Source organism: Neovison vison, chromosome 6 (assembly GCF_020171115.1).
Source record: "Neovison vison isolate M4711 chromosome 6, ASM_NN_V1, whole genome shotgun sequence".
Classification (NCBI taxonomy): domain Eukaryota; kingdom Metazoa; phylum Chordata; class Mammalia; order Carnivora; family Mustelidae; genus Neogale; species Neogale vison.
This window is the reverse complement of record NC_058096.1, coordinates 133,179,016-133,463,909: the sequence shown is the minus strand read 5'-3', so window position 1 is coordinate 133,463,909 and position 284,894 is coordinate 133,179,016. Positions and strand designations below refer to the sequence as shown.

The 284,894-nt window shown below is 41.1% G+C and overlaps 1 protein-coding gene across 1 annotated transcript; it reads left to right on the top strand.

The window, feature by feature from the left end:
* Positions 1–156,869: 156,869 nt before the first annotated feature.
* LOC122910132 (collagen alpha-4(VI) chain-like) lies at positions 156,870–269,927 on the top strand. The gene is made up of 37 exons (XM_044254832.1): positions 156,870–157,004; positions 167,515–167,603; positions 170,225–170,827; positions 174,520–175,125; positions 179,099–179,728; positions 185,632–186,177; positions 186,522–187,076; positions 190,473–190,807; positions 191,800–191,878; positions 193,427–193,572; positions 193,734–193,826; positions 196,079–196,132; positions 204,075–204,146; positions 205,209–205,235; positions 206,829–206,873; positions 209,133–209,186; positions 212,662–212,724; positions 213,066–213,131; positions 219,497–219,550; positions 219,669–219,704; positions 226,346–226,408; positions 228,195–228,257; positions 229,316–229,378; positions 229,930–229,992; positions 232,193–232,243; positions 237,000–237,035; positions 237,142–237,204; positions 238,507–238,569; positions 239,765–239,800; positions 240,849–240,885; positions 242,503–242,514; positions 242,603–243,096; positions 256,286–256,376; positions 257,642–258,325; positions 259,359–259,455; positions 260,164–260,393; positions 269,752–269,927. Exons 2-37 carry the CDS (start codon positions 167,528–167,530, stop codon positions 269,925–269,927), a joined length of 6,462 nt encoding a protein of 2,153 aa, XP_044110767.1. The 5' UTR covers positions 156,870–157,004; positions 167,515–167,527.
* The last annotated feature ends 14,967 nt before the right edge of the window (positions 269,928–284,894 follow it).

Here is a 284,894-nt window from a genome sequence, read left to right as displayed (position 1 = left end):
TAGTGGCAATTCTCATTTCAAAGACGAGGCAAAGAGCCCCCTTTTTTCTATTAAATGTCAGGTCCTAGCCACAATGAAGTAAAATAGAGTTAAGAGAACAGGTACAATCAGATATTTCTATGTGAGATGTGAAGACAATTATTGTCTATTACATACAGACTCACAGATGTGGCCACAAGTGTTCATCCAAGGCCTCAGATACACTATGGGAGGCAGAAAGCATTTAGGAAAACACAAGGTCCCATTGTACTAACCCAAATCCTCTTGCCTTACGGGGTAATCATTTTGTAATCTGAAGACTTCCTTGACCTCCAGCAACCAGGCTCCAATGAGTTTCTACTCAAGATATGAATGTTTCTGCCTGGTGGTCTGAATGCTTTTCCTGCCCATCCTGTCCCCTGTGCTTTGTCTCTCCTGGTATCCCCCCAATAAACTGTTCATGGTTCTGTCTCTGTGTCAGCATCTCCCTTCAGGGCACAGGGTGAAGCCTTCAGACACAGATAACACCCTGGCAGTAGTGGGGGGATGGAGGATAGAACTAAATTACCCTTCATGGTACTTCTACTGCAAGGGACCCCAGGAACCCTTCTGGGGAGGGGGCCCAGATTGAATTTAGATCTGCTGGTGTTTGTATTAACTCTGGTGACACATCCTCTTGAGCACATGGCACCTGCTAGTTTAGGGGGGTAGTGATCAGCAGGACAGGTGGCTGTCCCCAGGCAGTGGTGACAGTGAGCAGAGCATGAAGTGTCTTGTGGGGCCCTGAGAGCCTTGGTGAAGAGGCCCTGCATTAATCCAGGTTTTGTGCAGGGTTTTCACCTCACCAGCTGCCCCCCAGCCACAGGGGGGCCTTGAGTGGAGCTGATGGTGGCAGTGTTTGTGGTAAGACCTATGATGCCCCACAGTCCTCCCACAGTTTCCATGTTGAGGGATGGGCAGGGCAGAGGTCCCTGACAGGAAACCCATCCCTTCCTCAGCAGCAGGAGGATTTGGGTGTGTATGCTTCTGTCCCCTTTTAGGCCCTTTTTGCCGATCCCTTCTGCAGCAGAACTTCTGGATCCTGCAAAGCCCTCCTTTCTTCCCAGGTCATGGGATCCAGCTCCATTCTCACTGCCTCAGGATAGAGAGCCAGAGCTGTATTTCCAGCCGGTTCACCCGATGCCCTGGGGAGACCCTGGGGCCTTTGCAGCAACTTCCTGCCTCCTGAGGTGTGACGGAGAAGCTGCCTTGTTGGCTGAGTGCTGAGTAGGGGGCTCTGGGAGCTTCCCCAGAACATACTGGTAGGTGAGAAAGTACAGGCGATGACATATTGGGGCTCTTCCCAGGGTTTGGTCCTCATTGTCCCTGAGGGCATTTGAAGACCCTATTTTACTCAGGGGTCTCTGGATTGAGAGGTCATGGGACACTGCAACAGAAATACTGTGGTTGGTTTTTTACCAATGCCGACTTGTTTCTGGGGAGAAATCATGACTCAGCTTCAGAGAAACTGGAGCTACATTGGGTTGGGCCAGGAATGCAAGAACCACTGACCTTCAGGACCTTCTAGAAGGAGGAGCTGGGATACCGCTCTCTGAGTTCTGCTAGACCCAGTACCCCAGGTAAAAGCACAGACTGTCCTGCACTGATGCTTTTATTACTTTTCAGTGTTTATTTTTTTTCCAACAATGTTATAGTAGTTGGAAAACAAGTGCAAACTTGACAGGTACCTGATTCCATAAACCTTTCATTTTTTTAAGGTTAAATTTACAAGGAAAACAGGAATTGTTTTATTTATCCTTTCTCGTGTTCATTGGAAGAAAACTCATCAATAATATCTTCAAAACGTGCCTTTTACCTCATCTCCTTTTCTCTGTTTTCTTTTTTAATGATTTTATGCAAGTACAGTGGTGAGGAGGGGGAGGCAGAGGCAGAGGGAGAAGGTGACTCAACACTGAGTGGGGACTCCAACGTGGGACTTTATCCCAGGATCCTGACATCAAGACCTGATCCACCCAGGTGCCCCTGCTTATCTCTTTATTTTCAACTGAGATTTGCCATGTTTTCTAATTTTCTCATGAGCTGGTAACAATCTTCAGCAGTTTTAAATTGGTTGCAGTTCAGTAAGAGCTCTTTCGCAGGATTCCACTGAGACTTCTTCTGTTCAAAGTGTCAAGACCACTTCTCAATATGCGGAAGATTGTACTAAGCAAAATTTGTGAATCAGTGTTTACAGAAAAGCTGCTGCTGTTTGTTGAAGATATTAAAATAGACGCTTAGCTCCACTGATTCATGCACTTCCCACTTTTTTCTTTTCCTTTGTTGCTTATTTCTAATTCAGATATCATATTCATAACTCCTCCTGAGTTTTCCATGTCTCACACGTACTTTCAAGGTTCCTTTGTGACTTGTAAAGAAAACAGACCTCCTGGTGAGCATGCAGCTTTGTGTCCCTTCAGGATTTGTTATATACATCTCTGTTAACATTTCCAACCCATTTGAAATTATCATGCCACCTTGACATATTACAAAAGAAGTGTAATCTATATGCATCATATGATTTCATTTAATTATGGTGTATTTCTTTATTTGAGATTTTCTGTTCATGACTAAGGCCTGAGAATATCTCCCAAGTTCATTGAATTTGGAAAAATCATTTATCCTAAGTATGAAATTTTGAAAGTTAGCATATTGGAATATGAAATTGAAAGGTGCATGTTTGCATTTCCTAAATGGAGATGATGTCCCTCTTAAGTTAAGGTTATTTGCTGAGCAAGGTGCAAGTGGACGTAATCATTGTGGGGGAAGAAAAAAATGTCTTCCATTCTTTTCCAAAGATGCTGCGGTTGCTCCATTATCTTATGTCTGGATATGGGCAATTATTTTTTCTTTTCAAATTTTTATTTAAGTTCTACTTAGTTAACCTGCAGTGTATGGATATAAGCAATCTTACGATGGTATCCATTTTTTAACCATTTATCGATTTAATAAATTAACATATCCTTTTTTCCTCTCCATGGTAAGAAAATCAACAAAGGTGTCATCTGTTTTTATGACCCAATTCTTTGTTTTTAGGATTTTATTTATTAATCTGAGAAATAGAGAAATAGCATGCATGGAGGGGGTTAGGCAGAGGGAGTAGCAGACTCGGCTGAGCAGGGAGCCTGCTGCATGGCTAGATCCCAGGACCCTGAGAGAAGACCAGAGCAGAAGGCAGGTGCTTAACCGGCTGAGCCACCAAGTTACAGCCTTATGACATTCTTAATATGACATCTCTTATAACTGAAGCTTTTCCTTACTGATGGGCTTTACCTTTTTCCCCATCAATAACCAGGGGATAGCATTTTTCTTTGAATATTCTCAATAGTGTTTCATGTCTAACATAATGTTGTAATAGCATTACAAATTTTTTGAATTTTTTATACATATAAGACTAGATCTTACTATCACTATATGATTAGGCATATAGACACTATAATAATCTATAATACTCTAAATTTAGAATCCTTCTGGAGTTTGGGTTTTCAATATTTTCTTGTGATCCCCTAAGATGTAAATGGTTTATTGCACAGAACTTAACATCTAAATCACTCTCAAAATATTCTTTCATTTTAAAATATTTTTTTTCATTTGCTACAAAACATAATGGAATAAATTATGAGTTTGAGTAACTTGTGAATTTTGTTTTGGAAAAAACCTTCATGATGAAATATTACATCTTCATTGTAACAGATTCTGTTTCTGTTCTGTGATATCAGTGAGCCAGAGATGGCCCCTGTATATTGGCAGGCTGCAACCCATGAGCTAAAGACCTGTGGCGGGTGCCTAAGTCAGATTTGTTTTCTACACATCCAGTCTTTTAAAAACATAACCCTGGAGAGCAGATGTTTAGGTATTGACTGCCTGCCTCAATTCTGTATGTCGTGAAACTGTGACCAATATTTTCTTATCATAAATAAAGTCAGTGAGTCAATCAAGCAATCCAGATTAACCCTTCAGCTCTAAAAGACCCTGAACAACTGTTGGCTTTCTAAATCCCTGATGCAGAGACCCTGCTCCCCCAGCCAGGCTTCAGAAAGGCATTACTTAGGCACATGTTTATCCTGTTCAATATTCCCAGTATTGGAAGGATTATTACTGTGATGGGCCACTCCTCTTGCAAACCTGTCAGTCCCCCCAAGAAAGGGGGTTGCATGTTACTGCCACCTCATGGTCACATCTTTTTCCTTCAGACTGAAACTCATTGAACTCCCTCTACATTCTTCCAGGCTTGGAATGTCTTTTTAAATTTGAAATATTTGATTGTCCTATTAATGTTGTAGAGGATAAAGGGGAAGTGCAATATCTATTTAAATTTGAAATATTTGTTTGTCCTATTACTGCTAAAGAGGATGAAGGGGAGGAAGAGAAAAATGAGGTATCCTGAGAACAAGTGAGCCAGCCAACATGAATCACGTGGCCACATACAATTTTTTGAACAGGTTCAGCCTTGGTGTGAAATATCATATCCTCTATTTTTCATTTTTTGAGGAACCTCCAAATTGGCTGCACCAACTTCCATTCCCACCAACAGTGTGAGAGGGTTCTCCTTTCTCCCAACTTCTCCAACACTTGCTGTTTCTTGCCTGGTCAGTTTTTACCATTCTACCTGGTGGAAGGTGGGATCTGTGTGGTTTTGATTTGAATATCCCTGATGGCTAATGATGATGAACAGTTTTTTGTGCATCGGTTAGCCATTTGTATGTCTTCTTTGCAGAACTGTATCATCACATCTTTGGCCCATTTTTTGACTCGACTATTTGTTTTTTGGGTGTTGAGTTTTTAAGTTCTTTATAGATATTGGATATCAGCCCTTTGTCTGTAGTGTCATTTGCATATACCTTTTCCCATTCTGTGGGTTGCCTCTTTGACTGTTGACAGTTTTCCTTTGCTGCACATAAGCTTTTGATTTTGATGAAGTCCCAAAAGTTCATTTTCACTTTTGTTTCCCTTGCCTTTGTACGTGTGTGTAGTAAGGAGTTTCTGTGGCTGAGGTCAAAGGGATTGCTGCCTGTGTTCTCCTCTAGGATTTTGATAGATTCCTGCCTCAGTCTCAGGTCTTTTTTCCAGGCTTTTCACGACAGACAACAAAGTGATGGTTGCCAGCATGGGTGAAGTAGGTGATGGGGATGAAGGAGCTGCTTGTCCTGATGAGTTCTGGTGAATGCATGAAAGCGTTGAATCCCTCTGTTGTATTCTAGAAACTAACACTGTATGTGAACCATAATGGAATTAAAAGAAAAGGAAAATAGTTGGCAAACTTTGCTAGGTGTATGAAAATATTCAGTCCTGTCTTTCCTATTTGGTTTTGTTGGTAAATCTAAACCTATTTTAAAGTGAAAAGTTTATTCATAATCATTGTTTTTTTATATTTTAATACATAATGTTGCATAATTAGTGCTACCATTACTTCGTAGTAATGGACACCTATTCTCTTCTGTTGTTTATTTAAATAATAGCATTCATGTTACAGAAATTGAGTAATACACAACAACATATAAATCACAGAAGGAGCTATTACAGATGTTTTATGTTAAGGTAAAACATATATAACATTATGTATTCTATCATAATGTAGTTTTCTAATCTAGAATGGATGTGTCATCTCATGGTGCTCTGGGAAGTTGGTGCCTGGCATTCTAGGGGCTAATTATTCATGGGGAGAAAAATCATGGTCATAATACTAGAACTATTAATACCATCAAAGGCTATTTAGAGGTTACTGGAGGGGATAAAAGTAAGCCTCACATGCTGATCACATCTTGTTTCCTTTTGTCTTCCTTCCAGCCTTCCCTCTGCAGCGCTGTAGCAAACTCACAGCAGCTCAACTGCCTTTTAAAGTCAATAACTATTATTCAGAAAATTCTGTGTACTAGGCAAAGAGCTCTACTGAGTACCATTCACAATCTCAGGTGTACCCTATAATGGGAGAATCACATCCAGTTCTATAGTTTAGAAACCGAGTTTAGGAAAAGCACATGTCTTGTTTTATTTACAGCAGAATTTAAAGCACTTCCTTGTAAGTTACTGTAGGTGAGGAACACCTGAGAGAGTTCGTGAGAAAGTACTTTGTAAAGTCTCAGGTACTCGATAGTAACCTATTGGGCTAGATTTTCCTTTAAAACTGTGGTTAAAAGTAATCTGTGATCAGCAGGAGCTTCACATAGCCCTTGCTCCTTATCCCCTACTTGGAGACAGCACATTTCTCACCAGCTGCCATTTGCTAGAATAGCTGCTTCGAGGAAATCAGCATCATTCAAAGCCCTGCCTTGAACAACATCCTCAGAAAGACCTCTCTGCCTTAATAGTTTTTCCTGAGTAGGTAGCACTCTGTGCTACTTCTCCTTTATAACAATTACAGTTCTAATTAACGTCTGCCACCTGGACTTGAGCGCAAACTCACTGAAAGCACGAACCACATTTCTTGTGGGATACTTAGCACTATGCTAGGTGCATAGACAAACATTTGAAATGAAAGTCATAGCATTTTACATCATACCCACTGTAAGAATCTAATTGTTACTGTTTGTTCATTTATCCATTATTTATCTCCCTTATGAAAATATGGGCTTCACAAGAATAGGCGCTTTGCCTTCCTTATTTCTAGTCCTTTATATTCTTAACATTGGGAACTTGGGACATATAGGTGCTCAATGAGAATTTGATAAATGAATATTGGTCTCTGTATAGGCTGTTGTTGGCTGACTTAATGGAACTTTGAGATCACCACCTCCATTTTCAAAGCTCCATGATTGACTGTTGTGAGCACTCCTGGTTTCTACATACAATAGCCCTCCCCAAACCCCTCCACCCTGCCCAGATCCTTCTTCATGATTCCAGTTACCTGCAGTCAACTGGTCTTGAAGCAGATAATCCTCCCACCAAATAATCAGATAAGTCAGTAATATTCTAATGCTGCCTTCACAATGCCTAGGTCATTGACCTCACTTCAAGGTATTATGTAGGGATGTCATCTCACATCACAAGAAAAGGTAGTACAGTACACAACATTTTGAGAGACCCGACTCACCTAACTTGTCATAATATACTATATATAATCGTTCTGTTATTGTTCACCTCTTACTGTGCCTAACATATATCTAAATTTATTGCAGTGTGCATACATATAATGGGTTCAGTGCTATCTGTAGTTTCAGGCCTCACTGGGGGCCTTGGAACATACCCCAACAGGTAAGGTGGACTCCAGCATTTGAGTTATCTACAGTTCTAATTAATATCACTATATTATATTACAAAATATACACAAAAATTAAAGGATGAGAAAATGTTTGAGATCTCTTATGCATTTTTTTTTTCTGGGTGACAGAGTTATACAGAGTTACGGGACAATCAGCCACAAAGTTAGCTGCAAAGCTAATCTTCTGCAATATTCTTTAAGCAAAAGCCTGTGTTTAAAGGCAGAGGTCTCTTTAGTTAAGGTTCTAGAATGTATGAGAGAGGGGCAAAGAAAAATGATTTGCAGGTGATTGAAAAGTGGTTTTATTCAGATGTTCTTTTTCTAGTTTCCAGGTTGAAGTTACTGGTGAGGGAGGTAATCAAGTATTCATAGATCATAGGCGAGGTCTACTCAAAAAGTGAGAAGTTCAAAGTACTGAGAAGTCAAATAAAAATTAGGGATGTGGAATTTTATGAGACAGTGGAGTAGCAGCAGAAAATTTTTGCAGACAAACTTTCCTTTCAACCCATGCCCCAAGATGAGACAAGATGAAATAACCCTTAATGTTCAACCTGGACTGCGTTCTGATTATCACTACTATGGCAGCTTTAAAAAGAAATTGATGGTGTAGGAAACTGCTAGCAAATATTTTTCCGGAATTTCTTCAAGACATGATGGGTTAGCTCAGTCTTGTAAAAATATATGTGATAGAGGAACAGACTAAAAGCATAATGGAATCTCCCTCTAGTCATTTCAAATGCATGTCCTGACTCATTGTATTAACTTTGGAATGAAAAAAGATCAAAATACAAATTTATTTGTGGTGTGGTATGGCAACCGCAGAATTTCTATTTGAAAATCTACTTAAACAACACAAAAGCATGATGCTGGTTGTGCCTGGTATTTTTCCAACCTGCAAAGTCATAAACCCTGCTCCTGTATTTTCTAGTTTCCTGGGTATGTATGGGACACACAGCAAGGCAGCCGCTTTGGCCATTTAATGCTTCGTTAGAGTACTCAATTTCCAATTTTGCTCGAACTAAAAAAATGAACGCATTTGTTTTTCTTTTCAGTCATTAATTTGGTATTGAGTGCTGTGTCATTAAATTTACTAACTTCTGATTCGTATTTGCAATTCTTCTGGAACACTTTTGGCATAACAGAAGCTGAAATCCTTGTGATAGTTTTGACTTTTGGAGTGGGGGGATACCATGGGGTTTACACAGGTTAAAAATTTATCTGAATACACAAGTTGTTCATCCCTCATGTAGAATGAATAAATAATGTAGGAAGAAAACAGGACCCCCTAATCCTGCCTCTTGGTCATAATAATTACTTAATATTTTAGAGCATATCCCCCCACCAGATAGCTAACCATATCATTTGTAAGGAAGCATGAACATAAGCTGTTAATACAGTTTTGTGTCTGGCTTTCTTAACATTTCATATTGTATCTTGAGCACTAATGTATTAGGCATTTATAATGGGCACAGATTTCATAATATTTAAGTAACCCTTCTTGTTGAACATAGATGTAGTGTTCCACATTTTTGTAAAATTGGTGATAAACATCTTTCCATCTACTTTAAGTCTTTGCCCACACTTCAGATAATTCCCTTAGTAACGGTTCTTAGAAATTAAACTGCCGAGAATATTAGTGTTGAAAATAGCTTATGTTGGAGTTTTTGTGTGTTCGGGTCTGTCCTCAGCACTTTACATATATGCATTCAATATTAGTTCAATTTTACAGAGGGGGGAAACTGAAGCACAGAGAGATTAACTCTCCAAGGTTATAGGGTAAGTAGAAAAGCTGGGATGCTACCCCAGGCGATTTGAGGCTGGAGCTGGTGCTCCTGACCCTTGTGTTGTATGGACTCTCTAATCACTTAGGTAAACATGACCTTCGCAGGTCATCCACATTAGACTTGGAAGTAATAGACCACCTACTTGAACCCCTGGACGTTACAGAAAGTAAAGCTTAGAAGGAGTAAGCGACAAAGTCAAATCGCTGGTAGCAGATCTAGGTTTTACATCTTGACTCCTCATCCTGCAGTCCAAACACTTGTTATTCCAAGGGTGACCATGAACCACAGCATCAGCCCCACCTGGGAGCTTGTTAGAAATGCAGAATGTCAGGTCCTACCCCAACCCTCCTGAAGCAGAATCTGCATGTTAACAAGATCCCCTGGTGATTCCTTTGTACTTTAAAGCTCCAGAAGCTCTGGCAATACACTGTAAACTTGATAGATCTTGGTACTTCAATGGAAAATCTGCATATAAACAGCTAGTATTTGCACAGCATGAAAAAAAAGTCATTTTTCAGTTACTTAAAGCTTTTATGAGGTTGAAGCATATGAAACTGCTGTTATTTTAGAGAAAACGTTTAATATTGGCAACTTAGTGTGGCTCAACTTCTGTGGGTGGAAGGATAACAATAATAAAACAGGTATTAGTTTGAATAGAGACTGGACTTGAAGTGGAAAGGTTATTCCCAGTGAATATACATGTTAGTCAGGGAAAAAAAACACAAAAAATTACATTGCAAAGTGGTAAGTGCTTCAGGAGAGCATTCTGAGAGCTTTGGAAGAAGGTAAGTGATGTTCTGGAAAATAAACACAGAAAATCATTTGCTTCTGTTAGTGAAAAAAAAGGCAGGCATACAAACCTTAGTCAAAATATTATATGGGCATACTCAGAAGCTTCGCAGAATCGGATTTAAACCAATTGGTTAAGTATATATGGTGTTCCACAAAGTTTGGGAGCTATGACTTGCCGCTTGAACTGAGAAAACTAAGGACTATGTTGTCCGTTAATGGTCATAGTAGATAATGAGAGTTTACAGGTCTCATCATTTAGGGTGTACTATTTTCATGGGCCCCACTTTGGCCGTTCCTCTTTTTTTGAAGTTAACAGTTTCAGGTTGGGTGAAGTGAAGAACTGGCTTCCATACAGTATGAATGAAGAGAACAATCATAGGAGTAATATTTAAAGATGTACTTCTCTCTCTCTCTCTCTCTCTCTCTCTCTCCTTTTTTTTTTTCCCCCGGAAGCTGTGAGTAACCTATACGCAAGCAGTATGTGTAAATATAAAAACCTTGGTTAAATATTTCCCATTCTCAAGTCCTTTTAGGTATCTTGCTATTCTAGAAATGAGATTGTTATACAGATTTTGCATCTTTACAGTAGCTGGTTTAGAAATACTTAATTTGGGGGGAGATGGTTGAATAGGTAATAATTCCACTTTACCATCCTTTTCTTACAAGGTTCCCTTTTTTAGAAAGAACTGACCTACCAGTTGTTGGGCCCATAATGAGGTACAATACTGTTCAAAGCAGTCCTAAGAACCTGAGAAGGAAAGTATCTGAGACCAAAATTGGGCAATCATTGGAGTGATACATGAAATACATTGAGCAGGGAGAAAGTGACATGAGGGTGGGATAGATTGCACATAGGTACATGCAGGTGGTAGCTTTCAATATTCCCCACAGCCTCCCTGCAGGCCTGAGGGGCAAATGGCTTCTACTTCTCACTACCATCTTTATTTTTATGAAATCTAGTCTGGCAAAACTGCCTGCAAATGTCAGAAGTTTGATTCCTAATGTATTAGTTTCCTCCCTTGTCTGCCTTCCCCTGCCCTTCCCTCACATCCTTCTAAACTTTTGCCAAATCTCCCAAATACTATCTGGGCACTGGGAGAAAATAAAAGAAGAGTAAGATCTAGCACCTTACTGTCAACTTGCTTGTAAATCAACTTTCTTCCTGGAATAGCAAAGATAGGACAGCCACAGAAAGCTATTAATACCCAGCAGTTGGTGGTGATTGTAAAAAAGGACAGATAGAGTACATGGGATCAGAGTGGGGAGCAATCACAGCTGTTGGTGGGATCAGAGAACTCCCACCTGAGGAGTAATATCTGAATTAGCTCATGAAAGGCAGGCAGGCTCCAGAGAGGGAGAGGGAGGGATACCCCAGAAATGCATGCCACAGAGACTAAGGCCCAGAGGAGGAGGTGGAGGGGATTTTGGGGATGTTTTGCACTGTAAAGAAAAAGGAAATAAGGATTTACTTATTTATTTATTTCAGGGGAAAAGCAGAAAAAAAGAGTAGCCATTCCCTTCAGTGGCTCAGCTCCAGCCATATCATGAGAACCACAGAGTTCTCAAACTTTAAGCTCACAATACCTGAAAGGCTTGTTAAAGCCTATATTGCTAGGTCCACCCCTGGAGTTACTTATGTGGAGGGGGTTGTGGGGAGGAGCATGTGTAGCCCGAGAGTCTGCATTTCTGTGACATTCCCAGGTGATGCTGGTACTTCTGGTCTGAGAACCCCTGTCCAGAGATATGGCCAACAAGCTCCCATCCCACTTGCTATTTCTTCTGCCTGGAAATTTCTACTCCCAGATAGTCATAGTCACATGGCTCCTGGCCTCGGTTTATTCTTCTCATTTTTTCTCCTGTCACTCTTTTTTTTTTAAAGATTTTATTTTATTTATTTGAGAGAGAGAGACAGTGAGAGAGAGCATGAGCGAGGAGAAGGTCAGAGGGAGAAGCAGACTCCCCATGGAGCTGGGAGCCCGATGTGGGACTCGATCCCGGGACTCCAGGATCACGCCCTGAGCCGGAGGCAGTCGTTTAACCAACTGCGCCACCCAGGCGTCCCTCTCCTGTCACTCTTTATTCCTGGTCTATGCTGTACCTTCATAACCCCTATCATATCTTAACACTATGGTGATTTTTTTTTTATCTCCCATTAAGATATAAATCCCACGAGGGACAGTTTTGTTGCCTAAAGCAGTGCTGTAATTCCTAGCACCTAAATTTCTGCGTTTTTAGACTTTAAAATACCATGGGGCACATAGTAGGCACTCAAATAGTGTTGACTTGCACCAAAGAATAAAATGTCTAGGAATAAGTTTAATTGAGGTGAAAGACCTATACTCTGAAAACTGTAAGACGCTGAAGAAACCAAAGACAACATGAACAAATGGAAAGATACTCCATGCTCATGAATTGGAAAAATACTGTTAAAGTGTCTATATTACCCAAAGCAATCTACAGATTCAGTGCAATCCCCGTCAACATGCCAACAACATTTTTCACAGAACTTGCATACTAAAGTTTGTAGAACCACAAAAGAGCCCAAGAAGCCAATGCAGTCTTGAACAAAACCAGAGATACTACAATCTCAGTTTTCAAGATATGATACAGAACTATAGTGATCAAAATAGTATGACAGTGGCATAAAAACAGACACAAGATGAATGGAACAAAACAGAACACAGAAATTAACTCACACTTACATGGTCAATTAGTCTAGGACAAAGGAGAAAAGCATATGCAACGGGAAAAGGACAGTCTTCAAACAGTACTGAGAAAACTGGTCCTCTACTTGTAAAAGAATGAAATGGGCCACCTTCTTATACACAGAAATAAACTTAAATGGATTGAAGACCTAAATGTGAGAACTGCAGCCATAAAATCTTAGGAGAAAATATAGGCAGTAATTTCTTTGATATCAGCCTTAGCAATATTTTTCTAGATAGGTCTCCTAAGGCAAGGGAAACAAAAGCAAATAAACTATCAGGACTAGACCAAAATAAAGAGCTTAGCACAGCAAAGGAAACACAAAATGAAAAGGCAACCTGCTGAATGGGAGGAGAAACTTGTACAGGATAACTCCGATTACATAGTTTAAATAGTAACCCACTAAGAATACAACTTATCAAAACAAAACAACAACAAAATCCAATGATCTGATTAGATATAGGCAGAGAACCCGAATATACATTTTCCAAAGATGACAGCAGGTGACCAATAGACACATGAAAAGATGTTTAACATCACTAATCAGGGAAATGCAAATTAAAACCACAGTGAGATACCCCCTAATATGTGTCACATTGTCGACAATCAAAAAGGTAAAACAAGTGTGGGTGGGAATGTGGAGAAAAGAGAACCCTCTTGCACTGTTAGTGGGAATGTAGACTGGTGCAGCCACAATTGAGGTTTCTCAAAATGTTAATAAAAATTAACTTAATTAACCATAAGATCCAGTAATTCTACTAGAGATCTATTCAAAGAAAACAAACACACTAATTTGAAAATATATAGGCATCTCTATGTTATTACAGCATTACTTATAATAGGCAAAATATGGAAACAACTCAAGTGTCAACCAATAGATGAATAAAGATCTTGTACACATGTACACGGATATTATTCAATTGTAAAAAAAGGGAGGAGATCCTGCCATTTACAACAACTTGGATAGATCTAAATGTTATTATGCTAAGTGAATTCAATTAGAGAAAGACCATATGATTTCATTTATATATTGAATCTAAAAAATAAAACCGACAGAAACAGACTCAAATATACACAACACACGGATGGTTGCCAGAGCAGAGACGGGTAGGGGAAGGGGCGTAAGGAGTGAAAGGGAGTGGGAGATATGGACTTCCGGTTACGGAATGAGTAAGTCACAGGGATGACAGGAACAGCCTAGGGTAATAGTCAATGATATTGTAATAGATTCTATGATGACAGATGGCAGCTACACTTGTGGTGAACTTAGCATAAGGTATAAACTTGTCAAATCTCTATGTTGTACACCTGAAACTAATGTAACCATCAGCTATACTTTGGGGAAAAATTAGTGTTGACTTGATAAAGGAGATACTGTCTTGGAATGAGAGGTGAGCTTGGGACTCGTATAGATTGAGTCCGAGAGGATGGAAGACAAGATAACTCAGGCCATACACCACATTGACTCCATCTTAAAGACACAGACCTTTAGTTTTATTAGTAAAAAATTTGGGGTCAGGGGTAGTAGGGAGGAAGAGTAAAGTAGAGTAAGAGCTTTAAGTAACTGCATTGTTTCAGAATATCTGCTGTGAAGCCAACTATATTCTAAGGGAATAAACACCCTCATTTAGGGCAGAGGAAAAACCAGTCAGACTGTAATTCTCTCTGAAATGCAGAAGTAGTCTTTCTATCTGGTATTATATTAAGAGGATTTCCTACTTGTCACTTGCAGTCATTCCCTTTTTCTGACACACAGAGACCTGAAAACTCCTATGGGGGAGCCCAGTTCTTCCTGTATCCTCCTTTTCTGCCCTGTAAGTCAAGGGCATAGAATACAGTTTCCAGCAGCAAGTTTTTACTCCAAACAGCCTGCTATACAGGGTTGTTCCAAATCCCTCTAACCTTCCATATGTTTAGCAATTTTGATGCCAAATGTATTGCTACTATATCATGCACACATGATATACCTTCCATGGAACATGATTGATATGGTCAGTCCTATTAGAGTCTCTTACTAGAAACCTTGTGTCTTTATTATATTCACAAAAGTCACAAATAGGAACTTAGACATTTAGAGGATTCATAAATTAGCCCCATTAAGAGGGAAATCTAAAAGATAGAGGAGGGACGTGAAAATATGGCAAATGAGATCACCTGTATAGGTGGTCACAGATTCTCTAAGTACAAAAATAAGCTCATCTGGTGATAAAATGTGACACCCTAGTTGTAACATTTAGCAACGCAAAATCTAAGACTGAAATGCTATACAAATACACACTGTGTGTGTTAAAAGTCAAGAGTAGGAAGAGGATTGTTGATCTAATGTAGTTGCATTTTCATTCTCCCCCCTTCTCCCCTGCCCCAGTTTAGATCACTGGATTAAGATCAAAGCACTCAAGGTTGCTGGAGGGAAAGGATAATTGAATGATGGGTATTAAACAGAGCCCTTGATGTAAAGAGCACTGGGTATTTAATGCAATTGATGAATCATAAGATTCTATCCCTGAAACTAATATAGTATGTTAACTAAATTGAATTTTAGAGATTAAAAAAAAATAAGCCCTCAAGAAGCAGAGACTCTTCTCTCTGCTTTGGAGATTCCTAACCCTGCCTGGCACAAAGGATTGGTGGTAAGGCATACCACCAAGGCTGATACTTGGTAAGTGTGGTACGATGAGTGAAGACGGAACTGGAAAGGTAAAGAGGATGGTGTACCTCCAGTCCTGAGGGAATTGACAGGAGGAGGGAAAAGGGAAGCCCATTCATTTGGCTAAGAGAACATGAAGACATTTGAACAGAAGTTTTAATTTCCCAGGAAGATGAAAGGTAATCAGTTTTGTAATAGGTTATCTAAATGAGAGACTTTCCAACTAATATTAGACATAATAATATACTTAACATCTATATTATATTTCAATTAATAAATTTTGTAAGAAATTTGTTAACATTAGAGGAAGCAAGGTGTAGGAATCCTGTGTACAGTAAATGTAAAATTTAAGATAACAAAACTGAGGGGTGTCTGGGTGGCTCAGTGGGTTAAAGACTCTGCTTTCTGCTCAGGTCATGATCCCAGGGTTCTGGGATCAAGCCCTGATCAGGCTCTTTGCCGAGCAAGGAGCCTGCTTCCCTTCCTCTCTCTCTCTGCCTACTCATGAATTCTGTCAAATAAATAAATAAAATCTTAAAAAAAAACTGAAAAATCATCTTTTATCAGGTCCTCTACTATGTTTTCATAGGGCTAGGTTTTCTGTTTTTGTTTTGTTTTGTTTTTTTAGGAAAGAGGCCAGTTAGCTTCCTATCTCTTCAGACACCTAACTCTATTTCTTACCTATAGTCTTAATCTTATTCCTACCACCTGGCATAAAACATGGTCATACTCCCCTATGTTAAGTAGTAAAAGCAAGGGGGGAGGGGGACAAGATGGCGGGGTACTAGGAAAAGGCGTCTTTTCAGCTGGTACCCCAAAGTGAGCTGATTACCTACCAAAGAACTCCAATCACCCATGAAATCAGCCTGTGATCAGAATTATACACGTCTGGATCTCTACAGGGGCAGAAGACGCCAGTGAGCAGGTAAAGCGGAATGGGAACAGCGGATTGATATCGGAAGATAAACAAAAGGGGGAGGGAGCCACCAGAGGCGACCGGTGCAAAAGTAATACCCCGATACGAGCGAGAGTGCCCTACGTCTGGGGACCAGCATTAACTTGGAGACTGGTTGAAAGCACTCCAAAAGAGCAAAGGATTGAGAGGGAAATTGTGGGAATCGGGGCGGCTAGGGACAGGGGCTTAAGTCCCCGGTCCCAAATGGCCTCCCCAGCGCGGAGGCAGAGGGAGTGCGGCGGAGAAAACCAGCTCCTGGTCCCTAAGTCGCCAGCGAGCCCCAGAGTGCGTGGGTTCCGGCTCCTGTGAGGGGATGGGAGCTGCGCCGGTCTGCAGAACGCGCGCTAGCCCTACCACAAAGCTTGAGATGCGCACGCAAGTCCCTCGAGCTCTCCTGGGTTTCTAAGAAGGCCCTGGGGCACTTCTTGACCTGCGCCATTGTTTCAAAGTCTAAGCCGCGCGCCCGCGCGCGCGAGACTCTTCCCTGGACAGAGGCGCGCAAAAGCCCAGCCTGCGGCTTACGCACCAGCGCCCCGTTCTCAGTGCCCCAGACGTGCGCCTGACCCGCAGCTGCCTCTGAAAAGAGGTGCGCAGAAGCCGGGCACTCCCAGCCCGGGCCGGCGGCAAAATCTCAGTGTGCGATCCCTGCTCGGAACCTCTCTGGCGGTCAGGAGCTCTCAGACAGCCTCCACTGCCTTGGCTTTGGGGACGAGCAAAAGATCCTGCGCCCCCAGGGTCTTTAACTTGGAACCTGCACTGCCAGCGTCCAAGGGGGAATTTATTCAGCTTCTGCACCCAGACTGAGGCTTCTCTCTGAGACGGAGATCAGGAAGTGTTCCAAGGTGCACCTTGACTGCACCAGAGTTGATACATTCAGCTACATCTGTTCAGTCTTCTCCCACCAAAATGACTAGGAAGAGGAATGCCCAACAGAAGAAAAATACAGAGGATGGACCTTCTGCAACAGAGCTAACGGCTATCAACATAGACAATATGTCGGAAAGAGAATTCAGGCTAACAATTATCCAGGCAATAGCTAGGTTGGAGAAAGCCATGGATGACCAAACAGAATTGACTAGGACCGAACTGAAAGCGACCAGACAGGATGTTCACAATGTTAGGGCGGAGCTTAAGCTACCAGGGAGGAGGCCCACGATGCTCTCAATGAGTTCCAATCTAATCTAAACTCTCTCAAAGCTAGGGTAACTGAGACAGAAGATAGAATTAGTGATCTGGAAGACAAACAGATAGAGAGAAAGGATCAGGAGGAAGCCTGGAACAAACAGCTTAGATCCCACGAAAGCAGAATCAGGGAAATAAATGATGCCGTGAAGCATTCCAATGTCAGAATTATTGGAATTCCTGAAGGGGAGGAGAAAGAAAGAAGTCTAGAAGATATCGTGGAACAAGTCCTTCATGAAAATTTTCCGAATCTCACGAATGAAACCAGCGTTCATGTACTAGAGGCTGAACGGTCTCCACCCAAGATTATACACTCCAAAAAAACATCACGACACCTGATAGTCAAATTGAGGAATTATAATTGTAGGTATAATCTCTTGAAAGCTGCCAGGGCAAAGAGGCTCCTTACTTACAGAGGGAAGCCCATCAGAATAACGTCAGACCTGTCCACAGAGACCTGGCAAGCCAGAAGAGGCTGGCAAGATATATTCAGGGCACTAAATGAGAAGAACATGCAGCCAAGAATACTTTATCCAGCAAGACTGACATTCGAAATGGATGGAGAGATAAAGAGTTCTCAAGACCGGCAAGGCTTAAAAGACTATGTAACCACCAAGCCAACACTGCAGGAAATATTAAGGGGGGTTCTATAAAAGAGGAAAAATCCCAAGAATAGCATTGAACAGAAATATAGAGACAGTCTACAGAAAGAAAGACTTCAAAGGTAACTCGATATCAATAAAAATGTATCTATCAATAATCACTCGCAATGTGAATGGCCTAAATGCACCCATAAAACGGCACAGGGTTGCAGATTGGATAAAACGACAGGACCCATCCATATGCTGTCTACAAGAGACCCATTTTGAACCTAAAGATACACGCAGACTGAAAGTGAAGGGGTGGAGAAGCATCTTTCATGCCAGTGGGACTCAAAAGAAGGCTGGGGTAGCGATTCTCATATCAGATAAATTAGACTTCAAACTAAAGACTGTAGTCAGGGATACAGAAGGACACTACACAATCCTTAAAGGGACTATCCACCAAGATGATCTAACAATTGTAAATATCTATGCTCCCAATATGGGAGCAGCCAATTACTTAAGAAAACTGTTAATCAAGATAAAGAGTCATATTGATATGAAAACACTAATCGTAGGAGATCTTAACACGCCTCTTTCAGAATTAGACAGATCATCGAAGCAGAAAATCAATAAAGAAACAAGAGCATTGAATGACACATTGGACCAGATGGACCTCATAGATATATACAGAACATTCCACCCTAAAACAGCAGAATACTCATTCTTCTCAAGTGCACACGGAACCTTCTCCAGAATAGACCACATACTGGGTCACAAATCAGGACTCAGCCGATACCAAAAGACTGAGATGATTCCCTGCATATTCTCAGATCTCAATGCTTTGAAACTGGAGCTCAATCACAAGGAAAAGATCCGAAGGAACTCAAACACCGGGAAGCTAAAGACCACCTTGCTTAAGAATGCTTGGATCAACCAGGAGATCAAAGAAGAACTGAAACAATTCATGGAAACCAATGAGAATGAAGACACTTCGGTCCAAAACCTATGGGATACAGCAAAGGCGGTCCTAAGGGGAAAATATATAGCCATCCAAGCCTTGCTCAAAAAAATTGAAAAATCCAGAACACACCAGCTGTCTCTACACCTTAAAGAACTGGAGGATCAACAACAAATCAAGCCAACTCCACACATAAGAAGGGAAATCATCAAGATTAGAGCTGAGATCAATGAGGGAGAAACCAGAGATACAGTAGAACGTATCAATGAAACTAGAAGCTGGTTTTTTGAAAGAATCAATAAGATCGATAAGCCACTGGCTACACTAATCCGAAAGAAAAGAGAGAAATCCCAAATTCATAAAATTAGGAATGAAAAGGGAGAGATCACAACTAACGCCAAGGAAGTAGAAACAATCATCAGAAGTTATTACGAACAGTTATATGCCAATAAGCTTAGCAACCTAGATGAAATAGATGCATTCCTGGAAAAATATAAACTACCAAAATTGAACCAGGAAGAAATCGACAACCTGAATAGACCGATATCTAATAACGAGATTGAATCAGTGATCAAAAATCTCCCAAAAAACAAGAGCCCAGGAACTGCCTGTTCCCTCGGGAATTCTACCAAACCTTCCAAGAAGAAATAACACCTATTCTCCTGAAGCTGTTTCAAAAAATTGAAGCAGAAGGAAAACTTCCAGACTCTTTCTATGAAGCCAGCATTACCCTGATCCCCAAACCAGGCAAGGACCCTACCAAAAAGGAGAATTTTAGACCAATATCACTGATGAATATGGATGCTAAGATTCTCAACAAGATCCTAGCCAACAGGATCCAACAGCACATTAAAAAGATTATCCACCATGATCAGGTGGGTTTCATCCCTGGGCTACAAGGATGGTTCAACATTTGCAAATCAATCAATGTGATACAACAAATTAATATGAGAAGAGAGAAGAACCACATGGTCCTCTCAATTGATGCAGAAAAAGCATTTGACAAAATCCAACATCCGTTCCTGATGAAAACGCTTCAAAGTATAGGGATAGAGGGAACTTTCCTGAACCTCATCAAATCTATCTATGAAAGACCCACAGCAAATATCATCCTCAATGGGGAAAAGCTTGCAGCCTTCCCATTGAGATCAGGAACAAGACAAGGATGCCCACTTTCACCACTCTTGTTCAACATAGTATTAGAAGTCCTAGCAACAGCAATCAGACAACAGAGAGAAATAAAAGGTATCCAAATTGGTAATGAAGAAGTCAAACTCTCTCTCTTCGCAGATGACATGATTCTTTATATGGAAAACCCAAAAGACTCCACCCCCAAACTACTAGAACTCATACAGCAATTCAGCAACGTGGCAGGATACAAAGTCAATGTGCAGAAATCAGTGGCTTTCTTAGACACTAACAATGAAAATACAGAAAGGGAAATTAGAGAATCGATTCCATTTACTATAGCACCAAGAACCATAAGATACCTTGGAATAAACCTAACTAAAGAGGTAAAGGATCTGTACTTGAGGAACTACAGAACACTCATGAAAGAAATTGAAGAAGACACAAGTAGATGGAAGACCATTCCATGCTCTTGGATCGGAAGAATAAACATTGTTAAAATGTCTATACTGCCTAGAGCAATCTATACTTTTAATGCCATTCCGATCAAAATTCCACCGGCATTCTTCAAAGAGCTGGAGCAAATAATCCTAAAATTTGTATGGAATCAGAAGAGACCCCGAATCGCTAAGGAAATGTTGAAAAACAAAAAGAAAGCTGGCGGCATCACCATACCTGATTTCAAGCTTTACTGCAAAGCTGTGATCACCAAGACAGCATGGTACTGGCATAAAAACAGACACATAGACCAGTGGAACAGAGTAGAGAGCCCTGATATGGACCCTCAACTCTATGGTCAATTAATCTTTGACAAAACAGGAAAAAATATACAGTGGAAAAAAGACAGTCTCTTCAATAAATGGTGCTGGGAAAACTGGACAGCTATATGTAGAAGAATGAAACTCGACCATTCTCTTGCACCGTACACAAAGATCAACTCAAAATGGATAAAAGACCTCAACGTGAGACAGGAATCTATCAGAATCTTAGAGGAGAACATAGGCAGTAATCTCTTTGATATCAGCCACAGCAACTTCTTTCAAGATACGTCTCCAAAGGCAAAGGAAACAAAAGCGAAAATAAACTTCTGTGACTTCATCAAAATCAAAAGCTTCTGCACAGCAAAGGAAACAGTCAAAAAAACAAATAGGCAACCCATGGAATGGGAGAAGATATTTGCAAATGATAGTACAGACAAAAGGTTGATATCCAGGATCTATAATGAACTCCTCAAACTCAACCCACATGAAACAGACAAACACATCAAAAAATGGGCAGAAGATATGAACAGACACTGCTCCAATCAAGACATACAAATGGCTATCAGACACATGAAAAAATGCTCATCATCATTAGCCCTCAGGGAGATTCAAATTAAAACCACATTGAGATATCACCTTACACCATTAGAATGGCCAAAATTAACAAAACAGGAAACAACATGCGTTGGAGAGGATGTGGAGAAAGGGGAACCCTCTTACACTGTTGGTGGGAATGCAAGTTGGTGCAGCCTCTTTGGAGAACAGTGTGGAGATTCCCCAAGAAATTAAAAATAGAGCTTCCCTACGACCCTGCAATTGCACTCCTGGGTATTTACCCCAAAAATACAGATGTTGTGAAAAGAAGGGCCATCTGTACCCCAATGTTTATAGCAGCAATGGCCACAGTCGCCAAACTATGGAAAGAACCAAGATGCCCTTCAACGGATGAATGGATAAGGAAGATGTGGTCCATATACACTATGGAGTATTATGCCTCCATCAGAAAGGATGAATATCCAACTTTTGTAGCAACATGGACGGGACTGGAAGAGATTATGCTGAGTGAATTAAGTCAAGCAGAGAGAGTCAATTATCATATGGTTTCACTTATTTGTGGAGCATAACCAATAGCATGGAGGACAAGGGGCGTTAGAGAGGAGTAGGGAATTTGGGTAAATTGGAAGGGGAGGTGAACCATGAGAGACTATGGACTCTGAAAAAGAGTCTGAGGGGTTTGAAGTGGCGCGGGGGTGGGAGGTTGGGGTACCAGGTGGTGGGTATTATAGAGGGCACGGCTAGCATGGAGTACTGGGTGTGGTGAAAAAATAATGAATACTGTTTTTCTGAAAATAAATAAATTGGAAAAAAAAGTAGTAAAAGCAAGAACAAAACCCTTTCAACTATTTATCAACTCTCCACTCCGACTTCATGGATAAGCTTCTTTAAATTATGGTCTGCCCTCACCGCTAATGTCCTCGCATCCCATTTGTTCTTCAAATGACCAAGCTGTGGATTTCCCTCACCATTTCACTAAAAGCACCTATGATGATAATACAACTGAGATCTTGAATGGCCAAGCCAATGGATATCACTTTGTCATATTTAATGTGACTGGCCTCACCTTTACTGGATCTTAATCTCCTGGGTTTCTTTCTAGTACTTTCTACTAGTTTCTCTGTACCTACTGTACATCTTTCATAATTTCCTAATGCCCCTAGAGTTCAGACATACCAGTCTATCATTTGTGATCTGAGATGGCTCATTCTTGCTTTAGGCCCTTATGATGAATGGGGTCTGCCTTCTTTTGTTAAAGGTGGATCAAGGCTGAAGCGCTCCCTTCCTCTGGACTACCGAGCAGTCTCAAGGCTGAAGAAGAGTGAAATAGAGACAGGAGAACCAGAGAGTCTGATTATAGAGGCCTTGAAAGCCAGGCAAAGGATTCTGGATTTGATGTAGTCAGCAATAGGAAGCCAAAGTAGATTTTTGAGCAAGGGCGTAACACATGCAAAGGCTTATTTTAGTAAGATTATTAGAATGAGAATGGAGTAGAGAGGTAGAGCAGTTAGGAGAAAGCCACCTTAATTTGGGCTAGGATAAGGAAATACCAATATGACTGGTGGCTATGGCAAGGGAGAAGAGAGAGAGGACAAGGAGGAGACTTTCTATAAGAAGATAGTAAGGAACTAAATTTGCAGTCTTGAAATAAGAAGGTAGCTAAAAACTTGAAACAATGCTTATTAAAGAAGGAAACACAGTGAATAAGTCTGAATCCATGATTTGCCATCTAAATCAGGACTCTGCTCAGACTGAAATGGGGTGTTGCCAATTACTAGGCCAGAAGACCAATTACTATTGCCAATTACTAGGGCCAGTCTCAGGCAAACAGGGATTTTGAGCCACCTTACCTGAAAGGAGTTTTAACTACCACGACAGAAGACAACTCAGATTCCAATGACCACCCTGTGCTCTTGAACTCTAGCTCTGGGTTTCTAAAAGTTAGATATTAAAAGGAAGCAACCATTGGAGGATGAAAATTAAAAGCTGCTGTTGAGAGCCAGAGGAAGAGCCAGAGTGGTAAGCTGGAAAACAAATAAGACATCCCTGAAGTTCAAGCTGTTCTGAGTCACTGTATTTCTCATAGTTGTCTGCTTTTCAATAGGTCACATCCTGATTTGGGGTCTCTTTGCTTAAAGGTTTCAAGGACCAAACTGCCTTCTTAAAAAACAAACCCTGTTTCCTTCCATTCCTAATTCTCCATATCCCTTTTCCATGAAGGACTAGTAAACCAAGGTGGAGGTATGGGGTGTTGGGGGCAACAGGGTGAAGGATGGGGGTGTGGATACTGCATGGACACTGACTATTCAGCATGCACCAGCTGTCTAGTGGGCCATAACCAGCCTTGCACATACATACCTATGGTCATGGGACAAAGGCAGTCCTTAGAGTTGCTCCCCTGAAAGGAGAAATGACCACACAGTGACAGGAAAGGAGTCTTCAGCATGTGCAGGGCTGAGTGAGGAAGGAGTGTTCCAGTCTTTAGCGGACACATCCAATACCACGGGGCTCAAGTCCAACAAGGAACCCTAGTGTCAGGAAGCATGTTCACGCTCCTCCCCAGCTGAACTATGGCAGGGCTGAGTGATCAGAACAGGCGAGGCCTGGAATAGATTTCCACTCCTCCCTTCTTGGTTCAGAGCTCACTAATCAATCCTCATGGTCTCTTCATTCCACCCAACATTTATACAATGTCTACTAATGTTATGTGTGGGGTTATTTACTAAACCAAGCTATCAGAGGGCATGGACTCTGTTGGTTAATGTTCTTGGTACAGAGTGACATTACTTGTTGAATAAATGAAGGCACACACCCATGGCCAGTTTCTGTGCTACTTTGTTTTTACTCATCTTACACTCTCCATCCCTTGTGTTGTCTGCCTGTTTTCTAATGAGGATTCACCATCAGTAACTCATCACCTAGAGAAGGGAACAACAATTAGACTTCCAGTTTTAGCTACATAATCCACTTTGTTACCCAGAAACTATCAGTTCCCCAAACAAGATTAAACCTTTAGTTTTCCTTAAGACCAATTATCTTCTGTATCTTAAACGAGTGACAGAATAGGAAGTAGTTTGTCCAGTCAAGCAGAGCCAGGTTAGAATCCCAACTGTGCCCTTACAATGACCTTGGGTTAGTTAGCTCTGGGGTTGGAGTACCCAGTTGTACTTCATTTAGCTTAACTGTAAAATGGGGATATCCAAAACTGCATTATATTGTTGACAAAGACCTACAAAATTGTCTTTACCAAAATGCAAGAAATGGGGCTGCTCCATAATTAACAAAGCCTAAACCTATTAAAGGAGAAAAAGTGAGGTGGTTTAGAAATTTAACGTTGAATTGGAAACAAAGATCACACAAAGTAACTATGTCACCGTGTCATGCCATCAGGTTCTCATTCACTCAAGAACGAGACATGCAGAAAGCAGTTCCTGAGGGAAGCCAGCAAAGGAATCCCAAACATAAGCAGCATTTCTGTCTTTCGTGATGAGAGAATGGCCTATTTAGTAAGATGAAGTTAAAATCCCCCATCTCTGATGGGACTGTGCTCAGATACTTCCAGTTTTAAAGAAGCTCTAGACTTCTACAGTGATGGACAGGTAAGGTGATCTTTAGTTTCTCCAGTGTTTCAGCTTTTTTCTCCGACTTTCAGACATCCGGTAATTTATACATTTGGGACTGACTTATTATGTCTCAGCCAAAGGGAAAACAGCAATTAATGCTTTCATTGCAGAACAGAAAAATAGTGCAGCTTCCCCCAGAGAAGTTCCAGTTGCAGCAAATTCTAGAAGGAAAAATTTACTGCCATTGGCTGTGTTTCCTCTACATGGTGCTTAGCTAAGTGTCTGCACCTGCTCCGCTGAAGCAGGTCTGCTAACTTGGTCATCATCAAACACCACACACTGAAATAATTAAGAACAGGGCCCCAGCTGAGTGGAGCTGAGTAGGTCACACGGGTGTGTCTAAACCTATGATCTGTGATTATCACATGGCCTGACACCAGACAGGAGAGTCTGTAAAGTCTACAGTGGGGCCAATACCAGTCATGAAACATGGCTCCCTTGTCCAGATCTCCAAAGGCATGACGAATGACAGAATGTGAAGCCTGAACCTTGTGTGTTTAGGAGACTGAAAAGCAACCCTTCTGATGTCCGCCCCTTTCTCTTTCTCCCTGGAACACAGGGGTGGAAAAATCAGGATTGTATTACCATCTATAGCCCTTATCTCCACCAATGCCTCCTCTCCCATCTTATTGTCCCCAAAACTGAGGACACGTTTTTTGTATTGTTTTAAGTTTTCTCTGTAAGCACCATATTCAGGAGAAACAGTAAAGGCAGGGCCTAGATTCTTTATTATTTTTTAAAATTTTATTTATTTGACAGAGAGAGAAATCACAAGTAGGCAGAGAGGCAGGCAAAGAGGGTGGGGGAAGCATGACCCTGAGATCATGACCTAAGCTGAAGGCAGAAGCCCAACCCACTGAGCCACCCAGGTGCCCTAGGACTAGACTCTTTAGGTGACAAAAGGGAAGTATTTCTCTTTCTAGGGTCATACTTATAAGTTCTTCTTTACATTATTACTAGTAAGAACAACTGTGCCTTAACACACTGGGCACACCTAGGGGAAAGTTTTCCTCAACTGATAGTTACAGAAAGATAAAGATTTAAGATCCTGGTTTTCCTCCTCTATAAGAAGCAATTGAATTAGATGAGCTATTTAAGGTTCTTCCTGATTTAAAATGCAGTAATGCCATAATTTCCAGATTCAAAGAATGTCCCCCTGCAAATCTGAGTAAAACAAATGCTGTAGAGTCCACAGCAAGCCTTTGGGAGAAGAGGTGCAGAGTCGCACACTGCTTCCTCTGCAGTCCTGTGCCTCCTTAAGAAAGGCAAACACAAGGTACCCTAAGCTACAGACATGGGGTGAGGGGGAACTAATTGTTTTTTCCCCTTCTACATTCTTCCCTTCTGAAAAAAACACCCAATTTTACTGTTGGTTACTTTTATTTGGCTTATTTTGAGCTGGCTCATTTGCATGGCTCAGATTTAAAAATCTTTCTAATAACACTATGCAGGCTAACACACACACACACACACCCATGCACACACACCACACTCTGGTCTTAATCACTGGTGAATTTCAACCCTTTCTGCCTACAATCCTGAAGGAGAAGTTCTGGTTTTCAGGTCATAATTCACATGGTACAACAGCATCCTTCTTATGTGGAGACTGTAAATACCGGCCACACCAAGAACAGAATCCCATTCAACCCTGGCCCACAGTGGAGGATTGCACACTATAAAAAGTTTGAAAAGCTAGACTTGCGACGGCCGCGTTCTCTCAGTGAGCTTGACCCAAGAGCTGGGAACCGCACACATGCTTTACTTTAGGTAAGGGCGAAGTGTACAGATTCACACAAAAATCACAGATGAGGGAAAAAAAAAATCCGAGGCAGACTCAGGAGCGAACCAGCCCCCTTATCCAACTAAAAGTCACACAGGAAACGAAAGTCACTCTACTCACCCAGCATAGCTGTTGTTATAAAGGTGGCCGTGCCCTGCTTGCAGAATCTCCAAAAAAAAAAGCAGGCGAAGAGGCAGAAAAGCAGCGGTCCAAGTCCTGGGCTTCCCGAGGCACTTCATAGTGTTGCAGGGAGAGGAGCTGAAAGTTCCCTTACAGCAGTCACCTGAGGCTGGAGGTGGCTCACAGGACCCCCTCCACATGTGCAAACCTTCTCTGGAAGGGGGTGGGAACAAAGGCTGGGGAGCGAGTAAAATGTGACACTTCTTTTCAGCCACGGGGGGAGAAAAAAAAATTTAAGCAGCCTAAGAAGGGAAGTTGCTATTATAACTTGGTGTTGGGACAAGAAGCAGCAGCACACACAGCCCAGCCCAGCAGCTGAGCCTGATCCTTAACCAGGCTCCCCTAGAAGGGGCTGGGCCTCCCCTGTGCTGACTCATGGCTGGGGTTCACTGGGTGCTGCTTCCTTTGGATAACTTCTTTTGGGTTTTTTTTGTTTGTTTTTTGCTTTATGACTTTAGGCCCCTAACTTACTTTCTTGGACAACTTTTCTCCTTTTATTATGTTCTATGGCACAGGACCGTATCCTAAACACAAATGATTTGCTTGAGGATGAGCAAAACACTTAGGCATACATAGAACATTCTGGGCTTAAGGTTCTGAGCTCCCATAACAAATTTCTACATGGATTCCACATACTGAGATGCATGATGAGTAGCCTTCATGAATATAAGAGCAAGGATAAGGTCAGGCCCGTGAATCTGAAGAGCCAGGCTTGGACCCAGCTCCTACCTGTATGGAGAAGGGGCAGCGGGTTCGCCGGATTTCTGCGAGCTCTCTGTATCCATTCAACGTCAGCAAAACCCAGACCCGCTGCAATTTCAGAGGTTCTCATAGGGAACAAGAGGCTCCCGTGTGCTTTATTACCTTCACTCATATTTGGAATCACTTAGGAAGCCAGACAGACCATTTAAATCAGAATTCCTGGGGTGGGATCGGTGCTTTAAAAGGATATTCAGGTGATTCCAATGTTCAGCCACCATGCTGGTCTAGAGTGGGGCTTCTCAAACTTTAACATGCGTACAAATCTAATCACCTGTGCATCCTGTTAAGCTGTCCCTTCTGATGAAGTCATTTGGGGCTGGGGCCCAAGATTCTGCATTTCTTTTTCTTTCTTTTCTTTTTCTTCCTTCCTTCCTTCCTTCTTTTTAAAAGATTTTATCTATTTGACAGAGAGAGACACGGTGAGAGAGGGAACACAAGCAGGGGCAGAGGGAAGAAGCAGGCTTCCTGCCGAGCAGGGAGCCCGATGTAGTGCTGGATCCCAGGACCCTGGGATCATGACCTGAGATGAAGGCAGACGTTTAACAACTGAGCCACCCAGATGTCCCAAGATTCTGCATTTCTAACGAGCTTCCAGGTGATGCTTATGCTGATGGTGCATCAATCACAGTTTTGGGAGCGAGGACTTACTTTAGAATGAGGTCTGATGAACATTTTTTTCATGTGTCTGATAGCCATTTGTATGTCTTGATTGGAGAAGTGTCTGTTCATATCTTCTGCCCATTTTTTGATGTGTTTGCCTGTTTCATGTGTGTTGAGTTTGAGGAGTTCATTATAGATCCTGTATATCAACCTTTTGTCTGTACTGTCATTTGCAAATATCTTCTCCCATTCCGTGGGTTGCCTCTTTGTTTTTTTGACTGTTTCCTTTGCTGTGCAGAAGCTTTTGATTTTGATGAAGTCCCAGAAGTTTATTTTCGCATCATTAGCCCTCAGGGAGATTCAAATTAAAACCACATTGATATACCACCTTACACCAGTTAGAATGGCCAAAATTAACAAAACAGGAAACAACATGTGTTGGAGAGCATGTGGAGAAAGGGGAACCCTCTTCCACTGTTGGTGGGAATGCAAGTTGGTGCAGCCTCTTTGGAGAACAGTGTGGAGATCCCTCAAGAAATTAAAAATAGAGCTTCCCTATGACCCTGCAATTGCACTCCTGGGTATTTACCCCAAAGATATAGATGTCGTGAAAAGAAGGGCCATCTATACCCCAATGTTTATAGCAGCAATGGCCACAGTCACCAAACTATGGAAAGAACCAAGATGCCCTTCAACGGATGAATGGATAAGGAAGATGTGGTCCATATACACTATGGAGTATTATGCCTCCATCAGAAAGGATGAATACCCAACTTTTGTAGCAACATGGATGGGACTGGAAGAGATTATGCTAAGTGAAATAAGTCAAGCAGAGAGAGTCAATTATCATATGGTTTCACTTATTTGTGGAGCATAACAAATAGCATGGAAGACAAGGGGCGTTAGAGAGGAGTAGGGAATTTGGGTAAATTGGAAGGGGAGGTGAAACATGAGAGACTATGGACTCTGAGAAACAATCTGAGGGGTTTGAAGTGGCGGGCGGGTGGGAGGTTGGGGTACCAGGTGGTGGGTATTATAGAGGGCACGGCTTGCATGGAGCACTGGGTGTGGTGAAAAAATAATGAATAATGTTTTTCTGAAAATAAATAAATTGAAAAAAAAAGAAAGAAAAAAGAAAAAAAAAAGAATGAGGTCTGATTTTTCTCCTTTCTCTCAAAACTGGAGGGGGGTGGGTAAAAAACCTTGGAGCAAATCATCTCCTCATTTTCTCCACGTTTGTGATGAAGAAGGTGTTTTTTTCATCTACGTGGTCCTATCCAGAGATACCAGAAAACCCATCTGGAAGGATATACTTTGCTCTAATAAATAAGAATGGCGTTATCTAGGGTGACTCCCATTTCACCCCATGCCAAGGCCTGGTCCTATCCTTGAAGAGTGTGGGAGCCAGTATCTCTCTATACGTTCACACACTTTTCAAATTTCCCAAAGATTCATAGCCGAGGATTCTGTGTCCTTCAATATTATGTCCAGAACACTGGTTAGAAGAGAAAGTACCATATCTTTCCTTATCTTCTCTACTGAAGTCATAAGTTTGGTGTAAGAGATCTGTAATGATTTTCAGTTAGAATGATTCTCTAAAGGTTTCTTGACTATCCAAAGGTGAGTTTAATCTCTTCTCTGTGTCCCCCTCTCTAATAACCAGTGTGTTGTCTACTGAAGGGCATAGCACATTAAATTTAAATGTTCATATGGTTCCCTCCCAAGGCTGCCTTCTCCTTGAGTGCAGAACAGCATGCCCTTTCACCTTTATGTCACTTCCTTATATCTGCTAGAGGGAACACAATGTTTGCTGAAGCAATGATCAGCCATATTGAGTGAATGATGAACCTGAAAAGGGTTTCATTCAACATTTATTCTGTGACTTCTGTATCCAAACAGAGGAAGATGGAGGCCATAGAGTAGTGGACAGTCCCAGGTCTCCTGGTTTTGTTTCTTGTTTGTTTGTGTTGTTGTTTTTTCCTTCATGACTTTATGGCCTGGATCTCCTGTCTTTGAAGGGGTGAGGCTGCTCTGCAAGGCATGGCCATGCATCCTGAGTCCATTTCTGACAAGGCCAAGAGAGCCTATATAACCATGACTGAACTGTTGAAATAGGAGGTTACTGTGTAAATAAAACACTTCATATCTTTGAATTTTATTATGTCAGAATAATGTATAAATCTGTCATATTCTATCACAACATTAAACTAGGAATGTTCAGTCTATGGCTGGGGATTAAGCTCATCCTCAAATCATTCTGAATAATGGGATCCGGTGAGCATGTTCAGCAAAGGATCTCCAGACTCTGAGACCAGGGTAATCATTTCCTGGACTATCAAAAACACAAGAGACCCAGGGGATATCCTATAGCCTCCCTGAATATTTCAGATCAAAGAGAAGTTCTCAAACAATAGAAGTCGTTTCTAACAATCTTCCTCTGGTTTTCTAAGGACCAGGTTATCTAATCAAACTTCTCCTGGAGTAGATAAGCTCTCATAAAATGAGTGATAAATGGAGTCCATTCAGTAAGTGGGAGAAGAGAATGGCTTTACAGACGGATTCGAAGATAAAAGTTCCATTTTTAAGGCACTGAGAAGGAGTGAATTATTAAACCAGTGGAAGATTTCGAGATGGAAAGATGAGAATTTCTATTTATCGACTATGCCTTTGTCATATTTTAGTTGAAGAGTGAACTTTTTAAAAAGATATTATTATTACCCTGCAGAGAAACAAAAGGAAACTACAATTGGGAAAGGAAAATGTCATCTTGATTTGGGCCCATTGTTGTCCATGAATAGATAAATTTTTATTAAAGTATAGTTGACACACAATATTGTGTTAGTTTCCTATGTATAATATAGTGATTCAACATTCACATAAGTTATGAAATGATCACCACAATTAATCTAGTTACCATCTGTCACCATACAGAGCTAATATGGTATTATTGACTATATTCCTTCTGTTGTACCTTATATCCCCATGGCTTATTTATTTTATAACTACAAGATTGTACCTCTTGATCCCCTTCACCTATTTCACTCCCCCTCCCTCTGCCACCAAATCCTCCTCTCCTCTGGAAACCATTAGTCTGTTCTGTTTATCTGAGTCTGGTTTTGTTTGTTTGTTTTGTTTTGTTTTTTAGAGTCAACATATAAATGAAGTCATACAGCATTTATCTTTCTCTGTCTGACTTATTTCACTAAGCATAATACCCTCTAGGTCCATTAATGTCACAAATGGCAAGATTTTATCTTTTAAAAAGATTGTATTTATCCATTTGAGAGAGAGAGTGAGAGAAAGCATGAGAGGGGAGAAGGTCAGAGGGAAAAGCAGACTCCGCAAGGAGCTGGGAGCCTGATGTGGGACTGGATCCTGGGATTCTGGGATCATGACCTGAGCCGAAGGCAGTTGTTTAACCAACTGAACCACCCAGGTACCCAGATTTCATTATTTTTTATGCTCAAGTTTTTACTTTTGGATATATATCCACATATTCTTTATTCATTCATCTATCAATGGACACATTGGTTGCTTCTATATCACAGCTATTGTAAATAATGCTACAATGAACATAGGGGTATACATACCTTTTCAACTTAGTGTTTTCATTTTCTTTTCTTATATCATGTTTTTTATTTTAATTCCAGTATAGCTAACTTACAGTGTTATGTTAGTTTCAGGTGTACAATATAGTGATTCAATAATTCTATACAAATTATTTAGTGCTCATCAAAGTACACACTTTAATCCCCATCCCCTACTCCCCTTGTCCTCCAGTCTACCTCTCCTCTGTTTTTTGGTCTGTCTCTCTTTTTCCTTTGCTTGTTTGTTTTGTTTCTTAGATTCCATATATGAATGAGATCATACGGTATACGTCTTTCTCTGACTGACTTATTTCACTTAGCATAATGCTCTCTAGCTCCATCCACATTGTTGCAAATGGCAAGATTTCATTCCTTTTATGGCTCACATCTTCTTTATCCATTCATCTATTGATGGGCCCTTGGAGAGCTTCCATGGTTTGGTGGTTGTAAATAATGCTGCAATAAACATTAGTGGTGCATGTATCCCTCTGAATTTGTGCTTTTGTATTTGGGGGGTATATACCTAGCAGTGCAATTACTGGGTCATAGAGTAGTTCTATTTTTAATTTTTTGAAGAACCTCCATACTTTTTTCCACAGTGGCTTTATCAATTTACATTCCCACCAACACTATGAATGCTCCCTTTTTGCCACATGCTTGCCAACACTTGTTATTTCTTGTGTTTTTAAAAATAACCATGCTGACTGGTGTAAGGTGACATCTCATTGTGGTTTGGATGTGCATTTTCCTCGTGGTTAATGATGGTGTGCATCTTTTCATGTGTCTGTTGGTCATCTATATGTCTTCTTTGAAGAAATGTCTATTCAGATCTTCTGCCCATTTTTAAATTGGATTCTTTGGGGGTTTTGTTATTGAATTGTAGATTATATATTTTTAATGTACCTTCCATATTTGAAATTATATGATGTTGTAGGGAAAGATTGTGCAAAACCTTTTCTTATGTATGTGAATGAGAGCCATGTAGATTTATTTTTGTAAAGATATCTGGAGGAGAAGATAAATGGGTATGGCTGGGCTTTGTGATACAGAAAACCCTCCCATTGCAGTTTCATGCTCATTCTTCAATGTCTTATTAACATAGTCCTATGGCTTGTCAGGTCTCTTTTATGGCCTTTTGCTATTGTTCCAACATGTGAGAAATTAGCAAATGTGATGTTAGGTTGCTGCCTTATGTAGTCTTGGCAATTCTGTAAGGAATGTTCTGAAGCTTCCTTTAACAATGCATTGCTAATGATTCCCTCACAAATGTCTTTTTTCAGCACCATCAGCCATCTCTTCTTGACCCTATGTTTTTAATCTTTCTCATGTTAACTCTCCCTATTTCTCCCTTCCTTAAATGCAAGCTGACCCCTTTCTTTTTTCAGGCTTCTCAAAAGCACACTCTTAACTTTGACAATAAGTTTTCCATCCTTACCACCGCAATGAAACTGTATCTTAAAGATCCATGGTTATTTCTAAGTGAGAAGCCCTCTGTTGTCACTCTGTATTTGTATATTTTATAAGACTATTTACCACCCCCTGTTTGAAACTCTTCTTTCTGTGATTCGGGACATTGTTTCTCCTATTCCTTTCTTTCCTAGAGTTATTTCCTATTTTTTGACTGCTTACAAAGTTGATGTTTCATGGCAGTGTTGGCCTTCTCCTCTTCTTGATGTGCTGTGGACAGAAATGGGCTGGAACAATTTTGTGGGATGAGACTGGCTTGAGTTGGGTCTGCAAGGGAAGGAAAGATCGGCTGGACTGAAATAAGAAGGGGTAGAGAAAGATGGCCATTATTATCAAGAAAACCTTGTAAGCAAATACAGAGGATATGGACCTTCAGTGTGATACTTGGTACTACTGCCAGAGGGGCTGGGCAGACAAATAAACATAGAATTGCGCTTGGTGGTTGAAGTAATTATATGCGAACAAGTCAGAGATGCAATGATAGAATATTAGAGGGGAGTAGATTACATGTATAGGGCATTATGAGGAAGTGGACATTTAAAGCAAATATGAGAAGGAAACAGCTGTAGCAAGAAAAGGGTCATGGGGGGGATATGGGTAGGAACAAGACCATTGCAGCTCAGGCTGTAGCTTAGACAAAGAAGTCCTGTTCAGAAATTACTGTCCTTCTTTATGTCAAGACAGGATAAAGAGAGGGACATTCGGCATCTTCAGTCTGGCATTCAAGGCCCTTGAGAACGTTTCCACTTTTATCCTCTTTAATATTTCCTTAATACTCTGTATTATCTTTTCCTTCCTCTGGGTTGGTTTATATTTCTTTGATAATAATGACCACCTCTCTCCAGCCTTCATGTCCTCCTCAATCTAGCCACTCCTTCCATCCCTTCCAGACACAGTTCAAGTCAGTCTCATTTATGAGACTGTTCCAATCCCACTTCTGTCCACCGTCCTCACCTTCCCAGCACTGATACATCCATTCTTGTATACCCTTATGTTCTAGTGTGTGTATTGACACTTAATTCAGTAGCACCATTTACTACAAACTGCTCAAGGGCAGGCACTCTATTGTGTACATCTTCATGGTCCATAGTGCCTAGAGTTCTGTTAGGTCCACAATTAACATCCATTAACAACAAAGCTGTTGGCTTGCCTTTCAGCCCAGTACTCATGGGACCATTCAGCTGTCAGGGGAGCCCTTTTCTAGAACTCCAGACATCACCCTTGTCCTTGGCTATGTCTCTCACAAAGAGAATCTTGCTCACTCAGATGAAAGAACAATTTGAGGAGCAAGCCTATTGATGGACAAACCTATTATTACATTTTTAAACTCTTGTAATTATGTCACAATGATGTTTTACAAAATTTATGGAGCAAAGCCGAAGTATTTTAATGCAGGAAGGTGCGAACAAGGAGTTTGGTCTGCTGATTCCAAACAGCAGAAGAAACTTCCCTTCTTTTTCCTTCTCTTTGTCTTTTTGTTCTTTTCTCTCCTGCCTTCCCTTCTCTTCTCTCTCCTGGCTCCCCTTCCGTCCTGATACCAGTCTCCAAGGCTCTCATGAAGAAAGAAAGTAGGGAAAAATAGTAAATAAAAAATACTTTAAATATTTTTTCAAATGACAGAGAATGGATGTTTGTATTATACCATTTGTAACATTTTAATGAAATTAAGAGAATTGTTTTAATGAGAATTAAGAGAAATTTGAGACAGATGGAGCATGAAAGTGAGATTAAGAAAGCTTGATTAGAATAAAGTCTAAAGCAATATTTAAGCAAATGATTGAATAACTATTCTTCCATCCATTTGCCTATGGCAGTGGGAGGTGATAAAAGACAAAAACAAGTAAGCATGGAAAAAAAGTAATGACAGAAAAGGCTCAGGTATAAACAACATTTAAAAAAAAAGACTAGGTAGAGGGGGAGTTTCTGATACAAGAAAGATCAACAAAATAAGGGATGGAACCTGTCTTAAGAAAGAAAAGCTGTGAGGAATGAGGGAAGTCAGGCAGGCAACAATGTTTCATGATCAGACTACTCATAAAGGCAGAAGGAGGAGAATGTGTTCCTGATGCTAAAAGACAGAAAGTGTAAATAGAAAAATAAAGGAGCTCTATTCAAATGAAATTATAGAGAGAAATCTGTACTTTGGTTATCCCCCAAATTCCAAGAATATACAAACGTTGACTAATACTTCCAATGTGCTATTATTTTTTAAGATGCTCATACAGAAACTAAGAAAAATTTTAAGAATCCAAGTTCATATAATTAAGGTAAAATTTTGGCAAATATGACTGGTTAAGTAATTTTGGTAAAATTTAATTTACCAATGTTAAATATAATATAAAAGTGCTTTTTAAATTCTAGTTGGGTATGCTTTTTGTAAACCTATACAGATTGGTTATAAAAATGTGATTCTGTGTATTTAAAATTCATTAACATTCAACACACTATCTTGAAACACCTGGCATACTAGAAAACACCTTATTTCCATAGGAATTGTGTTTTCTACTATGCCAGCTTGAATTTCTAAGATCTTTACGGAACTTAACAATAAAAAGACAAATAATGAATTGAAAAATGGACAAGGGATGTGAATAGACATTTCATAAATGTATACAAATGACCAGTAAGTACATGAAAAAGATGCTTAACATCATTAGTCACTAGGGGATTGCAATTAAAAACCACAATGAAATACAACTTCACAAACACTGAGATGGCTATAATCAAAGGCAGATAATAATGATCATATGTGAAAATATAGAAAAATAGGAACTCTCATACATTGCTAATATGAATGCAAAATAATGCAGCTGCTGTGAAAAATAGTTATGTTTTTCTTCAACAATTAAATGCAGAATTATCATATGATCTAGAAACTCCAACTCCCACATTCCATTCCAGAAAATCCAATCATATGTTTATATCAAGATTTGTACACATACATTCATAGCAGTGTTATTAATAGCCCAAAGTAGAAAAAAAAACATATATCTGTCAACTGATGGAGGTATACATAATGTGGTATATTCATACAATGGAATAGTATTTGGCAATAAAAAGGAAGGAAATACTGATATATATGATATATATGGCACCCTGGATGAACCTTGAAAACATCATGCTGACTGAAAGGAGCCAGAAACAAAAGGTCATATGTTGTAGGATTCCATTTATATGAAATGTACAGAATAGGTAAAACATAGACATACAATAAGTATATTAGCAATCACTGAGAGTGGGGGAAAGGGGATGGGGTTTTCTTTGGGAGTGATGAAAATATTCTGGAATTGGTTAAAGTGATGGTTGTATAATCTTGCAAATATACCAAAACCAACTGAATTGTACATGTTAAATGGGGAATTCTATGGTATATAAATTACATCTCAATTATTAAAAAAAGATCTTGGGAACTTGAAAAAGTTCAAGGGAACTTGAAACTTTAGATTAATTAAAATGAGCTAATCAGTGAATAATCCTGGATACCTAAATCATTTCTAAGTAAGAACACAGAAACACTGATGACTGAGCATACTTTTATGTTTATATGCTTTTGCTTTTAATATGCTACAGATAGGCTTTATCTTTGGTTAAGTTCTGCCACTTTTAGAATGTGTATTAGGCTGTAGCAAGCATGTGTCTATAGAAAGTTGTGCTATGTATACTTATGAGTTCTGCTTGTGGCTAAAATGCTGATTTGTGGCAGACGGTTCTCCATTATCCACAACCAAATTTTCTCTGTGAAATAGAAGTCAGTTACTTAGGTTAAAAGTTATCATTATGGACCACAGCAACTTCTTTCAAGACATGTCCCCAAAGGCAAAGGAAACAGAAGCAAAAATGAACTTTAGGACTTCATCAAAATCAAAAGCTTCTGTGTAGCAAAGGAAATAGTCAACAAAACAAAGAGGTTACCCACGGAATGGGAGAAGAGAACCCCAAATGACCCTACAGACAAAGGGCTGATATCCAAGATCTGTAAAGAACTCCTCAAACTCAACACATACAAAACAGATAATCACATCAAAAAATGGTCAGAAGATATGAACAAACAATTCTCTAAAGAAGACATACAAATGGCTAACAGACACATGAAAAAATGTTCATCATCATTGGCTATCAGGGAGATTCAAATCAAAACCGCATTGAGATACACCACCTTACACCAGTTAGAATGGCCAAAATCAACAAGACAGTAAACAACAAGTGTTGGAGAGGATGTGGAGAAAGGGGAACCCTCTTACGCTGTTGGTAGGAATGCAAGTGGGTGCAGCCCCTTTGAAAAACAGTGTGGAGATTCCTTAAGAAATTAAACATAGAGCTTCCCTATGACCCTGCAATTGCACTACTAGGTATTTATCCCAAAGATACTGATGTAGTGAAAAGAAGGGCCATCTGTATCCCAATGTTCGTAGCAGCAATGGCCACAGTTGCCAAACTGGAAAGAACCAAGATGCCCTTCAACAGATGAATGGGTAAAGAAGTTATGGTCCATATATACAATGGGGTATTATGCCTCCATCAGAAAAGATGACTACCCAACCTTTGTATCAACATGGACGGAACTGGAAGAGATTATGCTGAATGAAATAAGTCAAGCAGAGAGAGTCAAGTACCATATGGTTTCACTTACTTGTGGAGCATAAAGAATAACACAGAGGATGTTGGGACATGGAGAGGAGAGCTGAGCTGGGGGAAATTGGAGGGGGAGACAAACCAGGAGAGACTGTGGACTCTGAGAAAAAAAACTGAAGGTTTTGGAGGGGAAGGTGTGGGAGGTTGGGTGAAGCTGGTGGTGGGTATTATGGAGGGCATGTATTGCATAGAGCACTGGATGTGGTGCATAAACAATGAATTTTCAAACACTGAAAAAAATTAAATTAAAGCCTTCTTTAAAAAAAATATCATGGGGTGCCTAGGTGGCTCAGTGGGTTAAGGCCTCTGCCTTTGGCTCAGGTCATGATCCCAGGTCCTGGGATCACTGCATCAGGCTCTCTGCTCAGTAGGGGTCCTGCTTACTCCTCTCTCTCTGCCTACTTCTGATTTCTGTCTGTCAAATAAATAAATAAAACCTTTAAAAATATAAAAAAATCATTAGTTCTTTCCACAGTTTGGCAATTGTGACCATTGCTGCTATGAATATTGGGGTACATAAGGTCCTTCTTCTCACTACATCTGTACCTTTGGGGTAAATACCCAGTAGTGTAATTGCAGGGTCATAGGATAGCTTTATTTTTAATTTTTTGAGAACTCACCACACTGTTTTCCAAAATGGCTGTACCAACTTGCATTTCCACCAACAGTGTAAGATGGTTCCCCTTGCTTTAAATTTGCCCTTCAACAGACAAATGGATAAAAAAAAAGATATGGTGCAAATATACAATGGAATATTATGCAGCCATCAGAAAGGTTGGGTACCCAAGTTTTGTGTCAACATGGATGGGACTGGAAGATATTATGCTGAGTGAAATAAGACAAGCAGAGAGAGAGTCAATTATCGTATGGTTTCACTTACTTGTGGAGTATAAGGAATAACATGGGGGACATTGGGAGATGGAGAGAATAAATGAGTTGGGGGAAATCAGAGGGGAAGGCAAACCATGAGAGACTGTGGACTCTGAGAAACAAACTGAGGGTTTTGGAGGGGAGAGAGATGGGGGGACAGGTGAGCCTGTTGGTGGGTATTAAGGAGGGCACATATTGCATGGAAGACTGGGTTTGGTGCATAAACAATGAATATTGGAACACTGAAAAAAATTATCATTAGTATTGTTGATTAAGACTACTAGGAGCAATAGTAACAGAGAAAATATAACAATATATGTACTTCTATTTTCAAGAGGAGTAATAATTTTTTCCCTAACACAGTACTTCTTTGTCCCTTTTCCTCTTTTTTTTTGGTTCTTCAGGCCCATTTATACCCTGAAGATTTATCAAGAACACCAAAGAGTTTGTTCATGTTGGTTATGTCTACTGATATTTAACTGTATTGGCAACTAAAATGGAGAACTTTTAAAAATGCTTATTTATTGGTTCATTTGAGGGTAATAATGGTGAAAGCCTTGTATTCTGTTTCTTATAAAATTAGTTCTCATGGTCTTGCAAGATTTGTCCTAAGGTCCCAGTATGTTGTAGAATACTAAAAAGCACAATGAAAGGCAAAGCTTGGAATGTAAATTTTATTTGCCTTGGTTTATAATAACTGAGTCTGAAAAGCTATGGAATGCCTTAATAGTTCGGCGAAGTTTGCTCAGTGTTGATGGGATTGATTCCTTGGTTTCCTGTTTATTGTTTTCATTATGATATGAAGAGTTAATCTTTCTGTGTTATTTGCTTACATAACAAAGATTCTCTAATATGAGTAACTTTCTGTGCTTTATGTTGACTTTATTACATCCAATATTATTTTTAAAAACAATTTAAAAAAGAGAAGAACAAAGAAGCTTTGCTTTTGAAAGAGTTCATATTTTTACAATTATGTTACATTCTATGTGTATTTCAAATATCTTTTGTCACTTCAGTTAAATAGGTAACTAGTATTATTCACAGGCACCCATGATCTTAATCTTAATCAAGTCCTAATCTCCTCCAATATTTATTTTTGTCTTCCCCAAACCAAGCTCTCAGTATCGGAAAAAAAAAAAGAGTAAAACGTACAGTATATCTTTTGCACCTAAAACTTTATTTGTGATTTCCCGGGGGGGGGGGTCCCTGCAAAATCACAAAGGCTTGTTCATTCACCTTGTAAAAAATACTAGAAATGATTAGGTTTAAAAAGAAATCTGTATTCCTATCAATGTGTTACATGAGAAGAGTCGTTGAATCAAAAGAGATGTTTATTCTCCCCAAGGTAAAATTTTTTATAAACAAAATATTGTTAATATAAATAATTCAGAAATTGCATCCTGTATAGGAAGTTCCTAGGGATTTGTCTATGCTCTTGCTACCCATGACATGTTTCTTCTTGGTGCTATTTTGTCTGATGATATTTAGACATCAAACTAAGTGCTAAAGTGTTATTACTCATAGATTTCAGTTATCACTTAAAATTCTTATTGGCTATAAGCATGCTTCACTTGGATCTAATATCTTCTAGGCCAGTGACTCTCAGTTGAGGATGTACATCAGATCATGCTTTAAGTTTTATGATGTACTCCAGACTTACTAGATCTCTTTACTCAATAATCTTAGGATATTCTTAACATACTATTTGCATACTGTTGGTATGTGTGTTATGTCTCAGGATTATTCTATCTCAAAAGTATTTCTTCCGTATCTTCATTTAATTTTACAAATCAGATACAACATCCACTGACTTCTTTGCAAATAGGTTTATGCGTGGTCCTTATGGACATTTACTGAAGCGTCTTGAAAGGACGTTATTATCTTGTTTTTCATACCACATATAAGTCAAATTTGCTTGTCAGTTACACCACTCTTGTTATGACCTTTCATCAGAACTTTCACATTTAAAAATGATCAGTAATAGTCAGCCACAACTGTTTTAATTTCTGTCATCTGCAGATAGTTTTGTTTTACTCTGATGCTTTCTTGCTGTACGGATAACAGTTTGAAAAGTCATCAACAATGACAGAAAATAGGGAGTTTGACCTTCTTTCCTCCTTCAAAACAGGATATGAGTGGCTTACTCCCAGCTGCTGGCATAACCACTGTCCCTTTTAGTTGCAGGCACACTCCCTTTTGCTTTCCCTGCCCCAAAGTTTGCCATGTTAATTGACCTTCTTATGCCTCTTCTCTCTTGTTTGGGGACTCTCTTTTTTGCCTGTTTCTTTCATTTCTTGTCTCTCCTATTCCTAATCATTAGTTCTTTATTCTTCTATCTACCCATTCTGTCTGATCAGGGATTACTCTCATTCCTTTTTCCTTTTTCTTTTAAATTGCCACCCCAACTTTTAATCTTTGTCTCCCCCGAGTAACCTTGGAATCCTCCTTCTAGGGGGCTCGCATCAATTTCCCTCCTGATTGCATGCACGTTTCTTTCTGGTGAACTTCTTATTGCATCATAAGCAAACTTTTGTCTTTCCAGAATGCATTTTAACTCCATTTTACTTGCTTGCTAGAGCAGAAAACTTACTCACAAAATTTTATTGAGCTATTTTTGAGTTGCCCTGTAGACATGGGATTCCCAAATTGAAAATCAATCCAGTGCTTCCCTAACTGCTTTAAGTGCTTTTCTGAATTAAAGGAAAACCTCAAATATCCAACCAGCATTTCAACACAAAAGTTAACAGCTGGTGTATAAAGAATTTCAGAGAGTCTCTTGTTATCTGAATTAGGCCTTCTTTATTGAACTTTATTTGAAACACGCAACTTGGCATAAAACTCACAGCTGCAAGATTTCTAGGAGGGAGAAAAGATAGTTTGGATTGGGTTACATCAGCTTCAGAAGAAATAAAATCTATCTGTGATCTTAATTCTTCAGGCAGTCTGAAGTGGTGATATAAACTGTTTTCAGAGCTGCTTAGAAAGTGTCACAACAAATTGTCACTGGGGCTGAAGGTGACTCTTCATTGGCTCTTATTTAATCTTTGCATTCTGGCGTTGCCCACTATTTGGATGTATACTCGCACTCTTAGACACATTTTCTTTGCCTTTGTCCAACATTTGCTGAGCAGAGCTAAATATCTACTTAATTTTGGTATAAGAAATGAAAGTTTTGGTGCACTGAATGAGGAAAACATAATGTAATTATACTTGCCAAGGTAACCCTTGGATAATGAGCAATAGATTTACAATTTGTCAATTGTACAACAATTTCCACTCTCTTTCCCCCACAAACCCTGTCCCTTCCCACCAAGCTTCCTCAACTTAATCATACCAAAAAAGTTTTCTAGATGCTGGCATTGTTCTAAGCTAGTGTGTATCAAACCTTCCTGCCCATTAGATTTAGCTGGAGAGCTTGCAAAATGCTAACCAGAGTGGTGTGGGGTTTTGGGGGGGGGCGGGTGCCTAGGTATCACTATTTTAAGTAGATTCTCAAGTGATTGATTCCAAAAATGCAGCGATTGTTCTAAGTGATTTATCTATATATCTGTTCAAAGTCTTGGCCATTACCACTCTGAGTTATCATATTATCCCAGATCACGTGGGTTGGTCAATGCAGTACTCACGGTTCATCTCACAGGTTACATTTAATAATTCACCATCCTTAAAATACATGTTCGTTTACTTGTCTTCCAGGAAACTGCATTTGCACTGTAATTTTCTCTTAGCCCCTGTTTATGGCTTCCTTTCTTCTCATCCTCCTTATGAGGATGTGCTCCAGAATGTATCCTTGATCATTTCTTATTTATCTTACACTTACCCCCTTGATGATCTGATCTAGTCTTATGGCTGAAAACCTTATCTATGAGCTGACAATTCATATATGCCCATATTGATATTTGTAACTCTGAATTTTCTTCTAACTTACAGATTCCTAAATGCAATTCTCCATTTAATATCTCAACTTAGATGTCTAATAGTCATAATAATACTGACTAAAAAGCAGAATGTGTGGTTCTATTTCAACCACCCCTCCAAAACTAGTCCTTTTACAGAAGTTTCCATTTGAGTTGATGGCAATTCAAGTTGCTCAGACTGAAATGAAATAATCCTTGGACGACTTTCTCTGAGCACATTGAATCTGTCATGTGGGACCTATTCTTCAAAGTTATCTCCAGAATCCAACCACTTCTGACCACTTTCAGTGTTACCAGTCTGGTATGAGCTGCCACCTTTGTCTCCTAGACCACCACAAGCACCTTCTCACTGTTCTTGCATCATGTGTTCCTGTATCTCTTCTCAATACAGCCACTGCAGTGATCCTATAAAGACACAAGTTCAGCTGTGTCACTGCTCTGCATAGCTCTACATTTAATATATGGTAAACCCCAAGATTTTTTTTAAAGATCATTTATTTATTTGACATACAGAGAGAGAGAGAGAGGTCACAAGTAGGCAGAGAGGCAGGCAGAGAGAGAGGGGGGAAGCAGGCTCCCTGCCGAGCGCCAAGTGGAGAGCCCAATGCAGGGCTCGATTCCAGGACCCTGAGACCATGACCTGAGCTCAAGGCAGAGGCTTAAACCACTGAGCCACCCAGGTGCCCCACACCCAAGATTCTTATGACGGCTTTCAAGGCCCATGTAATTTAGTTCTTAGTCACCTCCAACCACTCCTCACGTTGCTCACTATGCACAGTTTGGTTCGGCTGAACAATAGTCCTCAAATGTGTCCATGTCTGGATCTCTGGAAGCTGTGAATGTTCCTTTATACATATGTAAAGAGACTCTGCAGATAGGATTAAGTTAGAGATTTTTTTTTTCTGATTGTGAGTTTGGATTTATTTTTATATATATATATATATTACAATGTCACCTGTAAGTTCATTTTTTTTCAATTTATTTATTTTCAGAAAAACAGTATTCATTATTTTTTCACCACACCCAGTGCTCCATGCAAGCCATGCCCTCTATAATACCCACCACCTGGTACCCCAACCTCCCACCCCCCGCCACTTCAAACCCCTCAGATTGTTTTTCAGAGTCCATAGTCTCTCATGGTTCACCTCCCCTTCCAATTTACCCAAATTCCCTACTCCTCTCTAACGCCCCTTGTCATCCATGCTATTTGTTATGCTCCACAAATAAGTGAAACCATATGATAATTGACTCTCTCTGCTTGACTTATTTCACTCAGCATCATCTCTTCTAGTCCCGTCCATGTTGCTACAAAAGTTGGGTATTCATCCTTTCTGATGGAGGCATAATACTCCATAGTGTATATGGACCACATCTTCCTTATCCATTCATCCGTTGAAGGGCATCTTGGTTCTTTCCAAAGTTTGGTGACTGTGGCCATTGCTGCTATAAACATTGGGGGTACAGATGGCCCTTCTTTTCACGACATCTGTGTCTTTGGGGTAAATACCCAGGAGTGCAATTGCAGGGTCATAGGGAAAATAGAGATTTTTTTAAAAAGATTTTATTTATTTATTTGTCAGAGAGAGAGGGAGAGAGAGCGAGCACAGGCAGACAGAGGCAGAGGGAGAAATAGGCTCCCTGCCGAGCAAGAAGCCCAATGCAGGACTCGATCCCAGGACGCCGGGATCATAACCTGAGCCGAGGGCAGCTGCTTAACCAACTGAGCCACCCAGGCATCCCAAGTTAGAGATTTTGAGATAAGGAGATGATCCTGGATTACCTGGGTAGGCCCAATGTTTCCTGGTAAGAGGAAGTCAGACTGAATAAATGGAGATATTACAATGGAAGAAATTGTAATATGACTGGGAAAATTACTAATTCAGCAAACTTTGGTTTTATCATCTATAACACGACCCATATAATACCTACCTCACAGGGTCATTCTAAAGATAAGGTTAGAAATGCTTTCCTTACTTGCCTTCAGAATTGGTAGTAAAATTCTCTATTTATATTTCATAAATCTCACCTTAGTTATTTTGGACCCAATTTTTCACCAGTCTTGGAAAAAAGGCAAAGATCTATTTGCCTCTATAGAAGTATTTATTCTATAATTTTAAAAAGTCTTTTTATTCTCATTCAATGAAATAATCATACAATTGAGATTTATGTGCCTTCTTGGTGTCCTTTCACCATCATTACAGAAAAGAACTAGATCAGATCAAAACTCCTTAAGCCTCTAAGTAGATTCTCATTCATCTCTAACATTATTCAACAACCTATGAATTCACCTACATTAAGCATGTGAATATGTCCTTGGTTCGTGAGGGTTTTTGAGAAGCTTTTAAACTGCATTTTTAAAATCCTAGTATTTGGCATCTGTGAAATTCCTTAATGCTGCTTAGTTGAGCAATTCTTTCCTTTAGTGAACCCATCTGGACACCCACTTTTTTGTGTCCAAAGTATTGGCAAGTCATAGATAATTGTAGGATTTGTTAGGTATAGATACAAAGTTTATTTGTGGGTAGTTTCTTGGGCTAACCTTTTTGGAAGACAGAGCTCTTTTTTTCTCAAGTCTTAAGATTCTTTATTTCTCTATGATTTCTCACTAATAATCTACCTGGGTCCTTGACTGCACCTGCACATTCCTTTTGTATGCTGTGATATATCTTGGTCTGAAAGTATGGTAATATTTATTGTGACCGATAAACAGTGGTCTTCCACTCTTCTCCATATCTTGGAATTCAGTTCCTTCTTAATTATATTTGACTTGTTTGCATGCTTTGAAGATCTTTTGTCTCAATGGACAAGGCGGAAATTGTTAACATTGTCATTATAATTTTATACACCCAGTATGTATGTATGTATGTATGTATGTATGTATTTAATTTTCAACTAGGTTCCAGGCTGGGAATGGAGCTCAATGCACAGCTTGAAGTCACAACCCTGAGATCAAGACCTGAGCTGAGATTCAGAGTTGGACGATCAACCAACTGAGCCACCCCATGTACTCTCAATTTTTTAAGGCATCAGTTTCATTACAGTACTGGGAATATTGTTTTCCAAAATGAATACAAGATTGAGTTTCACATAGATGAATTTTATGTTTTTCCCTATAACTTATATTTTTATTATTTAGAATTCTACTTCTGAAGAAGGCAGGCATCATTTCCCTCCTTGGCTTTTTTATCTTTTTATAAAAAAAAAATAGAAAGTTTCATTTCACTTAACTTTTGGGTTTACAGGATAAGAGTGATTTAGGATTGTTAATATATAGCACTGGAACTGAGTTAGTTCCTATATTTTAAGATATTTAGCTTCCTAATATGTGAAAATGTAAAATGTGTACCTGGAACTATTTCCCAAGGGGAAAAACTGAAATGTGTTGATGTTCCCTTTTTCAGCTCCAGAAATAGCTGCTGTGTGCTCCTTTACCCTGTTTGTGAAACATCAGCCCTTCCCCTCCAAGAATCTCTGAGGACATCAGCTTTATTTATGGAACTAACGTCATTAACTGGACCAATTGGTTTTTACTAAACAAGGAAACTATGAAAATAAGAACAGAAATAGAAAATTATTGTCAATAGTTCACTCCAAAGTTAATGTTGAGACATAGTTGACATATTTTATTTTGTATTTCCAGTAAACTGAAAGCAATTTCTCAAGAACCTATAACTTCCTCCATTTTTTGCTTCATTAATAGATATTTAGTCATTAAAAAGACTAATTACATATGTATCCTTCACTCCATGGGAGGGAAACATCTAGAAAACTAACTCTTTTAAAAAGATAGCTGATTTGCCTTATAAATATGAAAATGTTACCACTCATCTCCCTATTTCTGTATGTCTCCTTCTTCTGACTGTACTAATGGTTGTAGTGACTAACTTTACTTACCGTGTGTTAGGGACTATGCAAAGAACAGGGGTGTTCTTGTTATTAGTTGTCATGGAAGCATCATGTAGCAGATACTATTATAATCTTCATTTTATAGAAAAAGTAGTAGAGGCTCAGAAAGCTTAACAAAAGTTCAGATAGTTATTAGCTGGTAGAGCAAATTTTAAAGCAAGTATGCTTGACTTAGAGGGCTGCTTTTATCCAGCACACAATGCATTTTTCTGCCTTTAGACACTGTTAGAGACACCCCTGGAAGTTTGCTTCCCCTCGGGTGACTACTATAGTTATTCTGGGAATCTCTAAGCTGTGTCCCATGAGCACTCATTAATAAAATTCTAAAGTTAACCTGAGGAATCTTCCATTTCTCCACTCATAATCTTCTCTCTTTTTTAAAAATTAATTTATTTATTTTCAGAAAAACAGTATTCATTATTTTTTCACCACACCAAGTGCTCTATGCAAGCCATGCCCTCTATAATACCCACCACCTGGTACCCCAACCTCCCACCCCACCGCCACTTCAAACCCCTCAGACTGTTTTTCAGAGTCCATAGTCTCTCATGGTTCACCTCCCCTTCCAATTTACCCAAATTCCCTACTCCTCTCTAACGCCCCTTGTCCTCCATGCTATTTGTTATGCTCCACAAATGAGTGAAACCATATGATAATTGACTCTCTCTGCTTGACTTATTTCACTCAGCATCATCTCTTCTAGTCCCGTCCATGTTGCTACAAAAGTTGGGTATTCATCCTTTCTGATGGAGGCATACTACTCCATAGTGTATATGGACCACATCTTCCTTATCCATTCATCCGTTGAAGGGCATTTTGGTTCTTTCCATAGTTTGGCGACTGTGGCCATTGCTGCTATAAACATTGGGGTACAGATGGCCCTTCTTTTCATGACATCTGTGTCTTTGGGGTAAATACCCAGGAGTGCAATTGCAGGGTCATAGGGAAGTTCTATTTTTAATTTCTTGAGGAATCTCCATGCTGTTCTCCAAAGAGGCTGCACCAACTTGCATTCCCACCAACAGTGTAAGAGGGTTCCCCTTTCTCCACATCCTCTCCAACACATGTTGTTTCCTGTTTTGTTAATTTTGGCCATTCTAACTGGTGTAAGGTGATATCTCAATATGGTTTTAATTTGAATCTCCCTAATGGCTAGTGATGATGAACATTTTTTCATGTGTCTGATAGCCATTTGTATGTCTTCATTGGAGAAGTATCTGTCCATATCTTCTGCCCATTTTTTGATATGATTGACTGTTTTGTGTGGGTTGAGTTTGAGGAGTTCATTATAGATCCTGGATATCAACCTTTTGTCTGTACTGTCATTTGCAAATATCTTCTCCCATTCCGTGGGTTGCCTCTTTGTTTTTTTGACTGTTTCCTTTGCTGTGCAGAAGCTTTTGATTTTGATGAAGTCCCAAAAGTTTATTTTCGCTTTTGTTTCCTTTGCCTTTGGAGACATATCTTGAAAGAAGTTGCTGTAGCTGATATCAAAGAGATTACTGCCTATGTTCTCCTCTAGGATTCTGATGGATTCCTGTCTCACATTGAGGTCTTTTATCCATTTTGAGTTTATCTTTGTGTACAGTGTAAGAGAATGGTCGAGTTTCATTCTTCTACTTACAGCTGTCTAATTTTCCCAGCACCAGTTATTGAAGAGACTGTCTTTTTCCACTGTATATTTTTTCCTGTTTTGTCAAAGATCAATTGAACATAGGGTTGAGGGTCCATATCTGGGCTCTCTACTCTGTTCCACTGGTCTATGTGTCTGTTTTAATGCCAGTACCATGCTGTCTTGGTGATCACAGCTTTGTAATAAAGCTTGAAATCAGGTTACGTGATGCCGCCAGCTTTATTTTTGTTTTTCAACATTTTCTTAGCAATTCGGGGTCTCTTCTGATTCCATACAAATTTTTGGATTATTTGCTTCAGCTCTTTGAAGAATACCGGTAGAATTTGATCGGAATGGCATTAAAATTATATATTGCTCTAGGCAGTATAGACATTTTAACAATGTTTATTCTTCAGTCATAATCTTTTCTTGGTGATAACTACACCATTCCTGAGGTTTACACTGTCCTTCAAATCGTCTTAAAGATCCTCTCCCCTGATTTGCCTTCTGGAGTGGAACCCAGGAACTTCATATGGGCTGTCTCCTACTGCCTCCAAAGGCATTAAGCTGTCTGCCTTGCCTGATAGGGCTGCTCTTTCCACCTGGGGTGATTGGGATTCTGGGCTTCACCACCTTTTATAGGCAAAAGGAATGGGTCCTGTCAAGATAAGAGTGGGTGTGCTGGAGTAACATGGGTATCTTGAGTGACAGGGCCTCTCAGTCCCTTCCTTTATGCCTCTATGCATCCCAGCATATATTTCAACAACACCTCATGTGTTCTTTTCTACTCAGAATGCCCTTCCTCCCTCCAATTTTCCTTCTCCTGGCAAAATCTTCTTTATTGTCTTAAGACCACCTCAGGAGCCACCATGTCTCAGAACTCCTCCCTGTTTGCTACAACCAATAGGTTGCCCTCCTCTGTGCTTCCATAATGCCTTTGACTTGTCTGCAATGCTGTCCTGATATGTTGTATTATTAATATTGCATATGTATCTGTTTATCTCACTAGACAATTGAGTGCATTATGCAGTTGAAGATACCGATTGTTATTCATCTTTGTGCCCCAGCACAGTGCCTGGCATTTAGTACCAGGTCAATAAATGTTAAATAATAAATAACTCCTATGAGTCTAACTAGAATAACTGTGGGGGGGGATGGATGACTCAGTAAATCTTCCTTATGACATTTCCCCTGACCTTCTTACATTTCTCCTTCCTTATTACATATCCTCAGTAAATCTTCCTTATTACATTCCCCAGATCACACCTTTATCATCTCTCACCTGGACTCCTAAAACAGCTTCTTAACTTTTTTTATTGTGGAAAAATATATGTAATATTAAATTTACCACTTCAATCATTTTTAAGTGTAGAAACCCTTTAACTCTTAACCCATGTCCCTGACTTCACCAAGTCCTTCTCAATTCCAGCTTTCACTTGGTTGCTCAAATGAACTAAAATCACATTTACCTGCTATTTACGATGCTTTACTGACTCCCCTTTGCCAACAGAATATAATGCCAATACGTTTAAAAATGTCCTATTATGTTTGCAACTCAGACCTAGACAAGTAGGTTATAGTAGACTTTCAGTAGGTCTATGCAGAATTGCTATGAATATTTATGGAGATGTCCAGTTACAACATCAAGGCTTATTTGTCCCCAGCAACCATAACATCTCTTAACAAACTGACTTCTTACCCTGACTTCTTCAGTTTTCTCTTTTCCTGGGTGAGAAACCTAAAGGCCTATGCCTCTCTCGTCCCATTATATCTTGACCGTTGTCAAGCTGTGTTTCTTTTTCCCTTTGAAATATCTCACAGTTTTCCTTTAATCTCTGTCACTTCCTAGCTTTATGATCTTGGATAAGTTACCCAATCTCTCTCTATTTCAGCTTCCTTATGTGTGAAATGGGATACAAAATAATGTGTGTTTTACATATATCCTTTTTAATCCCTTAGTCTGGGGTTCTTGTGAGAATAAGTTAATATATTTGAAACACTTAAAACAGTGCCTGGCACTTTTGGTTATGGAATGAAGATGTCATGGAGATAAAAGATATAGCATAGGGAATATAGTCAAAGTGGTGTATGGAGACAGATGGTAGCTGTACTTGTGCTGAGCATAACATAATGTATAAACTTGTGGAATCAATATGTTGTACACTTTAAGCTTAATGTAACATTGTGTATCAACTATCCTTCTATTAAAAAAACCAAAAAACTGGGACAAGATGGCGGGGGAGTAGGAAGAGGCGCCTTTTCAGCCGGTACCCCAATGTGAGCTGATTACCTACCAAAGAACTCCGATCACCCATGAAATCAGCCTGAGATCAGAATTATACACGTCTGGATCTCTACAGGGGCATACAACACCAGTGGGCAGGTAAAGCAGAATTGGAATGGCAGACTGATATTGGAAGATAAACAAAAGGGGGAGGGAGCCACCAGAGGCGACCGGTTGGAAAGTAATACCTCAATACAAGCGAGAGTGCCCTGCGTTTGGGGACCAGCATTAACTTGGAGACTGGTTGAAAGCACTCCAGAAGAGCAAAGGATCACAGGGAGAAATTGTGGGAATCGGGACGGCTAGGGACAGGGGCTTAAGTCCCCGGTCCCAGACAGCCTCCCCGGCGCTGAGGCAGAGAGAGTGCAGCGGAGAAACCGCTCTTGGTCCCTAAGCCGCCAGCGCGCCCGAGAATGTGTGGGATCTGGCTCCTGTGAGGGGATGGGAGCCACACCGGTTGGCAGAACGCGCGAGCCCTACCACAAAGCCTGAGATATGCGCGCACATCCCTCATGCTCCCCTGAGTTACAAAGGCCCAGCCGGCGCTCTTTGACCCACGCCATTGTTTCAAAGCCTAAGCCGCGCACCCGAAACTCTTCCCCTGACAGAGGCGCGCAAAAGCCCAGCCTGGGGCTTACGGACCAGCGACCCATTCTCAGTGCCCGAGAGGCGCGCCCGACCCATAGCCACCTCTGAAAAGAGGTGCGCGCAAGCCGGGCACTCCCAGCCCGAGCCGGTGGCAAAATCTCAGTGTGCGACTGCTGCTTGGAACCTCTCTGGCGGTCGGGAGCTCCCAGACAGCCGCCACTGCCTTGGCTTTGGGTACGAGCAAAAGATCCTGCGCCCCCAGGGTCTGCAACTTGGAACCTGCTCTGCCAGCGGCCAAGGGGGAATTTATTCAGCTTCTGCACCCAGACTGAGGCTTCTCTCTGAGAGGGAGATCAGGGTATGGTTTGATTTCTTCTAATACTACAAAAGCCATCAAAGGCGGTCAAGGTGAGAGTAAAAAAAGTGAACAAGCATAAAAACCACCAGAGAGGGCGCCTGGGTGGCTCAGTGGGTTAAGCCACTGCCTTCGGCTCAGGTCATGATCTCAGGGTCCTGGGATCGAGTCCCGCATCGGGACTGATCAGCACTGTGTCCCTGAGCACAGCAGGGAGCCTGCTTCCTCCTCCTTCTCTCTCTACCTGCCTCTCTGCCTACTTGTAATCTCTCTCTGTCAAATAAATAAATAAAATCTTTAAAAAAAAAAAAACCCGCATCGGGACTGATCAGCACTGTGTCCCTGAGCACAGCAGGGAGCCTGCTTCCTCCTCCTTCTCTCTCTACCTGCCTCTCTGCCTACTTGTAATCTCTCTCTGTCAAATAAATAAATAAAATCTTTAAAAAAAAAAAACCACCAGAGAAAAAAAGCCTGAAAAAAACCAGTTTCCTCAGAGCCCACCCCCTTGAGGGGGGCGAGAGGACTCAACTCAGGAAACATCATTGACTGACAACCCACGTGGCAGGCCCCTCCCCCAGAAAACAAACCAAGAAAGAAAAAAAAAGGACTACAAGAGAACAACCACTACTTCATAGGAAAACTTGTATTGTTCACTCGTTCCCACTATTATGGTTCATATTTTTTTTTAACACATAGGTAATTTTTTAAACCTATTTACCATCATAGCGAGCGGTACAGTACATCAAATTCCATAATACCTATCTAACCTGAACATTTTGATACATACACCTATGTTTTTCTTTTGCATTTTTATTTTTTGAATTCTTTTTTTTTAAATTTTAGTTTAGTTTAGTATAATTTATTCCTTTTTGTTTTTATCCTCTAATATTCATATAGAGTTAAACTTCAAAGTAATCCCCATTCCCCAATCAATACTACCCCTATAGGTAAACCAATTTTTAATCCCCTTTATCTTAGGAACGTTGAGTCCTTTAACAAAGATATCAAGATACATCCAGGAAGAATCAAAACAACCTTCCTCGCACACACTGAGAATTTATAAGAACTCTCCCATCTTCCACCAGTGTTTCTGTGTTTTTAGAGTTTGTCCTGATAGCATATAAATTTTACACTTGTGGTTCTTTTTGACGAGGTTCTTTCTTTATTTGCATATATATATTTGCAATATATATACTCTTGCTATATACTTGTATCAGTCTTTTTATCTCTTTTTGTATGTCTACTTCATAAATCTTACCTTGAGGACCATCTGGGCTGAACCTTATTTTTCATCTTCCCCTTCTTTCCTGTCTCTCTCTCTCTCTTTTCTTCTTTTTTTTCTTTTTCTTCTTCTTCTTTTTTTTTTCTTTTTCTTTTTCTTTTCTTTTGTCTCTCGTTTGGGTGGGGAATCCTGATTGCTCAGAAGTGTTCCAGGGTGCACCTTGACTGCACCAGAGTTGATACATCCAGCTACATCTGTTCAGTCATCTACCACCAAAATGACTAGGAGGAGGAATGCCCAACAGAAGAAAAATACAGAGGATGGACCTTCTGCAACAGAGCTAACGGCTATCAACATAGACAATATGTCGGAAAGAGAATTCAGGCTAACAATTATGCAGGCAATAGCTAGGTTGGAGAAAGCCATGGATGACCAAACAGAATTGATTAGGGCCGAACTGAAAGCGACCAGACAGGATGTTCACAATGTTAGGGCGGAGCTTAAAGCTACCAGGGAGGAGGTCCACAATGCTCTCAATGAGTTCCAATCTAATCTAAACTCTCTCAAAGCTAGGGTAACTGAGACAGAAGATAGCATTAGTGATCTGGAAGACAAACAGATAGAGAGAAAAGATCAGGAGGAAGCCTGGAACAAACAGCTTAGAAACAGAATCAGGGAAATAAATGATGCCATGAAGTGTTCCAACGTCAGAATTATTGGAATCCCTGAAGGGGAGGCGAAAGAAAGATGTCTAGAAGATATAGTGGAACAAGTCCTTCATGAAAATTTTCCCAATCTCACGAATGGAACCAGCGTTCATGTACTAGAGGCTGAAAGGTCTGCACCCAAGATTATACATTCCAAAAAAAATCACGACACCTGATAGTCAAATTGAGGAATTATAATTGTAGGTATAATCCCTTGAAAGCCGCCAGGGCAAAGAGGCTCCTTACTTACAGAGGGAAGCCCATCAGAATAACGTCAGACCTGTCCACAGAGACCTGGCAAGCCAGAAGAGGCTGGCAAGATATATTCAGGGCACTAAATGAGAAGAACATGCAGCCAAGAATACTTTATCCAGCAAGATTGACATTCAAAATGGATGGAGAGATAAAGAGTTCTCAAGACCGGCAAGGCTTAAAAGACTATGCAACCACCAAGCCGACACTTCAGGAAATATTAAGGGGGTTTCTAAAAAGAGGAAGAATCCCAAGAATAGCATTGAACAGGAATTTAGAGACAGTCTACAGAAAGAAAGACTTCAAAGGTAATTCGATGTAAATAAAAACGTATCTATCAATAATCACTCTCAATGTGAATGGCCTAAATGCACCCATAAAATGGCACAGGGTTGCAGATTGGATAAAAAGACAGGACCCATCCATTTGTTGTCTACAAGTGACCCATTTTGAACCTAAAGATACACGGAGACTGAAAGTGAAGGGATGGAGAAGAATCTTTCATGCCAATGGGACTCAAGTGGCGGGGGGGTGGGAGGTTGGGGTACCAGGTGGTGGGTATTATAGAGGGCACGGCTTGCATGGAGCACTGGGCGTGGTGAAAAAATAATGAATAATGTTTTTCTGAAAATAAATACATTGAAAAAAGAATTTAAAAAAAAAAGGCTACGGTAGCGATTCTCATACCAGATACATTGGACTTCAAACTAAAGACTGTAGTCCGAAATACAGAAGGGCACTACACAATCCTTAAAGGGACTATCCACCAAGATGATCTAACAATTGTGAATATCTATGCTCCCAATATGGGAGCAGCCAATTACTTAAGAAAACAGTTAATCAAGATAAAGAGTCATATTGATATGAATACACTAATCGTAGGAGATCTTAACATGCCATTTCAGAATTAGACAGATCATCAAAGCAGAAAATCAATAAAGAAACAAGAGCATTGAATGACACATTGGACCAGATGGACCTCATAGATATATACAGAACATTCCACCCTAAAACAGCAGAATACTCATTCTTCTCAAGTGCACACGGAACCTTCTCCAGAATAGACCACATACTGGGTCACAAATCAGGACTCAACCGATACCAAAGACTGAGATGATTCCCTGCATATTCTCAGATCACAATGCTTTGAATCTGGAGCTCAATTACAAGAAAAAGTTCCGAAGGAACTCAAACACCTGGAAGCTAAGGACCACCTTACTTAAGAATGCTTGGATCAACTAGGGGATCAAAGAAGAACTGAAACAATTCATGGAAACCAATGAGAATGAAGACACTTCAGTCTAAAACCTATGGGATACAGCAAAGGCGGTCCTAAGGAGAAAATACATAGCCATCCAAGCCTCCCTCAAAAAATTGAAAAATCTAGAACACAACAGCTGTCTCTACACCTTAAAGAACTGGAGGATCAACAACAAATCAAACCAACTTCACACATAAGAAGGGAAATCATCAAGATTAGAGCTGAGATCAATGAGGTAGAAACCAGAGATACAGTAGAACGTATCAATGAAACTAGAAGCTGGTTTTTTGAAAGAATCAATAAGATCGATAAGCCATTGGCCACACTAATCCAAAAGAAAAGAGAGAAAGCCCAAATTCATAAAATGATGAATGAAAAGGGAGAGATCACAACTAAAACCAAGGAAGTAGAAACAATCATCAGAAGTTATTATCAACAGTTATATGCCAATAAGCTTAACAACCTAGATGAAATAGATGCATTCTTGGAAAAATATAAACTCCTGAAATGGAACCAGGAAGAAATCGACAACCTGAATAGACCGATATCTAATAACAAGATTGAATCAGTGATCAAAAACCTCCCAAAAAACAAGAGCCCAGGACCTGACAGATTCTCTGGGGAATTCTACCAAACCTTCCAAGAAGAAATAACACCTATTCTTCTGAAGCTGTTTCAAAAAATTGAAGCAGAAGGAAAACTTCCAGTCTCTTTCTATGAAGCCAGCATTACCCTGATCCCCAAACCAGGCAAGGACCCTACCAAAAAGGAGAATTTTAGACCAATATCACTGATGAATATGGATGCTAAGATTCTCAACAAGATCCTAGCCAACAGGATCCAACAGCACATTAAAAAGATTATCCACCATGATCAGGTGGGATTCATCCCTGGGCTACAAGGATGGTTCAGCATTCACAAATCAATCAATGTGATACAACAAATTAATATGAGAAGAGAGAAGAACCACATGGTCCTCTCAATTGATGCAGAAAAAGCATTTGACAAATCCAGCATCCGTTCCTGATGAAAACGCTTCAAAGTATAGGGATAGAGGGAACATTCCTGAACCTCATCAAATCTATCTATGAAAGACCCACAGCAAATATCATCCTCAATGGGAAAAAGCTTGCAGCCTTCCCGTTGAGATCATGAACAAGACAAGGATGCCCACTTTCACCACTCTTGTTCAACATACTATTAGAATGTTGTAATTCTAATAGTAGTCTGATTCAGACAACAGAGAGAAATAAAAGGTAATCAGACAACAGAGAGAAATAAAAGGTATCCAATCAGACAACAGAGAGAGAAATAAAAGGTATCCAAATTGGTAATGAAGAAGTCAAACTCTCTCTCTTCGCAGATGACATGATTCTTTATATGGAAAACCAAAAAGATTCCACCCCCAAACTACTAGAACTCATACAGCAATTCAGCAGCGTGGCAGGATACAAAGTCAATGTGCAGAAATCAGTGGCTTTCTTATACACTAACAATGAAAATACAGAAAGGGAAATTAGAGAATCGATTCCATTTACTATAGCACCAAGAACCATAAGATACCTGGGAATAAACCTAACCAAAGAGGTAAAGGATCTATACTTGAGGAACTATAGAACACTCATGAAAGAAATTGAAGAAGACACAAATAGATGGAAGACCATTCCATGCTCTTGGATCGGAAGAATAAACATTGTTAAAATGTCTATACTGCCTAGAGCAATCTATACTTTTAATGCCATTCCGATCAAAATTCCACCGGCATTCTTCAAAGAGCTGGAGCAAATAATCCTAAAATTTGTATGGAATCAGAAGAGACCCCGAACCGCTAAGGAAATGTTGAAAAACAAAAATAAAGCTGGCGGCATCACCTTACCTGATTTCAAGCTTTATTACAAAGCTGTGATCACCAAGACAGCATGCTACTGGCATAAAAACAGACACATAGACCAGTGGAACAGAGTAGAGAGCCCAGTATGGATCCTCAACTCTATGGTCAATTAATCTTCGACAAAACAGGAAAAAATATACAGTGGAAAAAAGACAGTCTCTTCAATAAATGGTGCTGGGAAAACTGGACAGCTATATGTAGAATGAAACTCGACCATTCTCTTACACCGTACACAAAGATCAACTCAAAATGGATAAAAGACCTCAACGTGAGACAGGAATCCATCAGAATCCTAGAGGAGAACATAGGCAGTAATCTCTTTGATATCAGCCTCAGCAACTTCTTTCAAGATACGTCTCCAAAGGCAAAGGAAACAAAAGAGAAAATAAACTTTTGGGACGTCATCAGAATCAAAAGCTTCTGCACAGCAAAAGAAACAGTCAAAAAAACAAAGAGGCAACCCACGGAATGGGAGAAGATATTTGCAAATGACAGTACAGACAAAAGGTTGATATCCAGGATCTATAATTAACTCCTCAAACTCAACCCACAGGAAACAGACAAACACATCAAAAAATGGGCAGAAGATATGAACAGACACTTCTCCAATCAAGACATACAAATGGCTATCAGACACATGAAAAATTGTTCATCATCATTAGTCCTCAGGGAGACTCAAGACTATGGACTCTGAAAAACAGTCTGAGGGGTTTGAAGTGGCGGGGGGGTGGTAGGTTGGGGTACCAGGTGGTGGGTATTATAGAGGGCACGGCTTGCATGGAGCACTGGGTGTGGTGAAAAAATAATGAATACTGTTTTTCTGAAAATAAATAAATTGGAAAAAATAAATAAAAAGACACCTAAGGTTTTTTTTTTTAAAAGAAAACCACTTTGTGATATCACCTTACACCAGTTAGAATGGCCAAAATTGACAAAACGGGAAACAACATGTGTTGGAGAGGATGTGGACAAAGAGGAACCCTCTTACACTGTTGGTGGGAATGCAAGCTGGTGCAGCCTCTTTGGAGAACAGTGTGGACATTCCTCAAGAAATTAAAAATAGAGCTTCCATATGACCCTGCAATTGCACTCCTGGGTATTTACCTTAAAAACACAGATGTCGTGAAAAGAAGGGCCATCTGTACCCCAATGTTTATAGCAGCAATGGCCACGGTCGCCAAACTATGGAAAGAACCAAGATGCCCTTCAACAGAAGAATGGATAAGGAAGATGTGGTCCATATACACTATGGAGTATTATGCCTCCACCAGAAAGGATGAATACCCACCATTTGTAGCAACATGGACGGGACTGGAAGAGATTATGCTGAGTGAAATAAGTCAAGCAGAGAGAGTCAATTATCATATGGTTTCACTCATTTGTGGAGCATAAGAAATAGCATGGAGGACAAGGGGCGTTAGAGGGGAGTAGGGAATTTGGGTAAATTGGAAGGGGAGTTGAGCCATGAGAGACTATGGACTCTGAAAAACAATCTGAGGGTTTTGAAGGGGCGGAGGGTGGGAGGTCGGGGTACCAGGTGGTGGGTATTATAGAGGGCATGGCTTGCATGGAGCACTGGGTGTGGTGAGAAAATAATGAATAATGTTTTTCTGAAAATAAATAAATTGAAAAAAATTAGAAAAAGTATACTATTGTATGTAATAAAATATTTATAACATAGTATATATCTACTATATATATGTATATATATAATCTTTATTCATCCAACTATCAATGAACAGTGCATTTGGTTTCTTCCACATCTCGACTATTGTAAAAAATGATGTGATAATCATAGAGATGGATGTATCTTTTCAAACTAGTGTTTTCATTTTCTTTAGGTAAATACTCATTATTAGAATTACTGCATCCTGTGGTAATGATGATTTTAATTATTTGAGGAGACTCCATTGTATTTTCTATGGTGGTTGCATCAATTGGCATTCCCATCAAGAGTAAATAAATGCTAATTTTCTCATCTTACCAATACTCCTTATGTTTGGTTTTTGATTTTAGACATTCGGCAGGCATAATGCAGTATCTCATTTTGGTTGTAATATGCATTTACCTTGAAAATTAATGATGTTGACCATCTCTCCATTTGTGTTTTTCATCTATATGACTTTAGAAAAATGTCTATTTAAATCTTCTTCCCATTTTTACTTGGATTATTTGCTTTTTGGGTGTAGAATAATATAAATTTTTTATTTCTTTGGATATTAAACCCTCATTGGATATGTAGTTTGCAATTATCTTATCACACTTAGTTGGTTGTATTTCTTTTCATTACTTAATTCCTTAGCTGTCTAAAACTTTTTACCTTGAGGTTGTCCCAGTAGTTTAATTTTGCTTTTGTTTTCCTTGCCAGAGGAGACATATCTATAAAATGTTTCTATACCTGATGTCAAATAAATTCCTGCCTATATTTTCTTCTAGAATTTTATTGTTTAAAGTCTTAATTTTATGTCTTTAACCCATTTAAGTTTATTTTTGTTTGTGGTCTAAGAAAGTGATCCCTTCTCATCACTTATATTCCACAGGGTACTGAAAGTCCTAGTCACAGCAATCAGACAAGAACAAGAGATAAGAGGCATTCAAATTGGTAAGGAATTATTAAACTTTTATTATTGACAGATGGCATAATTCTATATGTAGAAAACCTCAACGATTCTAAGCAAACAAAAAAAAACCATACTAAACCTACGAGAACTAATAAATAAATTTAGTAAGTTACAGGATACAAAATTAACATACAGAAATCTGTTGTATTCCTAGAGAGTAATAATAAGAGGAGAGGTGTGTAGGGGGATGAGTGAAATAAGTGATAAGGAAAAAAAAAAGAATAAGGAGGGCACTTGTCATGAGCACTATCTGTTGTATAGAATTGGATAATCATTATATTATATACCTGAAATAAATCTACCACTCTATGTTAACTATACTTGAATCAAAAAACAAAAACTTAATAGAATGTGTAAAAATAAAAATAAAACAACCTCATTTAAGTTGCATATGAACAAATAAAACACTTGGGAATAAATTTAACTAAAAAGTAAAAAACTTGTACTCCAAAAACAACCCATTGATAGAAGATAATCAAGAGGACAAAAACAAACGGAAAAAATAAAAACCAGTCTGCTCATGGGTTGGAAGAAAGAATATTGTCAAAATTTCCCTACTACCTAAAGATATTTACATATTAATATAATACCTGTCAAAATACCAACATAATACTTTACAGAAGTAGAACAAATAATTCTAAAATTTGCATGTAACCACAAAAAATCCTGAAATGGCAAAGGAATCATGAAAAAAAAGATAAAAACTGGAGCTATCACAATATTAATCTTCATGATATACTGGAAGTTTCTAATCAAAGCAGTATATTACTGGCACAGAAACTGACACATAGATCATAAGAACAGAATACAGATTCCAGAAATAAACATAGCATTGACACTAAGTTAATATGGAAGAAAAATTGCTAGAATACATGAGGGGAATAACACATCTCTTCAACAAATGTTGGGAAAGGTAGATGGGTACATAAAAAAGAATGAAACTGGGGCACCTGGGTGGCTCAGTGGGTTAAGCCTCTGCTTCAGCTCAGGTCATGATCCCAGGGTCCTGGGATCAAGAATCACATTGGGCTCTCTGCTCAGCAGGAAGCCTGCTCCTCCCCCTCCCCTCTCTCTGCCCGCCTGGCTGCCTACTTGTGATCTCTGTCTGTCAAATAAATCAATAAAATCTTTAAAAAAAAAAGAATGAAACTGAAACACTTTCTTGTATCACACACACACAAATAAACACTTTGGCTCTTTTTAAAATTTATTTTTAAAATTTCTTGTCAGTGTACCAGAAATCATTGTTTATGTTACACAACCAGTGTTCCATGCAATAGGTGCCCTCCATAATACCCACCAGCAGGACCACCCAACCTCCCACTGCCCGCCCTTCAATACCCTCAGATAGTTTTTCAGAGTCCATAGTTTCTCATAGTTTGTCTCCCCCTTCAATTTCCCACAACTCCCTTCTTCTCTCCATTTCCCCATGTCCTTGTGTAATTCCTTATGCTCCACAAATAAGTGAAACCATATGATAATTGACTCTCTCTGCTTGACTTATTACACTCAGCATAATCTCATCCAGTTCCTCCCTTGTTGATAAAAAAGTTGGGTATTCATCCTTTCAGATGGAGGCATAATATTCCATAGTGTATATGGACCACATCTTCCTTACCCATTGGTCTGTTGAAGGGCTTCTGGGTTCTTTCCACAGTTCGGCCACCATGGCAATTGCTGCTATCAACACTGTGGTACACATGGCCCTTCTTTTCACTACATATGTATCTTTGGGGTAAATACCAAATTTAGCCCAAATTTACCCTGCAATTGCAGGGTCGTAGGGTAGCTCTATTTCTAATTTCTTAAGGTATCTCCACACTGTTTTCCGAAGTGGTTGTACCAACTTTCATTCCCACCAACAGGGGAGGAGAGTTCCCTTTTCTCCACATCTTCTACAACACACGTTGTTTCCTGTCTTGTTAATTTTGGCCATTCTAACTGGTATAATGTGGTCTTGATTTTAAACTCCCTGATAGCTAGTGATGATCAACATTTTTTCATGTGTCTGATAGCCATTTGTATGCCTTCATTGGAGAATTGTCTGTTCATGTCTTTTGCTCATTTTTTGACATGATTATCTGTATTGTGTGTGTTGAGTTTGAGGTGTTCTTTATAGATCTTGGATATCAGCCCTTTTTCCATACTGCCATTAGTGAATATCTTCTCCCATTCCGTGAGTTGCCTTTTTGATTTGTTGACTGTTTATTTGGCTGTGCAGAAGCTTTTGATCTTGATGAAGTCCCAAAAGTTCATTTTTGCTTTTGTTTCCTTTGCCTTGGAGATATGTCTTGAAAGAAGTTGATGTGGCTGTTGTCAAAGAGGTTACTGCCTACAATCTCCTCTATGATTCTGATGTATTCCTGCCTCACCTTGAGGTCTTTTAATCATTTCGACTTTATCTTTGTGTATGGTGTAAGAGAATGGTCGAGTTTCATTCTTCTACATATAGCTCTCCAACGTACCCAGCAACACTTATTAAAGAGACTTTTTTCCACTGTACATTTTCTCCCATTTTGTCAAAGATTATTTGACCATAAAATTGAGGGTCAATATCTGGGCTCTCTACTCTGTTCCACAGGTCTATGTGTCCTTTTTTTTTTATGCCAGTACCATGCTGTCTTGGTGATCACAGCTTTGTAGTAAAGCTTGAAATCAGGCAACATGATGGCCCCAGTTTTGTGTTTCTTTTCCAAGATTTCCATAGCAATTTGGGGTTTCCTCTGAGTCCATACAAATTTTAGGCTTGTTTGCTCCAGCTCTTTGTAAAATTCTGGTGGAATGATGATCTGAATGGCATTGAAAGTATAGATTGCTCTAGGCAGTAGAGACATTTTAACAATGTTTATTTTTCTGATCCATGTATATGGAATGGTCTTCCATCTTTTTGTGTCTTCTTCAGTTTCTTTCATGAGTGTTCTGTAGTGCCTTCCATCATTAGTGACGTTTATTCCTAGGTATCTTATGGTTCTTGGTGCTATACGAAATTGAATCAATTCTCTAATTTTCCTTTCTGTATTTTCATTTTTAGTGTAAAAGAAAGCAACTGATTTCTGTACATTGACTTTGTAACCTGCCTCATTACTGAATTAATGTATGAGTTCTGGTAGTTTTTGGGTAGAGTATTTTGGGTTTTCCATATAAAGTACCATGTCATCTGTAAAGAGAAAGAATTTGACTCCTTTTCTTTTTAACTTTTTAATTGTGCCTACCAACACATTTATTTTTTCTTTTTTTTAAGATTTTATTTATTTATTTGACAGAGAGAAATCACAAGTAGACGGAGAGGCAGACGGGGTGGGGGAAGCAGGCTCCCCGCTGAGCAGAGAGCCCGATGCGGGACTTGATCCCAGGACCCTGAGATCATGACCTGAGCCAAAGGCAGCGGCTTAACCCACTGAGCCATCCAGGCGCCCCAACACATTTATTTTTTTCTAATTTATTTTCAGCATAACAGTATTCATTGTTTTTGCACCACACCCAGTGTTCCATGAAATCCGTGCCCACTCCAATACCCACCACCTGGTTCCCCCAACCTCCCACCCCCACCCGTTCAAAACCCTCAGATTGTTTTTCAGAGTCCATAGTTTCTAATGGTTCACTTCCCCTTACAATTTTCCTCAACTCCTGTCTCCTCTCCATCTCCCCTTGTCCTCCAGCTTATTTGTTATGCTCCACAAATAAGTGAAACCATATGATAATTGACTCTCTCTGCTTACTTATTTCACTCAGCATCATCTCTTTCAGTCCCTTCCATGTTGCTACAAAAGTTGGGTATTCATCCTTTCTGATGGAGGCATAATACTCCCTAGTGTATATGGACCACATCTTCCTTATCCATTTGTCCGTTGAAGGGCATCTTGGTTCATTCCACAGTTTGGGGACCATGGCCATTGCTGCTATAAACATTGGGGAACAGATGGCACTTCTTTTCACTCCATCTGTATCCAAGTGGTAAATACCCAGTAGTGCAATTGCAGGGTCATAGGAAAGCTCTATTTTTAATTTCTTGAGGAATCTCCACATTGTTCTCAAAAGTGGCTGCACCAACGTGCATTCCCACCAACAGTGTAAGAGGGTTCCCCTTTCTCCACATCCCCTCCAACAATGTTGTTTCCTGTCTTGCTGATTTTGGCCATTCTAACTGGTGTAAGGTGATACCTCAATGTGGTTTTGTTTGTTTTTGTTGTTGTTTTTTGTTTGTTTGTTTGTTTTGTTTTTAATTTGGCAAACACCTCTATGTTTATTTCTTATTTTTTAAAGATTTATTTATTTCAGTGGGGGTACACATGTAGGGGAGAGGAAGAGGGAGAGAGAATCCTGAAGCAGACTTCCTGCTGAGCACAGAGCCTAACTCAAGGCTAGATCCCAGGACCCTGAGATCGTGACCTGAGCCAAAATCAAGAGTAAGTTGCTTAAGCCACCCAGGTGCCCCTGTATGTTTATTTTTATAAAAGCACCACAAGTATTCTATAAATAGTGAGTATCTCTGATGTATCCACATGGTGTAGTTGGAAATACCCCTGGTCACAGAATCCAAGTAATTAGGAGAGGGACACAGATGACTATTTGACCCTGGGTGAGACACTTAGTCTCTCTGGGTCTCATGTTTTCTAATAAAACAAGGAATGGAATTAGACTGATGACCTATAGGATCCTTTCCAGCACTAACATTCTGTGATCCTGAAGTTTACACTTTTGATTTAGACATACTGTTGGCATCTGTTACTTCAAGCAAGGTTTGAAAAAGAAACAACTGGGAAATTTCATTTATGTGGATTAAAAAGAAAAAACGGAGTTGGTTCAGCAAAGAAGTTAAAGGTTTTGGGGACTCTGGCTTTGTGTTCAATATTATAACCCTCGTAGAAGATAGGATATCATTTATCAGAATTCATCTTCATTCATGAGGACCAGATTATACGATGTCCTTCTCTTTTTTTATTTATTTATTTACTTTCAGCATAACAGTATCATTATTTTTTCACCACACCCAGTGCTCCATGCAATCCGTACCCTCTATAATACCCACCATCTGGTACCCCGACCTCCCACCCCGCCGCCACTTCAAGCCCCTCAGATTGTTTTTCAGAGTTCATAGTCTCTCATGATTCACCTCCGCTTCCAATGTGCCCCAACTGCCTTCTCCTCTCTAACTCCCCATGTCCTCTATGTTATTTGTTATGCTCCACAAATAAGTGAAACCATATGATAATTGACTCTCTGCTTGACTTATTTCACTCAGCATCATCTCTTCCAGTCCCGTCCATGTTGCTACAAAAGTTGGGTATTCGTCCTTTCTGATGGAGGCATAATACTCCATAGTGTATATGGACCACATCTTCCTTATCCATTCATCCGTTGAAGGGCATCTTGGTTCTTTCCACAGTCTGGCGACCGTGGCCATTGCTGCTATAAACATTGGGGTACAGATGGCCCTTCTTTTCACGACATCTGTATCTTTGAGGTAAATACCCAGGAGTGCAATGGCAGGGTCATAGGGAAGTTCTATTTTTAATTTCTTGAGGAATCTCCACACTGTTTTCCAAAGTGGCTGCACCAACGTGCATTCCCACCAATGGTGTAAGAGGGTTCCCCTTTCTCCACATCCTCTCCAAAACAGGCTGTTTCCTATCTTGCTAATTTTGGCCATTCTAACTGGTGTAAGGTGTTATCTCAATGTGGTTTTAATTTGAATCTCCCTGATGGCTAGTGATTATCAACTTTTTTTCATGTGTCTGATAGTGATTTGTAAGTCTTCATTGGAGAATTGTCTGTTCATATCTTCTGCCCATTTTTTGATATGATTGTCTGATTTGTCTGTGTTGAGTTTGAGAAGATCTTTATAGATCCTGGATATCAACCTTTTGTCTGTACTGTCATTTGCAAATATCTTCTCCCACTCTGTGGGTTGCCTCTTTGTTTTGTTGACTGTTTCCTTTGCTGTGCAGAAGGTTTTGATTTTGATGAAGTCCCAAAAGTTAATCTTCCCTTTTTATCCTTTGTTTTTGGAGACCTATCTTGGAAAGAAGTTACTGTGGCTGATATCGAAGAGGTTACTGTCTATGTTCTCCTCTTGGATTCAGACGGATACCTGTCTCACATTAAGGTCTTTTATCCATTTTGAGTTTATCTTGGTGTACAGTGTAAGGGAACTGTTGAGTTTCATTTTTCAACATATAGCTGTCCAGTTTTCTCAGTGACATTTATTAAAGAGACTTTCTTTTTTCCAGTATATATTTTTTCCTGATTTGTCGAAGATTATTAGATCATAGAGTTGAGGGACCATATCTGGGCTCTCTACTCTGTTCCACTGGTCTATGTGTCGGTGTTTATGCCAGTACCATGCTGTCATGGTGATCACAGCTTTGTAATAAAGCTTGAAATTAGGTAACGTGATGGCCTCAGTTTTATTTTTGTTTTTTAACATTTCCTTAGAGATTCGGGCCTCTTCTGATTCCATAAAAAATTTTGGATTATTTGCTCCATCTCTTTGGAAAATACCCATGGAATTTTGATCGGAATGGCATTAAAAGTATTGATTTTCCTAGGCATTATAGACATTTTAACCATGTTTATTCTTCTGATCCAAGAGCTTGGAAGGGTCTTCCATCTTTTTATGTCGTCTTCAGTTTCTTTCATGAGTGTTCTGTAGTTCCTCAAGTACAGATTCTTTACCTCTTTGGTTAGGTATATTCCCAGGTATCTTAAGGTTCTTGGTGCTATGGTAAATGGAATTGATTCTCTAATTTCCCTTTCTGTATTTTCATTGTTAGTGTATAAGAAAGCCACTGATTTTTGCACATTGACTCTGTATCCTGCCACGTTGCTGAATTGCTGTATGAGTTCTAGTAGTTTGGGGGTGAAATCTTTGGGGTTTTCCATATAAGGAATCATGTAATCTGTGAAGAGAGAGAGTTTGACATCTTCTTTGCCAATTTGGATACCTTTTATTTCTCTTTGTTGTCTGATTGCTGTTGCTAGGACTTCTAATACTATGTTGAACAAGAGTGGTGAGAATGGGCATCCTTGTTGTGTTCCTGATTTCAACGTGAAGGCTGTGAGCTTTTTCCCATTGAGGATGATATTTGCTGTGGGTCGTTCATAGATAGATTTTATGAAGTTCAGGAATGTTCCCTCTAATCCTATACTTAGAAGCATTTTAATCAGGAATTGATGCTGGATTTTGTCAAATGCTTTTTCTGCATCTATTGAGAGGACAATGTGGTTCTTCTCTCTTCTATTATTAATTTATACTATCACATTTATTGATTTGCAAGTGTTGAACCATCCTTGTAGCCCAGGAATAAATCCCACCTGGTCATGGGGGATAATCTTTTTAATGTGGTATTGGATCCTGTTGCTAGGATTTTGTTGAGAATCTTAGCATCCATATTCATCAGTGATATTAGTCTGAAATTCTTTTTGGTAGGGTCTTTGCCTGGTTTGGGGATCAACGTAATGCTAGCTTCATAGAGAGAGTCTGGAAATTTTCCTTCTGCTTCAATTTTTTGAAACAACTTCAGGAGAATAAGTGTTATTTCTTCTTTGAATGTTTGGTAGAATTCCCCAGTGAATCCATCAGTTCTGGGCTCTTGTTTTTTGGGAGGTTTTTGATCACTGCTTCAATCTCGTTACTAGATATCAGTCTATTCAGGTTGGCAAACTCTTCCTGATTCACTTTTAGGAGTTTGTAGTTTTCCAGGAATGCATCCATTTCATTTATGTTGCTTAGCTTATTGGCATATAACTGTTGAAAATAACTTCTGATGATTGTTTCTACTTTCTTGGTGTTAGTTGTGATCTCTCCATTTTCATTCATAATTTTATGAATTTGGGCTTTCTCTCCTTACTTTTGGATTGTTGTGGGCAATGGTTTATCGTTCTTATTGATTGTTTCAAAAAACCTGCTCCTAGTTTCATTGATATGATCTACTGTATCTCTGGTTTCTACCTCATTGATCTCAGCTCTAATCTTGATTATTTCCCTTCTTATGTGTGGAGTTGGTTTGCTATGACTCTCCAGTTCTGTAAGGTGTCGAGACAGCTGGTGTGTTCTGGATTTTTCAGTTTTTTTAAGGACGGCTTGGAGGGGTGTGTATTTCCACTTTAGGACCACCTTTGCTGTATCCCATAGGTTTTGGACTGAAGTGTCTTCATTCTCATTGTTTTCCATGAATTGTTTCAGTTCTTCTTTGATCTCCTGGTTGATCCAAGCATTCTTAAGCAGGGTGGTCTTTAGCTTCCAGGTGTTTGAGTTCCTTTCGATTTTTTCCTTGTGATTGAGCTTCAGTTTCAAAGCATTGTGATCTGAGAATATGCAGGGAATAATCTTAGTTTTGGTATCAGTCGAGTCCTGATTTGTGAACCTGTGTTCACAAATAGTATGTGGTCTATTCTGGAGAAGGTTCCATGTGCACTTGAGAAGAATGAGGATCCTGTTGTTTTAGGGTTGAATGTTCTGTATATATCTATGAGGTCCATCTGATCCAATGTGTCTTTCAAGGCTCTTGTTTCTTGCCAGCTTCAATGATCTATTTCTGAGAGAGGCATGTTAAGATCTCCTACTATTAATGTATTCATATCAATATGATTCTTTATCTTGATGAACAGTTTTCTTATGTAATTGGTTGCTCCCATATTGGGGGTATAGATATTTACAATTGTTAGATCATCTTGGTGGATAGTCCCTTTAAGCATTATGCAGTGTCCTTCTATATCTCTGACTATAGTCTTTAGTTTAAAATCTAATTTATCTGATATGAGAATCGGTACCCCAGCCTTCTTTTGAAGCCGATTAGCATGAAAGATGCTTCTCCACCCCTTCACTTTCAGTCTGCATGTATCTTTAGATTCAAAAATGGGTCTCTTGTAGACAACATATGGATGGGTCCTGTCGTTTTATCCAATCTGCAACCCTGTGCCGTTTTATGGGTGCATTTAGGCCATTCACATTGAGAGTGATTATTGATAGATACGTTTTTATTGATATCGAGTTACCTTTGAAGTCTTTCTTTCTGTAGACTGTCTCTATATTTCTGTTCAATGCTATTCTGAGGATCTTTCCTCTTTTATAGAACCCCCCTTAATATTTCCGGCAGTGTCGGCTTGGTGGTTGCATAGTCTTTTAAACCTTGCCGGTCTTGGAAACTCTTTATCTCTCCATCTATTTTGAATGTCAGTCTTGCTGGATAAAGTATTCTTGGCTGCATGTTCTTCTCATTTAGTGCTCTGAATATATCATGCCTGCCCTCTCTGGCTTGCCAGGTCTCTGTGGACATGTCTGACGTTATTCTGATGGGCTTTCCTTTGTAAGTAAGGAGCCTCTTTGTCCTAGCGGCTTTCAAGTGATTATACCTACAATAATGATTCCTCAATTTGACTATCAAGTGTCTTGATGTTTATCTGGAATCTATAATCTTGGGTGGAGTCCTTTCGGCCTCTAGTACATGAACGCTAGTTCCATTCGCGAGATTGGGAAAATGTTCATGAAGAACTTGTTCCACTATATCTTCTAGACTTCTTTCTTTCTCTTCCCCTACAGGGATGCCAATAATTCTGATGTTGGGATGTTTCATATCCTCATTTATTTTCCTGATTCTGTTTTCGTGGCTTCTAAGCTGTTTGTTCCAGGCTTCCTCCTGATCTTTTCTATCTGTTTGTCCTCCAGATCACTAATTCTGTCTTCTCTCTCAGTTACCCTCGATTTGAGAGAATTTAGATTAGATTGGAACTCATGGCGAGCACTGTGAACCTCATCCCTGGTAGCTTTCAGCTCTTCCCCAACATTGTAAACATCATCTCTGGTCTCTTTCAATTCAGCCCTAATCAAATCCATTTGGTCATCCATGGCTTTCTCCAACCTAGCTATTGCCCGGATAATTGTTAGCCTGAATTCTCTTTCCGACGTATTGTCTATGTTGATAGCCATTAGCTCTGTTGCAGAAGGTCCATCCTCTGTATTTTTCTTCTGTTGGGCATTCCTCCTCCTAGTCATTTTGGTGAGAGATGGCAGAACGGATGTAGCTGGATGTATCAACTATGGTGCGGTCAAAGTGCACCCGGGAATGCTTCTGAGCAATTAGGATTCCCCACCTAAATGAGAGAAAAAAGAAAAGAAAAAGAAAAAAGAGAGAGAGAGACAAGAAAGAGAGGGAAGATAAAAGAGAAGGTTCAGCCCAAATAGGCCCCAAGGTAACATTTATGAAGTATAGAAACAAAAAGACTGATAAAAGTATATGACAAGAGGAAAATAAGTATATATATATATATATAATTTTTTCTCTTATCATATACTTTCTTTACATATATATACACATATCTATGTATATATGTAATGTGTATATTAAATAAATGTATATTTATATTATAAATGTACATTTATATTAAATAAATATATATTAAATATATGTAAATAAACAAAGAATCTCTTCAAAAAGAGCCCCAAGTGTAAAATTTATATACTATCCAGACAAACACAAAAACACAGAAACACTGGTGGAAGAAAAAAATGGGAGAGTGGTTATAAATTCTCAGAGTGGACGGGGTAGTTTGTTTTGATTCTTCCTGGATGTACCTTGATATCGTTGTTGAAGGACTCAACTTTCCTAAGATAAAGGGTGAATAAAAATTGGTTTACCTATAGGGGTTGCATTGATTGGGAAAAAAGGATTACCTTGAAGTTTAACTCTATATGAATATTAGAAAGTAAAAGTAAAAAAGGAATAAACTAGACTAAAGTAAACTAAAATTAAAAAAAAGAAATTTAAAAAATAGAAATGCAAAAGAAAAATACAGGTGGCTGATATCAAAGAGATTACTGCCTATGTTCTCCTCTAAGATTCTGATAGATTCCTGTCTCACGTTGAGGTCTTTTATCCATTTTGAGTTGATCTTTGTGTACGGTGTAAGAGAATGGTCGAGTTTCATTCTTCTACATATAGCTGTCCAGTTTTCCCAGCACCATTTATTGAAGAGAGGGTCTTTTTTCCACTGTATATTTTTTCCTGTTTTGTCGAAGATTAATTGACCATAGAGTTGAGGGTCCATATCAGGGCTCTCTACTCTGTTCCACTGGTCTATGTGTCTGTTTTTATGCCAGTACCATGCTGTCTTGGTGATCACAGCTTTGTAATAAAGCTTGAAATCAGGTAACGTGATGCCGCCAGCTTTCTTTTTGTTTTTCAACATTTCCTTAGCGATTCGGGGTCTCTTCTGATTCCATACAAATTTTAGGATTATTTGCTCCAGTTCTTTGAAGAATGCCGGTGGAATTTTGATCGGAATGGCATTAAAATATAGATTGCTCTAGGCAGTATAGACATTTTAACAATGTTTATTCTTCCGATCCAAGAGCATGGAATGGTCTTCCATCTTTTTGTGTCTTCTTCAATTTCTTTCACGAGTGTTCTATAGTTCCTCAAGTATAGATCCTTTACCTCTTTAGTTAGGTTTATTCCCAGGTATCTTATGGTTCTTGGTGCTATAGTAAATGGAATCGATTCTCTAATTTCCCTTTCTGTATTTTCATTGTTAGTGTATAAGAAAGCCACTGATTTCTGCACATTGACTTTGTATCCTGCCACGCTGCTGAATTGCTGTATGAGTTCTAGTAGTTTGGGGGTGGAGTCTTTTGGGTTTTCCATATAAAGAATCATGTCATCTGCGTAGAGAGAGAGTTTGACTTCTTCATTACCAATTTGGATACCTTTTATTTCTCTCTGTTGTCTGATTGCTGTTGCTAGGACTTCTAATACTATGTTGAACAAGAGTGGTGAAAGTGGGCATCCTTGTCTTGTTCCTGATCTCAATGGGAAGGCTGCAAGCTTTTTCCCATTGAGGATGATATTTGCTGTGGGTCTTTCATAGATAGATTTGATGAGGTTCAGGAATGTTCCCTCTATCCCTATACTTTGAAGCGTTTTCATCAGGAACGGATGTTGGATTTTGTCAAATGCTTTTTCTGAATCAATTGAGAGGACCATGTGGTTCTTCTCTCTTCTCATATTAATTTGTTGTATCACATTGATTGATTTACGAATGTTGAACCATCCTTGTAGCCCTGGGATGAATCCCACCTGATCATGGTGGATAATCTTTTTAATGTGTTGTTGGATCCTGTTCGCTAGGATCTTGTTGAGAATCTTAGCATCCATATTCATCAGTGATATTGGTCTGAAAATCTCCTTTTTGGTAGGGTCCTTGCCTGGTTTGGGGATCAGGGTAATGCTGGCTTCATAGAAAGAGTCTGGAAGTTTTCCTTCTGCTTCAATTTTTTGAAACAGCTTCAGGAGAATAGGTGTTATTTCTTCTTGGAAGGTTTGGTAGAATTCCCCAGGGAATCCGTCAGATCCTGGGCTCTTGTTTTTTGGGAGGTTTTTGATCACTGATTCAATCTCGTTATTAGATATCGGTCTATTCAGGTTGTCGATTTCTTCCTGGTTCAATTTTGGTAGTTTATATTTTTCCAGGAATGCATCTATTTCATCTAGGTTGCTAAGCTTATTGGCATATAACTGTTCGTAATAACTTCTGATGATTGTTTCTACTTCCTTGGCGTTAGTTGTGATCTCTCCCTTTTCATTCCTAATTTTATGAATTTGGGATTTCTCTCTTTTCTTTCGGATTAGTGTAGCCAGTGGCTTATCGATCTTATTGATTCTTTCAAAAAACCAGCTTCTAGTTTCATTGATACGTTCTACTGTATCTCTGGTTTCTCCCTCATTGATCTCAGCTCTAATCTTGATGATTTCCCTTCTTATGTGTGGAGTTGGTTTGATTTGTTGTTGATCCTCCAGTTCTTTAAGGTGTAGAGACAGCTGGTGTGTTCTGGATTTTTCAATTTTTTTGAGCAAGGCTTGGATGGCTATATATTTTCCCCTTAGGACCGCCTTTGCTGTATCCCATAGGTTTTGGACCGAAGTGTCTTCATTCTCATTGGTTTCCATGAATTGTTTCAGTTCTTCTTTGATCTCCTGGTTGATCCAAGCATTCTTAAGCAAGGTGGTCTTTAGCTTCCCGGTGTTTGAGTTCCTTCGGAACTTTTCCTTGTGATTGAGCTCCAGTTTCAAAGCATTGTGATCTGAGAATATGCAGGGAATCATCTCAGTCTTTTGGTATCGGCTGAGTCCTGATTTGTGACCCAGTATGTGGTCTATTCTGGAGAAGGTTCCGTGTGCACTTGAGAAGATTGAGTATCCTGCTGTTTTAGGGTGGAATGTTCTGTATATATCTATGAGGTCCATCTGGTCCAATGTGTCATTCAATGCTCTTGTTTCTTTATTGATTTTCTGCTTCGATGATCTGTCTAATTCTGAAAGAGGCGTGTTAAGATCTCCTACGATTAGTGTATTCATATCAATATGACTCTTTATCTTGATTAACAGTTTTCTTAAGTAATTGGCTGCTCCCATATTGGGAGCATAGATATTTACAATTGTTAGATCATCTTGGTGGATAGTCCCCTTAAGGATTATGTAGTGTCCTTCTGTATCTCTGACTACAGTCTTTAGTTTGAAGTCTAATTTATCTGATATGAGAATCGCTACCCCAGCCTTCTTTTGAGTCCCATTGGCATGAAAGATGCTTCTCCACCCCTTCACTTTCAGTCTGCGTGTATCTTTAGGTTCAAAATGGGTCTCTTGTAGACAACATATGGATGGGTCCTGTCGTTTTATCCAATCTGCAACCCTGTGCCGTTTTATGGGTGCATTTAGGCCATTCACATTGAGAGTGATTATTGATAGATACATTTTTATTGACATCGAGTTACCTTTGAAGTCTTTCTTTCTGTAGACTGTCTCTATATTTCTGTTCAATGCTATTCTTGGGATTTTTCCTCTTTTATAGAACCCCCCTTAATATTTCCTGCAGTGTTGGCTTGGTGGTTGCATAGTCTTTTAAGCCTTGCCTGTCTTGGAAACTCTTTATCTCTCCATCCATTTTGAATGTCAGTCTTGCTGGATAAAGTATTCTTGGCTGCATGTTCTTCTCATTTAGTGCCCTGAATATATCCTGCCAGCCTCTTCTGGCTTGCCAGGTCTCTGTGGACAGGTCTGACGTTATTCTGATGGGCTTCCCTCTGTAAGTAAGGAGCCTCTTTGCTCTGGCAGCTTTCAAGAGATTATACCTACAATTATAATTTCTCAATTTGACTGTCAGGTGTCGTGATGTTTTTTTGGAGTGTATAATCTTGGGTGGAGACCGTTCAGCCTCTAGTACATGAACGCTGGTTTCATTCGCGAGATTCGGAAAATTTTCATGAAGGTCTTGTTCCACGATATCTTCTAGACTTCTTTCTTTCTCCTCCCCTTCAGGAATTCCAGTAATTCTGACGTTGGAACGCTTCATGGCATCATTTATTTCCCTAATTCTGCTTTCGTGGGATCTAAGCTGTTTATTCCAGGCTTCCTCCTGATCCTTTCTCTCTATCTGTTTGTCTTCCAGATCACTAATTCTATCTTCTGTCTCAGTTACCCTAGGTTTAGAGAGTTTAGATTGGATTGGAACTCATTGAGAGCATTGTGGACCTCCTCCCTGGTAGCTTTAAGCTCCGCCCTAACATTGTGAACATCCTGTCTGGTCGCTTTCAGTTCGGCCCTAATCAATTCTGTTTGGTCATCCATGGCTTTCTCCAACCTAGCTATTGCCTGCATAATTGTTAGCCTGAATTCTCTTTCCGACATACTGTCTATGTTGATAGCCGTTAGCTCTATTGCAGAAGGTCCATCCTCTGTATTTTTCTTCTGTTGGGCATTCCTCCTCCTAGTCATTTTGGTGGGAGAAGACTGAACAGATGTAGCTGGATGTATCAACTCTGGTGCAGTCAAGGTGCACCCTGGAACACTTCCTGATCTCCGTCTCAGAGAGAAGCCTCAGTCTGGGTGCAGAAGCTGAATAAATTCCCCCTTGGACGCTGGCAGTGCAGGTTCCAAGTTAAAGACCCTGGGGGCGCAGGATCTTTTGCTCGTCCCCAAAGCCAAGGCAGTGTTGGCTGTCTGGGAGCTCCTGACCACCAGAGAGGCTCCAAGCAGGGATCGCACACTGAGATTTTGCCGCCGGCCCGGGCTGGGAGTGCCCGGCTTTTGCGCACCTCTTTTCAGAGGCGGCTGTGGGTCGGGCGCACGTCTGGGGCACTGAGAACGGGGCGCTGGTCCGTAAGCCGCAGGCTGGGCTTTTGCGCGCCTCTGTCCGGGGAAGAGTTTCGCGCGCACGCGCGGCTTAGACTTTGAAACAATGGCGCGGGTCAAGAAGCGCCCCCGGGCCTTAGAAACCCAGGAGAGCTGGAGGGACGTGCGCGCGCATCTCAAGCTTTGTGGTAGGGCTAGTGCGCGTTCTGCAGACTGGCGCAGCTCCCATCCCCTCACAGGAGCCGGAACCCCCGCGCTCTGGGGCGCGCTGGCGGCTTAGGGACCAGGAGCCGGTTTCTCCACCGCACTCTCTCTGCCTCCGCGCCGGGGCGGCCGTCTGGGACCGGGGACTTAAGCCCCTGTCCCTAGCCGCCCCGATTCCCACAATTTGCCCCCGCGATCCTTTGCTCTTTTGGAGTGCTTTCAACCAGTCTCCAAGTTAATGCTGGTCCCCAGACGCAGGGCACTCTCGCTCGTATCGGGGTATTACTTTTGCACCGGTCGCCTCTGGTGGCTCCCTCCCCCTTTTGTTTATCTTCCGATATCAGTCCGCTGTTCCCATTCCGCTTTACCTGCTCACTGGCGTCTTCTGCCCCTGTAGAGATCCAGACGTGTATAATTCTGATCTCAGGCTGATTTCATGGGTGATCAGAGTTCTTTGGTAGGTAATCAGCTCACTTTGGGGTACCAGCTGAAAAGATGCCTCTTCCTAGTACCTCGCCATCTTGTCCCCCAATCAGTGGCTTTCTTATACACTAACAATGAAAATACAGAAAGGGAAATTAGAGAATCGATTCCATTCACTATAGCACCAAGAACCATAAGATACCTGGGAATAAACCTAACCAAAGAGGTAAAGGATCTGTACTTGAAGAACTACAGAACACTCATGAAAGAAATTGAAGAAGACACAAGTAGATGGAAGACCATTCCATGCTCTTGGATCGGAAGAATAAACATTGTTAAAATGTCTATACTGCCTAGAGCAATCTATATTTTAATGCCATTCCGATCAAAATTCCACCGGCATTCTTCAAAGAACTGGAGCAAATAATCCTAAAATTTGTATGGAATCAGAAGAGACCCCGAATCGCTAAGGAAATGTCGAAAAACAAAAAGAAAGCTGGCGGCATCACGTTACCTGATTTCAAGCTTTATTACAAAGCTGTGATCACCAAGACAGCATGCTACTGGCATAAAAACAGACACATAGACCAGTGGAACAGAGTAGAGAGCCTAGATATGGACCCTCAACTCTATGGTCAATTAATCTTCTACAAAACAGGAAAAAATATACAGTGGAAAAAAGACAGTCTCTTCAATAAATGGTGCTGGGAAAACTGGACAGCTATATGTAGAAGAATGAAACTCGACCATTCTCTTACACCGTACATAAAGATAAACTCAAAATGGATAAAAGACCTCAACGTGAGACAGGAATCCATCAGAATCCTAGAGGAGAACATAGGCAGTAATCTCTTTGATATCAGCCACAGCAACTTCTTTCAAGATATGTCTCCAAAGGCAAAGGAAACAAAAGCGAAAATAAACTTTTGGGACTTCATCAAAATCAAAAGCTTCTGCACAGCAAAGGAAACAGTCAAAAAAACAAAAAGGCATAATCCCTCTTCAATTAAACTGTAGTGCAAGGACCAATGCCGCATTTCCAAGAGAACCTCAAGCTATTTTTCTAGAACGGCCGGATGCGTATATATCAGGCGTCCTCTTTTCACTCCCTTTGTGGAGCATGTACCCTGGAGGTCATGTAATAACCAATGACCAAAAAAACAAACAAAAAACCCAAACATCCAGGTCGAAGTTGTTCGTGCGTGCCATCATGCAATGGCGGACCCTGCCTGGAGACAAGGAGACTGCTCAAAGAGATCGCGGGCAGGCATCTCAGCCCAGGCCTGTGCTGGGGAAGCTGGTTCCCGGCTTCGGGCGCAATCAGGAAGCCAGCGAAGTGACCCGAGAGTGCAGCCGGGGTTTAGGGCTGATGATCTTTTCACAGCCAGGCCGCTCGCGGACACCCGCTCGGGGAGCCAGGCTAGGAGGCTGCCCAGCGTGGGCGCTGGCCACGCTCGCAGCCCACCGGGGCTTCGCCCAGCGTCCTGGCCCGCCCCGCACCTCAGGAGGGAGGGGGGCGGGGGCGGCGCGGAGAAGGGGCTTTGCTAATTGCCCAAGCGGGAAGTGAGCTCCCGGAGGCCGCTGTGGAGAGTCTGGGAGGAGGTGGGGCGGCTGACGGAGGAGGGGCGCACAGCCCGCGGTGCTGTGCTGCGGCCCAGTCGGGACTACAGGACCCGCCGGACTCGCAGCCCGGGCACTCCCGCGCTCCAGCCCAGCCCCCGAGGCCGCGCCCTCCCGCTCCCGCGGAAGGCTGCCCCTCTCTGCCCCATGGCTTCTCCGGAGGACCTCCGGCGTCCAGCCCTCACCTGGAGCGGGAAGCGCGGGCCGCGAGCTCGCGGGGCTGTCAGGGCCCAGCCTCCCGCGATCCCCGGGGCACCGGGACCACCCCGGACGCCGCGCCGCACCCGGGTCCGAACGGGTCGGGCGGGGGATGGCGCCCGCGAGGTGCCCCCCCGCCAGCGGGCGCGCTAGCCCCCATCGTTTGGCACCCCCACGCACGCGTGCCGAGGACCCCCTTCCCTGGTCCCGCGCCGTGGCCCCGCCGCTTTTGTTCTGGACTTGGGATCCCAGGTGGAAACTTATCCCTCAGACCTCCCTGGCAGCAAGGAGCACAGGGAGGGATTCTAGGTTTTTCAGCCCTGGCTCTTCCTCTCTCCCCACTCACATGCCTTCTCGCGACCCTTTCCTCTCGTCATTTTCACTTTTATTAAATGGTTTTGTTCTGCATGTTGACCCGCAGAGCTATTTCATGAACGAATATACACGAAACCGAGTCGGAGCCCACCTGTGAGAGCCCACCTGTAGAGGCCTTTCATTAGAATGGTCTCTGGTTCTAGCCTCAGTTCAGAATACTGCGTGTACCTGAGGACCGAGTCCAGATGTTTCTTTCATCTCTGACTTGAATTTGAAATCCTCCTCAGACTTCAGCTTCCAGGATTTCTCCCGTCCTTGCTCTCCCACTGTCTTGGTGGGGATCCGCCATGAGTGTTGAACACAGGAATGAATGAATGATATATACCCCAGATCGCTGGGGCTTTTTCTTGTTTTGCTGAGGTTGGAAAGGCTTGGGAGAGACCCCTCTGTATCTGCAGATACAGAGCTGCATGCAGTTGCTTAGATAAACGTGTTCCCCACTTAATTGCTTGGGCATTGAACATTTCACCCTTAACCTGTGGCTTGAGCAGTTAGGAGGAGACAATCTGGAGGTGAATCAGAAGATGGCTGAATCCACATGGTGGTGGGCTGGGTTTGGGAGATTTTCCTGGAGATTCAAAAGAAAGATCTAAATTCTTCCAGTGGGGAGTGGTAAACATTTTATCGATGGGAGATGGAAAATAAATTGTCTGGTTAACCTTTCCCTCCCCCTCAAAACCCATTATTTGAAAAAACAAAAAGGGAAGTGAAGGGAGAAATCCTCCCACTCCCATCCCCACTCACCTCCATAGCCACCTCCTCTTTCAAGAACCTAACAGACAAGGTGCCAAGAAGTGTTAGGTACCAGCAGTGGCCTCAGATCTCATTCAAGGATCATGGTGAAAGGCATTCAAAGAGATTGTGGGGGCACAGGGATCCAATTAAGGGGGACAAGTTTAAGGTTTGCCTGGTCCCCTAAAAATTAATGGCACTAGAGAAGATGAGCTTTGGGAACTATAGCTGAATGGATACAACGTGTAAAAAGCTTCAGTGAGTCATGGTGGGAAGAGGCCATGAGGGCAGCAAATACAGTCTTAGATGATGTTATTAATAGCACTACAGGCTCTAGATTTCCTGTGGTGGTGTTCTTGGCAAGACCAGCCCGGCCAAAGTGGATACTCACAACCTGGAACAGAGGGTCTTGGAGATCCCAGCACGTGAGGTATGATGAGAGGGTAAAATGATAGGAGGTGTCCTTTGGAAGGACTGTCTCCTTGACTTTAAAAGGGAGAACCCAAATCTGTAGGTGAAATCTTTTTGGCTACAAAGAGGGCCGAGGCCTCCTAAGGTCAAGGTCTCCTCGTCACTTGCAAAGATGTCGAAGAACATATTCAGACATTTCAAAGATGTCCTCATGTCCATCCGTTCCCACTCTGGAATTCTATCAATAAGGTGAGAGTTCCTCTAGTTGAAAAAAAGATCAAAAATGACTTCCCTTTCTCATGTAATTTCTGTAACCTCCAGGACACACCCACCTACCCCTTCCATCGCTGTAATGAAGCCACAGCTGGTGCCAATTTGTGGAACTCGTTATAGGCTATTTTCCCTTATACACCCCTGGACCAAGTTCCCATGCTCCCTCACCTGATTTCCTGCACTCACCTCCCACCTGGTGTGTTCACACCTGCCCGTGCCTTTTACCAACCCCTTTGCCAAAAGGCAGCCAGAGTGACCTTTCAAAGACCTATCAGTTCCTGGCATTTGTCTCCATAGAAATCTGCACTGATCTTCTAACAAATTCTCAGTCCTCCAAAGGCATCCATAATCCTCCCATCCATCTCTTCCTACCCCTCCAACTGACTGATGCCTGTTCTGCCCCGTCTCTCTGCCCTTCAACCACGCTGCCTCCCTCTTCCTTTGGAGACCCCTCATGGCGCCTGCCTCCAAGCACAGGTGATTCCCATTGATGGGAAGACCCTCTTCCTCTCCCCCGTCTCCCCACTCCAGTTACTCCCACTTATTCGTGAGCTCACAAGCCCCATGGTACACACTCTCCATGCAGCCTGCTCTCTCTTTTCTAGCACTGGCCTCCGTTTCTAGCTGTGGTTGTGTCAAGGATGTCCCTCCCCAGCCAGGCTCCAAGCTCTCCAGTCTGTTTAGCTCCAACACCTGACACAGTGCCTGGCACGTAGTAAGCCCTGGCTAGCTTCTAAGAGCCTCACTGAGGGACTGAAAGCATTTTTAAAATGTCACCACGTAGGCTTCAAACTGTAGGCAGAAAAAGCTTTGCCTGGATTGACATTTTAGAGACGTATTCGTCAAGTTAGATGTGTTCACTGACTTTACCTTGTAAAATTAAAAAAAAAAAAAAAAAGGACCTCAGTATCGCTTCGCATTTAACGAAGGCACATGTATACTATTAGACCACGTTATGAGCTTAATGGAAGGAGACAAGATTTTTTCGCTAAGAAAATGTATAAGACTGTTGAGGTCACGTGGGAGGAAATAGTCCGTTTGTTGGAGCATTGCTATCTTACTCTATCATAGTCACTAATAAAATTCTGACACGGGGTGAGTCAGAATTGTCTGTCGAAGATGAGTTAGATCTGGCTCATGTTCGTACAGACATGAAAGCCAGGAACGAAGAAAGAGGCTTTGAAAGCCTGGGTGGAGGGGGCGGTGTGGTTCACTGCGATGAGCGAAGTGCCCAGGGCCACCGGCAGACATGTGGGCCTGTGTCCTTCCTTTGTTCCTTTGTTCCTTTGTTCTGGGGTCCCTCTTGCACCACGTGGTGAGGCTGGTGGCTGGGAGCAGCTCAGGACCAGACCCGGTGGCATCTTACCTCTCCCACCCTCCTGTGGGCTCCAGTGGGCTCCAGTGTGTCCCAGGGGACAGCCTGCCTTCCTTGCAAAGCCCAGTAGCACTGGGAGCAGAAACTGGGACCAAAGAGTGAGCACCCTGTTTGACAAGCCTGACCAGCCACCTCTTCTTCAGATGCAGGGGGAGCCCTGGCGTGCTAACTCCTCCCTTCTCCCTTTCCCCTTTCCTCTCTTCCTCCCTCTTCCCTTCCCCTCTCTCCTTCCCTGGTGGTGCCCTTTCCCAATGCCCACTTCATCCCTTTTCCTTTCTTACATGCCTGTCTTCTAGATTTTCTTCTCTTTCCTCCCAATTACTTCCCTTCATCTGAATCTCCTCTTTGGTCCCTTTGTCCCCGCTCTCTGCTCCTCCTCCCCTTCCCTGGCCCCTGTTCAGCTCCATCCCAACTGCAGGCAGAGCTGGACTAACATGCTCACTCGCTAGCTCAGCCACCCTCCAGAGAAGTCACTCTTCGGTGGCCACCTTCCTGACCCCCTGGTCCTTTCTCCACTTGTTCAGCTATTGCTCTGAAGTCTGAGGAGGACAGAGCGGGGCTGCTGCAGAATCAGGCCAGAGGAGAAACCAAACCATGTGTCCACACTGTCCCCCAGCACTGCTGCTCTGGGAGCTTTCGGAGTCCTCAACAGGGTTAGGATTTAGGGGCTTCTTCAGAACCGGGAGTGAAAACAGCCATAGGTAAAAGAAAAGCTATGGCCCCACACAAAAATAATAATCACAAATGAAAACTAAGTTAACTCTGAAGTCCCAAAGTCGAAGAATTGCCTTGAATCCGTCACTAGAAAGCACCCAAGGCCTCACTCTCTGGGTTCTGGGTGCCCTGGGAATGGCAGGAGGCTCTGACCCCCTTCCCTCTTCATTCACTCCCAAAGAACGTCCTCTGAGGTGGTCTTCAAACTTCCTCTGAGAAACTGTCTCTGGGAACTGTAGGCCCTCGGCTGATGGGACTAATGAGGGTGATGTCAGGACCTGATGGGCAGCTTTACCAGGAGATTGTGGCTTCTGGATGCAGTCCTCAGGTCGCATGGTCTGGGTGAGATCTGGGTCTTTGAGTGGAGGAGGACAGATGAGATTTCAGATTTTGAGTTGATTCTGGAGTGATTAGTGCTTTGGGGGGCATTGGGTGAAGGTATTTTGCACATGGGAAGGACACGAATTTGGGGGGCCAGAGAGTGGACTGTTCAGAGCTGACCTGCATTTCCCCCAGAAACCTTGCTGCTGTCCTTATCTCTGGTACCACAGAACGTGACCTTATTTGGAACTAGAGTCCTTACAGATGCAATCGCATTACAATGAGGTCTTTAGAGTGGGCCCTTATCTCCTGTAACTGACCTCCTTATGAAAAGGGAAAATCTGGACAGAGAGATGCCCCTACTGTCAGTGGTGGGCAGTGCATGAACTTCTAGAACCCTGACAGTAGTGGAAAACAGACACAGGCTGGGCACTAGGTAAATGGGAGTTCTAGCGGAATTTCAGATGAAGATGCTGTGGACCTCGGCTTCCTATTTCATAGTGATGTTAGCCTGAAGACGCTCTTTTGACCCTGCGACCCCCGCTTTTCACCATTCACTGACTTTGAAAGCTGGAAGAACACGTGGAGGCTCTCTGTTCACCCCTGAATATTACAGATTAGGGACAGGAGCCCTAGAGAAACAACCGACTGCACAGCCCGCCTAGTTGGCTCTCACCTGTGGTCTCCAAGAGCGAGGCTGGGTGCCCTCTCCAAGGGCCACTGCATGAGTTTACCCTGGGCCTTTCTCATGGCTCTTGAGAACTGTCCAAAAGATGTGCGTATAAATTAAACATCATTCTTTTTTTTTTTTTAATATCTGACTCACCAACAGGCAGTAATAGCTACGTCTATTTTTTTTGCCCATCATTGTAGCCACAATACCTGATTTCTAATAGGTACCTCTTGTATATTTATTTATTTATTTTTAAATTTTTAAAAAATTTATTTTCAGCATAACTGTATTCATTATTTTTGTACCACACCCAGTGCTCCATGCAATCCGTGCCCTCTATAATACCCACCACCTGGTACCCCGACCTCCCACCCTCCGCCCCTTCAAAACCCTCAGATTGTTTTTCAGAGTCCATAGTCTCTCATGGTTCACCTCCCTTCCAATTTCCCCCAAGTCACTTCTCCTCTCTATCTCCCCATGTCCTCCATGCTATTTGTTATGCTCCACAAATAAGTGAAACCATATGATAATTGACTCTCTCTGCTTGATTTATTTCACTCAGCATCATTCTTGCTACCATCAGTGAGATCCTTGTTGGTTAGTTGCCATCTAATTTGGGGTGGCCTGTGCCTTGCTTGGAGTCCCCAGTCCAGGAGAGGTGAGGTGGCTTTGGGAGGAAGGGACCTCCTGGGACAGTAGAGCCCTGCCTACTGTTTCCTGGGGCCTGTAAAAATAAACATTTTAATGCTTCCAAATGATTTGACTTCAGACTTAATAATATTATACCGTGCAGCTCCAAGAGCTCTCAGAAATCCTTTAGGACAACTTCCTCCTTCCAGACCAGTATCAAATAACCAGGGTGAGCCCTCTTCCAGATGATCTCTTTGGTACACAGCCATCTGGGCCTCGAAAACAAAGGTGATTGAGGACGAATCACGAGGAAGGTGCAGGGTCAGGCAGAGCACGTCGGGCACCACCTGGGTCTCGGTCGGTGTGCGAACGTGGCAATGATGCGCCTGGAAGAACTTCCTCCAGGGTCTGATCCCCATCAGAGACTCCAGCAAACATGATTCAAAGTCCTGAAGGTGCCTCCCTGGCTGGTCAAGAATCTGTTTCTTTTCCCAATTGCCCTTTGGCTTTGCGGCCGTGACTCAGAAAATGAGAAGCCAGAATTCATTGTCCCCTTCCCATCAGAACTTCCATCTATTATCAGAGATTTCAGACAAAGCGAGAAACTTTGGGTGGCCAGATAGGTGCTGTCGTTGGCATGGCTCTTCTTGTTTGCCTGACAGGAGACATGCTCAGGTGTGATCCAGAGTGGGGTCAGGGTCAGAGGGTCAGAGCAGAGCGGATAGGGTTCCCACTCCCGGCCTCACCAGCACATCTCTCCTAGGTCCCTTGGACTGCAGGTTACAGGGGAAGGAGCCTGAAGCAGCGAGCACTTACGTGAGTCATCCAAGGTCACACTGCTGGCCTCATCCAAGGTCACACCCTTGGACTTGTTCAAGGTCAGACCGCTGCTCTCCATAGCGGCATGTCAGGGAGAGCCAAGGCCTTCTGCACCCAAGCCCACTGTGCCTTCCTTTAGACTTTCTTTTGACTCCAGCTCCCTCTGAATGCGCAGGCTTGTGTGGGTGGGGCCGCAGATCAGTCCAGGGAGGAGGCAGGGGCGGCACCCAGGTGCCCCCGGTGCCGGAAGGCAGGCAAGACCTGCAGGGAGATCCCCATGGGACTGCTGGAGCTGCTGCAGGGCTTCAGGCTGCACTTGCGAGGCACCAGCCTGTGGACCCTGCCCTGCATCTGGCTTTTTCCTTAGCAGGGAGCCTGTTTTCCCATCTCTCTCTCTGCCCATCTTCTCCCTCCTTCTCCTCTCTACTTGTCAAAGTTTAATGAAGAACTTAAAAAAAAAAAATCATCAAACAGCCCACCATATTCTTGTCGTTCATTAGGACCCCATGCGTCAAAATTTGATTTTTACTTCTTGAATTGAAGGATTTGGTTGATTGATTGATGGTTTTGACAGAAAGACAGAGACAGTGAGAGAGGGAGCCCAATTGGAGAGGGAGTACAAGCAGTTGAAGTGGGAGAGGGAGAAGCAGGCTTCCTGCTGAGCACAGAGCCCCAGGCAGGGCTTGATCCCAAGACCCTGGCATCAGGACTCCAGCAGAAAGCATATGCTTCACAATGAAGCCACCCAAGTGCCCCACTCTGTGATTCAATCAGTTTTTTACTATTCAGTCCCTTGGATTTAGCAACACTTCTTTGGGTCTGCCTTCTCTGTGCTAACACTAACATATTTTGTTTTCCTTGGCTCTTTTGGGATCCCTGAGGAACCTTTTCATGTGTTTATTGGCTGAGGGCTTTCTCCTTGGATATTGCTGTTCAAGGATTTTCATTGTCTGGAAGTGACCTACCTTTCTTTCTGGATTCCTAGTTATCCTATCTCGATTTGTATCCAGTTCCTTAGCTGAGATCTCAATAGAGCCTTTCATCGTTTTAGTCTTGTCATTTGGTGGGCAAGATCTTTGGTTTTTAAACTGGGAATGAGTAGAGTCCAACTTCCCAACCTTTCTTGTGCTTCCCAATTTTGGTGTCCTGTTCCACTCATCTCTGTCACCTCCCCCACATCCTAAAAATGTTTTCCTTTTGTATCTTCCAGAGAACTTCTGATGTCCTCTTTCGTATTTAGGCGACATCAGTCTGGAATAGCGTTTTAGTCTCTAAGGTTCCATGTGGATATTCACGCCATTTAGCACTGCATGGTCAAAGTCTGCCCTTATTGGTTTGTCTTTTTTCTCCCGTCCTTTCAAGAGTCCTTTTGTAAGAAATCCTATCCCATCAGATGCTCCTCTCACTCTCTTTCTCCCTCACTCTTGCTCTCGCTTCTTTCTTCAGATTTGCTGGGGAATGACGAGTCCTTTTCATTTCCATGGAAATAGAAGAATTGGCTTCTCCACGTACACGGGCACTTGCTAGATAGGAAACTGGGATTGCATTAAATCTCTCCATCAAGGTGGGGTGAATTGAAACTTTACAATACCGACCATCCAATCTATGAACCTGTTCTATCAACATAGGTAACATATGAACCTAGTGGACATCCCATTGATTTAGATCATAAATCCCCTGAGTTATCTTGGATGGTTTTCTGGGTGGACACTTGCTGGGTAGAGACTGCATCAAGTCTTAGGAGAGATGAAGTCCTCATTGTGGTGCTCTCATCAATAGGATTTTCAACCTTGGTTCGTATGTCACAGAATTCCAATGAATTTTTCTGAATTTTTAACTTATATCCGATTACTTTGATTCATTCACTTCCTGACTCTAATACTTTGTACCTTCTCTTAGAAGATCTTTTTATACAAATTTCACTCATTTTTTCCAGTTGTTATACCTTCAATGTTCCTCCATCCCTTCTTAGACTCGCTAGGACATCCCCTTCTTGGTGGGTAGAAGAGTTCTTCCATTTCATGTGTTCAATACTACCGACATTTCTTTCTGCCTTGGTGAGCAGATTCTGTATCTTATCAAAGCAGCACATCATTATGTGTGTATGTGGGCATTGATGCAATCGAACCAATTTAATCTTTTCATTAGAGTAATAGAACCATTGACATTTCATGAAAGGATTGAGCCCCTCAATTTTGTCCCTTGCCTTGCATTGTGTTTGCTTCATCCCTTTTTAGATCTCTTGTTAAAAATACATTTTTTCTTTAAATGTATTTAATTTTAGTTTTTGATTTTAATTTTTAATTTAAATTTCAAATTCAAATTAAATGTATTTAATTTAAATTATTTTAAATTTAATTTAATTTTTTTTTTCCTTCTAAATGCTGATCCATGATGTCAGCCCCCAAATCTCTGGTCACTTCAAGTGCACACAAAATGAGACAAAGGAATATAGACTTACAAAGAAGAACCATTTAGCTTTTATAGGTCCTTCTTTTAAAAGACAGAAGCATTTACTTTCCCCCCAAAAAAAACAAATTCAGAAGGAAAGACTAGGATGAAAGTCACCTCCATCAGCCTATAAACAGATACTCAATACCAAAAAAACTGTAAACTCCAAAGAGATGCCAACTGTTTTTTAAAAAAATGCAGGCGACTTTAGGTAATAATAACTTTCATGGAGACTGAGTAGGTAGAGGTGGTCGAATTGTTCAGGAGGCACAAAAAACATGCGAATAACCTTGTAAGGAAAGGAAGGGAGACTAAGATGCTGAACAAAAATGTTTTATTAGGCAAGAAAATAAATAAAGAAAGAAATAAAGAAATACAGAACACACACACACACACGTGTGTGTGTGTGTGTGTGTGTGTGTGTGTATGCATATACAGTCCTAAACACCAGCACCTGGTAGAATGATGTTATTTGAAAATAGGGTCCCTGGAGTTGTAACTAGCGAGGATAAGGTCATATTTGAACAGACTGGGCCCCTCATTCAGGAGGACTTGTGTCCTTCAAAGATGGGAAACTGGGGACACACAGATACGCCCTGAGGGAGAAGGCCATGTGAAGAAATCCAAAGCCAGGGCAAAATTTCAAGCTGGGAGAGGGGCTTGGAACAGATCCTTCCTTAATACCCACAGGAAGAGCGTAGCCTACCAATATTATAACCTTTAGAACTGTGACACTGTCCACTTCTGTTGTTTCAGGCTCTAGGCTTGTGGTATCTTGTAAAATCAACCTTAGAAAAATAATAGAAACCTGGTTAGAGGAAAAGAAACCCACCGGAAGCCCATGGGAATTGGAAAAGAAAAAAAATATCTCTATCTCTCTATCTATCTATCTAAGTCTTTAAAATATTGAAAATGAACGCACATTTGTGAACTCTGTGAAAAGGAAAAGAAGCAAAGACCCAAACAAAAAAACTGAGCCCCAGGACACACTCGGCTTTTCACCTGGAGGAGTTCTGGATGGTGGGAATAGGGAGGAGATTCCACGGAAAAGAGGGGAATCTCCCGGGTGTGAGGAAAGAGAGATTGGAATTCAGGAAGGCTGGAGTGAGGAAAAGGCCATGGGTTCCAGAAAGAAGGAAGTCAAGTAGAAAACAAGCTCTTGGAAATACACCTTGGAGTCCTCTTGAGTCGTTGCTCAATAGGAAGCAGTGTGTGTCTAAGAAAATGCCCCAGGTTCTAACACAGTGTCAAGGCAACTGATCCAGATGGTTGCCAAGACTCCTCCAAGACTAGAGGTCATTGGAGTTAAAACCAACCAGAGGGAAGAGTTCTTGTGGCTAAGTCAGAATCTTCAGTAGAGACCCGGTAAGGATCATGAGTTAGGAGCAGGATGAAATGGTCTCTCCAAGAAAGCTTCCTCAACAGATTCCCTAACCAAGTGGGAGAACAATTTGAGAAAGAATCAGTATTACCTACTAAGATCTCACTGCCCCTGGGACAGCCGATCCTAGAAGGCAGAGAACAGCCTCCCAATGACTCAGGTCATCGAAAGGAAGGCAGTTCCAAAGGGAAGAAGGAATTGACGGGAAGAAGAAAACACGAGTAGCAAGGTAGTGGACTTCAACTTCAACATTTCAACAATTCCCTTCAGAATGAACGACCAAAATGCTATTGAAAGAAAAGACCTAAATATGTCAGTGAAAAATCAACTCTACATAGAAGGATGCAGAGGATAGTATAGATTTTGTGAAAAGAAAAAAGGATGAAAGGGCTAGATCGGACCAAAGCCAATCCTAAAAGGCTGATTTTCCTAGGTCTTGACAAGAGACAGTAGAGAGACACCGGACAGAATGCAGAGAGAAAGAAGGCATTTCAGAGCAATGAAGCATCCATTTAGAAAGCCATGGCCATCCTCAAGGTGTGTGCATCTGATGGGAAAACTCATTGAGCTCAACTACATTCAAACCCATCAAACAAGGCTCAAGACATTTGTTTGAAAGATTTTCTTTCTTTATTTGAGAGAGAATGAGTGATAGAGCAGGAGAGAGGAGAAGGTCAGAAGAAGAAGCAGACTCCCCAAGGAGCTGGGAGCCTGAGGCGGGAGGCGATCCTGCAAGTCCGTGGTCATGCCCTGAGCCTAAGGCAGTTGCTCCAGCAATGGAGCCGCGCCTGCGCCAGTCTCCATAAATTGATCAACAACAGCTGAGGGGCACCTGGGCGGTATGCTCAGTGAAGTGCCCAACTCTTGGTTCTGGCTCAGGGGGTGATCTCAGGCTCTTGAGATTAAGCTCTGGGCTCAGGGCAGAGTCCACTAGGTCTCTCTCTTGGTCCTGGCCATGCCACCTCCCCCATCACGTGTGCTCTTTCTCTAAAACAGACAAGGAAAACCCTTCACAGAAATGAACAATGGTTGAGAGTGGGAGGGGTGGGGAGAGAAGCAATGGTCCTGGAGGCGAGCGGGAGGAGCCAGAGAGGCTGCCCGCCCTCACAGGGCTGTTGCTCCCTCAGCTGCCTCCACTGCTGCCTCTGCAGTGGCCACCACAGGGTGCAGCTGAGCCCCGGAGCCCTGGTGCTAGCAGCGAGTAGCGCCTCCAGCGCCCTCTGAGCGCTCTCGCTTCAGGGGTCTGGGCCACCGACTGGTCCAGGTAGGAGTCAAGGGTTGCCCCCAGGTGCCCGCCTGGGGGAGAGGCAGGCAGGATATGCAGGGTGACCTCATTGGGACTGTAGGAGCTGCTGCAGGTCTTTAAGTTGGCGTAGCCAGCCACCAGCCTGCCCACCTAGCCCTGCCTCTGCCTCTTTGCTTAGCAGAGAGGCTTGAGGATGGCCATGGCTTTCTAAATGGATGCTTCGTTGCTCTGAAATGCCTTCTTTCTCTCTGCATTCTGTCCGGTGTCTCTCTACTGTCTCTTGTCAAGACCTAGGAAAATCAGCCTTTTAGGATTGGCTTTGGTCCGATCTAGCCCTTTCATCCTTTTTTCTTTTCACAAAATCTATACTATCCTCTGCATCCTTCTATGTAGAGTTGATTTTTCACTGACATATTTAGGTCTTTTCTTTCAATAGCATTTTGGTCGTTCATTCTGAAGGGAATTGTTGAAATGTTGAAGTTGAAGTCCACTACCTTGCTACTCGTGTTTTCTTCTTCCCGTCAATTCCTTCTTCCCTTTGGAACTGCCTTCCTTTCGATGACCTGAGTCATTGGGAGGCTGTTCTCTGCCTTCTAGGATCGGCTGTCCCAGGGGCAGTGAGATCTTAGTAGGTAATACTGATTCTTTCTCAAATTGTTCTCCCACTTGGTTAGGGAATCTGTTGAGGAAGCTTTCTTGGAGAGACCATTTCATCCTGCTCCTAACTCATGATCCTTACCGGGTCTCTACTGAAGATTCTGACTTAGCCACAAGAACTCTTCCCTCTGGTTGGTTTTAACTCCAATGACCTCTAGTCTTGGAGGAGTCTTGGCAACCATCTGGATCAGTTGCCTTGACACTGTGTTAGAACCTGGGGCATTTTCTTAGACACACACTGCTTCCTATTGAGCAACGACTCAAGAGGACTCCAAGGTGTATTTCCAAGAGCTTGTTTTCTACTTGACTTCCTTCTTTCTGGAACCCATGGCCTTTTCCTCACTCCAGCCTTCCTGAATTCCAATCTCTCTTTCCTCACACCCGGGAGATTCCCCTCTTTTCCGTGGAATCTCCTCCCTATTCCCACCATCCAGAACTCCTCCAGGTGAAAAGCCGAGTGTGTCCTGGGGCTCAGTTTTTTTGTTTGGGTCTTTGCTTCTTTTCCTTTTCACAGAGTTCACAAATGTGCGTTCATTTTCAATATTTTAAAGACTTAGATAGATAGATAGAGAGATAGAGATATTTTTTTTCTTTTCCAATTCCCATGGGCTTCCGGTGGGTTTCTTTTCCTCTAACCAGGTTTCCATTATTTTTCTAAGGTTGATTTTACAAGATACCACAAGCCTAGAGCCTGAAACAACAGAAGTGGACAGTGTCACAGTTCTAAAGGTTATAATATTGGTAGGCTACGCTCTTCCTGTGGGTATTAAGGAAGGATCTGTTCCAAGCCCCTCTCCCAGCTTGAAATTTTGCCCTGGCTTTGGATTTCTTCACATGGCCTTCTCCCTCAGGGCGTATCTGTGTGTCCCCAGTTTCCCATCTTTGAAGGACACAAGTCCTCCTGAATGAGGGGCCCAGTCTGTTCAAATATGACCTTATCCTCGCTAGTTACAACTCCAGGGACCCTATTTTCAAATAACATCATTCTACCAGGTGCTGGTGTTTAGGACTGTATATGCATACACACACACACACACACACACACACACACACGTGTGTGTGTGTGTGTTCTGTATTTCTTTATTTCTTTCTTTATTTATTTTCTTGCCTAATAAAACATTTTTGTTCAGCATCTTAGTCTCCCTTCCTTTCCTTACAAGGTTATTCGCATGTTTTTTGTGCCTCCTGAACAATTCGACCACCTCTACCTACTCAGTCTCCATGAAAGTTATTATTACCTAAAGTCGCCTGCATTTTTTTAAAAAACAGTTGGCATCTCTTTGGAGTTTACAGTTTTTTTGGTATTGAGTATCTGTTTATAGGCTGATGGAGGTGACTTTCATCCTAGTCTTTCCTTCTGAATTTGTTTTTTTTGGGGGGAAAGTAAATGCTTCTGTCTTTTAAAAGAAGGACCTATAAAAGCTAAATGGTTCTTCTTTGTAAGTCTATATTCCTTTGTCTCATTTTGTGTGCACTTGAAGTGACCAGAGATTTGGGGGCTGACATCATGGATCAGCATTTAGAAGGAAAAAAAAAATTAAATTAAATTTAAAATAATTTAAATTAAATACATTTAATTTGAATTTGAAATTTAAATTAAAAATTAAAATCAAAAACTAAAATTAAATACATTTAAAGAAAAAATGTATTTTTAACAAGAGATCTAAAAAGGGATGAAGCAAACACAATGCAAGGCAAGGGACAAAATTGAGGGGCTCAATCCTTTCATGAAATGTCAATGGTTCTATTACTCTAATGAAAAGATTAAATTGGTTCGATTGCATCAATGCCCACATACACACATAATGATGTGCTGCTTTGATAAGATACAGAATCTGCTCACCAAGGCAGAAAGAAATGTCGGTAGTATTGAACACATGAAATGGAAGAACTCTTCTACCCACCAAGAAGGGGATGTCCTAGCGAGTCTAAGAAGGGATGGAGGAACATTGAAGGTATAACAACTGGAAAAAATGAGTGAAATTTGTATAAAAAGATCTTCTAAGAGAAGGTACAAAGTATTAGAGTCAGGAAGTGAATGAATCAAAGTAATCGGATATAAGTTAAAAATTCAGAAAAATTCATTGGAATTCTGTGACATACGAACCAAGGTTGAAAATCCTATTGATGAGAGCACCACAATGAGGACTTCATCTCTCCTAAGACTTGATGCAGTCTCTACCCAGCAAGTGTCCACCCAGAAAACCATCCAAGATAACTCAGGGGATTTATGATCTAAATCAATGGGATGTCCACTAGGTTCATATGTTACCTATGTTGATAGAACAGGTTCATAGATTGGATGGTCGGTATTGTAAAGTTTCAATTCACCCCACCTTGATGGAGAGATTTAATGCAATCCCAGTTTCCTATCTAGCAAGTGCCCGTGTACGTGGAGAAGCCAATTCTTCTATTTCCATGGAAATGAAAAGGACTCGTCATTCCCCAGCAAATCTGAAGAAAGAAGCGAGAGCAAGAGTGAGGGAGAAAGAGAGTGAGAGGAGCATCTGATGGGATAGGATTTCTTACAAAAGGACTCTTGAAAGGACGGGAGAAAAAAGACAAACCAATAAGGGCAGACTTTGACCATGCAGTGCTAAATGGCGTGAATATCCACATGGAACCTTAGAGACTAAAACGCTATTCCAGACTGATGTCGCCTAAATACGAAAGAGGACATCAGAAGTTCTCTGGAAGATACAAAAGGAAAACATTTTTAGGATGTGGGGGAGGTGACAGAGATGAGTGGAACAGGACACCAAAATTGGGAAGCACAAGAAAGGTTGGGAAGTTGGACTCTACTCATTCCCAGTTTAAAAACCAAAGATCTTGCCCACCAAATGACAAGACTAAAACGATGAAAGGCTCTATTGAGATCTCAGCTAAGGAACTGGATACAAATCGAGATAGGATAACTAGGAATCCAGAAAGAAAGGTAGGTCACTTCCAGACAATGAAAATCCTTGAACAGCAATATCCAAGGAGAAAGCCCTCAGCCAATAAACACATGAAAAGGTTCCTCAGGGATCCCAAAAGAGCCAAGGAAAACAAAATATGTTAGTGTTAGCACAGAGAAGGCAGACCCAAAGAAGTGTTGCTAAATCCAAGGGACTGAATAGTAAAAAACTGATTGAATCACAGAGTGGGGCACTTGGGTGGCTTCATTGTGAAGCATATGCTTTCTGCTGGAGTCCTGATGCCAGGGTCTTGGGATCAAGCCCTGCCTGGGGCTCTGTGCTCAGCAGGAAGCCTGCTTCTCCCTCTCCCACTTCAACTGCTTGTACTCCCTCTCCAATTGGGCTCCCTCTCTCACTGTCTCTGTCTTTCTGTCAAAACCATCAATCAATCAACCAAATCCTTCAATTCAAGAAGTAAAAATCAAATTTTGACGCATGGGGTCCTAATGAACGACAAGAATATGGTGGGCTGTTTGATGATTTTTTTTTTTTAAGTTCTTCATTAAACTTTGACAAGTAGAGAGGAGAAGGAGGGAGAAGATGGGCAGAGAGAGAGATGGGAAAACAGGCTCCCTGCTAAGGAAAAAGCCAGATGCAGGGCAGGGTCCACAGGCTGGTGCCTCGCAAGTGCAGCCTGAAGCCCTGCAGCAGCTCCAGCAGTCCCATGGGGATCTCCCTGCAGGTCTTGCCTGCCTTCCGGCACCGGGGGCACCTGGGTGCCGCCCCTGCCTCCTCCCTGGACTGATCTGCGGCCCCACCCACACAAGCCTGCGCATTCAGAGGGAGCTGGAGTCAAAAGAAAGTCTAAAGGAAGGCACAGTGGGCTTGGGTGCAGAAGGCCTTGGCTCTCCCTGACATGCCGCTATGGAGAGCAGCGGTCTGACCTTGAACAAGTCCAAGGGTGTGACCTTGGATGAGGCCAGCAGTGTGACCTTGGATGACTCACGTAAGTGCTCGCTGCTTCAGGCTCCTTCCCCTGTAACCTGCAGTCCAAGGGACCTAGGAGAGATGTGCTGGTGAGGCCGGGAGTGGGAACCCTATCCGCTCTGCTCTGACCCTCTGACCCTGACCCCACTCTGGATCACACCTGAGCATGTCTCCTGTCAGGCAAACAAGAAGAGCCATGCCAACGACAGCACCTATCTGGCCACCCAAAGTTTCTCGCTTTGTCTGAAATCTCTGATAATAGATGGAAGTTCTGATGGGAAGGGGACAATGAATTCTGGCTTCTCATTTTCTGAGTCACGGCCGCAAAGCCAAAGGGCAATTGGGAAAAGAAACAGATTCTTGACCAGCCAGGGAGGCACCTTCAGGACTTTGAATCATGTTTGCTGGAGTCTCTGATGGGGATCAGACCCTGGAGGAAGTTCTTCCAGGCGCATCATTGCCACGTTCGCACACCGACCGAGACCCAGGTGGTGCCCGACGTGCTCTGCCTGACCCTGCACCTTCCTCGTGATTCGTCCTCAATCACCTTTGTTTTCGAGGCCCAGATGGCTGTGTACCAAAGAGATCATCTGGAAGAGGGCTCACCCTGGTTATTTGATACTGGTCTGGAAGGAGGAAGTTGTCCTAAAGGATTTCTGAGAGCTCTTGGAGCTGCACGGTATAATATTATTAAGTCTGAAGTCAAATCATTTGGAAGCATTAAAATGTTTATTTTTACAGGCCCCAGGAAACAGTAGGCAGGGCTCTACTGTCCCAGGAGGTCCCTTCCTCCCAAAGCCACCTCACCTCTCCTGGACTGGGGACTCCAAGCAAGGCACAGGCCACCCCAAATTAGATGGCAACTAACCGGGTGTTTCTCGGGAGATGGGGCGGCAAAGGCGGGCTGGTGGGAGTACGAGGGTGATGGGAGGGGCCTGGCCTGCCGGGTGCCGGCGCGCACGTGATCGCCATGACTCCCGGGATTGGGTAGGCGAGAGCAGAGTCAAGTCCGAGCAGCCGACCTCTCCGCGGTTTGCGCGGATGTGGCAAAGCCGCCGGCAGGCGCTGGAACTCCCAACACCTGACGGAGGCGGCGCCTGCGCCTTGCGGAGCTGTTGTTTCTGTTGTGTTTAAAGGGAAGGTATGAAGCGCCCAGGAATGACATTTTTCATCTGGACTGACTTTGAGAAGTAGGGACGTAAAATAAGGATGTAAGATTCTTTCGCGATACCCTTAAATAACATTTATTTCCCACAAATTGGATCGTAGCCTTATACACCCCTGCCCCCCAGTGTATGGTATTAGTTGAATTGTCAACAAACAAGGTAATATATTTTCACTTGTACTTACCTTTGGTTAACTTAATGTTATTATAATTAACCATTTAATTAGGTGATTGTTTAATATCTTTTCCCCTTGAAACTGAATTCAGCAATAATAAAAATGAACTAGTGATAGGCTCCACAATATGGCTGAAAGTAAAAATTGAATCATGAGACCTCAAAGCAGAAAGACACAGAGTACATACTGCATAATTCTGTTTATAAGAAACACTGTTAAAGACAAATCTAACCAGTGATGTTAGAGATCAGATCAATGGTTGAGGAGGGATACAAGGGAAACTTTTGGGGTAAGAGAAATGTTTTATGTCTTGGTGATGATGCCAAAATATATATATTTGTGGAAATCCGTTAAATTCAACAGATTTAAAAGATTTTTATTTTTATTGAATTTTAAAAAGATTTTTTAAAAAAATTTGAGAGAGAGAGGGACGTGAGAGGGAAGAGCACAGGGGTGGAGTGAGCGGGAGGGGGATGAATCTCAAGAAGATTCCCGCCTAAGCTGGAAGGCAGAGCTTGATTTCATACAGCCCCACTACCCCCGAGGTCATGACTCCAGCAGAAAGCAAGAGTCAGTGACCCAACTGACCAGCTTTCCAGGTGCCCCTAAACTCCACATTTTAAATTCGTGATTTAATTTTTTCTTAATGGTACCTTAAAAAATTTTATTTTAGTCATGGTCTGTATTTATTCATTCATTTATTTATTTATTGTAAAAGATTTTATTTATTTATTTATTTATTTGACGGAGAAACGGAGAGAGCACAAGCAGGCAGAGCAGCAGAGGGAGAGGGAGAAGCAGGCTCCTCACTGAGCAGGGAGCCCAACTCGGGGCTCCATCCCAGGGAACCTGGGATCAACCCCAGCCCAAGACAGTTGCCCAACCAACTGAGCCACCCAGGCACCCCCATGGTCTGTATTTAAATGGAAGTCTCATTTCTTAGTTTCTTTAACCCCTCACATTTAGTGAAATTAATAACAACTGTCCAACTGAACTGTTATAAAAAAAACAAACACAAGAATCTGATTTTGTGCCTGGTATAAAGATAGTTCTCATCAATAGCTATGATAGTTTTATAAGAGAAGCAGGGATGGTTTCTTTCTTTACCAGTGTTATGCTAGTATTGAATTCGAGCCTTGGTCCAGAGCAGGTATTCAGTATTTTAAAACATGAATGAGGGAACTCTCCTACTAAATATATACAATGTGCCCTCTGCCATCTCCATTCTGAAGAATGAGATACAAATTCCTTAACAAAGATTAGAAGGTCCTTCAGAAGATAAACTGAGGCCATATTCCCAAAGCATTTATGGTCACTCTATCCCACAAACTGACCACAAGCTAGCACAGACAAATGCGGGTTTAACTTTTAAGAGGATTTCTAAATCTGATGTTCTTCCTTTCATTACAGCTTATGGAATTCTAGTCCATCTTGAAGGAAGCCTTTTCTAGCACTCCTACCTAGTTCTGATAGGTTCCCACACTTATTCATTTATTCCCTATACATTTAATCCTATTTCTTATTCTTTTATTCAATGACACTGGACACCTATTTGGTGCCAGGCACAGAGCTACACATTGAAGACACAAAGACAAGAGAGAGTGAGATAAGGCAGGGTAAAAGGAAGTTGAAGCTTCAAAACATCTGCAGTCTCAACAAAATGGAGTTTTATGGAGTTTTCTAACACATGAACAGAGTAAATGTCTTCATGTGCTCCAGTCTTCTTTATCTCAGTAGTGTTGCAGAGTGCACAGATCTTGCACATCATTGAATACATTTATCCCTAAGCATTTCATATTTTTATACTACTCTAAACTCCACAGTCTAGTTACAATTTTTTTTTATAATATATAGGAATAAAATTGGTATTTATATATTGACCTTGGATTGGGTAATCACCAATTATCCAGAAAATCCTTTTTGTTTTTATTATTTTTTACTTTTAAATTGTAATTTAATTAATTAACATATAATGTATTATTCATTTCAGAGGTACAAGTCTGTACTCATCAGCCTTATATAATATCCAGTGCTCATTACATCACACACCTGCCTTAATGCCCATCAATAAATTACCCTATGCCCCCACCCTTCTCCCCTCCAGCAACCCTCAGTTTGTTTCCTATGATTAAGAGTTTCTTATGGTTTATCTCCCTCTCTGGTTTTGTTTTGTTTTATTTTTTCTCCTCTTCTCCTATGATCCTCTGTTTTGTTTCTTAAATTCCACATATCAATGAGATTATAAGAAAAATTATCTTTCTCTGATTGACTTATTTCAGTTAGCGTAATACCCTCTAGTTTCATCCATGTTGTTGCAAATGGCAAGATTTCTTTTTTTCATGGCTGCGTAATATTCCTGTGTGCACGTGTGCACATGCACGTGTGTGTGTGTGTGTGTGTGTGTGTGTGTACCACATCTTCTTTATCCATTCATCTGTTGATGGACATCTGGGCTCTTTCCAAAGTATGGCTATTGCGGACATTGCTGCTATAAACATTGGGGAGCAGGTCCTCCTTTGCATCACTATGTTTGTATCCTTTGAGTAAATACCTAGTAGGGCAATTGCTGGGTCATAGGGTAGCTCTATTTTTAACTTTTTGAAGAAACTCCATACTGTTTTCCAGAGTGGCTGTACCAGCTTGCATTCTTAACAGCAGTGTAAATTGTTCCCCTTCTTCCACATCCTCACCAACATTTGTTGTTTCTCAACTTGTTAATTTTAGCCATTCTGACTGGAATGAGGTGATATTTCATTGTGGTTTCGATTGTATTTCTCTGATGCCAAGTGATGGTTTCATTTTTTTCATTTCATTTTCATTTTCATTTTGTGGAGTGATTTTTTTTCATGGGTCTGTTGGCCATTTGGATGTTTTCTTTACAGAAATATCTGTTTATGTCTTCTGACCTTTTTTTTTTAACAGAGAGAGAGATCACAAGTAGGCAGAGAGGCAGGCAGAGAGATTGGGGGAAGCAGGCTCCCTGCTGAGCAGAGAACCGGATGTGGGGCTCGATCCCAGGACCCTGGGATCATGACCTGAGCCGAAGGCAGAGGCTTTAACTCACTGAGCCACCCAGGTGCCCCCTGACCATTTCTTGATTGGATATTTGTTCTTTGAGTGTTGAGGTTGATAAGTTCTTTATAAATTTTGGATATTAGCCCTTTATCTAATATGTTATTGAAAATGTCTTCTCCCATTCTGTGGGTTGCCGTTTAGTTTTGTGGACTGTTTCCTTTGCTGTAGAAAAGCTTTTTATCTTGATGAATTTCCAATAGTTCATCTTTATTTTTGTTTCTTTGCTTTTGGAGATGTGGGTAGCAAGAAATTGTTGTGGCCAAGGTCAGAGAGTTTGTGCCTGTGTTCTCCTCTAGGATTTTGATGGATTCCTGTCTCACATTGAGGTCTTTCATCAATTTGGAGTCTATTTTTGTGTATGATATAGAGAAATTGTCCAGCTTCATTCTTCTGCATGTTTCTGTCCAATTTTCCCAATAGCATTTGTTGAAGAGACTATCTTTTTTCCATTGGATATTCTTTTCTGCTTTGTCAAAGATTAGTTGACCATGGAGTCAAGGATCCATTTCTGGGTTTTCCATTCTGTTCCATTGATCAATGTGTCTGTTTTTGTATCAATACCATACTGTCTTGATGATTACATCTTTGTAATAGAGCTTGAAGTCTAGAATTCTGATGCCACCAGTTTTTGTTTCCTTTTTCAACATTCCTTTGGCTATTCAGAGTCTTTTCTGGTTCCATTCAAATTTTAGGATTATTTTTTCCAGCTCTGTGAAAAAAGTTGATAGAATTTTGGTAGGGATTGCATTGAATGTGTAGATTGCTCTAGGTAGCATAGACATTTTCACAGTATTTGTTCTTTCAATCCATGAGCATGGAATGTTTTTTCCATTTCCTTGTGTTCTTCCTCAATTTCTTTCATGAGTGTTCTATAGTTTTCTGAGTTCAGATCCTTTACCTCTTAGGTGGCTTTATTCCTAGGTATCTTGTGGTTTTGGGTACAATTGTAATAAATGGGATTGACTTCTTACTTTCTCTTTATTCTCTCTTGTTGTGCTCGCTTCGGCAGCACATATACTAAAATTGGAACGATATTCTCTCTTGTTATTTGTGTATAGAAATGCAACTGATTTCTGTGCATTAATTTTATGTACTGCCACTTTGCTGAATTCCTGTATATGTTCTAGCAATTTGGGGGTGGAGTCTTTTGGGTTTTCCACATAAAGTATTATGTCTGCAAAAAGTGAGAGTTTGACTTCTTTGCCAATTAGGGTGCCTTTTGCTTCTTTTTGTTATCTGATTGCTGAGGCTAGGATTTCTAGTACCATGTTGAACAGCAGTGGTGATGGTGGGCATCCCTGCTGTGTTCCGAATGATATTGTTAGATCTTCTTGTTGGGTAGATCCTTTAATTATGATACAGTGCCCTTTCTCATCTCTTACTACAGTTTTTGGTTATTTTGGTTTAAAATCTAATTTGTCTCATATAAGAATTGGCACTTGAACTTTCTTTTGATGTCCATTAGCATGGTAAATTATTTTCCACCCCCTCACTTTAAATCTGGAGCTGTCTTTGGGTCTAAAATGAGTCTCTTGTAGATAGCACATCAATGGGTCTTGCTTTTTTAATCCAATCTGATACTCTGTGTCTTTTGATTGGGTCATGTAGTCCATTTATATTCAGAGTGAGTATTGAAAAATATGAATTTACTGCCATTTTATTGCCTGTAAAGTAACTATTACTGCATATTTTCTCTGTTCCTTTCTGGTCTGTGTTACTTTTGGGCTGTCTCTTTACTTAGAGGATCCCTTTTAATATTTCTTGTAGGACTAGTTTGGTGATTGCAACTTCTTTTAGTTTCTGTTTGACCTGGAAGCTTTCTATCTCTCCTTCTATTTTTGATGACAGTCCTGCAGAATAAAGTATGTGTGGCTGTGTATTTTTCTCATTTAATGCCCTGAATATATATCAGGCCAGTCCTTTCTGGCCTGCCAGGTCTCTGTGGATAGGTCTGCTGCCAATATAATGTTTCTACCCCCTGTAAGTTACAGATCTCTTGTCCCAAGCTGCTTTCTAGATTTTCTCTTTTTCTCTGAGATTTGTAAGTTTCACTATTAAATATTGGGGTGTTGAACTATTTGTATTGATTTTGAGGGTATTTCTCTGTGCCTCCTGGATTTTGGTGCCTGTTTCCTTCCCCAGATTAGGGAAGTTCTCCACTATAATTTGCTCCAATGTACCTTCTGCCCCTCTCTCTTTCTTTTCTCTTCTTTTGTGATCCCATTTATTCTAATATTGTTACACTTTATGGTTTCACTTATCTCTCGGATTCTCCTCTTGTAATCTAGTAGTTGTTTCCTCTCTCTTTTTCTCCGCTTCTTTATTCTCCATTGTTTGGTCTTCTATATCACCAGTTCTCTCTTCTTCCTCATTTATCCTCACAGAGCTTCCAGTTTTGAATGCATCTCATTAGTAGCCTTTCTTATTTTGACTTGGTTAGATTTTAGTTTTTTTATTTCTCCAGAAAGTGATTCTCTAGTGTCTACTATGCTTTTTTCAAGCCTCGTATTTATTTTTATAATTGCTATTCTGAACTCTAGTTCTTTTTTTTTTTTTAAGATTTTATTTACTTATTTGTCAGAGAGAGAGAGAGCGCACAAGTAGGCCGAGCGGCAGGCAGAGGTGGAGAGAGAAGCAGGCTCCCTGCCAAGCAAGGAGCCCAATGTGGGACTCGATCCCAGGACCCTGGGATCATGACCTGAGCCAAAGGCAGCGACTTAACCAACTGAGCCACCCAGGCGTCCCTGAACTCTAGTTCTTATATCTTACTTATGTCCATACCAATTAGGTCCCTGGCCGTCAGCAGTGCCTCTTGTTTTCTTTTTTGAGTGAGTTTTTCTGTCTTGTCATTCTGTCCAGAGAAGAATAGATGAATGAGAGAACAAAATACTAAAATGGCAAAAATGACCCCAGAGAAATATACACAAACAAATCAGAAGAGACCCAAATCCAGGAGAAAAAAAAGAGAGAGAGAGAGAGACAATATAATCAGACAGGTGAGCAGAATAGAGCAATTTACTGGATTCTGTGTGTATTTTGGTCTGTTCTAAACTAGATCCCAAAGTTATAAAGAAAGTGCCACTTTCCTAACAGCTCCTGGAGAAGAATGAGGCACAAACAAGTCAGCTGTGAGACAATGGGAACAGGGAACAACAGCTGGAAGGACTGCCACCCTGAACACCTCCTCAGTCCCGTATTTATTAGATACAAGATAAAGGAGAAGAAAAAAAGTTTATACATTAACCATATGTCTAGTAGGTAAACAGGAAGGAATGTGAGTCATATGTTTGTCACAAATCTTAGAGGTAAAGGAGGTAAACAAGAGAAGGAGTAAGGTGTGTCTCGTCCAACAGCATGGGATTTGTAGTTGTGCAAACACACTTAAATGGATTACCTTACCAGGAGGCTTTCTCTGAGGTAGGGGAGACAACAAAAAAGGGAAGCCGTCGGAGTTCTACCCTGAGCAGGCTGGTGGGGTAGTTCCCAGCTGCTTGGCTTCCGTGAAGCGGGCAGTATCCCGCGCTGAGTGAGCTGGGCATCCACAGCTGCTCGACTTCAAGGGCATGTATCATTCCCGCCACCAGAGATATGCTGCTAGTACCTGTTTTTCTCAAGGTCATCTTTAAGCATGCTTGGTGATCAGTACAACTCATTAGTTAAACTTATATTTTGAACAGTATTTTATTCTGAAGGATAGTTACAGAAAGAAATATAGTATAAAAATAAAATTAAATACAATGAAAGGATTGAATATAACTCTAAAAATGGAAATTAAAAGACAAGAAAAAAAAAGAGAGAACCCCCCCCCCCGCCAACAACAACAAAAAGGAAGGGATATAAACAGGCAGGTGAATAGAACAGAGCAATACAGTATCTCCTGAGTGTACTGGGGTCAGTTTGTTAGAAGAAACTATATGTCAAAATTGTAAAGGAAGAAAAGCTTACATATACAAAAATAAAATTAAATACATTGAAAGGAGCGAATGTAACTGTAAAGAAGAAAATTGAAAGAGAATTTAACAAAACGAAACAAAAAGGAAGAAGAAAAAATAACAAAAAGAGAATATCATCAGACAGGTGAACATAACAGAGTCATATACTAGATTTTGGGAGTATTTTGGTCTGTTAGAAGAAACTGTATCCCCAAATTGTAGAAAAAAAACCAAAACCTTTTATGTATGTGTGTGTCTGTGTGTATATATATATATCCAAAAATAAGATTAAATGCAATGAAGGGATAGAATGTAACTGTAAAAATGAAAATTAAAAACAAATTAAAAAGAAGTTAATAAAATAAGAAATTTTTAAGTAAAGAAAAAAATTTTAAATTAAAGTTGAAATACTAAAGAATCATGGGGAAAAGCCATGAATTCTCTGCGTTGCTTTTCCCTAGCTCTGGAGTTCTGCAGTTCTCATTACTTGGTCTTGGCTAGATGTTCTTGCTGATCTGGGGAAGGGGCCTGTTGCCATGATTCTCAAATATCTTTGCTGGAGGTGGAATTGCAGGGCCCTTGCCAGGTACCTGAGGCTGAGTAATCTGCTCAGGTTTGTTCTCTGTGGCTTTTGTTTCCTGAAGGCTTTCCATGCAGCTGTAGAAGATGAGAATGAAAATCTGTCCTCCCAATCAGGCCCTGGATCCAAGAGGTTGGGGCCCCACTCCTCAGTGTGCCCTCAAAGAAAAGCAGTCAATCACTCCTGTCTCCCTGGTCTCTGGTCATACTCCATGCTCACCCACCTATGACCAAGCATTTCTCTCTCTGGCCCATGGCCCTGCTTCAAGTCTCCAAACCCTGCAGTCTCTTGCGGCATGCCCCCACTCCTCTCCTTCCAGGGGAGGAAGCGGGTATCTCCCCGGTTCTGCCACTTGACTGTGTTGCAGGTCACATTTTAAGGTAAACCCGAGCTGAGAGCCCCCTCCTTGGCTCTGTCTCTGCAGCTAGCTTCCCTGCTTTGATACCTGGGAACTCTGCCATACTTAGGTCCCTCTGTCTTTCTGTGACCCCTGGGGTCCTGAGACCACAGTGTCCCAACAAGTGTTCCCCCCATCCCTCTTAGCCACTGGAGTGATATCCCTCTGTGGAGCAGACTTCTTCTTCTTCTTCTTCTTTTTTAAGATTTTATTTATTTATTCGACAGAGAGAGATCGCAGATAGGCAGAGAGAGAGAGAGGAGGAAGCAGGCTCCCTGCAGAGCAGAAAGCCAGATGCAGGGCTTGATCCCAGGACCCTGGGATCATGACCTGAGCCGAAGGCAGAGGCTTTAACCCACTGAGCCACCCAGGTACCCCTGTGGAGCAGACTTCTAAAAGTGCCAATTTTGTGCTCCGCTGCTCCCTCACTTGGTAGTAGCCTGCTGACAGAGGTTCCCTCCCCCTGCAGTCTATCTTCCCATATATCACCTCAGATTTGCTTCCCTGCCTGTCCTACCTTTCAGAAAGTGGTTGCTTTTCTTCTCCTAGAATTGCTGCTATTCTTTTCTATGACCTCTGATTGAGTTTGCAGGTGTTCAGAATGATTTGATAGCTATCTAGATGAATTCCTGGGACCAGAAGAAATTATAGTTTCCTACTCTTCTGCCATCTTGGACTCCTCTTCCCTATTCAGTTGGGTGGTGGAGCATCATGACAGGCCATCCCTGGGGACAGTCCATCAGAACATACAATCACACGTCCACCTGGGGCCAGGTCTGTGGCACTCACCACAGTAGAATTTGTCCAATGTTAGGGACCCAAAGCTACTCCATCAAAATGCCCTCATCCTGCACTAAGCCAGCCCACCCACACAGAGAGCTGGGACAGACCCAGAGACAGGGCGAGCTCCAGAAGTCTCTGGTCTGCACACAGGCCCCTGCTCAGGAAGCCCCAGGCTGTTGGTTGTTGAATTCCCCACCTCCCTTCCTATAAATGGCCTCATGGTCAAAGCAGTCAAATAAAGAAGCAGCAAAAGATTTGAAATTCAGGCTTGCAGAGGGCTTCTGGAATTAGCTTCTGGGAGGCTGTAGGCAAAAGAGAGAATGTTACCGGTAGTAGTAGCTTATTAGTCTCTGTCAAGCTGCTAGCCTTATAGTGGTAATTTATTACATCAGTCAACAAATACTAAGAATTCTGTGACCAGACATTGTAGATTAGAACAGAGTGATTGGAACAGTTCACACTGTAGTGAACAGGGGTGCCTGGGTGGCTCAGTGGTTTAAAGCCTCTGCCTTTGGCTCAGGTCATGATCCCAGGGTCCTGGGATTGAGCCCTGCATCCGGCTCTCTGCTTAGCAGGGAGCCTGCTTCCTCCTCTCTGCCTACTTCTTTACCTACTTGTGATCTCTGTTTGTCAAATAAATAAATAAAATATTAAAAAAAGAGAGAGAGAGAATGTGCGTAAGCCAACGGTTCAGAGGGCATTTGATCATTGCTAAAGGAGAATAAGTCAGGGGCTGGGAGGGTCAGAGAGACAGCATCTCATTAGCCTGGGGAGTCTCACACCTGTTCCAGAGGAGGGCAGAGAAGAGCAAAGCACACAGAGAGAGGGATGTTTCAGGCACAGGATGAGGCAGGATGAGCCTGGGGAGTCTCACACCTGTTCCAGAGGAGGGCAGAGAAGAGCAAAGCACACAGAGAGAGGGATGTTTCAGGCTCAGGATGAGGCAGGCTCAGTATGGAGCCCAGGGCGCAGGGGGCATTACCCCTCATTGGTGTGGCTGTGCGGAAGTGATGGGAATGAGACTTGAATGGGGCAGCACTCCTCACACTTCAGCTGAATGGGGCTCACCTGAGGCTGGGAGGCTGTTCACCCCACAGTGCTGGGTTCTACCCCCAGGGCTTCTGATTCTGGAGGTCTGGGCAGGGAGGGCCCTCAGATGTGCATTTCTGCCCGGTTCCCAGGTGCTGCTGCTGCTGGTGGTGGTGCTGGTGCAGGGACCACACTTTGAGAACCACTGGTCTAGATTTAAAAAGGGGACATGGGACGCTCAGGGTCTGTTCCCAGCCAAGACTCTTGACCATGGCTCCATGGCCTCATGGCCTTGAACTTCTGGTGTTCAGTGACAGCATGTGTCATGCAATGATGACAAGATGGGGTGAGCCCCATATCTGCTGTGCTGGCTCCATGTTCTTGAACTATCCTTCCTTCCTAGTTTCTTCCTCTGCAACCCTTCAGGCTTTTCTGCTTTCAGTCCTATAACGCGTTTGAATACTGTTCTTCCAGGCCCCTCTGCCTCACCTGTCTTGTAAGGAGACAAAGCTTTCTGTTGTCTGGACATTAGTGGATAGCCCTGAGGGACTCCCACGTTCTTTCCAGACTGCATCCCTGGTGCCTGATTTCTTACGCAAACTGCCCAATTTCAGTGACCTCCTTTCCTTCCTGTGTAATAGGAAAAATGAGTAATTTGTGTAGTCATTTGTACATTTGTGTAAGTTAGGGCTTGGAATTAGGCACATGCCTTGTACGCACACAGCTTGTTCTCACGACCTGGCTTCCCCAGACACTTCCAGTTCTCTGGCTGCCCTAAGCCCGACCTCTCACACATGCACAGTACACACCCTACCAGCACACAGAATGGCAGCCACTCTCATCCAGGCTGGTAGCATTCTGGGAGGGCCCCAAACCATTTGCAGAGCCTCTACGGTGGAAGGAGCCTACCTCCTAAAATTCTGAGGGGGTGGCTTTATACTAGTGACAGCTAGTCCCCACATACACTGGCTGGCTGATGGGGGTCCCAGGTACACTGGTCATCAAAACGCCCAGGTGTCTTATGAAGGCCTGGGTGGCTCCATTGGTTAAGCATTTGCCTTCAGTTCAGGTCATGATCTTGGGATCCTGGGATCAAGTCCCACATCAGAATCCTTGCTTAGCAGGGAGCCTGCTTCTCCTTCTGCTTGTAGTTTTCCCCCTGCTGTTCTCTCTCTCTCTCTCTGACAAATAAATAAAATCTTAAAACAAAACAACTTCCAGGTGTCTCCTAGTAAAGGCTACCAGGGCAGGCCCCACCGTAACAAGGTGGTCCAAACTCCTGCAGCTTTACCTTTGGGGCAAACATGTAAGCCCATTTATGTAGATTAGGGCCTGGAATTAGGCAGGTGCCCTGCATCCCCAACCTGTTCCTGTGCCCAGGCCTCTTCCTACAGCAGTCCTGTGCCAGGTTGCTGGCTCCCCTGATCTGCACAGCTCAGCTTGCAGTGAGCACCTGTCAGCTTGCCTAGGGCAGCCTGGAGTGCCAGCGGGAACCACCTACAACGTGGCCTCCAGGGCGGAGGAATCCTAACTCTGAAATTCTTTCCAAGGCAGCAGCTTTAAGCTGGCCACAGTCAGTCCCCATTCAGACCAGATGCCTGATGGAGTCCAGGGCTCTGGAGCAATCAAGGCTCCCAGGGGGCTCTTGGAGGCTACCCCAGCCAGACAGCGCTTCCGCACCCTGGCCAGGCATTTCAGATTCCTCTAGCTCTGTCTTTAGGAGGAATATGTGCATATGTGGAGGCTAAGGTTTAGGATTAAGAAGATGCAGGTACTCCTGATAGCCCCCTCCTCTTAACCAGCCTCTCCCAACATTGTCCTCTTCCAGAATCCTGGCTCCCCTTACCTGTGCGGCATCTATCCTATTAACATGCTATGGGCTCAGGGGCCCTCCAAGCCAGCGGGGCTCTGGCAGGACCCCAACCCCCGAACGGCTGCTTCCGGCTCATTTTTCTAAGTTAGAGCTTGGACCCCCTGTAGCCCGCTTCTGTAATCTGGCCTCTCCAGACACTTATTCTCTTCTAGATCCCTGGCTAGTCTGACCTGCACTCCTAGTGTCCGTGCAACAGGCATCCTGTGGGCTTTTTGAGGGCAGCTGGGGCTCTGCAGGCCTATGGAGCTTGGGTCTTCTGAACTACCTGCATCGCCCCTAGGGAAAAGGGACCTACCTCCCCCAAATCTTTCTGAGGTGGCTCCTTTAACCTGGCCACATTCAGTCCCCATTTGGCCTGGCTGCCTGACGGGCTCCCTGGCTTACTAGTCACTAAAGCTCTCTGATTTCTCTTACTGGAGAGGTTACCCTGGCAGCCCTCTAGGCCCCCTCCTGGAAAGGCAGGCCAGACTCCTCTAGCCTCACTGTTGGGCAAGTACAGCCATATATTGTTTTGTTGCATTTCAGTTACTGCGTTTTTTTACAAATTGAAGGTCTGTGGCAAACTTGTGTCCAAAAAAGTGTATCAGCGGGGCGCTTGGGTGGCTCAGTCCCTTTGGCTCAGGCCATGATCCCAGGGTCCTCATGCATCAGGCTCCCTGCTCAGTGGGAAAACTGCTTCTTCCTCTCCCATTCCCCCTGCTTGTGCTCCCTCTTTTGCTGTGTCTCTATCAAATATATAAAATCTTAAAAAAAAAATAAAAATAGAAAAAGAGAGAATAAGAGAAAGAGAAATAAAAACAGAGAAAGACAAGTACTATATGATTTCACTTACATGTGGAATCCAAAAAACAAAACAAATAAACAAAAACCAGAAAGAGAATCATTAATACAGAGAACAAGCTGGTGGTCCCCAGAGGAGAGGATGGGAGGGGAGATAAAATAGGTGAAGGGGATTAAGAGGTAGGAACATTCCATTATAAAATAGATAATTTATGGGGATGAAAAGTATAGCATAGGGAATAGAGGTACTAGTATTTTAATAATATTTTATGCTGACAGATGGTAAGTACTTATGTGAGGAGCATAGTATAATGCATAGAATTGTTGAATCACTATATTATACACCTGAAACTAATGTAACACTGTATGCCAACTACACTTCAGTTAAAAAAGAGAGAGAGAGAGAGAGAGAGAGAAATAGTATGGAAAGATGACATCCCATGTATCTTTACCCTGTTTCTCCCAATGGTAACATCTTGCATATCTGTAGTATAATATCATGACGAGAAAATTAATGTTATAACAATCCACTAATATCGGCTTTTAGTTTTCACTGGATGAAATAGAAACTTCAGAGATTTTCAGTTCCACCATAATAACAAAGACAAGAAAAATTGATAGAGAAAGTCATTTCACAACTTCTGCTACTATTTTCTCAATTTGCAAACTGTGATTACATTGCGAAACATCTTTTAAGTCTCAAATTTCTCATCTAAATGGGCCAGCATCAATGGGGAGATTAGTACCTGCCTCACAGGATTTGCAGAAAGTTGAGTGAGATAATGCCCGGAAGGCCTTTAGCACAGCACCTTGTGTATTTGAGGCACTGACAAATTTCTGTCTTTCGACACTTGGCTGTGCTCTATACTCTTCTGGCTGCTTAAAGGGATAGTCTGTCAGCGCGGGCAGGGCCCGAAGGCATGAACTGCTTGGACTCAGCTTCCTGGAGACTGATCACCTTGGGGAAACAGAAGCAACAATAGCATTACCTGAAGAGCTCTGTTATTAACAGGCTATGTGTTATCAGGTTTTTTTCTTCCAGTCTGTGGGTGCAGATCCACAGTTCTTTATGAAATCCTTGGAGTCAGATGTATTTTGGAATTTGGAAGTCACAGAAAAAATTCCTTGAGTGTAGGGGTAGGACTGATTTCTTTCTTTTCTTTTTTCTAAAGATTTTATTTTTATTTATTTATTTGAGAAAGAAAGAGAGCCTTTCTCACACCTCCTCCTCACACCCTTTTGAATAGGATTTTCTATAGTAGGGATCATCCTTTGTCTGTCTTATCATGGTATGTTGGATATGTGTGTGTGTGAAGCAGATTTCTGGTCTCTTTGGTTAACAGTTCTCCAATCAAAAGGAGTGATGTTAAAGAAGCTGCACCCAAGGAATCACCCTGAAGGGGTCTCATCCATACCTGAACAAGATGTAGAGGACGAGATTAAGCTGATGTCCTGATGGTGTGAGGCAGGTTGCTTGTGCGGCTCAGTTATCAGTTACTGTCTATACCCTCTGGCAAGTTTGTCTGCCTCCCAGAGGCAGGCCTCTCCTTCCTGGACTTAGACCTGTGTCAACCACACCCTCTATGGAGACCTGAATATCAGCCTTCGGGGCACGGTGACCCTTGCCAAAATTTCTCTGTTCCTTCCTTGTTCACTTTCTCTCAATCATAGAAGCAGTAGCCGCTTTCTGCAATTGGGACTTCTGTAGGACTAAGATTCCTGTGGTGCATAAACAATGAATCTTGGAACACTGAAAAAATAAAACAAAAATTTAAAAAAATCCCTTGTAGTAATTAACTGCCTTTTAAGAGTTACCATTTCATGTTTAATTTTCCTACTAAAATTACCTGAATATTTTCTATCTCCTATTACCTTCTATCCCATAATTAAACCATGCTTTTATCACACTATGTAGTTAATTACACCAGGATCCAGAACAAAGAAAGAATAACATTGTTTCTGGCAAAGGAAGTAAAGGTTCTGGGGACTAGATGACTGGATTTTCTTTGTTTTAGCAGTTGAGCTTCCAATTTGGCTGGTGTCTAAAAGAGTATCCACAGTGACTGTCTGGGTAGCAACTTGAAAGTGCTTCCTCTCCACAAGTTCCAAAAGGTTAAATTGTAATATCAAATTGAGGAAGTTTATACTCCTCTGATGCTCTCAAGCTGGTTTACTAAGTAGAAATTGAAACTACAAACCTTTTGTCTTTTTCAGAAGAAATTGTTTTGTTCTCGCAGTTCTCCCTGTTGTCCAATAGGTGGCAGTGGTGTTCGTTTATACACATTTTCTCCCGGGGAAGGGGGAGCCATACTAGCCTGTGCAGAATTAAAAACATCAGTAGGAAATGAAAGGAAAAGCTCTCAGATGTCTACTATCCAGGAAGGAGTCATTTCAGCTTGATTTTGAGGAAAGGAACTGAATGACTTGCACACTTTCCTGGGCAGGTTGTGCCTCTCCCCCTGCCTACCTGGGGAGCAGTTCCACCTTAACTCAGAGCCCCATTCCACCTGCCTTATCTCAGAGTGCCAGGCCGGATTTCCACCCGTGTTTTTGTGCATTTAAAAATATCCTCCTAGGAAACCTCTCTGACATCCTGGGGGGGCTGTCTAGATTATCATTTCAACCTAACAATTGTGCCTTCTCTTGGGACTTTGGTTACAAAGATGCATAGGTTATGAGCAATCCACTCGAAGAGCCCTTTTTTTCTGCATTAGTTTTTAGTGCTTAATTTTGCATAATACCAGGTTTGTCAGAAACACTTATCGTGCCTAGAAGGAATGCGTACCAAAGAGTACTAGAAGTAACACATTTTAACAGATTATTTCAAGTTTGACTACAGGATGATACAATTTCTAATTATATAATAACAATACTATACAATGTGACAAACGTCTAAGTAGGAGAAACCTAATGAAAATCAAATCACCTGGCTTTATTAACACAATTTGTCCTGTCAGTGTCTCAGAAGCTAGTTCCTGATTTACCTGAGCATTTCCATTTCTTCTGCTGTGGACGGATCCGTGGCTTTTCGGAATGGGATTAGAGTACAGAGGAAAATGTGCTCTCACTGGAGGCGTTTTTGTTGAAGATTTGTTGACTTAATTTTCTAACGTGACTGCTGAGAGTTCGCTCAATGTTCTCTTCTTTTTTCTTTTTTTTTTTTTAATTAAACCTTTAAAAATTTTTTTTGAAGTTTTATTTATTTATTTATTTCACACACACACACACACACACACTTCACAAGTAGGCAGAGAGGCAGGTAGAGAGAGGGGGGAAGCAGGCTCCCTGCTGAACAGAGAGCCCAATGCGGGGCTTGATCCCAGGACCCTGAGATCATGACGTGAGTTGAAGGCAGAGCCTTAACCCACTGAGCCACCTAGGCACACCTCAATATTTCTCTTGTAATTAAAGGAAAAAGTAGGTAGAGAAAAATGTTTTTATTCTTACATTTGAGCCTTCCAAGAAATCAAATTTATTTCAAGACCCATTAAAATACCCTTGGTATAAAATTAATCTATAAAATTCCCTAATATCTGCCAGCACCTCACTGTTTAAGCTATTTCCCAAGGTGAGTAATTTTGTTAACAATGTTGCATTAACATTCTTTGAGCACCTGTTGTATTCCAGATACCACACAAAGTGAAGGGATACAATGTGTAAAACACAAGAACTCTACCCTGAAGGTTTTGTGGAGGAAAACAGATATTTGAACAAATAGTTGTATCAAAAAATACTGAACCACTGTATCCAATAGTATTACAGATTGAAGGATTAGAAGTGAACAAATGCACAACAGATGATATTAACTTAATGACTGGGAAGAGTGTGAGTCAGGGAAAGTTTTTCTTGAATCAGTGTTGAGCTGCAGAGAAGTCCGCCTGGGGGATGAGAAGGCATTGTAAGTGGGGAGAATGTGCCAAAGTAGGAAACAGTATAGCGAGTTAAAATAACTTCAAAAGACCTTGTTTTTTAAGAGTGGTTTGCAGACTAGTTGACAGGCACTAGGGTGATCCCCATTTTAACATGGGCCGGACCCATGACTTCTAACCAACTGAATATAGCAAAGATTATGGAATGTCACTCATCTGGTTATATTACTAATACATTTGATGTGTGTATGTATGTATATGAATTTATATGTATATATACACACTATGTATACTTACTATATAAGATATGTACATGTGGAGTATCTGGCTGACTCAGTCGGTAGATTGTAGGACTCTTGAACTTGGGGTCATGAATTCAAGTCCCACATTGGATGTAGAGATTACTGAAAAAAAAAAAAAAAAAAAAGAAGAAAAGAATGGGTGGAGCCCTTGTAAAAACTGTAGGTGAGAGGCAGTAGGAGACGAGCCCAGAAAGGAAGGTGGGGTTCAGTGGCTGAATGCCTCGCATGATACACAGGGATTTTTTACTTTGTCCTGTGGAAGAAATAAACTAGAGTAGACGCTCCTAACCTGAGATTCATTATATAGCTCCATCCACAAGTATCGTGAACACCATGAAATTAGATGCGAAATTTTGTTTGTGTGTATCTTCCTTTGCAAAATGGTCACAAATTTTCAGAGCCCCAAAGAAGTCCGTAACTACCTCTTCCTGCCAGGCAAAGTCAGGAGCACTTGGAGAACTGGATGGGTTATCCACTTAGGTAATAATGACACTTATGATTCTGCCTGGTGACGGAAGAGGGCAGCTATGTGTCAAGTGCCCATCTCTTTGTGAACTTGGGGAAACAAACTAAAGTTTGGTATATGATGGTGAAAGGAGGGGTGTTATACCTCAATAAAAAAGTAAAAAACAGAAGGGCTGAGGGTGGTACAGCTACCTTGTCAGAGCCTCAAAAGGAGGCAATTGTATTCACTCATGCTATAAATACAAATGCAATCTCTGGCCTTTGCCTTTGTCTACAATACTCTTCAATTTCTCTAATTTTAGCAGACTTCTTTTCTTTGAAAATGCTTGAAATGCAGCTAGTCTAAGTGGAGATGTGCTGTAAGTATAAGATTTGTACCAGCTCTCAAAGGCCAAGTGCAAAAGAGAAAATGGAATATCTCATATTTTTAAAGTTGGTTACATGTTGACATGACTATATCCTAAATATGTTGGATTAAATCAAGTACTTCAAAAATAAATGTTACCTTTGTTGACTTTTTCATTCATGTCTACTAGAAAATTAAAAATTATACATGTGGCTAACATATTTCTTTTTTTTTTCCAATTTATTTATTTTCAGAAAAACAGTATTCATTATTTTTTCACCACACCCAGTGCTCCATGCAAGCTGTGCCCTCTATAATACCCACCACCTGGTACCCCAACCTCCCACCCCCCCCGCCACTTCAAACCCCTCAGACTGTTTTTCAGAGTCCATAGTCTCTCATGGTTCATCTCCCCTTCCAATTTACCCAAAAGCACATACCCTCCCCAATGTCCATAACCTTCCCCCCTTCTCCCAACCCCCCTCCCCCCAGCAACCCACAGTTTGTTTCGTGAGATTAAGAGTCACTTATGGTTTGTCTCCCTCCCTATCCCATCTTGTTTCATGGATTCTTCTCCTACCCACTTAAGCCCCCATGTTGCATCACCACTCCCTCATATCAGGGAGATCATATGATAGTTGTCTTTCTCCGCTTGACTTATTTCGCTAAGCATGATACGCTCTAGTTCCATCCATGTTGTCGCAAATGGCAAGATTTCGTTTCTTTTGATGGCTGCATAGTATTCCATTGTGTATATATACCACATCTTCTTGATCCATTCATCTGTTGATGGACATCTAGGTTCTTTCCATAGTTTGGCTATTGTGGACATTGCTGCTATAAACATTCGGGTGCACGTGCCCCTTTGGATCACTACGTTTGTATCTTTAGGGTAAATTCCCAGTAGTGCAATTGCTGGGTCATAGGGCAGTTCTATTTTCAACATTTTGAGGAATCTCCATGCTGTTTTCCAGAGTGGTTGCACCAGCTTGCATTCCCACCAACAGTGTAGGAGGGTTCCCCTTTCTCCGCATCCTCGCCAGCATCTGTCATTTCCTGACTTGTTGATTTTAGCCATTCTGACTGGTGTGAGGTGATATCTCATTGTGGTTTTGATTTGTATTTCCCTGATGCCGAGTGATATGGAGCACTTTTTCATATGTCTGTTGGCCATCTGGATGTCTTCTTGGCAGAAACGTCTGTTCATGTCCTCTGCCCATTTCTTGATTGGATTATTTGTTCTTTGGGTGTTGAGTTTGTTAAGTTCTTTATAGATTTTGGACACTAGTCCTTTATCTGATATGTCGTTTGCAAATATCTTCTCCCATTCTGTCAGTTGTCTTTTGGTTTTGTTAACTGTTTCCTTTGCTGTGCAAAAGCTTTTGATTTTGATGAAATCCCAAAAGTTCATTTTTGCCCTTGCTTCCCTTGCCTTTGGCGATGTTCCTAGGAAGATGTTGCTGCGGCTGAGGTCGAAGAGGTTGCTGCCTGTGTTCTCCTCAAGGATTTTGATGGATTCCTTTCTCACATTGAGGTCCTTAATCCATTTTGAATCTATTTTTGTGTGTGGTGTAAGGAAATGGTCCAATTTCATTTTTCTGCACGTGGCTGTCCAATTTTCCCAACACCATTTATTGAAGAGGCTGTCTTTTTTCCATTGGACATTCTTTCCTGCTTTGTCGAAGATTAGTTGACCATAGAGTTGAGGGTCTATTTCTGGGCTCTCTATTCTGTTCCATTGGTCTATGTGTCTGTTTTTGTGCCAGTACCATGCTGTCTTGATGATGACAGCTTTGTAATAAAGCTTGAAGTCCGGAATTGTGATGCCACCAACTTTGGCTTTGTTTTTCAATATCCCTTTGGCTATTCGAGGTCTTTTCTGGTTCCATATAAATTTTAAAATTATTTGTTCCATTTCTTTGAAAAAGATGGATGGTACTTTGATAGGAATTGCATTAAATGTGTAGATTGCTTTAGGTAGCATAGACATTTTCACAATATTTATTCTTCCAATCCAAGAGCATGGAACATTTTTCCATTTCTTTGTGTCTTCCTCAATTTCTTTCATGAGTACTTTATAGTTTTCTGAGTATAGATTCTTAGCCTCTTTGGTTAGGTTTATTCCTAGGTATCTTATGGTTTGGGGTGCAACTGTAAATGGGATTGACTCCTTAATTTCTCTTTCTTCTGTCTTGTTGTTGGTGTAGAGAAGTGCAACTGATTTCTGTGCATTGATCTTATATCCTGACACTTTACTGAATTCCTGTATAAGTTCTAGCAGTTTTGGAGTGGAGTCTTTTGGGTTTTCCACATAGAGTATCATATCATCTGCGAAGAGTGATAATTTGACTTCTTCTTTGCCGATTTGGATGCCTTTAATTTCCTTTTGTTGTCTGATTGCTGAGGCTAGGACTTCTAGTACTATGTTGAATAGCAGTGGCGATAATGGACATCCCTGCCGTGTTCCTGACCTTAGTGGAAAAGCTTTCAGTTTTTCTCCATTGAGAATGATATTGCAGTGGGTTTTTCATAGATGGCTTTGATGATATTGAGGTATGTGCCCTCTATCCCTACACTTTGAAGGGTTTTGATCAGGAAGGGATGCTGTACTTTGTCAAATGCTTTTTCAGCATCTATTGAGAGTATCATATGGTTCTTGTTCTTTCTTTTATTGATGTGTTGTATCACATTGACTGATTTGTGGATGTTGAACCAACCTTGCAGCCCTGGAATAAATCCCACTTGGTCGTGGTGAATAATCCTTTTAATGTACTGTTGAATCCTATTGGCTAGTATTTTGGTGAGAATTTTTGCATCTGTGTTCATCAAGGATATTGGTCTATAGCTCTCTTTTTTGATGGGATCCTTGTCTGGTTTTGGGATCAAGGTGATGCTGGCCTCATAAAATGAGTTTGGGAGTTTTCCTTCCATTTCTATTTTTTGGAACAGTTTCAGGAGAATAGGAATTAGTTCCTCTTTAAATGTTTGGTAGAATTCCCCCGGGAAGCCATCTGGCCCTGGGCTTTTGTTTGTTTGGAGATTTTTAATGACTGTTTCAATCTCCTTAACGGTTATGGGTCTGTTCAGGCTTTCTATTTCTTCCTGGTTCAATTTTGGTAGTTTATATGTTTCTAGGAATGCATCCATTTCTTCCAGATTGTCAAATTTGTTGGCGTAGAGTTGCTCATAGTATGTTCTTATAATAGTTTGTATTTCTTTGGTGTTAGTTGTGATCTCTCCTCTTTCATTCATGATTTTATTTATTTGGGTCCTTTCTCTTTTCTTTTGGATAAGTCTGGCCAAGGGTTTATCAATTTTATTAATTCTTTCAAAGAACCAGCTCCTAGTTTGGTTGATTTGTTCTATTGTTTTTTTGGTTTCTATTTCATTGATTTCTGCTCTGATCTTTATGATTTCTCTTCTCCTGCTGGGCTTAGGGTTTCTTTCTTGTTCTTTCTCCAGCTCCTTTAGGTGTAGGGTTGGGTTGTGTACCTGAGACCTTTCTTGTTTCTTGAGAAAAGCTTGTACCGCTATATATTTTCCTCTCAGGACTGCCTTTGTTGTGTCCCACAGATTTTGAACCATTGTATTTTCATTATCATTTGTTTCCATGATTTTTTTCAATTCTTCTTTAATTTCCCGGTTGACCCATTCATTCTTTAGAAGGATGCTGTTTAGTCTCCATGTATTTGTGTTCTTTCCAAACTTCCTCTTGTGGTTGAGTTCTAGCTTCAGAGCATTGTGGTCTGAAAATATGCAGGGAATGATCCCAATCTTTTGATACCGGTTGAGTCCTGATTTAGGACCGAGGATGTGATCTATTCTGGAGAATGTTCCATGTGCACTAGAGAAGAATGTGTATTCTGTTGCTTTGGGATGAAATGTTCTGAATATATCTGTGATGTCCATCTCATCCAGTGTATCATTTAAGGCCTTTATTTCCCTGTTGATCTTTTGCTTGGATGATCTGTCCATTTCAGTGAGGGGAGTGTTAAAGTCCCCTACTATTATTGTATTATTGTTGATGTGTTTCTTTGATTTTGTTATTAATTGGTTTATATAGTTGGCTGCGCCCACGTTGGGGGCATAGATATTTAAAATTGTTAGATCTTCTTGTTGGACAGACCCTTTGAGTATGAAATAGTGTCCTTCCTCATCTCTTATTATAGTCTTTGGCTTAAAATCTAATTGATCTGATATAAGGATTGCCACTCCTGCTTTTTTCTGATGTCCATTAGCATGGTAAATTCTTTTCCACCCCCTCACTTTAAGTCTGGAGGTGTCTTCGGGTTTAAAATGAGTTTCTTGGAGGCAACATATAGATGGGTTTTGTTTCTTTATCCATTCTGATACCCTGTGTCTTTTGATTGGGGCATTTAGCCCATTAACATTCAGGGTAACTATTGAGAGATATGATTTTAGTGCCATTGTATTGCCTGTAAGGTGACTGTTACTGTATATTGTCTCTGTTCCTTTCTGATCTACCACTTGTAGGCTCTCTCTTTGCTTAGAGGACCCCTTTCAGTATTTCCTGTAGAGCTGGTTTGGTGTTTGCAAATTCTTTCAGTTTTTGTTTGTCCTGGAAGCTTTTAATCTCTCCTTCTATTTTCAATGATAGCCTAGCTGGATATAGTATTCTTGGCTGCATGTTTTTCTCGTTTAGTGCTCTGAAAATGTCATGCCAGCTCTTTCTGGCCTGCCAGGTCTCTGTGGATAAGTCAGCTGCCAATCTAATACTTTTACCATTGTATGTTACAGACTTCTTTTCCCGGGCTGCTTTCAGGATTTTCTCTTTGTCACTAAGGCTTGTAAATTTTACTATTAGGTGACGGGGTGTGGGCCTATTCTTATTGATTTTGAGGGGCGTTCTCTGAACCTCCTGAATTTTGATACTCGTTCCCTTTGCCATATTGGGGAAATTCTCCCCAATAATTCTCTCCAGTATACCTTCTGCTCCCCTCTCTCTTTCTTCTTCTTCTGGAATCCCAATTATTCTAATGTTGTTTCGTCTTATGGTGTCACTTATCTCTCGAATTCTCCCCTCATGGTCCAGTAGCTGTTTGTCCCTCTTTTGCTCAGCTTCTTTATTCTCTGTCATTTGGTCTTCTATATCGCTAATTCTTTCTTCTGCCTCATTTATCCTAGCAGTGAGAGCCTCCATTTTTGATTGAACTTCATTAATAGCTTTTTTGATTTCAACTTGGTTAGATTTTAGTTCTTTTATTTCTCCAGAAAGGGCTTTTATATCTCTGGAGAGGGTTTCTCTAATATCTTCCATGCCTTTTTCAAGCCCGGCTATAACCTTGAGAATTGTCATTTTGAACTCTAGATCTGACATATTACCAATGTCTGTGTTGATTAGGTCCCTAGCCTTCGGTACTGCCTCTTGTTCTTTTTTTTGTTGTGGATTTTTCCGCCTTGTCATTTTGTCCAGCTAAGAGTATATGAAGGAGCAAGTAAAATACTAAAAGGGTGGCAACAATCCCAGGAAAATATGCTTTAACCAAATCAGAAGAGATCCCAAATCGTGAGGGGGGATTTCTCGCCCCTCACGATTGGGTGAGGGATCTCCTCTGATTGGGATCTCCTTTGATTGGGATCTCCCAATCTCTTCTGATTGGGATCTCCCAATCTTTTCTGATTGGGATCTCTTCTGATTTGGGGATAAAAAGAGGTTCAAAAAGAAAGAAAGAAAAAAAAGAAAGAAAGAATTAAAAAAAAGAGATTGATTTAAAAATTCAATCAAGAATTTAAAAAAGAATTAAGAAAAAAAAGATTGAAGAGATTAGGATCTCTTCTGATTTGGGGATAAAAAAAGGTTCAAAAAGAAAGAAAGAAAAAAAAGAATAAAAAAAGAATAAAAAAAAAAAAGAAAATGAATAAACAAAAGTATAAAAAAGAAAAATATATATATTAGATAATCTAGTTAAAAAATATTAAAAGAGAAAAGGGTAAAAGTTATAAAAAATTTTAGCAGAAGAAGAGAAAAAAAATGAAAAAGAAAAAAATTAAATTAACTGCAAGACTGAAAAATCACAGGCAGAAAGCCATGAGTTCCGTGGTTTGTTTTCTCCTCCTCTGGAATTCTGCTGCTCTCTCCTTGGTATTGAAACTGCACTCCTTGGTAGATGAACTTGGTCTTGCCTGGATTTCTTGTTGATCTTCTGGGGGAGGGGCCTGGTGTAGTGATTCTCAAGTGTCTTTGCCCCAGGCGGAATTACACCGCCCTTACCAGGGGCCGGGCTGAGTGATCTGCTCGACTTTGCTTTCAGGAGCTTTTGTTCCCTGAGCGCTTTCCGTAGAGTTCTGGAGGACGGGAATAGAAATGGCGGCCTCCTGGTCTCCGGCCCAGAGGAGCCGAGAGCCCGGGGCCCCGCTCCCCTGTGCGCCCTCAGCGAACAGCTCCCAGTAACTCGCGTCTGCCCAACCTCCGGCAGCGCTCCGAGCTCACTGAGCTTGCGGCCGGTTCAAGGCAACTCCGAGCTGCGAGCTCACTGTCAGCTCTGTCTCTGCAGCTGGCTTTCCCGTTCCAATATCCGCAAGCTCTGCGACACTCGGACACCCCCGATCCTTCTGTGATCCCGCAGGACCGGATGTCACGCCGACCCTGTGTGGGCTTCGCCCCGGTTTAGCCTCCGGAGCAATGTCCCTCAGCGGAACAGACTTTTAAAAGTCCTGATTTTGTGCTCCGTTGCTCCGCCGCTTGCCGGGAGCCGGCCCCTCCCCCCGGGGTCTATCTTCCCGTCGCTTTGGATTCACTTCTCCGCCAGTCCTACCTTTCAGAAAGTGGTTGTTTTTCTGTTTCTAGAATTGCTGTTCTTCTCCTCGATCTGCCGATGGATTTGCAGGTGTTTGCAATCTTTAGATAAGCTCTCTAGCTGATCTCCTGCTAGCTGAGGTAGTCTCAGCCTGCTACTTCTCCGCCATCTTGACTCCTCCCCGTGGCTAACATATTTCTGTTAGCAGCATTATTCTAAGACATTCCATCAGTGCATTTCATTCAGACTGTAACACCTGCTTTTGAAACATCTAGGTGGTGCTCTAGTCATATGTCATCTATTGGGATCTCAGGGAATCAGAGGCTGAAATGGGGAAAGGGAATCTTAATGGGAACACTCATGAACAAAAGTGGGAGGAGGAAAGATGAGGAAGGGGAGCGTTTGGCCAGTCATATAGGCCTAACAACGTCTCTTCTGGTCTAGAGGAAACTCCAGAGCAAATATTTTTCTTCAGAGGTGTCCCACTTTGGATCAGGCCCTTGTATTGTTGCCTTGATCAGATATTGGTTGGGGGCTATTCCAAGAAGATGCCTGAATGCTGAAGCAGATGCAAAGGGGTTAAGAACTGGAAGCAATCAACCAACCATGCTCTTCTTAGCAGGGTAGTGAGTTCTTTTTTGAAAGGGGTTCTGATCAGAACGTCCCAATCTGCCAGATTATGTTTTAAAATCACTTTCCAAGGTCCCTCTACATTCTGGGAATGCTCTAAGCATCAATATCCTGAAAAATTTCACATAAAATTTAGTAAGAGCCTCTATTTTGCTAGTATATTCAACTCCAAATTGTGTATGTCCCTAAGGATTCTAATTTGTTTGATTTTTTTTTTTAAATTAACATACGTGTTATTTGTCTCAGGGGTACAGGTCTGGAATTCATCAGTCTTACACAATTCACAGCACTCACCATAGCACATATCCTCCCTAATGTCCATCCCCCAGGTACCCCATCCCTCCTACCCCCTCTCCTCCAGTAACCCTCAATTTGTTTGATCTTTTAAAATTAGTAATAATAGTCATTTGATAAAGTGCACAAGTCTTATGTGCATATCTCAATACACTTTTACATTTGTGTACCATATTTAACTATACCCAAATTAAAATATAAAACATTTCCAACATTCTAGAAGATTCCTCTCTGTCACCTTATAAGCACTATCTCCCTCCATCCAGAAATAAGCACTATTCTGACTCCATTACTGTAGATTAGTTTTACTTGTTCTTTAATTTCACACAGTTGGAATCATTTGGTTACGTATTCTTTAGTCTGGTTTCTGTAACTTATTATTACATTTTGAGATTTATTCATATTTTGTAATGTACCAGTATCAGTGATATATTCCTGTGAAGAATAACTGTATGATATTCAATGGGGTAGGTATGGCATAATTCACCCATTCTGTTCATGATGAACATTTGGTTGTTTACAGTTTTATGCGATTATGAATAAAGTTGCTAAGAACATTTTTCTACATGTCTTTTAGTGGACACGTGCATTCATTTTTCTTGGGTATATACCTGGGAATAAACTTGCTGAATCAGGGGCATCTGGATGATTTAGTTGGTTAAGCATCTGCCTTTGGCTCAGGTCATGTTCCTGGAGTCCCAGAATTGAGCCTTGTGTCTGGCTCCCTGTTCAGTGGGGAGTCTGCTTCTCCTTCTGCTCCCCACCCCCACTTGTGTGCTCTCCTCTCTCTTGCTCACTCTGTTTCTCATAAAGAAATAAACAAATAAATAAATTCTTTTAAAAAAGTGCTGAATCATAAGATAGACATATATTCAACTTTAAAAGGTACTGCAAAAACAGTTCTTCAAAATGGATGTAGTAGTTTACACACCTGTTGGGGAATGTGATAAAAAGGACATGACCCCCCTGGGGGCACCTGGGTGGCCCAGTAGATTAACTGTCTGACTCTTGGTTTCAGCTCAGGTCATGATCACAGGGTCCTGAGATCCTGAGATCGAGCCCCATGTGGGGCTCTGTACTCTGCACAGAGTCTGCTTAAGATTCTCTCTCTCTCCCTCTGTCCCACTTTCTCCCTCTGCCCCTTTTCCCCCACTCTAAAATAAGTAAATTAAAAAAAAAAGATATGACTCCTAATAGATGAATTGACCCTGGGGCTCTCAGAGGCTCCTAACCCCTCCCCTGTCCTTGGAGTGTGGGTTCCCCTTGCCTTTTCTGTTCCCAGAGACTGCTCCAAGGACAAAGCCTTAAGATGATGATGTGGTATTAAAAACACCTGCACAGTATAGGTAACTGGGCCCAGTTAGCGCCTCTTTATAAGCTTTTAAGACTTAGAGGGTGGTTTTGGGGGATCCATTGTCTTGCTGCTTCCCTAAGACACCCAAGACAAGCCTTGTATGTAAATTCCCTTTGCTAGTATCAAAACAGCCACCTACCAGCCTGGAGTGGCCTGCCTCCTTTTTTGGTCTCTCCCATCCCTCTGTATACAGAATTGGTTTTGGGTCATACCAGGGAAGGTCCAGAGAGGGTTGGGGACCTCCAACAACAGCCCCCAGCAGTGTAAGAACATTCCAGTTCTTTTACATTCTCTTTGATGCTTCCTATTGTCAGCCTTCTCAATTTGAGTCATTCTAGTGGGTTCTAATTTAGTTTTATTAGTTCTGAACTCTCTTGGTACCAGGCACAGTGAATAGGGGTATGGTTGATCTCTACCTTCATGCACTTTTTCCTCTACCAATTTAACATCCACCTCAAATGGTGAAATGTAATTAAGGAGATACTAGGCTCGTTGATAAGGGGCAGGAGTTCTATTCCTCTTAACCACCTAGTCTCTATTATGTGACTTGCAAAAATTCAGAACTGGCAGACTGCCAGGTTGTTCCAGAGCAAGGTCTGTAAGTGCGTTGGACCCAGTGTGCTTTTTACCAGTCTAGAAAATTTTCAGCAATGTGAATGTGAGGACTTGCCATTCCTGGAGCCTCCTGAGAGGAAGGCTATGTCTGTAGTTGCTCACCACTGCATCCCCAGGAGGCAACATTCACCTCTCATTAGAGGTGAGGCCCCACCAGAATGATGGAAAGGGATCAAAAATACAAACGAGGGGTTCAAATCTGGCAGGATGTGAGTCGAATGTAGCTTGCAGATGCATAATGTTGGCTGATAGGGTTTAGAAATAAGTAGACTGTTTTTAAAAAAAATTTATTTGATTTTTTTAAAAGGTTTTATTTATTTATCAGAGAGAGAGAGAGAGGGAGAGCGAGCGAGCACAGGCAGACAGAATGGCAGGCAGAGGCAGAGGGAGAAGCAGGCTCCCCGCTGAGCAAGAAGCCCGATGTGGGACTCGATCCCAGGACGCTGGGATCACGACCCGAGCCGAAGGCAGCTGCCCAACCAACCGAGCCACCCAGGCGTCCCAAAAAAATTTATTTGATTTTTAAGATTTTATTTATTTGTCAGAAAAAGAGCGAGCACTAGCAGGGATAGCAGCAGGCAGAGGGAGAAGCAGATTCCTTGCTGAGCAGAGAGCCCCACTTGGGGCTTGATCCCAGGACCCTGGGGTCATGACCAGAGCTGAAGTCAAGACCCTTAACCGACTGAACCGTCCAGGTATCCCAGAATTAGTTGTGTTTTTTACAAGTTGGATTTTTCACACCAACATTTGAATTTCTAGCTTCTCTTGGGAGAGACTACTAGGCCCATACTCTCTTCTTGGAGAAGCTGTCTGGAGCCCGGCAGTGACTGCTTCAGGGATGTGGAACACATGCCATTCTACTTGCTTCCTACACCCAGCCTGCTTCTCACACTGACGTTCTTTGCCTGGGGAATGGAGCTCATGTGCTCCGAAGAATTCCAGAGAAGCTTCAGACTAGACATTGTTGCTTGGAAATCCATCCTAGTGCTAGGTTCATAGTAGGTGTTAAATGTTTATTAAAAGCCCCTTCTAGAGTAGGCTTGGAGACACGTAGTTCCTCAAAAAGACACAAGGTGGTGGTGTGCTCTCAGAAATCCACAAACATCTTGCGTAACCAACCAGAGAAGCCAAACACCACAGTCCTGATTTTTTTTTACATGCCAGAATTTGACTTCTGTTTGCTATGAATGTGTGTGCATTTCTTTAATGATATAACTACATTGTAATTTTACATATATCCTAGTGTGTGTATCTTTATCTAAACATATATACACATACACATATAATAAAAATGTTTAAAATTAGAAGACACATAATCAGGATATATGTAATGAATATGTGTAATTGAGATATATACAGTTTGGATATACACATGATTAGGACATAAAAAAGAATATGTAGGTATAATTACATGCATTTACAGTTTCTTTCTTTTTTTAGGGTTTTACTTATTTATTTGGCAAGGAGAGGCACAGAGAGAGGGGGAACACAAGCAGGGGGGAGTGAAAGAGGGAAGAGCAGGCTCTCCTCTGAGCAGGAAGCCTGATGTGGGGCTTGATCCCAGGATTCTGGGCTCATGATCTGAGCTGAAGGCAGATGCTTAACAACTGAGCCACCCAGGTGCCCTACATTTACAGTTTCTTATATAATTAAGGTGTGTATATATATAACTAGTATCTATTAAATATACATGTAATTAGGAATATATGAAGATAGGATATATAACATATATACAGTATTTATGAACAATTAATATGTATACAGAATTATATATTTATACAATCAGAATATATAATTATGTTGAACTATACAAAAGCACAAATATTTGACTATTCAGACCTTGAAAAACAGAAGTTTTATGTGGTTGAACCCAATGTTTCAAATGGGCCAAAGTCATTATACCTGTTAGAAAACAAAGTTCATCTTGTGTTTTTTTTCCCTAGAATCTTCTCTCTTAGTTTCTAATTCTAATGTCCTCAATCTGTGAGTGACATGAAAAATGGGTCCCTTATTGGAGTGAGACAATATGATGAAGAAACCAAGGACCAACAGTTATTTTTGCTTTTCCCATGTGGGAAAAGGGTGGTGTTTGTGGGTAGGGAAATTACTCCATTTTCCCATTAAGTGGGGAGGAAAGGAGGTCACTGAAATTGGGCAGTTTCTATAGGAAGTCAGGCATTAGGGATGGAGTCTGGAAGGAGCGTGGGAGCCCTTTAGGGCTATCCACTGGCAACCAGATAACTCGTGAAAGCTTTGTCTCGTTACAAGACAGGTGAGGCAGAGGGGCCTGGAAGAACAGTATTCAAACGCGTTATAGGACGGAAAGCAGAAAAGCCTGAAGGGTTGTAGAGGAAGAAACTAGGAAGGAAGGAAATTTCAAGAACATGGAGCCAGCACAGCAGACATGGGGCTCACCCCTGTCTTGTCATCATTGCATGACACACGCTATCCCTGAGCACCAGAAGGTAAGGCCATGAGGCCATGGAGCCATGGTCAAGAGTCTTGGCTGGGAACAGACCCTGAGCGTCCCATGTCCCCTTTTTAAATCTAGACCAGTGGTTCTCAAAGTGTGGTCCCTGCACCAGCACCACCACCAGCAGCAGCAGCACCTGGGAACCGGGCAGAAATGCACATCTGAGGGCCCTCCCTGCCCAGACCTCCAGAATCAGAAGCCCTGGGGGTAGAACCCAGCACTGTGGGGTGAACAGCCTCCCAGCCTCAGGTGAGCCCCATTCAGCTGAAGTGTGAGGAGTGCTGCCCCATTCAAGTCTCATTCCCATCACTTCCGCACAGCCACACCAATGAGGGGTAATACCCCCTGCGCCCTGGGCTCCATACTCCTGCCTCACCCTGAGCCTGAAACATCCCTCTCCCTCTGTGCTTTGCTCTTCTCTGCCCTCCTCTGGAACAGGTGAGAGACTCCCCAGGCTAATGAGATGCTGTCTCTCTGACCCTCCCAGCCCCTGACTTATTCTCCTTTAGCAATGATCAAATGCCCTCTGAACCGTTGGCTTACGCACATTCTGTTCACTACAGTGTGAACTGTTCCAGTCACTTTGTTCTAATCCACAATATCTGGTCACAGAATTTTTAGTATTTGTTCTCTGATGTACTAAATTTCCACTATGAGGCTAGCAGCTTGACACAGAGTAATAAACTACTACTACCAGTAATATTCTCTCTTCTGACTACAGCCTCCCAGAAGCTAATTCCAGAAGCCCTCTGCAAGCCTGAATTTCAAACCTCTTGCTCCTTCTTTATTTGGCTGCTCTGATGTGAGGCCATTTGTAGGAAGGGAGGTGAGGAATTCAACATGAGCAGGGGCCTGTGTGCAGACCAGAGCCTTCTGGAGCTCGCCCTGTCTCTGGGTCTGTCCCAGCTTTCCATGTGGGTGGGCTGGCTTAGCAGGATTGAGGGCATTTGACCGAGTAGCTTTGGGTCCATAACATTGGACAAATTCTACTGTGGTGCATGCCACAGACCTGGCCCCAGGTGGAGGTGTGATGGTACGTCCTGGTGGACCGTCCCCAGGGATGGCCTGTTATGAGGCTCCACCACAACTCTTAGGATTTTCTGGAGAATCCACAAACTACTGAAAATATGTTCCTTCTTATGCCTGGTCAGCCTATTCCAGTACAGAATGCTCTTCTGGCTTCCTTGCCAGTTTCCAGACAGTTATTTCTTCCCTGCTCCCGAAAATGTGCAAAGAAGATCCATTGTAAGTTTTGTAGTAGAAGATCCATTGTAAGTTTTCTCCCATCTCTTATAAATCCTGTTTTTGTTTTTGTTCCTTCATTCATTTCACCAACTCCCTATAACATGAGCAAACACTTTACATGTCAAACAACCAAAGACCGTGAAGATGGCTAACTATATGAGTTACTGTTTTTTTTTTTTTCCAAAGATTTTATATATTTATTTTTCAGAGAGAGAGAGAGAGGTTGCACAAGCAGGGGGAGCGGCAGGCAGAGGCAGCGGGAGAAACAGTCTCCCCACTGAGCAAGGAGCCCAACGTGGGACTTGATTCTAGGATCCTGGGATCATGACCTGAGCCCAGGGCAGGTCCTTCACTGACTGAGCCACCCAGGCATCCCCGTATGAGTTATTCTTTCACATTTAAATATTCTGGGAAGATACCTTTGCTAAGTCAAAACAAAACAAAGCACTCAAAATAATGGTAATAGTATGATTTAATATAAAGATATATTTCTGTATATGTAAACATTTATTTTATATATATATATACACACACAAGTAAATATGTATACAGAAATGCATAAAGAAGAGACTGGAAGGATGCATACAAAACTACTGATAGTGATCACCTCTGGGGAGGCGGGGCATTTACAAGGAGGACTTTTGCATACTGCTCAGTACACCTAAATGCTATGTGAATACCAAATGCCTTAGCTTGGGTTCCCCAGGAGCAGGCTGCTATGTTATTAGGAATTGCAAGACCAGGGAGCAGGAGTGAGGGATGGTTGTGAGTCAGGAGAGGGGTGGAACCTAGACAAAGATTTTGTTGAATCGGCTGTTTTGTTTAATCCCACGGAATCCCTCCCCAAGAAGCTATTAAAACTGCCCAGCCTCAGGGCTGTCTGGAGCAGGTTAAACATGGTGGATTAAAAGGAGAAACATCGCTCTTGCATGTAAAGAAAGTTTCACTTTGGGGGCCAGTGATGCACAAGTTCACCTTCAAGTTTATGCCAAGATGTTCATTCTGGGAAATGCTGGTTGGGTTTAGTCTTAGCAGCACCGCCTTCCTTGTGACTCCAAGGTCAGAGCCTGTGACCAAGGTTCTGGCTATCTTTGCTTGGGGATTTGGGAAGGAAGAAAGTTGTTTTAAAAAGTACCAGATATAGGCACTCCCGTACATGTCTGACCACGGAGGAGGATGACTTCAACATGTCTCACCAAAACATATGTGGGAAGTACCTAAGAAATTGATATTAATACCCTCAAACCCCACGCTCTCTCTTTAAGTTCTTGGTGGAGAGAATCTTCCAGAAAAGTAGATGCTAATAATCACTTCCTTCCTTTGTGAAACATTCATCTGGTTTGGGCTGGCTTTGTTCCAAGGCTATTTTCTCCAAGGGGGAAAATATTTTTAGGGACCCCATTTATGTAGAGAAACAGATTCCCACATTCTTAGTGTAGCATACGCTCCCTCTGTGATCTGGCCACAGCTTGTCTTACTCTACATCTCCCCAATGCCCCCTTGCACACTGTCCTACAGCTGTGGTCAGTCCTTTGACTGGGTTAAATACTGACATTTAATAACTGCCAGAATTCTTGTTACCACCTCTTCCCAACTATACCTGGCTAGCTTCTCTTTCTTTAGGTCATCTCCTTCAAGAACCCTTCCCTGAGCACTCTTCATCTCCACCTGGATCGGCTTTCCTCACCTTCCCCAGTCATGGATCTGGTCCCACTGCATCGCAATTCCCTCTTTACGTGTCAGTCTCCGATACTCAGAAAACTCTGAAAGGCCCACAGTCTTGTTTGCCAGTGCCTCATAGACACTTGCACATAACAGTACTACAATACTGACTGAATGAAAGAAGAAAGTTAATTGTAAGGTTTTTATAGTTTATTGATAGTATTTATAGTTTTATTTTACTAACATAATTAGGGTTACAATCCAGTGCCTCACCAGAGAATGAAAACACAAACCACACCCGGGAGAAAATATTTGCAAAGGACACATCTGATAAAGGACAGTTATCCAAATACACAAAGAACACTTAAAACTCAATAATGAGGAAAATAAGCTGTCTGATTAAAAAGTGGACAAAAGATCTGAACAGAACCTCACCAAAGAAGAGATTCAGATGGCAAATAAGCATATGAAAAGATGCTTGACACCATGTTCTTAGAGAATGGCAAGTTAAACAACAGTGAGACTTACATCTATTTGCATAGCAAAAGCCCAGAACACTGACAACACCAAATGCTGGCTATGATATGGAGTAACAGGAACTCTCCTCTTTCCATCATTGCTGGGAATAGAAAATGGTACAGCCACTTTGGAAAACAGTGTGGAAGTTGCTTATAAAACTAGACATACTGTCACCCTATGATCCAACAATCATTCTCCTTGGTATTGACCCAGAAGAGCTAAAAACTTGTATCTTCACAAAAACCTGCGCATAGATGTTTATAGCAGCTTTATTCACAATTGCCAAAAATTGGAAGCAACCAAAATGTCCTTTAGCACGTGAATGGAAAAACTGGGCTACATCCAGGCAATAGAATGTCATTTATCACAGCAAATCAATGAGCTCTCAAGCCAGAAATGACATGGGGGAACCTGAATTGCATATTACTAAGTGAAAGAAGCCTATCTGAAAAGGCTTCATATTACATGACCCATCAGTGTCACATTCCGGAAAAGGGAAAACGATGGAATCAGTAAAAAGATCTGGGGTTGCTAGGGGTTGGGGGAAGAAAGGATGAACAGGTTAAGCATAGAGGATTTTGAGGACAGACTACTCTGCAAGACACTATAAAGATGGATACATGTCTTTTATGCATTTTTTCCAAAGCTGTGGAATATACAACACCAAGGATGAACCCTAATTAAACTATGGAATTTGAGTGGTAATGGTGTATCAGTGTTGGTTCACAGATTGTAACAAATATACCACTTTGAGATATTGACAGTAGGGAAGATTGTGCATACTGGAGTATGGGAGCAGGAGACAGGTAGAAGTTCTCTGTACTTTCTTGCTTAATTTTGCTGTGACCCTAAAACAGCTCTAAAAAATAAAGGTTATTTAGGGGCACCTGGGTGGCTCAGTGGGTTAAGGTCTCTGCTTTCAGCTCGGGTCATGGTCCCGGGGTTCTGGGATCGAGCCCTGCATCAGGTTCTCTGCTCAGCAGGGAGCCTGCTTCCCTTCCTCTCTCTGCCTGCCTCTCTGCCTACTTGTGATCTCTCTCTGTCAAATAAATAAATAAAATATTAAAAAAAAAAAGGTTATTTAAAAATCCAGTTCATCTGACTCTGGCAACTTTTTTCTTTTTTTAAAATAATTTTTTATTAACATATTATGTATTATTTACCCCAGGGGTACAGGTATGTGAATCATCAGACTTACACATTTCACAGCACTTGCCATAGCCCATACTCTCTCCAGTGTCTATCACCGAGCTACCCTATCCCTACCTCTCCACATGCCAGCAACCCTTAGTTTGTTTTGTGAGATTAAGAGTCTCTTATGGTTTGTCTTTCTCCTGATCCCATCTTGTTTCATTTTTCCCTTCCCTACTCCCTACAATCCCCTGCCCTGCCTCTCAAATTCCTCATATCAGAGAGATCACATCGCAATTGTCTTTCTCTGATTGACTTATTTCACTCAGCATAATACCCTCTAGTTCAATCCACATAGTTGCAAATGGCAAGATTTCATTTCTTTTGATGGCTGCATAGTATTCCATTGTATATATACACTACATCTTCTTTATCCATTCAACTGTTGATGGACATCTAGGTTTTTTCCATAGTTTGGCTATTGTGGACATTGCTGCTATAAGTATTCAGATGCCTGTGCCCCTTTGGATCATTACATTTGTATATTTAGGGTAAATACCCAGTAGTGCGATTGCTAACTCCAGCAATTTTACTATGAGACTTCCATCCTTTCCTCTTTGTATCCAACTCCTAGAAGGTACCCAAACATATGGCAGATATATGTTTAGCCAGGTGATAGCTCTGTTGATATTTATTTTTTAAAAAGGATTTTTTATTTACTTATTTAACAGAGGGAGACACAGTGAGAGAGGGAACACAATCAGAGGGAGTGGGAGAGGAAGAAGCAGGGAGCCCGAAGCAGGGCTCAATCCCAGGATCTGGGATCACAATCTGAGCTGTGAAGGCAAATGCTTAATGACTGAGCCACCCAGATGCCCCTGTTTTGAGATTCAATTAGCCAAAAAATTTTTCTTCTGGAATAACCAGAAATGTTGACATTAGCTGGTGTGTAGGATTTGTGGAGACATATACAATATAGCAGAGACATGTAAACTATTTTTTCTCTAGCTGAAGGGAATCAGTTTGACCTGGACTAGAGCATTCTTCCTCAATGACCTACAGGATGTAGTGATGGTGGCATAGAGGTGATGATGCTGGCGATGGTGGTATGCAGGGTAGTATGGATGAGGATGACCGTGGTACTTACGGTGGATGTGAGAGTGCGACAGGTGACCGCAGTAGTGATGGTGATGGCCATCGTGATGATCATGGTCTTGGTGGTGCTCAGGTTGATGGTATGTGGTCTGGGGGGCTGAGTGATAATTGTGGGAACTGTGGTGATGAGGCACAAGATGCTGGTGGCGACAGTCCAGTGTGAAGAAGAAACTGCCCCCACTGAGAAGTTACCAGGTAGCAGGGAGAGCCCCCAGGATATGAAGTTCTGTTATAGATCGGACATTGTGAAAGGGTTCTTCCTGCAGAAATTCACTTTCTTCTTACAATGTCCTTGTCAAGTTCTTGTATCTTGCAATAATCTCATACTGCAGCTGAGAAAACCCAGGTCTACATAGGATAAATAAATTGCCTAACGTTATGCTTTGTCTTAGTCTGAGTTTCCCAAGAAAGCAGAATATGAGACAAGGACATGTGTGCAGGTAGTTTATTCTGGCAAGTGAGCTCAGAGAATATGAATGCAAGGAAGAAACATGAATGCAAGGGCGGGTGTTCTTGACTAGGACATCACTCAGGGCAACAGGGGCTCCCCATAACTTTCTCAGGGAATCTTCTGGGAAGCTGGGTAGAATATACTAGAAAGTGTCTGCATGAGTAGGAAAAATGGAGAATCTGCTATGGGCTCTGGGTCCCTGTGGTTAAGGTTACTTCAGGCATGGTTCCTATGTGTGAAGACTGAGAGGCTCCCACAGTTGTCCTAAGCATCCTCTGCCTTAGAGAAGCCTTGGGAAACGCCCAAGGAGATAAATCAGTGCAGCCGACGCAAGCTGTCATCACTTTACACCTGCATGAAGCTGGTGAGCCAACATGTGAAGTCAGGCATAAAATCTAGGCATGGCGTTTAGGGGATGAAACAGGTATTTAAACCAAGTCGGCCAAATTCTGAAGTCCGTGTTCTTTCTATTCTCTCAAGCGGTCAAGGAAGGACACATGTAAATTCTCACCATTATTTATGACTAGAAAGTCAAACCCAGATCATTCACTGCTCTTATTTGTTGCGTTCACTACAACGGTCACACTGTGACATCCACGGGAAGATGCCCTGCTTTGCACTTCAGCATGTGCTCATAGTGACCTTTAGGTGGCGCTAGCACATCTTGGCGGCTCTGAGGTGGGTAAGGCGTGTGGGCTGTTAGACAAGGCAGAGCAGAGCATGTGCTGTGGCAAATGGCAAATTCTTTATTAATAGAGCAAGTAACATTTATGAGTCCTCAATAAATAGAATTTTAAAATAACCTTTAGAACATCATGCTAAAATAAATAGCAGGTTTTTATTTCCCACTGCTGCCTTTCTATAAAGATATTCTCTGATGTTCCCTCAATTAAAATAACCTGTAGCTAGTGACTTTTGCAGACTGGACAGGTTTGGGAATTTCCAAGTCGTAAGTGTGGACTAAGGCCCACCTGTATGAGAATCGCTTTGGGTGTTAGTTGAAACACAGATACTCAGGAGTCTTTCCAGACCTGCTGTGCCAGGGTCAAGAGGGAAATCTGTGTGTTTACCACATACTGGGGGATTTTTATGCAGTCCAGTTTCTGAGTCTAGATTCTGTTTCTCATCTTGCTCTGAAGGACAAGCTCGTCGGGAATCCATCCTGAGTTGTCTCCCTTGACTAACTGGCACCAAACCGGAAATGAATTACACCTTCTGAGGCAGGTTTGGTCTCCAGTGTGACCACCTGATTGTTGGGCTTCGAACCTTTCTGAGCTGGAGCAAGGAGGCTTACCTTCAAGAGATTCTGCCTTCTGGCCACACTACCAGGTGATGTGGTGGGGGTGTATTGTGTCAACTTGTCTAAGTTGGAATGACATTTTCCAGAGTTTTCTTTTCTGCATAGTGAGACACTTTGTGTGAAACTTGGAAGTCAGATATGAATCAGTGGCCATATTGTCTTTAATGCTCGGAAGGTTGGTTTGCGGTGCCCGTCCTCACTGTGGCCGCTGGTGCTCAGGGTTGCTTTCCCCTGGCTGGGGAGGAGTAGCAGCTCTGCCTGTATGTCTTGGCTTCTGCTGAGTCTCCTCTATGGCTTCTCCAACTCCTGTGCCGGCTGTGTGTTTAGCTCTCTGACAAAGGGCACCAACTTTGCCTCAGATTGCTTGTATCACTGAAGACGGAGGCTGGGAGGCCATGAGAGACCCACCCGGTCCCATTCGTCTTTGTGCTTTCCTGCTCTACCTGAGTATTCCAGCTTGTCCTGTTTTCTCCCACTTCACATCCGTCTTTACTTTTTTTTTTTTTCAATTTATTTATTTTCAGAAAAACAGTATTCATTATTTTTTCACCACACCCAGTGCTCCATGCAAGCCGTGCCCTCTGTAATACCCACCACCTGGTACCCCAACCTCCCACCCCCCCGCCACTTCAAACCCCTCAGATTGTTTTTCAGAGTCCATAGTCTCTCATGATTCACCTCCCCTTCCAATTTACCCAAATTCCCTTCTCCTCTCTAACGCCCCTTGTCCTCCATGCTATTTGTTATGCTCCACAAATAAGTGAAACCATATGATAATTGACTCTCTCTGCTTGACTTATTTCACTCGGCATAATCTCTTCCAGTCCCGTCCATGTTGCTACAAAAGTTGGGTATTCATCCTTTCTAATGGAGGCATAATACTCCATCGTGTATATGGACCACATCTTCCTTATCCATTCATCCGTTGAAGGGCATCTTAGTTCTTTCCATAGTTTGGTGACCGTGGCCATTGCTGCTATAAACATTGGGGTACACACAAAAGAAGGGCCATCTGTACCGTCTTTACTTTTGCCGACCAGCCCTGCTGATTCAGGCCCCAGTCCCAGATGTGGATACAACAGCTCTGTATAAACTGTTTAACTGGCTCTCATGATTGTGTAAGTCCACATTCCTTTAAAAAAGCCATTACTATTTATACTTCTCGTAGCAATGCTCTGAGTCAACCCTGACTGACACAGATATGGGGGAAAATAGCACTATCAGGCAAATTTGTCCATGTACTGATTTCTTATGTACTGATTTCTTATGACTAAGAGTTTCTAGAATTTACCACAGTCATCATATAGCATCAGTGTTATAACAGATTGAAAAAAAAGACAAAATAAAAACAAAACAAAACAAAACAAAACAAACTGTCAACAGATAACAGGATTGCCCAGAATTCTGCAAACTTGGGTCTTCTTTTCAGATTCCTTGCCAACAAAGGTAGTCAGAGCTGGTCTTGTAATTATAAATTATTCCTGAAGCTTAAGATTCTACTCTTTTTTCTTTTTTTTCTAATGAAGAAAGGATAAGACAACTTGGAACAAACTATAGGATAATTTGCTATATCACAGTTACTAGAATTTACAATAAGGTGGAAACTTGGCTTTTTAATAGGATTTGAATGAATCACAGGTGTTTAGCTTTGAGAGAGATCTTATAAACATGGGAAATGTTATTCTCAATTGCCCTTCCTGGATAAAGACTTACATTAGTGGGTGAGTAAAAATGGGTGCAAGTTCCTTTCAGGCCCTGGCAAGGGATATGGCAGGCCTGCCAATAAGCCGAGTGCCCAGAGCTTTGTTTGTCTAGCTGTTGCCTTTGTTATATAGGTAATCCCCAGGAAGTTTGTCTTTTTTTCTGCTAGAAATAATAGCTCCCATGTGTTGAGCTCTTTCTATGCACCAGGACTACTAAACACTTAAAAGACATCACTTCAGTTCTTTCCATCATCCTTTGAAGTGATACCGTGGACGAGGAACATCTTTGTAATTTGCCCAGTTTCTAGTAGCTAGCAAACAACGAGCTCCTTCTCTATGCCAGTAACTTCTGCGGTTCCTAGAGCAGCGGCAGCAACAGCAGCGCCTGGGGACTTGTTGGAAATACATGTTCTTGGACCCCATCTCTAACCTCCTGAATTAGAAGCCCCCCAGTGGAGCCCAGCAATCTGTTTACAACTTCCAGAGGACTCTTACTCACACCAGTGTTTGGGGACCACTGAATAAAAAGAGTTTACAAGGTCATAGACAGCCAACTAGTAAGTTGAATTCCAAAGGTCCTAAATACTCTAGCCACTGGCGAAAGGAGAGGTATAATGGGTTAGGGTACTACAGGAAGGTTCTTGGGGAACCTTTGGTTTTTGTAGAATTTGTATGTAGATTTGGTTTTTGTAGAATTATCAGAGATTGGACTTAGTAGAGCAGAAAGGGAAAAAGTTGGGAAAGAATGAGTTAGGTTGCATATGATTTTTACAAATCTTTTTTCCAGATTTTAAAAATTAAATTATGCTTAACAGACAATGTTATATTAATTTCCGGTGTGAAACATATTGATTCAACAATTCTATACATTACTCAGTGCTCACCACGATAAGTATAGTCACCATATAATGTTATTACAATATTGTTCCTTGTATTTCCTATGCTGTATTTTTTATCCCTGTGACTTATTTATTTTATAACTGAAAGTTCATACTTCTTAATCCCTTTTATCTGTTTTGCCCATCCCCCCACCAAATACCTTTTGGCAACAATCAGTTTGTTCTCTTCAAAGGGGAGGAGGGTAATTCACAGAACAATAAGAACAGACGTTTGATATTAGATGTTTGCCTTGCCATACAGATAGGTCATTCAGATAAGAAGTTACCTCTGGTAATAGCTTTCCTTTTGGGCCAGGCACCCTATCTAAATTCATTTAGGCAGTTAAGGAAGAGGTAAAAGATTTGAGTCTGATGAATCTTTTTTTTTTAAGATCTCATTTATTTATTTGAGAGAGAGAGAGAGCAAGAGAGAGCGAGGGCACCAGCATGGGGGAGGGGCAGAGGGAGAGGAAAAAGCAGACTCCACGCTGAGCAGGAAGCCCAATGTGGGGCTCAATTCCAGGACCTCGAGACCATGACTTGAGCCAAAGGCAGATGCTTAACTGACTGGGCCACCCAGGCCCAGGTGCCTTAAGTCTGCTGGGTTTTGACTGCTTTCAGCTCAAAATAATCCATGTGCTAAAGTGGCCTATTTTGGGGTCAGGTATTTTGCTCTTCCTCATTCATACCTTTGAAACTTCCCCGGGAGGTTTCAGTCCATACATTGAGTTGGTAGAGTGCTTCATGTCATTGAACTGGTCTCTTAGTCCTGAGAACAGGTCAGTTCAGTTAAATAGGGTGTCTCATTTCAGGAGGTGGTTATGCAGATGTGTTTCCAAAGTGAGACTGTTTCCAAATCCTGGAGGGATCAGATCAGGTTGTTTCATCTTTGTTCACAAAGATACACCTTACCAAGTTTTTGATAGCTTAAGAGAAAAGAGATTTCCTTAAATCCAGCCCAGTTTCATAATCTTGAAGTTATCAGAAGCCTGCACTTGTCAAAAGACCTTTCTTTTAATCTCCTTCAAGATGAGGTACTTTTATATGAACACTTTCACAAAGCACCAGTGTAAAGCAAAAACTGTATCCATTTAATTTATCTGGTCTTAACAATCATATTCATGCCTCTAAAGATTTTGTTACAGCATTTCTTTTTCTTTAGTGTCCAAAGTTCTTGGTCATGCCTCTTTGAATAATGAAGAAGTAGACCAGACCAAGAGTGGTGGGCAGCAAAGCAAAGTTTATTGAGCAATAGTACAAAGCTCCCAAAGAGAAAGGGGACCTGAGAGGGTTGCCCTGCTTTTTCCCTTTGTCTGAAGAGACATATCCATAAATAAGTTGCTACAGGTGATGATCAAGAGATTATTGCTTATGTTTCCCTCTGGGAGTTTTATTTCAGGTCTCACATTCAGGTCTTTAATCCATTTTGAGTTTATTTTTGTGTGTGTTACAAGAAAGTGTTCCAGTTTCATTCTTTTACACGTAGTTATTCAGTTCTTCCAACACAATTAACTAGGAAGACTGTCTTTTCCCCATTGTGTATTCTTGTCTCTTTTGTAAATTTATTGACCATATGGTGTGGATTTGTTTCTGGGCTCTCTATCCTGTTCCATTGATCCATGTATCTTTTCTTGTGCCAGTATCATACTATTTTGATTACTGTGGCTGTTTAGAACACTTTGAGATCTGTGATTATGATACTTCCAGTCTTGTTCTCCTTTCTCAAGATTGCTTTGACTGTTTAAGGAATTTTGTGGTTCCATACTAATTTTAGGATTATTTGCTCTAGTTTTGTGAGAAATGCTATTAGTATTTTGATAGGGATTGCATTAAATCTGCAGATTGTCTTGGGAAGTATGGACTTTTAAAAAATATTAATTCTTTCAGTCCATGAGCATGGTATATCTTTCCATTTGTTTGTATCATGTTCAATTTCTTTTACTGATGTCTTATAGATTTCATAGTATAGGTCTTTCTCATCCTTGGTTAAACTCATTCCTAGGTAGTTTATTTTTTTTTCACTGTAACTATAAATGGAATTGTTTTCTTAATTTCTTTTCCTTCTACTTTGTTGCTAGTGTATAAAATGCAGTAAGTTTCTGTATATTAATTTTGTACCCTGAAACTGTACTGGATTCACTTATTAGTTGTAATAATTTTTTGGTGGAGTTTTTAGGGTTTTCTATATATACCATCATGTCCTCTGTGAATAGTGACAGTTTTATATCTTCCTTATTACTTTGGATGTCTTTTATTTCTTTCTCTTATCTGATTGCTGCACTAGGACTTCCAGTACTATGTTTAATTAAAGTGGTGAGAGTGGCCACCCTTATCTTGTTCCTGATCTTAGAGAAAAAATATTCAGTTTTTCCCCATCAAGTATGGTGTTAGCTAAGGGTTTTTCATATGTGGACTTAATTATTTTGAGGTATGTTTCCTCTAAACCCACTTTGTTGAGAGTTTTTGTCATGAATGGATGTCATATTTTGTCAAATACTTTTTTCTGCATCTGTTCAGATGCTCATATGGTTTTTATCCTCTCTCTTATTAATATAATATGTCACATTGATTGATTTGTGATTATTGAACCACTGTTCCATCCCTGGAATATATCTCATTTGATTGTGGTGACCAATTTTTATAATGTATTGTTGAATTTGGCTTCCTAATATTTTGCTGAGGGTTAAGATATTGGCCTGTAGCTCCCTTCTTCTTCTTCATCTTTGTCTTCTTCTTTAGTTGTGTCTTCATCTGGTTTTGGTATCAGAATAATTCTGGCCTTGTAGAATGACTTTGGAAGTTTTTCTTCCTTTCTATTTTTTGGAATACAGTACTTTTTAAATTTGCTGATGAAAGGAGTGTGGATTTATGGGCATGAGCAGCATGGAGCTATTCTAAATGTCTGAGCAAGGAAGCGGTCCATTTAGCTCAGAAAACTAGGAAAGTTTACTAAGTTGGAGAATTTTTTGCGCATTTGTATTTGAGTGAAAAAAAGCAAGGGTTAATTTCAGGTGCAAAATATGTGTATGTGTATGTGTGTATATGTGTGAGTGTGTGTGAAATGCTAGGATTGGGCAGCTCCTTCCCTGGGCATCTCCCTTCAGTGACACTTGTGAGGAATCAGGGAATGATGAAGATGTTGGCTAACTTACTAAGACAAAGCATTTTTGCTCATTATCTATGTTTGCTCTTTAATCTGGGCAACAAACAGCCATTGTTGATTCACATTAACCTCTATTCTTCTCAAATCTTCAGCTGTCCTCTCACAGTGTTGGCAAGAGTAGAGATGAGAGAAAATTGTGCTAAGATTCAATTTCTAGGAATTTCTTAACAAGATATGCAAACTGACACTTTTTCTACTTGTACACTGCAAGAATAATTTCCATTTCTAAGGAAATTTTCAGTACCAACATTAATCTCATAGTCTTTCTCCTTCAAAGAATTATATGGAATTATTTTTAGGTTAAAATTAAATATTTTATTACTTCTGACAGGAAACAACTGTATTGAAATATTCCCTTATACTGTGCAGTGGTTTGGGAATACAAAAACACTAGAGATTCTCAAAGGAAAGGATATACTTTATTATTATTTTTTTAAAGATTTTATTTATTTATTTGACAGAGAGAAATCACAAGTAGGTGGAGAGGCAGGCAGAGAGAGAGAGAGAGAGAGAGAGAGAGGGAAGCATGCCCCCTGCTGAGCAGAGAGCCCGATGCGGGACTCGATCCCAGGACCCTGAGATCATGACCTGAGCCGAAGGCAGTGGCTTAACCCACTGAGCCACCCAGGTGCCCCTGAAAGGATATACTTTAAAGACTGAATTATGCTACTGTGACTAGATATGGAGTCAGGCAGAACTGGAACTGGATTTTAGGTCCCCTGCTTAATCAGCTGTTTGGCCTTGGGCAAGTCACAATTTTCCAAACCTCCAGAGAAATAGAATAATTAACCTTTCAGAGTTGTACAAAGGATTAGAAATAATAGAAAGCAGGATGTATGCTAGGCACATTGGAGGCCAAGTAATAATTAGGATTATCTAATATATTTAATAAGGTTGTAGTCACTGTCAATGGAGAAAATGCACCCAGTTTTTTTTTTTTTTTAAAGTAGAAAGACTGACCCTACATTTTTAACACTCCTGAAATAATGAAGATGACATGTAGTGATTTGAGTTGGCCTGGAAGTGGAATTGCTCAGTCTAAGAGTATATGCATTTATAATTTTGATAAATATTTCCACATAGGTTTCTGTGGGAGTTCTACCAATTTGTTTTCCACCAAGCAAGTAGATGAGTAAGGTGGATATTTTTTGAATACCACCAGATGACATCTTTATGGAAGTTTTACATGTCTGCGTATGCTTTGATGTACCTCTTATTGAGAGGTTCCCCCTGGATGGGTTGTGATTGCTTTGACAAATAGCATGGTGGCAGTGATGCTATATAATTTTCGAGGCTATGCCATAAAAAGACGTGGAGCTTCTACCCAGTTCACTCGGGTTGCCCATATTATGGAAAGCAGCCGATATGAAAGAAGTCTAGCCACCCTGACCACCAGTCCGGACCCTGACGACTCACCCCTGAAGTGTGTGCCCCTGAATCTTGCCTCTTTCTAATCCAGGACTCTCTCTGCTAAGTTGTGGGGGTGGGGTGGGGGTGGGTGGTCCATTGGGCCTTTTAGTGAGCTTGCTTGAAGTTGACAGTGTTGGGAACAACCCTTAGCTTACAGAAAACAGAGGCATTCAGTGTAGTTTGCTTCTCAGGAGGCTACAACAGGATTAAGCTCTCACCTGGTTCAATAACACAGCCTCTAAGGGCGCCTGGGTGGCTCAGTGGGTTACGTACCTACCTTTGGCTCAGGTCATGATCTCAGGGTCCTGGGATCGAGCCCCGAGTCAGGCTCCCTGTTCAGCGGGGAGCCTGCTCCTCCCAACCCCCCACTTCTCTACCTGCCTCTCTGCCTACTTGTGATCTCTGTCTGTCAAATAAATAAAATCTTTAAAAAACAAAAATAAAAATTTTGGGTCCGTTATCAAAGGAACGAGACTGAGACAAAGTTATGCAAAGCCTTATTCTATGCCAAGCATTAGAAGTTAGACTGACTGGCCAGGGAAACGAGGCTGAGACAAAGTAAAATTTATGTAAAGCTTTATTCTATGCCAAGCATTAGAAGTCAGACTGACCGGCCAGGGCCGCCTCCGAAGAGAGCGACGCTCCTTGGTCTTACAGGCTAGTTTTTATAGGGCACAATCGCAGACATCTGCATATGTGGCTTTGGCTGATTGGATGTCTCCTACCTGTGTGTTTTAGTAAAGGTTACCTGGAACCAATACTAGTAACTGTTGAGGCGTTTATTAAACAACAAAATGGTCTTGTTTTTGGTATGTGTTTTGGTAATAGTTACCTGGAACAGATATAAACAAAATGGCCTTGTTTTAGATGTGTGTTTTAGTAACAGTTACCTGGAACTGATACCAATAACTGTTGAGACATTTATTAAACAACAAAATGTCTACCTAGGCAATATGGAGTCACTATGGCTAAGTAGGCCCAGGCAGGTCCTAGGGGGTTAACATGTTTTAACATGGAATCGACCCCAACAAAAAACACAGCCTCTGGTCTGCCTGTCCTTCCTCTCTGTCTTCCTCTTTTCTGTTTCCTGGCCTCACCTTCCAAATTAATCACCAGCCTCCAAGTTGCTGTGTTAAAGGCTCTGCTTTAACTTACCTCTCTCCAGATTAGAAAAAAGGAAAGAACTCAGGGAGAACACAGAGGTGCACATCTCTGCCAGAAGTGTGTCTGGACCATTGTTCTTGTGCTGTAGATGTGCCTGGCAGCCTGAATTCTGGTCTAAGCCCTGACCAGATAGATGGAGAAACAGATTTTTCATCTTTCCTCTGGCAATCAGCTCTTTCATTCCAGCTTTTAAATGAGCTTTGCAGGGGGACTGACATCTCCAGCATTGTGTCCAAAAGCTGGAGCCAGAGGCAAAAATTCTCTGAAAGTTCAGCTTTTATCCTTTGGATTCAGAAAAGACCTGACAAGAAAAACTTGCCTGTGGCCTGGGCCATGTGGATCAGGGAGAGATGAGTTCAGCTGCTGGTGGTCATGTGGCCAAACTGTGTCTTCATCTCTGCCCACTGGGAAGGAGTTCTTTTTCTTTCTCTGGGCAGTGCCTAGCTTCTCTCACACCACTCCCAAACACAAGAAGGAAAACCACCTTCAAAGAACAAAGCGAGGCACTTTTTCCTTTTTAGAAGGGATCCCTGAGGTTATTTCTGAGTGACGGGTTGTGTTATGGTTGATGTTTATTTTTTCTTTAGGCTTGTCTGTATTTTTTTTTTTTTTAAGATTTTGTTTATTTGAGAGAGAGAGAGGGAGAGTGCACGAGTGGGGGTAGGGGAGACACAGAGGGAGAGAGAGAAGCAGGCTGAGCAGGGAGCCTGATGTCAAGCCCAAGGCTGACTCAGAGCTAGATCCCAGGACCCTGAGATCATGACCTGAGCCCAAGGCAGATGCTTAACCAACTGAGCCACCCAGGTACCCCAAGCTTATCTGTATTTTTAAAAAAAGATTTAATTATTTTTTTGAGAGAGAGAGGGGGTGGGGGTTTGGGGAGGGGAAAAGAGCAGAGAGAGGAACAAGCAGAATCCACACTGGACACAGAGCCCAGTGTGGGGCTATTTCATGACCCTGCATGGGCCCTTATCTATTGGGCCTCAGTGGGCATGCGGGCCCAGGGCCTGTCCTACGTGGGGACCCCAAACCCCACTCCAGGGGCACAGTCTCATGGACATTTCTCCCTCCTTTTTCAACCCAAATAACGACAGAGCCATAAGCAGTCTTCATATGACATCTGGCTCTGTCATATCCTCTTGCAAACACCTAGCTGAATCTTCTGTTGTGCTGAAACAAAGGATTTTTGATTAGTTTTCGAGGTTGCCTGAAGGAGGGAGCAAGGTATCTTAGTGCAGATCTCTGCTACCAAAGTGGGAAGTGGGGGAAGGGCAGACCAATAACATGTATACATCTGTAAATCATTTATCCTCCTGCAAACCATAAGCCAACATGTGAAGTAAACGAATCAGGAGAGAAAGCAGAGGTGGGACGTGGAAAGGCGAGAATCTCTTGAGGATGATTGTTAAAAAACCTGAACACCCCTGCAAATGGGGTCAGAAACCCGCAGAGGATTTTATAACTATTCAAGTTTGAGATCCTTTGGTCTGCAGGGTCCGGAAACCTTTTGTTTCACCCACGAACTGGCATTCTACTGTTGTGCATCAGGACAACTAGAGCAAACCTCATGGCTCTCCCTCAGCTGTAATGGGTGGCAAGGTCATGTGCAAATAAATGGAAGTATGAGGGCGCTTCTGGCTGTGCCACCAGAGGGAAAACAGGTCACCTGTTGACTGACATTGAGAAAAAAGAAAGTCTTCAGGAGAGTTATCTAAAACTTAGGAATAAGGTAAAAAAGATGACTGCCTGGCATTGTAAATGCCACACTAGAGCATTTTCTAAGCCTGCCTCAGGGTTATCTGAATCTCAGGGAATATAACTTTGTTTGATTTGCTATTCACAAATTGATTAGATCCCATTTATTTTACAGCTTTGAAAAGTTAGAGATTAACTTGCATTAAACTAAGAAGGGACCTTTTTTTTTCTTGTCCAGGAGGGAAGATAACCCGGACATTAAGGTTTTATCGCCTCATGGGGCATGAATCAGCATTGTATCTGAGTTGGCACTCTTATTCAGCATTCATTTTCTCTGCTGACTATATAAATGAAATTTTTCATGTCCTCATGGAACTGGCTTTCTCTTTCTGCTGGTTTGCATGTTAATGAATTGAATAAAATGTTGAGTGTGCTTGTTATCTATTCATAGGAGTTATGATAACCTTCAAATAATGTTTTGGTGAAGCATACTGAGTGTTTTTAGGTCTGAGGCAGTGAATAGGAAACCAGTCAATGGGCTAAGAGTTACATGTATCAGATGCCAACTGAAAGGACAAGCCCTGGAAGAGCTGAGGTGAGCAGCTTAGGATGAAGGTCATGAACATGACAAGGCTCACAAGTGTCATACTGTTTGGGTGCAGTGTCACTGGGCTGGACCAGGGTGGTTTTGAGACACCATTCCAGACCAGTCACACAACTCTTGCTCTGTTAGGAAGCTCAGTGCTAAGTCCTGTGCTCAACTGTTCTTTCCTTTTCCAGCACAGAGTTTTTGTGTTTTTTTAAAATAATTTTTAAATTTTTAAATAAACATATAATGTATTATTAGCCGCAGGAGTACAGGTCTGTGAATCGCCAGGTTTACACACTTCACAGCACTCACCATAGCACATACCCTCCCCAATGTCCATAACCCCACCACCCTTCTCCCAAACCCCTACCCCCAGCAACCCTCAGTTTATTTTGTGAGATTAAGAGTCTCTTGTGTTTTGTCTCCCTCCCGATCCCATCTTGTTTCATTTTTTCTTTTCCTACCCCCCAAACCTCCACGTTGCATCTCCACTTCCTCACATCAGGGAGATCATATGATAGTTGTCTTTCTCCGATTGACTTATTTCACTAAGCATAATACCCTCTAGTTCCATCCACATCATCGCAAATAGCAAGATTTTATTTCTTTTGATGGCTGCATAGTATTCCATTGTGTATATATACCACATATTCTTTATCCATTCATATGTTGATGGACATCTAGGTTCTTTCCATAGTTTTAGCCCAGAGTTTTTGATTCATTTTCCCCCGTCTTACTTTTTTCTTACGTTGTTTCCTTCTTTTTTTTCCTGTTTGTTATTTGAGGTACCGTCTTATTATAAGCTGTTGAAATTCCTGTTCTAGGTAAGCAGAGAAAAATCGATCAGCAAAATAAAGGTAGTCTTTCAACTTGACCTAAGTGGACATGGTTGTTCACAATTATGAGGCCCTTTGTTTTTTTTTGTTTTAATTTTTGGTTAATATCTGTAGTGTCCAATAGTTGAAGCTGGAGCTATAAGTCTAGATATAGGTCTTTACTATTAAGTTAGAGGAGAGCAAGTGTCAGGTTACATTTATCCAGTTAGACATTTATACTTAAGCAGGAACAAACAGGCAGAGTAGGGTTAGGATTAGAATTAGTTTACAGACCACTGGTTTGGCAAATGGAAAAACTGTTAGTTCTTCCTTTTGCAGGAGCTCTTGATAGTACCTTGCATGAAAGAAAGCCTCTCTCTCCCATGTGACAGCGTACAAGGGGCATGGTTTTGCTCACTGATTAGGTAAGTGAGGGAACCACAAATCCTTCCAAATTAGGGGCTGGACACCAGAACTTTTGAGAATCAAGTCTCAGGCAGCATTTCCAAAAATACACTGGGCTTGTTACATTCTTATATCCTGTTGTATAATGATGGGTAGTATCCATAATATAACTGGACAATGCATGCATCTAGAACATCACTGATTTGACCAAAGAACGCATTTCCAATGGTCATGTTAATTAACAAAATAACTGGTGTTAGCTGGGAACAAGGATGGTTGAAGAACTGATGGTAGCCATCTCTGGTGTGTGGCTTTTTGATTAAATCCTGCTTGACCTTCCAGATTAGGGAAATCCACTTCTAGGGCATAGGTGAAAACCAAAACCTACCTGCCATATGGTGGAGAAGTGTTTTAAAGATTTACCAACCACATCCCACTCAGGATATGGGAACATTTACTGTGCTGTATCTGGCTTGTGTGAGAATTAAACCAGAATATTTTTGAATCAGTCTTGATTAAAATTAAGTTTCATAATTTCCATAGCAGTAAATTTGAAAGAATAGTAGGTGCTTTGAAAATGCAAAGCACTGCTTTACATGAATTGTGAAGATTAGATAAGATTTATATGGAAGTTGCAAAAAAATAGTGTTCAACATGTTTTTAACCTGTATCGTGTTATCATAAAGTTGATTTTTAGGCTAAGTTTGTTGTCTTGAGAAAAACAGTTTCCTGTAATAATCAAAAGTTTACTTAATATAAACATTGGAAAGACCATTGGTTAGTAATCTTGAGATCATGAGTTTGTGTTATGAAGAACTACATCCATTGAAGTGTTTCTTATAGACAACAGTGTTTATCACTTAAAGTTGAAATCTAGGTTTCTTGTTGAAGATTGAATTTATGGCTAACTTTGAGGTCATTGACCCCCTGACTGTGATCTCTTTTTATTTATTTATTTAAATTAATTAACTTTTATTAACATATAATGTATTATTTGCTTCAGGTGTACAGGTCTGTGAATCATCAGGCTTACACTTTTCACAGCACTTGCCATAGTACAGACCCTCTCCAATGTCCATAACCCAGCCACCCTATCCCTCACCCCCCAGGCCTCAGCAATCCTCAGTTTGTTTTGTGAGATTAAGAGTCTCTTATGGTTTGTCTCCCTCTGGATCCCATCTTGTTTCATTTTTTCCCGGCCTACCCCTCCCCCCACAACCCCTGCCCTGCCTCTCAAATTCCTCATATCAGAGAGATCAGATGATAATTGTCTTTCTCTGATTGACTTATTTTACTTAGCATAATACCCTTTAGTTCCATTCATGTTGTTGCAAGTGGCAAGATTTCATTTTTTTATGGCTTCATAGTACTCCAGTATATATATATATATATATATATATATATATATATATATACCACATCTTCTTTATCCATTCATCTGTTGATGGACATCTAGGTTCTTTCCATAGTTTGGCTATTGTGGACATTGCTGCTATAAACATTCAGGTGCAGGTGCCCCTTTGGATCCCTACATTTGTATCTTTAGGGTAACAACTGACCCAGTGATTCCTTGGTCGTAGGGTAGCTCTATTTTCAAGTTTTTGAGGAACATCCATACTGTTTTCCAGAGTGGCTGCACCAGCTTGCTTTCCCACCAACAGTGTAGGAGGGTTTCTCTTTCTCCGCAGCCTTGCCAACATCTGTCGTTTCCTGTTTTGTTAATTGTAGTCATTCTGATGGGTGTGAGGTGGTATCTCACTGTAGTTTTAATTTGTATTTCCCTGATACCAAGTGATATTAAACACTTTTTCATGTGTCTTTTGGCCATCTGGATGTCTTCTTTGCAGAAAAGTCTGTTCCTGCCTTTTGCCCATTTCTTGATTGGATTATTTGTTCTTTGGGTGTTGAGTTTGATAAGTTCTTTAGAGATTTTGGATACTAGCCCTTATCTGATATGTCATTTGCGAATATCTTCCCCCATTCTGTCAGTTGTCTTTTGGTTTTGTTGACTGTTTCTTTTGCTGTGCAAAAGCTTTTGATCTTGATGAAGTCCTAATAGTTAATTTTTGCCCTTGCTTCCCTTGCCCTTGGCGATGTTTCTATGAAGAAGTTGCTGCAGCTGAGGTTGAAGAGGTTGCTACCTGTATACTCCTCAAGGGTTTTGATGGATTCCTGTCTCACATTGAGGTCTTTCATCCATCTTGGGTCTATTTTCATGTGTGGTGTAAGGAAATGGTCCAGTTTCATTCTTCTGCATGTGGCAGTCCAATTTTCCCAACACCATTTGTTGAAGAGAATGTCGTTTTTCCTTTGGACATTCTTTCCTGCTTTGTAGAAGATTAGTTGACCATAGAGTTGAGGGTTTATTTCAGGGCTCTCTATTCTGTTCCATTGATCTATGTACCTGTTTTTGTGCCAGTACTATACTGTCTTGATGATTATAGGTTTGTAATAGAGCTTGAAGTCCAAAATTGTGATGCTGCAAACTTTGGTTTTCTTTTTCAACATTCCTCTATTTAGGGTCTTTTCTGTTTCCATATAAATTTTAGGATTATTTGTTCCATTTATTTGAAAAATAAAGTATGGTATTTTGATAGGGATTGCATTAAATGTGTAGATTGCTTTAGGGTAGCATAGACATTTTCACAATACTTGTTCTTTGAATCCATGAGCATGAAACTTTTTCCATTCTTTGTGTCTTACTCAATTTCTTTCATGAGTACTTTATAGTTTTCTGAGTACAGATTCTTTGCCTCTTTGGTTAGGTTTATTCCTAGGTATCTTATGGTTTTGGGTACAATTGTAAATGGGATCAACTCCTTAATTTCTCTTTCTTCTGTCTTGTTGGTGTATAGAAATGCAACTGATTTCTGTGCATTGATTTCATATCCTGACACTTTACTGAATTCCTGTACAAGTTCTAGCAGTTTTGGGGTGGTGTCTTTTGGGCTTTCCACATAAGGTATCACATCATCTGCAAAGAGTTAGAGTTTGACTTTTTCTTTGCTGATTTGGATGCCTTTTATTTCTTTCTGTTGTGTGATTGCTAAGGCTAGGACTTTTAGTACTATGTTGAATAGCAGTGGTGATAGTGGACATCCCTGCCATGTTCCTGACCTTAGGGGAAAAGCTCTCAGTTTTTACCCATTAAAAATGATATTCACTGTGGGTCTTTCATAGATGACTTTGATGATATTGAGGTATGTACTCTCTATCCCTACACTGTAAAGAGTTTTGATCAAGAAAGGATGCTGTACTTTGTTAAATGCTTTTTCAGCATCTATTGAGAATATCATATAGTTTTTGTTCTTTCTTTTATTAATGTATTTTATCACATTGATTGGTTTGAGGATATTGAACCAAACTTTCAGCCCAGGATAAATCCCACTTTGTCATGGTGAATAATCCTTTTAATGTACTTTGGGATCCTAATGGCTAGTATTTTGGTGAGAATTTTTGCACCCGTGTTCATCAGGGATAATGGTCTGTAATTCTCCTTTTTGATGGGGTCTTTGTCTGGTTTTGGGATCAAGATCAGGCTGGCCTCATAAAATGAGTTTGGAAGTTTTCTTTCCATCTCAATTTTTTGGGACAGTTTCAGGAGAATAGGTATTAATTCTTCTATAAAAGTTTGGTAGAATTCCCCTGGGATGCTGTCTGGCCCTGTGCTCTTGTTTGTTTGGAGATATTTGATGACTGCTTCAATCTCCTCACTGGTTATGGGTCTGTACAGGTTTTCTATTTCTTCCTGGTTCAGTTGTGGTAGTTTTATATGTCTCTAGGAATGCATCCATTTCTTCCAGATTGCCCAATTTGCTGACGTATAGTTGTTTATAATATGTTCTTGTAATTGTTTGTATTTCTTTGGTGTTGGTTTTTATCTCCCCTCTTTCATTCATGATTTTATTTATTTGTGTCCTTTCTCTTTTCTTTTTGATAAGTCTGGCCAGGGGTTTATCAATCTTATTAATTCTTTCAAGGAACCAGCTCCTAGTTTCATTGATTTATTCTACTGTTCTTTGGATTCTATTTCATTTTCATTGACTTCTGCTTTGATCTTTATGATTTCTCTTCTGCTGGGTTTAGGCTTTCTTTGCTGTTCTTTCACTAGCTCATTTAGGTGTAGGGTTAGGTTGTGTACTTGAGACCTTTCTTGTTTCTTGAGAAAGGCTTGTATTGTTATATACTTTCCTCTCAGGACTGCCTTTGCTGTGTCCCCCAAATTTTGAACAGTTGTGTTTCCATATTCATTTGTTTCCATGAATTTTTAAAATTCTTCTTTAATTTCCTGGTTGACCCATTCATTCTTTAGTTGGATGCTCTTTAGCCTACATGTATTTGAGTTCTTTCCAACTTTCCTCTTGTGGTTGAGTTCTAGTTTGAAAGCATTGTGGTCTGAAAATATGCAGGGAATGATCCCGGTCTTTTTGGTACTGGTTGAGATCTGATTTGTGACACAGGATGTGATCTATTCTGGAGAATGTTCCATGTGCACTACAGAAGAATGTGTATTCTGTTGTTTTGGGATGGAATGTTCTAAATATATTTGTGATGTCCAACTGGTCCAGTGTGTCATTTAAAGCATTTATTTCCTTTTTGATCTTTTGCTTAGATGATCTGTCCATTTCAGTGAGGGGGTGTTAAAGTCCCTTACTATTACTGTATTGTTGCTAATGTGTTTCTTTGATTTTGTTATTAATTGATTTATATAGTTGGCTGTTCCCATGTTAGGGGCATGATATTTAAAATTGTTAGATCTTCTTGTTGGGCAGACCCTTTAAGTATGATATAGTGAGCTTCCTCATCTCTTATTATAGTCTTTGGCTTAAAATCTAATTTATCTGATATTAGGATTACCACCCCAACTTTCTTTTGATGTCCATTAGCATGGTAAATTATTTTCCACCTTCTCACTTTCAATCTGGAGGTGTCTTTGAGTCTAAAATGAGTTTCTTTTAGACAGCATATCAATGGGTTTTGTTTTTTGTCCATTCTGGTACCCTGTATCTTTTGATTAGGGCATTCAGCCTATTTGCATTCAGGGAAACTATTGAGACATGTGAATTTAGTGCCACTGTATTGCCTGTAAGGTGACTGTTACTATATATTGTCTCTGTTCCTTTCTAGTCCGTTAATTTAGGCTCTCTCTTTGCTTAGAGGACCCCTTTCAATATTTCCTGTAGGGCTTGTTTGGTGTTTGCAAGTTCTTTTAGTTTTGGTTTGTCCTGGAAGGTTTTTATCTTTCCCTCTATTTTCAGTGACAGCCTAGATGGATATAGCATTCTTGGCTGCTTATTTTTCTCATTTAGTTCTCTGAATATACCATGGCAGTCCTTTCTGGCTTTCCAGGTCTCTGTGGATAGGTCTGTTGCCAATCCAATATTTCTGCCATTGTTCATTATGGACCTCTTGTCCCTAGCTGCTTTCAGGAGTTTCTCTTTGTCAATGAGATTTGTAAGTTTTACTATTAGATGATGGGGTGTGGACCTATTTTTATTGATTTTGAGGCGAGCTCTCTGTGCCTCCTGGACTTTGATGTTTGTTCCCTTTGCCAAATTAGGGAAATTCTCTGCTATAATTTGGTCTGGTATACTTTCTGCTCCTCTCTGTCTTCTGGGATCCCAATTATTCTAATATTGTTTTGTCTTATGGTATCACTTATCTCTCAAATTCTCCTCTCCTGGTCCAGTAGTTGTTTATATCTCTCTTTCTCAGGTTCTTTATTTTCTCCATCATTTGGTCTTCTATATCACTAATTCTCTCTTCTGCCTCATTTATCCTAGCAAAAAGAGCCTCCATTTTTTAAATTGTACCTCATTAATAGCTTTTTTGATTTCTACTTGGTTAGATTATAGTTCTTTTATTTCTCCAGGAAGGGATTCTCTAGTATTTTCCATATTTTTTTCAAGCCAAGCTAACACCTTGATAATTGTCATTCTGAACTCCAGTTTTGACATATTACTAATGTCCATATTGAGTAGGTCCCTAGCTGTTGGTACTGTTTCTTGTTCTTTTTTTGTTTTGTTTTGTTTTTTTTGTGGTCAGTTTTTCTGCCTTGTCATTCTATTCAGAAAGGAATAGATAAATGAGTGAACAAAATAGGGAACAAAATACTGAAAGGGTAGAAATGACCCCAGAAAAATATACACTAACCAAATCAGAAGAGACCCAAAACTGGGGGGAGAGAAAGGATGAAAAAAAGAAAGAAAGAACATATATATATTAGACTGGTGAGTTGAAAAGCATACACTTTATTTTGTGTGTATTTTGGTCTGTTAGAAGAAACTACCTCCTAAAATTTTAAATAAAGAAAACCTTATCTATGTACAAAAACCATATATGTACAAAAATATCTGTAGATAGCGGGCAGTCATGAAGGGGTGGAATATGACTATAAAGATGAAAATTAAAGAAGATTCTGAAAGAGGAATTGGTAAGATAAGAATTTGGTTTGAAAAAGGTAAAAAAGGCAGGGGAAAGAATATGATCAGGCTGGAGACTAGAACAAATCCATGCACTAGATTTAGGGTATATTTTGATGTAGTAGAAGAAACTGTATCCCAAAATTTTAACAACAACAAAAAACCCCCGTATCTGTATACAAAAAATTAGGTTAAATGTAATGAAGGGACAGAATATGACTATAACAATGAAAATTTAAAAAAATTCTTTGAAAAGTATTGATAAGATAAAATGGATAAAAAAATTAAAATAGGAAAGAGGAAAATAAAAAAATAGAATAAGAAAACAATAACATTTAAAAAATTTAACTTTGAAAGACTAAGGAATCATGGGAAAAAAGCCATGAATTCTATGTGTTGCTTTCCCCTAGCTCTGGAGTTCAGCAGTTCTCATTGAACTTGGTCTTGGTTGGATGTTCTTACTGGGGAAGGGGCCTGTTACAGTGATTCTCATGCGTCTTTGCCTGAGGAGGAATTGCACCACCCTTGCCAGGAGACAGGCTAAGTAATCTGCTCAGGTTGCGCTTGGTAGCTTTTGTTCCCTGAAAGCTTTCCATAGAGCTTTGGAGGATGGGAATGAAAATGGTGGCTTCCCAGTCTCTGGCCCCATAGGAGCTGAGAGCTCAGGACCCCACCCCTCAGTGCGCCTTCAGAGAAAAACAGTTAATCCCTTCCGTCTCTCTGGTCTCTGGCCACTCTCTGTGCTCACCCAGACTGTGACCGATCATTTTATCTCTGGTGCATGGCCCCGTTTGGAGTCTCCAAACCCAGCAGATTCCTGCAACACACTCCCATTCTGCTCCTCCCAGAGGAGGAAGGTGAGTCTCCCTGGATCTGCCACTTGTGGGGTTCCTGCTCAAATAGAAGTGGTCTGATTGTGTCCCAATCACAGTTTATGGCAATCCTGAGCTGAGAACCCCCTCCTTGGCTCTGTAGCCGGCTTCCTCACTCTGATACTCGGGAACTCTGCCATACTCAGACCCCCCTGGTCTTTTTGTGACCCTCTGGGTCCTGAGACCACACTGTCCCTGGGAGTGCCCCACCCCTCTCTTAGCCTCTGGAGTGATGTCCCTTAGTGGAGTTGACTTCTAAAAGTTCTGATTTTGTGCTCTGCTGCTGTCTCACTTGCTGGGAGGCTTCCCCTCCTCCCATGGTATATCTTCCTGTATGTCTCCTTGTATTCACTTCTCTGCATGTCCTACCCTCTGAAAAGTGGTCGATTTTTTATTCCTAGAATTGCTGCCCTTCTCCTCTTTGATTTCCTATTGAGTTTATAGGTGTTCAGAATGGTTTGGTAACCATCTAGCTGAACTCCTGGGGACTGATAATATTTAGGTTCCTACTCCTCCATCATCTTGCCAGATCAAAATGATCTCTTGATATTCTTTTAAATCACTAGTCATAGCATGAAAATTTATGCTATGACTTTTTTTTTGGAGGAAGTTTTTGCACATATGCTATCCAAATAAACATTAAATATGTGACTTTAGTAGATAAAGACACAAAGAAAATTCCCTGTCTCCTGTGGTGGGTTTGGATCTCTTGCCCTGTAGCCTGATGAAGTTATGAGGTTGTGTAAGAGAATTACTGAATATACTGGATATAGCTTTAAAAATGATATTATATGAATGACCAAAAGTCCAGGGTTTGACTATATGAAGTTTGGGTATTTGCTTATGTTTGGTTTCTCAATCCCTTTCTGTCGGCTCTTTGTCCTGGGTGCAGATATCTTATCTCTCCAAGGAACATAGCTTTTGGGATTAGTCTGGATTCCAAGAAGCCAGAGAATGCCATTCCCACTGTGAATACTCAGCAAACATTTGGGTGATAATAGAGATTCTTCATGTCTCTGGGAATCCAAAAATCCCAATGCCTTCCTCTCTGGCCCAAAATGAAGAAGGCCTTTATGTCTCTGTTTGTAGGGGATGGGGGTAGGGAACAAGACTGTGGTCCTGCATATGCTTTCCGGCTTTTGGATCAAGAGAAACTTGAGGGGTGCCTGGGTGGCTCAGTTGGTTAAGCATCTGATTTCAGTTTGGGTCACGATGCCAGGATCCTGGGATCGAGCCCCGTGGCATGCTCCCTGCTCAGCAGGGAGTCTTCTCCCTCTCCTTCTCCCCTCCACTTGTGCTCTGTCTCTTTCAAATAAATAAATAGAAAACCTTTAAAAAAATTTTAAAGAGGAATTTGAGAGGGAGACAAGTCAGATATCACCAATGGAAGCTAGTTTATACACTGATATGTACATGTTCTTCTAAATAGGGTCTCATATTGGCTCACAGATTTGAAAATTATCCCTCTTCTTCATGGCTGCTAACATCTTAGCTCCTGAAGGCTTCACAAAGACATTATGAATTACAGATAACATTTGTTGCATCATTTCCCCTCTTGCTATTTCTTATCCATGAAGGGCTTGTGAGGGATGGCTTACATCCAAGATTCTACCACAGCCTGGCTGCTGTATACTTCTAATTTGATACTCTAAGTTACAAATTTGTGACTAACATTGCCTAATTCACTCCATTAGATATGAGGAAATGTCTTTAAATTTTTAGAGAACTATAGCTATAAACATTTTTTAGGAATTCCTGCCCATAGCATGAAGCCTGAGTCTTCTCTTGACAGTCTTCAAACCCCCCTCCTCACTACTCAATAATCCCTTCCCTTTCGGGAATTACTGTGAACTCCATGTCCAGGTTTTGTCAGATCTGAATAGCATTAATTCCTTGGTTAAATCCCATTATCTCTGCCCTTTTCCCTCCCTAATTTCTGAGAATCATCCCTTCATCCTCTGCCATCTGCTCTCCCATCAGTAAGGAGGAGAATGGATATGCCTACTTAAGGCAGTGTTCAGATAAAAGAACAGAGAGAATATAAAGACAGTAGAGTGCGTAGATGAGATCAGTTACTGGCGAATATGGTTGTTAATTGTTTATGTGTCTCTTGGGCAAATTGTAATGACCTCTAGTTTTCTCTGTAAAGTAATGAGGTTTGACTAGATTATCTGTAAGATTCCTTCCAGGGCTAAATTTTGTAAAATATACAAGCATTTGCTGCTGCTGGATATTGTATTTGGCTCTAGAATTCCTGGTAGCAAAAGAAAATTGGAAGAGATATTGAATTATCCATTGTTCATTGATGAACAGAAGTACAGGCTGTGTCTGTAGAGATAGAGTAAAATGCAAGTAAGAAAGTATAATTTAGGACCCTGGAAAAAGTTTTAGATTGTCTATGTAAAAGTCATAATGATGATTCTCAGTTACAAATGACCAACCAACCAACCAACAAACAAAACCAAAACCAAACCCCAACAAAACAACAAAAAAACAAATCCCCAAGCAAACAAACCAAAAACCAAAAACCAAAACCAAAACCAAGAAAGCCCCCAAACAGTGGAAGGGTAGGTACTTGCATGCCCGTAAAGTTTCATCTCTGCTTTCCTCTGTTCTGGGATCAGGCTGCCTGCCCCACAGTGCTGAAACCATGGCAACAGACAAATTCAACATTTTATCTTTACAGCTTCATAACCAGAGATGTTGAGGAAAAATTTTAAGGAAGGATTTTCATTTGTCAGGCTTGGGTCACATGCTGATTCCTGGGCTAGTCATAGTATGGGGACTGCAGCTCCCACTGGAGCAGAGTGGGGAATGGAAGCTTTTCATAAGGCGGCTTTCATTCCAGGTAGGTGAAGAGTAAAGGAGGTTTCATCTTGTCTTGGTTGTTCTCTTTATTCCTTCAACTCTAGGTTTGGGTCTACCATATAAATTTGCCCTTCTCAGAAGTCCATTATACACTCAAAGCCCCTAGGTATTTTTTTAAAAAATTATGGCTTATCTCCTGACCAGAGTTTGCCTACCAGGTCTTCTCAGTGTCTGTCTCTAAGTGCTTTTCATGGTAATGACTAGCAACCTTGATTTATTTGTCTGTGCTACAAACAGATTGGCCAGAGGCAATAAAGTCCATCTGATAAAAGCCACCAAAGAGCCACTTGTCATCCAATGAGGTTACTTGCTGAGTTCAGGGACCACACACCAAAGGGGCACCTGACCAAAGGAAGACTCAGGCTTATTGTAGTATTTAGAGGGCTGGTGGGGCTTAAGTGAAATTTCAACAGAGCAGTGTTCTGCTTACTCAAAGTGAAGCAGGGGGTTGTATAAAGGAGTTGACATCATGTCTGGGCTGAGATGAGAACTCAGGGTCCTGTTTCCTTGGAAACCACAAAGTTAAGATAAATGTGGAATGTTGTGTTCAAAACTCTTATCTGAAGCTCTGCACCTGGGTTGGAAATTGAGTCTGTTTTTCTGTGTTAAAACGATTTAGATCCTCTAGGCAAAAAAGAGGTGTTTCATTCTCACTAAATGTGATTTCAAACATCAGTTTCTGACAGTCTATGTTTTTAGAGAACAAGTTTTCTCATGTCCTTTTGTTAATTAACAAAAGCGTTTCCCCCAACTTCCCCAAAGCTTCACAAAGGAGATTCTCTTCCACTCATCAGATACAGAGTTGATCAGAGTATCCCTTGAAATAACAACATGGCTTTTGTAATCAAACATCAAGGAGTGAGTTCAAGTGAAAATGTCATGTCAGTCACAAAGAGAAGTTAAAGGTCTTTTGAAGTTTATGTATATTATTTAGGCAATTATTTGCCATTTATTGACTCTGCAAATATTTGTGGAGTTCCTACTTTGGGCTAATATTTGCAAAGGAGATAGAATTTCTATCCCTGAGCAGCTCACAGTTTAGTGATGGGAACATTGCAGAAGGAAACAAGCCCAGTATGTAAGGGTGAAGATAACAATGGATTTGGGCATAGTCATTTTCGAGAGCAAAGAGGAAGAAGTTGTGAACTTTGAGCTTAGGAATTTAGCTCAACTCATGGGGAGAATAGCCAAGGGGCGGCAGAATCTGAGGTTTTTGAGGTGAGGAAACTTCGAATTGAAGAAGTTGGCACATGTAGCAGAGGCTGTTGATCCATGCTCCAGATCCTCTCAGTGCACCTCTGAGCTCCTTGCAGCTGTGGCCAGTTTCTGACCATGTGCTCAGTTTCCCACCATAGTCTGCCACTTGAGAGCTTTCTCAGTTGCCAAGAGAGTTTACTTACTCAGTCTGCTCACAGAGCAGCTTGGAAGTGCTGAGGATTTCACATCCGCCCTCCATTTCAGTTCTCAACCACTGAGGGGTGACATTCAGGGACTAAATTCCAACTATATCTCCCCGGGATTGTTCTCAGGGCCATTCTGAGTTTCTCAGAGGGTTCCCAGAGAGATTGAACCTCAGTTGCCTACCACAGTAACATACATATCAAGGCAAGCTTTTTGGCTTTTATTCTTTCAGGTCTAACTTTCCATATTCCCTCTCTTCCTTCCTTGGATGGCTTTCCAAATAAATGACTTATCTCCAAGTCCTTTTCTCAGAGTCTGCTTTTGGAGGAACCCAAAGGAAGATGGAAAACTTCTCCCTTATGGGAGAAGAGGAGACAAGAAGAAGGAATATTGCTTGAAGGTCAAGAAGAGGGTACAGAGCAGAACAAAATGGTGAATATTCTGAAGTAACAGAAAAAATAAGGACCTTGCTATTTAACCAGGGTCTGTGTTAAAGAGTTTAAGATCTTGAGTCTAAAGTTATCTTGGGGTCTAACCTACTGCTTTGGGGAATGAAAGGGAGACAGAAGGTGGGGGATGCTGTGAGGTGGGTGAGTCGTGGCGTGTGGGGGGAGTGGGGAGGGGGAAACATGACCTGCTGAGCAGGAAGGCACAAAAGACTGAAACTGCTGGTTGGCATTGAATATCTGAACAACATGGTTTTTACTGAAGAATTTTACATGTGATGGCTTGATTATTTCCCTTAGGGAATCAAGAAGAGTTAGTGAGCACTTACAGCTTCTTAGCTGTATATGAAATTACTCTATCTCCAGGTAGAGCAAAGCTCTGCTCCTGTTATCCGCACATCAGGAATAATTAAGGGAAACTTGATGAAGAATGAGCTAACTTATCATTTTGGAAGTTATCTTCTATGTAGCAGGCTGTCTAGGTTTTAGGTCAAATTTAGCAATCCTGGAAAAACACAGAGAAGACTGAATTCAACTGTTAATGATACATTATCCTTCTATTAATAATTTCTTTTGGGAAACTTCACTTGACCCCTTTTCCTTGAATACTTATGCCAGAAATGGGTCCAAGTATGGGTCTTCAGATTTTGAGATAATGGTGAATGACAAGTATACAAATGTGATGGAGATGGTAGCTGACCAACCCCTCCTCCACCTCCATTCTCCCTCTCCTTCTTTTATGGGGACAGAGTTGAGTAGGGCACATGGTTGCTTGGTGGGAAACCAAACCTCAGGCGCCCCTTCTCCTGGATGTGACAGTGTCACTGAGCTCTGCCCAGTGGAATGTGAGTGGAAGGAATGAATATAAGCAGCTTCTTCCTTGCTCTTTTAGGAGGAAGTTTGTAGGGTTAGCTCTTTCACCCATCCCACTGGCTACCATCGTGGTACTTGCAGAAACCCTAGATGCCACATGTTGAATACTAGCCCGGGTCTCCAAGTGACCGTGTGGAGGAGAGCAGCTTGCTGACCTGGAATACCCACCTTGGACTGAACTATGTGAGAAGGAAATGACCTTCATTGTTAAGTTTCTCGTAGCTGCTTAATGCTTAGTTTAACTCACGTATATATACATATAAATACTTATATATTTCCTTTGACTCCATCCTGATCTGTAACCTGTTTGGGCTGATTTAGAGTATCCCAGATGAGTACAGACAGTTGGTAAATGTTGTCCATGCAGACAGTTTTTGTTGTTGGCCAGTTCATGAATTTATCCACCCATCCATCCACTAATTCATCCAACCCTCATGCCTACTATTTTGAGATCTGTGTTAAAATGATTTGTATGTATAAGTATGTATAAGTAAGTATGTATAAGACCCTTGGCTGGGGGATATCCAGGGAACATGAGTAACCCAAAGATGAATTATACTCAAGAACTGAAAGTTCTTGCTTTCAGGAGGCTCATAGTCCAGAGACATTAGGTGGAGACTAAATCATTGAAATAAGGATAATTAGGATAAATTTTTATTCTAGGAATTTTTAATTAAATTTGAAAAAAGCTAGTTTTATTTCTATTATTTTATTATTATTGCTGCTATTTTTTGAGAATGCTCTTCCTGGTAAGTTTTTGTATGCATTTTTGAGACCAGTGTTTACAGAAGGACCCTTTATATTTAATGGCAATAAAACACGCATGAGAAAAAAACAATGCGTCAGTCACCATAAACACCGATTTTGCTCCTTCCCTCACCCCCCCTTCCTTTCCCCCAGGAGAGGATTAAATACTGGAAAAGCTGATGTGTCACTGTACTCTTGAGCCTTCCTGTACTCTAGGGAATTCCCAGGGCTCAAACAGCTTCTTAAGGGATGAAGACCAGAAGGACGAATTAAAAGAACAATTCCGAAAGGTTTTGCCAGGTAGGAGGAAATGCCTTTTCCCAGGGAGAGTTTGGTAGGTGGGAACCCTATTTTGTTTTCATGTATTTTTGCAAATGCCCTGCTTCTCTTTCACTTCCAGACACAGAGAGACAGGGACACATAGACAGACCAACAGAAAAGAAGGTGATACAGAGAGACCTCGCATAGCAAAGAGATGGAGAGAAAATGAGATGGGGATGAAGATGTGGAGGAAAAACCCCAAAGAGTATCTCTGTTAGATATACAGAAGAAGGGTAACCTTTAAGATTCAAAGTATGACGAAAGGAGATCTGTAACTCTGAACTTTTGTGGAGTAGGAAGATGTGAAAGATTTGAAGATTGGGCCTAGAATTTACCATCTGTGTGGAAAGGGGAAACCAATTTATGGGGATTCACATGTGTCATGAATTATTTCACTGATGCGAATCTTTGGGAGAATTTAAACATGGAGATTAGTGTTAGAATTGTAAGGCCAAAAGAAGAAAGAAAACACTAAAGACTCAGGGACTAAATAAAGCTTTAGTAGAATTATAAAACTCAGGTAAAAATGACTCTCTCGGAACAATCCTAGAGGCAATTTTGAGTTAGAAATAGAGTTTTCTCCTGTCTAGTTTGCCAGGATTCATAGAATTAGTCAAATTAAATTTGACTACCATACACAATTTTAAGAAATAATTTAGATGATTATCTAAAATTTTAATGAAAAATTTCAAACATAGAACAAAAGTCACAGAATTCACAGGGAATACATGTACCCACCACTGAGATTCACCGTGAACATTTTAATATAGTTGTTCGTTTTCACATCTCCATCCCTCTAGGCATCTGTTAATCCTTCTTATTTTTAAATGCATTTTAAAGTAAATTATAAACATCAGCAAATTGCCTAAATACATCAGCATGCATAACATTTACTAGAGTTCAAGAAAATGATTATAAAGTACCTCAGGAAAAATTAATGTAAAATTGACCAGATTCAGATTTTGCGGGCAATTTTTTGATGATTTGGGTTGATACTTATACATTTAAATTCACTGGACAAAGATAGGGATGGTGACAGCTATTAAGGATGACTTCTGTGGGGTGAAAGGACCAAATATTGACTGAGAATTATTCCATGGGACTACAGGAGAACAATCTAGCATCTTTTTGTTCTCTTTTATATTGATCTTCAAAAACTAAGAAATTGGCCCAGGGACTTACAAATGTAGAAGGGTCCTTTTTATTTCAGCCCTGAGTGTGTGTATGCCGCAGGCCTTTGAAAGTAGTCTGTCATCACATATATTCTGTCTGGTAGATTCTGACTCATAGGAATGGGATTTGAGAGGTCTATGGATGCATTTATTCCATCACTGACCGAGAGTAATGAAGCCTCGTCTACATTTTTGCCAAAATAGCACCTATAGTGTATTAGAGAGTCACTAGGAAGTGAAAATAATGGATGCTATCTACCTGATATTTTGGCCTGAAATAAAAACACCATGAGTCCTTTAAAAAGATTGTAAAAGAAAGTGTTTTGCCCCAACATTCCAACCTAATCTTGTGTCTTAGGTTTGAGCAACTCACCATATAAGTGAACTTCTGTGGCTGTGAGTTTTCAAAGATTCACCTCTGGCGGAACTTTCCCCCTGCCTTCTGGGGCATGCATACAGTCATAGACTGGCTCCCTTTCAGATTTCCCAGGGATCCTAAACCAAGTCTCTTCTAAAACTGTGCCTGTGATCTGGTTTTACTTATTCTACAAACTTGCCAAATGTTTAGTTTTATGATGTTTGTTCTGATTATATTTTTTAATTCAAATGAATTAAAAGTAAAATTATAATTAAAATATAAAAGTGAGCCCAATTGGCTTTGAGTCTTCCACTTGCCAAAAAATAATGGCCTAGGGGGCACCGATCTTCCCTAGAATGCCTCTGAGTCTTTCTGTAGAACATTCTGTCTTAAGGACCTGAATTTTTTTTTTTCTGAAAAAATGAATTTATGCAACATATTTTTTCTGAGCTACATGTCAGGCACTGGGGATACATCATGGAAAACAAAATTCTTTATAGTGCTTCTATTCTAGTTAAAGGTGGGGCATGGCAACAGGTAATTCATAAAAACCATGATGAATAATACATAGCATGTAAGAAGGTGATAAAAGAAGAAAAGAGGGAAAGCAGAGGGGGATAAATGGGGTTGTGTGCTGGGAGTACAAGGATGAGTAGCAATTTTAAGTAGAATGGCTACGGTGGAACTTACTGAGATGACAAGGGAATCAGCCATGCAGATATATGGGTATATATATGATATACGGGACCATATGAGGATGTGTGTAGGTATATGGGGACATATGTGGATATATGGGGATATATGTAGACATAGATGGTCATATAGGATATATACGGGTATTTGTGGATATATGTAGTTATCTGTAGATATGTGTAGATGTGTGTGGATATATAGGTTTATATGTGGGTATATGGTGTTACATGGGGAAGAGCATTTCAGATGGAGGAAACAGTAAGTACAAAGACCCTTAACAGGGAGTGTAACTGTCTTATTTGAAGGACAGCCAGTAGACCAAAACAATCAGGGTCTAATGTGCAAGGTTGAGAGGTGAGTTAGAGAAAACTGGGAGTCAGATTACATAGGACCTTGTAGCCTATTTTGTTTTTTCTCTGAATGAAATAGGGAGCCATTGGAAGGCTTGCAGCAGAGGTGACTTTAGTTTTTTTTTTTTTTTTAAGATTTTATTTATTTATTTGACAGAGACAGATCACAAGTAGGCAGAGAGGCAGGCAGAGAGAGAGAGGAGGAAGCAGGCTCCCTGCTGAGCAGAGAGCCCGATGCGGGACTCGATCCCAGGACCCTGAGATCATGACCTGAGCCGAAGGCAGTGGCTTAACCCACTGAGCCACCCAGGCGCCCCGAGGTGACTTTAGTTTTAAGAGGATTTTGCTGGATATATGTTGAGAATAGGCTTCAGAGAAAAAGGTTAGAAGCAGGGAGAGCCATGGAGGTTGTTTTAGTAACCAAGCAAGAGAGATGATGGTGGCTTGAACCAGCCTGGTTGCAGGAGAAATGATGAGAGGATCAGTTTCTGTGTAAACAGCTTTAAATGCTAATCCAGCATGCTTTCCTCGCAGGCTGGATGTAGGGTGTGTGTGAGAGAGGAGTTAATGATAACTCCATGGTTTTTGGTCAAGGTTGTAGTTGCCAGGAACTGAGAGAAACGAACAGATGGAGGGAAGAGGAAGGAAAGGAGGGAGAAAGAACAAAGGAGAGCAAAGGGAACTATTCTAGGTGCTGAGCATATATTAATGGTAAAGACACAGTTTTAATAAATCCCAGTTATCCACTGAAATAAATGTACATGTTTCAGGGAGTGACTTGCCATCAGGCTTGGGTTGGGAAGGTGACATATAAATTGAGTTTTGAACGGTGAATGGAACCTGCAGGTGTGTGTGTGTGTGTGTGCGCATGAGCACATGTGTACTGGGGCCAAGGAGTAGTATGCCACCTTCTAGGCAGAGGGAAGGAATAAAACATACTCTGAATCATCCAAGTCTCAGTGGACTTGGCAAAACACACTGACTTATAATTCTGTAAGCTCCAGAAAGATGTGTAGTGTGGTCAACACTTCTTGCAATCTGTAAAGAAATATCATTACCCTTCCCAGAGGCGATAGGTTTGTGTTGCTGAATTTAGTGGGTAGTTTTTCAGTTTGTCTCTAAAAATTTTATTATACACTATTTAAGATATGCAAAAAAGATACAAAGAACGGTTCAATAGCATTTGTTATTTTTAAGCTGAGGCCCTGGAGACAAAAATGAAAGATTCAACCCAAAGAACATAGCTAAGATTTCCTAACATAAGATTTCCAAGAGCTTATCTCATCCAGGTGACCATCAGCTTGCTGTCACACCTGGTGTCCGACTTCTCCAATTTAGGGAATTTTCTGTCTGCTGTAGCAGGTCCGTTCCTATATGCTTTCATCATAGTGTGATTATTTCCTAGACATAATGAAGCAGAAATGTAGCCACAGTTCTTTGATTCAAGCAATCCATTCTTTCCTCTTAGAATAAAAAAATTCTGAGGCTTGGTTCTATCAGTGAGAAAGGATTCAGTTTTTGGAATTGTGTTTTGTAGATTATTTGCTTGACGAAAGTAATGGTAACCTCTCAAGTCTCATAGCTTTCTACAAAGTCTTTCCTACTGCATTAGCTTGTGCTATCTTCACAATAACCCTTCCAAACAGTGATGGCACAGTATCATTACCTCTATTTTATGCTGACAGAGCTGTTCTTTAGTGAGTTCAAGAGACTTCCAAGATGCCAAATAACAAGAATGTGGTAGGGTTGACTCTTGAACCAGAAAATTCGAAGTCAAGATCCATGTAATTTTTATTGCTCCACACTACACTTTCCTTCCAGATTCTGGAGCAAATTTCTTAAAGGACATCAAAGAAATAAGGGATTGGGTGTATGAAGCCCTAGACAATTGAAGAGGGCCACTGTACCCTTGTTTACTACCATGACCTGCTCCTTCTATTTTTCCTGGTGATAGAAAGTAGGGAGTGGCAGAGTGTCCTGACCTGCTCCGGGTGTTTAGAGGGGCCTGATCTATTTAGTGGATTGCAGGCATTCTTCCTGAATGAAACACTTGAGAAAGATAGGGTAGTTATTCCCATTTCTGCCAGAACCAAGCTCATGAAATGCCAGGGTGATAGAGTTTCTAAGCTACACATAACTTGAAAGCGTTTGAGTCTTCTTTTTCCCTTGGATTAAATCACTCAGCAGTTCAAACATTTATATAATGATCACAAAAGGGAAAGATTTATTAGTTTCAACAAAGAATCCAGCACTGCAAAGATTTCTCGGATTGTGGCTCCTCCCTCTGTGTGTTCACAGCCCAGTAAGGCAGATAAATGATTAAGCAATGTTAATACCGTATGGCAAAGAGAGATGACCTATGAGTCAGACACAGTGGGAAACTAGGTGAATCAGTATATGAAAAGGGACTACGAAATTTAAAAACTACCCGAGAGCTGAGATTCTATTTGGTTCTAAAATTTTCAACACCTCACAAGTTGTGCGCTAGTTTTGACACGACCACAGCTGATGGGCGTGTCATGGCTGTGAGCACCCATTTCCTGCTTTGCACACTGCCCTGCTGAATTCTGCCATTGCAATCCTTATCCTTCCCTGGAGGAATGCTCCGGGATTCTGCATCTTGTTATTTTTTTTCTGAGCCCCATGACACATTAATTTTCATTGAAATGTTTGACACAGCCTCCCTCAAATATGTTACAACAAAGTTTATGTAAATCCAAGCAGTCATAGGAATTGTGAATGGGCACAGAAAGCAAATGCTAATGTTTATGCAATAGGTTAAGGCTAACCTTCATTTTTCTTAACTGTTAAACATGCCATGTGGATTCTAATGTGATGTGTATAGAAGAATCTGTTCATGTCCCCCAACTGTTTGCCTTCTGGAGCTTCCTGTGGCCCAGATGTAATACACTCCAAGGCCGTCTTGTAAGAAAGCCAAATAATACAGTGCTTAAAATAATCCTATTTAAATGACCAGAAAAATTTTAGAAAAAAAAAGAGAGAGAAAGAACAGTGTTTTTTATTATTTCAGGGAATAGAGTATAATTAAAAAATAAATTGAAAAATTGTGTTGTTAATTTTGCACATTTGCATTGGGTCTTTCATCTAAATGTTTTGAAGCTTCTGCTTACCTCTCAGTCAGGTACGTATAGGGAAAACATTTTTAATTGATCGCCTCTTCCCTTTCCCCACTTAACGGGTAATAGACACTTGGCTTTTCTCCATGTGGAGCTCAAGATGCTGTTGAAAGTAAGTGCAGCAGACATCTGTCTGGTTGGTAACCACTGCATGCTAAATGCAGAGTAGAGTAGTTATCAAAGTGTGGTGTCTTGGATCCACTCAATATGCAAGTTCTTACCACAGAAACCTATTAAATCAGAAACTCCGAAGATGGGGTCCAGGAAGCTGGGTTTTAAAAGGTCCTCTGGATGATTCTGATACAATGCTCAATCTAAGAACCACTGGCATAGAACATTAGAGATGGCATCTTTTCATTTTATTTTTGAGGGGTTAATAGAGGGAGAACAGGAAACTCGAAGGAGACTAGTGTATAAAGCACAGCTGGTTTAATTAAATAAAGTGAAAGTGGCTTATGGTTGAAGACTGAGAAACTCTACCCAGTTCCCTCTTCTATCCCACCTTCTGAGTTCACACATTTCAGAAAACCAAAGACTCCATGAGATGTATGCCCTCAGAGCTTATGCAGCACACAGCTGTGTGAGCTCCAAGAAGGCTTACCCAGTTTCCTTGCACTCCAAAACCTTAGCTCCCAAGGCCTTGGATGAGCTCTATCTGGGGTTGTCCAATATCTCTTCTGAGACCTTGCATGTTCTATTCCATACCTGGAATGCCCTTTCCCCACTTGATCACTTTAAAATTTCTATTCCTCCCTTAAATCTCAACTCCAGCATCATCTGCTGTGTGAAGTCTTCACCAAATGAAGGGAGATGTTCACCCAAGTGTTTCTTAGCACCTTGTACAATTTTCTATATTATTTTGTTCATGTCACAATATTACAGAGTATCCATCTCTTTTTCTCCACTAGAGTTCCAAGTCTTCTCAAGAGAAGAACTATTTCTTTAATATTATTTCTAGTGCCTGATATATTATTTGGTAAACAGTAAACACTCAATAAAAAAGTTGCAAAGTACTACAATATTTTTTCCTCTCTCTCTCTATGAATTATTATAATTCTGCTGAATCTTTGAGAGTAAGTGGGTGACCTTAAGACCCTCTGCCTCATATTATGTATATTTCTTAAGAACAAGGACTTTCTCTTTCATAACTACAACACAATGATCAAACTCAGGAAATGTAACATTGATACATAATTATTATGTAACATTCAGTCCATATTAAATTTTTACCTGTTGTCACCCTTTATGTCCTTTACAGGCATTTTTTTTTCCCAATCCAAGATTGTTCATTGTCTTTAACTGCCACTTCTCCTTAGACTGTTTTAACCTCAGTTGGTTCCTTAGGTTTTCTTCGTTTTTTTCATGACACTAATATTTTTGAGGAGCCACAGGTCAGGTGTTTTTTAGATTGTCTCCAAGTTTTGTTTTGTATGATTGTTTCCTCACTATTAGACATAAGTCATGGGATTGGAGGAGGACTACCATAAAAGTGATGTAGTTTTCCCATGCATCACATCAGGAAGTATGTGATATTGGTATAGCCTACCATTGTTGGTTACATCATGTCTACCATGTTTTTCAGTTGTAAAGGTACATTTTTGCCCTCTGTAACTTACAAGTAATGTGTTAGGAGATACTTTGAGACTGTGTTAAAACCTTTTCCCCAACATGTGTCTACCCAATGGTAGCTTCATTTGATGATTATTCCCTCAATCAGTTATTACTATGGTGGTTGCTTGCCAATTTTTTTGCTTGTAATTTTTTGTAGCTGAATGAATCAGTCTTAGAAGATAGATGGTCCTAGTCGACTATTTAACTGTTTGACTTCTCTCAGCATACTTTGAGGGAAGTGTCATTCTACTCCACACCCATTAGAATTAATTCCAGAAAGAATCAGTATTCTATGCTAGCCCTACCTAATGGCACTTCACTTAATGGCTCAATTTTTTTTCCCTCCACAATGAACTCTGTATGTTCAAATGCAAAACCCCTTCAGAAACTTAAACTAGATATAAACATCCTAATGAAATTGTATATACAATATAGGTATTAAGTTCTTAATCTATAGAACTTTTCTCTTCATTAATGTAAATATACATATGCGCAGCTGTAAAATGTTTATAAACTTCCGACTTCCCCACTGGATTTTCATAAACAGCTCTGGTACTTTATTTATAACTAACTAAAAATATTTTCATTTCTTGTCATTAGCTGCATTAATACTAATAATTAGGATACAATCAAATATGAAGATGTAGATTCCCTAGTTGAAGGTTTTCTATTTTATCCAACTTTATTAATCTAAGAGTTAAAAAGTTGTGGTATAGTATTTTATTAGAACAATAATAATAATAATCATAAAATAACATCTGAATTTGTTTTGGATCATTCTTCTTGGCCCTTTCAAATTTTCAAGCTCTTTACTCTCGAACTCTATTCTTTGTGATCATACATTTGTTTACTTGCCAATAGATAAAAGTTTATTAGGGAATAGGATATTTACAGTCTTAAGGTATTTTCCCTCAAATTACCTATAAGCCTCCATGAGGAGGCATTAGTGGGAAGTTGGTGTTTCTCTGAGGAACCGAGAAATCCAATTGTATCACATCTATTATTGGAAAATTATTGGACCAACACCCTCTGGAGCGTTTGCAATATAGTGGGCAATGTAGTAGATGTCCCAAATCAGTACCAAGCCCTTCAGAGTCATCACATAAACCTCAGAAGGGGAACTGGCTAGCTCAAGTCCACAAAGCAAATGGTCAAACTGACACAGAGTTAAGGCCTCTGGGCCTCTTTTGAGGTCAGGGCTTCTCCCAGGATTTTCTGTTACCATAAAGTGGTAAAAATAGATGTGGTTATCCCATATCCTTGAGTCATTTGTAAGTAGTAAATTAAGCATGCACAGTAGGAATGTTTCCTTAGGGAAACAGGATGGCTCCACTTAGGCGTTCTGGAAAGAGGGCCTCAATTGTTGGATAGCTGGGATTTCTAGACACCATGCTACGATTTCCACACAACTTTCCCCTTAAAGGGTCCGAGACTGCAAAGTGATGTAGACACAAGGAGATACTTGCCTAAACTCTTTGATACATTTAAAGTATGCGTTTAAAGTTTCCTGAATTTCTTAGTGTTTCCAGTATGTAAAGTTTCTCCCTCCAAATAGATTGTTCAGTTTTCTAAACATAAAAGCAAGGTTTGTAGTTCCATTCTCTGGAGCACCCCACACAGCGTTTTGTAGATAAAACTGTGCTCTCTGAAGACAAATTGGTGGATACAGGAACTTAGGGCTTGAGTTCGCGTTTTTACCCCATGGTAAATTGTTCACAGGTCTTCATGTTACATGAGTTGGGCTCTGGAGAGTGGAGTGACAGTCTGGACTTGGGGATTTTCATTGAGGGTTTAGAATTCCTGTCATGCGCTGTACCTAGGGCAGGGTTACATGAAACAAAGCCTGGCAGTCCATCGGCCATGTAGCTGTGGTTTGCTACTTAGCCTTGCTGGGGCCCCATTTCTTCATTTCCATCAACAAGAGGAGCAGAGTAAGGTCTGTTCTGTTGGCCTTTCCCAGGTTTGAGGTGAGGAGATACCAGCATAGTAACTTAAAAAATAGCAATCAACTGAGTGAAAATTAAACGAATTAAGTAAAAAATATAAATTAAAACACACAAAAAATAACCTCCTTATGAGTGCACAATGCAGAGTATTACTGTTCCTCTACTTCTGCAGATTCTGAGTTTCAAGTTAGAGGCAATACTTCTTTACTTCATAGTAGCCAAGGAGACTTATTTAACAAGCACTTAAGGAGTGATTTCTATGTACCGGGCATAGGTGAAGCGTTTTACAGTAATAAGCTCACTTAATCCTGATGGCAAGGCTCTGAGGTAGATGCCATTCTGGTTCTAATTTTATAAATGGGGAAACTGAGGCACAGGGCAGTGAAGCAACTTTCCTGAGATCAACTACTAAGTATGGGTCTGGGATTCAAACTCAGACAGTCTGTTAAGAATCCTTACTTTCAGCTCCCTGAGGATGCCGAGGATGGCTGGCTAAGAATATAAAGAGAAGGTGTTCCCTATTCCATTTGAAACCTCATTCAACACGAATTTCTTATTTTTAAACACGTGGACTTCTTTAGAGTAAAAAAAACAGAAATGGAATTGGGACTGGATAATTTTCACGGAGGCCTTCAGAAATGAATTCAACTTTGACATTCAGCTTCTTCTGGGAACATGTAAAATATTTCCAGGCTATCCTGATTTTATCAGGCCAATGTGCTCCCAAGATATTTGAATATTTCTGCATGCCACAAATATTTATAAGGTCGTCCAATGCTTGTATACAAATACAAACAAAATCATCCAGAAATGTTTATGTTCCACTGAATGAAGTCAGTGTGTGAGACAGAAATTCTATCCATGCCCCATATGTTTCAGACTTTTCAGGTCATATCTGGACAACTTTAAACAGTGAAGTCTGAGGTAGTCATGCCAGGTGCTTACAAAACTCCTCCTGAGCTGGGTCAGCAAGATCATCTTCCTTGCATAATTGAAACACTGTAGAAACAAGCCCTTTATTTATTTATTTTTTAAATCAAGTTTCCATTAGTCTGGGGAAAGACATGTTTATATATATATATATATATATATATATATTTTTTTTTTTAAATTCAACTTTTGGAGATATAATTAACATATGACATGATGCACTCATTTTAAACATATGAAGATAGAATTTTAATTATGAGGTTTTTTTTTCTTTTTTTTTTTCCCTCCCTAGGTCCATATCCAGAATGGAGACTTGGAAGGCATTTTGGGAGTTCATCTTTCTTGCAGCTAGTTTTGGCTTCATCAAGTCACAGAGAATTGGTAATGCATTGGATTCTCTAAGCTAAAAATGATGACCTTCCCGGGGACCTATGGTAGTGACTGTCTTAATAGTCACTAGAAGCTTTTAGTCACATAGAAGCTTTATAATCAATGGAAGGGAAATGCTTCTTTTTAGGAGAGCTTAGAATCTAGAAGCTTTTAGGGAGCAGTGGGCACATGATTTTTTTTTTTTCAAAGCTAAGTCTCAAATGACAAAAAAAAAAAAAAGCTATTAAAAAATGCTATACTTCTGAATGCATTACCAGGCTCTCAAATGCTTTTGTAAACACAGACCTATTCTCTTGACTCTGCATTTTGCTTTGTCTCCTTTGGCAGAGCTGTTCTGAGACGTAATTGTCGTCACAAGATGGATCGCTTCACTAAATGCCAGTGACACCTTTGTAATGATTTTGCAGTCATTTTAACAGATTGTTGTGACTTTTCACGATGAAAGTCTCAGGAAGAAAGATTGTTTGAGTAGCCTGAAGCCCAACTGAGACAATATTGAGGTTTAAATATTTATATATAATTATATAGACTGTTATTTGTTGGGGGAAAAAACCAACAACACATGAAGCTCTCTAAATTTTCCCTTCAGTTCTGACTCCCCACTATTGGGAACAGAAACTGTGACAGTCTGTCTCTTCATGTTTCAAATACCTTCTAAAATGACAAAGGGCTGGTAGAGGGGTTAAGAAAAGGAACAATGTATAAAAATGCAATACATCTCTCCAGGTGTACGTCTGGAACCCGTACTTATTTGCCTGGAAAACCGTTCCACAACTGTGCTCTCTCACTCTCCTGATTGGACAGAGTTTTCTCCTGATGGAAAGATCAGGGCAACACTCTTATGTCTGTGTTTATCTCCTCTGAAAGAGATGTAAAGGGGACAAAACACTCAGTCACTCCTACACAGCATTGCATTCTGGAGAGCCAAAGGGAAATAACGCTTAAAGGTCCATCTGCCTTTTCAATAATCATGATTCCACTTGGCTTTATGACCAAGATTAGGCAAACCTCTGAGAAGTGGGACTCTGGAAACTTAAAGTGATTTAGTGTCCCTGGAGCACACCACTCTTTGTCAGCCCTTCTCTGCCTAAACTCTTATAGGGTCTTTGCCTTTCTATAATATAGACTTTTAATTTAATCTTCTTTATGGCAGTCCTGGATGTCAGGAGACCTGGTTTTTAACTGGTCTGTTCTAACCGATTTATGCCTTTCTAGGTCTTGTTGTCCTTATCTGTGAGATGGACAAACTGGATTCATTCTTCTACACTTGCATTTTTCATTTTTTAAAAATAAGTTATTTATTTATTAGAGAGAGAGTGAGAGAGCACAAGCAGGGAGGGGAGTCGAGAGGGGGTTGGAGAGGGAGAAGCAGACTACCTACTGAGCAGGGAGCCCAATGTAGGTTGAACTCGATCCCAGGACTCTGGGATCACGATCTGAGCTAAAGGCAGATGCTTAATGGACCGAGCCACCCAGGGACCCCTATACTTACATTTTTCAATACGGTGGCCATTAGCCATATGTGACTATTTAAATTAGATTAAAATTCAGTAAAAATTTAAATTTATTTTTAATAATGCTAGCTATATTCCAAGTGCTCAATCACCACATGTACTTAGTGGCTATGGTATTGTATTCTATAATCTCATAGGGTTCTTTCTAGCTCTAAAATTTTCTGATTCCCTTATTTGGTTTCATTAATGTTCAATATTTCCATTCTTATAAGAGATATCTTCTCCCTTTGTCCCTCCCTCTCTCCTCCCTTCTTTTCCAAACATTTCCTTCCTTGAAAATTTTTTTGGGTAACTATGTTAGATACCTGAGTGATGGACAAACAAACAAAAGATAGGGTGTCTGTCTGCACAAAGCCCACTGTCTAGTTGGGGAGATTGCTATTAGTTGAATAAGCACATTGATGAATGTTACATTAAAAAATGGGAAAAATGAACACGATTCTATGAGAATTTATCAAAAAAAAAAAAAAAAAGAAAGAAAGAGAGAGAAAGAAACTCAGCAGATATCCAGCCTTGGCCTGAGCCATGGAAGATGCTGGAACATAATGACACTGGAGTTTTTTCAGTCAAGGCAAGGGGGCCAGGTACTTGTGACACCATATGATCGACCATTGGCCACCAAGGTGGTATAAATTTCCAGGTGTCTCCAGATGTGGTTGCTCTGCTCACTACAGCCACGGACAGGTCTCTAGACAAAGTGTCAGAGGGGAGCAGTTAACCGTAGCAATGGTAGCAGCTGGGGCACAGGTGTGCCAGCCAGCAAAGATCTAGGTGGGGCAACAACACATCCTCTACTGGTCAAAAGTATTTTCTTTTATTAAATTTAAGGGATGGGTGGAGGGCCATAGTCAGGGATCTCACTGAAGGGATCAGATATCTGTTGGAATGAAACAGAGGGGCTGGTGAACAAGGGTAGATGGTGGCCATGAGGAGACAAAGGAAGATGACGATACGCTTAGGCTGTGCATATTAGCTATTGTCAAAGAGCTGTGCAGGCGGATCTGTGGGCTGTGAAGGCAACAAGTGGGGAGAGAGAGAGTCACAGCTGGTAGCTGTCAATTTTGTGCTGTTTTATCTTGAACTGACTCTCTTCTCCAGTCTGCAGGGAGGCCTCCGTGGGAGATGTCGTGTTTCTAGTGGACGCCAACATCAACCCCCAACATACCCGCAGCGTGCGGAACTTCTTGTACATCATGGTAAACAGCTTCAATGTCAGCAAAGAGTCCGTCCGCGTGGGGCTGGCTCAGTACGGCGACCAGCTCCACTCCGAATTCCTACTTTCCTCTTACCCCCGCAAAAGCGATGTGTTGAAACAAATTCAGAGCTTTCAATTTAGGCCTGGGGGCCACAGGTTGGGCCTGGCCCTGCAGGTCCTTCTAGATGAGCACTTCCAGACAACAGCAGGGAGTCGGGCAACCCAGGATGTGCCTCAGGTGGCCATGGTGATCAGCAGCAGCCCCACTGAGGACCGTGTGCGGGAAGCCGCCGAGGCCCTGAAGAGGGCCGGCGTCCATATTTTTACCGTTGGTGTCAAAGATGCAGTTTTGGCGGAGCTCAAGGAGATTGCGAGCAGTCCGGAGGAGAAGTTCTCTTCTTTTGTTCCCAAATTCTCTGATCTGGGCAGTCATGCTCAGAAGCTGCGGCAACAGCTGTGCAATACTTTGGCAAAGGCAGCTCCACCTGCTGATGACGGCTTTCCAGGTACAGAGAATTTCAATTTCCCCTTCTTGTTTCTGATCTAGAAGTCACAGGACTCAAAGCGTTATCTCTTCTTCATCTCTCCCACTATCCTTATTTTCCATATGTGTGTATGTTGAATTTTAATATTACAATCTCACTAAACTATCTGTACTCAAAGCTCCTCTCCAATCATTAACCAGAGACTTAGCAACTTTTTTTTTTCTTAAAGATTTTTATTTATTTATTTGACAGAAAGATCCTAAGTAGGCAGAGAGGTCGGCAGAGAGAGAGAGGGTAAGCAGCCCCCCCCCCCCCCCCCCCCCCCGGCAAAGATCCCAATGTGGGACTCGATCCCAGGACCCTGAGATCATGACCTGAGCTGAAGGCAGAGGCTTAACCCACTGAACCACTCAGGCATCCCGAGACTTAGCAACTTTTTAAATAAATCCTGTGGGCCATATGCTGGTTTTCTAAGCAGATGTAATGGAAGTTGTTTTTGGAGAAAGAATATTTGTTCTTAGAATGATATTCTTCCTGGATTAACTTATCCATGTTGCCTGGGTGGGGGGCTGAGGAAGAGAGAGCAGCAGTAGACCCTCCAGGAAGCTTGCTTATTTTATTGCCACTGTGTTGGTATAAAGTATTGGTTATGAGGATGAATTTAAGGAAAAGTAAGGTCTGGGCTCAAATCCCAGTCCTCCACTTCTTAACGGTGTCAATTCGAACAAGTTACTTTATCTCCCTGAATCTAAATTTTCTTCCTAGGGTGGTAGTACCTGCCTCAGAGAGTTGTTGAAGTCATTAAATAAAATTATGTAAGTCGGGTGCTTATCCTAGTGTTCAGCCCATCAGAGATGATAGCATTATGGCCATTAGCCATGATAATCTAACTGTCATTAGCTTTGTACTCCTGTTGGTGGTGATGGGGTAGAGACTTGCAGAAATCCTTTAGGAGTTTATTACTTAATTTTATGAGAAAGCAAGGAACTTTGATCAGAGGAAGAGAAGCTTGCTGGTGGTTTTCATCAATATGCATAAGAGGATAGAGCCTTCATTACTTATTCATTATTTTGGCATTTCTACATAAGGTAGGTAAATTGGAAGTAGTGTTGAAGCTTTTTACCCATTTGTTGCTGCAGGTGTGTGGTTGTTGCTGCAGGTAGTATTGCATTTGTACAGCCAAATCATATACCTTGTTTTTGTGTATCACTCTAGGGTTTACAAAAAGGTTTTAAATACCTAGTAATACTAAAAACCATTTGCTTGGTACTATACTATTTGACAAACTTGTTTACATTGTCCTTCTGACTGATAGATACATATGCAAGGTGATTCTTTGTTAGACCCATGGGATGTGTATGATATGTAGGGTAATTAGTATTTACTTTTACATGGATATGTGAGGCAACTGGTATTATTATTTGCATTTTTTAGGTGAGGAAACTGAGAGCAAAGGTAACATAACTGGATGGCACAGCTAGGATTTGGTCCCAGGTTTTTAAGACCAGATCCATTCCAATAGGACAAGTGTTGTAGATTGCATTCCCCAGAAGCAGAGCTTGAGGCAAGGATTTGTATATACATTATTTATTATGGAAGAGCTCCCAAGAGATTGGTAAGGATGTGGGGGGGGTGCAAGACAGAGATGTAGAGGAAAGAAAGGAAGAATGTAATCTCAGGCAAGCGAAGGGTAGTTTTAGCTTGATTCTACAGGAGAACTCAGGAATATAAATTATGCTTCAGCTAGGCTTTCATATATAGTAGGCAAAGCAGCTCCAACAGCTGAAGGGAAGTTCTCCAATGAACAGTGTACAGAAATGGTGAAAAGGAATTCAAAAGAACCTGGGCAGAGCACAAATAATGTCTGCTACAGTAGATTATCTTATTTTATCCTCAAAACAACCTTTTGAGAGTGTGAGGGCTGGTATAAAGATTTCAGTGCTGTAGAGAAGAAAACCGAGTCTTTGAAAGGTGGTTGATAAAGGTAGCTCTATGTGGTGGAGCTACAATGATGTATATAATGAAACACAGGACACATTCCAGCTTTCTGGCCTGTTGGTACCAGCATACTTGTAGAGATGAAGTTTATTTTCACTGGAAAGAGGAAAACTCCTTTCTCAGCATACTGCTACATATACTACATATACCTTTAAAGAAGGGGTTTTCTTCTTTATGAGATTCAAGGGATGTCCAAGTGAGTTTCAAGATTGGACATATCAGTAGAACAAGATAGAACCCTCGGGAGATGATGGAGTTGAGGGAAGGAAAGGCACAGGGAATGTTATTACTTCTCTGAACATTATCATTTAGGGTGTCTGAAGGCCATAGAGTATAGTCTGATTGGCCCTACTCTCCTTTCTGTATACCATTCTGCCCCATTAGTTCCAAGAATTTTGAGTGACTCCAAGATTTTGTCTTCCTTCTTGCAGCTTGCAGAGAGGCAGTCCTAGCAGACATTGTCTTCCTAGTAGACAGCTCAACCTGCATTGGACCCCAGAACTTCCAGAAAGTGAAGAACTTCCTTTATTCTGTGGTTTTGGGGCTTGACATCACCAGTGACCAGGTCCGAGTGGGACTTGCTCAGTATAATGACAACATATACCCAGCCTTTCAGCTGAACCAGTACCCTCTGAAGAGTGTGGTCCTGGAGCAGATCCAGAATCTTCCCTACCGTACAGGAGACACAAACATAGGAAGTGCCCTGGAGTTTATGAGGATACGCTATTTGACTGAGGCAGTTGTCAGCCGGGCCAAGGACAGGGTTCCTTAGATAGTTATCCTGGTGACAGATTGGGAGTCAAATGATGAAGTCCAGGAGGCAGTCAACAAATTAAAAGAATATGGAGTCGTTATGTATGTGGTAGGGGTCAATGTTCAGGATATCCAGGAATTGGAAAAAATAGCTAGTGAGCCATTTGAGAAGTATCTCTTCAACATCGAAAACTTTAACACCCTTCAGGATTTCTCAGGAAGCATTCTTCAGACTTTGTGCTCCACAGTGGAGGGTAAGATAAAAGGTAAGAAGGGGTGTCAAAGCCTAATATTCTGACCAGGACACCTAAATACAGTATGAGCTAGGACACACTGAGTGTAGTGGGAGGGCAGGAGAATGAGCTGGCTGCCATCACTGGAGAACCTGGGGGGACTTCCTAGGTGAAGGAACCTCAGAGCTGGGGGTTGAACAATGAGCACAGTCTTCATGGGTAGAAAAGGATGTCTTGCCATGTTGTCCAAAGGAAGTCCAGAAGACCTATGTTCTTGATCCTGCCTGTGCCACTTTCTAGTTAGCTGAGTGTGGACAAGCAGCTTTACTTCTTCACATTAGTGTTCTCATCTGTACAGTGAAGATAATAACACTTGCCTAGTAGGATGGTTTTTGGAGACTAAATGAAATGAGTATAAAAATAGCTAACACAAAATAACTCCTCCATATATGTCTATTTCCCTTGCCTCTTCCGTTGGTGGAAGAAGAGTAGGCAAGAGGTGCTTTAGTGTAATAAAACAGACAACAAAGGCAGCAGGGTGCAAGAGGGAGAGAGTCTTGTGAAAGGCTCACATTGAGGAGGTGAAGTAGAATATGTACATTGTTACATAAATACAGTACCTCTCCCTCTTATATTTCCTGCATCATTGTATTCAGTTTTCATGAGATCTTGATTTGATTTACTTCCTCTTCTCTGTCTTTGCCTTCTTCCTCCTCTCTTCAATTCCAGAATTCTCCCAGGTTTATGCAGATGTAGTCTTTCTTGCCGACACCTCACAGGACACATCATGGGCCACTTTCCAGTGGATGCAGAATTTCATCTCCAGAGTGGTTGACCTCCTGGATGTTGGCAGGAACAAGTACCAGATTGGGCTGGCTCAGTATGGTGGTCAAGGTCATACTGAATTTTTACTCAATACCTACCAGACCCGGGATGAGATGACTGCTCACATCCGTGACCACTTTTTACCCCGAGGTGGCTCCAGAAGGACAGGCAAAGCCCTGCGATACCTTCATCAGACCTTCTTCCAGGAGGCAGCAGGAAGCCGGTTTCTCCAGGGTGTTCCCCAGTATGCAGTGGTCATGACCTCAGGCAAATCTGAGGATGAGTTCTGGGATGCTGCACAGAAATTGAGGGAGAAAGGCGTGAAAGTCATGTCTGTGGGTGTCCAGGACTTCGACAGGAGAGAACTGGAGGGGATGGCAACCCCACCCCTTGTATATGAGATGGAAGGACAAGATGGAGTCAGACAGTTGATGCAGGATGTGGGTGTGGTGATCCAAGGGACCAGGCAGCCTGGGTTTGGGATTGCATCTGAGAAGGAGCCTGTATTAGGTAAGATTTTGTCCCTACATGTGTCAGTCACTGGGAGGTCTCAGAAACTCTGGGGGAGAAAAGAAAAAAAGAAACTCTGGGGAAGAGCAGAGAAGGGGAGAATTCTGGATTCCTCAGTACAGGGATACCAGCACCAGTGGATGGGGAAGAGGAGGTGGCATGGGCTTTCCTCAGGCACATACCATGTATTAGTTAACTACGATCACAGTGAGGCTGCAGAAGAAGCCATCCAAAAAGTCAGTGGCCAAAAGAATCATTTATTTTTGCTGATCGGCTGGGGATCAACTGATCTTTGTTGGGCTCAACTGAATGGTTTTGCTGATCTTCCCTGGGCTTTTTCACAGATTTGAGATTTGGCTGAGGGTTGGTTGATCTACATTTGGCTCTGCTCCATAGCTCTCATCTTCCTCCTGTAATTATTAGGCTAGTTTGGGCACATTATTTCCATGGTAACTGCAGGGGTGCAAGAGAGAAAACCTAATTACATAAGCACTTTTAAAACCTCTGCTTCATCATCTGCTAACATCCCATTCGCCAAGCAATTCATATAGTCATGTCATCATCAATGGAATAAGAAAGTATATTTCTCCCATGGAAGTGAGATGTAGGGAGTTAATATCTCTGAACAATAATTCAAGTTACCATATGCCTTTTCTAGGAGAAGGAGAATTCAGACTTCTCCCCAAAGAAGCTGGTATTCAAAATGCTCAAGGGAGGTGTTATTAACATTTTGAGGGAGACATTCATAGTGTAGGATTGTACTATGCACTGTCAGAGGTCTAGCATTCCTGGTCCCTGCCAACAGCATCTCCAAGGACAATTCAAAACATTCCCATATATTTCAAAATGTCCCCTGGGGATGAGAACCATTGAACCTTATGTCCTGCTAAGTCCCTTTATATGTTCTAACCATTAGCCAAACTGAACCACTCACCATTTGCTCTATATGTGCCATACTTTCCCACCACTATCTCTGTCCTTGAATGCATTAGACCACCAGCCTAGATGCCCACAGGCAAAACTTCATCCTTTAGTTGTTATCTTCTTGGCAGAGCTTCTGGTTGATCTTCACAACAGAAATGATAAATCCCTTCTTTCTCTGAATTTTCAGAGCTCTGCCCAGACCTCTCAACATGTAGAGCTTGAAAGTCCTTTGCATTTTATAGTCAGAGAGACCAACACATGTGAGACAAGACGAGGAAAATCCAAGCACAGATAATAAGGAACTAAGAAGCACCTTAAAGACATTACATTAAGTTGAAGTAGAATAGAAGGGGCGTGGGAAATGGAGAATCTGACCTGGGCAGAATTGTGTTTGTCCATCAATAATATATAGGGAAAAGGGAAGAGCCTTCTTGGTAAGGGGAAGACCTTTAGTAAGTGGAAAGCGGAAGTGGAAACAGTCTGGATAAATGTGGAAGAAAATGAAAAAATGGAGCCGATTGGAGGAGGGGGAGGGTAGTGAGAGGTAATGAGAGGTAGTGAGAGATGAGACTGATGAGGTAGGATGGACCCCAACGGTCCTAAAGGACCTGGGAAGTAACTGTAGGCTTTTAGGCAGGAAAAATAACATGACCAAAATGGTCTTAAAGGAAGGCTTCAAAAGGCAGGCTGAGTTCCACACGACACCTCAGACTCAGAAAGACTGTAAAGCTGAGCTGTCATTTATCCACATATGGAGGAGTTACTTGGGTCAAGAGCAATGCTCACTCTGATAATGAGGAAAAGGAATGAATCTTGAAGACTACTTGAAAGAAAAATACAGTTGACCCTTGAACAACTCAGGAGTTAGGGGCCCTTACCCCACCCCCACAGCTGAAAGTCTCCATGTAAATTTTGACTTTCCCCAAACATAACTACTCATAGCATACTGTTGATCAGAAAGCTTACGGATAGCTTAAACAGTGGATTAACACATTTTTGTATGTTATATGTATCATATACTGCATTCTTCAATAAAGTAAGCCGGAGAAGAGAAAAATGCTATTAAGAAAATCATAACAATGAGAAAATACTTTTATAGTACTGTACATACATTTATGGCAACAAATCCGCATACAGGCAGGCTGAGCCAGGGCTGCACAGGTTAGGCTTGGCATGGAGATGGCGATGTCCTACAGCCTGGTGGTTTCCAGTTGGTGGAGGCAGCTGCCAGGAGGGCCTGTGGCTGGTGGCAGTAACCTTGAGGTGTAGTATAGCTGCCCTATTGGCCTGGGGCTGTAGCACTAGCCTGTGGACATGGGCAGATGTGGCCCGCCATGAGTGCACTGGCTTCTGGAAAGTGGAGGGGAGGAGCACCACAATGGAAAGGAGTCTGTCTGAGACCCTGGTGAGTGGAGAGCCAAGTGGGAGGGTGTGGGTACACCAGGAGCTCAAGGTTTCCTGCCCAGTGCTGTCCCTGACCTCTAGGCATGTTCCTCTGCTTCAACCCAGCCTCCTGCCCCAACCCTGGCACTTTACCCAACCACCCCATGGGCACACAGGGCATCCTGCAGCCCTACCGAGTCCCAGGGCCCCAGGGGCTGCTGACAGCCTTGGCGGGCCTCCCTCGTACTCAGAAGATAGTAGGCACCTTTGATTGTGTCCCTAGAGACTTGGGTGGGCAGTTGTAAATAAATGCCTTGTGGCTTTTGGTGCCAACTCTTAAAAAGAAATCCCGTGTGTATAAGAGGACCATCATAGGGCAAACCCATGTTGGTCGAGGGTCATCTGTAATAGCACTTGGTACCAGCAGATGAAGGAAGGGAGAAGTCAAAGATGCTTTGGAGTTTCTATAGAACATGTTTTAGATTTGGCAAAATCAGGGGGCAACACTCTTCAAATCTAGGATTATTTGAGGGTCTTTATAAAAAAGGGAAATCACAGGATCGTGAGAGGCCAAAGGTGAGTCAAAAGGTGATTATTGTCTCTCTAAACATTTTTTTAAAAAAGATTTTATTTATTTATTTGACAGAGATCAGATGTAGGCAGAGAGAGAGGAGGAAGCAGGCTCCCCGCTGAGCAGAGAGCCCGATGCAGGACTCGATCCCAGGATCCTGGGATCATGACCTGAGCTGAAGGCAGAGGCTTTAACCCACTGAGCCACCCAGGCACCCTCTCTCTAAACATTATTTACCAGGACTCCACTCTCTATACCTTGGCTTCAGCCTTTTGCATGGGTGATTTTGGTTCTGTGTTAGGGAGGTTTCTGTTCTCATATGTATGTGGACACAGTGGGTTTCCCTGCGTTAGGCAGGCAAAATCTTAAATTTGGAGGGAGGGTCTGCACTCCTCTTGGAAGGGAGTTTAGGCAGGTACAGCTCCATGCTCCCATTTGAGGTAGGTTCAAGCAAAGGCTCTTTTATAGCAAAATGAAAAAGTCAGTTAGCCCAATTTGTGGACAAAGACTTTTCACAGGCAATCGCAACATTTCATGTTGTCTCTGTTGAAGTGACATAAGATTTATCAGAGAAAGATGCACAAGTTAATAGTCACAATCTCTTATTTGTATCTGTACTGAGAGGAAAAATTATTAAGTCAAGGAGGTTTTAGGCCTATAATAGAGAATTTGATTCAGTGGGGGAAAAAAAGGGGAAAAAAAACCTAGTCGAGGCAGGCTCAGATGTTTCTAATGGACATTGACAAATTGAAAAATTTATCTTAAAGCACTTCTTGTGGATATTCACATATTTACATATTTTGCAAGTGATGTGAATACTCTTCCCAGTGAAAAATTCTGTGATAAATATGAAACCTGTGATGTTCTTTGACCATCATGCCAAATACTGCTCATAAAGACTTCCACTAAATTCTAAAACCCATTCATATAAATTAGTATGATATACTTTTAGAGTTTGTAATACTAAATATATTATTACAGTATATAAAAAGATAGCATAGTAAAACATAAAAATATAATATGATACCAAATGAGTATATTGTCTTTATTACTCTGTTCTCATGCTAAAGTCCTTCTTTCTGTTTTTGTTTATAGCATGTCCGACAACTATCCCCACTGATTTGGTCTTTCTCATTGAGGAATTCAGTTGGGACAGGCAATCAAATTTCCAACAAATTGTCAAGTTCTTAAAGACCACTGTCAGCTCTCTAAACGTTCATCCAGATGGTGTGAGAATTGGCTTGGTCTTTTACAGTGAGAAACCACGACTTGAGTTTTCCTTAGATGCATTTCAGAACCCAGCCCAAATCTTGGAGTATTTGGACAAATTAACCTACCGGAGAAGAAGTGGAAGGACCCAGACTGGAGCTGCTTTGGAGTTCCTAAGGAATCAGGTTTTCATTGAGGAAAAGGGCAGGCGGTCCAAGCACGGTGTGCAGCAGATGGCGGTGGTCATCACAGAAGGCTTCTCCCAAGATGAGTTGTCCAAGCCAGCTTCACTCCTCCGTAAGGCAGGGGTTATCATCTACGGGGTGGGCACCCACCTTGCCTCAGAGAGTAAGGACCTGGAGACTATAGCGTCATATCCTCCTTGGAAGCACGTCATCTTGCTGGAATCTTTTCTGCAACTCTCTGTTGTGGGAAACAAGATTAGGAACCAGCTCTGCCCTGAGACTGTGGACAGAAGCGTTTCCCTTTCTGGGATGGGCCAGGATCCGCAAGAAGGTAGGAGAACCTTTTCCAAATTTGATCTTTTTTTTTTTTTTTTTTTTAAATATCTTCACTCTGCTTGTTCCACATACCTGCCTCCTCTACTCCTCAACAAAGGAAAGATTTTGGAGTCAGTTTCTTAAAAAACAAGAACACAGGAGGTGCCTGGGTGGCTCAGTCAATAAAGTGTCTGCGTTCAGCTCGGGTCATGATCCCAGGGTCCTGGGATCAAGCCCAGCATTGGGCTCCCTGTTCAGTGGGAGGCCTGCTTCTCCCTCTGCTACTTCCCCTGCTTGTGTTCCCTCTTTTGCGTGTCTCTCTCTGTCAAATAAATAAATAAAATCTTTAAAAAAAACCCACAAAATTTATTTTTGTTTTGATTCCAAACAGGGCAAAAGAATATGAAGAAAAAGTGAATATTCCTCCTTCATCCTATCTTAGCCTTCATTCCTTTTATTAGTTTTTAAAATTTATTTTTATTTTTTATTTTAAAAAGGATTTTATTTATTCGTTGGACAGAGAGAGAGAGAGAGCAAGGGGAGTGGCAGGCAGAGGGAGAGGGAAAAGCAGACTTTCTTTACTTTTTAAAAAAATTTTAAAAAAAATTTTATTTATTTATTTGAGAGAGAGAGAGGGAGAGAGAAGGGAAGAAGGATGTGAAAGAGAGACAGAGAGAGACTACAGCAAGGGCAGGGGCAGAGGGAGAGGGAGAGGGAGAAGCAGGCTCCCTGCTGGGCAGGGAGGGGGGGGGCTTGATCCTGGACCCTGAGATCATGAACTGAGCAGAAGGTAGACGCTCAATGACTGAGCCACCCAGGCGCCTGAGAAGCAGACTTTCTGCTGAGCAAGGAGTCCTGTGTGGGACTCAGTCTCAGGGCCCTGAGATCATGACCGGAGCTGAAGGCAGACACTGAATCCACTAAGCCACCCAGGTGCCCCTTTTTTCATCAGTTTGATGAAAATATATGTAATATGTAATTTATAGTAGAAGCTTTAAGGATGTAAGTATGGATTTACTGAATCTTAACTTTCTTGAAGTAGAACATGATTTCTAAAAAGATAACATGCTTGAAATTAAAAAAATTTAACTTAACATGTAAATGAACATTAATTTGCCAGTCTTTTGTGTAGAGCCAAGGCTTCTTTGAAAATGAGCCCCGCTGATTGGATTTCCGTATGTTTTCTTCATCAAACATCCAATAGTATAGTTTGTGTAATTTCTAGTTTCTTTATTTTTTTAAAAGATTTTATTTATTTGTTTGACAGAGGGAGATTACAAGTAGGCAGAGAGGCAGGCAGAGAGAATGGGGGAAGCAGGCTCCCCACTGAGCAGAGAGCCTGATGTGGGGCTCGATCCCAGGACCCTGAGATTTGGACCTGAGCCTAAGGCAGAGAGTCTCAACCCACTGAGCCACTCAGGTGCCCCTAATTTCTAGTTTCTTTAGAGTGGGAAGAAAACTTAGCCACTTTTGAAACAATTTGAGTATAGAATCCTGATTTTTGATAGTCTCAAAGATTCAGTTTTTGTAGTGCTATCTGGTACACCAACAATTTCCTTTAAAACAATTTGCTTTGTTGGATCTTGTCTAAGCAGTTAATCTGGTTTTCATAGACATAATAAACCTCTTTTATTCACACTCACGTCCTATTGATTTGTACAATATTTGATTTGTTGTGTAATTGTAGTAACAAAACTGCCATACATAGGCTGAGCATAAACCCACATTATTCTTGGTAGGCTTATTCTTTGTTGACTTTACAAATAAAACAGTCAGTTACTTCACCAGTAAAAATGGGTTAATTTGGGAATGGCAGAGAACTGCGATTCGGGATAGGCAAGCTATAGCAATAGCAGTAGGTAAGTCCAACAAAAAAAGGAGAAGAATATTATTTTATTGGGTTTGAAGTGGCGGGGGGTGGGAGGTTGGAGTATTAGGTGGTGGGTATTATAGAGGGCACGGCTTGCATGGAGCACTGGGTGTGGTGAAAAATAATGAATACTGTTTTTTTGAAAATAAATAAATTGAAAAAAAATTGAATTTAAAAATGTTTAAAAAAAGAAAAAAAAAGAATATTATTTTATTGAGAAGGAAGAAATTGGGAGGGATTGTTTTGAATGAAAGTCCATTAGAAAAATGCAAGAGCTCAGAGTGATGGCAGTTTCCCCTTGGCTGAGTTGCTGGGATAGTTGATTTCTTCTAGGAGATGCATTATTCATTCTTTTCCTGTTGGGGCTAGAATCGTTTCTTTCCTGCTGAGGATTCTTCTGTTGGGGACTGAAATGGACAAGTGGTAGGGCATGAGAGTTCCCCTTTCTGCTCTGCCATCTCCATTTTAGAGAAGCCTCCCTTTATTAATTTTCACATCTTCCACTGAGTTAAGCAGAACTGTGTTGTGTTACCCTTGAGGGTTCCATGGAGTGGGCACTCAGTGTATTGTGGGAGCATCATTCATGTGTGCCGCTTCCAGCGGGCGAACGGGAGAAGAATTAGGCACAAACAAGTTGGCTGCAAGAGAAAGGGAGCAGGGGACAACAGTCGAAAAGACTGCTGCCCCGAGCAACTCCACAGTCTCACTTTTATTAGGTAGAAACAATAACCAACAAAAGAGCCAATGAAGGTCAAACATTAGTCACATGTCTTGCGGACAAACAAGAAGGAGGGCAAACTTTATAGTTAAACAAGCACATTCAAAGGACTCCTCTAACTAACAACAGGCGCTTTTGGGAGGAGAAAGGGGAGATAACAGAAAAGGGAAGCAGGCGGATTCCACCCTGAGCTGGCTAGGCATTCCCAGCTGTTCAGCTTCAAGATTGTATATTGTCCTTTCCCCCAAAGGCCTGTTGCCAGTATGTGTTTTTCTTAAAGCTGTAACTAAATGTGCTTGGTAACTAGTAAAATCTTCCAGGGGTTCTATTTTAAGTAATACATTGTTCTGAGGGGCAGTTGCACATGTGTGACTGGAGAAAGGGAAGAAGTCAGTTACCTGGTGAGCTGCTTAAGAGGAAGTTTGTTAGGAGAGCTCCTGCTATGTATGCAGTTTCAAAAAACACCAGAGAGGGACATCTGGGTGGCTCAGTGGGTTAAGCCTCTGCCTTTGGCTCAGGTCATGACCTCAGGGTTCTGAGATCGAGCCCTACATCTGGCTCTCTGCTCGGCGGGGAGCCTGCTTCCCTCTCTCTCTCTGCCTGACTCTCTGCCTACTTGTGATCTCTCTCTGTCAAATAAATAAATAAAATCCTTAAAAAAAAACCACCAGAGAAAACACAGCAGTTAAGTATATGCACCTTGGAGTGAAAGTGCCTGAATTTTAAGTCCCTAATTTTCCACTTACCAGCTACCCTAAGTATCTTTGTGTCTGTTCATTTGTCTATTTTTGTCCACCCATGCTGATATTTCTAAGATTCAAATCAGGATAATAGAAAGAAGTTGACTACTTGAAATGTAGATAATTAACTTAAAATTCAAGGCTGTGATTATATCTTCAGGGGAAAATCACTTAGCTTTTTTTTTTTTTAAACAATCAATAAATAATCTTGTAACTTCTTGCATTACTTGTGCCGAGGTCTAGAGATTTAAAATATCTAAATAAATTCCCATCTTTCACTTTGGCATGTATTTTTGGTCCCTTTCTCTGTTATGGGAATGAGAAACAAAATCATTATGAATTTCATTTCCTTGGGCACCCACTCCCTATAATCTGTAGGGGAGAAGGGGAGAAGAAGCCTCCATTTCTCTTTTCTAATTCATAGACAGCATAAGGGGTGAGGGTTGATTTCATTCCCACACTGCATAACAGCTAAAATTTAACCTGAAATCAGGAAAATCAGTCCAAAATCTAGAGTGGTTAAGGTAAATGGAAGCTGGGGCAATTTTACCAGAAATCTGTCCCAGATGACCATGAGATCATGACTTACAATGTCTTATAAGATCATGACTATAATATCTGCCATTTATTACTCATCAGCTCTGTGGCAGGCTCTGCTAAGCATTTTGTATATGTGATAGATATGGATGCATAACAGTGTCCAGACTATAAAAGTGATTCTCTCTCTTCCCTCTTGCCTCAAAGTTCCATCTGCCAAGATTGGCATGAATGTATAGTGCCAGACACTCTTTAGGGCTTTGGGATCCTTTGGACTATGCAAAGGCCCTGCGCTGCAGTGGAGCGTCTTTGGACTACTGCTGCCTGGGGCTGGCTCCAGAGATGCCTCTTCCTGCCCAATAATCTTTTTTGCAGACTTGAGCAAGCCATCTAGCTGTCATCAGTGAATGGATGGCTTCTGGTAAGGTCTGCATTTCTGCCTTCTTTTTCTATAACTTCCCCTTGAGTCTCCAAGAATTCACAAACACTCTACCAGAGAGGTAGATAACTATTTTCCACACCCTTCCAAGTCACACCGCCTTCCAATATCTGCCCCGCTAGACTAGAATTGTCAGATATAGTGCAGGGTGTCCAGTTGCCTTTGAACTTCATTCTGATAAACAATGAATACTTTATAAGTATGTCCCATGTATCATGCAGACCAAGGTCCTTCCAAGTGAACGGCCTGACCAAGGGAGCCCATCTGCCACCTCAGACCACTTCCCATCCAGCCAGGAAACATGGAAAGTCTCCTGATTCTTCCCTGGGGCAAGGGAGTCTAGAGATTAGAAACACAAGGCTGGACCACATTTTCTGAGTGGTGCAAGAAGAAAATAATGTGTCTTTTTTTTTTTTTTTTAAAGAATCTGCTGTGTGACGATGGGTGATCTTATTCATTTTTAATAATCAGCTCTGCTATTTTTCTATGATCTGATTTAGTCCTCACTATAATTTTACTGAGTAGGTGTTAAGATTGCCGTTTGACAGGTTAGGAAATTGAGACGCAAAGGGGCAAGCCTGGATACCAAGTGGTTGAGAAAGGATCTAAACGTAGAACCATTTTGCCCTTTGGAGTCTAAGCCTTCATACACAGTGATTCAGTTAAGCAAGGCTCATTTAAAACAGAAAATTTTATCTTAAATTAGTTAAGTTTCAGAAAGTATACTCTTTGCCTATATTTTAAGAGGGCTGACTTACGTGGGACACGGGAATATTGGATACTCAGAAAATTCCTAACTTCAAATATGTCCTGTTATTTTACTCTGGCTTGTTCTCAACTTCCCCATTTTTTAAAAGAAGATTTTATTTATTTATTTGACAGACAGAGATCACAAGTAGGCAGAGAGGCAGGCAGAGAGAGAGGAGGAAGCAGGCTCCCTGCTGAGCAGAGAGCCTGATGCCGGGCTCAATCCCAGAACCCTGGAATCATGATCTGAGCCAAAGGCAGAGGCTTTAACCCACTGAGCCACCCAGGCACCCCTCAACTTCCCCATTTGAGAAATATTAAGTACTACTTACTTCACGTCTGAAGTGTGGTTCACCAGAAACAGACTCTGAGAAACAGACTCTGAGACAAGGATATGGATGCAAGTGATTTATCTGGGAGGTGTACCCCAGGAATATGGTAGGGGGGTGGAGATTTGAGAAAGGAAAGGAAGGCAGCCAACTGAGGCTGAATTAATGAGGTAATTGCTGTAGGCAGCTGGGGCTCAGTTCTGCTGTGACTCAGGGAGATTGCGTAGAGTTTGCCTCAGAGCTGTCCCACCCAAAGGACAAGGGAGCTGGGTATGTATCCACTACTCCCCTCTCAGTCATTGGTTGGTGGTGCTTCCAAACTCACTCCCAGGCATTGTGGCCTGCCTGCTATGTAGTTGGTTTTGCTTCTGGTCAAGCAATATCCCTAGACAGAGTCACAGGTACCTTCAGTAGAAAGCTGTTGGCTCTCAAGGGGACAATGAGTGCTGAGGGCCTATGGGTGGGGATCAGGATGAACAGCTTTGGCTACAGGCTATGTCACACCCCATTCTAATAGGTCGCTCCTTCTTATTGTCTAGACTGTGTACACATGGAGAAGGCCGATATTTACTTCCTCATCGATGGCTCTAGCAGCATCAACCATGACAATTTTCTTGAAATGAAAATGTTCATGAAGGAAGCCATAAAGAGGTTCCAAATTGGGCCTGACAGAGTACGGTTCGGAGTTGTTCAGTACTCGGATGAAATTGATATTCATTTCATCCTCAACCAGTATTCCAGTGTGTCAGGGCTGAAGGCAGCCATTGATGACATCCAGCAGAAGAATGGGGGCACCATGACTGGTGAGGCCTTGAGCAGCATGGCTCAGGTCTTTGCGAATACCACTCGCAGCAATGTGCCTTGGTACCTCATCATCATCACAAACGGTAAATCTGAGGACCCAGTGGCTGAGCCTGCAGAGGCATTGAGGAGAGATGGAATCACCATTTATGCTATTGGAGTAAAAAATGCTAATGTTATGGAGCTCAAGGAGATAGCTAAAGACAAGATGATTTTCACACCCGAGTTTGATTCCTTGAAGGCCATCCAAAAAGATGTGGTACAAGACATCTGCTCCTCAGAGAGTAAGTGTTGTTTCTTTCTAGTCTCTCTTTCCCTCCAAGTGTATGTATCAAATCTAATTAGATAGGCTTCATTCTCAAAGTGTGGACTCACTGGGGTCCAAAAGTGAATGCTGGACACAGAGTGACCACTACCTGGAATGAAGTAAGCTGGTTAGATCCTATCTTTATCAGCTGTGCCTCCTTTGTGCTGGGTCACAGAAAAATATATCTCATTGGCTTCCTTTTCTGCCCCCTTTAAAAATATTTTCATGTTGTCTATATGCCACCCTGGACTGTCCCTGGGGACTTATAGTTTATTGGTTTCAGACTCTGAGTAAATGTTCTGTTCTCCCTTTTGTCCCCAGCCTGTAAGAATAGGCAAGCTGATATTATCTTCCTGATAGATGGTTCGGAATCCATCTCCCCGGAAAACTTTGAAAAGATGAAGGGATTCGTGAAGAGGATGGTGAACCAAGCTGATATTAGTGTTGATGAAATTCAGATTGGCCTTTTGCAGTTCAGCTCAGCCCCCCGAGAAGAATTTAGGCTTGACCAATACTCCTCAAAGGTGGACATCCACAGAGCCATCTCAAATGTTCAGCAGATGAATGATGGCACCCGCACTGGGAAAGCCCTGAATTTCACTCTGCCTTTTTTTGACAGTTCAAGAGGAGGAAGACCCAATGTTCAACAGTATTTGATTGTGATCACTGATGGGGTTGCCCAGGATGATGTAGTCATGCCAGCCAAGGCTCTCAGGGACAGGAACATCATTATTTTTGCCATTGGGGTGGGAGAAGCCAAAAGTGCTCAGCTTTTGCAAATTACTGATGACCCACAGAAAGTATACTATGAAGAGAATTTTGAGTCCCTGCAGAACTTGGAGAAGGAAATTCTTCTTAAGGTCTGCCTTCCACAAGGTGAGTGACAGAGGGCTGTTATTTGATCTATGAGCCCATTGTAAGTGTCAGGGATGCTGTTGTCTCTATTAATAAAATGAAGCTGATCCTTCTAGCCGGAGGAGGGAGGGAGGGTCACTCTGAGGGGAGGACAGTGGGCCTGAACCCCTGATGCTGTGGTTCACCTTTCCCTAGGGTTTCTTTCAATCGTTATCATGGCTGTCACCACTCTGGACTCCAGGGGCCTGAACCTTCTCAGAGGTCTGTCTTTAGAATGTCCTTACAACTCTTAGGTTTATTCCTTGTAGATAGAAGAACCAGACTAGAATTTGTAAATACAATTTACTGAAGATTTGGGCATACCAGAAGGAAAATAGAAGCAGAGAATAATAGCAGGTACATAGGCGCTCTTTTGAACAGGTCTTTTTCTACGTGGCTTTGTACAGAGGCCTCTCTACTTTGTTGCCAGGAAGCTTTCCTATGGCTGAGGTCATCCTCAACACCATTTTATCACCTCGAGTTTTTATCCTAAAAAATAAGGTCCAGAGACAGGTGTTCTTCCTCCCAACAGTCTAGGTCTGCTCTTCCCCCAAGACCTGCCTTACAACATGCCATTGACCCAGAGCATATCTTCATGGACAGCTCTCCCTCTTATCCACAGGGAGTGAGATTCTCCAGCAACTCACATTATAATCAGAATGGCTAACCTTTAGATGGTCTTTTTTTGGTGCCAGGAGCGATTCCATTGGCCTCCACATATTAGAACACTTAATCTTCACATAACCTTATTAAATAGATAGTATTTTACAGTTGGGGAAACTAAAGCACAGCAAAATCAGGTTATTTGGCCCAAGTAAATAGCACAGCTGAGATTTAAACTTGAGGCCATCTTGTTCTAGAGTCTGTATACTAGGTATTGTTCTATACTGTTTTTTGGAACAGCATGGTAGAGCAGAAGAGGGCCTCTCAAACTTGAATATGCTTTTGAATCACCTGGAGCTCTCATTGAAATGCAGATTCTGATTCAGTAGGTTAGGGTGGGATTCTGCAATTCTAACAAGCTCCCAGGTGATGCTGATCCTGCTGGTACTCAGATTACACTTTGAGTAGGAGGGTAGTATAGTATAGTGTGTAGTATAGTGTAGTGTGGTGTAGTACAGTATTGTATGATATTGTAAGGCAACATGAAAGTTAGTATAGTATAGAAGAGTTTAATATAGTATGATATAGTATAGAATGTCATAGGATGGTATACAATGGTATAATACAGTATAGTAATACATAGTAAAGTGTAGTATAGTATAATAAAGCATATTATAGTATGAAATCATATAAAGGAGTGTATAATGAAACCCATAAAGCCTAATATTTCTACATCGACCCCATATGAAGCAGATGCTATTACTATGATACCGAATTACCAAATGAGAAAAGCAAGGAAGAGGTAAGAAATGCCGATAGGAAATAATGGGAGTCCAGGTTTGGATTTTCCAGAAGTTTGGTGTTGAAAGCTGGAGCTAATTTTCTTGAGTATTAAATTGATATTTTTGTTTTACTGCATAAAGGATATCACTTTGCCGTGTCCTTGCTGAATTCAGAAATCAATCGAAAAGAGTGGATATGTGAAATTATTTTTTAAATAAGCATGGATTTTGGGTTGTCCTGCATTATGTAGTTCAGATTTTTCAGGACGTAAAATCCATTTCTGTTTGTTTGTTTATATGTACCTAGGTATTATTCCAGGCATGCTAAGAGATATAGGATTCTCACTTCTCTTTTCAGATTATTTTGTACCACGTAGTAAATTAGGATTTACATTCATCTTCAGATTTGTCTTTTAAATTTTTGATAAAATTAGCTGAGCACCTCAATAATGGCTGGAACCTAATTAATTCTAGAATTCTAGAATCATAAACCTGAATCATAAAGACATTAGAGATTACCTGGCAAGGTTCAACCCTCTCCATTAACAGGGGGAAAAAAAATGCTTGCATATTCTTGCATTTACAGAATAAAGCCAACTGACATTTTCTGGGGGAAAATGTAAATTAGAAGTGTTGGAATGATATACCATACTGCAGAAAGGAAATTCCTTTTTTTCTGAAATGAGATCTGATGTAGAAATGGGATTTACATCTGTGAAAACTCCTTTTGGTGAATTTCAATTAGAGATTTAAAAGTCAAAAACAAAATCAAGATTTTTTATGAAAGGAGCACATTTTCTGTCTTGGTAATTCTGGAAGCATTTGGTCACCTAGCACAGAGTGTATTATTTAGGGGATGGAAAAATAATGGCTCAGCCCTGGATCTCAGATCTGTGAGAAACTTTGAGACATTGTTTATGACCATTTTGCCTGGTTAAGGGTCCAGCCAGTATTTATTTATTTTCTTCAAATTTCTCCCCTAAAATCTGCAGTTTTGTTTTTATTGATTCTGAGCCAAATACTCCAGTGTATGCTGGTCTAAGGAGAAAATGTCCACATGTCTTGGCTTGCCCTGGACAATTGCATGTTATCCTTGTTGTCCAGAAGTAGTTAATAATTGTGGCCCTTTCATGATTGTTAAGTTACATTTTAAGTCATTTGTCCAGATTTTAGTTCAGGTGCATCTGTGATCAACTTGGCCTCCTCATTGGAATTCTGTTCAAGGTCTTATTATTCACCAGTGGGCGGGTGTGTATAGCCTGAAAGATCAGTGGGTTTTCAGATTCTTACAATACTCTTCCAGTAGTGCTTAACAATTTTCAGATAGAAGAAACATAAGTCTTGATCTCTTCTAATAAGCTCCCCTGAAATAAGATGTGTGCAGAGGTGGTGAATGAGAAAAAAAACTTCTGAGGAAGAAGGAAATAGTACAGCATGTGCTGAAAGAGACTCAAGGCTCATTTATATTCCCTTCTTTATTCATTTATCAAACCCTTACTGAATATCTATCTGTATTAGGCATTGGAAAAGTAAGATGATGTAATCCCTACTATGAAGGAATCTTTGGTTAATAGGAGAGAAGTTCAAGTGAAGTAGCATGGTCATATAGGGGCATTTGGTAAGTCAACCTGAGGACCTAGGAAAATGAGTCAGAGAAGGCTTTAAGGAGGGGCTGTCTTTGGAACTGCAACTTGAAGAACATGTTTGGGTTAGCCAGATTGGGGTGGAGGAGATGGGAAAGGACACTTCAGGTGGAGGGAATAGGATCTGCAGAGGAACAGAGGTATGAAACACCTCTGTTAAATGTATGTTGTATCAGTTAGCTTTGCTGTGTAACAAACCAGCCCCCAAATTAAACAATCACTGCCATTGTTTAGCTTATATTTCTGTGGGTTGGCTGGAAATTCTTCTTTTAGGGTTGGCTAATGTCTTCTGTGTTCTGTCATGAATCTACTGATGACTAATTTGATTTTCTTCTCTTCTACCTTCAAAGGATGCAACATAGATTTGTCCATAGGAATTGATATTTCCACTCCCACAAGGCAAGTTGAGCAGAAGCTTCAAGGGTTACTGCCAGAGTTGATGCAACAGTTGACCTTGCTTTCCAACATCAGCTGTAGTGATGCTGGTGGTCTTGACTTGATGTTCCGCTACTTGGTCCCTGGCTCAAATGGCCAGCTTATCTTTGACTCAGGCTTTAAAAAGTATAGTAATGATATTATTCAGACATTCTTAATTCATCAGACTGCCACAAGCAACAAAATGGATGCGGATTTTTTGCAGTCCCTTGGAGATCATGCTATCCATCCCTCTTCTGCTAAAGTGAAGGTAATAAATGCTGAGAACCTGTGATATGGCACCAATTTCCAGGGTGGGAGGGATAAGGCTTTTGTAACTGAGGCCAATAAACCAATAAACTCTGTGTAGAATCTCCAGTAGAATCACTTACACAGAGGAAAACCATAGTCTTACTCGGGAAAGACCAACAAGGGATATGTTTTCATTCAATCAACAGATATTTACTAAGCCCTAGAGGTTCTGTGCTCAATAATGCTAGTAGAGATAAAAGGATAAATCCCTGCCCTCAAGTTGCTCACAACAAGAAGATCCAGATTCTTCCATGGTACAAGTTCATTCCACAGACAACCTGGAAGATATCAGCTCCTTATCTGTCACTGACTATCAAGTAGAGTAGGGCCCATTATTTTTCCAGTCAGCTCTTTGAACTATCTTTAGTAACTAGCTAATGGCTTGTCAGTGGTCCTCCCTTCCTGGTGCCCAAGAACTACACCCCACTAAAGACTGCAGAAATGAAAAGGTCTTATGTGATGTTTTTTAGGAAATTACATCCCCAGACTTTGCAAGTTATATTTAGTTTTTCCTTCAATCATGCATTCAGTGGGTTTCTTTCTTAAAATATGGAATTCACTTTTAAATTAAAATTTTCTGTGAGTAAATATAACCCATTTTAATTATAAAACTGCATTAAAATTTTGGTATTTTTGCATTGGTAAATCTGAACATTGTAAGACCATTTTTGGAAGGTATTTTTAAGGGAACACATGAAGCTGGTTCAAATTCTTTTTTTTTGCCGGCTGTCCATGGAAATGTTGAAGTAAAAGTGAATGTGTAATAAAATAACAAATAAATAAATGGGTGAAATGAAACAGGGTGAAAGGCTGGATACAACGAGAAAAGCTAAGTTTATCTTTGCATTTTTACAAAATGTGTAACTTCCAGCATTTATCTTTCCCCTCTCCTCTTCCTCCCTGCCATCCTTGTTCTCCCTCCACCCTTCTCAACCCCTCCCTCATAAACAGATCCTTTTAGTGTTTACAGATGGACTGGATGATAGTTTCCAGAAACTGAAGATAACATCTGAGCTTCTCCGCAGCAAAGGTAAGTGCTTGTAGTTGCCCTGGGTGTTCCTCCCACAGCTGAGGGTTTAAGATCCTCTTTAAGATTTCTGGATGGTACTGGATTCCATTAAGCCTTCCACAGACTAACCCAGGTGGTTGGAGATCAGTGCCCACAAGGCTTTTGCTTTGTATGAATCAGGGTTGAGAGAACCCTGGGTCCCATATCCCCGACACTAACCAAGGGTCACTGCCCGAGACAGGACTGATCAGTTACCACTTGGCATCTGCTTTAGAGGGTTGAATGTGCAACTCCTACTTCCTGATAAATGGGGTCTCATTTGCTATTGCAGGCTACCAAGCGGTCCATATGTCTCTTTTCCTTAAACTCTGGAATCACCCTCAGGCTGAGCTTTGCTTTCTCCACTGCCCTTCCTCCCTCCTTTGCTCATTAATTCTTCCTCTTTCTCCATCCCCAAGGGCTGCTACTAGTCTCTATGGCACCTTGGTGAAATCAGAATGAGATGCCAATGCTCTGGGTGTATGCGACCCAGTGCCTGGGCACTTGGCTTGAAGAGCAGTAGGCTGGCTGGATTTCAGGGCCCCCCAGCTCCCTCAGCTGGGCAGTACCACCTGTGGAGGTGTACGCCCTTGCTCTTCTGTTCCCATTTTGTGTCATATAAAAGCTCAAAGGCAAACTCAAGGTGAACAAGCGGTCACTCAAGCTCCCTGTGCCCCTCTCCCTTCTCCATAGAGTATGTCCAGAATATTCCTCTTGAGTTGATGCTTTCCCTTGGTTAACAAGATGCTGGAATATTTGCTGTGATAACTTGCTCCCAGTTGGATTCACCACACAGGAAGTTTAAAATGTTGTGGATCTTCTGGAAGGGAATTTGAAGCATATGACAAAAGATGGCAAACTTTGTCTACATGCTAGATCAGGCTTCCATTTCTAGAAATTTATTTTGAGGAATAATTAAGAACATGTAAACAACTTTTTAACCACAAGATTGTTAAGTAGCTTGTCTACAATAGCCAAAAACTGATGTGTGTATGTGTGTGTGTGTGTGTGTGTGTGAATTTACTGTTCAAAATATGAACAAGTATTTATTCTGAAATTCTATGAATGGTGATTTCTAGCCAATCTGAAAAGTGTCCTTGTCCATTTGTTCTCTGTTATGTGGGCAAATCCACATGATTTTTTAATGCCTTCCTCAGTAGGATGGGCTCACACTGCAATAATAAACCACCTTCAAATCCCAGTGGCTTAAATTAGGCAGAATATATTTATCTTAGGCCTTATGACCATTCATTTGTGTCTCATTTTCATTCCTTAAGGACCCAGGCTGAAAGAGGGTCTCTTCCTGTGGCAGGGGGCAGGAAATGGGGCAAATTATGCACTGTTCTGAAAATTTCTCCCAGCGAGTGACACATGCCACTTCTGCTCCCATTTCATTGGTCCAAAATACAGTTTGAGACAAGACTGGTGATGAATATAGGAAGGGTGAGATGATACACGACTGTCTAGGGCCAGGACAAAGACTGTTCAAAAGATGTGCAAGTAACTCTCCTACCTGCTGGTATTTTGAAGGACTCTCTGGGCTTCTCTTCATTGGCCTGGAAGGTGTGCATAAATTAGAAGAGCTCCAGGAGCTAGAATTTGGCAGAGGATTCCTATATAACCAACCCCTGAGCATCACACTGCAATCCCTCCCAAGCATCTTACTGAAGCAACTTGTAAGTATTTTTCCCTTTTTAACACCGTCCTTCGCTAGGTTTATTCACCCTAATAATTTAAAAAACCAGAGGGAATTTTGTCTTTTTTAGTGCGTCGTATGACACAGGTTAACAGAGATGGAAAAAAAAAAAAGTCATGTTACATGAATTCTTCTTTTCAGGACTCAATTGTGGAAAGAAGATGCTGCAACATATGTATAAAGTGTTATGGAGAAGATGGGTACCAGGGTGATAGTGGGAACCCCGGGAGCAAGGTGAGAATTGTTAGACATGGATGGTGTGGGTGAGAGAGGGCTTTTCAACACCAACTGCATACCAAGCCCTATGTTCTGTCTTTAACACACCTTTGCTAATTCTGCCCTCTAACAAACCTTTGAGGCGAATGTTACTTTGCAGGTGTGGCATAGAGACTTAGAGAGGGAACATTGCTTTCCCAAAGTCACACAGGTTCGAAGAGCCATTTTGGGACTTATGCCCCTGTGTCTACCTGATACCAAGGTTCACATTCTTTCCCTTATATTATGCTTTCCCCTCATGTTTATTTGACAAATAATTTCACAGACAAGTTTCTCATACTCCCCTGCTGCATAGCAGTTTTCACTTGTCTACAAAATGTTCCCTCGTGCACCAGCTTCTTTCTTTACAGAAAGAAGTTTACAGAAGTTCCCCTGTGAGCTGACTGTTCCATTCTGTGGCATTAAACTCTGTGGAGAGATAAAATCGCTGGTTCATGAGTGATCGCTTTGCATCTTTCTTTTAACTCCACAGTGAAGCGATAGCAAAACTACCACATCCCACTATTAAGGGAGAATAAATCTCATTAAAAATGGTCCTCAGTTATGCAGGGACACGAGTATCCTTCACACATGAACTACAGTTTTATGACGGTGGCATCATCACAAATCCTCATGTAAGGTTGAATCAAACCCATTGGCTTTCCCCATCTTCTCACATTCTTTCTTTGTGTGGTTTTCTGTGAGGCTGTTGGAATTCTTACTGACTTTGCACATCAATCTTGATTTAGAAGAGTATAAAGTATATAATGACTTTTTGAGAAAAATTGTAGATATGCCTTAGCACAAGATTTTTCCCCTTTGCATTGTTCTTAAATATCAGACTGGAGAATCAGGAAATCAAGCTTGGGAACCTCTTGACATGTTTTTATTTTGTAACTCAGGACTCAGCCACAAAGGCCAAAAATGGGAATGTTTTGAATAATTGACTTCTCTGCTCTTTCTGTCTCTAAGAATTCAGTGGTTGGGTGTATTGATGTTCATGTCTTTGTTGATCCCAAAAAGAATATGGCTCCCGTATCTTATTGACCATTTTCAAATCAAATAAACACATCTGACTATCCATGGCAAGCCAAAGTTCCCTGAGAGGAAATGGTTTGTGTGTTTGGTTATCTAAGAAGAAGTAAAAAAGAGAAAGAGAAAGAGAAAGAGATTGGAAGAGACTAAACAGCTGAGTCAGACAGAAATAAACAACCATTTCTCATAAGTAGCAAGACGGTCACACCTTTGCTTACTGACATTTTGAAAAATGAGGTCAAAGGTCTCTTTAAGAGGAGCAGTGTTCCTAAAACATTTAACTAGAAACTAGTTTTGGTTTGGATTTTCAGAATAGAGTGGCTTAAAATGGTATTTCAGAAAAATAAAAGTAGGCTGACGTGCCAGCTATTAAGACAAACAGGTATTCAAGTTTTTACTTCAAGACAAGCCATAAACAGAATGAAGATTTGTTAATTTAAAATTCAAGGTTTTTTTTGTGTGTTAATCACCAGACTTATTTTCTATTAGAAGAATACATTCAGGAGATGGGTTTCTAAGGAAAATGGCCCCAAAACCCCAAAAAAACTTTCCATAAATTAAAACTACTGTGTGCAAAAAAAAAAAAAAAAAGGCCAAAAGTATTTGTTTCTTCATGTCCCTATACATTGTGCTCAACATTTAGTTGATTCTCAATAAAATGTCAACTCAGCAAGAAAAAGGTATCTATTAGTAACAGGTTTTTTAAAAAAATTTTTAAATTTATTATTATTTTTGTTTTTAGAGGGAGAGCCTGAGTGGGGAGGGACCGAGGGGGAGAGAAAGAGAATCTCAAGCTTTACTGAGCCCAGAGCTGGATGTGGGGCTTGATCTCATAATGGTGAGATCATGACCTGAGCTGAAATCAAGAGTTAGACTTTTTTTTTAAAAAAGATTTTATTTATTTATTTATTTGACAGGGAAACAGACACAGCAAGAGAGGGAATGCAAGCAGGGGGAGGCAGAAGCAGACTTCCCGCCTAGCAGGGATCCCTATGTGGGCTCGATCCCAGGACCCTGGAATCATGACAGGAGTCGAAGGTGGAGGCTTAACAACTGAGCCACCCAGTGCCCCAAGTTAGACAATGTTTAATGGACTGAGCCACCCAGGACCCTACTAACAACAATTTTTATTTCATGTAGATTTAAGAAAAGGATTTAGAATCCAAGTTATTTCCTTTGCTTTCCTTTTTTCTCAGGGAAAGCCAGGTGCTGATGGATTACCTGGTCATCCTGGTGAAGAAGGTGGACATGTAAGTACTGAATCTCTCTTTTTTTTAATTTGAAGGAATATGGTAAAATGGGTCAAATATTAGAAATACTTAACTGCATTTAAGTCATGAAGATTTTTCTAATCTATGCCATTTAAAATGGGCTTGAATATCTATATAAAAATAATCATTTGTTATAACAAATGTTAGGTGGACAAATTTTGTAGATACAGGCTCTAAAATGTGTTTAATGGTGAAAGGTGGTCATTTTAATCTGAATTCGAGATAATTGAAAATGTGGGCTGTGTCTAGTGGGTATATATGTAATAGTAATGATTAATTATGAGCTGAATTGCAGGTAATTTGTTACTATTAATGAGATATCTGTGTTTGTAAGTAATTTAACAAAATAAATTGAAGAGAACTAAGGCCATTCTTATAATCAGATCCCTCAGATGCCTTTCTGAGTGGCCAAAAAGGTGATAGAGTTATATTACTCACCAAAATTTTGTTTACAACCCTGGACATATCCCTGGGCACAGGAAAGATAGCCATCGTGTGATTAGCTGTGGGGAAAAATGGATATTATAGAAAGAATTGCTACCAGAGGGGCTGGAATGCGACAGGGCCCATCTATTATTACAACACATGATATCAAAAGGATTTTTAAATGCCATAGTTTTCAGTTAATTTTTAATTGTGGAAAACCACTTTACCACAGGTGTCTATTTTAAAGTCGATATGTATATACCACTGGTTCTCCAACTTTTGGTCTCAGGGCACCTTTACTCTCTCTAAGGTTATTCAGATTGCCTAGATTCAAACAGTCAGTACATCACTTACACAATGTGGCAAGAAAAGGCAAGATATTCAACTATCTTTGCATCCATTTCTCCACTGATAAAATAAGTTTTATAGTATGTACCTGACAGAGATGTCCTAAACATGACAGAATATGTATATGAAACATTTCACTCAATTCCTGATAAAGAGTAAATTACACTAAAAACTAGATGGGATGATGAGAAAACATCTGTTGATGTAGTTTCTGTCTGTTGATATTTACTATGTTAGAAACTAAAAAGGAGAGAATTTTACTATTTTATTTTGTTTTATAGAGAGAGGGAGCTCATGGGGAAGGGTTGGGGCAGAGGGAGAGAGAGAATCCCAAGCAGACTCCATGCCTAGTGCATAGTCTTGACACCATGCTCCATCTCAAGACTCTGAGATCATCTGAGCCAAAATCAAGAGTCAGTCACTCCACCAACTGAGCAAACCAGGAGCCCCCAAACGGAAATAATTTTAAAATATTTATTTATTTTACTCCCAAATAACAAAAACAAGCCCTTAATATGAATGAGACATTCCTTAATGAAAAATAACTATATGTTCCAAAACAAAATAGTTAGGTGAGAAGAGTGGCATTGTTTTACATGTTTTCAATACCTGGTTTATTAGAAGATAACTAGATTCAAATGTCCACTTCTGTGTTCAGTCGGTTGTGGTATCACTTGCTTTGTGGTTTCTTAAAAACTCTGCTGTTCACTTGGAAGAGAATAAGAGTTACAAAAGATAATAGCATCTTTGTGTAATTGGAAAAGTAGTTTTAATTTTGTGAACACCCCTTCCCAAAGGGTCTTGGGGACCTGTGGGGTCCTTGGACTATACTTTTCAAACTGCTGGGATATCTAGGCGTTAATGTTCTCATCACCCCCTCAGAGTTGTACATTGTTTTACTGTTCTGAATATTTAGGCTGCTGGAACTTGGAAAATCATCAGAAATTAGAAAAAGAAATGTAGCTATTGGGAGCTATATCAGCCAATTCATTTCCCTGATTATATTTGTGGGAGAATCGCTCAACTTTTCTGTCTTTATTTTGCCTCTGCAATTATAGTCTTTGATGTTAGAAATACATTCAAAAGTGTAGGCTGTGGATTTTTGCTATTTTGTTCAGGTATGGTGAAAATATCCCTTTCCATTTTTATGATGTTTTAAAATGTCCTAGAAATGTTATTTTATTTCTGTCTGCTTGGCCTATGGTTCAGTAAGCCTGGCCAAATTTTTTAAAAAGATTATTTATTTATTTATTTGAAGACAAATCACAAATAGGCAGAGAGGCAGGCAGAGAGAGAGAGGGGGAAGAAGGCTCCCCACTGAGCAGAGAACTGGATGCTGGGTTTGATGCCAGGACCCTGGGATTATGACCTGAGCCGAAGGCAGAGGCTTTAACCCACTGAGCCACCCAGGTGTCCCTAGCCTGGCCAAATTTAAGAGAATAATTTAGAGTCTTATCAACCTATTAGGAACACTGACACCAATTCCAGACAAATAACATGAACAAGCCCTTGTCTGTCTAAAGTAAGAGATAATTTTGTCCCCCCCCCTTTTTTTTTTTAAGATTTTATACTCTCTCTCACTGTCTCTCTCTCTCAAATAAATAAATAAAATCTTTATATGGTATATATATAGAGAGAGATCACAAGTAAGCAGAGAGGCAGGCAGAGAGAGAGGGGGAAGCAGGCTCCCTGCTGAGCAGAGAGCCCGATGTGGGGCTTGATCCCAGGACCCTGAGATCATGACCTGGGCCAAAGGCAGAGACTCAGCCCACTGAACCACTCAGGCACCCTTGTCCCCCTTTTCTGCTGTCTTAACATCCTAAAACCAAGGTGGTTTATAAAGACTGTCCAGTACAGAGCTAGGAATAAAATGTGAGTGATACATATAATTTTATAGAATTTAAAATTTCATAGTAGCCATCTTAAAGACAATAAAAAGAAGTAGGTGAAGTTATTTTTAACAATTAAACCCAGTCTATCCAAAATATAATTATTTCAACATGTAACTAATATCAAAATGGTTAGTGTTTTATTTTTTAGAAATACACTGTCTTTGAAATCCTGTGTGTATCTTATATCTATAGCACATCTCAGTTTGGACTAGATACATTGCAAGGGTTCAGTAGCTCTGTGTGGTGTGTAGGGCTCTAGCATGTGTCGTTTTCTTTTTCCTGCATTTCTTGTAAGAGAAGATAACTACAAAATATGTTGTCTTCTGAATGGCTTTTAATGTTGTTCCCCCCCCCAGTGTAGGTCAGATTGGTCTGCGTAATGACTGAGACATCTCCCTGCAGATGGCAGGCTTCAGAATGGGGCTGTGATTTGTAGATTCAAATTGAAAGCGTGTAATGACAAAGAGCTAATTCATTGTTCCAGTTATCTATTACTCCTCTTCTCTCCCCTCCTCCCTATCCCCTATAAAACCAAAACAACAATCAATTTATTATATCCATGGGCTCTGGGGCGCAGCAGAGGGGGGGTGAGCTAAGACCGGAAGAGTGGGTGGCTGTCTCCTAGGTGTCTGAGGTCTCAGCTGGGCTGACTAGGCAGCTGGAGGGCCCCCTGCAGAGATGACTTCCTCTCTCACTCTCTGGAGCTTGGCTGTGATGGGAGAAGGATAGGCCATGGTGGTTCAAGGACAGGTATGGCTGCTGGGTCTGAGAGGGAGCTCCCACTAGGCAGGGTCCGTCCTGAGAGGGAGGATTCCAGGAGACCAAGGCTAAGCTCAAATCTTCTGAAGAAGCCTCAGAAGTCATGTGGTAACTTATACAGCCCAGTCACTAACTCCAGACTGGATTCAAGGTGGCTGGGGGTGGGGATTAGACCCTTCTTTTTGATTGGGGGTGTGACAAGGTTCCAGAAAAGCACTGAGATTTTGTCCTGGCCATCTTTGGAAAAGACCATCTGCCTGACTCATGAATTCTATAGATTTTCAAAATATACCTCATATGAGATGGTGGTTTAAATATGCATTGGTTACCTATCAAAGCCTTATGTATCAAATTAGATTATCTAGGGTCCCCCAAAACAGTTATGTAACTTCAGTAGGAACAAAACTAGTTGACATTTATTGAAGACTTCATATGTGTTGGATGCATGACTAAACATTCTGTATACATTTCCTCATTTCATCTACAAAATAAGATACTAATGTTATTATTCTCATTTCTCAAAAATAACTTGAACCAGCCTAGCACTTGAACAGTTTATAATCATGTTATTCTTTCCATAGAATCATGGCTATAGTTCATAGCTTTAAGCCACTAGTGTGGACAAATGGGAGACCAATTTTTAAACAGGATAGAGCTTAGTATTTGAATGAAAAACACTGTAAGCCCAAATTTTGTTTTCAAAACAATTTGACATAGGTGCCCATTATAAAGTGATTCTGGTTTTCTCATGAGAATAATCTAAAAAATTCTTTTGCTCGATTAGAAGATATAAACTATGAAGGATAGGTATATATATATAGGTATATATATATATATATATATATATACTTATATTATTTGACTTATTTAATTACTCATTAACATTTTAAAAGTCTTTCATTATGTAAAGTAATTTAATAACAAATTCTGCTTTTTTTCTCTTTCTCATATTTTATCAAGCAATTTTTTTATTATTTATATTTTTATTAATTTTAAGAAGTGTTTATCCAAATGTTTGCCACCTTTCCCCCTTCCCTCCTTCATATGCCACTTGTGAACCTTCCCAAGAACACTGTGGTATATTTTTTGATTTATTATAATCTTTCTGGCTTAACAATTATATTAAAAATTCTTCCCACAGAGTTTCTGTATCAGTTTTCCCAGCATTACTGGAGCCTGTTTTGGAAACACCTTACCTGGTTTTCTAGAGTATATTTTGTTCATTTCTGTCTAAGTTGTTTCAGATAAACCACGTGTGTGTCTGTGTGTGTGTGTGTGTGTGTGTGTGTGTGTGTGTAAGAGGGGTGGAGAGAACAGGGGGGAACAGAAGGAGAGGAAGAGAGAGAAACCTAAGCAGGCTCCGTGCTCAGCAAGGAGCCTGAAGCAGGGCTTGATCTCACGACCCTGAGATCATGATCTGAGCCAAAATCAAGAGTCAGATGCTTAACCAACTGAACCACCCAGGCATCTCTAAGATAACTGCTTTTTAGATCTGTTTATAAAGTCTGTCACTGAGAATTTATTTTGTTTCAAAATCCAGTTGCCTCATTTTTCTTGTGAATATATTTTTATGGTCTTCACCATGAGTTCTATTGCTTTGAAAGGTGATTTTAAAAATCTTACTTGCATGACATCTAACATTTGAAATTGTGAGACCTCACGGTCAAATATGATAAATAAGTGATCTCTGTTAGATTACTTTACCTCTATTTTTTCCCTCTTTTAACTAATTTGGTAGGTGATATCCTTGAGGATCCCATAAATAATCAAATATTAACATTGCCTGGGTGTCAACACTATGTTGTTCAAGGTGAAGCAATGGGCAGAGGATTCTGAAATATGAGAATCTTTGTGAAAACTCAAGTTTAAGAATATTCCTTTTTCTAAGGAATAATTTTGGGAGAACTCATACCTAAATATGTCTGTATAACAACCAAAACTTTAGAAACTGGGAATAGAAGTCATGAGAGTAGGTTTTTTTTTTTTCTTCACAATTTTCTTTTAAATTTTTAGTTGTGGCAAATGACACACAACATAAAATTGACCATCTTAACCATTTTCAAGTGTACAGTTCAGTTATTAAGTGTGCAGTACAGTTATTAAGTACATTAATATTGTTGCCAACAACCACCATCATCCATCTCTAGCACACTTTTCATCTTGCAAAACTGAAACCCTGTCTTCATTATCACTAACTCCCAATGACCCCATATCTCCAGCCTCTGCCAGCCACCATTCTACTTTCTGTCTCTGTGAATTCCACTACTCTAAGTCCTTGTTAAGTAGGATCATATGGTATTTATATTTTTGGCTTATTTCATTTACCATAGCATCCTTAAGATTCATCTATATTGTAGCATATCAGAATCTCTTTCCTTTTTAAAGCTATATAGTATTCTACTGTATGTATAAGGACACTTTTTTTTTTAAAATCAGTTTATCTCTTAAGGGACCCTTGGCTTGCTTCCACCTTATGACTGTTGTTAGTAATGCTGCTATGAATGTGTGTGCAAATACCTCTTTGAGACCTACCTTCCAATTCTTTGGGGTGTATACCCAGAAGTGGAATTGGTAGATCATATGGTAATTCTATTTTTTGGAAACTATCATATGTTTTCCACAGCAGCTGAACTCTTCTATTCCCACAAAAAGTGCATAAATGTTCCAGTTTCTTCACATGCTGATCAACATGTGAAGAATTGTTTTGTTAGAAATAAACTTTAAGAATTTTCCCTTTGTGCTCCTTTGTTAGGGACATTTGTTTCGTATATCGCAACTATTTCCTAATGAAGGCAACGGCCAATTATTCATGATTGGTAACACTGTGTAGGACAAAAGATATCTTAAAATTAAATTTTCCAGATGATACTTAACCACCACGTATTGAACCTAAAAATGCAGGCAGATGAGAAAGGGGGGGGGAATGGACATTTACTTGACATCAACTGTGTGTGAGGCTTTGCGTTTGGCATTTTGTACCCACTAAGACATTTCACCTTTGTAACATTTCTACTGATACGGGCTAATACTTTCATTTTATAGATGTGGGACTCAAAACTCAGAGAGAGAGTGACTTATAAGGTCAGATAGAGAATTTTAGAGTTGTGCCCAACCCCCTGTCAGTCTGATGTCAGAACCTGTGCTTTTCTCATTATCTTTTCCTATTTAGGGACAAAACACCTCATTTTCCAATCTGTATAATTTGTGAAGTACTTTTTTTCCTTCTTTTAAAAAAGATTTTATTGATTTAATTTATTTATATTAAAGATTTATTTATTTGAGAGAGAGAGAGAGTATGCATGAGCAGGGGGAGGGGGACAGAGGAAGAAGGAAAGTCCAAGCACATTCCCATGCTGAGCCCAGAGCCTGATGCTGGGCTCGATCCCACGACCCTGAGATCATGACCTGAGCTGAAACCAAGGGTCAGATGCTTAATCGACTTCACCACCCAGGCGCCTGTGAAGTACTTTCAGTGCAGATTCTCATGCATTCAATATAATGATCCCATGAATGGTTAGCATCAGTATTACTAAGGTCTGCATTTTATAAATGGAGGAAATTGTAATTCATAGAGTCATGTACTTATCCAAGCTCACAAAGCAAGTTGGAGGCAGAACTAGGACTTGATCCCAGGACCTTTCATTTTTGATCCAAATGCTTCTCACTTTACTGTGTTCTGTTTTACTGTCCCAGGCAACTTGTGTCGTGAAGTTATTTGAACTCATTAAATCAAAGTGAGATTACATTTGTAGACCCTCCTGATGAAAGCTCATGGGATATACAATGCTTTCTAATTTATATTTAATCAATTTGGCAAAGATATAATATCTACCAGTCCCTTCCCTATCCAATACCTAGATCAAAAGTTTATATTCACTAATGTAATTTAGGAAGTCATTCTTCAAATCTTGATTGGATGTCTGCTGCATGCCACACAGTCTACTTAGGGTTGGAGACCCATAGATAAATTCCAAATACATGTCCTTGTCTCCTAGAAGTTCTCAAAATAGCAGGAAACAATATAACACAGAAACGGGTAATAGCACACAATGTAACAGAAAAAGCTTCTCAGAGGAGGAGGTGACGTATAATCTATTCCTTAGGAATGGGCAGGATTTCACTCAGAAGAAAAGGAGTTAAATAATGGTTGATGCTTTATAGAACCACAAGGAAAACTTTATCCAGTTCTAGCTTCCAGAAGGAAATGTTCAGACACACCTTCAGTTTTGCGTGGGTACTGAAGTTTTGTCCCTCTGGCTTGAATGAATTAGTCAAAAAATACAGATAATATGGATTTGTAAGATTTGGGGTTATCAGTATGGGTAGTTGATAGATGAGCATTCTGATTGTCTTGTAGGTGATCTGATCAGGTCTTTGAGGCTATAGAAGTAATTTTAAGGACAGTGTCATATTTTAATAATTCTGATGGTCTTTATTGGTTGGGTGATGGTGAAGATAGTTGCTTGGCTGTCTCTATGTGTGTCTTTCTTCCATAGGGAGAAAGAGGCCCCCAAGGCCTTCCTGGACCCCGGGGTGAGGAAGGTTGCCCAGGTGTGAGAGGACCTAAGGTGAGTATAGACCTCAAGCTGTGGAATTCTTTCCCTGTCCTGGTTTTATCCCTTGAGTTTGATGAGCATCTTACTTTTTCAACATAGTGTCGTAGCTCTTTCTCAGACTCAGGTTTTCCCAGAAGTAGAGCCGAAGGAAAAGAATCAAGTGCAAACAGTTTCTTAGGAGGGGCTCTCAGTAAATTCTAGTAAGACATGAGAGAAGTTAAGGAAGAAAGATGACCTAAAAAGGGTATGGTATCAATTAGATGACCATGGTGGATAGATAGAGCCTAATCCTGCTGAAGAACTGTGTGAACCAATGTTGAACATGTACCTCAATGTGGTCCCACCCAAGGGGAGAGAGCTGAGGTACTTATACCCCAAATTCTATCAGGTATTATTTGCAAGCTGCTCCCAGTGGGTATTAATTCCTCAGCACTCCTGAGCTGCATTGCATGTGGATAGGCTCTGGTACCAGAAAACGCCCTCAAGACAAATCATAGCTCTGGCAGTTGGAAGGGGGTTTGAAAATACTGAAATTTCAAAGCCTAAAGAACTAAAGTGTGGGGCTACTTTTTCGGTGGTTTCATAAATGTCTCTTAACCTTCCAGGATTAGAGAATCTCCTTTAATAAGGCTAGTAAATTTTCTCTATAATCTCTGAGTCCTATAGAGAGTTTGTCTGACCATAGCCACCATATTTTGTACATTCTAATAAGTTACACTTCAATTAATTTTTCCTATTGTTCCTGGGAGCCTTCTTAAGCTTCCTAGCCAGTGTATTCTCACTTTTGTTTGAAAACATATGATTGTGCTATTAATAAGCGGCAGGTCATTGCCATTTCCTGCTCACCCCTACTATGTGAGGAGTTACCGGTATGAATTTCTCCAAGTCACAGGCAAAGGGGAGTGGTAATAATCAGAGTGCTGTGATGGTCATTATAGTTGCTGAAGAGGAAATCTTCATTTCTGTCTACTCATTGCATTTTCTTGGAATTCAGGAATATGTGGTTTCCTAAGTGAAACAAAGGTTTAAAAATCTTATTCAAGCTCAATTCTTTTTATTACTTTCTAACTTTAGGGAGCAAGAGGATTTTCAGGAGAGAAGGTAGGTGACCGTCCTTCCTCTTGTTTAAGCTAGAGAGCAATTTCTTTGGGAAACAGTCCAGAGTCCACTTGCTTTTCCTTTGTGTATGTGAGGTGGGACTTAAAATTTTTTGACAAGGGGATATGTGGGATGATCTTAATAGCCAAACTGCCATGTTCATGAATGGTATAAATCAGGGACATATATGAAAATGTATACTTATCTGTAGTAATTGAGCTGACATATCTGTCACATGATGCTCTTGAAGAGTGGGTCCTGAATTCAAGGAGTGGTAGTCAAGGGGAGTGTCAAATGGGAGATGGAGGCCAGTATGAGTTGATAGGAAAGGAGATGGCACAGTAGGATAACAACTTTACATTCAGATTCAGAGGCAAAGTACTCATTCGCTCATTCATGCACTCGGAAGATATTTTTGTAGGTACCAACTCTGTTCCCCACATTATCCTTGGAGTGACTACAAAGTGATGAACAAGACAGACAAGGGCTGATTGAGCTTCTTTACTTATGTCTCCTGGAGCCACTGATTCATCCATATGGCCTGTAGCAAATATATCACATAATTGTAGTCTGAGAGTTTGGTGTGCTTATTTTCATGCACTAACTCAGCTGTCCTTTGGTTTAAAAAAAGTGCCTGAAACTTGACTTCCTTGTACAGATAGTAGGAGTAAATCAACTATTTCACACATGTAATATGCATTTTATTTGGCTTGCAAAAGTCTGGACATTCTTTTTCAAAAGATGCTTTATAAGAAATATGTTTTTTAAAAAAAATTTTTATTTTTATTTATTTGAGAGAGATCAAGGGGGAGAGAGAAAGAGCATGAGCAGGAGGGGCAGAGGGAGAACCAGACTCCCCACTAAGCAGGACCTGGGATCATGACCATACCTGAAGGCAGATGCTTCACTGACTGAGCCACCCAGGTGCCCCTATAATAAATACAACTGTCATTCTGAGATTGTTGGCAAAACAAAGGGCCATGAGTTGGAAGTGATGGAATATTTGATGAGATGGCACTCTGCAGGGGCCAGTTTTTACTCTTATTTAGTTAGTTTCAGGTTTTCCATTCTTAAGGAGTTTTCTTATGGTAAGTCTCCCCAAATACATACATATGGATATAGTCCCATCCAATTCTTCCTTAATCTGAGAGATCTTCTGAGTTTCCATTGTCTAAATTCATTCAGACATAATTGTCAGTCTTTTTATATTAAAAATGCCAATGACCAAAGAACCACCTTTAACTTGCTGAGGACCAGTGGGAAATGTTTCATTCAGTCTTGTGAAAGAGTTACTACTTGTTCCCAGTGCAAAAGTTGAAAAAGAAGTCTTTCTATCCTTTAGATTTGAGTTTCTTATCTTTTTCTTTGGAAATTAAAACGGTCAGGGAAAACAGTGTATAACACTAGGGAATATTTTCGGAAAGAAAATGATCATTGTTTTTTAATATATGAATGCACTATATAAACGCCATTTCAGAAGGTCTAGATTCTCCTCCCAACTAAAACAAACATTAGCAAGGAAGTTAACATCAAAGCAGGAAGCACGTACACCTGGTCCTCTTTTCCCTAACAGTTTCATCTTCCTTTGCTCCACAGGGAAGCCCTGGTGATGAAGGTGTTGACGGCTTTGTTGGAGAACAGGTATAGAAAGTTTCTCATTTTTATGTTTCTCCTCTATTAGTTTGGTATTTATGCTCTGTATTTATACTTTAAAATATAAAACACTATACTGTATTTTATACTTATATGTATATTTTATACATAGTCTAGAAATGTTAGCATGCATACTCAACAGTGTCTAATCTGTTACTTGCCCTTATTCTCAAAATATAAGGACCTAGAAACATAGCTGTAATCAATTGTCTCCCATAATAACATGTTATAGTTCAGTATCTTTTTTTTAAAAAAAATTATTTATTTATTTGACAGAGAGAGATCACAAGTAGGCAGAGAAAGAGAGAGAGAGAGGAGAAAGCAGATTCCCTGCCAAGCAGAGACCCTGATGCAGGACTCGATCCCAGGATCCTGAGATCATGACCTGAATTGAAGGCAGAGGCTTAACCCACTGAGCCACCCAGGCGCCTAGTCCAGTATCTTATTCCCATTTATTTTTGTTAAATTCTATCAATTAGATATTGTTATTTTTATTGCTTTACTTAATCATTGCTTATCCAGCTTTACCCTCATATTTGTTACTTTCCCTGTATGCCTTCAAAGGAACATGAAAGATCTTGTTTCTTTTCCCCCAGGTACAACTTTTAGAATTTCCTTTAATGGAGTTTATAAACTCCTTTGGTTTTTGTTTTTCTGAAAATTTCTTTATTTTACCATTTTTCTTGAAAGAGATCTTGGGGAAATAATGATTTTCTTCCAGCACTGAGAAAATGGAATTTCATAGTCTTCTGGCTTCTATTGTCTTCTGTCTCTTACTAGCACTGTTTAAGAAGTTATCCATCTTAACCTTCCAGCTTAAGCAGCTCCTGGGTGGCTCAGTGGGTTGAAGCCTCTGCCTTCAGCTCAGGTCATGATCCCAGGGTCCTGGGATTGAGCCCCACGTCAGAGAACCTACTTCCTCCTCTCTCTCTGCCTGCTTCTCTGCCTACTTGTGATCTCTGTCTGTCAAATAAATATAAAAAAAAAATCTTAAAAAAATAAGTTATCCATCAAACTCTTTGTTATTACTTTTGTCAGCAAACTTAAAAAAATATTGTCATGCTGCTTTAAAAATTTCCCTTTCTTTCTAGTTTTCTGTGGCTTTAATATGTTGTGTCCAGGTGTGGGTTTCTTTTTTATTTATCCTGTTTGGAGCTCGTTAGGCTTTTAAATTTGAGCATTTGTGCCTTCAGTCAGTTTTGGAGACTCCTTAGCAACTTCTCATTTTGAAATGTTTATCCTTCGCATTTTCTCTATTATCTCTTTATGGAAGTCTAATTAGAAATCTGTGAGAACTTGTGCTATCTGCAATGTCTCTTAACCTCTTTCATATTTTCTGTTTGTCTTTCTGTATTGCATTTGGAGTACTTTCTCCAGTTTCAAGTTCATTAATTCTTATGTCACTTGTGTTTAATATGCCATTTAACCTGTCAATTGGATTTTTAATTTCAGTTATTCTAATTTTCACTTTAAGAAGTTCTGTTTGATTCTTTCTCAATTCTGCTTGGTCTCTTTTTTAACAGTTGCTTATTATTTTACTCATTTTTTAAAACCTATTTAAATGAATGAAATATACTTATTTTATATTCTGCATATGATAATTCCAATAGCTGTAGTCATTAAAAGTCTGATTTTGTTGCCTGTTGTTTCTGCTGGCTTCTCTCTCATGGTGTCTCCCTCACATGTGTTGTGAATTTTGATGGATAGATTGATTTGATTTTCTTTTTTCTCTCTTTTCCTTTTTTTCCTTCTTTTTCTTTATTTTTTCCTTTTTTGATGACTTTTGATTTAAGTTCATTTTTAAATGAACTTCATCTGTGAGATGTCATTAAGTTCTGCATTGAGGTTGTTTGCTTCTGTCTCATATGTGGTGACACGTCCTCTTGAGATCACTTCAAAATAAATGATGAGATTTGGTTTTTCACACTGCACTCATGGAGTGATCAGAAGTCCTAAGGACAGCCAATCACTATTTTCTAGATTTTTGCTTTCTCTTTACTCTGAACTCTAAGGATTTCTCTTGTTTTTTTACCAGCTCATGAACATATGTGGAGTATCTTAAACTTGGTTACCTGGAATTTATATTATTTTCAAAGGAAGGATTATTCAGGGCATTTAGTCTGTCACGTATAAGTTGGATGGTAAAGAAATTTTCCGCTCTTGGATAGAATGTGGAACTATGTGAAAAAGTTTCTGGTGTGACTTGATATACAAAGCTTCTTTGTATATTTATTTTTCTTTTTCTAGGGTAATCGTGGAGCCCCAGGGTCATCTGGAGAAAAAGGAAGTAGGGGAAATCGGGTAAAGTATGAAGATATTCTTCGCTCATATTTCTACTGCATAAACTGACCTTGACAGTTTATTTTTAAGTTCTGGGAAATAATCCTCTAGTGGTTCAAGTTCTAGATTGGGAGTTAAAGGGCAATAAATATTAGCTCTTTGGAATCTTTAGTAAAGACCCTCTTATGCTGCTAGTGAAATGAATGATGGGAACTGGCGTCCTTAACCCTTGGAACAGTAATCACCGTGCCCTCATGGGCTTTGCAAGGCTCCCTGTCACCAGTGATTAGTCTCACACCCAAGCCCTCTCAGCCACATCCTTCACTACTGTCAGTCCAAAAGGGTCCTTTCCAATAAGATTGTACTATTCATTGTCCCCTGAGACTCCTCGTACATGCCCACCTCTGTGTCTTAACTCATGCTAGGTATCCCATCCCCGAGTGGCTTTTCCAGCTTCCATTTCTAGTGTTTATTTGAATATCACTTTCCCTCCAATTTCCAACTCCTCTCTTTCCTCCTCATCATACCCCCTTCTTGACCATATCTGTCTGTAGTGCCCTCTCGCTTCTCTACATCCTTCCCACATTATATTTCTATGTAAGGGAAGGCAGATGCCTGGTATTTGTACCACAGCTCTACCTTCCTGTGCCCATGGCAAATATTACTAAGCAATTATGGAATCCAGCCAGAGGGATCCATCTCGGGACTGTTATACTCAGCTTCTGTTGATTGACTGGATTAGATAAGGGGTGGAGTTATATTTTCGTGTACCCCTCATAGCATTAGAGTAATGCTTTTACCCCAAGGTGGGGACTGATTTCCTGAGAAGTAACACAGGGATTCACAAGAAATGGTTCTTTTTTTTTTTAAAATTTTTACTTTTATTTATTTGACAGAGAGAGAGATCATAGGAAGGCAGAGAGGTGGGCAGAAAGGAGGAAGCAAGCTCCCTGCTAGGCAGAGAGCATGATGCGGGGCTTGATCCCAGGACCCCGAGATCATGACCTGAGCTGAAGGAAGAGGCTTAACCCACTGAGTCACCCAGGCACCCCAAGAAATTGTTCTGTATTGAGGGAAGCTTAATTGATAAGCTGCAATTTGGGGATTAGATTTTGGAGAAGGTGGGGGACACCCTGCTTCTTTCAAGAGTGGAGAGCCTTCATTTTCCAACCAATTCACTTAAATTCAATAAATGCATGTTAAAGGCTTCTAACTTGTAGAAGGTATCCAGCAAAACACTTAGAAAGTTAGGCATATCATAATTAGGAACCAAATGCCAGACTCTGTACTCAGCATTTTAATCGATTATTCCATTTAATTTCCATTGCAACCCGATAGAATGGGTACATCTGTTTCACAAAATGGAATCTTAGAGAAGTTGAAGAAATTTGCCTAGCTGGTAAATTGGATAGCAGGGTTGGAATTTAGAATTAAGTAACTCCCTTTTATCATTATATCAGGTGAGAAAAGAGATAAGGTGGAGTTACAAGTAACAATAAGAACTGGCTTTTTTTTTTTTGGAGTGTAGAGAGCATCCCATTCCCTGGGTGTCTGAGAACCAGATCTCAGAGATGAGTCCCATTTCATTAGGGTCAGAGTGTGGCATAGACCCTCTAGAACAAGGCATATAACACAATTTGAAAAAGCTTCCTAGGGTGGGGGCTCTTCCCAACTCTGCAGGAACTACTACACAGAGGGGGTACCATTAATGGTACTTTAAAAAAAAATTGTGTTATGTCACCGTAAAACAGTAGGATTTTGGGGTTTTTTTTTTGTCTTCTATCTGCATTTAGGTTGTTTTTTTAATTTTTTATTTTTTCAGCTTAACAGTATTCATTATTTTTGCACCACACCCAGTGCTCCATGCAATCCGTGCCCTCTCCAATACCCACCACCTGGATTCCCCAACCTCCCACCCCCCCGCCACTTCAAACCCTCAGACTGTTTTTCAGAGTCCATAGTCTCTCATGGTTCACCCCCAGCTTCCAATTTCCCTCCATTCCCTTCTCCTCTCCATCTCCCCTTGTCCTCCAGGTTGTTTGTTATGCTCCACAAATAAGTGAAACCATATGATAATTGACTCTCTCTGCTTGACTGATTTCACTCAGCATAATCTCTTCCAGTCCCATCCATGTTGCTACAAAAGTTGGATATTCATCCTTTCTGATGGAGGTATAATACTCCATAGTATCTATGGACCACATTTTCCTTATCCATTTGTCCGTTGAAGGGCATCTTGGTTCTTTCCACAGTTTGGCGACCATGGCCATTGCTGCTATAAACATTGGGGTACAGATGGCCCTTCTTTTCACTACATCTGTATCTTTGGGGTAAATACCCAGCAGTGCAATTGCAGGGTCATAGGTAAGCTCTATTTTTAATTTCTTGAGGAATCTCCACACTGTTCTCCAAAGTGGCTGCACCAACTTGCATTCCCACCAACAGTGTAAGAGGGTTCCCCTTTCTCCACATCCCCTCCAACACATGTTGTTTCCTGTCTTGTTAATTTTGGCCATTCTGACTGGTATAAGGTGGTATCTCAATGTGGTTTTAATCTGAATCTCCCTGATGGCTAGTGATGATGAACATTTTTTCATGTGTTTGATAGCCATTTGTATGTCTTCATTGGAGAAGTGTCTGTTCATATCTTCTGCCCATTTTTTTAAAAAGATTTTATTTATTTATTTGACAGACAGAGATCACAAGAAGGTAGAGAGGCAGGCAGAGAGAGAGAGAGGAGGAAGCAGGCTCCCTGCTGAGCAGAGAGCCCGATGCGGGACTCGATCCCAGGACCCTGAGACCACGACCCCAGCCGAAGGCAGAGGCTTAACCCACTGAGCCACCCAGGCGCCCCTGCCCATTTTTTGATATGATTGTCTGTTTTGTGTGTGTTGAGTTTGAGGAGTTCTTTATAGATCCTGGATATCAACCTTTTGTCTGTACTGTCATTTGCAAAACAGTAGGTTTTAAGAGAGGCAACCATTTGCTTATAAGGTCATAGTCTTTTGGCAAGTTGCTTTACCTCACTGGTTCTCTTTCTATAGTAGGAGCGCTAGAAATACTTTTCTCTTTTTTTGCCCCTTTTTCGTGAGATCTTGCTGTGTCAGTGCTGCCCATGTCTGTGATAGAGAGAGCCTTCTTCTTATGTGTGTTTCTGCATAGGAATATCAGGGAGAAGTGGAAAGATCAGGGACTCAGGGGAAGGGAGGACTTGGTCCAACTTCCCTGAGCCTTGGGTTCCTCGCCCACACTATGTACTTCCTGAGTTGTAAGGATTCAGCGAGGTAATGCACACCTAGGGCCATATAAACAGACTTCAATAAAAGTATGCTCTTTTCTGCATTGCAGTCTCACCTATTTAGCTGCAAATGCTTTAAAGTTCAAGTACTATATTGCTCTTTTAATGTGATTCTCATTTCCCCTCTTAATGTTCTCTTTCCTTTAGGCAACAGATGATCTTTTAAAGTGACACTTTTTTTTTCCCCCGTGATTTAAGGGCTTGACAGGACCCCCTGGACCTCCTGGAGAGCACGGAGAGCCTGGGTTAAGAGGAGACCCTGTAAGTGCTGGGAGAGGGATTAGAGCTGCTTTTATCCAGGGACTTACAAATAGTTTGCTTAGACGCAAAGACAACAATTAATTATTCATCAATGAGGCATCTGTTCAGCCTATCTTAGCCTTGCAACGAATAAGAGATTTGTGAAAACACCCCATCTTATAGAACATTTAGGTTCTTAAAGAACTGAATGCAACTTTAATTGCATTGAGTATTCAGGATTTCTGAGCAGGCCTGGACAATTAAAATATCTACTTTGGTACGTTTAAAAAAATCACATTTCCTTTCATTTCTTTTCCTATCTTTCCCGTCCATTTGAGGTAAGCAAACTTTTCTTTTCTCAGGGGGATCCTGGAGCAGAGAGTTACATCCAAGGCCCTAAGGGAGAAAAAGGAAGGCGTGGACATAGGGTAAGATGGTTTCTGTTTGTTCAGGGTTGCTGGAACATGTGGGAAAGATGCTAGCTGGTGAAGAAGGCTTGAATGTTCTGGTTGGATCAGTATAGAGAGCAAAACTGTGGCACTCCACTGCCACAGAGACAGGAGCTCAGAATGCTAATCTCCACTTAACAGCCTTGTCCTGGCATCCTTATCTTACGGTTCTTTTTTTTTCCCCTGAAAAAAAAATCTCATTTCCCACAATACTAGTAACACAAGTTACTTAATCTCCTTTATCCTTAGTTTCTTCATCTCCAAAATGAAAGCATCAGGCTCAGTGATGCCCAAGATCTTTTCAGTTTAAAAATTCTTCAATTTCATAATGATGTCTTGATTTAAAAGTGGTCAGGCCATTACACGGCTGACTCACTATTCACCACTGCCAGTGTTGATGTGAATTGAATACTAGCCATTTTTAAAGATAAGATACTTGTCTAGTTTGGAAGATTGGAAGTGTCATGACAGAAGACCTTACCAAAGGTAGAAGACTTGTTAACTTTGTAGATACTGCTAACTGGTTGGAAGACATATTTAGATGTTTTATGTCCTAGTCATTAAAATGCATGACTGAAAAATGACTAAAGTAACCCAAGTGTCTCAGTCCCCACATCTTATCATTCCAAATTTCCAGAAACAGCGTCTGCACAGCAAAATGTTTATAACTGGAAAGTACCCTCTATTTGCTTTGGACTCCAAATTACCTTCTTTGACAAAACTTTAGGATGTTGATTCTCTTCCCTTTTGTGGCTCATTCATATCCATTTCATATATATCCAGTCCCAAGTACAATCCAGTTTATAACAGGATCAGTACTATGTAGCTATGCCAGGAAACTGTCACTCCTTACTACAATAATTTCTCATCTTGTTATTAATTATATTTATTTTGAACGAACTCCATTGAGATGGTTCTCTTGGGTGAGTTGAGATCAGAGAGCCCAGTGGTTAGATACTCAATCAGTTATGGGATTGAGCTAAGAGAAGAGCAGGCCAGCACCCCTTAACCCATCTGGGCCCTGGTTTCCTCATCTGCAAGGTGGGAAGGTTAGAGAAACCATTTATAAGCTTCCATGAGTTAGTGGTTGTCATGGGAATTAAAATGTATGAATTGAGTTCATTTCCATGATTTGCTCATGGTTTTACAGCTGGAAAAGCACTCCAGTCTCTAGACAAACTCTCCAGTACTCTGCGCATCACAGCGCCCCAGCCATGGGGCGAACCTCCTGCTTGCAGTTTTTAGAGGTCTCCATCGCTGACTTTATAGCTAAGGGCTAACTTGGAACATTAGATCCCTGAATTGCGTGTGCAAACCACAATTGTGACCCTCTGAAGTGGTGCCACGTCACACCGCACTTGTGTTCCACGTGGTTTCTACTCCCGTGCTGAGCTCAAAGAAGGGTGCTAAGTATTTCCTGAATAGACTTGGGTAATAAAAGTCACTCTCACCAGTTACATATAAGCCTGCTGCTGCAGAGGCTGAAATTCTTGAGGTAGTCCATTAAATTCCATTAGAAGATAGACCTCTAGGGGGCAGTCTTTCCTCGGTACAGGTTTCCTTGGCTATCCTGAAGCAGAAGCAGAGCGTTCCTATGAAACCAATCATAAACAGAAACGGAGTAAGCAAAGAAGCAATTACCATTAATTTCCGTGGAGACATGTGTAAGTGTTCCCAGACCCCCAAATAACCTCTCTTAGGCTTCCCTGTTACCTTAGGACACATCTTGCTAAAGGATGCACAAAATAAATTGAGATGAATGGTTGCTCACAGAGTTCAAAGCTATGGTTGCTGCAGGCTGAGATGATGCTGAGTGCGGTCCCTGGGGAAGAAGCCTGGCTTGGCAGGGCCTCTGTAAAGGCTCAGTGCAAAATACATACTGAACGTTGTTTTCACTTTTTGCTCTTTTTCGTAAAAGTGAAAATCCTCTTTGTATTTCTTTTGGTTAGTGAAACCTGGTACTAATGTAGATCTTTCATAAAAGTGACGTGGCTGAACACATACTTTTAAAGAGGGAGGATACCTGTATTTGGTTCTGAGTTGAACCAAAGTGCAGATTCTATGTTGCAATTTGGATGGAGACAGTCCCCTGAAGGAAGCAGTCTTTTAAATGAAACAGAAACTTCATTATACACCCAGTGTGGGGGAAGGAATGCAAAACCCGTCATGCTTTTCCTCACTTCTGAAAAGGAAAACCAATACAAGCCTTTTGGAAGGCAGTCTGGCAATGCACAGCAGCTAGGACTGCTGTTTGTTGCTTGTATATTTAAATATACAAGTTTATATATATTCATATGCAAGTGACAAAACCTGACTAACAGTGTTTAGCTAATAAACATGTTTTTGATAATCCAGGGAAAGGTGATTCCTGGATTGATGCATAGCTCTATGATATCATTAAAAGCCAGGGATGTCATCAGGGACTCAGGCCCTTTCTTCCCCGGTTACATCTTCAATGTGGTCCCTGGGCTTACCAGCCCAAGCATTTGTCTTCATGATTACATAAAATGCCAGAAGGAAAGGCGCTTTCCTTTCATCAGGTCATGGTCAGCAGTATTCTCTTTTTGTCCCCTTTGGCGCGTTGACTGGCTCCCGTGTGCCCCGCCTGCCCAAGATACCAGGGAAAGCAAGTTTCTGACAGAGGCAAGTTTCTGACAGAGATTTCCATGACTGGTTCAGACTTGTCATAATTCGTTCCTTGGGGCTGGGTGTGTTGTCCTAAATGAAACATTTTCTCAGCAAGTAAGAAAGGGGCAAGAGTGTTGTGTAGCCCCCAACTGCATCTGCCATGGGTTAAGGTTTGTATGTCCTTTGATCCAATCTCTCCAGTTCTAGAGATTTATCTAGAAGCTAATCATGGACCAACACAAAAATTTAGCTCCAAGGATGGAGATTAGATTATTAGATTTTAAATCACTACATTGCTTGAATGTCCAGTGATAAGGGATTGTTTATATAAACAATGGCACACAATAAAATATTACTAAGCCATGAAAAATAGTTTAGAAGACTATTTCATAACAAGGAAAACATTCATGATGTAATATTAAGTGAAAAGACCAGATTACAAAACTCTATATTCAGCAGGAGTCCAAATTTTTTTTAAGATTTTATTTATTTATTTGGGAGAGTGAGAGAGAGCATGAGAGAGGAGAAGGTCAGAGAGAAGCAGACTCCCTCCTGGGCTGGGAGCCTGGACTCTGGGAACATGACCTGAGCCGAAGGCAGTAGCACAACCAACTGAACCACCCAGGCACCCAAAGGTCCAAATTAGTAGAATATAGCTATATCTGTTCTGGAAAGATAAACACCCAGAAATTAAGCTTTTTTTTTTTAACCTTACCTTCTGAAGTTTTGAAACATTCTATGATGAACTTGTATTTTTTTTTACCCTGGCTTTTAATTTTGAAAAATTTTAAATCTACAGAAAAAGTTGTAGTTGCAAGAACAGCATAGTGTACACCAATTTTTATCATTTAGCTGTATTTGCTTTATGTCTCTCTATACAAATACATAGGTAATATTTGATATATTAATATTGAGCTATTTGATTAATTACTTAATTAATCAAGGATTAATTGAAGGTCTTATAACATTTCTCTTCCAAATAGTCAGCAAGTATCTTTTTTTTTTAAGACTTTATTTATTTGACAGACAGAGATCACAAGTAGGCAGAGAGGCAGGCAGAGAGAGAGGGGGAAGCAGGCTCCCTGCCAAGCAGAGAGCCGGATGCGGAACTCGATCCCAGGACCCTGAGACCATGACCTGAGCCGAAGACAGAGGCTTAACCCAGTGAGCCACCCTGGCACCCCCAGCAAATATCTTTTAAGAACAAGTACTTTTTTTTATATAAACAAAATACAGTCATCATACTCAAAAAATTTAATATGGCACAAAATTATTTTCTAATATGCAGTCCATATTTAGATTTCTGCACTTGCCCAAATGAGGCCCTGTGTTTATTATTGTTGTTCTGAAATCTAATCAAGTACTGTGTGGAATATTTAATCGTCTTGCCTTGGTTGTATCCTTCAATCACAGCTGTTGTCCAGTTATTTGTTTCCATGACATTGACATTTCTGACCAGTTAGTTTGCTAAACATCCTTCAGTTAGGATTTGTCTGATAGTTTCCTCATGACTAGACTCAGATTAAGCATTTTTGGCAGATTAAGCAAGGCAGTTTCCTTCTTCTTTTCATTTATTTATTTATTTATTTTTAATGAACATAAAATGTATTATTTGCCCTTGGATGGTGCTTCTTCTTCTTCTTCTTCTTCTTCTTCTTCTTCTTCTTCTTCTTCTTCTCCTCTTCCTCCTCCTCCTCCTCCTCCTTCTTCTTTTAAGATTTTATTTATTTATTTGCCAGAGAGAGCGTGAGTGAGAGAGAGAGAAAGTGCACAAGCTGGGGAGCAGCAGGAGGGGGGAGAAACAGACTCCCTGATGAGTCTAATGTGAGACTCAATCCTAAGATCCTGGGATCATGACCTGAGCTGAAGGAAGATGCTTAACTAACTGAGCCACCCAGACGTTCCTAGGTGGTACCCTTCTCAATCATCAGGAGGGACACTATGTTGGCTGTCTCATTACTGGTGCATTAATTTGGTCACCTGTTGAAGATGAGGTTCACCAGACTTATCCATTGTAAACATAGTTTTTCCTTCCTTGTAATGATTAAGTAATCTGGCGATGATACTCTGAGACTGTAAACTTGTTTCCCGACAGTCTTTCACCCAGTGATTCCAACATCTGCCCAGATGATTCCTTTGCTATGCTGCAAAAAACTGTCTACTATTGAAATGAGAAAATGATAAGCATTTTAAGAAAAAAATCTTTTTAATAATCTAGACCAATCATGAGAGTGCCTTGTCTGAAGACTCCTTTCTCATTCAGCTACCATATTAAAAATAATTCCCATTATAAAAGTAACACTACCAGGGCATCTGGATGGCTCAGTTAGTTAAGCGTCCAACTCTTGATTTCAGGGCAGGTCATGATCTCGGGGTCCTGGGATCCAGCCCTGTGTGGGGCTCCATGCTCAGCGGGGAGTCTGCTTCAGGATACTCTCTCTCCTTCTGCTCCTCATTCCTCTCTCTCAAATAAATACATAAATCTTAAAAAACAATTAACACTACAGATATTTGGGAATACAGAAAAGTAAAATGTAGAGAAAAATTTAATAGTTCCAGTAGCCAAGAAAAACTTCAGTTTACAGAACTTTCCTAACTTGTTGATGGCAAATATACTCTCCCTGAGAAGGTCAGATAAGGATCCCATGGGCTCATTTTAATGTGTTCTAGTCTAGTATAAAGAAATGAGGAAACATCATTTTGTTTTTCTCCATATTCAGGATAAATTATTCTTTCAGAAAATTTAACATACTTGAAAAGAATGTTATGACACATTTTTTCTCCTTCTTAAGCTTCCGAGAAAACATAATTTTTAATAATTGCATACTATTTCAAAAAGTGTTTCTTATCGTAATTTTATCAGCATTTCCCTCATACTGTGGGATATTTATATTGTTTCAGAATTTAATATATTATAAATAACAGTTGGAAGAACAGCTTTGCACAAATGTTTTTATTTCTGTATTTCACATTCTTTTCCTATTTATGTGTTCTTACTGAGTTGGCATGTGACTTACTGCGTATCTGAAAATATCCCTACTTGGAATCCAAGGTGGTTTCCATTTCTCCTGAAAGATGGACTCATTTTCTCTGGACATCACTCATCTTCTCACTTCTGACCTTGAGGAAATGAGAGCACGAGAGCATTTCCTCATCCTGACCATGTGTAACCTCTCCCTCTGTCATCTTCAGTTCATATTAGTCACTCCACACTTGCAGAGACTCGCTCTTCTGCCTTCTGTTTCTGTCTGCCACTCTGCACCTTATATGATGGGTAGGAAGGGAAGTACCGGTGTTTTTCAAATATTAAGCACAGGTTATTCAGGAATATCTCTGACTACTGTCCCAGCATGATGAACACTGAAAAGTTGTCACATGAACAATCTCTGGGGAAAGGTGCCTACAACATGGCTATTTTAAAACACCAGAATTAATGCATTTGCTTCTAGAAAATTACTGACCAACAGAACTTTCTGAGCTCCAATATCCTATATCTGTGCTAATATGGTAGCCACTAGCCACTTGGAGTTACTGGACCCTTGAAATGTGTATAGTATAACTGAGAAACTACACTTTTAATTTAATTCTAATGAATTTAAAATTGATAGCCACCTGTGACTAGTGGCCTCTGTATTGGAGAGCTCATGTCTGAAGAATAAATGCAGAAGAGTGTAGACCTCTAAACTTTTATATTCCCTTTACTTCTTCCTTTTCAGGGACGTTCTGGTTTTGAAGGACCTCAGGGGGAGCCTGGAAATGTTGGCCCTCAGGTTAGTACAACCACTCATGGGTCTTATTTCAGCTGTTTTTTGTGGAGGAGAGAGGTCGGCTCGACTGAAAATTGGCTTGTTTCCTTTTCTAAGGTCTCTGCTTCCCTTCTACTCTTAGGGGTCAAGAGGAAGACAAGGTGTGCCAGGACTGAAGGTCAGTGCTTTCTGGAAAGACTTTCTTCTCACTCCACAGATGTACCTACTTCAAATAGTTCTTGTTGGGCTGTCTGAGGTTGCAGGAGGATCACTGAGAAGTTTTCATTAAGACCTTTTCCATGAAGAAGAATAAGTTAATATGGTTCTCTGCTTCCCCTCCTACTTGGTATAATATTTTATTTGGGTTGAAAGGAAGCTAATAACTTAGTGAATGGTCTTACCTCTGAAATCATGATTTTTTTCATTTAAAGAAGTGGAACTTCCTGTGGGTACTCTAGGGGATCTCATAGTCCCTAAACAATGAAAAAAGATTGAGTTTTTAGCATTTATTCAACGGGGATTTGTGGGTGGGATAGAGGCTATCTCTTTGGGGGAATTGTATTTTACTAAGTAATTACTTAGCATCAGTCACACTGTGCTATGCCTTTATTTCTAACACTTTAAGTAACCCTTCTAAGGCCCCAGGAGTTAGGAGCACCGTTGGTTACACTTTACAGATAAGAGAAAAGATATAGATTTAGCAAAACTTGTCAGAGGGCCCATGGGTAATAATCAGTAGAAACAGGATTCAAATCTGAAGATCAGGATGCTCTTAGAAATTCTTTTACAAAATAAATTTATTATATAGTCTTCTCTCTAACACAGTCATGCTTGGCTGTTGTTGGTTGTGTTTTTTTTTTTGTTTGTTTGTTTGTTTGTTTGTTTTCAGCATTCTCATGATCTAGAGATGGAGGAAAAGTCACAGATGGATTTATGTCAACTCTGAGTCCCTGTGTGTGTGTGTGTGTGTGTGTGTGTGTGTGTGTTGGGTAGTGACTTCTGACCTCCTAGATATAAAAGAAGATGGAACTGCTAGTCTTCAGATCAAACAGGTTAAAAAAGCATGGATATTGAGAAATTCAAAGTCAAACAAGTTCTGTCAACACCAAGTAAAATATTATTTCTCACAAAATGTTGAGGATTTGAAATCAATTCTTTTTAAAAAAAGACATATATTTGAGAGAGGAAGGGAGAGAGAGAGTGAGCGAGCAAGCAAGCACAGTGGGAGAGGGAGAAGCGGGCTCCCGGTTGAGCAGAGAGCCTGATGTGGGGTTTGATTCCAGGATCCTGAGATCATGACCAGAGGCAGACACCTAACTGAACAATCCAGGTGCCCTGAAATAAATTCTTAAATCGATATTCTCTTGTACTATTAATTTGGTTTTGATACTTGTAAAATAAATGTCTTGAACTATCATTTTATCCTATTGTTTTTACCCCCAAAAGGCAGAAAGAAATAGGCTAAGTTTTGAGGAAATTAACTGGCTCTAGGCAATAGAAGGAATTTCTTACTCTTGAATTATTTAAGTCTTTTGTGATGCTACGTGTAGTTTATCTAAATGTCTGCTCTGTTCACTGTGGATTCTCTGCTCAGTTGGGTCATGGTTATTTTTGTTTTCCTATGTCACCTCATCTCCTGTGTTACTCTTTTTTAAATTTAATTTGAATAAGAGTGAAGCCTGTGCATATACTGAAAGTCAAACTGCATTCGTAAGCTTAATAGTGAAAGATATCTTCCTGTCTCTTCTTTCCAGCTCTTTGGAAACACTCAATTTCATCTCTGTGGGCAGTTCTTCTGATATTATTGCTGTTTTTCTTTTCTTTTTTATTTTGTTTTAATTTATTTTATCTATTTATTTTATTTTTTATTTTCAGCATAACAGTATTCATTATTTTTGCACCACACCCAGCGCTCCATGCAATCCGTGCCCTTTATAATACCCACCACCTGGTACCCCGACCTCCCACCCCCTGCCCCTTCAAAACCCTCAGATTGTTTTTCAGAGTCCATAGTCTCTCATGGTTCACCTCCCCTTCCAATTTCCCCCAACTCCCTTCTATCTCCCCATGTCCTCCATGCTATTTGTTATGCTCCACAAATAAGTGAAACCATATGATAATTGACTCTCTCTGCTTGACTTATTTCACTCAGCATAATCTCTTCCAGTCCCGTCCATGTTGCTACAAAAGTTAGGTATTCGTCCTTTCTGATGGAGGCATAATACTCCATAGTGTATATGGACCACATCTTCCTTATCCATTCGTCCGTTGAAGGGCGTCTTGGTTCTTTCCACAGTTTGGTGACCATGGCCATTGCTGCTATAAACCTTGGGGTACAGATGGCCCTTCTTTTCACTACATCTGTATCTTTGGGGTAAATACCCAGCAGTGCAATTGCAGGGTCATAGTGAAGTTCTATTTTTAATTTCTTGAGGTTCTCCAAAGTGGCTGCACCAACTTGCATTCCCACCAACAGTGTAAGAGGGTTCCCCTTTCTCCACATCCCCTTCAACACATGTTGTTTCCTGTCTTTCTAATTTTGGCCATTCTAACTGGTGTAAGGTGGTATCTCAATGTGGTTTTAATTTGAATCTTCCTGATGACTAGTGATGATGAACATTTTTTCATGTGTCTGATAGCCATTTGTATGTCTTCATTGGAGAAGTGTCTGTTCATATCTTCTGCCCATTTTTTGATATGATTGTCTGTTTTGTGTGTGTTGAGTTTGAGGAGTTCTTTATAGATCCTGGATATCAACCTTTTGTCTGTTCTGTCATTTGCAAATATCTTCTCCCATTCCGTGGGTTGCCTCTTTGTTTTCTTGACTGTTTCCTTTGCTGGAAAGCAGAAGCTTTTGATTTTGATCAAGTCCCAAAAGTTTATTTTTGCTTTTGTTTCCTTTGCCTTTGGAGACATATCTTGAAAGAAGTTGCTGTGGCTGATATCGAAGAGTTTACTGCCTATGTTCTCTAGGATTCTGATGGATTCCTGGCTCACATTGAGGTCTTTTATCCATTTTGAGTTTATCTTTGTGTATGGTGTAAGAGAATGGTCGAGTTTCATTCTTCTACATATAGCTGCCCAGTTTTCCCAGCACCATTTATTGAAGAGACTGTCTTTTTTCCACTGTATATTTTTTTATTAACATATAATGTATTATTTGTTCCAGGGGTACAGGTCTATGAATCATCAATCTCACACAATTCACAGCACTCACCGTAGCACATACCCTCCCCAATGTCCATCTCCCAGCGACACCATCGCTCCCACCCCTCCCCTCCAGCAGCCCTCAGTTTGTTTCCTGAGATTAAGAGTCTCTTATGGTTTTCTATTGCTGTTTTTCTAAACAACATACTTATTTTGCTGTTTCTTGGTTTTCAATTTGGGATATTTTTCTCTCGATTTCTGATTATGGGGGAGAAACATTGTTCTTAAACTGTGTGTTTCCTTCTCCATACACTTGTCTCCATCTCATCCTTGCCATATGCTTAACTTCTCCACTTTTGGTCAAGCCAGCTGATTGCTCATATGGCTGGGCAAATATTATTTGCAGCTATGTAACCTGTTTTCCTTGAGCCAGCCTCTCTTCTTATTTGCTTTGTGTTCTACGTGCCGATTACCAGTTAATTTTAAAGCTCTTTGAGAAAACTGAGAACTTCCCAATATATTTAAACATGTGGGATTTATTTCTCTTGGATTTCCTTCTTCCTGGGCCCTCTTTCTTCCTGCTCTAATTCAGATCCATTTTTCTCCGGGCCTCTGTACTGTTGTCTTATAGGGACAAATTGTAAAACAGCAACCTCTCATTTGGGGAGCAGAGAAAAATGTGTGCAAACTGCTCCCTTTCATAGAAAGCCTCTCCATTTAGCACATTGTAATCTTGATGAATCCCTGTCTTTGTTCTTTTTCCTTTGCTTTTTAAAATTTTTTAAAAATAAGAGATAAAATCCCAACTATTTGCAGACTCCAAAGTGAAGTGGAGTTATTCAACACGTCAGTAGTTTGCTAGTTAACCCAGTGTTGGAACACTGGTCATATAGATGCATTTATGTTTTGAGGCTGCAGCTTGCTAAAGATGGGCAAGTACTATTGGATGAGTACAGTGTACAGAGGTGCTGAATTCCAAATCACAGCATCCCTTGGATATGGAAAAAGATGGTTCATTACGGTCTATAAAATTAGAGATGCTGGCATCTATAAGATACATAATAAACTGGAATTCTAAATAATATTTTTAATAGAAAACATTGTATTATGGCAAACAAATCAATGCAGAGGTTATTTTGGCAATAAGGAAAAACTTGAACTTGTTAATTATGATAAAATTAAGAATATAATTTGTTTTTTATATGTCCATTAACCCACTATCCTCCAGCAATTTATTTTCATGTTTGTGTGTTTCCTGTACTAGATAGATAATAAAGAGTTATTATCATGGGTATACTATTTTATAGTCTGCTTTTCTGTTTCCAAATCTTCCTATTATCAGTTTAATATATTATAGCATACTCTGTAGAAGAACAATGATTTGCTAAACAATTCTTATGTTGAGCATTTAGGTAATTTCTATTATGTTAGATATCATAGTCAGTGATGTAAAGAAAAACTGTATTATAGGGTTTTTGTTTTGTTCCTGCTTTTGCTTTGCTGAAATGATTTCCTTAATATAAATGTATAGACATGGAGGTACAATAAAAGAGTCTGAACTTTGCGGCATAGAGCCAAATTGTTTTCCGAATGTTGCACTGTCGATGTCAGTAACGTGATAGGCAAACATTTCACAACCTATCTCAAAATTTCTAGCTACGTGCCTTTAAAACATACAAAACAAGGGTTGCTAGAGGGGAGGTGGGTGGGGGGACGAGGTAATTGGATGATTGGCATTAAGGAGGGCACGTGATGTGATGAACACTGGGTGTTATAGGCAACTGATGATTTTTTTTTTTAACTTTACATCTGAAAATAATGATGTACTATATATTGGTTAATTGAATTTAAATTAAAAAATAAAAAAGTTGGGGCACCTGGGTGGCTCAGTGGCTAAAGCCTCTGCCTTTGACTCAGGTCATGATCACAGGGTCCTGGGATCGAGCCCCCAGTCGGGCTCCCTGCTCGGCAGGGAGCCTGCTCCCCCCCCACTTGTGATATTTGTCTGGCAAATAAATAAATAAAATGTTTATAAAAAATAATAAAATTATGTTTATTAATCTAGAAATCAACTGCTAAAGACCAGAATAATACAGCAGTAATAATTAAGAGAAGTGCTTCCCATTTACCTGAATAGTTTTAAAAACTTCAGAAGCATGAGGAATTGATCCATGTAGTGATTAATTCTGAGTTCAAGGTTTTTTTTCTCTTTGCAAATCCATAAATAAATAGTAACCTTCCCGACACCTGAACAACATGAAAAAGAAGACAGAATAATTCACAAAATGGGTATTATCCTCAATCTTACAAAAGGTATCTTCTCTGTAGAAGTGAAAATATTAATTTGAGGGTGAAATTAAAATCAGTTATTAGATGAATCATGTTAACATCTCACCTTTTGCCTAGAGAGCCAGCTTAATGTTGTAAGAACCTGTAGGGTGGTTTTTTTTTTTTTTTTAATTTTTTTTCCAATTTATTTATTTTCAGAAAAACAGTATTCATTATTTTTTCACCACACCCAGTGCTCCATGCAAGCCGTGCCCTCTATAATACCCACCACCTGGTACCCCAACCTCCCACCCCCCCCACTTCAAACCCTTCAGACTGTTTTTCAGAGTCCATAGTCTCTCATGGTTCACCTCCCCTTCCAATTTACCCAAATTCCCTACTCCTCTCTAACGCCCCTTGTCCTCCATGCTATTTGTTATGCTCCACAAATAAGTGAAACCATATGATAATTGACTCTCTCTCCTTGACTTATTTCACTCAGCATAATCTCTTCCAGTCCCGTCCATGTTGCTACAAAAGTTGGGTATTTTTTTTTTTTAAGATTTTATTTATTTGTTATTTAAAAGAGAGAGAGACAAGAGAGAGAGCACAAGAGGGGTGAGTGGCAAAGGGAGAAACAGGCTCTCTGCTGAGCAGAGACTGATGCTGATTTTATCCCAGGACTGAGCCACCCAGGCGCCCTGAATCTGTAGGGTTTTAAAGCCAGTTTTCTGGGGGCAACCTGGGTGGCTCAGTCAGTTGAGCATCTGCCTTTGGTTCAGCTCAGAATCCCAGAGTCCTGAGATCCAGCCCCATGTAGGTTCCCTCCTCAGCAGGAAGTCTGCTTCTCCCTCCGCTTCTGCCCCTCCCCCTGCTCCTTCTCTCTCTCTCTCTCAAATTAAATAAAATCTTTAAAAAAAAAAAGCTAGTTTTCTGCCATTTCTCTATGTGTTTTATGTGCCTTGCCCCAGAATGTCACACCTGTTGCTGTGTTCAACCTTCTGAGTTTCTTCACAAGGGCTAAGGGTCCCTAACACCAGCGAGCATTTAGCCCATATCACTTAAAAGGAATGAATGGGCTTTTTACGAACCTGTTGTTAAGTGGGGGCTTGGGTTATTTAAACAAAATATTTTTGCTTTTATCACCAGCCAAGATATTGGAAGGAGACATGCAAAGACTGGGAAAGACAGTAGAATCTGGTTTTCCAACATAAGTGGAGGCCCTTCTTCCCATATCCTCTCCAATCCCAAGAGAACGGAGCACAGACAATCAAAGCCTTTTTTTTTTTTTTTTTCCTTTCTTTTCTCTTGTGGCTTTCAAGTGACATCTTGCAGGAAAGGCTGCCTTCAAAAGAAACATTATTAGTGCCTGGTGAACTCACTAAGTTTTGCTTATTTTGACAGGGTGTGCATGGAGAACCTGGTGAACGGGGTTACCAAGGAGAGCTTGGATACCCAGGCTCACAGGTTGTATCAGTCAACTTGTTTTTAGTGCTAAAGGATATTTGTTTGAAATTATCAAACAAAACAGATTCTTGGATAAGGACTTAACATATATCGGAATGGCCTTGGATATCTCTTTTCCAGGGCCTTCCATAGCAAATTGTAGAGTCTCTCTCCTGGGCAAGTTAAACTCCAATAACTAATATTTACTAAGTTCTTATTATGTCTTAAATATGGCCCTAAGCACTTGTATTAACACATTTAACCTTTAACGGAAGGTTATTATCCTTATTTTACAGAGATAAATGGAGGGGGGAATGGAGAAGTTAGGTAAATTGGCCAAGCTCACACAACTACTGAATGATAAAGATGGGGTTCAGACTCAGGCAGGCTAGTTATAAAATCTATGCTCTTAATTACTGCCTCTGAAACTGTGTCTTCAAAGTATTCAAATTTGACATGAAAAATCAGTAAAGCGTTTATTGAGTATCTGTTATACATAGGGCAATTTGCTAATAGGCGTGGGATGTTCAGAACATTAAGGCAAGGAAGGGACTTATCCTCAAGTGGGGTGTTGTAACTATTCAGTGATAACTGGAAATTTGAACTTCCAACCAGTTCTTTTGGAATCTTCAAAGTATAACCCAAATCTGTCATTCTGTAAATCCTTCTGGAACATGTCCTACCTCTTTTTTTTTTAAAGGCCAAATTGTTTCCAAGTATTAAATGGAAGAACTTTAAAACAACAACTCTTACTAACACATTGAATCATTCTCCATAACTTTAAAAAGTCTATGAGCGTCACGCGATCATTTTGAAAGGTTTCTGTTGTTTTTTGACTTGACAAAGATATGAAAGAATGAAAAGGGTGATCAAAGTGTTATTAGAGATTGTATTTATTTTATGATAGAAAATAGTGTCTGAACATAGGGAGAAACAACCGAGAGATGGATTTTTGCCTTTCTTTTGATCGCTGGCTTAATTCAAATTTGGACCCCCTGCCACTGTGGCGTTGTGGTTTTCTCTTTTGTATTCACTTTGTCATACTGCTGAGTGCAAGGGGAGCAAGGGCTGTGTTATGAACCATGAGCAAGATAATCAATAAAAACCTCTCCTTAATTTCACCACCCACTGGGATGTGAGTATGATGCTCTATTTAAATGGGTGATTACAATGCCTCATGCAGGAATATAGAAGGTATAGAAGCCACGATCCATGCTTCTAACAGGAAAGCATTTCTCAGAAAAGCTGGAAAAAAATGAGTGTTGAAATCAGTAAAGTTAAATAGGTCAGGGAGAAAATGAGTACCTCCCCAGCAACGTGCCCAGTGAGATTAGGCTATTGTACTATTGTGAACAAGCAGCTGTACTATTGGTTCTTGATAAAATCAAAATACGTTCTCCAGTTCTCAGCCCTTGGATATATAAAGCAAAGGTTGAATTTTCAAAGGAGATCAGTGTATTAGCAGCTCCTCTCTTTCCCCTTTTAGGATTTAAAATTAGTTGGGCATATTAAAATATAAAAGCAGTGTTCTGAAATTTTAGGGCTCATTGGACTCAGCTGCGGAGGTGGTTATTATAGGTACAGAAGGAAAGGGCTCACATCCGGTGTTTCTGGTAGAAAGAGCCTGGGGGCTCCCTTGCAGATGCTGCTGAGTGGAGTGTGATAAACACACTAATGATGGGTCAGGGCCCACAAATCAAGTATCCTGATTTGTGCTCTCATTGTTGACTAAGGTGACTTTGGGATTACATGGGAAATAAATAGCTCCATAAACATTGGTTGAACTTTAATTTCATTTTGGGACTAGGGACTGAGAGGAAGACAAGGAATACCAGGAATTTCTGGACAAAGAGGCTTACCCGGTGCTGAGGTAAGTTGGAAGCGCTAAAAGGTGCAGCAGAGCTGCTCATTAACAATGTTAACAGTGGCCACGGCATTCAGATACCCGAGAGTTCCCGAGGAATAACGTAAAGCTACGCTCTTTGCCCTGGGATTTGTGGGTATCAGGGGTTTCTAGAAATAGCTAATTTGATCACTGGGTGTACCCCCTTCTCTAGGTATTGTGGGAATATAGTGATAAACGAGATTGGGTCGGAGCCCCAAGGGTGTTTAACGCAAGCTCATAGTGCCTTACCTATAGCGTGACAAAAAATAAAACCGTAAAAGGGGCATCAAAGACTAATTTACTGCTTATAAACATAAAAGGAAGCATTGCCATCCCAGTCTTATAGATGAGGTGACTGAGGCTCAAAGGGATTGAGAATGATTTGTCATCAGGATAGGAAGTGGCTGAAGTGGCTCCCAGCTTGGTTCCCTCTGGTGTCCCTTCTACTCCTAACCCAGGATCCCAGTGGTTCATAGAAGGGTCAGACCTCATTGAGGCAGGTGATGAGGAGTCCTTCTCATGACGGGAGCATCTGGGCTTCAACACTGAGCAGCGTGATCTAAGTTAGGCAGAAGTATCTTGATCTAGAGATTTCAAACTCACATCTCCAGGATGGCCTATGTTCTAGGTCTGTTCTGACTCTCTCTCGAGCAGGAAGAGTCTAGTCCTGTAAACCCATTGTATTGTTTTCATTTTCATTTGATAATATTTTCGGTTTGGAGTGGGTGAAAGTCCAGGTGTTTGTCTTCTGGATCTCCTAATCAAATGGTATTTTCCCCTCTAGCATCCAGATCATTGCTTCAGTGCTCAGTACTTGGGAGACGTGACCTCTTGCCCAGAATGCCTCCCTCCACCCCACCCTGCCACCCAGAGATTAAATGCGCATAGGAAGCATTTTGTCTGTTGAAGGATACAATTAATTGTATAAAACATTAAAGGTGATTTGTGATATAGGACCAGTTCCAGACTATTTCAATAACAGCAAGAGAGTCAGACAGTTAACATTGTGCCTTGAGGTGATTTTAGTCCTGATCTTATTGCAGGGAATTCCTGGGCCTCCCGGGCCAATTGGTTCCAAAGGAAAAGCTGGACCAACAGGAATGAAGGTAAATGTCAAAAAACACATCTTTTTTTTTTTTTTTTAATTGCAACTTGGGTTTCCTTACGCAAATCTCTCCTTACATGATCGTTTCCAGCAGGAGTTTCTGATATAGTTGTTGGTGGTATTGACTGGCCATTACCTTATAGATGGACGGATGGATACAGGGAAGAAAAGACATATAGACTGACATATAGAAAGATGGATGGATAGTTGGCCACCTATATCAGGAGGCAAAGACATATCAATAAAAAGATACATATATGGATTCAGTACAAATACAGATTCTCACATTTACACCTCAAAAAATCAGAATAATAAAAAATTCTGTTCCTGGTGCTTCATACCTGGTTTTGCTAATTTTTAGTGCCAAAATCTCTACTCTATTTGTTATTATCTGTATGTAACAAAGTCTAGAGGAAGAGACTTACCTTGGACCAAACGGTGATGCCAATAGGACCTGAAAAGTGTGACTGTAGAATCTCTAAGGAGAATGACATAAGATTGCATGAACTCACAGGAGAAAGTTAACTTCATGTTTACTTTTTATTGCAAAAGGGGGAAGTTGGTGATGTAGGAGCCACAGGCCCCCGGGGTCCACAAGGACTAAGAGGACAACCTGTAAGTCTGCTTTTTCTGTTTTGGACTCTTGGTTCACTTTCTTGTTTCTTATTTGTTCTCGTTTCCCACTAAATTCTCATATTCTTGATAAATATTTGGGACACAAATATGATCTGATCCCCAGAACTGTTGTGAATCTAAAGAGTCAAAGATTCTCAAACTCTTCCTACAAATAAAGAACCTACAGTCATCTCGGGATTTATTTTGCCTTCTTCTCCCATGCTGTTGAAGAGGGACGTGCCAGTGAGTGTCTTCTGTTTGACAAAGCTCTTTTACAAGCATGTGAAACTTTCTGGAATACAGACATGTTTTATGAAACCTTTTTTCCAGGGAAACAAATAAGACAGGCAATCAGAATGCAAATTTTTAAGTACGTGGGCTCAATTGCCCAGAGCACAGAAATAACCCTTGGAGACCAAGGATCGTTAGAGGTAAAACTACCAGAGACAGGGCTATGCATTTAGACCTTCCTTAGTCATCCTTCTAAACATGAGAACAAGTTAATTATTTTATGGCTATTTTCAAGTCACCATTTTATGGGAAAGAGCTTTATGATATGGAAAAATGTTGTCTTCCCTGCAGCTTCGATTTGTTTCTGAAATTCCTTTTATGAGCAATGGGCAAAACCTGCTGTTGTTTTGCACTCAGTACTGAAATTGCATTGGTTAGCCAGAGGTGGAGAAAAAAAGCAGGCTGAGAAATTTAAATGTGGAAAGGGAAAGAACAGGGATACCGTCGACCGGAATCTGAGACAAGTAGTGTTCTGCATCTACACTCAATCCGGACGATGACGTTAACACTGTTAACTTTGTGAAAATATCCTGATTTAAAATAATGCAGAGTTTGTTCCTACTGATCTCTCCCTGGGACAGACAAAGCTGGGGAGCAGTGCCTTTCTGGAAGGTGTCATTTCAGGATAGTCAGAGGCAGATATCTCCAAAATAGACAGTTTGGATCTCTGGAGTTGTAAATGCCTGAAGCTCTGTGTGTCCTTCAATGGCAAGAAGATGGGAAAACCGCAAATGAACCTCATTTGCATTCTTTTGGTCTCCCAATAATTCATCTTTGGCAATCTTTTTTATCTTACTCTTTTCCTTTTTCTAACATTTCAAACTTTCCTCCTTAGGCCATAAGAATGATCTTTGTGGCTTAAAATTTAAAATTGTCCTTTGCAGTTGACTACTTGGTTTAGGTGCAGTTCTTATCCCTTGAGCAAAAAAGCACCTAAAGGTTCTGAATTCACTCCTTAATATAGGAAGCACACCGTGTACAGATGCTAAGATCCCAGTAGTATCACCAACATAGTCATAATTGCTAGCTCACCATCACCTCCACCTTGACTGTCACTGTCTCCACCAACACCACCATCACTGTGACCAAAATCACCATCACCACCACTACCACCACCTCTGCCATTACCGCCTCCACCATCACCTCCACCACCACTACCATTGCCTCTACCTCCGCCCTCATTACTGCTCCTCTGCAAGCATCATCACTGCTGCACCATCAGCAGCAGAGTAATGACTGCTCTCTCTGAGCTGGCATCCTGCGAAGTGCTTTCCATGCATAATCTCACTCAATCTTCCCAGCAACCATGCTGTGTACATGGTGTTTTACCCCATTTAATGGGTGAGGAAGTTGAAATTTAGGTTGACTAACTTGCATAATGCCCCTCATACAACCAATTGGGAAATGGAATGAAAATTCAGGTCTGTCTTGGTTTACGTTCTATGCACTGATTCACTCAACTTCATTTCCTCTATCCCAATCTTTTTTCCTAAGGTCTGTCTTTATCTCTAGAGATTTACCAAGTTCTAGAGTTTCTGCCATTGTTACTCTGTCCTGCAAGAAAAGTCCAAGGGGAATTTTTAATGGTGATATGGCTCCTTGCAACTATGGTATCATCTTGGTGAGGTATAGAATCTTGATGAACGAGTTAAAAACCAAACCAAAACAAAACAGAACAAAAAACCCCTCAAATTCCTATACCTTGCTCTTTAAAAATTTTAAGCCCTTATCCTCTCCTTATCCTGTAAAGGTAGCTTAGAGTTTATCCTATGAGATAAGATAAGCCTCTACCAGCCTGTCTGCTTTGACCACTTCCTTCCTCTCCTGATTAATCCAAGGGTTCAGATAACATAATTAACCAAGCACTGGTATGGATAACTCTACTGTTCATCTTGTGTCATTTTCTTAGGGTCTTTTAGGTCCAGATGGATATGGACATCCAGGAAGAAAAGGAAAAAAGGTGAGGCTTAAGTTATGAAGTATTCCAAATGAAGGACTATAGTTTTTATTTTACTAGATAGAATAAGACTCACCATCCAAGTGGTATGCCAGACATGGTTTCTGAATGCTGTTTATGACATGTTGTAGCTGCCAGAGTCCCCTCCTTAAAAAAAAAAAAAAAAAAAAAAGCTGATTTTTTTTGTCACTGCCTTTTTTTAAAAAATCAAACTCCTTTTCTCATCTTCCACCTGTGCCACACGGTCCCACCTGAGCCAGGAACCTCCCCAACTCCTCGCCTCAGCAAACACTCTTGCCTTTATTTGAGATGTCCCTACCCATCTCCCTTCTTTTGACAATTTTTCCTCATTTTCTCAGACCAACTCAAATATCAACTTCTCTTTGTGGAACCCTTCTTGGATTTCCATGGACAGATTTGGTTGTCCTATGCTCTGTGTTCCTAAGGTGTGTTAGTCATATTTCTACAATAGTCCCTTTCCATTGAGGTAGTAAATTTATCCCTACGTATTTGACAAGTTTGTGAACTTGACAGTAGACTGCATCTTATTCAGTTTTGTATTGCTGGAATGAGCCTGGCACAGAGTAGGGACTCAGTAAATATGTTTGAATATTTCTACTCCCAAAGAAGATGGTATTTTAGCATGTTGTAGTTGAAGGGTTACTGAGAGAGGTTTTGAAGAATGGAACTCACACGAAGCTTTCAACTCATCAAATGTCAATAGTTACAGTTATTCTGGTGCTTTGGTCTGTGAGTTACCATTTATTGCTTCACAACATAAGAAATCACTGGGATGTTTAGTGATGCCCAGCTACTTAACCCTGGGCTGGCTTCTCTGCAATTCTCTTATTTCCCTTGATGGCACCGCTGCTATTTTATTTACCAGAAAAATGCCCTGAAAATAATTAATGGGCATAAATTCCCAAAGCATAGTAAACTTTTAGTAAATATCTGTGCAATAATGAAAAATGGAGACCTCGGTGATCATCTAGTTCGGCCCTTTTGATTCACAGATAAGAAAATTGAGATTCAAAGAAGTGATGTAATGTGCTGATGGTCACACAGCTGGCCACACATCACAGTCACACATGGTTTGAGACAGATCTGTGTGTAGAAGCTATGCCATTGGAGCCCCATCCTGGCACATTCTGTCTTTCGTCTCTAGTGGGGACTTTGCATAGCTGGGGAATTCTAGGTAGAATTCAAATGCCCATGTTTTAAGCCACATACCAGCTCTGCACTAAATCCAAGGGTAGCTTCTCCTTATGTGGTGTGGTTAACACTGTGGAACACAGGGATTCAGTCCACATTTCGTGGGTTTTTCCTGGCAAGACTTAATGGCTTCGTTTTAAACAGTCCTCATTGCTGCTTGGCTGGCTGGCTAACTTCCCCTCGTCTATTCACTCTCCTCTCTGAATTGACTGTTTCATAACTTCTCCCCTTCCCTCAGACTTCCAAGACCTGCTTTCCCTTCCAAATTTCAGCAGACAGTTGTGTTTCTTGTTTCATGAAATAAATAGGAGAAATGAACAGAGAACATCTACCTACATCTGCCATGACATAGGCCAACTGACTTGCCTCTGTATCCTGTCTTCCCTCCTACTGCTATAGATAAGAGTTCGTGCCCTCATCTAAGACTGATCGCATCTCTCTTGGGCTGGATTCTATTCCCTTTTTGCTTTGTTAAGGTCCTGGGTCTTTTCTCTTCTTCATCATCAAATTTTCTTCCCTCTCCATAGATCATTCCTGTCAGTATACAAAGAAGTGTCAATATAGCCCATCTAAAAAAACAAACATAAAAACCCCTCACTTAACTACATAGTTCCATTGTCCTCCTTCTCTCTGGCAAAATTCTTTGATGGATTAGGTGTATATCTGTGGTTTTTACCCAATAGTGATTTTACCCTCCAGGGCATATTTGGTAATGTCTGGAGATGTTTGGGTTGTCACAACTGGGGGAGGGGATGCAAAGGGCACCTAGTGGATGGAGACCAGAGGTACTATTTTTCTTCCTATAATACACAGGACAGCCCCTCACAACAAAGGAGAATCATCAGGTCCAAAATATTAGTAGTGCCATGGTTGAGAAACTCCACTTTCTGTCCTCTGGTTCTTTCGAACTGATGACAGTTGAACCTTCACCCCCTGACCCCTGCCCACTCAATGACATCTGCTTTAGTCAAGGTAAAACCCATGGTGCTAAATCCAGTGGTCAGTTCTCGTCCGCATCATACTCCAAGTCTCAGCAGCATTTGACAAAGGTGATCATGGCCTTCTTCTTAAAACCTTTCCTCTCTCATCTCCCAGAACATACCAATTCCCTGGTTTTTGCTATCTTCTTGTTTTTAGTTTCTTTTGAATGTTCTTGGCCTCTAAATATTAGAAGACTCAGGACTCTATCCTTACACTTTTCTTTTTTTTTAATTTTAATTTTCAAATTTTTTTATTAAGGTTTTCATTTTAACTCCAATATAGTTAACGTAGAGTGTAATATTAGTTTCAGGTGTACGGTATAGTGATCAACACTTCCATACAACACCCAGTGCTCATCACAAGTGCCCTCCTTAATCGCCATCACCTATTTCCCCCATCCCTTCCTCCACCTCTCCTCTGGTAACCATCAGTTTTTTCTCTATAGTTAAGAGTCTGTTTCTTGGTTTCTCTCTGTCTGTCTGTCTGTCTCTTTTTTCCTTTGCTCTTTTTGTTCCTTATACTTCTGTTGTTCTCCTCTTTACTTTCTTCTCAGGTGACCTTATCCAGTTTCATGGCATCAAGTATCCTTAATCTATCCTGTGATCTCCAGTGCACTTCTCCAGTTTGGACCAGTGTCTTAAACTCTAAACATGTTTCCACCTTAAAACTGGCGTGTAACAAAACAACCTTCTCTTCCTCCTCCCCCTCCTCTCCCTCCTTCTTCTCCTCCAACACCTCCTCCTCTTTCTCCTCCTCCTCTTCCTCTTCCATCCCCCTCTTCCTTCATTTTTCTTCTTCTTTTGTTTGTTAACCTTTGATTATGGAGAAATTCAAACACAGATATAGGTGGCAAAACTAATACAATGACACCTCTCACCAGGTACCCATCACCTAACTCAAGCAATGAAAAACCCCTGGCCAGTTTTATTTTGTTTTATATGTACCCCACCACACCTGTATCCTTCCCCCAATTATTTTGAAGCAATCCCAGATATCATATATTCCATGAGTAGATATTTCAAGTTGCATCTCTAAAAGATTCTTTATAATATAACCACAGTACCATTATCAACCTAAGAATTAACAATAATCTTTTAATATCATCAAATATCTGGTCAGTCAAAACCGATTCCCCTGATAACCTGCCCCTCCTCTAGCCTTCCCCATCTCAGGGAGTACAGCCTCCCATCTGCCAGTTGTGCAAGGAAGATACTTGCTCCATCTTTAATAAATGTCTGTCTCTCAACTACTGTATTTACCTCATCATCAGATACTGTGAGTGTATCTTCCAGATACATCTAGCATTTCATCACTTCTTGCCCCTGCCACTGCCACCCTCTAGACCAAGCCTGACCCTCTAGACCAATGACTGACATTCTTGTTCCCACTCTTGCCTAATCTGAGCAGCAGCCAGAGCCCTATTTTATTTTATTCTATATTTATTTTTTAAAAGATTTTATTTTCAAGTGAACGCTACACCGAACATGGGGCTCGAACTTGCAACCCTGAGAACAAGAGTCACGTGCTCTACTAATTGAGCCAGTCAGGCACCCCCACACTCATCTTTTAAATGGATAATCAGACCATGTCATTCCTTTATTCAAAGCCCAGCTTCAGCTCCTGGTGTCATTCAGAATTAGCCCCACTATTAACATGGCCTACAAGACTCTATACATCTGGTCCTTCTGTGAACTCCCTGACTCTGTGAACTCTCCTCCTGCTCCCCTCCTGCCATTCTGCTGCAGGGTTCCTCAAACACAGCACACACTCATATTCTTGCCTCAGGGTTCTTCACACACTCATCTTTCACACACACACACGCTGTCTCCCAGATACCTGTTTGGCTGGCCTCCTCAAGTTATTCTGGTCTTTGCCCAAATGCGGCCATTACCAAAAGGCTTTGTCTGACCACTTTGTATAAAATAGTTACCCCCTGCCCAAATCTATCCATGTCATTCTTTATCCGTTAATCCTCTTTCTAGAATAGCATCCATCTCTCCCTGACATACATTTCTTCCTCATTAGCAGGTAAGTTCCACGATAGCAGGATCTTTGTTCTGTTCACTGCTCAATTCCCAGTGGCTAGAAAGGTGCCTGGCATGTAGCATGTGCTAACTAAATACTTGTTGAATGAACAGTTGTTTTGGAGTGTGCCTTTGATCTGACAATGACCACCTGCTTTCCGGCAGTCAGTTTGGTACCCTTCCCTTTGGTTTATGTTGGATCAGACCTCTGGTTATTTAGACCACTGGATAAAAATGCTTAAGAAGGAAATTCCATTACACAATATGTAATACATAGTCCCATAGTTCCCTTTCTGTCTGGCAAAGAAGGAAGGGGAAGATTGGTAAAGATCATTTGCCAGTTATTTCACATCGAATTATAGAAATAAAATATGGTCACTTGGGAGTAGCTCAAGATAACAACTGTTACTATCATTGCTTTTCCTGGCACCTGTTTTGAGTGTTTTCTCAAAATTATAGTTTCTTCTTATTCCCTGAGGAATGTCAAAGAAAGACTTAATCATATGACATTAAACAAAACCTTATCTCATTTCTGACACTAGGGTGAACCTGGATTTCCTGGCTCTCCTGGTGCACAAGTAAGAAGATATCTTTCTGGGTCTGGCAACTGGTATGCAGCATGTGTCATTTGTTTGTAGCTATTTTTTTTTTCAATCTCAAGGCTTTGCTTTTGATTCTGTGAAGGGGGAAGATGGTGACTCAGGCCACCGAGGAGAGAAGGGAGCAAAGGGAATCAGAGGGCGGAGGGTAAGAATCAAAGGAATTTCCCAAGATCTATAACTGCACATATCATGACACTCCTCACTGGAGAATTTCTATTGGGTTAATGGACTTCTCAGCAGGAAGCTCTTGTCCTTCTCAGGAAACATTCCACACCTTTCTATGGCCACCCCACTCCCCCTGCCCCCCAAATTAATACCACTCCCATTGATCTTGTGAATGCAAATGCAGCTCATCAAAGTGTAATAAAAGAAAATCCAAGTTGGAGTTTCAGTTACACAATATCTATATCTATGGTAAGTCTGGATATCACTTGGGAGGGTATTGTTTTAGCTGCAGAGCAAACATTGCTATTTCTGTCAGATTCCTTCAAGCCTTAACTTTGTCTTAGCTAATTTAGGACTAGACTTTCAGGAACGTGGCTGCCATCCTGGTGGACTTTGAGCCATGTCTTCACTGTGCTTTGTGGAGTCCACCATTTAAAATCCATTCCCTTGGGTTCCAAAGGTTCAGTCTCAAAAAGCTACAATCACTGGCAGCTCTTTTTGGAAAGAGCCTGTGAATATCTAAAACCTTGACAGTTTTTAGCTGATAGACATTAGAGAACAATGCCTTCTGGGAAAGACATGGACTAGTATTCAGTGCAGAAAAGAGGAAAAAGAATATTTATTATCTAGGCACTCAATAATTGGTATTTTCATACACTGGCAAGGGCATAAAGGAAAAAACTAATCTATGCCTAACATGGTTTGCTACTGGCTAATATTGCCCTGCTCTATGATGTCTCTGATTTCAAATAACTGATATCTCTGGTTTCAAATAAAAAAGGACAAAGCATCACCTACATGCAGATACTGCTATGTCGTTTCGATACCTGTAAGATGATCAGTAAACCATGGTCAGCATAGACCTTTTATCAGACTCTAAAGACCAGAAGGTGGTGAAAGAAATTTTTCTCTTTGATGTCTTTCTCTTGATGTCAGGTCCTCAGTGTGTATTTCCTATATTCTTTTAATTATATGACTTGAAGTCTAAATTGACTATTGAGCCATCCTTTAAGGCTGGGTTTGAAAGTGTGTGTCTGTGTGTCCACATGTTGGCTGAGGTAAGGTCTGTAGGGGGCAGTTTAGATGACTCCCGAAGGAGACCGCCTCCCTTTCTACTTTGGCATCTCACGCCATTGATACAGTTCATAAACTTAACTAGTCCATAGCGGACTCATTGGAGCTTAGAAAGAATGACAGCTTAGTATCTCAAAGTGGGTCTGATGGTTTTAACCGAGTTGTATTCAAGAGGAGAAGCTTATTCTTTTGGTTTGGCTATTTTTAGGGTAATGCTGGCTTTCCTGGACTTATTGGAACTCCAGGTGACCAAGGCCCTCCAGGACCAGTGGTAACACAGATTCTTCTTTCTTTTATTTTCAACCTTTGTGTAAAACTGAATAAGGATCTGCTAAGAGCCATCTGAATGAATGAAGAAATGAACATTTGGGAGGCACTAGAGGATCTGTATAGGGAATGACCAAGTTTGTTTTTGAGGACATTAGCTTCAAGTCCTTACACAGTATATTTATTCAATGTATATTGTTTACTTGAACATCGGGAAGATATTAGAACAGCTGGAGATTTATAAACCTGTCTAAATACATAATACATAAACTCAGTGGAGACTGAGTTTATCAATGTAAACAAGATGAGCAAAAACATTTGTGTAAACACTGGAAGGAAATCCTAACAAAATGTGACATTTATATAATTTGAACTAAACTGACAATGTTGCAATTCCACAATTTTTTTTTTTAAATTCCCTGAGAGGTCATTTGGTATGAAGGGAAAGACTTTGGGGCTCTTGTCATTTTGCACTACCCCTTGTCCCATGAGGCTAGGCCGTCCTTTCACAGGAGATGGTAGAGTGAGTGAGCCAGGGGCTGAAACTGGTGGTTTCACTGCATTTAGGATTTACTGTAGAGGAGCCACAAAGTCATAGAAGCAAAAATCTTGGAAGCAGAATGATGCACACACCTATTTTACAGACGAGAAAACAAAGGCTGAAAAGATTATTGTGACCTGCCTGAGCTGACAAATCACTAGCTTGTAGAATCTAAATAAAAACAAGGATTTCTAGACTCCCAGAGTACCTCAGTCAGGACTATCTGTTCTGAAGGGTTCCAGGGATGGCTTATTTGGCACTAGAGCCAGGATAAGATGGTGGTGAGTAGCCTGAGGAGGAGAGATAGGAAATGGCTGGGGTCTACTTTAGAACTGTTTCTGAATCGCCCTGAGATCTTGACAGGCCTTTTCTTGAATTGGATCCTAAACTGTGTGGCTTGCTCTCAAGATGACCTGATCTTCTAAGAGTCTTTATGTACCATGCTCCTGGATATCCTAGACTCTGAGGTCTGAGCACACCTCTGATCCACTCTGACTTTTTTCCTTAGGGGATCAGCCAGAATTCCAGGGCCAGGACTGTAGGGAAAGAAGGTGGTCTATATACTATGATATCTTTCTGAGAATGTTTTGCTAACTCTAGAGAATAATTTATCAGACCTCAGAATCTTACATTTTAAATCCATTTCTACTCTTCCCAGGGCATCAAGGGTCCCAAAGGTTTCGCAGATATGATGGTAGGTAAACATTTTAAATCTAAACCTTGTTCTTTTTAACACACGAGGCTTTCCTCTTCCACACAGTAGAAATCTATATTCTATTGTTTCTCTTCTTATAAATTCTTTAAGTACCTTAAGTTTATAGACTTTCCTCTGAAAGGTTATAATCACATCAATGAGAAGAGTAGAATAATGTTTTAAATCATGGAGGCAATCTGGATGTTTCTGAGTGCTACTATTGGCTGACATGAAGGGAAAGACTTTGAGGCTACATCTCCCACACAATATGCCTTTTTGTAAGAAGTTGTTCAGAAGTTGCTTATAAAGTATTTATAGATGGCAGAGTACATCCTCATGTTTCATGACACACCTGAAAACACTCTCAAAAGTTACGATCATTTTTCATCTCCGAAGCACAAAAATACTACTGTGGTGGGAAAGAAGTGGGGCAAGAGAGAACCAAGAAATAAAGGGGCCAAGGGATAAACAGAACACAGAAGAAGAGATCAAAGGAACGAAGCAGAATTCTAATGGTGGTGTGAGTAGTCTGTGTCTTGGCATTCGCCCTAAAGAATTGTTCCAGGAATTGCTGACACAAAGATCCAGGAATTGAAGACAGTTCTTTTCATTTTAGGCCAAGAGTTCTAGATTGAAACTTCCTCGAAATCAAATTTGATTCCATTGCTTTTTGAGGCAGTTAAAAAAACAAAATTATTTATTAATTATAATTATAAAATTATAAATATATATAAATATAATTATAATTATAAAATTATAAAAATTATATAATTAATTACAAAAGTATTTATCTATGTCTAGTAATATGAGCACTGTATGGTATATAAAATATATTTTAAATGTTTTAAAATATCTGTTGTATCTAGAAATATAACTTCTGAATCATTTCATCTGCTGTAACAATTTTTGTGTTTTCTATTGTAGCTTAGAAAGCTTCAGAAAGAAACTGATAATACACAGATGACATTTCTAAGTCATAAGAGAGAGATGGAATATGCTTCAGATTAAATAGCTTTCCCTTTTCCCTCTTTCTCCATCTTTCTAACAGCCTTGTGACATCATTGCTGTCATACAAGAGAACTGCCGTAAGTTGTTTGGGAAAGTCTCAAGTGGGGGCCAGTGGTGTGAGGTGGGGCTGGTTCATGGTCATGGACTGGGGACATAAATCACCCGTGGATTTGACGGAGGGTTGGGAGAAGCCATTGTCTATCATGAAAGACTTATAAATTAATGTATTTGGCTCAGTCTCCCTTTGGGTAAGGAATCTTCGCCAGTGGGGTCTCAGAAATGAAGTGGCTGAAAGGGATGCTGTCTCAATGGTGAAGAGAAATTCCACTTTAATGTGGCACCTCATGAAGGGAAATGCCAACTGCATACCTGCATGTCTGTATCTCAGTGCTTCTTATCGCAAAACAAATAAAGAAAAACTTTGATATTCTTATTCCATCCATTTAAACAAGAGGGATCATCAGGGAGCCTTCAATAAGAAATGTGTCCTTTTTTTATTTGCATTTATGCTTTAACAATGGAATTACAAATCATCAGATGTTAATATTTGGTAACATCCCCAGATTGGAATTTACTCATTGTCTTTAGTGTATTCCTGGATATTTGCTTCCTGTAATATGTACACTTCTTCACTCATTAGCAATAGGGAGAGAACATTGATTTGGCAGAGTGCTTAATTTGGGTGCTTGACTTCTCTCCACAAATGCCTAGCCCTGCTTATTTAAACTTCATGTTCTGTCCATTCCCATTTAGTTGCTGTTGAAAGAGATTCTGGAGTCCTTTTTCTTAGAAATCACAAAAAATAATACCATAGTTTTGGCCACAAAGGGAGAATGTCAGAGTTGACCATGTAAAAAGTTTATATTTATATTGAAGACCACTGTGAAGTCAAAAGTGAACAGAAAGGGGCATCTTGGTGGCTCAGTGGGTTAAAGCCTCTGCCTTTGGCTCAGGTCATGATCCCAGGGTCCTGGGCTCAAGCCCCGCATCCAGCTCTCTGCTCGCTGGGGAGCCTGCTTCCTCCTCTCTCTCTGCCTGCCTCTCTGCCTACTTATGATCTCTCTCTGTCAAGTAAATAAATAAAAAAATCTTTAAAAATAAAGTGAACAGAAAAATGGGGGAAAATATACACAATCTACCAAGCCAAGGACCTAATTTTGTTAACTCTGTCATGTCGAAATATATATAATCGCTCAATCATTTTTAAAAAGATTTTATTTATTTATTTGACAGAGAAAGAGACAGTGAGAGAGGGAACACAAGCAGGGGGAGAAGGAGTGGGGGAAGCAGGCTTCCCACCAAGGAGGGAGACTGATGTGCTGCTCGATCCCAGGACCCTGGGATCATGACCCGAGCTGAAGGCAGAGGCCCTAACCCACTGAGCCACCCAGGTGCCCCTCTACCATATCTCTTATTCCATTCTTCCGGCTTCCCCACTGGGAAATGGAGTCTTTTTTTCCGGGCAGCCATATGCCCCGGGACTGAGGATTTACTGCTATAGAAAAAAGGGAAAATGGATATTGGGGAGCAAATTGAGGTCTTGGTCAAACTCAGGCAGGAGTCAGAGAAGGTCACTGCTTGAATTTCTCAGAGAAGATAGTTTTTCATACTGAAGCACTCACCTAGAAACCATGGCACTGCCTATATAAACTAACAATGTCTCATTTTTTTCTCCAAAACAATTTCCCTTCCAGCTTGTTCGACAGGTAGGTAATATATCTTCTTATTCACTCAGACATCACCTGTTCAGAGGCATTGCAGAAAATCTTAAATCTGGGTGTCCATTGTGTTAAGGTATTTCCAAATGCCCAGCGTTCCCTAGCGAAGTGGTCTTTGCCTTGGACATGTCAAACGACGTCTCCCAGTCGGATTTTGAGAGGATGAGAAACATTCTATTGTCTCTGTTGGAGAGGATGGAAATAAGTGACAGTAACTGCCCAATGGGTGCCCGAGTGGCCATCGTTTCATACAACGCCAAAACTGACTACCTGGTTCGCTTCTCAGACCACAAGGGGAAGCCCGCACTCCTGCAGGCGGTCAGGGCGATCCCTCTGCAAGGGTCTTCTGGCAGCAGGAACCTTGGGGAGGCCATGAGGTTTGTGGCCAGACATGTATTCAAACGTGTGCGCTCCGGTCTTCTCGTGAGGAAAGTGGCTGTGTTCTTCCAGGCAGGCTGGTCTCATGACCAAGATGCTTTCAGCACCGCCACTCTGGAGCTCAGCGCACTGGACATCACCTCTGCAATCATCACCTTCACAGAGGTGCACAACCTCCCATATGACCTGCTGGTAAGTGGGGGGGAGTCGCTGGGGGGCGGCGGCTTAGTACCTGCTCCTTATCCCTCCATCAAGGACTGCACTGATGTGTATGCAAGGGGAGGGGGAGTTCTTATTATGGACTCTGCTACAAGTGTAACTACTAGCACCAACTGGCCACTCTTGAGTGCTTACTCTGAGCTACATGCCTCACAAACATTTATATCCCCAAGACTCTTATTTAATATCCCCAAGACTCTCTGAGGTGAGTGGATAAGAAGATAAGAAATATCTTATTCAGAGATAAGAAAGCTGAGGCTTAGAGAGTTAAGTATACCATCAAAAGTCAAATATCTAATTAGTAGCAGATTGATCTGCCTTCAGAGCCCATGCTTAAGCACTATGCTAAATTGTATCATGAGGGTTTGTAGAATGTAACTCTCCCTTTCCTCTCTTCTCCTCCCCTCTGCTCCCGTCCCCTCCCCTCCTCTCCCCTCATCTTCCTTCCTTCCTTTCTTAAACACATACCCATATGACAAAGTGGGTAAAGCACATTAATTTAAAACGTACATCTGGATGGATTTTTATAAATGTTAAACCCCTTGTGACCAAGACATGGTTCAAGATATGAAACTCTCAGCATCCTTTAAGTTTTGCTCATGCTTCCCCAAACTATACACTCCACAGGGTCACTGCTCTTCTGGCTTCTGTCACAGTCAAATAAGCAGTTTGACTTGTTCTGAACCTTCATTTCAGTTGAATCCTATAACATGTACTCTTTCGTATCTGGCTTCTTCCACTCAACATAATGTCTGTTCTCCTTGTTTATCTATGTTGTGTATATGGGTATCATTATTTTTTACTGCTGTTCTGAACTATGCTAAGTGTGTACATACCACAATTTATTTACCTATTCTCCAGACTTGACTTCTCTAACTGAAACCCACATAACACATTCTCATGGAATATATGGGATGATCTATCAAAATAAAGACAGGTTCTCTAAGAGACTCCATTGTCAATATTCAACTGTGTTGGGCTAGCAAAAACGAAAATGTCGTATAGTTCAGCCTAATAGCTAGTTAATTTAGCTGTGCTAGACCATTTAATTTTCTCTTAAAGAGAGATGGTAGGTGACAGACACTGTTATCACAGCTGTGGATATGCTTCTAAGAATCAATAGATAAAATTGTGATAGCTTGCAACCATTGGACTACATACCCTGGGTTTTGAGAAACAAAGTTAAAATGCAAAGCACTGAGTTCTTTTCTTGCTGTAACATCCCTCTTGTCCAGGAGGATGTGCGAGCAGAGATGTGTTGTTGATGAGCAGCCCTCAATAACTTCCTGAAAGGATTCCTAAAGGCAGGATATAACCAAATAACAGTTAAAATTAGAGATTGGCTCTTCCATCAACAATGAGTGCCTTTGGAAAAGTCTCTTCATCTTTCTGAGTCTCATTTTGCTCAGCTCTAAAATGGAGAGAAGGTCACAAGTAAATGTTATCTAGCTCCCTTCCTGGTGTAATGATCTATTTTCAAAAAAGCATCTCCCTAACATTTGGAGAGTGGCCCTTGGGGTACAGTTACATACCTCAAATGTCTAGCAGTGTGGCTGTCTGAGAGGATCCTGGGCAGACTGTTGGGATCTGATGTAGAGTGAATATTTGGTCAGGGTGTTCTCGGCCTCTTAGTTGCTTTAGGTTCCAGGTAAAAGGATATAATCGTATGTGAAAAGAATCTGCTAGCTTCAGTACACTTGGACCTCAGCTTGGTCACTTCTCTCTGCTCTCCTTTCTGTTTCTTAGACATATTCTTGCCCCGGGGTGCTGGAAACCAATTCTGTTTCCTAAATGTAACAAAGTAGAAGTGTTACATGGTGCTAAGTGTTGCTTGCCCGCTCAAATGTAATAGATGACCTTGTTTCTGTTGACACCAGCAAGGAGAGAAACCATAAGAAAGACAGCTCCATTCTCAAGGCCTGTCAGAAAAATCCTCATTTCTTCATAACTGGAGATAATTGCAGCCCTTAACCTCTCCCCTACTCTGTGCATTATCCTTAGGGGTATCCTGTTAGGAGAGTAGAAGTATCCTGTAATTTGTCTTTGGAATTATCTGCCTGAGGAATCTCTTTGACGTTGCATGAGGCTTTTGTCTTTCCCCTCTATTTTGTTTTATTTCACAAAACAACACCCACGTGCTTCTTCTGGAAAAATGATAGTTGTTCAATTTGAAATCATTATATAAACAGATTTTGCACTTCTCAGTCCATTTAAACATTTTCAGAGGCCGTGGGGCATATTAAAAAGACTTTTTAAGCCATCCATTGAGTCATCTTAGCCCTAAAAAAAGTTTTGCAGCATTGGACTATTTGTGTCTGGATCCAATTGTCTGTATGTATCTCAAAATCTTTGCCCCGTTTTTTAAAATTAAAAAGCAGAGGATTGCAGGGAAAATGAAATTTGAGTCCCAGATTTCAAATTTTATTTTTCTTTATGAAAAGTCTAGTACATTTCCCGTTGAAACAGTACCTAGGAAAATAGCTCATGTTTATTGACTCAGACACTATACTAAGATCTTTCCACTTATTGGTTCTTGTAATCCTTATAACAACCCAGTGAGATAACTATTGTGGGCCCATTTCTCAGATAATGAAACTGAGACATGGAGAAGTTAAATAACTTGCTCAAGGTCTGGAGTTTTCATCAGCAATGAGATTTTGAGTTCAAAAGTCAAGAACAGGAAGGGAGTTTAGAAGTTCTAAATTCTTCCCATGTATTAATTCATTTTATCTTTACAACACTATGAGATAAACCTACGAACTAGCCCTCTCTTTATTTCTGTGTATTAAAAAAGAAGAATCCAAAGAATGGAGTGCTGGCTATCATGGAGACAAGAAAATCAGCTCTAAAGGATAGACACATTAAGAGGATGGTCAAAAAAATGGGGGTGGGTAATTGTAAGTTTTGTGTAATTTCAGGATTCAGAAAAATTATAGGAGGACTTTTTTTTTTTAATTAAGAAATTGTTGGGTTGCCTGGAGAGCCTCTTCCAGAGGCCATGGATAACCTGCAGCTGAGGCCTTGTGGGTTGTTATTTTCCATTAGAATGTTACTGCTCTAAGTCCAGGATCAGCAGCCAAGGGAAGAAATTAGGTAAAGACTTCACACTCTGGGGGTGCCTGGGTAGCTCAGTGGGTTAAAGCCTCTGCCTTTGGCTCGGCTCGTGATCCCAGGGTCCCGCGATCGAGCCCCACATTGGGCTCTTTGCTCAGCAGGGACCCTGCTTCCCCCTTTCTCTCTGCCTGCCTCTCTGCCTACTTGTGATCTCTGTCTGTCAAATAAATAAATAAAATCTCAAAAAAAAAAAAAGACTTCACACTCTGTTTTGGTCCTGTATGTTATCTGGACATGTTTTTTTGACACTGGGACATCAACTTATTCACCTATAAAATGGGGATAAGCTCACAGATATGTCATAAGAGTTCTAAGAGGTGGTGCCTACAGGGACATTGGGCTGACACTTTCTATGTGTATACTTAGTTGGTAGCCATTATTATTACCATCTCTTCTTCAGGGACCTGAAGAGTGCCTCTTCACCCAAGAACTATTAAATTAGACAGCTTCTATTTGTAAACACCTACGAAGTTCCAACAACTGTGCTATGTGGTTTTCGTGCCTTGTCACCTTAACCCATCAATACTCAAAATGTGGTCCTGGGACCAGCAGCAAGACCATTACCTGGGTAATGAGAAATGCTAAATCTCAGACTCTACCACTGATCTAATTAATTGAGCTCTGCATTTTAAAAAAAGATTTTTAAAAATTTATTTGTTTAGAGAGAGAACATGCTTGAGTAGGGGGAGGGGCAGAGGGAAAAGGAGATAGAGACTCTCAAGCACGCTCCACGTTGAGAGTGGGGTAGAGCCTGATGGGGGCACCATCCCAGGCTCTGCATTTTTAACAAGATCCCTAGATGGTTTGCATGAGTGTTAAAGTTTGAGGAGTGTTGGTCCAATCCTCATAACTATCCCACAAGTTAATAATGATAATCTACATTTCGCAGATATGGTAAGGGAAGGCCAGAGGTAAAGCAACTTGTTTTAACCTGCATAGTCCTGGAATTTGTACTCTAATCTGTCAGATTTCCAAGTTTTACTCTGCCACCTGCCACCTCAATCCAATGCCAATCCCTAATGTTAGTTGGGAGGTCCAGGAGTAGGCAGCTGTTTCATGGCAGTCTTGGTAGGATGGGGTCATGCCAATTGCAAGGAGCCAGAGCTGGACTCAAGCTCCTGGGGTCAGTCACAGGTCGCATGACTCCTCTGTTTGCCTCCTTCCCCAGTTTGTCCATTTTCCCTGGTTCCCCAAGTTCTTGCCTCAACTGGAAGCCAGATGGTTTCTAACTCTCTCTCCTTAGGGTCCAGTTAGCTCTCCTTCCGTCCAAGGCAAATCCTCCTCCCCAGCACTTGCTTTCTTTCCTTCTATTCCCATACAAGTTGAGAGCCCCCCCCCAGCTCAGTCCCAGGAATAAACATTGTCCCATGATGCTGGCAGCTTTGTGCAACAGCTAGAGCATTGGATTGAACCCTGTGGGTCTCTCCAGCTCAGGGCTCATGGGGACTTCTTTAAAAATTGGAGGCTGGGGGCGCCTGGGTGGCTCAGTGGGTTAAAGCCTCTGCCTTCAGCTCAGGTCATGATCCCAGGGTCCTGGGATTGTGCCCTGCATCGGGCTCTCTGCTCGGCAGGGAGCCTGCTTTCCCCTCTCTCTCTGCCTGCCTCTCTGCTACTTGTGATCTCTGTCTGTCAAATAAATAAATAAAATCTTTAAAAAAAAATTGGAGGCTGGAGTTTGAGAGTTGTCTGTATCCTTTGAAGAAGTATCTTTCTGTCTAAGAAATAAAAGAGAATGTGAATGCAAATCCATGTGCCATGTCTTCTCCCCTCCATAAACTCCCGTCTTTAGTAACAACTAGTCCCAACAGACTACAGCTGGACACTCAGGAATGAAGTTGAGAAACTCGCCAGAGGCATTGATTCAAACTACCGTAAAGCTTTGCGCCCCAAGCAGGTCACTTAGTCTGGGTTTAAGGTACTCTGTTTTTGAAATTTCCTTCTCTGATGCTGATGGGAGTTTTCACTAAGACTCATAGAGCCAATTTTCTCCTCTCCTCATACTGAATTCCCTCCCACACTGTCTCTCTGCTTGAGCTTTCCCAGGAATTATCTTATTTACCTTATCAGTGACTAGGGCCATGCTGGTACACCCAAATTCAAAGTAATTACAGGTTCATTAATGACAACTGGGTATGGATGAATCTATACTGAATCATACTTCCCTATGGACTTCCATTGTGTTTTTGTGTACTTGTTCCCACAATTCTATTTTTGCAAGAACACTAAACATTTTAGGCATGATCACAAAATTATTCTTCCTAAGAAAAGTTTTTAAAAAGATGTAAGTTTTGTAAGTATTCCAATTCAGTTGGGTTTGGTAATTTTCCAATAACCAGACAACAGATGGAAGAGTTACATCCTCTGAGTTGCTCGGATAGAAAAGGTAACATGAGGCAAATACAGATTAGAACTGAGGACCAGGCTGTGTTGACACAGGAAGAAAACTTGTGGCATCCATTCAGACCCTCAACTCTATTGCTGAGGAATCTGAGGCACCAGACCCTTGTCCAAGGTCACACAGCCAACCACGGCAGATCAAGGACAAGGACCTGGGATACTGACACCACATCCGTTACTGCCGCATTGGACTCTTCTCATGGACCAAACTTGGGAGGATATTTGGATTTCTTTAATGTCTTTCATACAATCTTAAAAATCCACACAAACTCTGCATTTTATAGCACACTTCCATATGTTTCTTGTGATTTAAAAGTAATGTACCCGAATTTAATGTTTCCCCACAACTCTTGGAATAAAATGGGTGCTCCTAGGGTTATCTCAGTCTTCCCATAGCTCCTGGAACACTGCCGTGGATCCTGATTTCAGCAGCCTTTCAAAGTGCTTCATGTGATTTCCGGGAAAGTTATCAAAGGTCTACTGTTCTCTCTAACCCCTGGTGATTAATTAGGACCATTTGGTTTGGTCAGTACTCAGATCTGATGACCATGTGGAATAGATATAAATGTTGAATTTGGGCAGCTCTGCCCTTTTTCTTCATGTCCACCTCCACCATCTGGCAGGGGGTTCCAGGCTTTCAGATGTGCTGTGTGGCCGCACATAGGAGGTGGGCGTTCTCTAATCTATAGGGAGTGGGAACAAAGGAGACTTCTAGAGAAAACCACTATGTACCTCTGGGCCTTTGTACATGCTATTCCTCCAGATTCTAATCCTTTTGCCTGCTTCTTTGCTAAGTAAGTATCCTACTCATTCTTCCCAAAGTGCCAGATGTCAGTATCTTCATCAGGCTCCCTAGATCCCCTGAGCTTCAAATGAACCCCCTCTTTCTTTGTTCCTAAAACATATTATTTGACCTCTTTCTTTCTTGAAATTTGTTTATCTGTCCTTCCTGCTAGGTCTTACACACTTCGATTCGAGGGTGTGATTGTCAGTTTTGTATCTCTGTAGGGATTGTTAAAACTTGTGTTTTGTAGTTGTTCAATCAGTCTTGGTTGATTTGAATTAAGTCAGGAAATAGCATAACCAGGTGAGGAAATTTTAATTTTTTAATGTATGTTGGATTCTGTTGGCTATTTTGGAACAGTTTCAGAAGAATAGGTTTTAATTATTCTTTAAATGTTTGGTAGAATTGCCTTGGGAAGCCATCTGGCCCTGGGCTCTTGTTTGTTGGGAGATTCTTGATTATTGCTTCAATTTCCTTGCTGGTTATAGGTCTGTTCGGGTTTTCTATTTCTTCAGGGTTCAATTTTGGTAGTTTATATACCTCTAAGAATGCATCTATTTCTTCCAGATTGTCTAATTTGTTGGCATATGGTTGCTCATATAATATGTTTTTATAATTGTATTTCTTCACTATTGCTTGTGATTTCTTCTCTTTCATTCATGATTTTACCTATTTGGGTCATTTCTCTTTTCTTTTTGATAAATCTGGGCAGGGGTTTAACGATTTTATTAATTCTTTCAAACAACCAGCTCCTTGTCTTGTTGATCTGTTCTACTGTTCTTTTGGTTTCTATTTCATTGATTTCTGCTCTGATCTTTATTATTTCTCTTCTTGGGCTGGGTTTAGGCTTTTTTTTTTTTTTCTGTTCTTTCTCCAGCAATTTTAGGTGTGGGGATAGGTTGTGTATTTGAGACCTTTCTTGAGAAAGGCTTGTATTGCTATGTACTTTCCTTTTAGGACTGCCTTTCCTGCATCCGAAGATTTTGAACAGTGTGTTTTCATTTTCATTTGTTTCTATAAATTTTTTTTATTTAGAAAAATTTATTTATTTATTTTTAAAATTTCTTTTCAGTGTTCCAGAATTCATTGTTTAGGTGCCACACCCAGTGCTCCATGCAATATGTGCCCTCCACAATACCCACCACCAGGCTCACCCAACCTCCCATGCCCCTCCCCTCCAAAACCCTCAGTTAGTTCCTCAGAGTCCACAATTTTTTAAAATTCTTCTTTAATTTCCTGGTTGACCCATTCATTCTTTAGTAGGATGCTCTTTAGCTTCCATGTATTTGAGTTATTTTCAACTTTCCCCTTGAGACTGAGTTCTAGTTTGAAAGCATTGTGGTCTGAAAATACACAGGGAATGAGCCCAATCTTTTGGTACCGGTAAAGAACTAATTTGGAACCCAGGATGTAAACTGTTCTGGAGAATGTACCATATGCACTAGGGAAGATTGTGTTTTCTGTCACTTTGGGATGGAATGTTCTGTGATGTCCATCTGGTCCGATGCATCTTTTAAAGTCTTTATTTCCTTGTTGATCTTTTGCTTAGAATATCTGTCCATTGTGGTAGTAAGAGGGGTGTTACTATTCAACTATTATTATATTATTGTCGATGTGTTTCTTTGATTTTGTTATTAATTGGTTTTTATAATTGGCTGCTCCCATGTTAGGGGCATAAATATTTATAATTGCTAGATCTTCTTGTTGAATAGACACTTTAATTATGATAGAGTATCCTTTCTCTTCTCTTATTACAGTCTTTGGCTTAAATTCTAATTTGTCTGATATAAGGATTGCCACCCCCAGCTTTCTTTTGATGTCCATTAGCATGGTAAATGGCTTTCCACCCCTTCATTTTCAATCTGGAAGTGTGGTTTTGGTCTAAAATGAGTCTCTTGCAGACAGCATATCAATAGGTCTTGCCTTTTTATCCAATCTGATACCCTGTGTCTTTTGATTGGAAGCATTTAGCCCATTTACTTTCAGGGTAACTATTGAAAGATATGAATTTAGTGTCATTATATTGCCTATAAGGTGACTGTTACAGTATATTGTCTGTTCCTTTCTAGTCTGTTACTTTCAGGATCTCTCTTTGCTTAGAGGACCCCTTTCAATATTTCTTGTAGGGCTGGTTTGGCATTTACAAATTCTTTTAGTTTTTGTTTGTCCTGGAAGCTTTTTATCTCTCCTTCTATTTTCTTTCTTTCTTTTTTTAAATTTCTTTTCAATGTAACAGTATTCATTGTTTTTTCACCACACCCAGTGCTCTATGTAATATGTGCCCTCCTTAATACCCACTGCCTGGCTTCCCCAACCTCCCACCCCCTGCCCCTTCAAAACCCTCAGGTTGTTTTTCAGAGTCCATAGTCTCTCATGGTTCACCTCCCCTTCCAATTTCCCTCTACTCCCTTGTCTCCATCTCCCCATGTCCTCCATGTTATTTTTTATGCTCCACAAATAAGTGAAATCATATGATAATTGACTCTCTCTGCTTGACTTATTTCACTCAGCATAATATCTTCCAGTCCCATCCATGTTGCTACAAAAGTTGGGTATACATCCTTTCTGATGGAGGCACAATACTCCATAGTGTATATGGACCACATCTTCCTTATCCATTTGTCCGTTGAAGGGCATCTTGGTTCTTTCCACAGTTTGGCGACCATGGCCATTGCTGCTATAAACATTGGGGTACAGATGGCCCTTCTTTTCACTACATCTGTATCTTTGGGGTAAATACCCAGTAGTGCAATGGCAGGGTCATAGGTAAGCTCTATTTTTAATTTCTTGAGGAATCTCCACACGGTTCTCCAAAGTGGCTGCACCAACTTGCATTCCCACCAACAGTGTAAGAGGGTTCCCCTTTCTCCACATCCTGTCCAAAACACATTGTTTCCTGTCTTGCTAATTTTGGCCATTCTAATTGGTGTAAGGTGATATCTCAATGTGGTTTTAATTTGAATCTCCCTATTGGCTAGTGATGATGAAGATTTTTTTCATGTGTCTGATAGCCATTTGTTTGTCTTCATTGGAGAAGTGTCTGTTCATATCTTCTGCCCACTTTTTGATATGATTGTCTGTTTTGTTTGTGTTGAGTTAGAGAAGTACTTTATAGTACAGACAAAAGGTTGATATCCAGGATCTCCTTCTATTTTCAGTGACAGCCTAGTTGTATATAGTATTCTTGGCTGCATATTTTCCTCATTTAGTGCCCTGAATACATCATGCTAGTCCTTTCTGGCCTGCCAGGTCTCTGTGGATATGTCTGCTGCCAATCTAATGTTTCTACTGTTGAAACATGAAGGTTACAGACCTCTTGTCCTGAGTTGCTTTCAGGATTTTCTATTTGTCTCTGAGATTTGTAAATTTTACTATTAGATAATGGGGTGTTGACCTATTTGTATTGATTTTGAGGGGAGTTCTCTGTGCCTCCTGGATTTTGATGCCTGTTTTCTTCCCCAAATTAGGGAAGTTCTCCACTTTACTTTACGCCTGTGTGCCTTCTGCACTCTCTCTCTTTCTTCTTCTTCTGGGATCCCAATTATTCTAATGTTGTTTCCTTTTATGGTATCACTTATCTTCCAAATTCTCCCCTCATGATCCAGTAGTTGTTTGTCTCTCTTTTTCTCAGCTTCTTTATTCTCCATCATTTGGTCCTCTATATTACTAATTCTGTCTTCTGCCTCATTTATCATAGCAATTAGAGCCTCCATTTTTTTATTGCACCTCATTAATAACCTTTTGGTTTCGACTTGGTAAGATTTTATTTCTCCAGAAAGGGATTCTCTAGTACCTTCTATGCTTTTTTCAAGCCCAGCTAGTATCTTTATAATCATCATTCTGAACTCTATTTCCAACATCTTACTAACGTCTGTATTGATTAGTCAGTACTGCCTCTTGCTCTTTTTTTGAGGTGAGATTTTCCATTTTGTCATTTTATCCTGAGAAGAATAGATGAATGAGAACAAAATGCTAATAGTGTAACAATAACCCTGGAAAAATGTACATTAGATTTGGGTATATTTTGGTCTGTTAGACGAAATTGTCTCCCAAAATTTTGAAAGAAAACTCATATATATATATATATATATATATATATATACACAAAAATAAAGGCAGATTACAGTGGAGGGATGGAATAGGACTATAAAAATAAAAATTAAAAAATTATTTAAAACAGAATTGATAAGATGTTGGTTGGAAAAGAAAAGAAGAAAAATTTTTTTAAAAAGTAGAAAAAGAAACAATAAAGACAACTTTAAAAATTTAGCTTTGAAAAACTAAAGAATCATGGGGAAAAAGCTGTGAATTCTATGTGCTGTGTTCCCCTAGCACTGGAGTTTTGCAGTTCTCAATGATCGGTAAACTTAGTCTTGGCTGGATGTTCTTGCTGATCTTCTGGTGGAGAGACCTATTGCAGTGATTCTCAAATGTCTTTCCCTGAGGCAGAATTGCATGGGATTTGCCAGGGGCCAGTCCAAGTAATCTGCTCGGTTTTGCTCTTGGTAGCTTTTGTTCCCTGAACGCTTTCTGTACAGCTTTGAGGGACGAGAATGATAATGGTGGCCACACAGTTTCTGGCCCCAGAGGAACTGAGAGCTTGGGGTCCCACTCTTCAATGTGCCCTCAAAGTAAAGGAGTCAGTGACTCCCATCTCCCTGGCCTCCAGTCGCTCTCTACTTACCCAGTCTGTGACAGAGCAGACTGAGTAATTTCTATCTCTGGTGCAAGGCCCCTGAACCAGATTCCTGTCCAGAATCCTGCAGTGCACTCCTGTGGCATTCCTGTGCCACTCCTCCCAGAGGAAGAAGGAGGGGGTCTCCCCAGATCTGCCACTTGTGGGATCTCTGTTCAAAGAACGGTGGCCTGACTGTGCATCAGATCACAGTTTATGGCAACCCAGAGCTGAGAGCCCACTTCTTGGCTCTGTCTCTGCAGCCGGCTTCCCCATCTGATACCTGGGAGCTCTGCCACACTCAGACACCCCTGTTTTTTTGTGATCCCGCAGGTCCTGAGAACTCACTGTCCCCACAAGTGCTCCATCCCCTGCTTAGCCACTGGAGCGACCTCCCTCCACAGAGCAGACTTGTAAAAGTTTCAATTTTGTACTCTGCCACTCTGTCACTTGCCAGGAGCTGGACCCTGCCGCTGTGGTCTATCTTTCCATCTATTCCCTCAGATTCTCTTCTCTGCCTGTCCTACTTTTCAGAAAGTGGTCGAGTTTCTGTTCCTAGAATTGCTGCTATTCTTTTCTTTGATCTCCTGTTGAGTTTGCAGGTATTCAGAATGGTTTGATAACTAGCTGAATTCCTGGGACCAGAAGAAATTTAGGTTCCTGCTCCTCCACCATCTTGCTCCTCTCTCCAAAAGTTCAACTCTTTATATTTCTTTCTCCACATGGGTTTTTCTTTCATGTAATCTCACTCTGAGAGCTAAAGTTGAGGATATGCTGCAGTCCCAACCAGAAAGACTGAAGAGCTCTGTTAGGAGGACATGTTACAGAAAATTCTTTCCCAAAGTAGCCTTTGCCTGTCTTCTCTGCTTGAGGGTTAGCATGACAGCTTCATGTCCCTAGCACCTTGATTCTAGAGGTGGGTCTACAACCTACTTGGCCACAGGGATTAAGGAAGAGGAATTGCCCTTCAATGGTGTCCTGTCCTTCACATTTTGACAGAAAGCAGACAATGTGATGGACATGAATAATCTTAGATACCCCCTCACACCTGTACAGAAATAATCTGACAGTATTCCAAATTTCATCATGAGGTGTAGGGTCTGCAAATAATCTGCATCTGTCACAGAAGGTTAACTGGAGAAACATTCATGTCCAAGTCTCAGTGGCTTAACATAATCAGGTATTCTTTCTTCATCTGTCACAAGGGAATGTGGGTCCTTGGATGTGGGTGTGGAACGGACAAGCGTTTTTTTCTATGCAGCCATTTCAGGACCTGGGCTTCTACCAAAGACCTCCTCATACAGAAGGGCCTCTAAATCTTTCTCTGAGTCCTTCATATTTGGATGACAGATGTGCACACACAGAGTATCATACATGATCTGGAAATGGGATCCCTCCACCCACCTGGCATTGGCTAGACCCCATTTATGATCCCAGTTAACTACAAGGACAATGGAAAATGTCATCTGTTGTGGCCCTAGGAAGAAGAGAGAATGTGTTTGTTGATTACCTAGTTGTCACGTGAATCTGTTGGATTTATGTTGTTATCATTGTTTGCTTTTAAGTTTTGATATCAGTTATTACATTAATCATAATTGGAAAGGTTGAGGGAAGGAGGTAAATAGATTTGCCATGCCTACAAAGCCTTCCCTGAGTCCTCCTCCCTCTTGTCTTCTGGCTTTGGTATGTACCAGCCCTGAACACCAGGAATATGCTAGAGAGGCCTCCCTTATGGTATCTACCTCTTTCCATTCTAATGGTGTATGACCTATATGACCACCTCCTCAAAGGGTCTGCCTCTTTAAAGCTCCCACCATATTGCATCTTGCATACTGTGGATAATCACTAAACATTTATGGAATTTATAAATGATTGAATCTTCAATTCCCTGACCTTTATTCCAACACAACACAACACAACACAACACTGGTTGAGTTTTATACACATCGGGAGTCTGAAGACCCACATGTCCCCACAGCAACAGTAGTCTAATGTTCAGGTTAGAACTAGAGAACTAAATGACAATAAATAACTGTAATAGGTAATACCAAGTTATTTATCTGTATATAAATACATGTATTCTCTAAAACTATCAAACGAATGTCTTTCTCATCTGAATTGGAAAAAGCATGAAAAACGTGACCTGAAATTTAATGCCACTACTGATAACCTTGTGTATGTGTTTGGATTAGATGGATGGAACCAACAGATTTCAGTTGTTCATCTGGGAGACCGAGAGGCACCAGGACGTGGAGCACATGGCCCACTGTACTCTCTGCTATGGTAAGCCCACTCAGCATTTCTGACCAGACTGATGTCTTTAGAGCAGGATGAATTCACTGGTGGCCACAGGCTAGATGGGCCCTACAGATGTATTTTCACTTGAATATGTGCAGAGTCTTAGAATCTGGGAATTCCTATAAAGTCCGGATTTCCAGTTTTTCTTAGGGATCATCTTGAGAATCACAGACACTGTATTCCTTTGTGGCCACAGTCAGCCTGAACTGAGTTGTACTTGACCTATTTTGATGGGCAAGTGTCTTGGAGGGCCCCACAGTCCCTTCTGTCCCTGTAGTCTCATCCCTGGTCTGCTCTGCTTATTTATCTGTCCAGCCAGGCTCCTGTTGATGGCTGGGCTTGTGTTCCTCACTTAGTGGGCCCTTACTGTGCAAGGCAGACCTCTGAACTAATTGTCCAGAATCCTGTATTCTCAGCCTGGAACAGCCATTGACCACCAGTGGAATATTGGCAAGTCATTTGATGTGTCTGTGTCTCTGGCTTCCATCACTATACCTGCACTCATATTCATCTGTGCCAGAGAGAACTTTGTGCTGAAGCCCTTGCCTGCCCAAGTGCAAAGCACTCTCATCCACACCCCTGGCACCCAGGGCCAGAGGGAGTCTATAGGTGAAACTGAAAGGGGATTTAATTGTTCCCTCTACTGGTCCACACTTAGACCTAACACTGCCATGGGAGATTTGCCCTGAGAAGTTGGTCAAGTCAAATACAGTTACTGCTGTTTATAGTGTATGTTACAGTTGATGAGCTGCTTTCACACCCACCAAATCTTTTGGTTCTTGGTACCTTCTCCTATAGAAGGATAAGCCTGGCTGGTATTTACTGAGTGCTTATTTGTATTAACTCATTTTTTATTTAAACCTCGCAGACAACCTCATAAGGTACATATTATTATCTTCATTATATCCAACTGACAGATGAGGAAACAGGCATGGGGAGGGCTGAATAGTTTGCCCAAGGTCACATACCCAACAAGAGAGCCAGGATCAATCATGCAGGTGTCTGTGAACCCAGAGATTAGAAAGCCATGGCCTAGTGGTTAAAAACATTAATGGTAGGGCTAGATTGTCTGAATTCATTCTTCTGAAAAAATGGGCATGATTACTTACAATGCCCATCAGCTCGCCTTGTTAACACAATGCAGGTCGCACTCAGCAGCATGTGCTCTTACCAAGAGTCTGGGAATGTGTCTGCGTGGAATGGAAAGGGATGCATGGTAACCCCAGCCTCTCCTGGCTCTTCCTCCCCAGACAAGTGCAGACCAGACCCAGAATGTGAACAGAGCGTGCCAGGACCCCTCACAGCGGACATGGACATGGCATTCGTGGTAGACAGCTCCTATGGCGTTGGTGCTGATGTGTACCGCACTGCCCTGAGTCTAGTGGATGCTGTGCTCAATGACCTGGAGGTGGCGGCACAGCCCAGCATGTCCCCCCGTGGGGCGCGTGCTGCCCTGGTGATGCACACGACTCCAGACTTCTGGCCAGGTGCAGGGAACCCCCCTGTGCTGGAGGGCTTCCACCTAACCTCCTACGGCCAAAAGATACGGATGCGAAAGTACATCCGGGAGGCTTCCCGGCGCAGTCTGCAAGGACCTCCCGCCCTGGGACATGCCCTGGAGTGGACGCTGGAGAAGGTGCTCCTGGCAGCCCCTCTGCCCCGGCCGGTGCGGGTCCTCTTCGCCATCGTGGCCAGTGAGACCAGCAGCTGGGACCAGGAGAAGCTAAGAGCTCTGTCCCTGAAGGCCAAGTGCGAGGGCATCACTCTGTTTGTGCTGGCTTTGGGCCCGGGCGTGAGTACTCAAGAGCTGGCCGAGCTGGAGGGTGTGGCCAGCCTCCCCACTGAGCAGCACCTGCTGCGTCTGGAGGGAATCTCAGACCAGGAAGTAGCTTATGCCCAGGGATTCACGAGGGCCTTCCTGAACATTCTAAAAAGTAAGCACGGAGGATGCCCTGGGTAGGGTTGGGAGAGGAACTTACTAGAGCCTGGTATTTGGGCAAGTAGGTGCCCACTGAACCTTCACCCTTGCTGAGTGTGTCTCTGGGGAGTCCCCAGAGAGCGTCCCCAGCGCATTTCCTGAAAACCCTGAGCTATCACTGCCTCCACACTATGTGGAGCCTAGTGCTGGTTTCTTATCTGGGCCCTCTCGTTTGTTGTGTGAGAGGCCTCAGATTTCTACTTTAACCTCTTGATTTTCTCTTTTACCAAAATGAGAATTATAATCTCGTCCTTATTTGTGAAGTCTGCATTCCAGTATATATGTGAATGGACTTTGAAAGCACCAGTGTTGTGCAAATACAAGGAATAATTTTTATTATTCCTATATTTAGGAATATGGATTACAGAATCCAGTGTCATATAACAGTGCTTCTCAAACTTTAATGTGCACATGTATCTTTCAGGATCTTGTTAAAATGTGGATTCTGATTCCTTACCTTTGTGGGAAGTGGAGGACAGAATTCTAATAGATGGCTGGTGGCTTAGTGACTCTGAGGGAGAAGCAGGCTGGGGGAATCACGTTCCCAGTCTGTTCCAAGCTCATTTTACTTAATTTTTAAATGTTTCATTATGTTAGGTTTAATTTTATGTTTTAGTATACTCTTTTATGTTCTGATTTTATTTTATATTATTTATGTGATAGGATGAATTTCATGTTTTTATTTTGTTGGATTTTTATTTTCTTTGCCTTTATTTTGGTGTTTGTTCTATGATTTATTTGAATTTATATACTTTTTTCATTTTATGTTAGTAGATTTTTTTGGTCTGTATGTTTTGTTTGATTTTTTTGTTTTTTATTTTATTTTATTGTATATTTTATTTTATGCTTTGTCCTCTTGTCTTTTAAATTTTATGTCTTAATGGATAATATTTTGTTTTTATACATTATTTTACTGTATGTTTATTTTAAAGTTTTATATTATTTTGTGTTTGATTTGACTTGATTTAATTATTTTATTTTATTTTTAGATGGGATAAACCAATACCCATCCCCTGAGCTCATTGGAAAATGTGGAGGTCCGAACCGAGGGGACACCCTGCTGAAACCATTTAGATCTATCAGGAGGTAGGCTGAAGGCAGAGCTGAGGTTATCCCACAGCTTTGTCCCCATGCAGGAGCCTCTTTCCCTAAAAAAAGGTAACAGGCAATGCCAAGTCCTTGACTTGACCCAAACCATTAGGCTAGGATGATCCTTTGTTTGACAACTTTGATCTGGTTTTAAGTTATTACTTTTTAATGTTAAGAATAATATAGGACTGGGGGCGCCTGGGTGGCTCAGTGGGTTAAGCCGCTGCCTTCGGCTCAGGTCATGATCTCAGAGTCCTGGAATCGAGTCCCGCATTGGGCTCTCTGCTCAGCGGGGAGCCTGCTTCCCTCTCTCTCTGCCTGCCTCTCTGTCTACTTGTGATTTCTCTCTGTCAAATAAATAAATAAAAAATCTTTAAAAAAAAAAAGAGAATAATATAGGACCAATATAACAAATTTAAAGGGCACATCAGTATTTTAAAAGCAAAGAAATAACAATTTCCCATTCTACTACATCCTCCCAGCCTTTAATCCCATGTCTCAGAGGCAAGATTAATAATACCAACCATATTATTCTGATTTCTGTACAAACATCTCTGCAAACCTAAGAAACTAGCCAATCTCACACCACAGTCATCAGGAAATGCTCAAACCTGAAGTTTCTTGAGCCCACTCGTACCAGTTGGGGACTGAACCTCCCAGTTTTTTGATTGTTTTGTAATTTGAGACAGAATTGTTTCTATGCAGGTTGCCCAAGCCCCAGTTTGGCAGATCCGGCTTTGCAGATGATCTGGAAGCACTTGAAGGGACAGATGTTTTGTTAAAGGAGAATAGAAAAGCCACAATGAAATCTGTAAGTTGGCAAGAAGCACTTGATAGTCATGAAAAGAATGGATATGGTGCTGAAAGAAATGGACAAGAAAGGTCTACAAGACGAAAGCAAACTGGAAAAGAAGGAAATTCAGGCACTGCCTATGGTAAAAACCAAACTATTTCTTGCTCCTTAGATTGTCTTCATTAAAAAAAAAAAAATCCTGTGCACAGTGTTAGAGTAAAAATTTTGGCTTTGTAGGTACTTTCCTTTCAAATGCGCAAAGTCATGTACGTAACTAAAGCTATTAATTTAAGAAAATATATGAAGGCTGACTCTCATCTGACTGTAAAACTAGAACTGAACGGCAGTTATTTCAGGGAATATTATTATGGAGACAAACCCTGTAAAGTGTTTACTTCATGGCCCAGAAGCAATGATCTATTGCAAAAGTGGCGAACATGCTCCTAACCTTGAAGGAAAGTAGAAGGTTCCTTCATCTCTGTATCAGTGGCTACATATAACCTGAACAGGTTTAAAGAATGTTTTAGAATCATTTTGGGAATGTTTTGGATTCATCTTAAACAATGGTAGTATCGATTCTGACTATGGCATGTGATCATGCAAATGCCATGTTACCTCTTATCTCTTAATGAGCAACCTAAGCAAAACAGTAAACACATCAGAAAGAGATATGATGGGGGGAAATTTGACCCTGAAGTTTTGAAAAGGCAGGAAAAAGATAGCTGGAAGAAGTTTCTAGTGAGTGGTGGAGTCAGTCCTGCTTAGATTCAATGAGAGATAATTGCCTAGAACTTTTGAATGTGCCCAGATGGTTCTCCAGGGGCTTAGTTTTCTGATCTGTGAAGTGGGGATTATGTGAATACCTACCTCATAGGATTATTTTAAGAATAAAACTGGATAATTTGTGTTTGCCACATAGAAGGATACAAGTTAGCTGTTAAGACACCAATGATATGTCCTCTTCTCTTCTTAGATTCCAAAGCAAACACATGTCCAAAGGGAAATGACAAAACCAGACAGCTCAGGAATTGGCACTCTTGGCATGGACAGTTAAACATTAAGCATAGAAGAACTAATCTTGCTAGTTCTTGTATTTCCACTATATAATGTCTTCAGGTAATCTTACTAAGGCGGTGATTTTCAGTCTTGGTTGTAAATTAGAATTGCTTGAGAATCTAAACTTTCTCAATGCTTAGACCCCACCCCAGACACTTTCAGTCAGAATCTCTGAGTGTGGAACTTACCCAGTGAGTCCACTGAGCAACCAAGTGTGAGAACTACTGCTCTAAGGCACCCTCTCCCACAAGTTCAAAGTGAAGGAGATGGAGGAGAGCTTACCAGTTATCTCATCCAGTCCTATTCACAGTCAAACACTGAGGCTGGAAGTTCCCCCCAATTTCCCACAGTCAGTAACTTGGTTCTGGCCAGTTCCTCTCCTGTTGCCTTCCAAGGGCCCTCTAAACCTTCACAACTTCTTCAAGTTCCTTCTGCCATGTCTCTTTCTCTAGCAGATGCCCTTATTTTATTTTATATTTTTTGATTTCAAAAGAAATAAAGGTGGCCAGGTACAGCCTCCTGTGACCTCCTAAGGGCTGGCTGCACACCCTCGTTTCTAGCCCTCTTCAGAAAGAACAGCCAGTCCTTGTCTTCAAGTGTGCTTCGAGCTGTCAAGAAAGATCAAAGGGCCCCTTCAGACCTGACTTGAAGACCTGACTTAAAGCCTCCTTGGGGCTTTACCCATTACCTTTCTCTTCAGACCTTTTCCTCTCCAGGCTTCAGAAACCGCATTCTTATCTTGGTCTTCCCACTTCTCACTTGTCCATTCTTGTGGGCTCCTCTTTCCAGGTCCATCCTCACAGGGGGATCCGGGTTTTATGGAATTTGATGTTGATACAATGCTTACATATAAGCCAGTCTTTAAGAATAGGAAAAAAAAGATATTAAAATTAAGGACCAAGTGGATATTTCTTTAGAGGAAGCTTATGCAAATGAGGGGTACAGACGCTTAGGCTTTGTTAATTTCAGGCTCAACCTGCCTTGCTTTCCCCCCAGGGCCTGCGGTGAGCTCCCAAGCACTCTGCACACACACACAAGGGGTGAACTTTTCTGCCAGGACTTTGGCTTTCCCCTGTGACTGATGACTCCAAATCCATATCTTCTACCTTCTTCACTCTCTTAAGCTGCAGACCAGTGTATTCACCTACCCTCCAGATCGGGCTGTGGCACATGTCCTCAGTTATCTCAAACAAACTCAGTTAAATGAGCTCCACTTGTCTTTACCATTCAAACCTTCTCCTCATCTATTCTTTTACTGGAATGCACCACCATCAGCCCAGGAATGGAAAGCCAAAACCCAAACATCCTGCTGGTCATTCTCCTTTCCTGGCCTCCCCATTCTAGCTGGTGACCAGACCTTGGTGTGGTTCTCCTCAGCATCCCTCAAGTCCATCCCCCTTTCCCACATCTTTTTTCCAACACTTTGGCTTTCACTTCTAGGGTAATGGCGGAACTCTCTCTATCATCTCATTTCTTCCAATTTGTCCTGTTTCCAACTGCTGTCTGGGCACCAAATTAATTTTTCTTATTTGCCTACACATGTGTGACTGCCATTTCTCTTCTTCTATAGTTCCCCATTGTTTAGAAGATAGCGTCTCTCTGCCTGGGAAAGGCAAACAGGTCTCTCAATCGGACCCTTGCCGTGGTCTTCTGGGGCCTCTCTGGCCACCACTCCCCTGCAGATGCCTTGTGCAGTATTTGTCCCTTTATGCCCTTTATTTATTTCCTGTCGCCATAGAGGTGCTCTATTCACCTTTCACTACTCAAGTTCACCTCCACTTAGAGTCTGTTCTGACCCCAGGGAGTGTTAAATTTTCATGGCCTCCTTTGTGCCCCTGTATCTTCAGTCAAATTCTGCTGTAACACTGGCAATCTTTTATTGTACTTACTTGTGAAGAATTAAGTGAGTGTCCTTTCTTTCCCAGAACCAGGCCAATCTTGACATATTTTCAATTCCAGTGATCTCTCCAAAGCACACAGATCTGTTTTTTGTTTTTGTTTTTGTTTTTCCTCCATGACTACACTATAAGACATACATACTAGGAGAAACATCCAGTCCTATCCAACACTCATCTTTCCTCCTTTTTTTCCTTCATTCCTTGATTTCATGGACCTCTTGAGTAACATTGCTGTAGAATCTTTCTAAGAAGGTAAAAGTTAATGTTCATGATAAAAATAATGCAAATGTAAAATTGGGGGCTGACAGTAATTGCTTGGGTGACATATATTGCCCAATGTCATATCCTACTGATAAGATAAAACTGAAAACTCAGAGGCTTGGAGTCTTACAAAGAATACCTCAGAGAGAAAGTATCAGGATTTACTCACCTATAGCTGTACTAACCACCCACTAGCCACATTGGCTATTTAAATTTAAATAAACAAATCAGTTCCTTAGTTGCAATAGCCACATTTTAAATTTTCAGTGGACATTAAGCATTTGTTTTTATTTTACTTTTTAAAAGACTTTTAAAATTTTAATTCAATTTCATTAATATATATTCTATTATTAATTTTGGAGGTAGCATTTAGTGATTCATCAGTTGCATGTAACACCCAATGCTCCTTCCTTCAAGTGCCCTCCTTAATGCCCATTACCATCCTGCTACCTACTCTCTCCTCCAGCAACCCTCAGTTTGTTTCCTATAGTTAGGAGTCTCCTATGGTTTGTCTCCCTCTCTGTCTCATCTTATTTTTCCTTCCCTTCCCCTATGTTCATCTGTTTTGTTTCTTAAATTCCACATATGAGTGAAATCATATGGTATTTTTCTTTCTCTGCCTGACTTATTTTGCTTAGTGCATTACCCTCTAGTTCCATTCACATTGTTGTGAGTGGCAAGATTTCATTCTTTTTGAGATACATATATATACATATGTATATGTATATATACGTATATAGATATATATATACATATGTATATATATGTATATATATACACACACATATATATATTCATTTCACATCTTCCTTATCTATTCATCTATCGATGTACATCTGGGTTCTTTCCTAGTTTGGCTATTGTAGATATTTCTGCTATAAACATTGGGATGCAGGTGCCTCTTTGAATCACTATGTTTGTATCCTTTGGATAAATACCTAGTAGTGCAATTGCTGGGTCATAGGATAGCTCTATTTTTAACTTTTTGAGGAACTTCCATACTGTTTTCCAGAGTGACAGCACAGCTTGCATTTCCACCAATAGTGCAAGAGAGTTCTCCCTTCTCCATATCCTCCTCATCATCTGTTGTTTCTGGTGTTGTTAATTCTAGCCATTCTGACGGGTGTGAGGGGATATCTCATTGTAGTTTTGATTTGTGTTTCCCTGATGATGAGTGATGTTGAGCATCTTTTCATGTGTCTGTTGGTCAGCTGTATGTCTTATTTATTTATTTATTTATTTATTTGACAGACAGAGATCACAAGTAGGCAGAGAGGCAGGCAGAGAGAGAGGAGGAAGCAGGCTCCCCACTGAGCAGAGAGCCCGATGTGGAGCTTGATCCCAGGACCCTGAGATCATGACCTGAGCTGAAGGCAGAGGCTTTAACCCACTGACCCACCCAGGCGCCCCCAGCTGTTTGTCTTATTTGGAGAAATATCTATTCATGTCTTCTGTCCATTTCTTACCTGGAATATTTATTTTTGGGGTATTGAGTTTGATAAGTTCTTTGTAGATTCTGGATACTAACACTTTATCAGATATGTCATTTGCAAATAAATATCTTCTTCCATTCTGTAGGTTGTCTTTTAGTTTTGTTGATTGTTTCCTTCACTGAGCAGAAGGTTTTTTATTTTGATGAAGTCCCAGTAGTTTATTTCTGCTTTGTGAATTATCTGTTTGAACAAGTCCTTGGCTGTCAGTTTAAATTAGTTTGTCATGGTAGAGGGTGCTGAATGCTGAGCCCCAGATCTGTTTATTGACTCTACAGAATACACCAAAAGTGCACCTTTGGAGTATTTTTCTATTAACTCTGACAAGTTTTGGAGAAGAATTTGCTCTGGTTTCTTCTCCTGGACAATTTCCATGAGCAGCTCTTTACCTCACTGAGAGTGTATCTCATTCCCTTGGACCCAGCACGTGTGGTCACTCCATCAAGAAAACTGGTCTGGGCTTGTTATAGCAATGGGAGGTGTCTGTCTTCCGAGGAGCTGACAATAAATATTAGCCTCTCGCTTTCTGAACCTTATCATTTTTTTTTCCAATTTATTTATTTTCAGAAAAACAGTATTCATTATTTTTTCACCACACCCAGTGCTCCATGCAAGCTGTGCCCTCTATAATACCCACCACCTGGTACCCCAACCTCCCACCCCCCCCGCCACTTCAAACCCCTCAGACTGTTTTTCAGAGTCCATAGTCTCTCATGGTTCATCTCCCCTTCCAATTTACCCAAAAGCACATACCCTCCCCAATGTCCATAACCTTCCCCCCTTCTCCCAACCCCCCTCCCCCCAGCAACCCACAGTTTGTTTCGTGAGATTAAGAGTCACTTATGGTTTGTCTCCCTCCCTATCCCATCTTGTTTCATGGATTCTTCTCCTACCCACTTAAGCCCCCATGTTGCATCACCACTCCCTCATATCAGGGAGATCATATGATAGTTGTCTTTCTCCGCTTGACTTATTTCGCTAAGCATGATACGCTCTAGTTCCATCCATGTTGTCGCAAATGGCAAGATTTCGTTTCTTTTGATGGCTGCATAGTATTCCATTGTGTATATATACCACATCTTCTTGATCCATTCATCTGTTGATGGACATCTAGGTTCTTTCCATAGTTTGGCTATTGTGGACATTGCTGCTATAAACATTCGGGTGCACGTGCCCCTTTGGATCACTACGTTTGTATCTTTAGGGTAAATTCCCAGTAGTGCAATTGCTGGGTCATAGGGCAGTTCTATTTTCAACATTTTGAGGAATCTCCATGCTGTTTTCCAGAGTGGTTGCACCAGCTTGCATTCCCACCAACAGTGTAGGAGGGTTCCCCTCTCTCCGCATCCTCGCCAGCATCTGTCATTTCCTGACTTGTTGATTTTAGCCATTCTGACTGGTGTGAGGTGATATCTCATTGTGGTTTTGATTTGTATTTCCCTGATGCCGAGTGATATGGAGCACTTTTTCATATGTCTGTTGGCCATCTGGATGTCTTCTTGGCAGAAACGTCTGTTCATGTCCTCTGCCCATTTCTTGATTGGATTATTTGTTCTTTGGGTGTTGAGTTTGTTAAGTTCTTTATAGATTTTGGACACTAGTCCTTTATCTGATATGTCGTTTGCAAATATCTTCTCCCATTCTGTCAGTTGTCTTTTGGTTTTGTTAACTGTTTCCTTTGCTGTGCAAAAGCTTTTGATTTTGATGAAATCCCAAAAGTTCATTTTTGCCCTTGCTTCCCTTGCCTTTGGTGATGTTCCTAGGAAGATGTTGCTGCGGCTGAGGTGGAAGAGGTTGCTGCCTGCGTTCTCCTCAAGGATTTTGATGGATTCCTTTCTCACATTGAGGTCCTTAATCCATTTTGAATCTATTTTTGTGTGTGGTGTAAGGAAATGGTCCAATTTCATTTTTCTGCACGTGGCTGTCCAATTTTCCCAACACCATTTATTGAAGAGGCTGTCCTTTTTCCATTGGACATTCTTTCCTGCTTTGTCGAAGATTAGTTGACCATAGAGTTGAGGGTCTATTTCTGGGCTCTCTATTCTGTTCCATTGGTCTATGTGTCTGTTTTTGTGCCAGTACCATGCTGTCTTAATGATGACAGCTTTGTAATAAAGCTTGAAGTCCGGAATTGTGATGCCACCAACTTTGGCTTTGTTTTTCAATATCCCTTTGGCTATTCGAGGTCTTTTCTGGTTCCATATAAATTTTAAAATTATTTGTTCCATTTCTTTGAAAATGATGGATGGTACTTTGATAGAAATTGCATTAAATGTGTAGATTGCTTTAGGTAGCATAGACATTTTCACAATATTTATTCTTCCAATCCAGGAGCATGGAACATTTTTCCATTTCTTTGTGTCTTCCTCAATTTCTTTCATGAGTACTTTATAGTTTTCTGAGTATAGATTCTTAGCCTCTTTGGTTAGGTTTATTCCTAGGTATCTTATGGTTTGGGGTGCAACTGTAAATGGGATTGACTCCTTAATTTCTCTTTCTTCTGTCTTGTTGTTGGTGTAGAGAAGTGCAACTGATTTCTGTGCATTGATCTTATATCCTGACACTTTACTGAATTCCTGTATAAGTTCTAGCAGTTTTGGAGTGGAGTCTTTTGGGTTTTCCACATAGAGTATCATATCATCTGCGAAGAGTGATAATTTGACTTCTTCTTTGCCGATTTGGATGCCTTTAATTTCCTTTTGTTGTCTGATTGCTGAGGCTAGGACTTCTAGTACTATGTTGAATAGCAGTGGTGATAATGGACATCCCTGCCGCGTTCCTGACCTTAGTGGAAAAGCTTTCAATTTTTCTCCATTGAGAATGATATTTGCAGTGGGTTTTTCATAGATGGCTTTGATGATATTGAGGTATGTGCCCTCTATCCCTACACTTTGAAGAGTTTTGATCAGGAAGGGATGCTGTACTTTGTCAAATGCTTTTTCAGCATCTATTGAGAGTATCATATGGTTCTTGTTCTTTCTTTTATTGATGTGTTGTATCACATTGACTGATTTGCGGATGTTGAACCAACCTTGCAGCCCTGGGATAAATCCCACTTGGTCATGGTGAATAATCCTTTTAATGTACTGTTGAATCCTATTGGCTAGTATTTTGGTGAGAATTTTTGCATCTGTGTTCATCAAGGATATTGGTCTATAGCTCTCTTTTTTGATGGGATCCTTGTCTGGTTTTGGGATCAAGGTGATGCTGGCCTCATAAAATGAGTTTGGGAGTTTTCCTTCCATTTCTATTTTTTGGAACAGTTTCAGGAGAATAGGAATTAGTTCCTCTTTAAATATTTGGTAGAATTCCCCCGGGAAGCCATCTGGCCCTGGGCTTTTGTTTGTTTGGAGATTTTTAATGACTGTTTCAATCTCCTTAACGGTTATGGGTCTGTTCAGGCTTTCTATTTCCACTCCCCTGTGCGCCCTCAGAGAACAGCGCCCAGTAACTCGCGTCTGCCCAACCTCCTGCCGCGCTCCGAGCTCACCGAGCTTGCGACCGGTTCAAGGCAACTACAAGCTGCAAGCTTACTGTCGGCTCTGTCTCTGCAGCCGGCTTTCCCGTTCCAATATCCGCAAGCTCTGCGACACTCGGACACCCCCGATCCTTCTGTGACCCCGCAGGACCTGAGGTCACGCCGACCCTGTGTGGGCTTCGCCCCGGTTTAGCCTCCGGAGCAATGTCCCTCAGCGGAACAGACTTTTAAAAGTCCTGATTTTGTGCTCCGTTGCTCCGCCGCTTGCCGGGAGCCGGCCCCTCCCCCCGGGGTCTATCTTCCCGTCGCTTTGGATTCACTTCTCCGCCAGTCCTACCTTTCAGAAAGTGGTTGTTTTTCTGTTTCTAGAATTGCTGTTCTTCTCCTTGATCTGCCGATGGATTTGCAGGTGTTTGCAATCTTTAGATAAGCTCTCTAGCTGATCTCCTGCTAGCTGAGGTAGTCTCAGCCTGCTACTTCTCCGCCATCTTGACTCCTCCCAGACCTTATCATTTTTATTTGGTGGTGCTTAGAAGGCCCAGGGGGAAATCCTATCTGAAGGATACCATTATTCTATGTTAAATGGCCCTGACCTAAGACAAGTATTTTTCTGTGACATCAAGTGTATCCAAGGAAATCTGTTCTCCCTGGAAGACAGAGGTTACATACACAGGGAAATTAATGTCTGATGTAAAATTCAGGGCATCTCAGATTTTGTTCTGTTGTAACTTGTTAATTACAAATAACAAATAACAAATGCTATTTTTCATTTTTCAGGAACATCATGTTTTTCTTATAATAGATACATCCTAACTTCTTGGGCAAGTGTCAGGGTACTATAGTAAGAAATACATGTAATAAGCTGGATATTTTGCTAGGTCCCTAGAAGGCTGGATGGGTTTAGGATTAGTCAAGGGATTGATACAATTTGAAAAAAGAGGGAAATGAGCATAACAGGCAAGCGAGGAGTTCTTGACATCAGAAAGCTTCATTCATTCATTCGTTCACTCATTTACACATTATCTCATGTATCTTCCATATGGTGAGTACCAAGCAAAATAAGACTGTAACTGTATTGTGCTTTTCACGTATGTTCCATGCCACCTTATGACGAACTTGTGATGTGGGTTTTTCCACTGCTTTTATGGGTGAAGAAACTGGGGCTCAGAGAGAATAAGTTCAGGATAAGCTCAGGCTCTCAGAGCCAGTCAGTGGTGAGGCTGGGATTCGTTCCCAAGCTCTGTCTCCAAACCATCTTTCCTTTGCGGTCATGCTCCTGCAGGACATTCAGCTCTCCCTGCCTTTGTTTTGCTGCAGATCCTTGTTCCATGGACCCAATGGCAGGGGAGTGCCAGGATTATACCCTGAAATGGTACTACGACAAGGAGAAGCAGTCCTGCCAACAGTTCTGGTACGGCAGCTGTGGGGGCAACGCTAACCGGTTCGAAACCCAGGGGGACTGTGAGGCGCGGTGTGTCCCAACGCTCCCCTAGGGCAGAACCTCGTTCTGGCTGCTTCTGTTCTCATAGCCCATGAAAACAAGTTTACCTTTCCTGAGACGGCACCACACAACACAGCAATTAAGTAGCTCAGTCTCTGATCTCATAGGTAGGATTCCTAACCCTCTGAATTTTTTCCTACCAGTGAGGACTTGGGCCAGATGATCTGTAACTTGAGAAGGACTGCATTCTAGTAGCTAAAAGAGTAACTGAAACTTTCCTGTGAGTTTGTAAGGGACCGAGAACTGAATGAAGAAGAAACTTAACTTGACCTGTAACATTACTTAAAATTTTGTTTTTGGCTCTAGCAAAAGAAAACTCAGTGTGAGCAGTGAGTAGAGAACTAATTCAGGAATGAGTTGAAACTTGTATTCTTGTTTATCACTAGAGAACAGGGAAGTGTTAGTCAAAGCGGGGTCTGGAGATTTTTCATGTAATATTTAATCCTTGTCACTCAAAGTAAAAATAAAGATATTTTGGTTAAACCACTTACGGGAAACCGTGTGTGATACTTGCTTATTGCATTATATTCTGTGTTCTATTTTGTGACGTAGTTGTTGATAGGGAGGAAGCAGTGAGTTTGCCTGGGACCAATCCTTTGTCAATTACAATGACTCTTGTCCTTTTGAAACCTGGTGACTCAACAACCAAGGCCGAGGTCGTCAATGCACATATGAAGCGAAGGGTCTAGGTTCAACCCAGATGAAAATTTTTTCCATATAGATTGTGAGGAAATTGTGGTTTTGTGAGATCTTCCTCGGGCTTCATGGCTCTATTCCCCAGGCCTCTGACTCTGGCCCAGGCTCAGAGCAGAAGTGGGCACTGCATTGAATTCTAGAGCTGCTGGATATTGAGAGTGTCTCGTATGGGGCCTTTGGGGGATCATGTACTAATCAGCTTGGGCTGCCATAGCAAAATACCACAGGCTGTGTGGCTTAAACATCGGAAACTTATTTCTCACAGTTCTGGAAGCCCAAGATACACTGGAAGTCTAAGTTGAAGGTGTGGCCAATTTGGTTCCTCGTGAGAGCTTCCTTCCTGGGTTGAAGAAAGCTGCCTTCTCGCTCTGCCCTTAAATAGTCTTTCCTCTATGGAAAGAGAGAAGGAAGGAGGAAGGGAGGGAGAGAGAGAGAGAGAAAGAGAGAGGAGAAAAAGAGAGGGAGGAAGGGTTTTCTAGTGTTTCTTCTTACAAGAACACTAATTCCATAGATTAAGACCCTACCCTTATGACATCATTTAACCTGAATTACTTCTAAAGGCCGTATCTCCAAATACAGTCACCTTGAGGGTAGGGCTTCAGCATATGAATTTTGGGATGACATAAACATTCAGAGCATAACAGATCACAGGCAGCTGGTGGTTTCCCCCAGGGACCCGAAGTGGCGCTTACTCTCCGTCAAGTTCCTGGTTCGATAACAAAAACTGTCGTTTCTAGAATCCTATTTGTTCCTCCTCTCAGCCCAGTGACAAAGGAGATAGGATGGGAACCAGCTTTATATAAAACAATTATAGAATCATTAAAATGTTTATTCTATTTTCGTGGCAATTATTTTTATCTGATCACAAAAGGGTAACTATGTGTTCATGGTTGCAAATTTGCAAAACACAGAAATGCACATGGAAGAAATAAAGATCACTTAAAAAATCTTTACTCCCAAAGGTAATCATTTGGTATAATCCAGGAATGACTGGAATACGATCTTTTTTTTTTTTTTTTTACCCCTTCCTTAACATACTACATTGTACCTGCTTTTGGCTAAAACATGTTTGTGATGAGAACGGAATAAAACATGCTCCATCTTGCTTGACAGAGCTGCTCATCATGCATTTCTCTCTTTTAGGCAAACCTCAGCTGTGGTGTGCAGGTAGGAGTTGAGCGTATCTATCCTGAGAAGGATATGTAAATGGAGTTGTGATGTATTTTCCACTTCTTTTTTTTTCATTTATTTATTTTCAGCATAACAGTATCATTATTTTTTCACCAGACCCAGTGCTCCATGCAATACGTGCCCTCTATAATACCCACCACTTGGTACCCCAACCTCCCACCCCACCGCCACTTCAAATCCCTCAGATTGTTTTTCAGAGTCCATAGTCTCTCATGATTCACCTTCCCTTCCAATTTACCCCAACCCCCTTCTCTCTAACTCCCCATGTCCTCCATGCTATTTGTTATGCTCCACAAATAAGTGAAACCATATGATAATTGACTCTCTCTGCTTGACTTATTTCACTCAGCATAATCTCTTCCAGTCCCGTCCATGTTGCTACAAAAGTTGGGTATTCGTCCTTTCTGATGGAGGCATAATACTTCATAGTGTATATGGACCACATCTTCCTTATCCATTCGTCCATTGAAGGGCATCTTGGTTCTTTCCATAGTTTGGCGACCGTGGCCATTGCTGCTATAAACATTGGGGTACAGATGGCCCTTCTTTTCACAACATCTGTATCTTTGGGGTAAATACCCAGGAGTGCAATTTTTATTCCCACCCTGTCCTTTCCTAACCTAAAGGCAAAGATTCATTGTAAGAGGAATGTTGGGAGGAGACATTCAGGTGTTGGTTGTTCTCATTCTCGGAATGCTTATGAGGCCTACTGGCAGATCTCCTCGCATTTATAAGATGGTGGTATAAGCTTCCAGGGCACTCCGCTGACCTTGGCAGAAAGTTTACTTGAAAAGCCAAGGTGGAGAGACAATCTGACCAAAGATTGGAAACCACGATAGTCTGCAGTTTACAGGGTGCTTTCCCACATTATTTCATCTATTTACCTACTCCCATTGCTAAATCTTGGATGTTGGCATTGTTCTTTATTTTTCCTGTTGTTCTTCCCATTCACAGAAAAGTGAAATGTCTTGACCAGACACTTAACAAGAAACTGGCTTTGAATTCCTTTTGATCCCAAGAGCAGAGCTCCTTGGGCTCTACTCCACTTTTCCAAAGCATTTGATGCCATCAGAGAATTCCGAAGGTCAGAGCTCTAGATGTTAGGGGTGGTGGGAGAAGGAGGATGGACTGAGACAGAAGAGAGAAATTTCCTGCTTGACATAAGGGAGCTTGACTTTGCTGTCTGCCTCAGATGCTCCCCACCCGCCCCTGGGGTTCTGGTCTGGCCCAAGTCTGGGAGAAGCAGCAGCAGGCATGGACTGAAAGAAAAGTTGTACTATGGTGCAGGGAATCTTAATGACTGCCTCCACAAACTCCTCAGGAAGCTCAGGCAGTAAAGGGCTTGCCAGAGTTAACCCTAGAATGTGCGGAATTGGCTGGGCTTGTATCCTCTGCCTCCATTGGTCATTGGAACTGGGTTCCTTTGGAAGTGGTTGTGCTCATGGGTGAGGCAGCTCTGAAGGGGTTCAGCTAAAGGCTGTCTGCCAACCGCACTCCTACAGCTGGGGCAACAAGCTCTCTGCTGAGGGGCATTCGGGGGGAGGGGTGCATCTCCATCACAGTTCCTTTATGGGGAATGTCCTTTTTCATTCTTTTCCCACATCCAAAGCCTCCCAAATCCAACAGGACTCACTCAGAAGCATTGGTGCAGCATTCAAGACCTCAGAGATCAGATTTTTGCCTCCAGTCTCTAACGTTATTGATGGTGATGGTTGTTCTGTCCCTCCAAGTTTTCTTGAGCAATACTAAATAAATCATGTGTAGTTTCCTGGAAATTGCACAACCCATTCATCCATGCCATTGCCTGTGGTGATACTTCCATGGGTAGTGGCCTTTTAATTCATTTGTTTGAGAAGTGTTTCATAGGTATTTGCTGTCTACCAGGGCCATTATCTGTATCAAAATCCAGCTCAGCTCTCGTTGCCTCTGTGAAAACTCATCCCTTTTCAAGAAAGAATTCATCTTTTTTTCCATCATATTTGCACCATTTGCCCATGAGTCTCCTTAGACTGTGAGTCTTTTCACCTTGGAACTGCTTGCCCTGCACAGGGTCAGGCAGATTTTCTTTTGGTCCTGAATTCATAACTTTCTGTTTTCAAAGACTATTAGAAATGAACCACCCTCTCCCCACAACAATGCGTGACTCTTTCATTCCATACCTCCTGCTCTAGAGAAGCCTCTGCTTTGTAGATGTTTGTATTTGTTCCAGACACCCGGGTATCAATGCTCCGGCAGCCAAGTGGAAAAAAATTTCATGTGTTTTTAATGTCTTTCCTGGATCTGTTATCACAATGTCACTATGCATTGCTGTGGAGATAATGGTTTTTCTGATGAATTAAGATGTAGAAAGGTCAAGTGACATCTAATCTTATTCAATGAATAAAGTTGGCCTAAAATTAGAATTAAAAAGTGTGTGGAATTAACGTGGCTTCTGCCTGGTTCACTGGACAAAGTGGAGAGGTTTTAATCATTTGTGAATTGATTGCTTTGTGCTTTTTTTTTTTTTATTGCTTTGTGCTTTTAAACATACAGTGGATTTCATTGATTCCAGAGTATCAGAGGGTTTAGGTTTGTTAGGCTCTGAACTTGGTTCCTAGCCCTCTCATAAAGCATATAAATTAATCCAAGGATTTTTCCTGAGCTCTCCTGAGTAGGACTCATGCTGACCAGGCACTTTCCCAGCCTTTCTCCTTTTTTACATTTTTTTCTATCTTGTGATCTCATGGTGGATTATTCCTTTAGTTTTTGAAGAGTCCCAGAGGTATGTTTTCAATGCCGCTGGGGATTCACAGTTATAATTATGGTGTTTTGGGACATAACAAGACTTGAATTCAGCCCCTGATTCCCTCTGTGAATTCCCTGGGGACCTTGTGAAACTCACTCCATTTTTCTGGGCCAAGTCTTTTCTGGCTGAGGAGACTGGAGAGAGGCACATCTCTTGCCTCCTGCAGTCTCTCTAATTTATGCATGCAAACTAAATTGTTCTTTCTTTAGCTCATCTCTTATCTTAGGCATCTAAAAGAAGCAAGCCTAGCTGAGGACAAAAGAACCACCCAGTTGAGTCCCACACAAATTGCTGACCCCTAGCATAATGAGCTAAATAAATGGTTGTTGTTTTAGAGCACTAAGTTTTGGGGTGATTATAATTTGAAGAAAGTTGTGGCTGAGCTGGCTCATCTGAATACAGCCAAGCACCTGTCTATTGGTGAGTAGTTTGGCTTAGGCTCACTTCATAATGATAAAAAATTATATATTCATATGTACCTAATAATATAGCCTTACTCTATGTAAAACACAATGCAGTTAGGTTAGAGAGAGTTTTATTTATTTTTTAAAAAAAGATTTTATTTATTTATTTGAAACAGAGAGAGAGTGCACAAGTAGGGGGAGCAACAGACAGAGGGAGAGGGAGAAGCAGGCTTCCCGCTGAGTAGGGAGCCTGCTGTGAGACTCAATTGCAGGCCCCTAGGATCATGACCTGAGCCAAAGGCAGTTGCTTAGCTGACTGAGCCACCCAGGCACCCAGAGAAAGCTTTTAGAAGCAGAAGAATTGGAAAGGAAGAAGTAACAATCTCTTTTTGTAGATGACATGGGAAAGTAAAAAGTTCTAAGAGAACAACAGTGTTGTTGATAGAGCCTGCTTCATCAGCCTGGATCTTACAGGGATCAGGAACAACTTACTGTGATGGAAACAAAATATGGCTGAGAAAGTAACCTTTGCTGTTGTAAATCACCGAGATTTAGGGGATGTTACTGCAGCATCACAAAGTCTAGTCCCAGTGATACAGATAGAGAGCAGTGGGGACTCTCAAACATGCCTCTGCGGAGTGAAAATGAGAAAGCATTCTGGCGTTTTCTATTAAAATTTAAAATGTAAATATCCTGAACCAGCAATTTCACTTTTACACATATCCCTTGGAAACTTATGAACATGATCAGCAGGATTCATACACTTTCATGTGCAATGTTCACAGCACTGAGTTCAGACCCCTTAAGTCATGAACAGTCCATGTGTCCATTAATAGTGAGATGAGTAAATATGCTGGGATACCTTAAAACAGAGTGTACAACAGTGAAAATGAATTAATGGAACTGACTTAAGTTTCAGTTTTAAGATTGCTGAATCTTAAAAGAGATTTTTTGAGACAAAAAGACAGAAGTATCTACAGAATAGGGTTCCACTTATCAAAGCTTTGAAAACAGACAAAATTAAATTATATTGTTATCCTTTATGTAATGAGACTTAGGAAAAAAATAAAAGCAAATATGCAGTTACCATTGAAGTCAGGATGGCAATGTGGTAGAGGGGGTCAGCTGAGAACTTTGATGGGACTACCAGTGCAGCCCAATGACCCTCTGCCTAATTAGATTTTCTTGTCTTCCTTTCCACAAGCGTTGATCTCAAGAGCATTCTCTTATAAACATCCTATGTCCTAAGCTCTGTTTCAGAGACTACTTCCTAGAGTCCCTAGCCCATTATCCTTCTGCAGAGGGAGGAGCTGGGGACTGGGAAGCAGAACTGGGGTGTCAGAAAATGTTCAAGTCTTCTCTATTTTCACAGGTATTTACTTTATATGCATTCATTAGAGTGTACATTTATGTTTTATGTCATTGATTCATGGCTTTTTAAAAATTTATGCTTTATACATCATAATAATACAGAAATTTCTTAGAAATACAAAGCCAGAACATGAGAGCTAATGTTATCTTCATAGAACCCTTGATTCAGGAATGTAGAACATATTCTATGTTGGTTTGAGTTAATTTCCTTCTTTGGAAGTGGTGGCAAACTCTTCATTATGCATTTATAACTGGGCACATTTTAAAAGCATGATTTTTCATTCATCAGAAGATAGCAATTATGTCAGAGTTCCTTCTCTTACAAAAAGAAAGTCAGACTGGGCCTGGGAAAACTTTCCTCAGGGAAAACTAAAGAGTGATGTCAGAATGTTCAGACTCATTTTAATCTCAAGGTCCTTTGAAATACCTTGTTTTGTTTTTTTTTTTTGAATTCCAGTACAATTCATGTACAGTGTTCTTTTGGTTTCAGGTGTACGATATCAACAGTTCTATACATTACCCCAGGCTCATGAAGATACGTGTAATCTTAATCCCCTTCACCTATTTCACCCATCCGCACACACTTCCCCTCTGGGAACCATCAGTTTGCTTTCTAAGGGTCTGTTTTATGATTTGTCTTCTTTTTTTGTTTTGTTTTGTTTCTTAAATTCCACGTATGAGTGAAATCACATGGTATTTGTCTTTCTCTGACTTATTTACTTAGCATTATACTTTCTAGATCCATTCATGATGTTTCAAATGGAAAGATTTCATTCTTTTTTATGACTGAGTAATAATTATATCATATAAATAACACATCTTCTTTATCCACTCATGTATCATTGGACATTTGAGTTACTTCCATATTTTTGGATATTGTAAATAATGCTGCAATAAACATAGGGGTGCATTTATCTTTTCAAATTAGTGTTTTCTATTCTTTGGGAGAATAGCCAGTAATAGAATTACTGGATCATACGGTAGTTCTATTTTTAATTTTTTGAGGAACCTCCATACTGTTTTCCAGAGTGGCTGCACCACTTTGCATTCGCACCAAGAGTGCACAAGCATTCCTTTTTCTCCACATCTTCAACAGCCACCCCCCTTTTTAAATGTTTTTGATTTTAGCCATTCTGAAAGGTGTGAGGTGATAGCCCCTTCTAGTTTAATTTGTGCTACCCCGCTGATGGTGATGTTGAGCATCTTTTCATATGTCTGTTGGTCATCTGTATGTCTTCTTTGGAGAAGTGTCTGTTCATGTCTTCTGCCCATTTTTAATGGGATTATTTGTTCTTTTTGGTGTTGAGTTGTGTAAGTTCTTTATATAATTTTGGATACTAACCCCTAACCAGATATATCATTTATAAATATCTTCTCCCATTTAATAGGTTGCTTTAATTTCAACTCTTAGAATTGGACAGGGCTTAAAAAGAAATTTATAAGGAGAGGCATAAGAAGTAATATCCATTTATCCAAAAAAATATTTACTGAGCACTTACTTACCTTAGTTCTTATATGCTAGGAACACATCTTTTGGGATATATAAGTATAGAATAAAGAAAGAAGTCCTTGCTCTCATCTGCTCACATAGTTACCTTTTTTTGGTTGTTATTGGTTTGTGGAAAGAGCACCTGAAAATTTACCCTGTTAGCAAATTTCCAGTGTATCTTATAGAATTATTAACTATAGTCACCATGTTTTATATTATATTTCTAAATACGCAACCTACATAATTGTTACTTTGTACCCTTTAATCAACATCTCCACATTTCTCCCATAGCTCTGAGCTTGGTAATCACTGTTCTACTCTCTATTTTCATGTATTTGACTTTTTAAAGATTCCACATATAAGTGAGATGAGATCATAGAGTATTTTTCTTTCTGTATGTGAATTATTTACTTAGTGTAATGTGTTCCAAGTTCATCCATGTTGTTGCAAATGGCAAGATATCCATTCTTTTTAAGGCTGAGTTGTATTCTATTGTATATACATACTATAATTTCTTTATCTATAAATCTGCCAAAGGACACTTAGGTTGTTTTGGCATAGTGGATATTGTGAATAATACTGGGGTGAGGGTGGGAGCATGGATATCTCCAGGGTATTGGTTTCAATTCCTTTGTATATATACCCAGAAGTGGGATTGCTGGATCATATTATAGTTCTATTCTTCATTTTTTGAGAAACCTCCATACTATTTTCCATAATGGTTATGCCAATTTACATTCTCACCAACAGTGCATAAGGGATCCCTTTTCTCCAAATCCTCATCAACATTCGTTATTTCTATTTTAGAATGATTTTATTTATTTATTTAAGAGAAAGAAGTAGAATGTGCATAAGTAGGGAGGGCAGAGGGAGAAGGATAAGCAGACTCCCCACCAAGTGTGGAGCCCAAAGTGGGTCTCAATTCCAGGACTCTGGTATCATGACCTGAGCTGAGGTCAGGTGCTTAACCAACGGAGCCACCCAGGCATCCCTGTTTTTTCTTTTTACTAATAGCCATCTTAACAAGTGTAAATATCTTATTGTAATTTTGATTAGCATTTTCCTGATGATTAGTGATGTTTAGTACCTTTTCTTTTACTTCTGGCCATTTGTATAACTTCTTTGGAAAAATGCCTACTCGGGTACTTTGCTCATTTTTTCAAACTGGTTGTTTGCTTTCTTGCTATTAGAGGAATTTCTTATGTATCTTGGATATCAACCCCTTATTAGATATATAGTTGGAAATATTTTCTCCCATTCCATAGGTTACCTTTTCATTTTACTGATTGTTTCCTTTGCTGCATGGAGCTTTATAGTTTGAGGTTGTTCCATTCTTTTATTTATTTATTTTGTTGTTGTTGTTGCTGCTTAAGCTTTTCGTGTCACATTAAAAAAATCATTGCTGATCAATATAGGATGGCAGAGTAGTTGATACTGGCCTTTGTCTCCTCATACCCACAACAACAATAATTACACAGTTATCCACAAACAAAAATAATACTGAAAGAGCTCAAGAGCCCTGTTAAATATCTAATGTAACACAGTGGGATAAAAAATGAGTAACTACAGAGAAAAGATCACTGAGGAGATTGTCTTACTTGAGATGTTTGGAGATGACTAGGAACAAAGAAGAGGTGTGGAGGCCTCTCCTATTGTGATCAGGTGCCACTTGCTGCCATCTCTCTAGTGGCCTACTCTGCCGAGGACCACTTCTGCCTTTGCTGCTGAGGACCTCATAGCCCCAGCCACAGCTGCAAATTCCCCATAGCTTTCATGGCAGAGGACCCCATAATGTCACCGCCATGGACCACAGCAGCCTACTCTATTGATATTAAACAGCTTTGGCCACTGACATACCAACAGCCATAGCTGCCATGGACCTCCAGAAGAAAGACACTGCTGTGCACCTTTCAGAATGAGCTGCTGTTGTTTTTGCCCTGGAACTCAGACAGCCCGCCCACCACCCCCATCCCCCACAGGCCCATGCCTGCCTGACTTCAGAGTCACAGTTGCTCCATATGCAGCTGCATTTTAGACCCTGGCTCTGTGTGCACCCACACTCCAGTTCCTGGCTTAATAATTGCTATGTGTACAGTTCCCTCTCAGGTGCCAAAGTCACTGTTAATGCCGACAAGTCAACACCCCAGATTCTCAAGTGCTACCTCCCCATGCATATCTTTGCTTTAGAATCTGGCTCTGTGGCCACTTAGTGCTCACCTTTGTCTCAGGTGCCCAAGGAAACGTGTGCTAGCCAGTGCCTTGGACCTCAGAGCCACTGTTTCTCTGTGAATGCCCATACTCCAGATGCCAAGTACACAGTTGTGCCACAGACACCCTCACCTGAGGCACTGGGGACACTACCACTTCAGTCTAGACACTTCCCAATCGTTGGAGCTGCTGTCACTCTGTGAGCACCAGTGCTCCAGACTTAAGCTCAGTGGCTGATTCACAAATGCATCAGATACCAATACTGCCACCACCATTAGGGTACCCATAAGCTTGACCCAGCACCAAGAGGAATCCTCTTGACTATGACATCCCTTTAGAGGAGAAAAAGAGATCAGGTGATCCCCAGTGGTCTTCACCACTGATGATTCCAGCAGCCTTTACAGATGCTACAGACACCTTGGTCTAAGTGTTGATTGTTGAGGACCATTACAGTCTTTGCCATCACTAACCAAAACTGAGTTGCACAGAGACCATACCAGTAGGCACTCCCCAAATCTGAAATCACCACATCTACCCTAGTACCCACCTGCAGGGGAACCAATCGTATGTCTGAAAGAGGTGATTGCTTTAGCAAACATTCAGACATTACACAAAGCTACTAGAAACATGAAAAATTAAGGAAACATGATACCACCAAAGGAATATAATTTTCCAGGTACTGACTGTTCCCAAAAGAGCTCTGTGTATTTTCTGACAAAGAATTCGAAATAATTGCTTTAAGAAAGCCCAGCAAATTACAAGAGAACACAGACAGCTCAATGAAATCAGGAAAATAATATGTGAATAAAAAGCTCAATGGAGGGATAGAATACATTAAAAAGAACAAACAGGGAGGAGTCAAGATGGTGGAGAAGTAGCAGGCTGAGACTACTTCAGCTAGCAGATCAGCTAGATAGCTTATCTGAAGATTGCAAACACCTGCAAATCCATTGGCAGATCAAAGAGAAGAAGAACAGCAATTCTAGAAACAGAAAAACAACCACTTTCTGAAAGGTAGGACTGAATCCAAAGCGACGGGAAGATAAACCCCGGGGGGAGGGGCCGGCTCCCGGCAAGCGGGGGGCAGTGGAGCACAAAATCAGGACTTTTAAAAGTCTGTTCCACTGAGGGACATCACTCCAGAGGCTAAACCGGGGCGAAGCCCACGCGGGGGCAGCATGGCCTCAGGTCCCGCAGGATCACAGTGAAAGATCCCCCCGGGGCTCCAAGCACCCCGGAATGGACCCCTTCTCAGGAGGAGACCCCCGGACCCAAAAACCAAGCCGAGTCCACTGATCAGATGCAAACAGCACGAGGTTTATTGAGTAGACACAGGTACCTGCGGGCGGTCAAGTCTTAGGAGGACTCTCGCGCCCCAGCCCTTTGTTCAGGGCCTTTTTATGGGGTACGGGGAAGTGAAAGCATACGTACAGAAGCAGAAGCATGGTTACAAAGTTTCCATTGGCTGGTTTGAATATAAGGCATACTCGGTGTTTGTAGATTGGCTTTGAAGGACCCCGGCGCACGGAGAGAAAGGTGGGGAGGGGGAGTGAGGAGGGGGAGTGGACCTTATTACTCAGCAGAGAAACATCCTGCCTATGTGACTAGGTCCACATACTTAGGCGACCCCCCCCCCTTGCCTACGTGACTATCTGCGCGTTACAAGCCGTGCGCAGCAAGTGTACCTATCTCCCCCGCAACATGCCGTTGCCCCCCCCTAACTCCAGGGCTGTGCTGGGATAAGGGAGGATTGTCCAAGTAGGGGGAAGGGAAGAGGGGTCTCTTCATTCCCCCATTTTCTTTTTGGCCTGAGTAAAACCTTTTACTTTATTAGGGGCCAGTCTCTCGCTGCCCTATTGCATGATATTGTTGGGTTAATACCATGGTTTGGACAAGCGACAATCTATCTTTTATAAATTGGGTTAACCTGTTAATGATGCATGGCCCAAATGTTAGAATTAACATTAAGAGTATTATAGGTCCTATTAAGGAGGTTATTAGGGAAGTAAACCAGGGTGAACGATTCCAAACTCCTTCATACCAAGACTGTTGGGATTCAAAGTCTCTCTTACGCTTATCTAGCCTTTCCTTCAATTTGTCTAGAGTTTCTGTTACTACTCCAGTCTGGTCAGCAAAAAAACAGCATTCTTCTCTAAGAGCAGCACACAGGCCACCCTCTTTTAGGAACAGTAGGTCTAAGCCTCTTCTGTTTTGTAGCACCACTTCTGACAGGGAGGTTAGGGATTCCTTGAGGGCTCGAACTGACTGTTCTAAGGCCCTAAGATCTTCATTCATAGCATGATGTAGAAGTAGGTATTGGTCTGTTTGGACCAGGGCGGCTGCCCCAGTACCAACCCCGGCTGCAATGCCTCCTACCCCCAGTAACGTAGCCAGGGTGATTAGGGTGACAGGTTCACGCCTTACTCGGCGAAGATCACTCCATTCATGATAGCTAAGAACCAATTCATCTGAGTGGTAGGTTATTCGAGGCCATAGTTGAACTAACACACAATAGTCAGTAGTCTGGTTTAAGGCAGCAGTAGATACACAAGGGGTTAAGCCTGTGCTACATGCCCAATAGGTTCCATTGGGCGGGATCAAATAATAGGAGCCAGCCCATATTTTATGGGTCGAATTACAAAGTGTTTTTTTAACATAGTGAGGCGGGGTGCCTATACATAGTCCCGCTCCTGAAACTTGTGAGAGGGTTAGGCTATGATCTTGGCCATAGCATATAGCGCTGGGGACAGTGGAGTTAGTATAGTTGGCAGAGAGGGCTATGCCCTCATAGTATGGAGGGCTTGGATTAAGACATAGCCAGCAATTGTTTGCTCTTTCAGGACTGGAAAGATTAAGTGCCTGATAGGCCCCTCTCACTAGGTTGACAAGCCTGTCTCCTGTTCCGAGTATTTCCGGGGCCTTTTTGGTTTGTATAGCTGTGGGAGTTGCGGAGGTTAAAAGTGGTGTTGGTCTTGGTGTTGACCTTAATCTTTGGGGAGGCCTTTGAGGTGGTGAGGCGAGAACTGGATTGGGTCCTATGGCGGCCCTTGGGGTTTCTATAAGAAGTTTTATGGTGAACGTTAGGCCGTCATCATAACGTTCTTTATAGAGTCTGAGGCCCCAGGTATATCCCTTTACCCAATTAAGTTGTTTCTTTCCTGCTTCGGTGAAGGCTATTTCGAGTGGGTGACACCACTGATTGTGACAGGCTGGGTTTTGTGTCCATTTGGGGCTGCTCCTGGCGTGAGAATAATTTGCCCTTACGGTGATATAGTCCCAACCTGAGGTGGGCTTCCAATAAGTGTCACCAGTGGTTTCGCAGCCCCAATTGTGACAGAAAAAGTGGGATGCCCCCCTGCATGAGGTCCACTCTCTGGGTCTGTGAAACCCGGGGCATACATAGAAGGTGAGTGTCCTTAACATACTTCGCTGACTCCAGTCCCCACAGCCTCCCCAAGGATCCAACCCGAGTCGTCCCCGTGGGGACGGTTGTGAAGGCGGCTTCTGTAGGTCAAAGTAATTTTCTATATCCCAGTTGGCTGGAGCTCCCATGGCTAACTTACAAATGTCAGGGTATAAGTTAGGCCACCAAGTGAATGGGGCATGCTGCTGAGAGGTGTTCCAAATTATTTGTCCTGTTTGCGACAGGACTTGCCAGGTGAGCTGTTTTACATGGTGAGGGGACCCATGGGAACTCGGAATGCCTATAACAAGAATAGTCAGTGTTATGATCGCACGAGTCTTATCTTTAGCGGATTTTGAGTGCGTTGAACTCGCCATCCCTCCTTGAGATCGGGTGTTTCCGAGTCGTCTGGTCTCAGATGGGCTGGTTTCACATGAGAGGCGTGGATCCAGGCCGCGATGCCGTCGACTTTTAGCGCCGTCGGGGTGGTTAGGAGTACAGTGTAGGGTCCCTTCCATCGGGGTTCAAGGCTCTTGATCTGATGCCTGCGGACCCAGACGAGGTCGCCGATCTGCAGAAGTGGCGAAGTCCCAGTTAGGGCGGGTTAAGGGAAAAGCTATGTCGATCTCATTAGGCAACTGGGTTGGTCGCCCGTCATCGCCCGGTACGTTCTTCCGGGCTTCCAGAAGAACTCTCTGCTTTTCCTCCGAGGTCAGCAGAGTCTGCAACAGCTGTTGACAATCATCCCAAGTGGGTTGATGGGTAACTAGAATAGATTCAATCAAGTTAGTCAGGGTGGCGGGGTCCTTAGAGAAGGGAGGGTTATGTTGCTTCCAGTTATAGAGATCAGAAGCAGTAAAGGGCCAGTACTGTGGCCGACCGTTAGGACCTTCCCTCAAGGGGAAAGCTTGGGAGACTTGACTTGGTGGCTGCGCACGTCGGTCCCTGAGTCGCCCCGCAATGGGTGACGCCAGGGAACTAGGCTTTCGCTCTTCTGTTGTGGCCTCCGGGTAGGGAGGGGGTTCTTCTGTTAACAGGTCGATAAGAGGGGACTCAGTGTCTGGAGGCAAAACGGGAGCAGGCTGAACAGGCTTGGGAAGTTTTGGGGATTTATCCTGGAGTGGGGTAAGGGCAGGGTAAAGAGAAGAGGAAGTGGGAGTAGGTGGAGGAGGGGTGGGTTGCGCAGTCTCCCTGGAGGGCGTGGTTTGGGGGTGGGACAGTTGCTCTTTTAGGGGAGGCGGCGCAGTGGGGGTGATAGGGGAGGAGCAGGGTTTGGGAAGGAGAACAAAGGGCTGGACCCAGAGTGGGGGGTCTGAAACCAGAGCCCTCCAGGTGACGATGTAGGGCACCTGATCGGGATGCCCATGGGGTCCGGGGCTGAAAACTTTAGCTTCCACCTGAGAAATAATATC

What these genes read in the sequence shown, in the direction of transcription:
- LOC122910132 (XM_044254832.1), top strand. Translation starts at nt 167,528, where the DNA reads ATGGAGACTTGGAAGGCATTTTGGGAGTTCATCTTTCTTGCAGCTAGT. An exon ending in CAGGTGTGAGAGGACCTAAG is followed by an intron (nt 204,147 to 205,208) that starts GTGAGTATAGAC and finishes TTCTAACTTTAG; the next exon opens with GGAGCAAGAGGATTTTCAGG. An exon ending in CTTCCTGAACATTCTAAAAA is followed by an intron (nt 258,326 to 259,358) that starts GTAAGCACGGAG and finishes TTTTATTTTTAG; the next exon opens with ATGGGATAAACCAATACCCA.